At 44.7% G+C, this 222,008-nt stretch overlaps 11 protein-coding genes, 1 long non-coding RNA gene and 1 other non-coding gene across 26 annotated transcripts; 3 read left to right on the forward strand and 10 right to left on the reverse strand.

Annotated features, from left to right (window-relative positions):
- Window positions 1–66,355: 66,355 nt before the first annotated feature.
- On the reverse strand, window positions 66,356–78,872 carry DTD1 (D-aminoacyl-tRNA deacylase 1). The gene is made up of 6 exons (XM_021540232.3): window positions 78,778–78,872; window positions 76,817–76,907; window positions 74,573–74,808; window positions 70,929–71,026; window positions 68,316–68,492; window positions 66,356–66,968 (listed from the first exon to the last, which is right to left on the reverse strand). The coding sequence occupies exons 1-5, from the start codon at window positions 78,818–78,820 to the stop codon at window positions 68,337–68,339; spliced, it is 624 nt and encodes a 207-aa protein (XP_021395907.1). The 5' UTR covers window positions 78,821–78,872; the 3' UTR covers window positions 66,356–66,968; window positions 68,316–68,336.
- Window positions 78,873–79,852: 980 nt separating this feature from the next.
- On the reverse strand, window positions 79,853–81,290 carry SMIM26 (small integral membrane protein 26). Its single transcript, XM_031504522.2, has 2 exons — window positions 81,127–81,290; window positions 79,853–80,350 (listed from the first exon to the last, which is right to left on the reverse strand). Exons 1-2 carry the CDS (start codon window positions 81,248–81,250, stop codon window positions 80,166–80,168), a joined length of 309 nt encoding a protein of 102 aa, XP_031360382.2. The 5' UTR covers window positions 81,251–81,290; the 3' UTR covers window positions 79,853–80,165.
- A 279-nt stretch (window positions 81,291–81,569) lies between these two features.
- SEC23B (SEC23 homolog B, COPII component) lies at window positions 81,570–95,975 on the reverse strand. Of its 3 annotated transcripts, XM_021540233.3 has the most exons (20): window positions 95,905–95,975; window positions 93,944–94,180; window positions 92,883–92,940; window positions 92,212–92,298; window positions 91,796–92,032; window positions 91,292–91,377; window positions 90,685–90,829; window positions 89,985–90,143; window positions 89,188–89,303; window positions 88,146–88,269; window positions 87,572–87,652; window positions 87,173–87,262; window positions 86,812–86,918; window positions 86,523–86,676; window positions 85,145–85,222; window positions 84,686–84,847; window positions 84,368–84,454; window positions 83,213–83,368; window positions 82,338–82,403; window positions 81,570–81,792 (listed from the first exon to the last, which is right to left on the reverse strand). In XM_021540233.3, exons 2-20 carry the CDS (start codon window positions 94,162–94,164, stop codon window positions 81,703–81,705), a joined length of 2,304 nt encoding a protein of 767 aa, XP_021395908.1. In that variant the 5' UTR covers window positions 94,165–94,180; window positions 95,905–95,975; the 3' UTR covers window positions 81,570–81,702. The 3 variants fall into 3 exon arrangements, with proteins under 3 accessions (XP_021395908.1, XP_077638069.1, XP_021395910.1); XM_077781943.1 differs by lacking the exons at window positions 93,944–94,180; window positions 95,905–95,975 and adding an exon at window positions 93,575–93,930; XM_021540235.3 differs by lacking the exons at window positions 81,570–81,792; window positions 82,338–82,403 and having other exon boundaries at window positions 83,256–83,368; window positions 84,368–84,450.
- A 5,256-nt stretch (window positions 95,976–101,231) lies between these two features.
- Window positions 101,232–107,030, reverse strand: POLR3F (RNA polymerase III subunit F). Its single transcript, XM_021540236.2, has 9 exons — window positions 106,953–107,030; window positions 106,432–106,549; window positions 106,058–106,125; window positions 105,846–105,913; window positions 105,464–105,576; window positions 104,782–104,925; window positions 103,341–103,448; window positions 102,481–102,672; window positions 101,232–101,909 (listed from the first exon to the last, which is right to left on the reverse strand). The coding sequence occupies exons 1-9, from the start codon at window positions 107,006–107,008 to the stop codon at window positions 101,832–101,834; spliced, it is 945 nt and encodes a 314-aa protein (XP_021395911.1). The 5' UTR covers window positions 107,009–107,030; the 3' UTR covers window positions 101,232–101,831.
- Window positions 107,031–107,045: 15 nt separating this feature from the next.
- DZANK1 (double zinc ribbon and ankyrin repeat domains 1) lies at window positions 107,046–127,950 on the forward strand. 8 transcript variants are annotated; one of them, XM_021540241.2, is made up of 22 exons: window positions 107,046–107,129; window positions 108,052–108,176; window positions 108,808–108,961; window positions 109,884–110,001; window positions 110,296–110,392; window positions 111,154–111,263; window positions 111,802–111,887; window positions 112,547–112,664; window positions 113,593–113,706; window positions 114,662–114,754; window positions 116,727–116,849; window positions 117,569–117,730; window positions 118,335–118,548; window positions 121,829–121,932; window positions 123,149–123,220; window positions 124,131–124,227; window positions 125,023–125,111; window positions 126,145–126,225; window positions 126,765–126,892; window positions 127,226–127,300; window positions 127,511–127,607; window positions 127,704–127,950. In XM_021540241.2, exons 2-22 carry the CDS (start codon window positions 108,068–108,070, stop codon window positions 127,716–127,718), a joined length of 2,256 nt encoding a protein of 751 aa, XP_021395916.2. In that variant the 5' UTR covers window positions 107,046–107,129; window positions 108,052–108,067; the 3' UTR covers window positions 127,719–127,950. The 8 variants fall into 8 exon arrangements, 7 of the variants coding, with proteins under 7 accessions (XP_021395916.2, XP_077638071.1, XP_077638073.1 ...); XM_077781945.1 differs by having other exon boundaries at window positions 127,511–127,950; XM_077781946.1 differs by lacking the exon at window positions 107,046–107,129 and adding an exon at window positions 107,197–107,292 and having other exon boundaries at window positions 127,511–127,950.
- Window positions 127,951–128,127: 177 nt separating this feature from the next.
- Window positions 128,128–129,623, reverse strand: BIRC5 (baculoviral IAP repeat containing 5). Its single transcript, XM_021540246.3, has 4 exons — window positions 129,518–129,623; window positions 129,319–129,428; window positions 129,063–129,180; window positions 128,128–128,833 (listed from the first exon to the last, which is right to left on the reverse strand). Exons 2-4 carry the CDS (start codon window positions 129,426–129,428, stop codon window positions 128,753–128,755), a joined length of 309 nt encoding a protein of 102 aa, XP_021395921.2. The 5' UTR covers window positions 129,518–129,623; the 3' UTR covers window positions 128,128–128,752.
- Window positions 129,624–130,490: 867 nt separating this feature from the next.
- Window positions 130,491–149,297, reverse strand: KAT14 (lysine acetyltransferase 14). 3 transcript variants are annotated; one of them, XM_021540248.2, is made up of 10 exons: window positions 149,041–149,297; window positions 146,580–146,698; window positions 143,288–143,409; window positions 141,471–141,652; window positions 140,543–140,959; window positions 139,098–139,669; window positions 138,452–138,588; window positions 137,795–137,970; window positions 134,689–134,879; window positions 130,491–132,257 (listed from the first exon to the last, which is right to left on the reverse strand). In XM_021540248.2, exons 1-10 carry the CDS (start codon window positions 149,294–149,296, stop codon window positions 132,084–132,086), a joined length of 2,346 nt encoding a protein of 781 aa, XP_021395923.2. In that variant the 5' UTR covers window position 149,297; the 3' UTR covers window positions 130,491–132,083. The 3 variants fall into 3 exon arrangements, with proteins under 3 accessions (XP_021395923.2, XP_021395922.2, XP_021395924.2); XM_021540247.2 differs by having other exon boundaries at window positions 140,543–140,962; XM_021540249.2 differs by lacking the exons at window positions 130,491–132,257; window positions 134,689–134,879 and having other exon boundaries at window positions 137,859–137,970; window positions 138,340–138,588; window positions 140,543–140,962.
- On the reverse strand, window positions 135,040–135,195 carry LOC116183528 (U1 spliceosomal RNA). The gene has a single exon (XR_004148160.1). It is a non-coding gene; the product is annotated as a U1 spliceosomal RNA (small nuclear RNA).
- Window positions 149,298–149,540: 243 nt separating the features above from the next.
- Window positions 149,541–153,067, reverse strand: PET117 (PET117 cytochrome c oxidase chaperone). The gene is made up of 2 exons (XM_021540250.2): window positions 152,933–153,067; window positions 149,541–149,699 (listed from the first exon to the last, which is right to left on the reverse strand). Exons 1-2 carry the CDS (start codon window positions 153,026–153,028, stop codon window positions 149,550–149,552), a joined length of 246 nt encoding a protein of 81 aa, XP_021395925.1. The 5' UTR covers window positions 153,029–153,067; the 3' UTR covers window positions 149,541–149,549.
- Window positions 153,068–164,212: 11,145 nt separating this feature from the next.
- Window positions 164,213–170,639, forward strand: OVOL2 (ovo like zinc finger 2). Its single transcript, XM_021540251.2, is given in 4 exon segments — window positions 164,213–164,516; window positions 165,212–165,402; window positions 167,574–167,763; window positions 170,329–170,639. Coding segments are annotated over 4 exon segments (996 nt in total).
- LOC144245992 (uncharacterized) lies at window positions 170,120–170,775 on the reverse strand. Its single transcript, XR_013339587.1, has 2 exons — window positions 170,508–170,775; window positions 170,120–170,431 (listed from the first exon to the last, which is right to left on the reverse strand). It is a non-coding gene; the product is annotated as an uncharacterized LOC144245992 (long non-coding RNA).
- A 3,256-nt stretch (window positions 170,776–174,031) lies between these two features.
- MGME1 (mitochondrial genome maintenance exonuclease 1) lies at window positions 174,032–179,614 on the reverse strand. Of its 3 annotated transcripts, none has more exons than XM_021540173.2 (5): window positions 179,537–179,614; window positions 176,933–177,530; window positions 175,967–176,189; window positions 175,427–175,559; window positions 174,032–174,256 (listed from the first exon to the last, which is right to left on the reverse strand). In XM_021540173.2, exons 2-5 carry the CDS (start codon window positions 177,453–177,455, stop codon window positions 174,122–174,124), a joined length of 1,014 nt encoding a protein of 337 aa, XP_021395848.2. In that variant the 5' UTR covers window positions 177,456–177,530; window positions 179,537–179,614; the 3' UTR covers window positions 174,032–174,121. The 3 variants fall into 3 exon arrangements, with proteins under 3 accessions (XP_021395848.2, XP_021395847.2, XP_077638078.1); XM_021540172.2 differs by lacking the exon at window positions 174,032–174,256 and adding an exon at window positions 178,358–178,513 and having other exon boundaries at window positions 175,150–175,559; window positions 179,537–179,582; XM_077781952.1 differs by lacking the exon at window positions 174,032–174,256 and having other exon boundaries at window positions 175,150–175,559.
- Window positions 179,615–179,919: 305 nt separating this feature from the next.
- Window positions 179,920–194,910, forward strand: SNX5 (sorting nexin 5). The gene is made up of 13 exons (XM_021540252.3): window positions 179,920–180,010; window positions 186,860–186,964; window positions 187,455–187,565; window positions 188,086–188,207; window positions 188,525–188,648; window positions 189,283–189,378; window positions 190,235–190,340; window positions 190,420–190,495; window positions 191,341–191,380; window positions 191,484–191,570; window positions 192,644–192,803; window positions 193,539–193,624; window positions 194,354–194,910. Exons 1-13 carry the CDS (start codon window positions 179,978–179,980, stop codon window positions 194,399–194,401), a joined length of 1,194 nt encoding a protein of 397 aa, XP_021395927.1. The 5' UTR covers window positions 179,920–179,977; the 3' UTR covers window positions 194,402–194,910.
- Window positions 194,911–222,008: the final 27,098 nt, after the last annotated feature.

The raw sequence follows: 222,008 nt of genomic DNA on the forward strand, positions 1-222,008 counted from the left end.
TTTTTTTTCTGAAATGATCAGAACTTTCTCCTCACGCCCAGGGAGTGTGAGGCTGGGATTTAGGAACCATGAAGTCTGAACACTAAATTTTCAAAGGGGACATGGTTTGCTGTTGAAAAAATGCCCCATTTTGGCATTCCCATGCTGTGTCTTTATATCCTGATCTCTTTTAATTAGGCTGTAAGACCCAGCTGAAAGCTCAGCTCTAAAGGGATCACACTTTCCAGGGTATAAATCAGGGTTGAAAGATTCCCTGTTGTCAGTAGGAAGGCTGGAAGTTGGGCACTAGTGATGGAAATGACTGTGACCCAAGTTCTCACAGATAATTTTGAGCCCCACTCACATTTTAAGCTTTCCTATTCTCTACTAGCTTCTGCAGATAACGACAAGGCCTTGTTATAGCCATAACATTGTTTTACAGCGCTAATCCATAAAACACTAAAAAGCAGGAATAAAATATTGAAATTTTTTTAAGTGTTTAACACAAAGAATCTAGTGCATAGTTAATTTATCAATATTCTTCTAAGGTCCCCTGAAAATTCCTGACTGAAATTTAACAAAAAAAATTTAGTCTTTATCAAGGAAATGTCCTTTGCCCTTCACCACAGAATTAGTAAAACTCCTCCATCTCAGGATCTACCAGCTCTCTCAGATACAAAGAGCTTTTAACTTGCCAGGGCAGTGAAAAATCTAAACCTTTTTCCTAGCAAATGGCCTAAATAATGCTGTTCTGTAAGTTATGAAAGCCTAACAGTCTCTCCTGATTTCATCTGGTCACAACTATAGCATGTCTGAAACACTAATAAAAAAGACTTTTCTGATTCCCACACACAAGAGAGAAGGCAATAAGAGCAAGGTTTAATTGTGTGTCAATAGAAGACATCTAATCATTTTTGAAACAGCTGATGTTTTTCTTGATGAGAATTTCTGGCTGTGCCCTTTCTCTGAGGAGTAACACAGGAAAAGGAATCCAAACCTTTTTGCTCTGGGATAATCATGCTGTAATAATACTGGAAAGGGATTAGTTAAAATTAATGGCAGGTAACTCCTTTTAGATTGTCCACATCTTCAAATTGCCTTAAACCAAGACCATTCCTCAGACTTACCTCCTTCAGGTGAATTTTCTGCTCCCCAGGAAGACAGAACACATCTCACACAACCACATTTTATTTTGCTTCACATCCTCCAAGGTCAGCAAAGACTTCATCAAGACCTAAAGCAAAATCATACAGCTCAGTTAAGGGAAAAAATAATAATCCAAGACACTGAAAGTGTCCATTTCCATTTATCTATTGATAAACACAGTTATATTAAAGAGGCATAGCATACAGATATTTTGTTTCAGCCATTATTAGAATGAAATTGACTATGGTTATTTTGTTTCCAATGACTATTGATTGGGCACAGACCAAGCTGTCAGACTGCCAGCTTCATTTGCACCTTACTGGAATGGTGCTTTGTAGAGGCTAAAAAGCTAAATTTACTACTAAATCGACAGAGCCTTGCTAAATTACAACAGCAAGGAATGCAGCACAAATCCTCAATGAATTGGATTTGGCTGGAGTCACAGAGCTGACAGCTTCCATCTCTCAAATCACCTTTCAGCAGATCAGCAAACAGGCAATGACAGAGCCAGCAGCATCCCAGCTCTCCTGTGCCAGAAGGTCAGGAGCACCCAGAGGAAAATGAGGCTGTGAAAACCTGCCAGGCCAACCTCAGCTACAAGAAATTCAGCTCAGCTTCATGTGCTTGGCATCAAGGATGTCTTGTTACTCAATAAATCAGAAACAGCTGCTCACTCCTGATGTCCTCTCCACTTGCATGACCAGCAGCTGGTTGTCTCCTCCTACCTCAGGAGCAGGCAAGCTCATCCTGCATCTTACAAAGCCATCTTAAATCCTACTGAATGAACCATTAAATCTTATTTATCCTTACAGTCTAACTGCCAGACTAACCCCCATGTGATGGTCAGCCAGGACCATCTTTCTTGATAAAGAACATCCTGGTAAAACTTTTCCCTTCAAACTACGATCCTTGCAGGTGTTACCAGCAAAGAGAACGATGTTAGTTAATTGTTCCAAATTGCAGCCAAAGTCAGCCTGTACTAATACACTGCAATTGAATCCAGATGGCCAAGCCAGGCTCCCCAGATGTGTCTCCAGGCCTTTTGGGATGTATCTGCCTACCCTGGAGAGAAAAGCACTGGATCAGTTCTGGGGTACAGCAGCATTGCCCTCAAGACAGCAGAAGGAGCCACACTGAACCTTCCAGAAAATGAGTAATTTTCACCTAAATATTACAGCATTTCCCAAGGCTGAAGAGTCTTCTCCACCACCTGTACCAATCCACATCAGTGTTCAGTGCAACAGACACATCTTTGCCTCTTTGGGTTTTCAGACAGACCCCAGAATAGACAGGAAGAACATCACAGCACTAATCCTAGCTTAGGTTGGGGCCATTTCTGCTCAGCTTTTCCACCACCCATCACCTGCCAATGACAAATACAGAGAGAACCTGCCACTGGTGACTGCACGGTCACCACACAGCCCCACAGAGGGCTTGGGGGCTGCTGCCTGGTGGTGCTTGGCACCAACTGACTAACAGCAGTTTATCATCCTGCTGGTAAGGCTTTCCTACCTTTTCTCTGGGAGTTCTCGTGGGCAGCTCCTCACAGCTCTGACTCCTCTTTCTCCCACACAGCTAGCTGACTTTTACCTGTCTCTATCATGACCACCTAACCCTTCCTGTTCCTAGTAGCACATACTGACCCTTGGTGTCTCTAAAATGAATACCTGACCCTTTCTGTCTCTGTCAGCACATATTAACCCTTGGTGTCCTTAAAATGAACACTTGGCCCTTTCTGTCCCCAGCAGCACACACTAACACTTACTGGCCCTAGCATGACTACCTGACCCTCACTCCTCACACAGCACAGCCAACTGGCCCCGCTCTCCTCTCCAGCAGCTAACCCACTCTTTTAGAACACCCATCCTTATTGGACCCTCCTTATTGGACACAGCTGTGGCCTATTAAAGGCAAGGCTGTTCCTGCTCTTTGGTAATTAGTACAGCTGCAACTCCTCAGGGGTGAGATGTCTTCAGCACTGTCTCTATTCTCCTAAAATCCATCCTCCCACAGCTGCCACTCTTACTGTTGCTTAGGTGAATCTTGTGAGTTTGCCCTCCTCTGACTTCAGGAAATGCCAAGGTAACAGCCCTTCAGACTGCTTGGAATATCTCAGAGGACCCTGCCTGTGGTGGGGTAAGGAACTCTGGCACAAGATGTTCTGCTGGCAGGACTCTGGAGACAGCAACCTCTTATGGAAGGCAGGTTATGAAGAGCATATAAGCATAAAAACAAAACCTTCTTCAGACAAGCTTCAGAAAAGGCCCTTTGCCTCTTAGCTTTAAAAGGAGAGATTAATTTCAGTTCTGGTTGAAGACTGATGTTATGCTTTAGCAGTCAACGATCTCTGAGCAAAATAAAAACTGATTAGAAATCAAGAGCTGGCAACTGGCTTGAAGTTAATGAACTCAATTTATCATAGATCCTGTTACAAGTAAAAATAACAGAGTGTGTCTCATGAAAGTCTGGGATAATGATTTCTCTGGCCCCAGCTAGCACTTCTAGAGAGAACAGCAAAATTAGTGGTCAAGGAAATTAAATGTACACAGTGATTTATATGCAGCCCTGGATAATATCAGTGAAATTAGTGAAATTAGCTCCAGGTATTATTTCTGCTCCTTAGGTAAATTATTTGAAACAAATGTCAGGCAAAACATAATTCTTATATTAACTGAAAGAGGCCTGAGCAAGAATGCATTTCCAGAGATGTAAACCTGAGGGGGGAAAAAACCAACAACAAAAACAAAAAGAAGTGCAAAGAGAGATTGATGTATCATGATGGAAAGATAAGGAAAAATATCTAAAAAACATAACAGTTTTCATCTTGAAGGATTTGTCAGAGAATTAACTAGATCGTGCACTCAATAGGTTAAAGTGCCTGAAGGAAACAGTGTAATATTGAAGGAAAAAAAACAGGAAAAAATAAACTACACATATTTATAGAAATTATAAAAACCTAAGGGCCTCTAAATCAGACAAGTGGTTTGCAAGTGCCATAAGAAAGTGGTTCTGCTCTTTTCACTTCCAGGTGGAAGCAGAGTGTGATCAGTCCATGCAGGGTAGTGGAGACAAACAGGAGTGGGAAGCATCTGCTGAGTTAACTCCTTTCCATTTTCCCATCCCAACACTTTTTTTTCTTTATCCTCATCCAGCCAACTCTCCCATAAATCATCTCACACAAGTTTTCTTTCTAAGGCATGTATGAATAAACCCATCTACTCAAATATCAGTAGCATATCTTCAGCTGTGTGCACAACTGAATGTCCTGCATCCAGCTGCTGCATTAAGGCAGAATTATTATATTTCATAAGAAATGTCCTGAACTTGACATCTCAAAAGTGCTGCTCTGCTGAAGACAGGAGTGTCCTCCAACTCTTTGAATGCATCCTGAAGAATTATACTCTCTAAGAACCATAAAAGCATACTTGGGAGTTCTGACATTGACAGAGATGCTGAACGTGGACTTAGCCAGCTCTGAGAAATTCCTTGGTTTCAAGCACCAACCACAGCAAACTGCACAGAATAAAAGTCAAATACTGTGCATGCAAAGGAACTGACATCACAGCTGAGCAGAACAATGCAGGTTCCCCGTGCTGTGGGAGAAGTGAGCAAGAACTGTACTGACATAACAACTCCTGATTTCGCTCTCTTGTTTCCTCTGGCAACAGGTACTACCAGCAGTGGTGATGGGAAAGCAGCACCTTTGGGAGATGCAAACAGAATTAAGGGACTGAAGGGGAAGTCAGACCTTGCTGCTTATTTTAGCCCTGCTCTTGCTGTCTCACACGCTGCTTGTTTCTTCCTGACATGACATTACCCACCAGAAGAAAGGTGGCTGAAAGATCCAGTGAGCATTTCAGGAGAAGGAGCCCAGTATAGCCAATGACAGAGGCACAACAGCAGGGCACTCCGAGCTCTCCTTTCTTTGTGGAAGAATCTATTCACAGGAGAGGTCTCAGGCATGAAAAAGACTCAGGAAGAGGGGAGGAGATGGTACTTCCACAGTTAATAGTGCAGTATAAAAGGCAGGAACGTGCTGTTCTTTTAGATTTTAAAGGTGGAGTGGAAAATAAAAGGTTTTTTTTTCCTTTTTTTTTTTTAACCATCCAGAAAGCAAAAGTTACTGAACAAAGGCATTAGGACTGCAGTTCAAAGTCATTGCATTTGCTCATCCTCCTACATCCAGCACTGTGGTTAAAAGTTCCTGCTGATACTTAACACAGCTCCAGCCCAATGACAATTCTGCTGCCATCATGTCTGGCACCAGAAACCCATTTTCCACCCTTCATTCTCTCACTACCAGCTCCTGTATCTTTCCTGTCCTTCCTTGTGGTCCTGGACTGTGCTTCCTGCACTGGGGCATCTCTTCTGAGGCCCGTCACAGATCACCTTTTGCCACAGACAACCCACATTAATCCATCTCCCATGACCCCTTTGGAAAGACCTTCTGATTGTGGTGCATCATCATTTTAAGTGTTTTGTGTTATCTAGCTTCTCTCTCCCACAATTTCATGGTTGTCTTTGGAAGTATCCCTTTCCATATCCCTCAGACTTCCCCTTCTGTCACATATCAGCCTTTTTTTAAAGGTCCCAAAACACTTCTAGCTCCTATCTCATACTAAAATAGCTGTTATAAATCTACATACCTATAAATACAGAAAACATGAGAAATTGCCACAAGTTTATTCCCATTTGCTCCCATTTGCTGTGGGACAAATAATCACTCTGGCGCCATTTGCAGCACTGGGAATCTCATTTCCAAGTCAAAAAGACTCCAATTTAGGACTGTAAGGATATGGACTATGCAGTGATTCTGCAGAATTGCAGCTCTGAGCTGCTTCCTGCAGATCAGGCAAAATCACTAATATCCAATGTCATTTGCTGGAAGTGTGTGGCAACTCCAGCATGGCCCATCTGTAATTATAAAATTTGTCCTGCCAGGGAGGAGAAGATTTGATACACACATCATTATCCCCTCTTCCAAAAATGACCCCCTATGAACCCATGAATGAAATGGGAGTTTTGCCTCAGCTGACAGTGCCCAGCTCAGATGCTGTGAAGTACCTCCTGTCCCTCTGTCAGTGACAGCACATCCTTCAGGCCACAGTCTGCCTGCCTGTAAAAACATTTAAAGCATAATAGATGAAAAATGCTGTGAAAACAGGCTCTTACTTGTGCAGTGCTTCAGTTCAACTTCCAGTACCATAAAGGAATAAATACCTAATAATTGCTTCTTCTCTGTATAGAGCAAAGATTTCAGCCCAGTTGTATGATGGAAAACTGTGGACAGCAAAATACCACGGATCTATTACAAATAGATAAAAATCTCTGGATTACAGTTAGTAAATTCCTTTCTACAGGGTGGAAAGTTGTCTCCTAGAAAATTTTTATAACCATCCAGATTAACAACATATCCAAGCAAACAAGTTTGTTGTGCTGAAGGATCAATCGCCACAACCATTCTGGCAGTGCTCATTTATCAAGGCACTGTGAAAATATTCTCAGTTTCTTCATATCCACACCCTTAGGACTCCTAATTTAAAATATTTACCAGTGTGAGATTTTTTGACTCTTTCTCAAATGCCAAAAGCTGGTTTAGTGCATCTCTAGGTAACTGATTATTCAGGTTAAGAGTCATTTAAGTGGAACTAGGTTATCACCATAAGTCATCAATAGCAGGACTCCACAGGATAAGACCTAAAAAAGATCAAAGTTTGGACTTTTTAGAGCAGACAATTCTCAGCTTTTAACTTTAGATATGACTCATTACCAGAAAAGCTGAAGTGAGGGAAATCATGTTCTCTCTGAACATACCTTGTGCCCTGTGTCCAAGGTTTTGAGGCATCTGTAAGGATGCAGCACAGATAATGCCCAAGTGCTCATAAAATCCTTCCTCCACAGAATCAGCATGAGAAGAAAAGTGCTTCTGAGAAAAGACAGAAGAATGGAGAGTTAAACCAAGAGAATATCAACAGACCACCAACTCCAAAGAAATGGATGCTAAATGTCTTGCATTTCACATAAACAGGAAGGAAATAATCACCAGCGTAAAGGAACAAGGGAGAGATTTTAAGACACCCCCACAGTAATAGGCAGAGATTCTTACTTTGACATTTCAGGCTTTGAGAGTATGAACATTGTTTGCCTCTCCACATCAAAACACATTTTTGAATTTCTGACCTTCTTCAGGCCATTTACAGAGCTTGGTTGAACCAACAGCTCTAACCAAGATCTAGATGCACAGCACTGTTGCAGAATTTCTGAGAGAGAGAGGGCATGATTTATGTCTGGAATGAGATTTGAGCTACTCCAGCCTAGGCCTTGTGAGGCCCTGGAAGCCTTTGACTCAGTAAGAATTTAGTTGTGGCACAGTCAGAAATTAAGGTAACTACAAGGTAATGAGCTATGTGAGTGTCAATTAGGGTAGAGCTGCAGTGTGAAAAGCCTGACCACCTTAAGGCAAAGGTAAACAATGGTAGCTTGCCAATCAGAGTGCCTTTGTAAACTGTAAACTATATGGAAGTGTATATAAACTGCCATCCTCTCACTAATAAACGGAGAACATAACTTTAACAATATTGGCTCATCTGCGTTTGTCCTGTCCAGTTTTCCTGTCTAACAGGGTCCCTGGCATTGCAGCCCCACACTCTTGCCCTTCAGAATTTTCCCAGCTGGTCAGGAGATCCTCTGGCCCCACTCAAACTGATCATTACATCCAGTGCTTCCAAAGGAAACTTCCACTTGTGCTCCCAGCGCATCTCTGGCACAGAGTAAAGCCTGAACATCTGTTCAGCAGCTCTGGCCATGTCAAGAGAATGAATTGGTTGAAAACTACATGTTATCCTACTCTTAAAGACAAGCACAGAGCAGGGTGCTGCCTCATTCCTTGCACACAGAATCCCAGAGCATCCACAGCAGAGGCCACTCCCATGAGAAACTGCAGTTCAGAGGAGATGAGGGCCAGGAATAACAGCTCAACCAAGCTTTATCCCCCCTGAGCACATGAAAAAATCTTTTATCACCTCTGCCTGTTAACAAAAACACAGTTAATATCTATTTCTTTGTTTCTTTGATATTAATTAGAGAAATGAAAGGCCTGTTGTGCCAAGAGTTCTCACACTTCTGTGCCTCATGTATTTCTTTTTGAGACGTGCTGGTTAATTTGCTAAAGGCTGACAAGGGCTCCTAAGTGATGGATAAAGATGTTTTTCCTTTGATAGAAGGACATTTCCACTGGAGCACCATTATCCTCTAAAGGCATTTGTGGTTGTGGAGCCTTTTCTAACAGTATAAAAATCCAAGCTGCAAAGATTGCATTTGGGATACTAAACCCTCTTTCTTATGTCTTTACTAATTTCAACCAATAATAGTATAGTAAAACAGTATAATAGGATAATAAAAAGACAAGCACATGTACGGTGAAATGGAGCAGAGAAATAGCTCAGAAAGGACTTACCAGATTCTCATTTGACCTTCAAGATGGCTATAAAATATGGAATAAAAGGTGTGTATGGTCTTTACATCACATTTTAACAGCTCATTTTAAAGATCTTACATGAAGTAATGTGCCCTGTGACACAGGCTCCAGTGCACAAGAGACAGAATTACAAACAGATCAGCAAGTCTAAGTATTATCTGGATATACAAAGCTGCCCCTTCTTCATAAAAGGAGAGAGTCAAAAGCTGACAAAGTCAGCCTAAAAAAAATCCAACTCCTGACTATAGGCTAGAAGTTCCTGTCATCCCCACTCCCCATCTAGAAAGTGTGATTGTACTTTAACCTATTCATTCAAATTTGTCCAGTTTATACCAGTCCAGTTTTGTATCTAGTGATAATTTATTGTTATTTTTTGCCTGTTGCTGTTTCATTTTCTAGTAAACTGTTATTTTTCTCACTTATATCTATTTATATTTGTTTATCCTTATTGGTGGAAAGGGATTGGTTAAAATTAAGGGGAGGTGACTGATCTCGGAGTGTATTCCTTAAATGGTCTTAAAACAAGACACTTGCCTTCTAAACACATGTAATATAACTGCTTTCAAAATACAACCACTAGCAATAAGCTGAGAGAAACATTTCCAGGACCAAATCATTTGTCTTGACATCAAAAGTCTGCACACACAAGCATGCCATTCCAAACTTCTCATTTTTCAGTTAGCTGACCTTTTTATTTTGCCACTGGGTTCAGTCTCCCTCCCCTTCTTCTTTCTTCCTTTTTGTTTTACCCCACCCCTGAGCACCCTGGATCCCAATCCCCACCAGCAGCAGCATTCTCCACGTAGATATTCATCTTCCTCCTGTTTGCTATTCATTAGCAGCACACAAAGCTGTGCCTTTTGACTTCTAAGTTTTGGTGGTTTTATTTTTTAAAGCTCTGTTTTGTGAAACACAGAATCTGGAGTGAAAAGGATTCATCATAGTCATCATTATTCCACATTTATCTACAGTGAACTATCTTTCTCATCTATTATGCTTTAAATGATCTAAAGCCTCCTATCTGTTGTGTTCCTCTTCATTACCTGCTGTTCCTGTCTCATCCATTTCTTACCAGCACTGTCTTTGTTCTTCTTTCAGTCTCTGAGCCACATATCAATGCTGCTCGCCATGATCAAGAGGTTCACAATGAGGAGCCACACAAATAATTTTCTATGTGTGATGAGGATCACAAAAAGGGATTTTACGTTGCACATTTGGGTACTGCTGTTGTTCAAACTGAATTAATCACCCTGGCTGCCCCCTTACCTTCCAAGTTTTTCTCCAGAAACACTCAGAAAACAACACTGCTAGACTATAAATAATGATAGAGACTTGACTTCATCTATCCCCACTGTCATCTTTCACTTCCATATTTACTGCTACGCACACTTGACTTTGTGACTCGTTTTTAATTCACATGTTGCATAGCAGACATGCATTAGACTGATAGACATTTCTCCATAGCCCTGACATAACCTATTAGCAGTGGCTAAAAATGTCACATGCATAAAATGCATTAAAATGTCACACATTCTTTAGCCTTTTGGAAGATGCTGCATAAACTGCATTCTTAAACAGCATTCAGCAAAGTTATTGCTGGACTGAATTAATCATGTTATGCTCCATGAATTTCTGCTATTTCACAGCAAGGACTGCATGCAGCTGATCAGTCATCAGGTAGCTACAGGTGGTTTTCAGATACCAAACAGAGCCAACCTGCCTCTTAACAACTCTGGAACAGGAATTTCTACCTCAGGGGGTTGCTGCTAGGATGGAAAGATTTCAGTCCTCCCTACTTCCTACTTTTGTGTACAGCTGTGGATGAAATATATCTCTGACATACAGCCCACCCACAAGAGGGAAAGCATCAAGAATATGGCATAGGAAACCCTAGACAAAAAAAAAAAAAAAAAAAAAAAAAAAAAAAAAAAAAAACAGCATTTCACTGTAATACTGGCTTCAGAGTCCATTGTTCCCATTCAGTCATATACAAGAGGCATAAGTATTTTTAATACCACAAACAGAGACCAACACTGGCTGCTCACATTCCCAGGGAAAGATGCAGCCTAGGTATTATTCCAGCTTGATTTAGAAGACTGGAAGGTTTGCCTTCTTTTTATACCTACCCTTGTGTTTTTCACTCTGTAGTTTCTGACTTCTGAGTGTTTCTGAAAATGTAATGGCAGTGACATCAAGAGTCTTAATGTCATATAAAATCCAGAATGATTTGGCTTGAGAAAATTTCCCTGCCCACTGGGAATTAGCTCAGCTGACTGAAATGAAGAATTCTGGGCCCAGCCCTACCTTGCGCCCAATGTTTGCCAGGCAGGTGAAACACTCCCACTGGTGTGACCACATAGCATTGGTCCAAAGGTCTTTTGCTTTGGGATTACATATGGCGACTGCAGCACTATTTCCTTGGAAAATCCTCTAGAACTTGTATGGAAATCTGCTTGCTGTCTGCTTTGGTTTTACTGCACAAAGGGCAGAAATTATACAGCCTTGTATTCACTGCAGAGCTAGTGCAGGCAAGAAATGGGAACTGCTGGATTCAGCTGGGTAATGGGTTTTACTCAAACCATCCCCACCTCAAAGTTCATGAGGACAAAAGCTGGAGATAAGTTAGAATAACAAGCTGAAGTGACCCAGGTAAGTGGAAGAGATTACATTTTTTCTCTCTCCTTTGGAAATTCATAGGACTAATAGGCAATGAAGTGGGGTGTTAAACCATGTACTGTTCTATAAAATCCAAAACAATATGAAAGATAGAGATTTGCCCCTTAGATAATTTGAGGATTTCTCAGTTGGAGATGGTTTTTCTCAAAGGGAAAATGTTGGATGGTTTTAATTGTTGGGTTGGTTTTTTTTTAAGTATTATTATTAAGCAAGAGAAATTGGCACATATGAGAGTAAATTAGACTGGAAAAGCTTCTCTAAGTATTTCTTGTTGTCCTACTTTGAAGGTTACAACCAAAGGGTGCCATGAGTTTATCTTAAAGGACATTTTATCAGTTTAGTCTGTTTGTCTCTGTCCAAATGGGTCTGAATTCAACCTGGCTCCTCTAACTGCAAAAATCCATTCAGAGAAAAACATTAGTTATATATAGAAATTCTCATACTGTTTCCCAAGCATTTTTCTTACCCTTCAAAATCTTCTACTGCCTTTTGACTGCACTTCCAAAACTGTCAGTGGATCCACTTTAACATTTCCTACTTGAAGAAACTTCTTACCAGAATGTCAGCACAAGGAGCCTGCTATGGAAATGGAAAGGAAAAAAGTTTCTTTCTCTCATCTTAGAGACCATAAGAAGTATTTTGTTTGGTTTTTTTGTTTTGGCTTTTGGGGTTTTGTGGGTGGTTTTGTTTGTTTGTTTGGAGACGGTTGAACACAGTAAGAGTTGTCCCAGAGATCTTTTTAAATCTCCATATGTGTTGCTGCTTGAAACTAAGATTGAAAAAAATTGTATTCACCCTAAGGAGTCAGTTCTCCTGAATGTGTAACAGCACAGCCACACATCACAGGTAATAAGTAAAGACTTGCTGACTTTAGTACCTTTTGTTCATCTAAGCATCCATAAAGAATATTTGGAGCAATATTTTAACTCTGTATTCAGCTCTGACTAGACTTTCTTGGCTTACTGCAGGAATACCTCTGTAGGCATTTTTCCTGTTGGACAGCATCTTGTCAGGTGAGGGTTCTCTGAGGACAAACCTCAGTGCTCAAAGTTTCTGAGTAACAATGGTATTAAAAATTATCTCCCCCCAAGTTTTCAGCTACTTTCATAGACATTAATTAACCATGTCACATAAACATCCTTAACAAGAAAGGAAAAAAGCAAAATATACAAAGAGTAATTTCAACAAAGGGTTAGAAATATGACAAAAGAACTGGAGCATCTCCCACACAAGAAGAGCTTGAGAGAGCTGAGAGTGCTCAGTCTGGAGAAGAGGGAATCAAGCTCTTGTCAGTGGTGTTCAGTGACAGGACAAGACAGAAGGGGCACAAATTAAAAGACATGAAATTCCACCTAAAATCATGAACCAGCTTTTTGCTGTGAGTGGTCAAGCAGTGGAGCAGGTTGCCTAGAGATGCTGTGGAATCTCCTTCCTCTAAGATACTAAAGGCAAAATAAAAAGATCTGTCTGACAACATGTACTAACCAACAAGACCAAACCCAGTTTTACCTGCCTGTGATGAAAGAGTAATCCCATTTGCAAAGCAGTGTGCAGGGAAGAAGGACAAACAATCCTCACCCATCAGAAACTGTCCACGATAATTCATCCCCTTACTCTAGTTTTATGTTTTACCTCTCCTTCTGTGGGATCACTTCAAGGATGAGGCAACTTGGCAGAGCTAAAACAGTGATTTTACTGTGTATTTTTTCACTCTCTACATCAATGTGTTGTCTGGAAAAGGCTGAGCTAAACGCCTGCAAATTAGATTGAGGAGGACAGGAGAAGCAATGTAGCATTTTATAGCCTGTAATTAATGAGTCACTCAGCTTGTAGACAAACATTTTGAATACTGATTGCAGCAGCCATCATTCCTCCAGCCATCATTTACACCAGCAAGAGCGTGACAGCAGCAAGAGCTCTGCAATCCCCCAAAGCCTGAACTCACAACCTTCCTGAGTCAACTTACAGCTGCTGGAGGGAGAAGAGTTAAACGGGCTCAGCATTGAGGGTTCACCTTAGGAATATTAATTGTTTAAACAGGACATCAAGACTATTCCAAATGATTGCAGTAACCAACATTAAAGCTGCTCTTTGTCCTTCATTGCCAGGCCAGATCTGAGGGGCCTGATTCAACATGAAACAACTATTTTGTGTGCTGGCAAGCAGTGCTCAGGTCCATACACAGTCATTTTCAGCTTTATCTTTTTCCCTATAATCAATTCTTAATTTACACACAGAACCTGACACAGGAAGGGAGTCTGATGTGGTTCACAAGCAGCCTTGGTCTGAAGCAGGAGACTGGCACTTATAATGTTTTAGTACCAAGGAGCTGCTTTCCTCCAGGGTAACATTTCACTGCTCACACTCCTTCCTCCCTACCACCTTGCAGGAAATCTCTGCTCCTAGGAACAGTGCCAAACATTTGGTTCTCACCACGGGGGTGTGCTGCACTAATCACCTAATGACAAATTATGCCATTAATATGTAATGGTTAGCACTCCCATACAGAAGCTCCATTGTCTCCACAAAGCTCTCCAGGGCCATTTCCCTGCAAAGTGAGAAACCTCAGGTGTTTTACAGAAAGCTCAACACAAATGCTCTTTAGCACCTGTTTGAAAGACATCTTATTTGACTGGTTTTTAAAAAATGCCAGGTGTTGTGAGAAAGCCATAGGCTTGTTTTACAGAACATCCCTTTTCAAAGTCTCCTGTCCTGTCACAGCCCACTGATGTATGCAAGGGTGTAAACATTTCTTGTGGCAATTAAAAATGATGTCTCAGTTGTCTGGTTGACCACTAACCTGAATTACCCACTTCATTAGGTGGAATTACTGCTGATCTGCTCAGGCATGTCACCCACTGAGGGCTCAGCAAGAAATGCTGATGTCTGGGTGAAGTGTGACCAAAACTTATTACAGCTTAAGGTGTTGCTGTCCTGTTGTTTCTCCGCTTTTAATTAAAAATTGACTTTTCCAGTGATTTTACATTAGTAACGGATGAAGAGGAAATTACTTCCCATACCTAGAAGACCTAAAACTGCAGCAGGACAGAGAAATGGGCTTGCACTAATCCTGAGCACATGCCTTTTAACAACCCTCTCATATCATGATAGTGAACAAGGTGACAGCATCAGCCATGGGGAAGCAAGAAGTGAGGGCTAAATTAAATGAACAAAAGCCTAGGCAATTAGATTTCTATACAGGTGCTAGTATATTTGAAAGCCAAAGGAATATACATGCAAAATTAACAAAAGCATGTTACCTCACTTTTAATCACAAGTCTCATGACACTGTGTGCCTTTCTTTGAGGTCTGTTAAGTGAGCAAATCTCACTTTTCTTTTCTTTTTTTTTAATTAGGTTTTTAAACCTCATTGTGGAGTAAAGGGTAAAAATTCAAATTAACCACTTGTTATGAGATAGCTTTTGGGGGAAAAGCAATAAAAGCCCTGGCATATGTATTGATTTTTAAGCTAGTCCTGCAGTTTGGGAAAGCCTGAGGTTGGCAGTACCACACTGATACTGAGATAATCTCTTTGGTCTCCTTTATTACTCTTCTGGAAGAGGCAAGCAGACCAGGGTTAGACTGGCATTGACCTATTGAATAGACATTCTCATACTTTGTGCCCAGAAGCAACACTCCTCTTGGACAGGAAAAATTTCTGGTGGCCCAAAATTCCTCCTAAACTCAAAAAAATTGTTCTAGTTTATAGTGCTGCTTCCCTCACCTGCCTTTAGTGGAACAGAATTCAGTTGCCCAGATTTATTGCAGGAGCATCACATTACACATGCACATTACCTACATTGCACAACCTGGCTATGGAAACCTCATGTCAACACATTATCAGCTCTTCCAAAGGATTGTGCAGCAGGGGGAATAAAGAAAGAAAGAGTCCAATACCCAAGCTTCCAAAGGATCAGCTGTCTCTACCCTTCTAGAAATAGGTCAAATGCTGCAAATTAAAAAATAAATATATCAATAAAAATAAAAAACAGGCAGGTGAGACATATTTCTTTGAGTGGGCAGCTTGTTTGGATGCTCTTCAAGACCATCCAGAAACAGCAAAAAAAGAACATACCAAAATAAATCTATCCATGGTGTTATGGGCACCAAATAAATAAAGAATGTCGTTCCAAAATCCATGAAATCAGTTTTAAATTACTGTGAGGAATTATCTCAGAGCTCCTATGTTGCACATATGCATGTTTTACATTTTTGTCTGCATTGAAAAGCACTAGAAAATTATCATTTTTAAAATGCCTAGAAGATTTTGCAGGGTTTTTAAATTATTATTTCAGTTTTAAGGAAGGATGGAGACAGAAACACTAAGACACACAGTATAATTACACTATGGACAAGAGTAGTCAGATTTGCTTTGCTACCTGTACACGTGCCACTATCTCTGTAATTAAATAGATCAGAATTCCAAGAGGTCTGTATTGCTGGAGTCCAGCCACTGGCGAACACCAGGCCCTGCTTTGCTCCAGCTCAGTATTAATGATGCCTTGTGAAGGCTGCCCTAGAACAGAGGCTGGATGGAGTTAGAGAATAAAGCGGGGATCTATTTATTTATTAAAAGGCCTCAATAATCCACCTTGGGCAGCACAAGAGCCCAGCCAGGGCTACACTCAAGATGAACCCAAAAATGGTCACAAAATGGACAACTGGCCATGGGGTGTCTCACTTTTGTAGGTTCTGGTCCATTTGCATATTGGAGTTAATTGTCCAATTACAGCTTTAGGTTATGAAGTCCCATCCTGCTTGTTTTTCTCTCTTCAGCCCACGTAGTTTATGCTCCTGGGCCTGAGATCTGGATCATTTGTCCTTGGTCCCCAGCTAGAGAAGGAATTGCTTTGTCTCCCTGCTCTAATATGAAGCCCAGACTAAAGCAGTGTACACACTAAAGCAGTACAGAATCTGAAAAATATAAAAGCTAAAACCTGAGGCGGCACTAATATCACACGCAGATCCCCAGTGTCATGGCTGGGAAAGCCCTGCAGAGAGGCAGCAGTGGCAGTGTCACCTCAGGCAGTGGCAGTGTCACCTCGGGCAGTGGCAGTGTCACCTCAAGCAGTGGCAGTGACACCTCGGGCAGTGGCACAAGCCCTTCTGGGAGCATCGATAATGCAAGGGAGGCAGAGCACAAGCCTTGGCAGAGCCTCCTGTGTGTGCATCAGCTGAGGCAGCCAGGACGAGCGAGTTAAACACGGGAGCCAACAGCCTGTGTGAATTCCTGGTACCCTTCCCCATCACACTCAAGGGCTCCATGAATAAAGATAAGCTCCACAAACACTCTCCATCCATTTTTCTCCCTCCAACATCATCGTACATGCACTCTTAATAAACTTCTTTATCTCCTTTGGTAGCAGTGACCTGAAAGATTAAACAAGCCACAGCCTGAATAATTTAATGATATCCAAACAAATAGCTCAGAAAGATAAGGGAATGCTTTGCTGACAGTGGTGGATGAACCAAAACTTATCTTTAGCTGACAATGTGGCCAGTGTGTGATGTCAGCATCACTTAAATTGCATCAGGTAAGCAACAAACAAGTTACCTTGACATTTCTCACTGTCATTTGGTGACTTCAAGTTAAATGTCTGCAGCAATAGGAGACCAAAAAAAAAAAAAAAAAAAAAAAGAGGAAAACATTAAACATTTAAACGTGTAATAGTTTTATACTATGAAGTTCAGGTTTTGAAAAAACTATGGATTTTGGTAATTTTTGTTTTTTTGTTTTGGGTCTTGTGAATAATTTCTATTTGACCCTCATGCTACAGCAACCCATTGTACCTCAGAAAAGAAAATTAAGAGATGCTATGCTTTTCTACAGAGCTCCCACCCTGAGACATATCTCTTTGATAGTCTTATTTACTTAGCTGCTCAGATTTCACAAATCCTGCTAAAATTAATGCAGCCTAAAAGGGTTTGGTGTCAGTGAGCACTAATCACTGAGCAGCTGAGTCTCATGCCTCTGTGCCAAAGCCACGCTGTCACCTTGACTGGCACTGTTGTGCCAGCAAAGCCTTCTTAATGTGTAAAGCAGCTACATGAAGAAAAAGGAGATTCCACTTTTTGTTTAAAAATTCTTAACTCTACCTCTGACATGCCCTGGCTAAGGTTCAAGTTCAATTGGAGGTGGAGGTACTTACAAAACCAATATGGCATGCACACTTTTATTGGCATGAAGGAATTCCAGTTCAAATCATGGAGAATCTGTCTGTAAAGGATTTTTGAGACTTGCTTCTCCACTTCTTTGGCAACTGAGGATATCCTGCTCTTTACTTGTTCTCTGAGCCACCTTTTATTAAAAGCACCAATGACTTTTAATTCTCTGAAAGCTAAAGGAGGGTTTTAAAAGCAGGTCAGTTGCTTAGAAGTGTCACTTTGACAGTTTTCAAAAAAAAAAAAAAAGTGTCCTAGAAAGGAAGAAGAGAATTATTAGAAAATACATGAGGACTTCTAAGAAAAGCAAGCACTAAATTCTCAACAGCAGCAGAGAACTCAAAGCAATTAGAAGAGCAAAATAAACCCTCTAAGAAAATAAACATGGTTTATAAATTCTAGAAAGAACACTGGACTTTACAGGTAGCACTGGGGAACTGCTGGAATTAAAAGAGAAAACTCCTTGAAAGCACAGTAGGAAATTCCCTGAAAGCACAGAAGAATTCCCAGGTATGAGACTGAATTTATCAAAAAGAAGAGGCTTCCTAGAAGACAAGAGGGAACTATCAACAAAGCAAGTGACAGAAAGCAACATGGGGGATTTCCTGCAAAGATATGGAGGGAAATATAAACAGGGAATAGCCAGAAAGAAAATTATTTTTTCCTCAAAAGGTACAATCCCTGGAAAATCAAGGACAAACCACTAGAAAGCAAATAAGGCATTTCTACAAAGCAAATTAGGAACTCCTCTTAGAAGGTTCAGAGGACTTCCTTCTATGTAGGCAGTCCTAGAAAGCAGTGAGGAATTGCTGGAAAGCAGAGCAGAAATTCACAGGATGGGAACATTCCTAGGAAATGGATAGGGAAAGAAGACATTGGGGTTCCCCAGAGACATGGGAGGAAGCATAATCAATCTGGAAAGTTCCTGGGGTGGGATATCTTAGAGATTAAACTGGTGTGATCTTAGAAAATGTGGACAATTATTACAGATGCATCCCAGGAATCCTAGACAACATCAAATTGTCCCAAAAAGCATCAAGGAGCAGTGCTAAAAAGCAGAATTTCTAGAATGCAAAATGAATTGGTTCCTACAAATTGGGGAAAATTCCAAGAAATCAAAAAGCAGGGGGAGAAACCTAGAAAGCAAAACCAGATGGAGTCCTAGAAAATATTAAAGGGTGAGTCCTAAACACCCCCATAAGGTTCCTAGAAAGCAAATAGGGGAGGATTTGTAGAATGGAGAGGTTTGTGGTCCTAAAAAGACCAAAATAAGGCAAAGCTTCCTGTCGTACATTATGAGAGGAAACATTAAAAAAAAGTATTATGAAGAAACCATCCTTGATTTTGAAGAAACAGCAGCATTCCAGACTAAGGACAGGACCTTTTCCACTCTATATGTGCCTATCAGCTGCAGGCATGCAACTGAGACACTTCTAAAGAAAGCATTTCAAAAAAGAATCAACAGAAAAATATCTCCAGCAAAACCTCTAAATCTTTGAACTGTAAAAATCACTGAGCCTTGGAGAAGACCAGAGTTGTACAGAAAGTTCAGAACTTGAACTCCAAAGATAAAAAGGAAGTAAAGCATAGCAGACTTTGAGAAGTTCACCACAGAACATTTTACCTGCACCAACAATTCCCTCTCAAACAATTGTGTGGGCTTATCTCCAGACAATGGCAGTGCACATGTGTAAACTCCAGGGAAATTGAAAAAGAATGGATTTTTATAGGAAAGTCAGAATTTATACACAGAGGGTTACCACGTTATCTTACAAGACTTATCTGTGTGCCTGTGGGGGATTACTCAGCAGCCCTCTGTTAACATGTGGGGTGATTTCATCTTAGAGCATTATTCCTGTATAAATCTGTATATTTTATGTAAACTACTACTCCAAGCTGCAACAGAGAAAAGCAGCTACTGCCACTTTTATCTTTAAATGGAAAACAGATAAGAGAAAAATATGTGATTCTTCAGTGTCTGGAGGGAAGTTATTAATCAGGTTTTTGGTTCCCTGAGCCACAAAGCTAAACCTTTGTTGGAAATATGGCAGTGCCTGTAATTGCCAGAGTATCACAAGGCTTTGCTGCTGACCCACCCCTCCATAGACAGGAATTACAGATTTGCCACAAAACCTCCAGGAGAACAAGATTAAGGGCCTATATTCTGTTTCATTACCTGCCTTTGCTTCTATTTATGTAATGGCTGACTTCTTTCCAAAGGAAAGAACCTCTTGTGAGGCAGGATTTGACTCTCCCATCTTCCCCCTCCCGCACTTCTCTTTCATTTCAGGAATTACTGGATTTCTTTATATTCAAGTGAGACTCCATAAAAATGCCATATGTTTATTCATGACCATACCCTATCAATCTTGCAGACATGGTGACAGACTGACAAGGCAAAACCACACATTTTTGAGCTCACCTGAATGCTCCTGCCTCAGGTGGCACACAGGAAATGGGTCACAACCTTTGCTAGCAGGAGGACATCAGCCATGGAAACCTCCAAAATTCCCTCATTTTCATTTCCATCTTAGGTGTGAAGCACTGGAAAGCAAAATATCTTGCACAAAAGGGTAGTTTCAGATGGGATTTAGCAAATAGATGGGGTATCACAGCATTGCATCTTTTTTAACCACAAGAGTTTGGGAAGTGCAGGTAACATATCTTAGAGTAAGGTTGGGGCTCATGAATGTGAAATAACTGAGGCTCCCTCAGGCATTACAGCAATCCCATAACAAGCTGCATTCAGTGCTGAGGAAAGAGAGAGAATGCTGCTGTACAGAATTCTGGTCAGCATTTTAAAAACAGTACTGGCTGCAAACAGGTAACTGGGAAGTTGCACTATTTACAGTGCCAAACCTCTAAAATCCCAAATAGAATCCCAAATGAAAATGGAAAACCATGCTGTATCTCATACTAAACATAAAACAGGAGTAGGCAAAAAGAGGATTTGTCTCTTTTGGCAACACTGGACATTGAGGTTAGTCCTGAACACCTGCTCCCAGTCCTGCCATCCCTCATCCCCAGCTACAGCTCAGTAAGTGATGTTATCTCATCCAAATTCCCCCTTGCTCAGGCCAGCTGGCAGCGTGCAGAGAGCCCAGCCCCTGCCAGAACCACCCTGCCTGGGAGCTGTTTATCCAGGAGCACCCCTGTATCCCTTTGATCCTCACCCTGGTGGAGGTCTGTTTGCCAGGGATCTGGAATAAAACTGCTGCTAAAATAATCCCAGAGAGCAGAGGGGAGGGGATCTTTGCTGGGGTACCCTCCTACAATGACATTTCCAAGGGATAAGAACACAGCACCCACATAATCCCAATCCCATGTACAATGGTCAGAACACACATAGACCTAAGGCACACACAGGGACCTGCCCAATCTTAATTGAAAGGATGCACAGGAGTTCACATAAAGGACATGAGATGCTGCCTTCAGCCCCTATTTCAAACTCCATCTGGGCTCCTGTTCCAATTTATATCCTCTGTTCCTGCTTCTATCCCCTTGCTGTCCCTTGAAAACACATTTTAGAGGTTGAATTCAAATGTAACCTGAAAAACATTTGTCCAGAAACAGCTATGCACAGAGAACCAATCTCTACTTTCAGGCATTAAGATATTTACATGAGCTAGTGGAAAACATACATTTTTTCACTCAAATAATATTTAATTGAAAGACAGAATTGTAAGGTTTAGTATTTTGGAAGGGTTTTTAATTGGATTTTGGGGTGTTTGTTGGGGTTTTTTTGTTTGCTGCAGCTGCTGCTTCTTCTGGTCAATTCCCACTGTTGCTTCTTCCCCCTGAGGCAACTCAAATGCCATGAGATTAAAGCTCCTAATTAAAATACACAGCCAAACACCTAAATCAAGAAATTGGATTGACTTCTTTATTCACCACCTGCAGAATCACAGAATGGTTTGGGTTGGGAGGGATCTTGAAGCTCATCTAGTTCCAACCCCCTTGCCATGGGTGAACAAGTCACTGCACTTCCATAGAAATGCCCAAATGGTTCATCAATTTGCTATCAGGGGTACCTGGCAGGGATTTGAGTGGTCAGGACCACATCTCAACAGGTTTTTGGCCAGAGCAGGACCTGCAGTTCCTGCCTTGTCACAGCCAGGAGTGTCAAATCCCACCAGCACCCACAGATCTCCACCACAGCTGGAGAGCCGTGCCTGGGAGGGACCTGTTGTCAGCACTAATGAGGCAGAGAAACATCACCACTTTATTAAATTTGCACACACTGAGTAAAAAAGCCACATTACTCACCTGGAAGGAGAAGAAACTCACTCACCTGCTCTCCTCACAAGCCCAGCTTGATGAATCACTTAAAGGTCTGCCTTACACCTCCCCTACCTCTTCCCACTTTCAGCACTCACGCCTCTCCCAGAACTTCCAGGCAAATGTGCCCTGTTGGGAGCAACCTATGCTTGGGGAATCTCCTGACACAGCCAGGATGGGTCAGCACCTTCTGGGGAGCTGCCCAAGGCCTGCTGCAAGGTAGCCCTGCAGGAGGAAGGGGGATGTTTAGCACAGCCTCTCCATACCTATTCCATGCCATGCTCATGCTCCCTTCAGGCTCAGCAGGACAGACTCGTTCAAGGCACAAACCAGCCCTAAATTCTGCTAGTTAGTCCTGCCTGGTGTGGGTCACACAGATACCAACTAAATATCCTTTTTTATTTCAAACCTAAAATATAATTTTTTGCACTCTTCTTTTATGCAGCCATTATAAATAATATCAGAGAAAAATATCAGTAATTTCCAACAAATGTTTGACTCACATTAGGTAATGGCAATTGCATGGGCATGTTGGAACTAGATGATCTTCCAGGTCCCTTGTGGGAATCCAGGACATCCCTCTGGCTGCCCTGGCTGTCTCGAGACCCTGACAGGAGGCTCAGAGACCTTGGCACAAAGTCAAAAAAACCTGTGGCTTTGATTTTAGCCTGTGGAAAAATCTGTCAATTTTGTATGAGGAATTACAAGTCACAAGAGTTTTTAGTAGTGTGATATTTGAATTAATGCAGAGTGGGAAAATAGAATTTTAGGGTTCTTTGAATGGGGTTCAAGGGGACAAGATGGAGTGATTTGGGCATGTCCTGACCTTCTTCTCCTTCTTCTTGCCCTCCATGTCTTGCTGTGATAGTGACGCTTTTATATTGGTTTAAGGTAGAGACACACTGCCTAACAAAAATGATAGATATTGGCACATTATTTTAAACATAGTACATGTAGTTTTTAGTACAAAAGGTAAAAACACCACCCTAGAGGGCAGACAAAATGCCATGGCCAACTTGCTAGAGCTCAGCAGGTCAGAGAAAGAATGTTATAAATAAGGAAAAATAAACAACCTTGAGAAGCTGATCCTAAGCATTCCAACTTCTTTGGCTGCACATGCTGGGAGAAAAAGACTTTTATATTCTTAGGGTCACCTCAAACCCAGACCCCAAGAGCCCTTCCAACCCAAACCATTCTATGTTTCTATAAATAATGAAGCCATTCAATGAAACATAAAACCAATGTGTTTTAAAAAATTAGAAGAGGAAATGACTAGAAGATTTTTATTTTTTAGTGTCTTGCAGAATTCTATGAATTATCCCAAAAGCTTCCCAATAACTGAGCAGAAAATCTCCTTGGTCAGCAGTTTTCTTTATAACAAACTCATCCCAAATGTCTCCTGTGAAAAATGCAGGGTACACAAGTTTTCATGCACACTGCTGTGGAGGCTGTGCTCCACGCAAACAACAGTTATAAGGAATCAGAGGGGGGAAAATGTTCAGCAGAGTACAATGCTGAGCAAATTATTCTGCTTTTCTAGAATCAGAGGTTCTTTGAAAATATCAGATATATGCATTATGTGTGTCTGAAAGAGAGAAATAGTAGTTTGAGAGTCAAGAAATTGCTCCCAAACTGATGGCCCACTAAGATAAAATAATTGCTCAAACAGAATGAAACAAGTAAGTGGAATACAAATGACTGTCTAAGAGCTACAGCCTTCTAGGTAAGCCTGTAACTGTTTTATTCTGGTTTTTATGCTTATGTGACAAAAAAAAAAATAAACACAAATCTAAATCTTTTAATATGCAATTAGACAAGGAAAAGCAGAATTTTGTTCCTTTCTTTCACACACTCTTTTTCAGTAAAGCATGACAAATTGGGCTGCTGAGCATAAAAGGCCCCTGTTTTCAGGAAGAAATCTCTGCCTCTGTCACACAAGCAGCTTTTTCCAACAAAAGAGCATCCTCCATGCACCTGGAGTTACAGCAAGGAGATGATGTTTCTCTTCTTACCCTGCTCAGGCAGGATTCAAGCCTTAAATCTGCTAAAGGAAAATAATTAAATGCATGCTCCTCTGATAAGCCTGCTGCACTGTCAGGCAGCAGCTGGGAGAGTTAACCTCAATCTGAAGTCACCTTTAGCTCTTGGACAGAGGTGACACAGGCAGGAAGGTCACCACAAACACTGGGCCTGCAGAAGTGTTATCTCTGAAGGGACAGCATTTTTGAATTGCAAAGGTTTGCAGGAAACCAAACAATGCCCCATGGTGTCACTTGAAATTCCTTCCCCTTCAGATTTTCCAGGCTCCATTGTTTTCTGTGCGCAGTTCTTTGCTCCTGCATTCCTGTGCCAGGACAGAAGGAGGTCAGAGGAGAGCAATTCAGCACAAGGTGACCAGAGGTTCAGAGCTCACCTCACTCCACAGATGTAACTAAGGCATCAAACCTCAAGGACAGTGCCCACTTCCCCCTTGCAATATGTGCCAGACCCCAAAAATCAAATCAGACTGTGAGCTGCTCCCTTTCAAACACATTTTATTCCTCATGAAGTCTATTCCAAGCAAGACTGTGTGTCACCTGTCAGGGTAGATGCAGATGAGACTCTCCAGATTTCAAATTCAAGTGGATGCACATTTCCCAAGCAGGGAGCTATAAATGTAGTTTTGTGTAGTTTTTGTAGGTTTTTTGGGGACATTTCCCAGCCCAAATGCCATGGGTTTAATGTGCTGCACGACCTCATCAGGGCACCAGAGGTAGCCAGGCTCCCAGGCAGCTTCCAGGGTGTAGGCATCCATAAAAATTTGTACACCTGCCATCTAAACTTGACACAGTAGCATCCTACCAAGGATGACAAGCAAGTAAATCCTTAATCTCCCTGTCCCTTTCCTCTTCATCCCTGTTCCTAGCAGCTCTCTGCTCTGCCACTGCCTGGAAAAGGTTTCTACTCCTTGTAACTGCTGTGAGAGAGAGGGAGGCTCAGATCTGTGAGCGCTCAGAGGGGAAAAGAGACACAAGAAGCAGCTGCTTTGGAGAGGAGAGACCCTCCAGCATGGGAGCTCACAGCAGCAGGCAGAGATTTGCCTCATCAGGTCCCTGCCACGCTTGGCCTCTCCCAGCACCTCCCACACACTGAGCTCAGCAAGACTGTGCTGCCCATCTCCCAGCCCAGGAGCCTTCTCCATAGAAATCAGGTCAAGGGAGTGATAAAAATCAGCATAGAAGGGAAAAGAAAAAAAAATAAAACCAATCAAAAAAATAAAAAATAATTTAAAAAAAGAAAAAACAAAACCAGCACCACCCCATCACACATCACTTTTCAAGACTGACCTAAATGAGATGAAGCATTAGGTCAGATCACAGATTTCAAGGATGTTTTTTGCCACAACAGGAGGTCTGATATCTTAGCAAATTATCAGTGAAGGCAGACACAGCACCAGCAGGCCTTTGTTTTCATTCCCCTGTGAAGGTTTTTTTTATTACCAGACTGCAGCTAAGGTTCCCAGATGACAGGAACCCCCATCTCCACATGCTGTGCAATGCCCTGAAGGTGTCACACCTTCACTTTGAATGAGCACCTTGCAATCAGGGGCTCTTGCCTGCCCCACAGGTTTTCAGGGGAGGCATCACACTCAAGCAGATTCTGTGTTTAGAAGCAAGCAACATCCCTGGCAGCTGGTATTGTGAATATTACTTAGAAATTCACACCATTTATCTGCTTGTTCCTCTGTGACAGGCAGACCTGAAAGCAGCTCAAATATTGATCCAGCTGGGACAGAGATGTGTCATCTTATTTAACACCCTCACAATCCTCTGCTCGAATGGCTGGAGTTCAAAAACATTTTGCAGACTTGGACAATCTAATTTTGAAAATTACCTGAATTATGCTTTTTTAATTATTCTGCAGTTAATCACATTGAAATGGCTTTATTTCTGGGCACATTTCTCCCACCACTTTCCTCAAATAAATTAGTTTTAAAAACCTGATTCAGAACAGTTTCAGGAGGGGCAGAAAAGCAAAGGATGAGATATACCAAGGGCAGTATACATACATTCTTAAAATAAACATCTTCTGTGCTAAAGAAACATTTAATCTATTTCTTTGTATGCAAAGAAATTTGTTTATTACCTGAATTGTTTAAAGAAGCAAAGATAATCAACAGTATTATACAAATGACAAGCTGAGTAACTAATCAGAGCTGGTGTAAGAACAGATAAAACTGCAGTTAGAAGCCCAGGTTAAGGTCAAGGAAAACTTATAATTTAATAAATTATAAATTTCACACATGACAACATTTAGCTCCATTTGGGATTTGATAGCTTCTGCTTTAAATGTAGATAAACTCTAAGTTAATATAATTAAAATACAGAGCTGTCAACATCTATGATATTTACAAGAAGAGATCTATAAATTACGTCTGAGGCAGAACAAGACAGTTCCATCTTTGTATTTGTTTCCACCTAATCTGATTTATGAGATGCTGTGAGACCTAATACCCAATATGAGATGAAACAGCAAGATTAAGTAGCATGAAAAACACACTTTAGGGTCCCCCATATTAAATATCTTTAGAGAATTAAAAATAGATATTGGTGTTATAAAAAGAGGCAAAAATAATCACATTGTCTTTTTTTAAAAAAAGTACCAATTGAAAACAATTTCTTGGCTCTGGGATTTAGAACAGGAAAACCCCACTCTAACTCAAAGTTTGGGAACAATCACAATGACAGCACCTTTGTGCCTTGTCACCCACAGAGAACAACTCCTGAGCCTGGGGCGTGCTCAGCTGAGGGTGGCATGGTTCAAGAGGCTCTGGGGAGCACTACAAGGCTGGGACAGTGACAGTGCCCCAAAAAGCAGTGCACCCCCTCCTCTCAGCCCTCTTCTTCATCACATTGAATTCCTGCACTCAGGGGAGAAAGGAGGGAAGCCTGGTTTAGCCAGGCACAGGGGCACAGCCATGTCAGCCTGGGGAATAGAGGGGAGCTCATTTGCTCTGCTGATAAACCAGGCTTAACAAACTGGTGTTAAAACTGGCTAACAGCCTCCCACTGCCTGGAAATCCCTCCAGCAGGATCCATGCACCTGGGAAATGGCTCCCTGCCGGAGCTCACCCTAGGTCATGGGTGGCGCCGTGTGGTGGCAAAATCTCTCCTCCAACCCGTGTTTCCAAAGAAAGGCTCAGCAGTCTCTTGTTGTTCGGTCTCATGGTTGTTTATTGCAAGTTATCTAAAAGATTGTCTTCTCGGGCTGCTGCGGTTTGCTCAGCAACTCAGGCAGAGGCACACACACACCCTGACATCCTCTCTGTCTGCTGTCTTCTTCTTCTCTCTCCCCGCCCAGGGCTGCTGCTATCTTTTATATGATACACTGTGTGTTAAATGTTTACAGTTTCTCCCCAATACCTACTACCTATATTAAATGGTGCTTTTCTACTCTAAACCAATCTGTGAATGCCAACATCTGTCGCTGTTGAGGCAGGACGGGAATGAATAGACTTGACTCAGAAGGCTGTGAGAGTGAAACTCCAATTTATTCAAAATAAACTGCTCTTGTATACAGAGGTTCGTGAGGACCGACTCGATTGGTTCTGAAGTGAAAACAACCCACACCATTAGTGCAAAGTGCTTGACACACAGTGATAGAACTTAACTATAAACAATGTGAAAAACAAGAGAGATGAAGAATTATTTACATTCTTTTCCAGCTCTTTCCCAGGCTTTTTGCCTGGCTAGAAACTCTCAGTTTCTTTCTTTGACTGAATCTGAGACCCACAAACATCACCAAGAACATGGAGGTAAGGAAGAAGAAAGAGGAAGAACAGGACAGGCCCAAACCCCTCCATCTTAAAACTTTTGAACCCCATGTACCAAACCAAAACCTCCCTGTACAGCACTCAAAAATTCTTCCCTCTACTTTGTAACTACTTCTACTCTAAACTTTTGTGACTTCTTGTTCTTCCTGCAAGGTTGGTAAATCATTCCATGGTTCAAATCCAAAATCACAGCTGTTTCCAGCTGCCTGCCAGGGTCTCAAATGCTTCTGACCTGGACCCAGAACATCCAAAAATGTCTGAGGGACATTTTGAGTTCCAACAGCTCCCCATGGCTTTCACTCCCCTGGACCCACCCGAAGAGATCCTTGATGGCCTCATCACCATTTTTCAAAATGTAGGGAAAGTAGAGTTCTGCTGCTTAAAAAAGCTTGCAGTGAGACACTGAAGGGTTTGAGGAAAGTTATCAGGTGGGTGGGTGTTATCAGGAAAGGATTAACTCACAGGAGCTGAAGGGCACCCCTGGGTGTAGTCTGGATTGACTCAAAATATAAAAAAATGAAAGATTTTATTAAAAAAAAAATTGATGGTAGGTAGCAGATTGATCCTGAGTGTATTATCCAATAAAGAGTGTCCTTCAGCCTGCTGCTTTTGCTGCAAAGACCCTGGATCAAAAGGCTAATGCTGCTATCTCCAGCAGTATTATTTGGGCCACAAAATTAAAACAAATGGGGCCTTTCAGCTTGCCTGAAGTACAAGGCACAGGATAGGGCCGTATTTGCCCTCTATTTCCCAGGCTGGAGGACTGGTTTTATAAAATGCCACTCAGCTCCAGAGGCAGAGCATAAACATCCAGACAGACTCTAGGCTATGGGGGCAAGCAATGTGACACTTTAAAGCAAGAATTCCAAGAGCTATCTGAAAGAAGCTGTTCCAGCATCAGTGCAGCAAGTGAGTGCCTCATTGCCCCAGCACATGCCATCCCCTCTCCTGAGGCTCAGAAGGCTATGGAACTATTTCAGTGGCCATTTAGTGCATTACTTGACAGGTCAGTCAAGGTAAAGAACAGTTTTGTGAGCCAAAGAGTTGTCAGGGTGAGATTTGTCCCATTGTTTAGCTGACACTGACTTAAATTTGGCTCTTTTCCTGCATTGGGTGTTGTAAAAAATGCATATTTTATGATTGGCTTTTTGCAAATGTTACAATGAATATTATATGTGTAATGTTAGAAAGTTATGCTGTATTAATTCTCTTAAGTAGTGTGTTAAATATAGTTTTAGGTTCCAACATAATGTTAAAATAGAAACTCTGCTATGTGAAGGGTTTTTTTAAGGAATGAGATGCTTGCTTTGAGGAATACCTAAATCTTCCGGAGAAGAGGAATTTACGGTTTTCTTACCAGAAGAAGCTAATTTCTTCAGGCCTTGCTCAGACTCAAAGACATCGTGGGGATTAAAGGAAACAGTTGACATACAACAGACAGAGTTTCTTGTTTTAAATAGAATGTATGCATAACCATAAAGGATATATGAATATGCAACAGGCTATTGCTTTTAAGGTTATTCCTTTGTTCACAAGTCATGCTTTTCATGACTTAGTGTCCAAGAGCATCCGGACATCCATAATTCTTTGCTTTTTATTGTCTTGTAATTGTCCTTAACTCTAAATTTTATTACTCTAATTGTATTACTATTTTTATAATAATTTTGTTATTATTAAACTTTTAAAAAATTTTTTAACCAAGTGATTGGCGTTCTTTACAAGTGTTGTGGTTGCTGACAGTCTGGTCAGAAGGAAAGTCAAATAAACTTCCCCAGGCATTGCTCTAGGGAGTTTTGAGAAAACTCAGAGAAAGAATGAAAATAATCTAGTCTTTGCAGCTGGTGTTTTGAACATGTTGCTTACTTGTAAGATGTTTACAAGAAGGGTGATGTTCCTAATTAGCCAATGATGTAAGGGGTGTTGGTGGAGGACCAATCAGCTTTATTGGAACAGTCTGTAAAAAGAATGTGGTGTATAATAAACTTTGCATTTGCCTTCTGAGAACACAGGAGTCGATGTCACTTCGTTCACCCGTCCCTGATACAACAGTGACAGGGTGTCTCTTACTCATGCTGAAACCACCACACAGAAACTCTCAGCAGCGAGGAAAAGTCAAACACCACCTTTGGATGATCAGCTTTGTTGTTGCTGATCATCCCAAAGGTGTTCCAAACACTCAGAGCAGCGTGGGGCAGCTCAGGGCTCCTCTGCTGGTGAGAGCTGCCATCACCTCCAGTGCCAGAGCAGTGCCAGGCACGGCGCTGACAAGGAGAAGGCTCAATAAGAGGCAGCTCTGACAGTCCTTTTTAAGATAATTACATCCTAAACGAGCACAAACCTTTGCACATGGCTGGATATTGACACAGCCCTAAGCAGGAACAAAGAGATCCACTGTGATTTGTCTGATCATGTCAATGGAGGGAATAAACAAAGATATGACTGCTTAATATGGTAGAAATTAGTACCTAGTAATTATGGTCGATAAACACGTGGTGATTCCCTACCTGCCACCACCTGCCAATGCTGGATGCTTTAGCTGAGGCTGAATGTACCTTTTCCTTTTGAACTGAAGTCTCCTCTTTGCAAATGGAGCAGTGGAAGGGCTCACAGAGCATTTCCTTCTCATCCCTCACATGCACAAAACATTTGAAAAGCAATAAATCCTAACAAAGCACAGTCATTCAAAGAAGTCTTCTCTGGCACTGCCTACCAGCCCTCATTCCCATCACAATCACTCCAAAAACCAACAAAGAGAGGAATAGATGCAGGGGAAAAAAAAAAAAATAAACAAATGGGACTATCTGAGAAGGACAAGGACAAGCAAGCTCTGAAATTAATATCTGGATGAAGAAGGAACCTCAAGGAACTTGGAGTAAATGAAAACAATTCAGTTCAATCACAAGTTGCCTTTCCCAGACAACTTCTCACAAAATCAGGAGAAAACTGAAACTTTACAAACTTCTTTGGAAAGAAAAATAATGCCTTTATGGATGGATAAGAGGAATGAATAGCCAGGGGTGGGACAAGCTGAAGGACACCACAGACCAGGACTAATTTTGGGTACCTTATTCTCCAATTCCCTGGCATAATCACAACAAAGCAAACAACAAACAACCACAACAAAACAAAGTGAGAGTTTCTCCATTATTCCCCACCTCCTCCTGACCTGTAATTAATAATTACTAAGCTATATTCATGGATGGCTTGTCAAGAATGTCTTGCAAGACAAATGGCTCTAGTGAGTTTTAGGCTGCCAAGAATATTTATTGGGTATAAAACAGACTGCTCCTGACTCCCAGGAGGATCCAAGGGCCATCAGTAGGAAATGTACTTCCAGGAAAAACAGAGCAAAAGAGCAGCACCCCTCAGAAATATTAACACAGGCTTTTTAACAAGAACCCAGTAAATAACACATTTTAAAAAAGGAAAACCATTACTCTAGGTATATTTACTACTCTCTTTATCAGCAGAGATGCCTTGACCCAATGGATGAAACATCTAAGGAGCCTCTCCTGACTCTAGGGAGAAATGAGTCAGGCAATCTGCCACTCAAAATTACTCATGTTAGATGATGTCAATCCGGTAACACTGTCTTAAATCTGAGTTAAACTAAAAATTTATTGCATCCAGTGGTGTAGATGTCTTGAAACCATCAGAGGTAGAGTCTAAGTACACAGTGTGCTGACTGATCAAATACATACGGAGCACGAAGCAAAATAAAGCACATATTAACTTGGTAAATAATGCTTTTGTCAAAATATCTCCTACAAATTTACACAAGTCTAAATGGTGTTTACCCAAGAGTCCAAAGTAACTCCCAAGCTACCACAGTATTCTGCTCTTCCCAGGTTAATTTAAGTTAAAGTGTTCACAAGTGTTGATCCATGCTGGAGGTGCACTACCATTTCCTAACAAAGCCCTCCATGGCCACAGAGGTAGTGCTGGATTCTTGGGGAATATTTACCCTGCCTGTCACTCGTGGATGTGACACTGAAATGGAGCACCTCGTGTGCATCCTGAAACCCTCAACATAACCCTGCTTCTGAGAGGTTCATAATTGCATCAGCTAAAGTTCATTTATTTTATGCTAAATGCTCATTTTTGCTGCTTCTGTTGCACCTTTTCTCTGCTCCCTGCTTTTGCAGCAAACACCATCCCTTCAGCAGCAAATCTTGGGGCTTGTTTCCTTCCATGCACATTGCCAGCACCCCTGTAAAATTTTAGAGTGCCAGCAAGGTTCAGCAGATATTATTTGGGAGTAACCTGTGTGGCAGTGACTGCAAAAGGAGAAACAACACCTTACCTGTTGCTGGAAACAGCTGACAAACCCAAAAAAAGGAAGCTGGCAATAATCTGCAAGAGCCATTCTTTTGGAAATCAACCAAAAATGCTCATGTCAAGTGTTTGTGGCAAAATAATCCCAAAATTCCTTCCTGTGCACTGCCTTTGGGCTTTGTTGTTATTCCTTCCCTCCAGAACCAGCTGCATAAGCACTAATCTCTTGAACTCTGCCTGCAGCTTGTTAACACAGCATTTAGTTCAAGCCCTATGAGAAGTAGGTGGAAAGCAGTAATTATTTGCAGGAGGAATTACATTGTACCACTGATAACCAAAATGGCTTTGTTCCTTCCTTGCTTGTACTTACTTGGAAATGCATTTGGACGACACAAATTCTTATGCCATCAGAGTCCACACAGGCCAAAGGATAACCCATTGCTCTAGTTCAGATTGTGCAAAATAACCCAGAATTGTTAACCAGAGCTTGTAATTGCAAGCAAATCAAAGAACCAGAATAAAATACACCCACTGTCCTTACGAGCCAAATTAACACTTCTGCACTCAATACACCCTACTTTTTCCACCTGTCTTTAAACAATGTTCCTTCACTCTGCTCAAGTGCTGTTTCTTTCAAACAGCTTCACTCTGAATCTCTTTTTCTGTCTGGTCCCAGCACTTGCCTTGCTGACACTCCTGGTGCCAGCCAGGGAGTTTGGTGGCTGCAGCCAGCAGCTGACCCATGGGAGCTGGGCAGGGTGGCACCTGGGAGTAGGGCAGCATGAGATCCCTGCTCCTTGTGCACCACACAAGGAGAAGGAACCTGTGTCTCTTCAGGCCTTTCTAAATTAATTGTCCCTGCCTAAATGCAATCAGAAAATCAATCACAATTAATTGACCTAATGAAAACCTTTCCCTACACACACCAAGAGACACACAGAGCATAATTAAACAGTGTCAGAGCCCTGAGTGCTCTCAAAGGCTCTCAATCACCCTGACCATCCTCACCTGGGACCCTCAGCCAAACCTCTGGCCACAGTGCAGAAGCTCTGGATAAATTTGGGCTGCACTCCCACTCCTCCCCTGAGCTGTGTCATTACTTTCATCCCTGTTTCCTAGCACAGCCTCTGGACCTACCTTGTAGCCATCCATCTCCCCATCCCCACCCTATCTTCTGTCCCCTCCTGTCCTGCTGCTGATAGTCAGGATGGCCCCCAGTGTGGCTCTTCTTTGTCCCTGCTCCCTGCTCTGCCCAAGCCCTGTGGGGCTGCTCTCTGGCCACTGGAGGTTCTGGGGTCTCCCTTGGCTCCCAGCTCACCCCACACCTTATGAAGGAGCTTCTTCCTAAGGCCAGGCACAGGAGAGCCTCAAAGTCAGCAGTGAACTTTCAGGAAAATTGCATTCCCTTTGCAGGAGAAAACATCCCCAGATTTTAGAGCTGCTACAGAGATTACCCCCTCCTCTAGAGGTCTTAGTTCAACCCTTGTGAATATTCAAGTATGCTGCACTTAAACCTAAGCCTAATTTCAGGAAGTAAATTAATCTGACCTTTGAAAAAGATATAAAACTCCTTTTGCCCCCAAAAGGATGTGACTAGATGTTTAAACAGCACGAGCATGGCACATCATCTGCATTTCACAGCAGAGAAGCAATTTGTATATAGACCAGCAAGCAGCACTACCAGTAGTGTGATAAAAATTATCCTTCCCTGAGTTTGAATTAAAAAATTATTCAGTTCAGTTAACTTTGCCTGCCCTTAGCCATGATTTTTTTGCATGTATCATTAGGAAAAGTGAGAAGGAGGCTAACTATCCACTGGAAAAACTTGTCCCAAGGAAGGGCCAAAATTAGGACCAAGACCGGAGAGTTGTAGCCTTTTGAAAGACAAATTCAGTTAAATGAAGTTACCATGCTTCTGATGCATCAGGAAAAAATTGATGGAATTGAGGAGTAAATGAGGTGAATCAGGAGTTCTGTTTACATAAAACCCGTTTTACCATTGCAAAAATAAAATGTAGCAGCTGTAGCATTCAAAACAAAAGCTGTTTCCTAGAGTATAGGAGAGATAATTGTAACTGCAGAACTTCTGTAAAGAAAACTAGATTATCAAATTAGTGTAGACAAAAGGTTTACTGCTACATTACATTAATATACAGAATTAATATAAAATACAAGAGAATGAAAATTTAGAGACTGCAATTAGGGAATCAGATATTAGATCTCACTGCTACCAAAAAACAACTTCTGAGCCCATCCCACTTTTGAGGGGGCTTTTGGGAAACACAAAGCAATGCTTGAGGGAAAGAAGGGCTGTGGCAAATCACTCAGGAGATCAGACAGATTTAGAGGAGTAGTTTTTAATCACTGTTTGCCACTCCATTGCCCACACAAATCAAAGATTTACTACAGCATCCTCTCATCCCAGTCATTTGGTCCAGCACAGTCAGGCCACAACTGACCTGAAACCATCCCTCCTCCACCGGCTGCCAGCAGAGTCCAGCACAACTTCCCATGGGGACACACACTCATGCAGTATCTGCAGCTCTCCAGCAATTTTGTCTTGCTTCTTCCCCGTTGCCATCTTTTAATCTTCAAAGAGTATCTGGGCTGACTGACACCGGATCTCTTGCCCTGGCTGGGAAAGCCTGTGATGGTCTCAGGGATGGGCTGCAGCTGTGCCTCTGGCACACCAGCCCTGCTGCCATGCCCTGGGGAGGCTGCCAAGAGCCCTGGACTGAAGCTCCATTCTCTCCCTCTTCTTCCACTGGTTTCTCCTGAGATTTTAGCTACTGGTTCACTTTCTCCTCAGTGCCTCTGTAGATAAAGGTCACACATAACCACCTATCAAACTAGGACATCAAAAGCTATCAAACACACTTCCCTTCTTTGCCCCATGTAAAAATTGTCTCCTGCTCTCAAGCAATTAATTTTTTTTTCTTATCTGCAGCTAATAAAAGTGATTTTCCTGCAAGCAGAAGCCATGGTTCCAGGCAAGCAAACACATCCTATTTTTAAATCCCAGGCTGTGCCTTGCTGTCAGCACCACACAGTGACCTGTCCACACCTGGCCAGAGACAAACCAGACTCAAACTCTTCACACACCTTGAGTTACAACCACACACTTCTAGAAACAGCTCATATATGTAATTGCTCAACTCATTATGTAATTGCTCCATATCTGGACTCTCATTTCCTAGTGGCACTCCCTATTTTAGTATTTGGTTAAAGTGAAAAGGGTTTAAAACACTGAAGGACTTTCAAAGGTATTTGATAGAGCTAAAAAGAAGTGACAGGGACACCCATCCTGCCCATGGCAGAGGGGTTGGAATTAGATTATCTTTAAGGTCCCTTCCAACCCTATGAATATCTATTAGACTAGCACCAATTATATGTTCATTAACCCATCCAGGTTAGGGGAGGGTCTATCCTAATAAAAAAGCAGAAGTAGATATTTACAGTAATAACTTCCAGAGAGATTCTGAATTGCTGACAACAGTTAATATTCATGCCATGAATTATAGTTCAATCTGAATGCAGAATGGAAAAAAAAAAAAAAACAACAACCTTAAAATGGGTGAGATGGCACAGCACAATCTGTCTCACCTATTTCCTCTTTGTTACTGTGAAGTTTATATTTTTGTCTCAGTTAGTACCTGATGTCATTTAGATATTGAGAAATACTGGACTGTACCAGAGCTCCACTTCTTTAAGACCTGTGGGTTTTTCTTGACCTGTTATTGTTTTCCTGCAAAGTAATGTCCAAATGGCATCTCTGACATTTCAAAGTGACAGCAAGCAGGCTGAGTAAGTGCACTCTGGAGGGGAAAAAAAGAAACCAGCAAGAGAAAAAGAATGAATTTGTTTACTGCATGAATTCTCAGAGCTGGGCTAAGCAGACAAACTGCTACAATGAGAATCTGAGAGCTCTCACTTGAAGGTTTGGCTGCTGAACAGTAATAGAGGGGTGTCCCGTTAAGACATTTTGTGTAAGGAGAGAAAAGGTGAAAAGAGAACTACAAAATTCCATCTGGGAAGCATATCTACCCCTTGTTATGAACACTACTATCAAGTTTTCCAGTTAAACCTGGAATGGATCAGCCAGAAAAGTCAGCTCTTTGTTTACAAATGAAAATAAGCACACAAAGCAAAGCAGTGCCTACACCAAGAAATCTCCCACATGCTGGAAACCTACAGGAGCTGTCAGGCCAGACACATAATAACTTCCAGCATTCTGATATCTCCTTTCAATAGGACATAAACTAATGAAAGTGGGGAAATATGCTAAGTGCAAGAATGATACTTTGCTGCTCAGCAAGAATTTCTGAAGATCTGAAGTGCAGCAGCCTCTGGGCTATTATTCAGATACAGTGGATAAAACTGTGCAAGGCAGCTCTGCATTCTGTGATAGAAGTGATTTCTGAACTAGAAAAGGAGTTAATTCTGTGCAAGGCTGAATGCCACAGCAATCCCTGTACATTCAAATGAGGTGGATATAATGGATGTCACATTGGGAACAGAGTACAGCACCACAGAATCACAGACAACTCCACATCAGGCTGCTGTGTAAAGTCACTGGTAAATAGAGCACTTCAGTCTTTATTGCAAAGGAAATGGATATACACAATGAAATGTCATTTTAGGAAAAGCAGCCTCCTCCTCCCTGACAGAATGAGGCTGGCATTTGACTTGACAGGAAAACAAGGAATGTAGGCAGTGGCAAGCAGAGTTCACCTTGCACTTTCAAGCAAGGACCTGGTCTGCTCCTGCCCTAACACAAGTGGAGAGCACATCCACTGAAACAGCCAGAGCTGGGAAAACTGGAGGGAAGGCATCTCCGTTTCCTGTACATTTCAAGAGCACAGAGTGCCAAACCAACTGATAATAAATTACCCCACTCCAGCTTCAGGGGGCAAGCTGACAAATTGCATTTCTTCTGATTTACTCTTTCATAAGAAAATCATCGTGCCTCCTGGAGATGCAGATATTGCTGTATCAGCCTGCTCTTTGCAAGATTACAAAGGGAGCACTGAAAAGCATTTTTAGAAATTGCTTTTCACAGGTGAAGAGATTTGCAGAAATTCTGACTACTCACTCAATTTTATCTTTTCCTCCCCAGTACACACAGCATACACACATTAAAACATCCCTTGAGCTAAAACATCATGGAGTAAACATAGAATAAACTGAAATAAGTAAAAATTAATTCATTTAATTTAAAAATTAAATATTATTCTAACTGAAGGGTGAATTTCAATTCCCTCTCCAAGACAGTCCCTACAGCCTCTCACCTGATGTGCCCATCAACAGCCTCACAGAGGGGAGTCTCCACCAAATTACTAATGGCTGATGGAAAAACTTCTCTGAGAGTCAAGCCTAGGGTCTCCTGCTAATTCTCAGCTCAAATAGTGTTTGTTTCTGAGGATCACCCTTCACAAAAGATAAACACTAATGAGAAAGCATACAGAGACTACAACTAAGAGAGATCAAGGTTTTAGGAAACATAGTCTCATGAGATTAATCAGAGGATTAATGGACTTGGGGTTTAATGTCAGGAAGGTAAAAAAGAGCTTTCCAGTATTCCAAAGGAAACTGCAAAGGAAAATGGGATTAATTTCTCTCTGTGTTCCGTGAGGAGCACAGGGAGTGGACAGGGATGATAGGAGCAAGTTTTCATCCAGGAGGAGAAGGCAGAACTGCATAGCCAGAGGCTGGTAAGGGCAACACAAGCACAGCAAGCACAGAGCAACTGGATGTCAGGAATTCATAAAAAGAAACATGCTGTCAAAAGAGCCCAAGTCATATTTGCTCTTGTTCATTCCCATTTCCTTAGCCTGCACAAAGCCTTCTGAACTGGCCATTTATGCACACTCCAGTCTGTCAGGAATCAAGGAATTTTATTCCATACACCAACTTTTTCTATCAACCAAACCTCCCTACAACCTTCCTATCATTGTTGCATGCTCAGAGCCCCCAGGAGTTAATCCCAGCACTGGCAGTACTAAAGGTAATAATGGTTGGAGAGAAGTAATTCAAAATACTAAAATACTGGTGAGGTTTTAAAGACTTTCTACTAATTGTATTTGAATTTTACACAGTGCCTACATAGGTATTGTAAAAATCCCTTTCCCCTTGGAAAGGACTGCAACTTGCTTTAACATTATGGCATGGTGGATTTTCCTCACCCTCCCTCTGAGCACTGGAGTTTTTCTGCAAATTTCCTGACTTATTTTTCAGATTAATTTGGGCCTGCAAATATGGCTCTAGAGGCTAATTCTCCCCATGCTGGCACTCTAAATATACTTGAGGAAAAGCAGTAGCTGAGGACAGAATGGTGCTGCACTGCCAGGGCAGTGTTCACCATCATTGGGAACAGGAGTTAATGCACTGCAGCTGCCAGGATGTATGGGATCTGACAGGTCTAACAACCCCCCCCCAAAACCCACTGGAGAGGGCTCTGCAAGTGAAAAGGCAAGTCCAAGTGTTTTAATCTTCTGGTCTCTAGACATTTCAAGTCTTGGAATAACTCATGGAGAAGAGGCAAATGATGTTTAGTACCCTACACAGTTTGCCTGACATCACTTAAAGGAAAAAAAAATAAAACAGCTGATACATTTCTGGCTGCTGTGGGGGCAAACTAGTAGAAAATAAGTGTTAAAGCAACATAAATGCTCACCTCAAGTATAATCCAGCATTTCCTAACAGCTAGCAAACAGATTCTTACATTAGTTGACATTGTTCTGATTCAGCATAATCATCCAACAATCAATACCTCCTTTTGTGACAAACCAGCAATTCAAAAGTTGTATTTGAATGCTGCTCACTTCTAGGCATTGCTAAATCTGACTCTGCTTCATAGAAGTCACTGCTTTTTAGGCCAGCTGTCCTTTCCTGTGGGCAATGGAGATCAACAGCTCAGCTGTACCCACACCAGACTAAGGGTCATTCAGACCTCCCTTTATTTCCTCCACCATCCCAAAAGTTGTAATACAATTACATAAGGTTGCACATTAGTCTTGCTGCTACTACTTCATAAATGCAAACTGGTCAGATTCAATCACCCTCTAAGTCCTGAACTTGCCAGCAATGAGGAACAAGGGCTCCTTCCTCAGAGGAGAAGAAAAAATGTAAATGGACAGGCACAGTTCTGAAGGTCAGTGGAAGATCTTTCCACCTTGCTCCAAATTGTGAAATGTACCTAAAACTGCAAAATTCACTGCTTCTGGAGAAAGAGGGTAACAGAGCCCTAGGTGTGGTGTAACTGGGGACAAAAGTGCTCCTCAGAATAAATGCCCTAACAGGCACCAGGGGAACCTTGAGTGTAAAACTCACACTTGTTTGGACGCTGTCTGCCAAGATATTAAAAATGCAGTTCCAGGCACAAAAAGAAGCACAACAAATTCAAGAACCTGCTAAGCATAAGGGTTCTGAAGTCCTCGCTCTGAGAGGCCAGGAAGAAAAGAATTGACAAGATGAGAAACATGTTTCTTGCCACAGATGGTCACTCCATAAATGTCTACGGCTAGAAGAAGATAAGCCAGCACAAACAAGAGAGTATTTTTGTACTTTTAAGAATCAGCACAATAGCTGGGTTTGAAGTACTTGTTATTTCAAAAGTCTTTTCTTTTTCTGTATAGAATGCTATTAGAATGGAATATTAGAATGTCATTACATAGAATATATCTGTAAATATTTTAGTCCGGAAGCACACCCAAGCATTTACTCATGGCTGCTCCTGGCCACTCTCTCTTGGAGTTGTGTTCCTCAGAGACAATCCACCCTGCACTTCAGACAAATGGTCAGTGTAAGACACCACCAGCATCCCTAATTTCTACATATTTAAAATTCAGTCCAAGACATTGAGCTTCAGAAAGCAAACACAGTCCGAATGCAGCTTTCCCTTCCTATTATTTGGGATTTAGAAATTATTCGGATTAAAATTTTCTTGTGAGTGCTGAAGTCAGAGGATAAAATGCCAACAGGCAGTTTACAGAAGCTGTTACCTCTAAAAGCCAGAAAAACAACAGGGTGTCTGTCCTCTGCTAAGGCTGCTCTGGGTAAGGGTTAACTGCACAGCAGTTTCTAAAGCAAGGATGGCCAAGCAAAAGAAAAAAAATGTTAAAAGAAGAAGCTACAGACCCCAAAATACATCTTCCCTGCACAAAGTATAGGACACAGGTGCATTTGCTAACATGCCAGAATAGTTTTATCCCATGACTCTCCTATAAAGATGTCTGCAGGGACTATTCTTCATTCTGTTTCCTTTCTAAATCTCTGGGGAGGTTTCTTCTCTGCACCCCTCCTCCCTCAGCCTTCTCTGATAGAAAATGCTAGGAAAATAAACCTTATCCCTTAAACTGGTATTTGAGCAAGTATTTCAGATGAGACGGGACTATGGCTTTTGGTGACCTCCTGGATTGTCAATGAGGAATTAATTAAACAATTAATCACTAATCCATGTAACCTGAACAATTGATTCAGCCCGTGGCAGCAGCACCCTCAGAGAGAGGAGAGAAAACAGCAAGAGGAGCTCATCTGCTCACACTGCCCCTGCCTGGGGAAGCTGTTCTCCATGCTCTCCCCAGGAGATATCCTGAGTAATAACCCTGTGCTCCTTGAGAAAGGAGTGAGGACCAGGCTCCACACTGAGATAAGGCTCCACATTAAATCAGAGCACAGGGATTTGGTGCTAAACTGTCTCATCACTTGGTGGCTTAGCTGACCTGAGAACCTCAGCTTTCTGGGCTCAGAGATAAATGGCTTTAAATGTTTCACCCAAATTACCTTCCAGGCATGCCAGGGCACATTTCACTGGAATCACCTGCCTTTCCAACTACCTCAGCAAGAAACTGGATAGTGCAGTTAGCCGAGTACAGTCTGCAGCAAATGACCAACATTACAGTGTCAGAGCACCTTCTCTTTATTACTTTCATCAGCAAATGAGTGGCTTTTGCTCTAAAATTGCAGAGGAGTAGCCAAAGCCCAGCACAGTGCTGTAAGTTTTGTCCCTTTGGAGTAGACACAGCTATTTTTTGTTATTATTTCCAAACATCCTGTCACTGCAGCAGGATCTTGCCATGTTCAGGAGTTAAGTTCCAGATCACTGGTACAGGACTCTCAGATGTTGCTGAGGCTTTTCAAGCAGAGTATCAGAACTACCTCGCTGCTGCTTAAAAGCATCAGCTTTGCCCCAGGCTGCAGAGGCAGCAGAGCTCAGCCAACATAACCAAGGAACCTTGAATTCACAGGGCCCTGGTGCTGACACAGGTGCAAACAAAGCCCCTTTCAATAAGGGGGAAATGGGAGAAATTGGAGGAAATTCCTGGATGCCAGCACTCCTCACTGGGGAGCTCAGCTGACCTGGGCAAGTGTGTCCAGTGCAAAGGCAGCTCTGAGCACTGTGAGCAGCCAGGGCTGAGTGCTGCCAGCTTCAGTCAGCAACAGGCTGCAGGCAGAAATTACAGCTGGTCTAAAAGTATGGGGGAAAAAAATATGGTGGTGGACACACCCAACAAGTCAACAAAGTCAGCAAAAGTAAATTATTTATATAAAAGCACACTGGTGACTGGATGGTTAAAATCATTCTCAGCAACAGAGGAAGACAACATGTTGTGTTGGCACTGCTAATATCTGCATGCAGAGCAGGGAACCCTCCAAAGCTGGTTTGTGGGAAAGTCTGAGCACCTCTCTCTTCAGGAATTAATGTCCACATATTCCTGCAAAAATACAGACAAACAAAGCGTTTCTCATGGCACAGCTCCTGTAAATTTACCCTGCATGATAGAGAAAAAGTGGGCTTTCTGTAACAAACAGGGCAAGAGCTGTCAGAGCTGAGATTTACTATTGCAAACCCATTTTCCCCTCTGTTAAGACACTAAGAATGCTGCTATTTCAGGCAAGTATCCCAAAGATAATACTTTTTGTTCCAGTGTGTATAACTCCTCTCACATCTATTTTGCATTTCTAATGAAAGACTTATTTGTTGCTTAGCTGAGCAAACCCTGCTATCTTTTTCACCAGGGACTTGCTTGGATATACTCAATCCAATCCATGGTGGAAAGATGTTTCCAAAACCAATAATTTCTAAGAGCAACGATGTGAAAAACACCAATCACTTGGCTTTTAAAATCTTAAAAGTTTATTAGTAATAAAACAGTTATAAAAATAGTAATAAAATTAGAGTAATAAAAATCTGGACAATGAGGATTAGGACACTATGAGACAATAAAAAGAAAAGTATTATGGACATCTAGATGTTTTTGAGCACTGAGCTGCCAAAAACATGCCTTGGGAACAAAGGAATAAACCTTAAAAGCAATAGCCTGTTGCATATTCATATATCTCATGCATGATGCATAATTCCTTGCAAATTAAGACCTTTTCTGGTTCTTGTCAACTTCTTCCCCTTAATCCTGGTGGTTCCATAAAGACGGAGAGAAGATGGAAGAATGTTTGTCTTTTCCGATAAGGAGACAGAAACTCCTTAGGTTTCCTGTTGCTGTGATCTCTGTGCAAAGAGTTTCTTGATTATCTTATCCCTTTTCTTGAGCTAGTAAAAAAATATGTTACATCGCAGAGTCCCTATTTAACAGTTAACTTAAAACTATATTTAACACACTACTTAAAAAGGATTAATGCAGTATTACAAAATAAGAATGTATTAATATAGCATTCAATTTAATATTTGCGAAGAGCCAATCATAAAACATGCATTTTTCACAAGCAAGGAGATGCTGGGTTGAAACAGCACAGCAGAGAACCCCGCTTACAATATCCTGGGGGTAGAAGGGTTTTGCCTGAGGGCATCCCAGCGCTGGCAGTGCCTGGGAATGCTGATCCCTGTGTCCTGGGAGCTGGCTGATCCCCCCACGGCTGGCCATGGTGCTCCAGTGTGCTCAGAGCTCCCGGCGCTCGGGAGCCTCGCTGCATGCCCAAGCCACGCCATCACTCTAACTTCTGTTGTAAATGAAAATTAGTCCAGCCTAATTAAAAATGAAATAATAAAAAATATATTTAGGATCAAATTCTCTCTGAGCCAGCCACAAGGAAAAGTGTTGGAACTCAAAATGTCCCTCAGACATTTTTGGAGGTTCCGGATCCAGGTCAGAAGCATTTGAGACCCTGGTAGGCAGCTGGAAACAGCTGTGATTTTGAGTTTGAGCTATGGAATTATTTACCAACTTTACAGGAAGAACAAGAAGTCACAGAAGTTTAGATATTATAGTAGAAGTAGACACAAAGAAGAGGGAAGAATTTTTGAGTGCTGTACAGGGGGGTTTTAACACATGTACAGGGGGGTTTTCACTTTGTACATGGGGGTCAGAGGTTTTAAGATGGAGGGGTTTGGGCCTGTCCTGTCCTTCCTCTTTCTTCTTCCTTACCTCCATGTTCTTGGTGATGCTGGCACTTATGGATTGGTTTAGAGTAGAAAAGCACCTTGTAACATAGGTAGTAGGTATTGGGGAGAAACTGTAAACATTTAACATACAGTGTATCATATAAAAGATAGCAGCAGCCGTGGGCACGGGGAGAGAAGAAGAAGACAGCAGACAGAGAGGATGTCAGGGTGTGCGTGTGCCTCTGCCTGAGCTGCTGAGCAAGCCGCAGCAGCCCGAGAAGACAATCTTTTAGATAACTGACAATAAACAACCATGAGACCGAACAACAAGAGACTACTGAGCCTTTCTTTGGAAATATGGGTTGGAGGAGAGATTTTTTCACCACACGGAGCCACCCCATGACAGAAAAGGACAGTGCCGAGCCCGGGTTCAGCGCTGGGTGCGGGACAGGAAGGAGCCTCTGGCAGAGGTTCCCCTGGACACACGCACCGCCCTCCTGGACCCTGTAGTTCTTATAGGAAATTTTCTGCCCGAGGCCAGGATTTCAGCCATCCGCCTTTTCTTTCCATTCAGAGTCCCACATATTCATCAAGTTCTTTTCTCCGAGCCGGGGTTGAACAATCCAGGTCCAGGTGTGGACTATTTTTCCTGATGAGGTTACAGGAACCGTGGCATTCAGATATATCAGCCCGGAGGACTCCAGAGATCCCAGTCTGGGTCGTTACCAGGATGATCAGCTCCCAGGTGTTCCAGTATGGCCCTTTGGGACAGCCCCTCTCTGGACTAGCCACATGTATTAAATTGTAAATGAGGCTTTGTCCAAGAAAACCTGGCTCTGGTGTAACCAGTATGTGGGGGGACAGCTCACAGAGCTGGTGTGTGTATTTTGTAATAACTGAATATTATACATGCCAAATCATATTTCCCTTGATTCAATACAATAATATTACATTGGCGCAAATTATAATTATACATCACACTTCTCTTTATCTGCATCAGGCTTCGTTCAAGCCGCCAGGCATCCGCTGCTCCTCCCAGCCTCGCCGTGCCCTCTCTCCTTCTGCCTTCTTGGATGTTTGCCATTTCTGGCTCCAGCTCCCCAGTGCTTTCCCTTCCCTCTCCAGTTCCCCCAGCCCTTTCTCCCTGCCGTTCTTGCTGCATAGTTTAAATGTGTGCGGCTGCAAAACCACAATAGACCCTGAAAACTGCTCCCCTTCTCCTACCCAGCATCTTTTTTAAGCCCGCAAAGCTTTACATCTAAAGTAATTTTCAATTTTGTACGTTGTCTTTTTCAAGAGAAAATAATGAGTTGTTCAGACACACACAAAAATCTATACATTTTCTGGATTAAATAAATACCAGGTCGTGTTTGACTCTCTCCATATATATATATCTCCTGAACTTTCTGTCTCTTTAACATGGTATCCTAGGCAACCTGGATTATCACGTTGGAGATACAACTATCCCAGCTTTTCTTCTTTTAATATAAAGATTAACCTTTGCACATCATCTGAAATTTTAAGAAAGTTCGTGACCTGATTATGCCTAAACTCCATGAATTATTAATTTGTCTGCTAGCAAGTGAGATCGGATTTAATTACATTTGAGGGGCATCTTCCACAGAATTAAATGTTGAAATCCTCATTTGTCTTTGTTGCATCCTTAAACACAACATTGGCCTTTAAATGAACACATGGCACTAGTTAATAAGTTAAATTAAAAATATATCAATACCTCATACAACTAAATAGGCATGTTTACTTAAGTTGATTGTATATTAAACTAAACACAATTTTATCTTCATTAATACAAAATTAAACCAACAATAAATGCATACTACATTATCCAGAATGTGGCTGTGAGTCATATAAAATACTTATGTACTCTGGGAGATAATTTCTTAAACAGTTATAGGCTGATATCAGCCATCAAAAAACACATATCAATAACAAAGTGACAGCCTCTTATCATATTTGGCATGCCTTAAATTCAAATTCAAAAGAGAGACTTTAATTGTAATCAATATTAGTTGTCTATGCAAGCACTTTACAGATCAATTTTCTGTAAAGCACTTTACAGAACAACTCTGAAACACTGATGAAAAGCATCTTACAAGAGCTATTATAATAATATAAATGCTTCCACTCTTTCAAAGAAATTCATTGCCAAAACTCAAGACATAATAAAGGTTTTCACCCCACCAAAATTCATTTTAAGGACTGACACACCCCTGCATACATCTCAATTCATACACATGTGTAACCCAGAAGATTTTGGTGTAGCCATTCCCCAGTAGAACTAGAACTATATCCCAGTAAACCACCCCACCATTTCTCTGTATTGAGAGCTTTAATTTTTAGATTTATTTTATTTGGAACTGCTAATGCAAATCTAAATTTCCTGACAGCAAGCACTCTTGTTGGTAGGGTCTGATGTGCAGGCTGGCTCCCTTGGCAGCCAAAGGAGATACAGCCAGAGTCACCCTATCCCTCACCCTCACAGTCTGAGATGAGACTTGGCAGGGGAAGAATTTGCACTGCCTCAGTTATTCTGCCTAAAAGTTGATGACAGAGATTTTTTTTTTTTCCCTACAGTATTTCAAGTCCTACTGAGAACAGCTCTATTTAAAAGGCTGCCTTTCTTCTTAACTGCTTAGTCTAACTCCACAGCCAAAAAGAGAGGTTGTTTTTTACTTGTATTTCCTGGTGGTTTGATTTTCCTGGGTTTTTTGCTTTGTTTTGCTTTGGTATTTGTAAATAGAAATAAGCATGCCCTGTGTGGATGTGGTTTGTGTGGGCAGGTTTCAGCAGCAGGGTGGGTTCAGGGGTGCCGTGCCTGGCATCCAGCCAGGGTCAACCCACCACAGTCTGAAACTCTCCCTGGGTATTTGCCTTGTCCAAGGCACACAGAAAGGATCTGGAGAGCAAGCTCAACACCCAATTCCTTCAAGCACCCCCCCTTCAAAGCCTGCAGTTGCCTTAGTCCAAATTTACACCTGTACTTGCAAAAACTCATTGTACTGAGAAGCAAACATAACATTTGCGACATATAAAGGATAAGGTTTCCCAAACCTCTGCATAAAGCCAGCAGCAGGCCCCTGAACCTGCCATATCCAGTGTGAACACACAAAAGTCACCCGTTGTGGGTTTACCCCAGGTTTCAATGTAAAAATGAAATTTATGTGGCTGCAAAACCAGAACAGACCCCAAAAATTACTCCCCTTCTCCTAACCAGCATCTTTTTTAAGCCCACAAAGCTTTACATCTAAAGTAATTTTCAAGTCTACCCTGGTGGGTTTTTTCCTGTGAGATGCCTTCTTCTGGTTTGTTTCCCATTGCAAGGCAATAAATGGATAACATTATATTTTAATAATTTAATATACAACATTTTATTGATTAGTGAAATATTAATGAGTCCTCAATGCATCGTTATGTAACATCTAGGTGCCTAGACTACCTGCTTACTTCAAAACTGCTATGCTGCATAAATTTAAGTTTTCTGTTACTTTCCTAAATGCATCGTTTTCTGATGGGAACTCCTTGCCTCTGATAAATAAAAAGACTTTATGGATGATTTTTTTCACGTAGCAGCACTCTGAGCACAGGGGTCTTTGAGCCCAAAGTCTTGCAGGGATTCTTAGGAGGATTTCAGGATGCACAAAGATTAACCTGACTCCTCCAGTATCTCAGTAAATGTTATGTTCCCTCCTTTCACAAATCAGGATATTGCATTATACAAACATGCTCTTTCAGAGGCCACAACTCAAACACACATTTAGCCAGGCACTCCAGCAACAAATTTAGCACAAGCTAAAACCCCAGTGGTCTTATATTCATGCCAAAATGAAGCCTCAATGGGGCTTTAAACAAATGCTTGATGCTAAATCCATAACAGGCCTGGCTGAACTGAAACAGGTTCAGACACAGGCATGGAGGGGCTCTCCCAGGCTGTGGGGAGCTGCAGCTTTCCCCTGCTGACATCAGGGGGAGGCAAGAAAGGCACCTGCAAAGAAATTGTATGATTGGAGCACAGCAAGAGTTTCACTCTGGTTTGGGGTTTGCTTTTTTTTCTTACTAAAAGTAGACCAGTTTTTTTCCACATGGGAAAATTTGAATTTTCAAATTTATCTGGTCAAAAAGGGTCTCCATTTCCATGGTGTCTCATTTCCATTCCTTCCTTATAATAAATCCCGAGGTGTATTATTTTTCAGTGCACATAACACACACGATACATGAAAATTTCACACGAGTTTTCTGGGATTTTGATTGCAAAGAGCATAAATTCTGTTAACCACCCTATGATGAGAAAGGCTAAAAACCACCTACAAGACTTTAGAAGCCAGGGACCCTCTGAGGTGCTGCTTACATGTTCTGGAGGAGCAGTAGCTCTGAGATCTTTCAATTAGCTTTTTCTACTAAGAAAAGCTAAACCAGAGACATTTCTTGCCACCTTGCAGGGGCAGTTTTCCTCTGTGAGCAGCTGCCATGCTCCTTCAAGCTCCCTGTGCAGAGGATGCTCTGGTTTTGCATGGCCTTACCACTATAACCTTAAGATATGTACAACAAGGAGCACAGGGCAGAGTCCTTCAAACTCAATGTCTGCTTAGTGAAAAAATCCTCTCCTGGTTTTAAAGCATGGGATTGTTACCCTGGGGAGGCATTTGACACCTTGAAAAGTCAAACAGTTTATTGATGTCTCCTGAAAAGGGACCAAAGAATATGAAACAGAATGATTTCTTCAAGATCATGCAGACAGAACTAGCAAAGACTATCTCCTTTTCTGAAACACTCTCGATTTGATGAAATTCAAGCATTTGAAAGGACTGACCAGAGCTGAGAGTAGCAAATTATGTCTAAAATTATGTCTAAAAATGTGCCCATCCAGCTCCCACAAAAATCAATAGGATCCTGCTCGTGTTTAGACCTAGAAGACAGATTGCTTCCCTGGGAGCGATCCTTCACAACAGAGCTGCCTGAGCAAAGAAAAGGGAGAAGTTATTTTCCCCAGCAGATGTGTTCCCTGGGCCAAATGCTCCAAGGTGCTCTCATCTGCCACACAGGCACAGCACAGCTGCCCTGTGCTCAAAAAGCTTCATGCAGGCGTGTGGGTTACAGGTCAGCACAGTTTTCACCCTGAGCCTGAAAAGCCTTCCCTCTCTAAAAATATGAAAAGTCAAGAAAAATATTTTTTAAATAAATAAATTAAATAAAATTAACCTGGTCTTTAGAAAGAAAATGGATAAGAAGAGTGAAAGGGATGGACAGCCATTCTCCTTAGTCTTTTGTCCTCCCATCTGAGCAGCTGCTAATTTTTTCTACAAACACTGTTATTCCTGTGAGCAATGCTGAGTTCCTCACTGTTTCTAGAATTAGCAGAGCCCATTGAAGTCACCTGGATTTAGTGCTGCTGGGTTTTAATCCCCTCTGATCTATTTCAGAACCACTGGTTGTGGAGGTATGAAAGCCACTCGAGCTCCAAGTTCACTTTTGTTGTATTTCCCCTGTGGATGGGTGGGGGCTCTGCTGTGGAGAGACCTGGAATGAACTCTGAGATCCCATCATGAGTGGCAATCTCTGGATTTTAACAGGGCTGAGTTCACTCAGGCTCTTCAGAAGGACCTTTCTTTATGGCAAACCCGCTGCAGAATTCAGAGGCTTTAGCTGAGCCCTGCCCAGGACTGGACACACTCCTTGCTTCAGTCCCTCCCTAGCTGCACAGATTTCCTCCATGAGATCTCACTCTGCTTTGCACGATGCAGTTTGAACCCCACAGGTGAGAGCCCTGCCAGCCTTTTCTCTTTGGAGAATCTCATATTTCACTTGTCAGGACTCAGCTTTGAGGACATTGGAGATGGCAAACAAAAAGTGAAGGCTGTGCTTCAATTCAGAAACCTGGTCCAGCCCCAGATTCACTGACACAAACCATCTTTTGCAGGAAGAAGGCTGAGAACTGGGGGAAAAAATCCTCAGGATGCTCACAAGGATTAACAACAGACTCAGGTGGAGGTGCTCAAAGGGGTTTCAGTAGAAACAGATTTTGCTTTTTGTTGGCTCCATAAGCTTGATATCATTCTTTGTGACATTGGGCTAGGAATTTTGTTTACACCTCCTGCCAGTTCCTGTTATGCATTTTCGTTTTGGTTGCCTGTAGTAGGGTGCCTTGTTGATGTAACTTTTCTGCAGTGCTGCTGCCTGGAAGCATTTGGTTGGGAACTCAGCTTCTACAAGCTAAACAACCTGAGAAGGTCAATCCAGGAGACACAGATCCACAATGTGCAGTGGAACAATGCAGAATTTGCCACTATCCTAAGCTGTACTTAAACACCTCGAGGGGGATGTTGCTTAAAGTGAGCCAGCAAAACCACGTGGCCAGAATATGAACAAAACTGCACCAATTCAGCCTTGAAATAAAACTACTCCTGTCATCAGTGGTGTAATAGTAATTAGGGACAGGGAAAGAGTATAAAGGGAAGTTTTAGAGTCATTCACTGGAGACATTAGGACAAGATTATCCTAATCTTCAATTATGATATCTTCATTAATGACTAAGGAAGTGAGATCAAATGTTTAGCACATTCTTAACCAATAAAAATGGGATTTCTTATGGTAGTCTCTAAAAAGCACTAAAACCTATTGCAGTTTTGTGGTTTTGATGTTGTTTTCAAACAAGAAAGGTGTCAGCTTCCCAAATGTAAATCTTGGCTCCAGCCTACTCCCTTAATGACCTGCATTCAGCTTTATTCATTGCTTCTACAAAACAACATCGTTCAGTCATACCAGCAGTCAAAAAAACATGAGTCAAAGTTTTTAAAGTGATGTTTGCTTCACTCGGTTCACTCCTAATATTCAGATGTTTTACACTATCTTTGGTGTTCTAAAATGAAAGTCTTACTTTGGACTGCAGCAGAATTCAGCTTCTTGGCAAACAAACTCTTCCATTGCACACTTGCTATTTCCTATCATAATATGAAATATGTTTTTGAAGACAACTGCATATACATCAAGTCCCTAAACAGCTCTTTTAAGGCACAAAAGAAGCTGGGGGTTGCACAGAAACTTTTAGATTTGTTATCAAACTTTAAGTGTTGTGTAGCTCAAAAGTTACACTAAATACAAAGGTAAGAGAGTCACCCTTTTGTCTTTCCTCTAAAACCACAGTCTTCTCTTCCTGAAAAAGCTCTAAGCTAAGAAAATTAACTCGTTCTTACAAGGATGATGGTGAGCAAAGTAACAGCTGCCAAAAGACAGCATCTTCCTAAAGCAAAACTTTTTAATTTTACAATATTGCAGGGGTCCAAAGAAAAACCTTTTAGAAAAAAAATTATTTCCTTATATCATCTTTTGCTCCCATATATGTGGAAAAAAAAGGTGGTTTCTGTTATAAAGGAGACAGAACGGGCAGTAAATTCAGTATGCCAGGGGCAGATGTCAGCTGGAGGTGTGAACACCAGTTCTCGAACTTGCCAGCATGACCACTCCATTTTAATTTCCCATGCTCAGCCATGTGATGAGCCAAGCTCAGCTCAAGCTCTGAGTCCTGTTGGGGTGGGAAAGGCTGTATCTCAGCAGAGCAGCTGTACTCCCTACCTGCTGCTGGTTGAGTGATGAAAAAGGGAAAACTTGTGACATCTTCTTCCCCTCCCTCTCTTTGTGTTTGGTCACTGGAAACTGAGCCTGATGTGCAAGGTCAGGGCTGTTCACCTGCTGTAATTTCAGTAAAACTACCAAGGATACTTCCAAAAAGCCTGGACAATTCAGCTGCCCATCACATCCTCGCTTCTCTTCAAAAACCTTCCTTCAAAAATGTTAGTGACAGGCTCGTTGTCACAGCTTTTGTGCAGAGGTCGGCAACTTGCATACACATAAAAACAATGAAAGAAGGTAATCATGCTTTTCATATGTAAAGTTTCAAATGGAAGTGGAAACAAAGAAAGAACTGTAATTAAATTTCCCCAAGCAACCCCCTTTGTCATTCCAAATAACCTATGCCAATTAATACTAAACATAATATTCCAAAGAAATTCTAATAACATTAATACAGTTTTATCACCCTTCAAAGAAGAATTTTGTTAGATGTGAGTCAGTACTGAAGGCATTAGAGCACAAGTTTTCAAGAACAATATATATATTGTATCATAAATTCTATATACTACATCTGCTTTTCTGGAGGGTAGCATTTGAAGACAAAGAGCCATTGAATTTTTTCCTTTTGGCTGACCTCATTTTGGTTATAGAATTGACAATAAGTTATAAACATTTATTATGATAATTTCTGCTGTTTGCATTTTAGTTGCTATCAGGTGCTAAGATAGCAGGGTAGACACTTTGTTATAAATACAAATCAAATTCCAAAACTAATAAACTAAATCAGTGGGATACCGTCTAGGAAATGTAATCAAATAATACTCATTATCATCTCCCAGATTTTCCAAGAGGCTGAACAAATCACATTAGGAAGGCATAGTTCTCATTTGCATTCCCTGCCCAGAGCTGGGTTTTCCCATGTGAACTCCTCTCCCCAGGTCCCAGAGCGAGTCCCAGCTCCTTTTGGGTACCAAAGGCAGTCTCTAAAAAGCAAGACCATGTCACCATCTCCCAGTCTTTTCCCTCATTTAAGCTTGGAGCTGTACTGGGAGCACATCTTGATGTGTGCACTCTCAGCATCACCTTGTCACATGTGCTGGGGCTTGTGTGACAGCATCTCAGGGACTTTCTACAGCATTCAGCATGAGACACACACATCACTTGGAAGTGGACACGTACCAAAAATACTTCCTTTAATCATTACATGTGTGAAATAAACAGCACAATCTGAAAAATGCATCCAAATACCATTTTTTCCGCAAAGGTAACTGTCCCTCTCCGAGTTCTGGATAATTCTTGTTGATTATTTGATGTTCTGTTGCTATTGGGTAGGAGCACAAAGAGCTGTTTCCCACTTAGGTTCTGGAAATTGGGGCACAGAGAGGAGTTTTTGCCAACTGTTCCACTCACCAAAGGGACTGCTGGCAGCCCAGGCAGTGTCCTGTACCTAGCCTGAAAAGTTTTGCTCTGCAGCTGGAGGGAGTCCCTCCCAGCTCATTAATTTCCAAAATGAAATTAAGGGCATCCTTATCCACAGGGTAAATCCCACACAGCCAAACACTCCTCTACAATTTTGACACTGAATTTTGTACACAAGAGCACTAAAATAAGAAAGGAAACAATACACAGGCAGTTTTATTTTTTAACAAATCCTCACCCGACTTATATCCTAAGGACAGTAAATCATCAAAAGCAATTTTAAAGTCAGTTTGACGGTATCACCTTTGCTAATGCAATCAGAAATCCCTCTGTTTCTTTTTGAAAGGAAGTTAGGCTGGAAGTAAGTGTACCTTGCTTTCAAAGGGGAATGCCTCAGGCAGCACCTTCCTCTGCAGAATTTTGCTATCCCACTTCTAATTCCAAACTCTCCTGCTACCAGGGAGGCACTTTTTGGAGAAAAAGAGAGAAAAAAACAAAACCCTCAGATTAAGCATATTTAGCTTTCAGGTTCTTTTTTTTTTTTTTTAATACAGAATTAACAGGCATTTCAAAGTCTCCTTCCACCAGAGATTGCATTCGTACATATTCAGGAATTGGTCTAACTTACATTTCAAATCTTTAGAGTGTGTGAAGAACTTTTGATGATGGCTTAATTGGGTAAGTGGGGAATGCTGTGGGTGTGAGCCACTGTTAGGGTGTTATGTAGGATAAAAAGCCATGGCATTCCTGCCTAGATCTACAAACATTCCGAATTTCCTCCCAAATGGGAAATTAAATGTGCTAAGTGAAAAAAAAAAAAAAAAAATTTAATAATTTTCTATTTTCCAATAGGTCTGTGTCAAAAGTTCTCTTGTAGTTTTTTAATTTGGTTTAACTTGGTTAATTTGGTTTCCTTTCCATGTTAAGGGACTTCATGTTTGACTTCAAACAGAAGAAAATAATTTTTTAAGCAAATGACCAAAAAATATAGAGGAGAAAGACCCAAGTTCCCAGCTCTTTTTAAGAAAATGGTGATTTTGCTTTGTCACTGGCAACTGGTAAACTGCAAAGAACACAATAGCAAACTCTTTGAAGCACTTTTTAACAATTACATTCAGCTAAAAAAAGTTTTACTGAAATACATTTGACATCTCATTGGTATCTGAAACATAAATCAATATTTAAAACTAAGTAAATCTTAAAATCCTACATTTTTCATGTAACTGAGTAATAATTTTAATGACCTTATAAAGCTTAGAACTATTTTGGTAAAAGTTCATAAATATACAAGTCTAAGCATCTTTTAATGAATAATAAAAACCAGAAGAAAATACAAATACTCCATAATTTTAAATTCAAATTAAATTCTATAGGGCCCAGTTAAGTGCTATACATTACCACACAATTGCTTCCATGTGATAAAATACCAAAATCAGACTGGTATTTTTGCCCTGTTTTTTTTTTGTCTCACACACTCTCTAACTGAACCTATTTCCTTCCCCCCTAACCTTTACTTTCATCTTCTCTATCTTCAGACTTCTTTCTATGCATTTGAAGTTATTCTTCTTGCTCAACCAAATCTGGAGTCTAATACAAGATGTTTGATATAAGAATAGAGAAAATATGCTTTTCTCCAGGGTGGTAATAAGTTTGGGGGTTTTTTTATGGTTTTCTTCCTATAGAGAGGGAAGCAACTGAATATTTTGAAATTGGATTTTACTGAATTTAGTCTTTACAGACTCACTTCTTTATTTCAGATTTTCTTTAATCCTCACTAAACCTGATCATAGTAATTAATTAACACGTACCATCCTTTGAAAGCACACATTGGACAGGCCAGGCAAGAGGTTTGGAAATTAGCAGCCCTTATTTAAACAAGCAACACAGCATTATCTGCTTACCAGGTGCCCTGCACAGTAAATTTACTGAATTAAAGCCACCTGACAGCAGATAAGGCAGCTCATCCTCGTGCTGCTCATGTGCTTCAACTGCATTACTTAAGAATCCTCCAAATAAACTTCTTGTGTTACAAGGAGTATCCTAAATTAATCCACATGTTTCAGGAATATATTTATTAAGCCTAGGGTCAGACAACACCGTGCTCACCTGCTTAGATTTCACCTTCAAGCTGTGCCACGTGAAATAACAAAGCCCTGCATCTCAAACACGGGGACTGTCCCAGGACTGGAGCTGGTTTAGGATTTACACCCAGCTGAGCAGGGTTGGCTTCGTGCACAGCATGGCACACAGAGAAAGTCAGTCAGGGTTTTCACTAACCTAGCCTTCCTGAGTAGACTCTAACTAATTAAGAGGCAATTTGATTCAATTACAGCGTCAAGCCAAGTTCCCAGAAGACAGAGATGATGCTGATAAGGCCTTTTGAAAGCACAGAAGCTGGACTGCAATTATGTTTTACAAGGCTCCTCTTCAAAGAGCTGAGCTTCCCACAGGAGCTTTCAGCAAGGGGGTTTGGCTCTTGCAGGCGGCCCCAGCCCCACACAACATCCAGGTATTAAAGATGTAGCTCTGTCATCAGTAATAGCAACTCCAGATTACTTCAAATATCTGGAGCCACTACTTATCTGGGAGACATTATGGAACAACTACATTTTAAATTTTTTTTCCCGTGACTGAGATTGCTTTGAAGAACAGCATTTCTTATTCAGTAATATTCTCATAACGCCGTGTGCTTCAGCACTGATTTACATCTGTGACTGGCTGTGTAAATTACATTGCACACACAGGCTCAGGTGCCTCTAACACCCTGTTTTCCATCAGTCTGAGTAGCCAAGCAATAAATGTGTTTTAATTGGAACAATATGACCCAGCAGTCCCTTTTACAGTGATACTGGGTGCCTGTGGTATACATTTAGATCCAGGCTTCCCTGGAGTTTAGAGGTGAGCATGTGTGCTGCAGCTAAAATTAATACTTCCTTCTTTTGAACACTGAGATATTGAAGCAGAAAAACAATCTTATTCCACGACTCCCCCTCTGACCTGCATCCTCCCCAGCTAACCAGGGCTGGGGGAGAGACACTCTGCTGCTCATTTATTCATGCTGCTCAGAGATTGCAAACTTCATATTGTTGCAAAAGTTGCAAAGGCTGCTTTTGATTTAAAAAATCAAAAACATTTCTGGTACTGACAACCTTGCCAGCCCATCCTTCATTCATTAAGGGGTTTAAGGAAAACCCTCCTCAGCCTGGTAAGAGCCCTCAGTCTGACACATAGCTTCAATGACAGCTCAGCCAAAGACCCCCTTTTTTCTAAGGGTTAAGATAAGCATCTCCTCATTATTTTGCAGTTTTAAACATTTTTCATCTGTATTAAATATATTTCCTCCTAAATGCTGCCAGTCAGGTGCAAGTCATGGGATTTCTGGGTGAGTTCTGCAGTAACTTCCCAACCAGTCTTCCTGAAATCTACACCTAGGACATGTGGCAACTCTTTTCTGTGTGGTGAAGAATTACCCTATCTTCAAGGAATAGCATTTTCAACATTTGGGGTTGCATAGTTCTCCAGACCAGCACGATGTGCTCACACTGTTATTAAGTTAATAATAAAATATTAAAAATTTAATCCTTTGGTATTAGTTATTTCTGCTGCACTATTAAAACTGCACTAAAATAACATAATACAGAGGAGAATAATTCCCTCCATGGAGAGGACACAGTGGTTAATTGACATGCCAATAATCTTCCTCAACTGACAGATTGTTGGGTTCTTATAGACACATGTTATTAGTGGCATATTGCCTGCTAATAATAAAAAACCTGTGAAAGTGGAGCTATAAATCATATTCATGGCTCATTACTATCTACAGTCCTACTTAAGTGTTACATGTGGTTTTCTACTCCTACTCCAGTTTTGCACACCTGCTTGCAACTAAAATTACATTGAAGACTCTGAAATTTGACATTGCAATGTTCAAATGTACAAGTAAACCTGTAAAACTGTATCTGATGATAAATCAGTGAAAGTCTAAGAACCCACACTAAAGGAATGATGACCATTACCAAAGGGTAGAAACTATCTTAAGTTCTCCAGCTTTCCACCCTGAGCAGCAACAAACAAATGTGTAATCCAAAATTATCCTCGCATTCCTTAGCTGCTCCTTTATCCTGGATTTATTTCATTTTAGGGATGTGTCTTGGTTTTATTTCATTTTAGGGATATGTGTATCCCTGAAATAAGTATTTTTTCCTTAAAAAAACACTGGAGAACTGACATAGCCCATTTTTTTCCCACACATTAGAGATAGAAATCAGAAAAAAAATGCAGTATATTCAGTACTGTAAATATAACCTGAAAAAATGGTGGTGGAACAAATTAGACAAATTTAATTTCATTTTTCACATTTGCTCATTTAGCCAATAAATAGAAATGGAACTCAAATTACCTTATTAGAACCACTAAGCCAATACATTTCTGTTCTGGAAATAGGCCATGTGTCTCACTTATGAAGAGTTATTAAATAGAAACCTTTCTGAAAAAAATCTCTTAACATATTCCCTTCCCAAACATAACAAATGAACTCATAAATAGACACAATATTCACAATACCTAAAAAATTATTGCTGTTGTAGTCTCAATGCATTCTTTTAGTGCATTCCAACTCCATTAGCATTCAGACTGCCTTACAGCTGGTAGGATAGGGCTGGGAAAAAAAATCACCTAACAATGGAAAAACTATACAAAATATCATTCAGAATGTGGTATTATGTGAAAATAGGGAGGTAGACTCCAAGATTACCTGACAAAAAGTTTGGGGCATGGAATTTCATCTAACACCCTTATTGGAACAGGTCAAAATGCATTGCTTATGTGCCCATTTTTAGCACTTTCAAGGCCAACAGGAAAAGAAAGTCATTCTCATAAAGAAAATATAATTAAAGGATTCAGTGCACAACTCAATTATTTTTTCCACTAAATTTTTACTGCAATAATCATAATTCTTTTGCTTTCCCCCCACAAGGCAAAACTAATTTGTCCTAAATGATCCCACAGTGCTTGTTACCATGTTTGTGGTCTGGTCTAAAAATCAAATACACACTCCCTCCCTGACTTCTACTGGGTTTCATGTCAAATAAATTCTTTGCAACATTGCTTAGGGACTGGACAAAATATTTCAGGCTCTGAGATGAAAATAAAGGTGTAGCCAGTGATTAGACAAAAGACAAGCACGTTCCCCTCCCTTCAGGAGGCACAGCAGTAGAAATCACAGCTAAACTTATCAGTACCTGATTTCTTGCCCCCAGAATTAAGGCATTTTATCTTAAATACACTCACACTGAAAAGTGGAAGTTACTGCAAATAAGAAGAGGCAATCATTTGTGCAAAGAAGTCAGAATTAGCATTGAATTTACCATCTGATGATGTTTAAGAAGCACTTAAATATCATTCTCTCTGTGTGTTCATGAGAAAATGCTGGTTTTCTTATTGATTAGCATTTCATCAGATGGGTATAAAAGGTAATTTGAAACTGTAGGAACTTTTTAGGGCTAGGCATGGGATGCAATGGTCTGACTATGTGGGAAGTGACAATTTAGGTCACAAAGATCTTGCCTATAAAACCTCCAGATTTATAAGGGGTTCTAGTTCTGATTTACACCATAGGTAGTGAGCATAGAATTATAGAAAAGATTCCTTATTTACCTTCACCTTCCAGAGGATGTGTAAAACGTTCTTGCTGATACAAATCGAGATATAAAACAATATATAAAAAACACCTGCTCATTGTCAGGTCCCCAAAAAGCAATCACTGAAAAGAAGGAGAAACCCTTAGAATCACAGAATCAATAAGGTTGGAGAAAATCTCCAAGATCACCAAGCCCAACCTTTGACCAAACAGCACCCTGCCAATTAAACCACAGCATTGATTGTCATATCCAGTCATTTATTGAACATTTCCAGGGATGAAGACTCCACCACCTTCCTGGGCAGCCCAGTCCAATGCTTGACAACCCTTTACGTGAAGAAATTTTTTTCTGATGTTTAACTTGAACCTCTCCTGGTGCATCTTGAGGCTGTGTCCCTTTGTCCTGGTTGTCTGGAAGGAGACAGCCCACACCTGGCTACACCCTCCTTCCAGGGATTTGAGCCTCCTTTTCTCCAGGCTGAACACCCCCAGCCTCTCCTCACAGGATTTGCTCTGTAGATTTTTCACCATCTTTGTTGTCCTTCTCTGGACATGCTCCAGTGTCTCAAAATCCTGTTTAAATAATAGAAATCTAACTACAGTTTTGGTTTGGTGGGCTGCATTTCTGGAGTTTATATAAGCACATGTCTGAAGAAAAAAAAAAAAAAAAAAAACAAAAAAAAAAAAAAAACTCCAACCTACTACTAGGAGTGTTTATATTAGAAAAAAGTAAAAGCAAAATTCAAAGTACTGGCAGCCAAAGCAAGAAGCAAGGAATCCACCAGAAATAGTCTATGAGGGAAGTTAGAAACCATCTGCTTGGAAGTCTTGTAACTCCAAGAATTCTCTAAGGTACCAAAGAAGGCTTAAGTTTCTCTACAAGATCAATGAAGAATTAAAAGAAAATACAAGTATATGCAGAACTGTCCAGAAATCTCCTGAAGTGAAGTACTCCTGATGCAGCATTTCTCCTCCTTCAGTTTTGCTTCCAGGAGCATCTCCTGCTGACAGCTGGAGCTGCTGCAGGGGTTCTAGCATCACAGGCTCACCAGCACAGGCTCTTGTCAAACAGTTCTAAATTCAAGGACCAAATAAAAGGGGGGACAAAAATGAAACTAATAAGAATCCACGTCATTTTTCCCCAGTGGTTTCTCCAAACATGTGCCTTGTATAACACAAGGAGCATTATCAGCTGAGGATGGTTGACAGACTTCCCATATCCATTTAAGCTCTCAGGACTTACTAGCAGAGATTAAAAAGGCAAAATATTGCAGCTGAGGCAAGAGATCATTCTCATCTGATAAGATTTCTAGACACTGCAGGCTTTCCCAGAGAGACCAATAAAGAATTACTACATAACAACATCATGAAATAAGATGCTGCAAACTTCCATGTGCCCTGCACCCCTTAAGGAGACAAATTTGGGGTGAAGGAAGAAGTAAAGCTGCTCCTACAGGCTCTTCACTTATTTTTAAGCTTGTACAGCAACACCTAAAGGGCCCAAATATATTCCAGATATTCCACTTTGTTACTGAAAAGGTTGTTCAAGATTTCTGCAAACAGGGTTTTTATGGGTGAGAACATAGGTCTACAAAATTCTCATTAAGTATTATTACACTGTGTTTTATTATACAGTAAATATTTTTATTCTTTTTCAGAATTGGATAAGATGAGGTGAACAGAAGCCAGTGGTCCCAAGAAATGAGCAGTACCACTTCAGGAAAATACCCATACTAAGCATCACGTTGCAGGAGACTGCAGCAAGGGCAGAAATAACTTGTCGCTGAGTGAGGATTTTGACAATCAAATCAGTCTGGAAAAAGAGAAGCACACTGAATTTAGTACACCCTGTGAAGCAAAAACCTGCTGGGCTTGCTCATGTCAAAAGTTTAAGGTAAATTCAAGGTTGATCTTAATAAGAAAATATTAAATATCCCTGTCTGGACATAACAGATTGTTGAGGGTAACCCAAAATGTTACTGTATTCCATAGTTCTTTGTGTTCAAAATTGTTACTGTCTCTTTGAGACCCTGCAGGACACAGATGCATATGTGTATATATGTATGCTATATATAACATATATTTATATAGATGACACATGCATATATATAAATGTTAAAGTGGCACTTTTATAGTGACATTTCACAAATTTAATTTAGTTTATAGATAGATAGATAGATATGCATTTTCCAGCAAGATCTGGATTGAAGGAGGAAAGCTGGCAAATCTCAAACCAATCAGAAAGAGAAATGCTGTATGAAACCCTGTTCCTTTGAGGACACAAAATACCTACATTCAGTAATCCAAGCTGGTTTGACAGATTTCCTAAATACAAAGAGCTGCTGCAATTTCTCCAGTATCTCTGCATTTTCCCATCAAAAACATAATTTTCAACTTAATTAAATTAATCCTCTGACAACTCACACTCAAGAGCTAAACCTCCACTTTACCCAGATGCTGGTGATATAAGAAAACTGAATTAAGTGAATCTGATGACCACACTGGAGAGCTGGAAGTGAAAACCATCATCATACAAAAAATGCCATGGCCCAAAAGGTCTTCCTCAGCATCTTCTGAACATTTTGAATGGGGGACCAGTAGCAGAATCTGTCTGGGACTTGTGTGGCACAAAGGTCAGGATGTCTGTGTCCTTCCTCGTTCCTCCTGTTTTGAGGAGTCACCAGCCCCCTGATTTTTGGCCTCTGTAGGAAGCATCCTGTAGCAGGTCCAAAGTAAAGCTGTGGTTTGGTGTAAAACAGACTTAACAGGAGCAGCAGAGAGGGGACAGTGGATGGACCTCAGAGCTCAAACATCACACTTCAGAGATGTACAGTTACTGGAGATGGCTGGGAAATACTGTCCTACACCAATGTAGCAGGCCAGAAAGATGCAAACAAGTGCTGGCCCAAATTCCTGCCTCATGTACATTTAGAGATGAACAGATGATCAGCCTACAGGCTCCACTTCAGAGCTCCTAAGATTACAGGTCAATGTATTTTAAACTTTATTTACAACAGCATGGCAACAACATTCTGGTGCATTTAATTAATCTTCTATGGCATTTGTACTTGGTAATGCTGGGCACACTGCCATCAGTGTAGAAACATCCAATTCATACCTGAGGAATAGTTTACTCCACTTGGTCTGCTCCAAGGAAAAAGCCTCACAGATACCACTCAAGCTTCCAGCTGTTCCCCTTCTCCCTTACTGCCCATTTCCCCACGGGAACCTCAGAGGGATTTAGGCCTACACAAGCAAACAGGTTTTTTTCCTTCTCAGCATCTTGTATTTTATTTTTACATCCTTCTAAACATTTCCAAAACAAAACCCACTTTGCAAGGTGTGCTGGAAATTTGGCTTATGTAGGAGCCCCAGGAGGATGGGTCCACTTTTCAGCTTGGGGTTACAATGGACAGAGGAGCAGGAGCTGATCAGCTTGATGGTGGGGAAAGAAGGGATGCTGGAAGGTGAGATAAAACGTGCTCAAAAGGAGTGCATTTGGCACCTTCCTTAGGAGGCACAAGGCAGAAACAGGAATTAAATGTATTCTGTGTTTATCTTTACAAACACATGTATTTCAGGTAGGAAATAACTGGGGGGGAAATGGCAACTGACCTGGCATTGATAGGCAAAAATCTTTCTGCCTTGTCTGCTGCAGATTGGAGGATCACCAACACCAGTACCCACATCAGGAGCAGCACAGCTTCTCCCAGCCTGAGATTCTACTCACCCTGAAAGATTCCTGGAGTTGGTGCAGGCGAAAAAACAAGTGAAAACACATCAACGCAGCGCATAGTTCCAACACCAAAGCAAACAACAGCAAACAAGACTTGACATTAGGGGGTTGTAGCCAAAACTTCTGGGCTAATTTGAAATCCTTTTTCCTAAAACATGTTGAATTTTTCCTAAAACATGTTGAATACAAATGAAACTTTCCGTTTTAAGTCAGCACTTTTATCCTTGCAAGAATGCACTGTACAGCTGCTCTTCAAGATGGTTTTCTTATCAGCATGTGGCTGCAAATGACTCCATGGACTTCTCAACAATACCTCCTATTAGAAGAGACATTACTCTGAATCTAAATATTCTGATTGATTTTCTTTATGGAATTTAATCCATAATACATTACATTTCACTGTAACTATTTGCAGGAACATTCTGGCTAGCTCAATATACTTTCACCACTGGAGCATAATGGAAAAAATACTATTTGTCCTACCATCAGAAATATTTCTAATCAGTTTTATAGAAGAACATGGATTTCCCCAAAACACAGGTGGGAAATGGAAATTTATTCATAAAATGGTTTTTTATATGTGTTAAAAATATATGCATGTTAAACTAATTGAAATAAAAGAGTTGCTCACCTTCCTCTTCTCCCCTGAAACACAGAGGCAGTTTTGCAGCAGGCACAGAACAAATTCATGGTTGTAGTGGATACTTCAATTTATGAAGCCCTGTTGGCTACATTCCAATAAATTTCCTAAAACTTGAACTTTTCATTGTTATTCCTTTTAATCCATAAGAAACATCTGCATTGCTCCACCCTCCCTCCCATTTCATCAAGTCTTCACTATGTATTAGCATATCATAAATTATTCTAGCAGGTTCAGGGGGGGTTTCCAGGCTTCTTTTCTAAGGACATTTATCAACCTCTTGGAAATTTTCCACTCTGGCCAGGGGTTCCTTGTCTGGGCACCACAAGCTTGTTGTCCACACTGTTCCTGTTCCTAAGGCACACCAGGGAATGATGTGACCTGGCTGATTGCTGCTTGTGCCTGCTTCAGGGACAGGAAGCCTCAGCACTGAGAGACCATGACACAGTAATCAACTCTCCATAGGGAGAAATACTCCAGCTGGATGCCCTTTTGAAGCATCCCCCTGAAATGATAGCTTTTAGAATGTGAATGTATTCTAGGATTGATAACAACTGTGTTTGCTCTTCACATTCTTGACTTGTGTCCCCCTAACCCCAAACAAACAAAGAAAAACAATTAGAGATAACTTCTTTGCAGCTATCACGAGATAGAAATAAAAATCCATAGTACAACAAACCATTGTGTGGCTTCTGAGCGCCTCAAAGCAAGAAGCAAGAGCACCTCAAAGAAACAAACTCATGCCAGAATGAAAGACATATTCATTTTCTGATTCAAACTGCACAAGCAAAGGCAACCTCCTCTCCTAAAAGAGATCTCGTAGACACAAATGTGAGTAGGACCATACCTTAGTTTCATTCAAAAGGTACCCACCTACTTCCACAGGCAGATATTTGTCAGTCCTAAGATCATAAGCATTGGGCACCTCTCAGGAAATCCACCTCCTCCCTTGACAACCAGAACACATCTATTAGTGCTGCCAAAATTGCAGTCCTGTAACTTGACAGAAATGCTGTGAACCAAGGAGTTCAGAGGCTGAGGCTTCCAAAAGGCAGCACAGACACTGCTGATGCCACCACAGGCTGTGTGAGCTGTGGTAACAAAGGGTTGCTACTTCCCCTTGCAGCTTCTCTGCAGGGCTGAGGCCTCTGCACAAATGTAACACAGAACACTGGGTTAATATGCAGAAAAAAATTATTGTATTGCACAGTTTTTGAGCTCTGCAGAGTGCAAATACTTAGACCAAATACACTCTGAAGAAACAGCAGTGTCAATTATCACTGGAATGGTAATTTTTCTTTAGGGAAGGAGACTTTCATGAAAACCACCTTAATCCACTGTAATGGCTTTCAATTTCTTAGGTTCTGCTGACACCAGGTGGCACAAAGGGAAATAGTCTCAAAGCAATAAACATCGCTGGTCCTGCTTCAGCAGCCAATCACACCTCACCCTCTCTTGAGTCAAGATTTGCCATTTCTTTTACTACAAAACCAATGCACTCAAAGTTTTGTAAGAGATGCCTTGGAAGGCTTTTACAGGTTAATAACATCTGCCATATGAACTGTTCACCCCCAAATATCCCAAATTTTTGCATACAGTTGTGTTAGTGCAGAAGGATTAGGACCCTTATGAGTCCCAGTTCTTAATAGGAAAAAAATTCACCATCATACCTCATCTGGCACTGGTCAACATCACCCAGATAAGCTAAACACAAGAGTAAAAAATACTTTTGCATGAATAGCAAAGTACTGTCTTACACAAAGTATAAATCTCCTCAAGTCATGACTGAGGCACATTCCCTACACACCTATATGTTGACAATATATTTATTAAATCAATAATAATTTTTGGGTCTGGAAATACAAGGAGCAGCTCTAAAATATTGTGGGTATTAGGTTAAACTCACAAAGAACAAAAACGTATTCAGATACTGCTGGCTGCAAATACTAAACTGTTTATTAAATCAGAGGATCTCTCAAAAAGGAGAGGAAAAAGTCCAAGATCAGCCACAGCTCAAACTTCCCTTGTTTTCAAAGACGATTGTCAAAAAACCCTCAAGCTTCAACGTGGCTCCTCATCCCTCTGAAAGAGCTCAGCTTTGAGCCATTTATGCCAGGGTGAACAGGAGGCCACTTGTCATAGGAAGGATTGGGATTTGGCCTGGCAAACCATGGACTGGGGAGAATACAGGGTGCTCTCCTAAGGCATTGGGAATAGAATGACTTACAATAAAATTGAGGTTGGTATGAGTGTGTATTCCAGAATACAGAAAGCTGACCAGGCTCCATTGTCTTTTCACAGCATCTGCTCTGATTCCTGCCAGGCCCTGCCATGTCACTTCACTGAGAATCAAATACATGCAAAGAGTTTAGCAATCTCTTTTTAAATTTTCACCCAATCTTTTCTGTCTGCATACTCCATAGTTACATGCAGCTGAGCTGACAGAAAACCATTTCTAAACACTCACATGAAAAACTGACCAAAAATGGGCATTTCTGAGAGCATTGTGGGACTGCTCAGGATGGACTGGCAGCCAGAGAAGAGCAGACTGCACAGCAGCTGAAAACCTGCTTGGGGAGGTCTGTCTGCCCTTTGCTGGGCAGGTACTGAAAGGAAGAAACTCCACAAGTCAGAGTGGGGGTGCTCCATGAATGACCATCTCTGCAAATGAAAACATTTTTAATTAATTGTCCACGCTAACTTCTAAACTATGAGCTTAGCCACTGGGTACTTACATCAACAGTCATGTAATTTTGACTTTGATTACTGTATTTACATCCCAAAATAAAATACTCTGATGATTTTTCCAAACAGCTTTGTAGAAATATCACTTATTCTGACTGTTCCATTCTTAAAAATATATTTTTCAAACTATCATAGCCCCTAGAGTCACTATCTGAATGGAAATGTTAGAAAAACACATCCAAAGGTTTTTGAGTGTTATAATAATTGTATTTTCTGGTTTTTAGCAGTCCACGACAATCAGCAGCACAGTTGCATTGGAAGTGTCTTCTGTTGAGAAAACATTTTCTCCTAAGAAATACCAAGCAGAGAAACAAGAGACAGGAATTCATGTATCCTGTTTTTTTCTTGCAGCGCTCTGCAAGCAGAAAAATCCAAAGGATAAATATCCCATTTCAAAGCCATGTGACTGCACTTGGAAAAGTGGCCTTGCCCAAGTTTGGCTGCCAGTGGAGTAAGGCAATAACTTTTGTTAAAGTAAACAGTACTTTTAAATGAAGTGCGCTTGGCTGGTTGGTGTTTTTTTCTTAAAACAAATTGCGATGCTTAAAAATAGTCTGGGCACAGGACAACAGGAAGCTTCTATCCCAAACATACATACATACATACAAACATACATAGCTTTTATTTATACTGCATGTAATGGTCAGATGGGAAATTATGTCATTCTTAAAGGCAAGACTAAGTGTAACTTCCACCTGTCCTACCCAGTCACCATTCCTGTTCAAATGCCAGCTGTGTAGCTTGCCAAATCTTTACTTAAGCTTCATGGTTTTTAAAAAACCATGACAGGGTGCAACTCTTAATCTCCTATCCTGGTTTGACTGATATTTTACAATACAAGCAGCCTACAAGCTAAATAATAAAAAACACAGTGGTTACACGACATGCAGCATTGTAACTGTGATGTGCATTTGGATTACAAACTCTCACCAGTGAGTTATGCCTACAATCAGGGAGAGAGCTGTGCATGCTGGCTCTGATAGCAATCACAGCAGGTGCACAGGGCAGACTGGAAGGGCAAAGCAGACCTGGGGAATAGCAAATATAAAAGGTGCCATCATCTCTGAAAGAAGTCAAAGTGTAGCAAACTGCAGTCTTTCATTTCCCCCAAAGCTTCCTTGGCAGTTTTGCAGCTTCTTCTCAGCTCTCGTTATTTGCTGGCAGTTTCCAAATGCTCATCTGCCTCCCCTGGATGTGACAGAACTGTCAGCAGCTCTGGATGCAGTAGGTGGAGCAGCTGTGTGGCATTTTGATAGCCATCACAAAATAAATGACTTAGATGTGTTAGAAACAGCAAAGATTTCAGGTCAGCCTGATTTCCAATCTTCCACAGGAAAGGTGGATGAGCTGAAGCAATAGGTGTTTCTTTGCCTACAACTTTAGCTCTGTGTCCCCCACCTTGTTACACCCAGGAGTGACGCAGGGGGTGCAATACACAAACACCAACAGGCACTCAGCTGGCATCATTTGTTTAATAAAGTTTTTTCTGGTTTTAAAAAAGTTTACAAGACAGATGTGTTCCATATGATAAACAACTAGAGACTGATCTTCTCTTGTAACAACTTAATCCATGCAGAAAGACTGGACTGCCTAACCTGATGTTAGGCAGCAGCTAACAATTTACCAAAATATGCACAGATCTGCACACTGCTATGGAAACAGGTAGCACATGACACCACGGAGTGAAAATCAATACACAAGCCTGCTCAGAGAATTTTCAGAATTCAAGTGTAAGTTTAAGGAAAAACCCTGATTTGTTCTTTAAATGGAGCTTATGTACTGAGAGTGAAATGTTCTGCTACAATCTGCCTACAGTCACCCTTTACTCAGCAGCTGTGTGAGAACGCATACACAGAAATGTCACGAGTCCTTTTCACTACTGACACTACACATTAACAACTGAATCTGATAGCATTGCTTTGGTTGGTTCAATACAGAATGATAGGTTTCTAATGTCTCAGCTCTGCTTTCCCATTTTCCACCCTTTTCCAGAGTCGTTGAAGAGTGTTGCTGAGGTGAACGCTGGGTCTTTCTTCAAGAATTCAGTGTAGCTTTTGTGTAAGAAACTGTGGAAGGCAAACAAATAGGAACATTACTGTAGGCAGAGCAGAAATACAGCAGGATTCCTTCAAATCCCACAGAGAAAATAATCTTTACTGTCACAGCATGAAAATTAATGCTAGGTCACCTGTATACTACATTTTAGAGACCTTCAGCTCCTTAGAAATCCAGATGTTATTGGAAAGATTGGACTGACCAAAGCACACCAGAAGGCCTGCAAACCCTCTAAAATGTTCTTATTTCAACACACAACCCAGAAACAGTGGGGGGGAAACCTTGTATAGAACAGAAATCATCACCCAATGTCTGACCACCTGGGAAATCAATGGATTTAAAAAAGAAAAAAAAAAAGTAAGAAACTTTGTGAGGAATGAATGATGCTGAATTGTATAAATCACAGCCAGACTAAACTCTGGGGACAAGAAAATGAGAGAAAGGTTAAACCTTAACTTTGCAAAGCTGTTAATAATTAAACTGCACAGCCAGCTCAGGGCTTCAGTGTGCAGAAGAGGATAATAACACTTTCTTGAGAGCTTGGACACATTTGAAAAGTCAAAATCAGCAATGTAGCTTTTTGGGGGCAGGAAGGGGGAGGGAAGGTAATGAAAGCTGTGTCCTGAAGGCTTAAAGCTGACTGGAAGAGTATGATAAACACATATCTACATAGGCAGATAATCCATGACAAAGGATTCAGGTCTGTATTCAGCCTAATCCCATTCACTGATGTCTAGGCATGTCCTGCAGGTTGAGTGCCTGAAGGGAGAGAAGATCTCCTGCTGCTGAGGCAAGTTTGGCTCTCAGTGCCTGCCCTAATGTCCTTATTAGATGGTGAAGGTCTATAAAACAGCCTGTTACTAATTCATCCTGGGAAAGAACAGACTGAGGAGGGGCAGGTAAGAACCATGAAAGGAAGCTGCAGTTCTGCCCTGTCTCCAGCTTCTGAGCTGTTTTCCACCTCCATTGCTGGGGACTGTGCTGTATTTGTTCCAGAGCGAGCTCCCTGCCAGGTGAGCACAGAGAGAAATACAACCCTGTGTCCCTGTGTACCTGAAGAACACAAGGCAGGACTCAGAGTTAAGTCACTGCTGTATTACCAGATTAAACTTTCAGATTTCCTGAGTCAACATGGAAACAATCAAAACTGGGCCAGACCCACAACTCCAGCCAAGCACACAGCTGGGAAGAGGTTTTCACCCGCCCCAACATTCTGGTGGGCGACTGCAGATGGGAGCAGAGGTTGTAAAATTTATAAAACCAGTAAGATTATAAAATTTCACTTTCCAGCACTTCTAATGCCACTCTCTGTAAAACAGGCAGGGGCCAAGCATTACAGAGGAGAGGAGAAGACAAACCTGAGGCCTGCCTTAGATGAGCTAAGGCTCTCTTTCTGAGGACACATCTCCTTCTGCTCCGCTGCTGGCACTGGGGTCATCCTTGTTTCGGGGGGCATTTCTTTCTCTACTTGACTCAGAGGGCACCTTGGTTCTGGTCTTCTCTTTTCTTTGTTGCTGTTTTTCAAGTTTTGTCAGCTATTCACAAGGTAAGGAAAAAATACATCATGTAATAGAACAATTTCAGTAGTACTAAAAAATTGTAAATGTGAGCAATTGTATAAAACTTGCAACTTAGATTCACAACACCAATACATGTATCAACAAAACAAAAAAGAAAGAAGAAAAAAACTCAAAGGCTGAGATTTTAAAAAACTTAGAAAAGACAGTGAATTATCACCATAAGATAACATGATCACCCCGAGTATAAAAGAGAAGTGATTTATTTATATCCCTCAGCACAAGTAATACAAAAAATACATTTGGGTTGACTAATCCAAATGTATTTTTACTAATTACATTGCAAATTACTTACAAAGTTCTGATTACCAATTACAAACACAGACAATTGCTCAGACAAAATGAGATATTTCACTGTCACATCCAATGACATAAAAGAGCTATTCATCAGCAATTATTTGTCTCATCTCTTCCTGCTATCATCACATTAAACACTGCAGGATGGTTCAGTTATCTCTTCTTGCTAAAGCTGAAATCTAAAATATAAAAATCACACCATTCCTAAGCCTTACTTCCCATGCTACAAACAAACCAACAGATTTTTGACAGGAAAAAAAATGCAATGGGAAGGGAAGAGGAAAGAGAACAACAATTTAAATTGACTCTCCCTCATCACACATTGCATGATGGATGTCTTGACCCCACCTCCTCTTGGAATTTCTTTCAGCTGAACATTGCTGGGACCAGGAGTGGGAGCTATATTCATTCTTTTCTGCATCTTTTCTGTCTCTTTCTTCTTCTAATTCCCTCTCCTCTGAGTTTTGAGCAACTTAAAATTGGATGGAGTTTGTGAAGCTGAATGGGTTAAGTCAATGCTTTGTGAAATGTTTTGTGTTAACAGGATGTTGCTCTAAATTTTTGCCAAAGCTGTCTGATTTTCTGAAGGCTGCCAGTGAAGTTTTTGTTGCTTTGACCTCTTGATAATATCTTGCTGGAATTTCTCCCTTGTATCTAACTCAGGGAACATAAAAAAAAAAACCCAAGTCCTCTTAAGAGGCCTTATACTGCCAGAGAAAGTTTAAAAAGCAGCATCCTTCGCTGTCTTCAGCCCAAGTTGTGGCCACTAGGAAGGTGTTGTCAGATGGGTAGTTGAAAGCAGGCAGCCTTGAACTGGGAAGGCAAAACTCTTAAACAAGCCAATATTCCCAAGAAAGAAATGAAATCTTGCAGAATCCTGCACACCTTGGTTATTTTACACCTACACACTGGGCAGCAGCTCTCACTCCAAAACTAGAACTGCTGCTGCTGTTAATTATTCATGGTTTGGCCTGAGAATTCTTTGGGCTAAAACTGTGAGGGTACAGAAAGAAAGACTAGAAACAGAAGTATATTTTTCAGAGGTAAAACATGACTCAAGAATACAGAACAGCATTTGAAGGTAAAAATGAAACCGACTTCTAACCAAGCTATTTAAGGCAACACAGAGCACTTGTATCTGCCCATTTCATAGTTGGAGAACTTGCTGAGAAGAATGTGAGGGACAGTATTAAAAGCTTTACTAAAATCTAGAAAAACTAAATCCACCACCTTCCCTTCCTTCACTTGGCAGGTGACCATACAGTAGAAGAACATTCAGTTAGACACTTTCCTTTTTGAATCCATGTTGACTTTAACCCCACCTTTAAATGCCTTTCAGTAGCACACAGCATAATCTTCTCCACAATTTTTCCAGGCAATGAGGCTAGATTAACAGGCTTGTTGTTTCCTGGTTCTTCCCTCATGCCCTTTTTATAAACTGCAGAAACAATTTCACCAAGATTAAGTGAAGCATTATACAAATGAGGTTGGTGTGGCCTTGCTGAAGCACAAGAATCCTTCCTCCTTTTCTCTCGGCCTGGAAAAGCTGGCCACTGTTGTGTTTAGAGGATGAGGAAACCTAAGCACTGTGTCTGGTTTTCAGCACAGCTTGTGCTGCTCCTCAGCAGAGCTAGCTCATTCTCCTATCCACTCTAGACTTAAATTAGGATTCAAATTCACTATTCCCTTGTTTCTGACAGAGAGGCTTTCCTCTCTTTTCCTCCACTTTCACCCAGTCACCCACATGCCCAAGCTCCCACATGCCAAGAAACTTCACTAAAGGCGGGGGGGTGGTCCAGACTTATTAAAATCATTGCTAATGAGTCATGATTAAACAACAGCTTTAATGAGGAGGAGGAATAAACTGTGAAAAGCTGTTCTGCATTTCACACACACAACCTTTCCCAGGACAGCAGGCAGCCATCAACAGACCACGGAACTGAAGAAAACAATGCAATTATTTGACTGCTCAGAGGCTGCACAGGAAGGACAAGGTCCTTGTGCCTAATGGAAGCTGTACTGCTTCACAACAGTAATGCTACAAATTTGCAGAGAATACACATCATCCTTTCCAGACAGACCTTAGGAGTCACTTACTTGTTTAGGATCAACAGTGGCTGCTGGGGACTCCAGTTCTATTGTTACAGGACCATCATTCTGGATGTGGACCTGCATGTAGGCACCAAACTTGCCATCTGAAAAGGGAAACAACAACAAGTGCTCAGAGCCCTTGGGATGATAACACACATTGAAGTGTTATCAATTGTGATACCAAAAAGAAACAGAAAATACATAAAAGGGCAGACAACTATTGAAATGCAGAAAACTACCAAGCAAAAATAGTGTACGTGCACCCAGGTATGTAGCTTGACATTCAGAGAGGATAAACACACAGCTAAGTGGGGAAACATGCACAAAACAAACCAAGTCTACAGGTAATCATGGTGTCCACAGTTCAGGATAGGCAGGATGGTTCTCACTGGCAGGAGATGACATTTTAAAGGCTGTAACAGCTCAGCCTAGGGATGCAGTCCAACTGATCACTTGATGCTTTGAAGAAACTTTGTATTTAGGCAAAAGGTAAGAAGACCTGGAGCCTACTCTAAAGCATTTGACAATTGAATACTGTAGGACAGGGGACACTGGGGCGCAACTCATTCCCAATCTACTACAGCCGTTTCTACATTCCTGCTGGTAACCTACACTGGTCTTTGAGAGTTACATGGATGTAATCTACACCCTGTGGCCACAAAACCCAGTCAAAACTAATGCATCTTTCTTTAACAAAATAATAAAGAATAATGTCTTAAACTTTATTAGTGGGAGCACAACTTTTCAAATTGCTCTCTACTCTGCTCTCTCATCATCCCATCCCTCTGCTGTACTTCACTTACAAAAGGAGTTGATCTTTCACATTTCCCATTCATGTGTATGGACCTAAAAAAAAGTAAACTCCACAAGCCCATTTTTTCCAGAGGCTGATAAAGCGGTCAAATACCCCCACCTTTACCAGAACACTCAAAGTACTCCCATGTCACACGTATTTTCTATCTTGTTTTGGCATCAGAACTACTGTCAAGGAACATCTTTCTGTAACGGCTCCCTCCTGTCTCCTCACACATTTATATTTCTAGTTACTGCTCTCCATCTTTCCCTACTTTAAGACTTCTGGACTGATTAATTCATCTTGTGCAATATCTTCTGCAATAAAATAGGATCCTAGAAGTATTATTAAAGTGAGAAGTTCATTCTGCTGGACACCCGTCTCTCCAAATTCCTTGCCTCTAAAAGCCCAGCCCACATGTCTTCCTCAGATGGAATATCTGCACCTGACATGAGTCAGAGAAGCCACATCTGAGCCATAAAGACATGAAAAAGAGGCATAATTTACTTTCAGAATATTTTTGTACATATTTCAAGCCTTATGACCTAGAAATTTCACACTGGTTTTATACTTCTAAGCTTGTCTACTTGGAAAGTTATTCTTCATTAACCTCATGTGAATACTGTTGCTCCAGATAAGAGCACTTATTCTGAAGTGACAACACTCACAAAGGGAATTAATCAGGGAGAATAATTGTGTTTTCTACTTGTACCAAACCTTAATCTGAGTTAAACTCTTCCTTGTGGAACAATCCTCTCATATTTACTTAGATATTACTACTAAGGGAGTAAGACATTTCACACTCCTTGCCACGTTAATCTTTACTACCTCAAAAGAATAAATCCACATTCAGGACAGAGAGCAAAGGCCCTGAAACATAAGGAGGAGCCTCGGTAGGTCTGACATTTGGATATTAGCTTGCACAACCAGAGTGCTCGGGCCTGCAGACACCAGCTCTGCTCCCCAGAGGGGAGTGGAATGTTTAAGAACACAAGAAAGCACTGAAGCACAACAGGCAAGGACTTCTCATGCAGCCTTTCATTTCCTACATATGGGTGCCCATGTGTTAAACTGTGCCAAACTAGGAACCATGGCTCTGAACCTTCTCCAAGATTTCATTTGTCAAGTGTCCCATGGCTCTTGGTGTGAAAGAATGGGTTGTGCCTCTGTGGGAACACTTTCCACTCTGAGGTCCTGGCTGGCAAGCTCCAGGTAGACCGGGGAGGATAGAGGAGCTGCCTGCCCAGCACCTACAACTTCCAAATTCTCTACTGGAACCAGGAACCAGAAAACACAAGGCTCTTAGGAGATAGGACAAGACCTTTATTGATCTGTCTTTGCCTCAACTACATAAATTCCCCTTTCAGTGATTAAATTATTCCTCTAAAATGCATTAAGCAATTTGTAGGATCAAAAGGGAAGGACACTTACAGCAATCCAGAGAATCAAACTCTAATCTCCCAATACCTGCAACTGTTGTGTATGTGCCTGTGTGTATGAAGGGGCAATGTGAGTACAAATTTTCCAGACAGCAAAGAAGTAAAACACTGGCAAAGCAATTGGCACAGCAGAAACTTCAACCTAAGAGAATCTCAACAGACTTGGGTACAACACACCATAACTGGCACAGCTTAATAAAAAAGCAAAATCATAAACTGACAGGTAGTTCCAGTACTGCCAGCAGTTTTAAATCCATGTGTTATCTGACACAATAGACTCTTGGGTTTCCAAACCTGTGCTTTTAACATGGAAAGAAAAATGCAGAAGTGAAGCTCATTTTGCAGAAAGCACTGGGAAAAAAAAAGCCAAAATAAGGGCACTTAATATTCATTTCAGATACACAGCTGCTATTCACTGAGAGAATGAATTCAAAAAGCGGCTGTCAAAATATAAAGTGACTGAAGGGCTATCAGAAAAGCATGCCTTATTCCTTATCAGGAACAAATGCTGGAAGAACATATCAAGGTAGAAAAGCTTGAAAAATTGACACTTTTGGACATGTGGACATGAGCGCATTTCACTGTGCCTCCTTGGAAAGCACTGGAATAATTATCCTAACCTAAAGTCAATATGAAAATTAGCTTCTAAATCTTTCCTCAGCTATCAGTTTTCTGTCTTTTTTTACTTTTTTCCTCATAAGAAAAGTAAAGCAAATCATTATCTATTATAGACACCATTTAAAAAATAGTCTTTTCCTGAAACTTGTCTTCTGTCAAGTGTAGCAAAAAATCAAATCTGAATATGAAAATGGAAAGAAAGTAGTCAGAAAACCAAACAGAAAATACTGAGTGTGGACAGAGCACAAATGAACAGGGAAGCCAGGTATTTTCTGATAAACAGAAAACTGTTCCACACATGACACAGAGTTGAGGAAACAGAGTCTAAATCAAAAGCTGCTGTCAAGCAGCACACTACACCCCCCCACTGTCACAATTCCATTTAACAGGATGTGGAAGCGACAGATGGAACTGTGCTGTCCATCACACACTGGTGACACCTTCGAGCCTCACTAAATACAATTCTCAGAAAAAATGCTTCTCTTGGGTTAATCTATCTATACAGCACAAAACATTCAGCCTTTGAGGGAAGTCTGACCTCAAAGCTTGTTCTCATGGCTGCAGCCTCTCTGGGCTGTTCATGTTGTGCAGCCAAAAGGAATACTTCCAGAGGAAGGCCAGGAAATGGCTTGGCTAGAGGAAGACTGGAGCGGTCTCCCTGAGAGGCTCTGGTGAAAATTTTGTTAACATCCCTTCAGCTACAGAAAATCACAGAATAAAGAAAGCAACAATCAGGAAAGGACACACAGAAAGAGTGTCCACTGGTCACAGCAAGGACCTCACCAACCTTCTGTCCTTACCTTTAATAAGCTCTGGTTTGTAGGCTTTTCTTAGCTGCTCTAGGAAGTTGTTATAAAAAGACTCTGCCTGCTCCGTGGGCATTGCCATGTGATAGTCAGGCTTGTTTCCCTTCAGGATGCACTGGAGAGTAAATTGGCTCACACACAACACTTCATACTGTTTATCCATCACACTTTTGGACCAGTGTTTCCCACTTTCATCTTCAAAGACTCTTAAGTTCAAGATCTTTCGCACCCTGGGAGGAGGAGAAGATAATTCCTAAATTGTCCCTTGTAGGATCAACAGGTACCACACAGAATGAGGTAACAGATGCATATTCAGTCTGCCTCCACATAACAAGACATCCCTCTGCACCTTCATTCCCAGCCATGGGAAGCTCATCACATTAGGCACAGCCTTAAACAAGAGAGCCCTTACACAGCTACACAAAGGTGCCAGGTCATTAATCCACACCATCACTTTACAGTGTGGCACCAGGACAGAATAACTGCACGTTACACAGTGACATACAGATGGCACAGGAAGGAAGGAAGGTCACTCTTTACTATCTGCTTTTATGTGTCATAACATTATTAAATGTGTGAACAGTTTTGGGAATTTTAATCCTCCCACCACACCAGGAAATCACACTCAGTAGGAAATGAGATCACGCTAAACTGTGTTTAAAACAGTGGGATTTTGTTTCCAATCATGATTCACATATACTCCTCCTGCTTTGTCACTTCCTAGCACTATTTCCAGACCAGACCCCATAAGCCAGATGATGACAACACTTTTTCATCAGGATGAGAGGAGGAATCCAAGGAACAGGGGAGAACTGCAGCTGGCAGCAAAGTGGTTTGAAATTTGGGTCAATTTTCTAGAGACAGGGGACAGAACTGACTGGCTCAACACAACAAGGGGACTTTCCCAAGTGGATCCTGAAAAGCAGCAGGCAGCTGTAACCCAGTCCATATCTTTGACTGGGTTACAGCTACCTGACTGGTTACAGGACTTTGACTGGTAACAGGACTGCATCCAAGCCACTCTCCTGTCTTTGGTTTCTTCTTCTGGCTTCTCCACACCTGCAGCATATCAAGGGAGCCTATCAAGTACAAAGGATTTCAACTGCAGTCATCAGCCAGGCATTTTGCACTGCACCAGAGGTGAGGCAGTCAGTGCAAGACAAAGCTGAGACTTCGTTATGGTCTAGTTTCAGGGTTTTGCTATCACTAAGGCACAGTCACAAGAACATCCTTGTCAATTTGTGTGTGGCAAGAGCAACCAGAATTATCTCCTGAATGAAGTGGATTGTTGAAAGCATCCACTGGAAGGCCCCAGCAAAAGGCTTAAATCATCATCACTGCTCTGTTTTTTTCATAGAGATGTTTGTTGTTTCATTTCCTACAGTGGATTACTAAAGTGTCCTTTAATAGGACTTGGAAAGCCTGGTTAAGCTGCTTTCTCTCACTCTTTTGCCCAGATGCTGGCTTCCTGCCCTTCCTGTGTCAGCCATCCCAACACCCTGGTGCTGAGAGCATGGTTACTACAGCTCTCCCACCTTCAGAAGCAGCTTCCACATCCACCAAGGCAGGGATGGAAAGCGATGGCAGAGCAGACGTTTCACACTGAGGGAGGCAAAACAGGAAGGCAAACCAATGGAGCATGTGAGAATCAAAATCCCCTCTTCTTAGTATCAGTCAGCTCCATTACCTGTTCTTTTTTTGCCTTTGCAAGGACTGAGGTCAGTCCTAGAGCAACAACCAGTCCAAAGGAGACAGAAGAAGCCCCTGGAGAGCTCTCTCTTGCATATGTTTGCTGGCTGAATCCCACTATTCTGTGGCCATGGAGCAGATGGCCAGAGCCAGTCCTCCAGGCTGCCAAAACTGACTCCTGTTTGCAGACAAGCAACTGACAAGACTATCTCGCCTTCAGGAAGAAAAAAACTCATGTGCAAGCTAAAAGGAGAATTTGAAGATGCTCATAAATCCTATCATTGAAGGATGGATTTCTTTTGGACTCAAAAAGGATTTAAAAGAGTCCACTCTTGATAAAAAAAACGCATAGCAAAAAAAGAACAGATTTTTCTCAGTGGAACATGAAGAGAAAACTCTAAGAAATCTGTATTCAAGGTAAAATCTGAAGAGGAACTAACAGGAAAACCTGAATTTCCCAATAGGAATAGCTGATTTGTTTGGCTACTGCACAGGTGTCAGCAATATGCAAATAGAAGAGTACAAGGCAAAAGGAAGGGAGTGACTTACATGTGCTCCAGCTCTCTTTGTGTATCTTCCAAAGAAATACCCAGCAGCACACAGAGGCCTCGTCCTATTGAACTGATTTGTTCACCACCCACTGGAGAAAGGAGAGAGGGAAAAGAAAAATAAGGCTAAATGCACTGTCTTGTTTTATGGCACAAGATAAGACTGGTGTCAGCAGTCCAACCACTAAAGAAAACAGCATCCTAAACCATGTTTCCTGTCTTAAGTTTGTAGATTTGAAAGTTCACATGGAAGCATTCTTTCAAAAGCTTTCCAATGCCACCACTTATTTATCACACTGGGTTACTTACTCCAGCATTTAAAAACATTGTCTGAAGATTTTTATACTACAATTGCATTAACTGTCCTAAACAGAAAGGTGGTAAAACTCTCCACAGTCCTTAAAAAATTATCCACCTGGTTGATGCAACTAATTTTGAGTGTTGATGCACTCAATTTCTCTACTCCACCATTCCCTTCATACTTTGCCTTTTTATTGAACAGGTGATTTCTACCAGATAGGAGTCCTCATGGATTTTTTTGAAACATGAATTTCAACAACCTGCAAATTAGGCCCTCCTAATTGGGAAAACAACCCCTTTAATGACATTTACAATAAAACACAAACTATCATATATCTGTAGTGTTTTCCTAAGAAAAGTCTTAAACTATCTTAATTTAATAGAATTATTTAACGTGGTTCACCCTGAGATTACTATAGTAAGAATAAATGCCTGGTGCTGAGATAAGCACCAATTACCCAGCTGCTAAAACTGCATCCAGGCTCATGACCGGGACAAAAAGCTCCAAACATCCCACAAAAAGAAAGGGGATCAGGTCTCCAGTGAAAGCTGACAGTGTCTGCGCACTAGTCGCTAGATCAGGGTATGAGTCCTCCAGTCCACAAATTTGTCCTGCTAAGTACAGCGCTGTCCACCAAGCTCTTCAACAGCCAGGAACAAGAGTCTGATTCTCCCCAGAAGAGTGGTACTAAGGCAGCAAGAACCCGAGTGCTGATAGGGTGTGCCCAGCGGTGGCCACGGTCCCGGCTGCGCACAGGGGCTGTGCCCTCACAGACACAGCTGTGCACGGGCTGTGCCCGAGCTGCCGCACAGGCAGAAGCTGCTCGAAAACTTGCAGGCCACCCTGCCGCACACCAAAGACTGACACAGCAGGCACTCACTGCCTCACGGGCAGACTTCTTGGGGATTTAAAGCACCCTGAGCACCAAAGCAGTGCAATAGCAGGGACATTCCCTCAGGACACACCGTTCCTGCGGGAACCGGGGCTGGACCCAGGCGAGCAGTGTCCGGTGGCACTGGGACAGCACCACTGACACACACCGGCAGTGCAAAAAGATGACCCGGGCTGCACTGCCAACATGCCTGCGATGGACGGAGGTGACCGCAGCGCCAGCGCCTGCGAGCCCCGGGAGAGGGACACCGGGATGGCACTGCCACCACACGCACGGCAGCGCCCGGCCGTGCCAGGGCACCCCACTAACACAGCACCCAGGCGGTGGCACAGCACCGAGCCTGCCACAGCCCAGGAAGCGCTTGGACACTGCACGCCGGCACACGGTGTGACTCTTGGGCATGCCCTGTGCAGGGCTAAGAGCTGATCCCTGCGGGTCCCTTCCAACTCGGAATACTGTGCGATTCCATGAACACAAGCGAAGCAAGACGACTGCGACTGTGCCGCCAGCACAAAGGCGCCGGAGGAGGCGATGGCAGCGGGTCTGGCAGCCCACGCCTGCCAGGCAAGGCTGCACACAGAGCTCCACGCACGCCCCACACACACGCACCCACGGGGGCCGGGCACCCGGGGGAGCCGCAAGCGAGCGGACCCGCGCCAAACCCACGCGGGGGGACAAGGGGAGGAAGCGCCCGCACACACCCACACGCACACACAGACACCGGAGAGCCGCCCCGGCCCCCGCAGCTCCGCGGCCGGGACACACTGACCTGTGACGCTGGCCTGGGCCACCCGCTGCACGATCGCCTTCATGGCGCAGCGCAGCGCGGCCGGCGCCGAGCGGGGACAGCGGCGGCGCCCGGCAGCGGCGGCCGCGCCGCGCCCCGCGCGCAGCGCCCCCCGGCGCACGGGAGGCGCCGGCGCAGCCCCGCACCGCCGCTCCGGGGATCCCACGGGAGAGGGACAGGCGCGCACGGACAGGTGCTGGCCTTCCTCCTAGTGCCTGTGGGCACTTGGGGGTGCCTACCAAAAGGAGAATATGCACGTAACAGAGCGGCATCCGCTATTGGAACAGCTATAGGGACACAGCGGGATGCCTGTAAAAATTAGTGGCTTGGAGGAGCGCTTGGGAAAAGGAGGTGGTGGCTGTACGGACCTGAGGAGTCCTTGGGGGAAGGTGGGTCTGTAGGTGCATAGGTCTGGTAGGGATTGGGTTGTGAAAGCTCCTGCAGTATCAAAGCTGTGGGCTGGAAGGGCAAGGACACTTTGCACTAGGCCAGGTTGCTCAAGGTCTTATCCAAAACCTGGCCTTGAGCACTTCCACAGCTGGGGCACCCAAACCCTCCCCGGGCACCCTGTTCCAGTGCCTCACCACTCTCAGAGTCAGGAATTTCTTCCTCATATCTAACCTAAATTTCCCCTTTTTTTATTTGTACCAACTCCCCTTTGTCATATCACCACAGTTCCTGACAATGAGTCCCTCTCCCTGCAGGGCTCCTTTCAGAAATTGGAACGATCTGGAAGCTAAGGTGTGTGAGCAGAGGAGACAGAGACAGCTTTCCATACAGCAAGATGGGAAAACTTAGAGACCTGTGTGGGGCAGGGCAAGATGTGTCCTAAAAGAACTGTAGGGAAAGCCCCAAGAGAAACAGGGAAGGTGACGTCATGAGGACTAGGGAAAACCCTACAGAATAAACATTAGTTCCGGTTCCAGAGCTGAGGGACAATACCCTACAAGGGGGACATAGCATGGGAAAGGACCAGGAAAACCCCTAAAGAAACAAGAGCCTGGAGCAGAACATTCAGTAAGTTTGTAGCTTACAGAAACATTTCCACAGTTGTAACTCATCTCTCATAAGTTTTTATTTGAAGGACCATTAAAAATTTTGGTAACTAAAACATTAAACCACATTCCTTCCCATTTACTCATCCTTCCCAAAGTATCCATTTCAGAGCTGCCCAGCTGAGGAGCCATCCAGGGTACAGCCTGGATCACCTGGGTATATCCTGCACACCAGCTGGGAAAGCAACTTCACACCAGCGGGGCAGAGCTGCTGTTTCAGCAATGCAGGGGACAGTTTTCCAGCAGTGGTCTGGTGCCAGGCACTGGGATGATGTTCTCAGAGGTCCAGCACAACATTCTGAGCTTCTGAACAGCTCACTTTTCAGAAGGAGGGTCGTCATTAGGAACAAAGAATGATACCACACGCCTGAACAGCCGAGTAAGAGGAGGCTGAACCTCTTTGTATGTTATTTCTGTTGTCACTGTCAATCCAAAAGGATATTCCTTAGTGTATACTTCCTTCCGGGGCCCTTGCTTTGCCTCAGGATCATTTTCGTTCTCTAAGGAATAGAAAGGATGGTAAGGCAGAAGGGGAAGACAAAAAAGAGCACAGCAATAAAAATGTTTTACCCCTTTATCATGGCAGCCACATGGGCATTCAGTATTTTTTCTGCTTTTCCTTCCATTCTGAGGAGCAGATAGCGAAGATCTGTTAACTGCAGCCAGAAAAAATTATTTACTAGGGTAGATCAGATACCTCCACTGGTACTGGGCAATTATCAGTACTACAGTAGCAGTAACAAGAGGTTTCCCAACAACAGGTATCTGCGTTAAAGCTAGCCCAAGCAGCCCAGTGGAAACACGTATTAATTCCACGGTCTGACCACCCTCTCAGTAAAGAAATGCTTCCTAATGTCCAGCCTAACCCTCCCGCAGCACAGCTTTGAGCCATTCCCACAGCGCAAATAAAAGCAACAGGTAGGGAAGAGCCTAGCGCCCTTTCCTATGATTTGAGACAAAGCAGGAGCTTCTCCCATCAATACGGGATTTATCTCCTTCAGGAAGGAGTGCCGCGGACGGGCCGGGCGGACACCCAGGTCACTCAGCCGGCCCGAGCGGAGCCTGCGCTCCGGCAACCGCACAGCCCCAAGTGCGCGGGGCGGGCGGGCAGCGCCAGCGCTACCGCCGCCGGCCGGGCAGCGGAGGGAGCGGGGCCGGGGGGAGCGCAGGAGCCGCCCGGGCCTAGCTCCCCTCACGCAGCCCCGCGCCCGAGCGAGCTCCGCCCTCAGCGAAACCTCCCCAGCCCCGGAGGTGACCGCAGCCCCGCTGCCGGTACCGGTGCCGGTGCCGCCTTTCTCCACGCGGCCGTAGTAGATGAGGGCGCCCAGCGTGGTCCAGGCGCCCAGCGAGTAGACCAGCGCGGCCCTGGCGTTCCACACGGCGGCGCGCCCCAGCTTCATCGCCGCCGCGCGCACCGAGGGCCGCCCCCACCGGGCATGCGCGGGGGCGGCGCATGCGCGGGGGCGGCGCAGAGGGAGGCACGAGCCGCCCGTGGCACCAACAGCGGGAGCAGCGCTCCGACCCCGTTTCATTTTTCATTAATACAGCCCCCTGCTTGCTGTGACACCTCTTAAGAGCATTAAAAGTTAAGCTAAAGGCTGTGAAAATCTCTGTTGGCTAAAACGCCTTTCAACTCTAATTAGGAGGTGTGGAAAACGCAGAGTGAACAGAGTATAGACAAACAGCAATACAAATAAATTAGAAGGGAAAAGTAAAAAATACTCTCCCTGAATGTTTATTTCGTGTAACAGTTAAAATCCCTAGTTTAAAAGAGAGAAAAGGAAATGTAAATCAATTGGTCCACTTCTGTCATCAACACGATCCATGTAAATCGTCTGCTCCTGCTGTCCAGTCACGATGCACTTGAAACTGCCAGCTTTTTAAGGTGGTCCATGAATACCTGTAGACTCACATCATCTGTCAGGATTGGAGCTCCTGATTCCTGCAGACAAAACAAAGGAGTAAAGAGCCTAAAATACTGTTGCTAACACAGGGGACGAACAGAAAGCACATCAAATGTCAGCACTCTCAACTAAATGCCTGCTAAAATTTTGCTTTTTCTCCTGCAAAAGACAGATGCTACTCTCTGGCAACAGCACTGACATTATCCTCTCCTACAATCTGAACTGCTGCAGGGAAGTTTCTTCCTAAAGCACTAGGAATTTTGCTGCCCAAAGTATCCAAAGCTCTACACAAACAAGGCAAGCAAGGAGGATATAAAAACCTAGCATTCTCAGCTAAATTAAATCTGTATGTATCCACATGCTAGTTGCGTTTTCCAGAATACTGAAAATGCATGACAACCAGGCTTGAAAACTCCATTTTGATCATCCAGTGCTGCCCATCTTATCAACAACCACAACAGGGAATCAAAGACAAATGTAATGCTGTTTGTGGCCACTTGGTGAGACAGGATGGCCACTGCACACACATGTCCATGTGTATTTTACAGCATTCCCAAACATGAGCAGCTCTTCCATTGCTTACCTGGCCCCAGGCATAGAGGTTATTGTGGGTCTGAGAAGGATTCACTTTAGACAGGAGGAACCGGGCCTATAAAGACAAAAGAGGAGGAGTTCAGTAAAATGAGAGACCTGTCTGCTCCATCAGGCTTCATCTCATCTTGGATGTATGACCAGCAATGTTCCTCTGCTTTTGCAAGGTCCTAATTTAACTTAAGCAGGTTTCAAGTCCAGAAATCCCTGCTCCACATACAGCTGTCTCCCAGAGGCACTGAGTGCTCTGCTACTGTGCTTGCCTGGCAGGGCAGCTGTGATTCCATGGGACAGGATTCCATGGCACAGGAAATACCAGCACTGTTCTTCTACCCATGCCACATCTGCTCTTCCAAAAAGGGCTCAGTGGAAAACTAGTGTAACAGAGTCACATCAAAAATCAACACCAAATCTTTGGTTTGGAGCATCACTTCCTGCCTCTTCACTGCTACAAACAAGTACAGCACACTGCAATTCCAGGAAGAGCGAAAATAAGAACAATTTTACATCCTCATTCAGTGTTTGAGAATGAATATACAGACAGTCAGTCATTCAGCATTATTGTCCTAGCAAGCTAACTACAGACACGTAGCCAAATCATTAATTTCCCACCTTTTTACTGGGAATAAAAACATATTTAAGTTGGCTTTTCCATTATTTTCCACCCTCACATTTCATAAGCATATCCAGCAAGTGATCAGCATATTAAAAGACAGAGTTGTAGTAAAAGCTGATATGAAAATATGCAAGGTCTGTACTTTGAAGAGTTAAACCGTGTTTGACTACCAGAACCATCTTTTCAGAAAAGCAGAATGAGCCATCTGCTCTAGGCAACAACAGAAAGAGTTCCTCCAGAAACTTCCTTACCTGACTGCCCCCGTGCTCAGTGTGGATGTAACGTGGCATTGGGAATCTGGTCTGCAAGATTTCCTGGGCATCATCCAGTGGGGCTTGCAGGAGGTGCTTAAAGTTTTCATATTCTGGCATGTCTTGGTATCCAGCTTTCTGCCACTGTGCAATAGTCTATTGATGGGACAGGGAGGAAATGAAAATGGAGTAGCAATGGCTACAAGCCTCCTCGTTTTACCCTGCACAGCAGAATGCTACATGTGCTTCTTCTTGGGGGGCAAACACACACTTTCACTACTCTGGCTACAACATTCCTTTCTGTCCCTGAATTTAAGCACAATTTAAGCCCTGAATTTAACACAAAAGCTGGCAGCAATTTGTGCAGTGCCAGAGCAGTTTGTTGAAAATCTTCAATATGCTTCAGCCTGTGTCAACACAGAAATGAAACATTTATAAATCACTGATTTTTTGAATCTGACTTGGCCTACAGTATTTTCAAGGCATCCATTGCATGTACCATATGTCTGCAATTCCTTTATACATACACAACTCCTCTATACACAGGTTAGACACTCAGCTCTTCCCTTGTCTGAAATTTACCCAGTTGTTGAGTGTCTTGCTCTGCAACAGAAGTAACTCCCGAAGATTTTTAGAAAGGGCCAGTATCTAAGCACTTCCCTCAGTCACAATGGAAAGAATACAGCAGCAGCTTCCAAAACCATCCAGTACTTAAAACCAAAAACTGGAAAACTACCTGATTTATTGAAGAGACTCAGTACTTAAGTATGAAAACCCTGCAACCAACAGTCTATCACTTCTCTGGAAATACTTGCAACTCTGTTAAAATATGTATCATCTTGTAATTCTGCCCTGCTTCGCTTCCAGTTTCTCTGGCCTTTTCCAGGCATAGTAAGGGACCACCTTCATGGCCAAGCTAACACCACAGCTGCTACTCAGTGCGGAACATATCTTTAGTTATTCCAGTATTAGTTTTACTCTGACAGTGGTGGGAATTATATTCCAACAGGCAGCATGTATATGACATGGTCATTATGCTGTGTAGGCTTTGCAAGAAATTAGTTTTTTAACATTGCATAGTAGCAGCAAAGCTGTCTGCATGCGTGGCAGGAGGGAAGGAGTACAAACAGAGAAAGATAAGGTGTTTCACCATACCTCACCAAGGTAGATGACTATCTGGAAGAAAGTATCCATCAGTAGGATTCTGTCAGGAAGAATACTGCTGCTGTCCAAGAGCACTGGCTGGGGAAAATAAAGAACAAAGTTAGGCACCCCTAAAACCCTCAGAACTCAGGATAACACAGAGCAATTTCTATGTCCATCCAAGTGTTAATTTGATATTATCTTGAATAAAAGTATCTTGTCCTTTTTTTTTTTTAATCTACAGGGGCCTTTTGGCTGAAATATTGTTACTTCAACTGAATACTCATTATTTTGGGTCGATTGACCTCTTCCTGGAAAACACAGACTCACCTCAGGAGGCCCATGGAAAGAATAAGTATAAAGGATGGGCTGGATCATAATGAGGGACTGGGTCAGATCCTGCCTGGCAAAGTGGTGCCGGTAATAGGAAGATTCATCTGGACTGTTATTGAACACCTGCAGGAATGGGGAGCGCCGCAGGTGGAAGATGAACTGCACCAGAAAGAGGAGTGAGACAAGAAATGTTAGCTAAAGTTGCCAAAACATCTGGACCCAATTCCAGTATTTCTGAACAGCAAATTCTTTGGGAAGAAGTCTGCCCCTTAATAACTCCTCAGACTTCTTCCCTTATCAGTTTCTTGCAGTGCTGAACTACAGGACCAGTCCATTAAATTAAAAAAGCACCTGTTCCTCCCCTCCTGAATCTGATAAATAGTGCAAGATGTTTTATCATCATTCCCACTCCCCCCTGCACACTTTTCTCATGGCTATGGTAAGTGACATTCTTACCTGAGGATATAAAGAAAATGATTCTGACAGCCTAAAAGAGTTGGGATCATCTTTGTTGTATTGTCCAAATTTCTGACACTGTTGGAAGCAAAATGGGTACTTTGGTTATCTCTCTTTTTTCTATTTTTTTCCTTTTTTTTAATAGAATTTACAACTCTTTTTCTACAGGGTGTTCTGCTAATTTTTAAACAATCAAGGCATGAACCTGACAAGATCAAGTAATATAGGATTTACAGGCTATTTTTCTTTAAGTCAGTGGTTTCTCTCTTACTGCAATGAGAATAGAGATTAAACCTATTTATATATATATATATATATATTCATAAAGTCTAGATTTGAAATTATCCAAGAATGAAAGAAATGGTGCCTCTACAGCACTACCCATTTTTTCCCATTAATTCAGGGCTATTACACCTAAACTGTTCTGTACACTACAGAACACTTCTTGCAGAACAGCAGATCAGTATTTCACCGTTTCACTGAAAATAAGTATCACTGGTTTTAGAAATTAAACTCTAAATGATCCCACAGTCAAACAGTTTGCCCCTATTTGTGCTTGTGCTCCAATCTCTATTTGACTGGCCCTGGTTTTTTAGAGTTTGATGCACCATACTGTGTTAGTACCAACCCCCCATGTGGACAAGACCAGCACTGTTTAGACAATTTGGGCTTGTGAAATTTAAAGCAAGAGACAGCAGGAGGTTGCAGAATTAATTCAGATGACAATCCTGAATGCTGTGTCCAGCTTTGGGCTCTCCAGTGCAAGACAAACATGAATATACTGGTCTAGCAGAGGCCACTGAGTTAGGGGTTGGACCATCTTATGAAGAAAATGAAGCTATAGAATCTAGAAGCTGGGCTTGTTTATCCTGGTAAAGAGTGAAATCAGGGGGTCAACTTGCTGTCTACCTGACTGGTAACTGGGGAAATGGAAATTCTGACTGAGACATAGAGGCAAGGAAGAAAAAAAAAAAAAAGAAAACAACAGTGACTGTGACCAGACATTGGAACAGGCTGTCAAGAGAAGCATAAGAAATCTCACCTTTGGAGAGCTTCAAAACACAACTGAACAAAACTTGGAGAAAGCTGCTCTAACTTCAGAGTGGTCCTACTTTAAGCAGGAGGGTTGAATCAGTGACCATCCCACCTGCATTATTTTGTGTCTCACTATCCATTATTCAATCCCTTTCAGCATAATGGGATGTTCACCTATCCCATCCTAAATTTGCTGCTCACACTGGGTTCCGAGTTATTCCACGCTACAGCTATGTAACCATCATCCAAGCACAAAGCAAGGCAATCTGAAAAAAGACTGCTATTGTCTCTTCCATTTTCACTGAAATCAAGAATGGCCCCAGGCTCAACATGTTGGTCTTACCAGCCTGATGAGCTGCCTGTCCAGCCAGCGCAGAACATCAGGTCCCTCCTCAGACTCAGCCCGGTACACTCCCAGCCGCGCCATCAGCACAGCAGCTGCCTCCTGGTCAAACGCAGCCTCGATGTGCTGGAGCTGAGTCTGTGCATCTGCCCAGCTGCAGGGTGAGCACAGGGTTAGTGCCACGTGCATCTGTGTGTGCCAATGCATGCAGCAAAAAGCCAGGAATCCCAGCACAGGCTGGAGCTGAAGCTGCTGCCGCTCTGCCAAAACACTGGCACGGGGTACTCACTTTCTTGCTATGGTGGTGACACGAATGCGCTTCTGGGTGCTGGAGTGTTGATACTGGGTGACAAACTGCACTGCTCCTCTGCCTCCCTGAGGGATGGGTGCATTGTGCTGCAAATGAAACAAGGTCAGTCTTCAAAACATAGTGCCTTTTCCATAACTCTTCCCAGCTGTAACAAGCCCCCACAGCACATAAAAGAAAGACACATGCAAAAAATTTATGAAATTATTTCCTCATCACAGAACACTTGGCTGCTTTGCAAGCATCCACCTGCAACACAGGGGGTGCCATGGCATTTTCTAGACCTGTAACAAGTAGTTTGCTGAGTAAAAAAAATAAAAAAAAAAGAGAAGTCAGGGCTGACCTGATTTACCACTTCAAAGTAAATGGCCAGAGTTGTACTGTGATCCAGACTACAGATTTTCCATTGAGATGTCCCTCCAATTCCAAGTTCCTGCACAGAATCAAAAAGAAAGCAGCAATTTTCCTCTAGCCGCAGGAAAGGCAAGCTTATGTTAAATTCTGATCAGAGGTACAAGTAATGGCAGGCCTTCTAGACACCTTATCTTTTGAGTGTGAATGAAGTTACTGAAGGCCATACAGTTAAAAGAAAGCCTTAGGAAGCAAGAACTTAGTCTAGGAAAGGCTGTAATTTCCTAAGGATGTTTCCTGGAAAACTCTGACATTTTGGTTCAACTGTAGGTCTAGACAGAAACTCAGCATTTACTTCTTTATTAAAGATTTTTCCACGTCAGAAACTTACGTTTTCAGAGACACATGGCCCTTTAGCATTCAGGGATATGCATGGTCCAATGGCTCCTGCAATTTTCAGCTCCCTGGAGGTCTTGAAAAAGGTAAAAAAAAAAGGTTGTTTTTTTATTAAGTCAGTCAAATAGAATACACATAGTCCAAATTAATAGCTCAACTTTAATGAGATGGTGCTTTCCCAGACCATGCACTGCAACAAGTGAAGGTAAGAGAATTAGTGAAAGTAAGAGAATCTACAGAGCTACATTTAAACAATGAAGACATGTTTATAGGGATGAAATACTATGAAATGTTCCTTGTTGAGTGAGGAAAGATTGCTTTAAAATAAAACAAAAACAAACCAACCAAACAAAACAAAAAACCCAAACAACAACAACAAAATTACTAAGATTCCAAATAAAACCCCTTCCAGTTCAGTGGAGTTCAGCTCAGCTTCTCCCAAAGAAGCGCTACAGCTGGCCTCAAACATGTAGACATTTCTACACCCCAAACATCCCAGAGACTTAAACTGACTTTTTAATCAACAGTACTTTTATTTCCCCATCACTGCAATCAAATTCATCTCTCACCTTCACATCCAGATTTGCACCAAAAGCCATCCGAAATTCCCCATTGTAGCCTTTACTAAATACCCTCTGGAAAGTCTGCTTGAAGAGAGAAGTGTTGAAGGAGTCTCCCATCACCATGTGTCCTCTGTGAAAGAAAAAAACAAGGCAACTGAAGCACTTGAGAACTAGAAGTACAAAGGATACAGCCCTGAACCTCTGACACATGCAAACACATGCAGTTACTGCTTCAGAGCATGCTTTTTCATAGGCAGGATTCACACCACGGAGTGCAGATTCATGGGTGCCTCCTACAAAGCCACACAGGTTAGTGCTCCACCTTTGTCAGTTTCTTTTCTCAATTCTGCTTCTTGCCATTGCATCAGCTGCCTTCAAAATGTTTGTGTTTCAACCCTGGAAAGCTCTGCTCAGCCTGCTTCCCTGAGCAAGGCTGGAACCAGGGTGGCTGCACCACGGCAGCACAGAGAAGGTGCTGGGCCTCCTCTAAGTGCCCTGGCAAACCCAGGCCTGACCAGATGCAGCTCAGTAACATATCCACAGGGTCAAACACTCTCTCTTCTCCCTGCTGAGCACTAAGGGGTTATTTTAAACACCTTGCACTTGCAGTAAGACATGGCAAGTCCCCAAAAGGCCGGGTTAGCACACAGCCTCCCTCACAGAGACCATTTCCAGCAGTATGGAACACAGACATTTATCCCGTCAGACATGTCACTTAAAACTGGGTCCAGGGAAGTCAAGAATCCCTGGAGAAAGCATAAGCGAGCAGTGAAGCAGAGACTATCTGGCCCACACAAGGAAAGCTTCTACCCACCACTGAGTTTTCTAACAGCAGTGCTAATTCACATGAGACTCCAGAAATATGGACTGGCATCAGGTGAGGCTTGCCATATAAAATTTCTGGCAAATTCAAACCACAGTTTAGAACAGAACAATAAAAACCCTTCTGCCCTGACAGCACATCTAATTGCTTCCTGAACTATCCTCCCTATCCAAAAAAAACCCAAAAAGTGGGTGCCAACTGTGTGCTGCCCTGCTGTGAACATACCCAGTGAGGTTTGTACAGCACTTCATCTCCAGCAGCCCTGTCTGGTCCAGGGCACAGGCGTAGATGTCGATGCAGTGCCCGTTGGCCGCAGAGCGGTTGGCCAGAGTCTCGTAGTGCTGGGAACACATATCGGGGGTTAGGAGACTGCAGTGTGCAATTTCTGCTGCTCCCCACCTCAACACGAGGTACAGATGGGGCAAACACCAGTGCTGTGGTAACTGAAGAGATGTTGGCTGCAGCACACTGCTTCCTTCTAGTATGAGGGATGCATTCAGATGAGCCAGAGTTTATTGTCTCAAATACAAACAGTGCATAAATGATAAGGCATCATCTAGTCTGTGATAACTTGGTGGGAACGCAAAGATACCCAGGTGATAGTTAAAGAGCAGGTGTCATCCTGCTTTCTCTAAGCTGACAGGCGCATTTAATATCTGACATTTTTACTGTTTTAATGGTTGTTTTGTATGTCAAGAAGATAAAGGGGGCTTTCTGGAAATAAGCAGTTCTTAGGAGATTTCTTCCTCTCCAGAAGGAAATACAATGATGTGGATGAACAAGCTCTCCACCCGCCATCAGCTAAGAAACAACACTGAAATACTTTCTTCTCTGACAAGGCACAAGACTGTGATGGAGAAGTAACTAGGAGGAAGCTTTTCTACTCTTCCCTTAACCATCCTCATAATTTAGTGTACACAAAGACTCAGATTATTTCAAGGACAACCATGGAACCCATGTAGTGTTCTGACACAACATTCAGTTTCAGCTTTTAAACACACCCATCAAGGCCTAGTACCCACTTTGGTAGCCTTCTTCATGAACCTTGCATTGTCCTTCTCTATGTCATGCCAGGAACGGATGGGTGTTTTCAGTTCATCTCCTACCACCATGCCTGGCCCTTGTGTTGGTGGCCCACCTGTGAACAGCATTATTCTGGCCCCTGTGTTTGGAAATGTGCCCTGAAATAAAAACAAAGACATATATCAGAGAGAGGGAGGAGGGAAAAAAAAGGGAAACTAATTAAGTAGCAACAATGTTTTCTTTAGAGAGGGGTCTGCACATGCTTCTGCAATGGCAGTGGAGACCTGTCCCTGCTAGAGGCCACCTCGATAAATAGTGATGCATTTCCTGACAGTCACAGCACTCAGATCAAGTTTAAACTCAAATCATGTCCTCAAAACAGGAAGCCAGCAGTTTCTGTTCCCTTTACTTATATCTTAGATGATACTTAGAAAAATCCAGTGCATAGTATCACCTCTTGTATGCCAACATACACAAGAATCAGAGACTTTTAAACACCTGAAAATTTTACCATTTAGATAGAACCTTCCAGCCCACTCTACATCAGCTGGTGCTAGCACAGCTCAAATGTCAGTACAGACAAATTACACTTCTGCACCCCGCTACAACCCAGCTGCACTGACACCTGCACCCATCTCAGGGAGCATGGCTATGTGCTTACTTTGGCCTGCTCATCTCAACCAACAGCATTAGAAATACCTCCAATAAGCCAACTGCAATTGAAAGAGCCACTCCAGTAGAACGCAAGGGTCTCTTCCCCTGGGTCACTGGCCATGGGTCCCTCTGCAGCTCTCCAAGCAGATCTGTTAAATTCATGTCAATCTTATGCACGGGCTGCAGGAACCTGCAAAAATTCAAATGCAGTGTTTTCCTGCTTCTAAGTTTGGAGAAGAAAAAAACTGCCTCTTGTTCCTGCCACACATAAATTGTACTGAGACAATAATCAGAAGAAAAGAGACATGCAGCAGGTTGTCTTCTTACATGCAAATTTTCCAAGATAACAAGCCTGTGCAAAATAAAAAATTTAATCATAGCAAGACATCAGAAACTGACAAGAAGGCAAAGTCACATAAAGAAAAAGAAAGAAGTTCAAAGGTGAGTTTGCTGAAAGGCATGAGAGCTATCACTGAAAAAGAGAAGCTGAGAAAGAGAAAACTGTTTTTAATGGAGGTAAGTAATTGTGACAAGACAATACGATTTAAATCTTCTTTCCCCTCCCAGGAAACCCAGGGTTAGAGGCATGACCTACAGATATAAAGGGGCATAAAACATGTGCCCTGCTGTCTCCTGTGCTGGTAAAGCTTACCTGCTGGAAATAACAGGCTGCTCTGGAGTTTGAAGAGGTCTTCCCTGTTGCATGGGGACAGCTGGCCTTGAAAGACCAAGCATATCCTAAGAACAGTAAAGAGGAGGCAGAGATGTACTATTCAAACACTAAATATATTACTTACATTATTACTTAATATACTCTAAAGCATGCAATACTGTAGCATTAAATATACTTAAATCTGTAAAATTATCCATCTTTGCACTGCCATTAGGAATGGATCATGGGTCCATTATGTGAGATACACAAACTCAATCCTGAACAAGCTTCCAAGACATTTACAACTCAAAGTAAATGGCTAGAGTTGTACTTATACAAAAGCAAAAAGACAGGACAGATAGTGAGAGGGCAAAAGGCTCACAGTTGAGGGCACTAAGCCCTTCTTTCTCCCAGAGAGCCCTGAGCTTGAGAGCCCAACAGAGCTGAGAGGTACAAGCCCCTGGCCTGAGGGATGGCAGAGCAGCCAGGGATGGCAGAGCACACCTGTATCTGCTTGGCTGTCAGGTCCTTGGTGCCCCGGAACACGTAGCTCTTGGAAATCCCTTCACAGCTCAGCTCGTGAACCTGGACCATCCGGCCAAAAGTGATGAGCCCCACCAGGGCATCAGGAGGCAGCAGGCTCAGGGACATCTGCAGGGACTCCTTCAGGGCCTGCAAATCCTCCTCTTCCAAGCACGTGTCCACAACATACAGGAAGATCAACGGCGTCTGCGGACCTCGCTGATGTGGGAAGAAATTACATTTTCTAAAGCCTCCAGCCAAGGAATAAAATTAGCCCTTCTTAAGCACCTTGCAGACATGGTATTTATTTGCATTATCCTAAGAAAATTTTACACATATATCATTTGTCACAAACAAGACAATTCTGGGAGCTTCAACCTCGTCTGTGGCTCATTTACCTGCACTATGTATTCAATTGTTGAAAACTGAGGCATAAGCTCTGCTGGTTGATTGACTTCAGAAATGCCAGCATAAGCTGGGGGAAACTGAAAAAGAGAACAAAAAATTAGGACAAGGAAGCTGCAGAACAAAAATATAGGGCTCTCTAATGCAGCACAGAGCCTGCCCTGCTGATGATGTAGTTATTCAACTTTTTATTTACTGACACTGCACCAACCTGATTAATTCATTATAAAAAACCCACAGTGCTTTTCCTAAGAACAGCCAACAAGGGGCCAGGATGGACAGCTGCTCAATCCACTGTAAATAAAAGGTAAGGCTACAGCAGCAATAATGTACTAGTTGAAATTCTTTTAGCCGTAGTTTCTGATGGCAAAAGTCTACTCAAACCTAATGAATTCCATATTCTGCAGGAATAGTAAATATCAGATGCAAAAAACACACTGGGACACATAGAACAAAATAGCATTTTAATCTCTTTTCTATGCTCTGCATGCCAGCAAAATCACTGACAAGACGTCAGGTAAACCAGACTGTACTCTGGCCTGGGTTCAGCAAGAGAAGAAGGCCAAGGGAAAGGATCTAGAGAAGCAGAATTTACATTTAATGTCCAGGGAAGGCCATCAATAAAGTGTTCACTGAAAAGGTCAAAGTTCTTTTTCCAACTTACCTGGTTTCTCTGAAAACAGAAGTTACAAGCCCAAAGCTTGGCCCGATAGTCAACTTGGCTGCAAGGGAAAGATGAGGCATTGGTGTGACTTCAGGAACAATTTTACAGGAATGCTTCACAATTAATTCATTAATCCATGCTGGTTCACAGCACTGAGGAAGAAACAGACACTCCAGCTTGAACAGCAAGTGTTTTAGGGATTCAGACTCTGGTTCTATTACCAGGAAGTTCATTAGCTAATCCAGCCCTGCCGTTTGCAGGCTTGTCAGCATGAGGGACCACTGAGCTCTCTGAAGTTCAGCCCTTGGCAGACACAGACTTGGGTCTACTAATTATTTCACTACACTTAGGCTAATCTCATTGTCTTATTGTTTGTGCAGCTGTAGCACACAAGTGTTCCAGTCTCAGAGCAGCAGGAGCCATCCACCCAGATCTTGTGCAAACACAGAACAAACAGGCTGTTCCCTGTCCCACAGAGTTTACTCTCCTCAGCCCAGTACAACATCCTGCTAGTGCAGGATGCCTCGCCACGTTCTCATTCCATGGCTTTGATCTCATTTCAATTCCTCTTATTGGTATTGCCTGCTTTTTCTCAGCCCAACACCATGCTCCCAATATGCATGATCATCTCATAATTTGGGACCGAGATATTCCTCTAAAATTATTTCATTATGCTCATACTGGAAACTGACCTACAAGCAGCAGGGTGCGTAGGAAGCAGGAAAACAAGTAAGCATCAAGTCCAGAGCACAGTATCAGTACAATGGGCATCTTTGTCTACCATGAGTTTGCTCTTTGTCTTCTATGAGGAAAATTCTCTGGGATGCTGAGAGGACCCTCTGCCTTAACAGCCTCTCCAAAGATCCTCCTGTGTCCTCTGCTCTTGCCAACTCTAGTAACAGGCGTGTTGATGTATGGATTTTAACAAGCTCACTGCATCTAAATGAAAGAGGCTGCCAGGCACTGGGCAGAGAAAAAGGGGAATAAGAAAGTAGTGAAGTTCAAATGAAAATTAGATAATGTCCAGCCCCTTCCAACATCCCCAGCTAAGCAATTCCTACCAGAGTGGGTTGAGCACAGCTTTGCAGGTTGGCCTGCTGCAAAGCACAGGTTCATACTGCACAGGAGGCAGGTCCAGACGCTCCTTCAGCGGGGTCAGGAGACAGGCCAGGGGCACAACCATCCTTGTGGCCTCCAGCCTGCTGGAGGGCCACATGTTCCAGCTGAAGCGCACGCCGTCACGCTCCTCGTTCTGCTGGATGAACTCCAGGTACGTCGCCATGGCCCCACTGAAGCTCCTGAAGGACAGAAGAAGGCACAGAAGGTTGGGGCAGCAGCCACTTGTGTGGACAACAGGCCTGCAAAGGAGCTCAGCAGATCAACTACAGGTGGGGGCACAAGACACTGCCAGGACAAAGCTAGCACAGTACAATGAATTAATCCCATTATCAAGGAAACCACGTGACTCCATTAATCTCTTCTGTCCAGTGCTCTCATCAACATTACAGCCAATTAAAACACCACCAAGTCCAACAAAGAAACAAGGAAAGCTGACACTCAAAGTCAGAGCATAAGAGGTTGTTTTTTTTCTTATGATACACATTTAACACGTCAAAATCCAATGAGGTTCATGCTGGCCTCAAGGCAATCCTGCCTGACTGGGTCAGTAAAGGAAAATAGGCCAGATTTGCAACCCATCCTGGAGCCTTCAGCTGAAACACTGCAGGGAGAAAAGGAGGCCAAGTCTGAGACCAAAACAATCACAAATGCCACCAAGCTGCCAGCCTGACCTGCTTACAAAGACAAGAGAGTACATGACAAAATACCAAAAACGATCTTTTGGACACCCACACTGCCTAGCATCATTGTTCCACTGCCAATAAGGAAAGAACTGAGAGTCCAGAAGGCTTCAAAAAAAAAAAAATCAAGGAGGAATATTCCCAACACATTCTCTGTGTTGTCTTACTAAACTCTTCAAAATAAGACACAAACAAGAGTTTCCAGGCCATCACTGCTTTTGATTTTTCTGAGAAAGGCAAGAACAAGCTTATCAAAAAACTTACTTGTCAAATCCAGACCACAAACACCACACAGCACTAGCAGCAACTCACTGAGCCAAAAGCAGCAGCTCCACAACCTACTTCAGACAAGGAAATTCAGAGGCTCACCTACAGCTGCAAATGCTCCAGGATTACCTTACTCCTGATCCTCACTGCAGATGGGATATTCAGGAGGGCTACTCACATGAGAAATCAGAAGCAACACCTCCCCTCAGAGGAGGAGAAGTTTTGGTATAACGTTTTCCTACAGAACTCCAAACTCACTGACGTTTTCCTCTTCCTTGCTATTAAGGATGTAAATCAAGCTTAAGGAGAACTGCCCCATGTTTCCACCCCCCTGAGTGGATGGACAAAAGAAGGGTTCACAACACATCCCCACTACAAATAGATCTGTCAAGGTGAAAATCAGAGCTGAGTCTTCCTGTAAAAGATCCCGCACATCAGAACAGCAATATAAACATTTGATTTATTCCATGTTTCCCCAGCTGTAGCCCAGCATCACTTCCCTGATTGCCATGCTGGGTCTGGCACGGGCTGTGGCCCTACTTTGGGGTCAGGACAGCGGGAGGACAGGTGTAATCGCTCAGCACGGCTGCAGGGGACACCGCAGGTACCACCTCCGCCCCTCCGAGCACCGATCCCCGGCACGGCCACAGGGCAAAGCACTGCTGGCCCTCCACAGGGGCACGCCTGACCCCAGCCCAGGGGGACACTGCGGATCCCCAGCCCGGCCAAAGCGAGCACCTGCTGCTCTGTGGGACACGGCTGACCCCATGAAAGCACCGCGGACCATGCCCAACTCCCCTCAGGGGACACCGCTGACCGCTCCCTCCAGACCCTGCCGCAGGGACACCACTGGCCCCCTCACAGGGGCCGTCACCCACCGCTCCCCTCAGGGGACACAGACCCCTCATTCCCGTTCCCGTTCCCATTCCCTTCCCTCGGAGCCCCGCCGCTCCCACCTGCCCGCGCCGCTCGCGCCGCTCCCTCCCAGCACGCCCCGCGCGCCCGGCAAGGCCAGCTCAGCGGTGCGCGCTGCCCGCGGCCAAGATGGCGGCGGCGGCGGCACGCCCGCCCCACCCCCGCTGAGGCTCCGCCGCCATCTTGGCTAAGGGCACGCTGCGCCGCCCTTCAGGAGGAGGGGAGAGGCAGGCTCCTTCCAAACATAGCCGGGCGGCGGCGGCAGGGAGCTCGGCTCGGCTGAGGGCGGCAGGTTCGCCTTGGAATGGCGACAGGCGGGGTGTCCCTGCTAAATGTGGGATGCGGTGCCGCCTTCCTACCCTGGCACGGCATGAGGGAAGCAGCCCCGCCCTCAAGGGGCTCGGCTGCTTGGGAGCGCGCTCGGGTGTGTTCGTCAGGGAGCATTCCCAGGGTTATGAGTAGCGCTCCACTAAAAACACCGAGACACTTCTTAAAGAAATAAACTGCGAGCCCCACAGAGTCTCAGTTCCCAGCTCCTCTCTCGGGCCGAGGGTTCTGTCCCCGGACACGCTGGGTCAGCGGCACACGCTGGGCAAAGGCATGAGGCCATCTATTCCAGCAGCAAGGCGGGGACAATCCATCGGGTTTTCCTCCCGTTCTGTTCGCTGACAGAGCTTTACCCCCACATCTGCTCGAGGCCACAGTGGTTCACCCTTCTGCCAGGAAATCTGTGCCTCAGCCTACTGGGGAGAGCCCTACAGCGCCCAGACCCTCCGAGAGATCCAGGGATGGACACAATTTTCAGGGAGCCTGTGGATACGAGGTACAAGTTTGGCACACCTGAATTGCCCCAGGAATTTGTCCCTGCCTTGAAATTAGACAAATATGTGTCCTTCTTTCATTGCTTCCATCTTGTATTGCTTCCCAGACTCTTCCAAAGCCAAGAGCTTGTCCTAGTGAGCCCAAGACAAGAATCCTTCCCTGCAGCTTTACGTGATGCTGTGCAAGTGGTATTTGTCCTATCTGAATGCACGGATGCAAATCCATTCCTGAATCCTGCAGACTTTCGAGGTGCAAAGGTATTGCAGGGAAATACCTCAATTCTCTGCTTCTAAGAGTTTTGGTGTTTGCTTTACATTCATGCAGCGGTCAGCTTACAAATATCTCCCAGGCTTCTGTGTGGGCACCGCTCCACCGTTGCTTAGAGGAAATTATGCCCTGTGGTCAAGTCTACTCACCCATGTCCAGCTCTGGGGTTTTTTTGGGGTTTTTTTTGTTTGTTTTTGTTGTTGTTGTTGTTGTTGTTGTTTTTGGGGTTTTTTTGGGGGGGGTTGTTTGTTTTGGTTTTTTGTTTTGTTCTTTTTTCCCTGTTTTATTTCTTTTAAATGCAACAAAAATCTGGAATATGCAGAGTACAGTTCCATGTCCAAAACAAAGCAAAATGAAATGCTGTCTGAGGTGAACATTCATTTTTGCCTTCCCAGCTTCCTGACATCCCAAATAGAGAGGGAATAAAAAAGTAGAAGCATGCTACTGATATGTATATGCTAAAGTGTGTAAAATTCTAATTACTAATATTACTAACATTCTCAGACCCAGGACTGGCTCTCCAAGTAGGAGGCAAAGCAAATCTGCTCTTCTGAAGTTGCCTGTTTGTTTACATCTTCCTCCCACTGCCACATCTCAACAGCAAAGAGCCTTACCAGGACCTAGGGCTTCAAGGCCATAGTGCACCCCTCTGCAAACATTAGATTAACTAAAATATTGAGCAATGATTGTGAGTTTGTGTCCTGCTTTCAACTTTCAGAGTTAATTTTCCTCCCTTGGAGCTGGTTTAGTGTTGCATTTTTTGATTTAGGATTATGAAGATATTGATACACCCTGATAATTTAGTTCTTGCTGAGCAATTCTTATGCTAAGTCAACGACTTCTTAGGTTCTTCCTGCCAGCCAGGAAAGCTGGGGGTGCGCAATTAATTTGGAAGGAGACAAAGACAGGACAAGTGATCCCAAGTGGTTCAAGGGATGTTCCTTGTTCCTTATCATATAGTGAATGATAAAACTGGGAAGAGTTGGCTGCTGGTTTCCAGCCCTCTGCTCTGGCACTCCTTGGGCAACGGTCAGCAGAGGAGGAGCAACTGTATTGTTCATCACTTAATTTATATAATCTCTTACCATTATTTCCCCTTCATTTTCTGCCCTGTTAAACTGTCCTCATCTGAATCTACAAGCTTTACTTTTTTTACAATTGTCTCTCCTATCCCACTGGGGAGGAAGTAAGGGAACACCTGTGTGGTGTTTAATGTCTGCTGGGTTAAACCAAATCAGTTTGGAAGAGGAGCACAATCTTAAAGCCCTGTGTCTGTGGAACAAATACCCAAGTAAAAGCTTTCCCCAAAGCATTTCCTGAAAGAAACACAAGCTTGCTTCAAAAGTGAGAGAAAGGAAAACACCACAGGCTGCCTACACAAGCCCCAGCTTAGTTTGTGTTAAACAGCTGTCAGAGAGGAGAACTTTGAGCTCTGGTTCCTGTCCTCCCCATTCTCCAGAAGATCTCCTGAAGAGTGAGCAAAGTCCCATGACTGACTTTCTCATGGCAGAAGTGAACATTTTCAGCAAGAACTTGGACATCACCTGTGGAGCCTGTCATGCTACCTTCCAGTCTCCTCCAGGAGCTAATCTAGGCTCAGCATGGCTGAGGAGGGCCTAGCCTTGCATTTCTCACAGGTGAAATGACACAAAGTCCCAGCCGAGCAGAGCAAGAGGAGGGAAAGGTGGTCTGTGTGTGGCAGAGGACAGCTCTGTTTGAGGTGTCTGTACCCTGTTTCAAAGCATCAAGTGTTTAGCAGCAATAGGAGACCCAGTTGTCTCCACTCACTACAGTTTTTTCCCAAAATCAAATGCATGTGGAGACAAAAAAGAAACCAGTAAGGCTTAAGACCGAGCTTTTTTCCTGTTGGAGCCCTGGGGGAGCCATCCCAGGAAGAGACAGGATATGGTGCTCTAACAGCACCAGCGGAACAACAATTACCCGGATCGGTTACCATCGAAGTACAAATACAAAACCCCCAGCCAACCGACCAAACCCAGGAAAAACTAAACTGCCACTCAGCCACGGGGAAAATTTTCACTATCGAAGCTTCAAGTTTGCTATTCATCCTCATGTTTTAAACTTTGGAGTGTAAAGGCTATACATGCCAGACAATACCTGCCAGCTTTACACTGTCAGTTCACAATCCAGCCAGCTACCATAGTGAATGTTTGCCTTGGAATTAAAACACAATTTTGCACTCGACTCCATGTGGCATCTGGGTGTGCCCACCCTCCAACTTGCCTTTGGAGAGTTGGCTACTACTAGTGAGGCAACCACTCACAAGAGGCTCGTGGGTTGACAGCAGGATCAGGGCTCATGAAAACAAGAATGAGCTCTCTCCAGCTCAGGAGAATCTCATGGTCCTGCAGCAGCTGAACTCTAACCTCTTGCATGAGGCCTGTGAAAATAAATGAGCAGATCATGCTTCCTATTTGTCATCCATGTTTTAAGGGATAATTCAGCTTTCCACATGTAAATGTTTTCATGTTGAGTACTGGAGCTACTATAGTAGTATCCTCAAAACATTACATTTCATACCAGTTTGGAACAGGGACAGCTTCACCAAGGAGAAGATTGACAAAACTCAGGACACCATTAATGCTACCTTGTAGCATTTATTCCCTTTTCAGATAAGAATGTCAGCCTAATACATCAGCCAGGTTCATGAAGAACCAGAGTGACAGAAAGATCATTTGTCTGATTCATATAGAAATAGATCAGACAGATTGCTATCTGTAAGAAACTAAATTGAAATTACTTTCCCCTTATAGGCACTTTTCTCCAAATCTGAGAAGTCTTGTTACAGCTTCAACACTAAGAAGTTTGAGATACCACAAAGGTCATCTAAGCCAGATAAACACAATGCCAAAATTTAAAGAGCTTAATAAACCATCTATCTACTTCCTAAAGCTGTTCACTGAGGAGAAGCTTTCTCTCCTTTTTCTTATTGCCAATGAATGTGATTATAGAGCATAAAGTGACATACCTGCATGATAAAGCCCTGTTGTTTCCCTGGAAGTTATCTTCTAGCTGTAGTGGAGCACAAACATTGTGTTATCTCTGCAGAAGCAGGCTCAGGACCCCATTGTGTCAGGTCCTCTTTAAAGACAGGAAGACAAAGACAACCCCAGCCCCACATCTCAATGAAATTACCTTGGCTGGAATAAAGGATGTCTGATCCAAGGCGCCTTCCAGGGAAGAGAGCAGCATTTTCCCCTTGGCTTCTCTGTGCTGAGTAGTTAAAGGGGGCAGAGGGAGAATGAAGCTCCAACCATTTCACCCCCACATCTCTTTCCTAAGAGCCCTTCTGCCTCTGTAGAGATATGCATCCCTTTCACCTGGAGACAACACTGCAGCAAAAGGAGAGCCTGCTGAAGGTGCTCACCTCGCTGGGACAATCAGAGTCCTTCCATGGACTTGCCAGCTTATCAGGTGCTCATTGTTTGCTCCAGTACACGCTCAGCTGCTCCCACACAAGCAGCCTTTGCCTCTGCATCCATACCCTCCCTGCATGGACAGGAGCCATGGGAGCTTTTTTTATTCTTCATAAGGCACCCTCATTAGCCTCTGTCCGCCATGCTGTAAGGGAAGTGGAAATCAAGCAAGATTTGAACACTTTCGTATGTGATCCAGACTGCTCTTAGTGCAAACTCCTGGATAGCATTGAAAATGCTGATGTAAAGTATTACCCTTATGAGGTAAACTGTTCCAAAATCTACATTAACCCTCTGTCAGGTTACCCAGGCTGCTGCTAACTCAGCCACAGAGGTACTTTCCCACCACCCTCCCAACACATTGTCCAAAGGGCTTGTTTTCAGCCAGGCACACTTGAAAATAGCCAAATGCAACAAGCCCTGTGTTGTGCTTGACCTCCAGATTGTTCCCCATTGCTGGCAGAGCATTGTAAAGATACTGAGTATTGTGGAGAGATCCACCCTGGCCAGAGCCAGCTGAAGCCACAGGCAGCAAGTGGTACAGGGGCCAGCCTGTCTGTGCACAGCCCCTGTGCACCCCACCCTGCCTCCTAGTGTGCCATTCCAGCCCTCTGTTTCTCTGGATGCTGGAATCTATAGAAATTTTCTCTGTATCATCAGGCCAGAGGAACCCTTTCTCTTGTGGAAAACATATCTTCCCAGAACACCTCTACTCAAAATTTCAGCGGAGCCATCCATGTATGTGACACAGCTGCAAAACACACCACCAGAAATTTGATGATGAAGGAATAAATACAGCAGATGCATCACCAGGCAGAAACACAGGAAATGAAACAGAGATGTACATAAGAAAAATCAGGAATTTAATGATAAATAAGCAGGTAAGAAAGATAATAAACAACCAATAAGTGTTTGACATATTCAGTGTCTGTCTGACATATTCACAATCTTTCCCACATCAGATTCATAGTCTTCAAATAGATGGAAGCTATCATGGGAGAAAAGTGTCAGCTTTAGAACTTAAGCATCCATCAGCAGCATTAATCTGAAAGCAAAATTTGGGATCTCATTCTTGGTACCACTTGTTGCAAGTTTTTCTGATCAGCTGTGAGGGACTGATAAATGTTAAGACTAAAATGTCTCAACCTCGTTTGAGCTTTATTTTGAACTGTCGCTTAGAAATCTGTTTTGTTAACCACCTTAGTTGTCATCTCCAACTTTGGTTGAAGAATGGATCTACATTTCCACTTCAGCCTTGATCTTCAGCACTGACTCCACTTCCAGTCCACTCCCAGGATAGTTCACACAACTGATACATTGCTGTTTTGTCATTCCATTTCCTGAAGTTGCTTACAAATTTAAAAGTCCGCTTTTAAAAAAAAGCAAGCTGCTTTGTCACTTTGGCTGTGAAGGATGAATCCAGTTTACGGTTTTCTTTCACTTTAAAACTCCAACCACTCTGTCATATAAATACAGTTTGATGGAGAAATCTCACCACCTTCATGACAATCATCAAAAACCTGCAAAAGAAAGCCCTGTGTCAGCAGAGTAATTACGTCAAGTTGGATGGTGCTTGCTGTGTGTAACATGCTCCCATGTTTTCTGCTTCTTTCCCAGAAGATCAGCATAAGCCTAACAGAGGCCAAAACCTATGAAGTCTTATGGCAGCTCTGAGGGAAAAGAGAAAAACAGATCCCACCACAAAGGATCATACTGGGAAGTTTCACCTACAAGTCAGTTCACAGGCCAGGGAGGAGAGACCAAAAGCTAGACAGAAATAATTTAGCTTGATAAAAACACAGGCAAACCTGGGATAAGAAATATAATAAGGCTACACTTGACAGCACCCTTTCACATACAGTCCAGTAAAGAGACAGACTGTAAGTGGAGAACACCCGGCAGAGCAGGTGTTCAGACCAAATCCAGAGCTTATTACACCACAGCTAAGGCCTCACAGAAAGCTTTTAAGCACAGCTGGCTTAGCCCCGAGGCTGACTCGTGGGCAGAACTTGCCATGTGCCATCTGGCCACTGCAGGCCTGTGTTCAAGAGCTGCATGCACCACTAATGATACACAGAATTAGTTACTCACAGGGCAGAGTCCACAGGGTGTCCTGACCAATCCAGTGGGCTGGATGAGAGGACTAACAGCTCTGTACAGCCTCATCTGCCCATCCACACTGCCCACTGTCCCCTCCTTGGCAGCAATAATGGTCATCTCCACTTTGCCATCATAGATCAGAGTATTCAAGATGGTCTCAATGTCTTCCATTGATAACTCTACCTAAGAAACAATTTGTGAAATAGATGTTAGGAAAGATGCATGCCAGTTAGTCCTGCAAGGAGAAAAGGACCAAACACCATAGAGTTCTAACCTAGTCCAGAAAAAGACACCAGACTCACTGGTGTGCATATGCAAAAAAAAAAAAAAATACTACTATCTCCTACCTCCTGAGCACTTCTGATTTGCACTAGCCTTGGTCTTACCAAAAATAACTTCCCTGTGCACCTGAGATGTCTCCACCAGCCTAGCACAATACAGTTCCAGTTTTGCAAAAAAAAATTGTGAAAGAAGAAAAATACAAGACTGCTAAAGATATACTTGTTGATGGTGACCAGTAAAGGTGGGGTAATTTTCCCCTTCTTTTTCTCCCTCCCCTAAAATTCCTTGAAGTACATAAGTAAACCTAGAAGAAATTATGAAATCTAAACCAGCCAAGACAGTTAACAAGGATGTGAATGCTAATTCTTTTACACATTTTTGAAAACCCACATGCAGAAGCTATCCTGGTATGCCCCCAAAAAGCAATGAAGCCACAAAGCTCACCTCCACTACACAAGCTGTGGGGTGCTAAGACACTTAGGAGAACTCCAGCAAGTGTGCAGTACCCAGCTCCTAGAGCAAATCATGCACTGCCAATTAGAATAGTAGTGAGATTAATCTGTTCTGACCTTACTGATGCCCAGTTCACAGATGTATTTCCACACCTCGTGGGATGAGGCAAATGAGCTGTTCCTCTGTATCATGGGGTTCTGTTTGCTGTCTCGAGCTGCCTCTGCCTGAGAAAAAGCAAAGTTACTTAGTCAGCACTCACTGCCAAGAGTCCCCTTCCTAGTTCAGTTTCAGGCAGACTCAAAACCAAAATTTGTTTTCCATTTCTGGGACATGTTTAGCATTTAAAGCCACGTTCTTCAGTGCACAATGCAGTGCACAATCAAATACAATTTTATAATAAATGACATAAAATTTACACTGTCATTCAGATTAATATGAAGGAATACCAGCATTTGGCATTTTGTTGACAAAAAAAAGTTTCTGCTGTACCTAGAGCCAATTAAAAATATATTGTAATGGAATAGACACATGCTAGAATCTGCAGACATATTTAATGAACCAGGGACAATTTAGACTAGGGGCAATTGTCTTCTAGGCAGAACCACCTCACTAACTGCTGCCTTACACCCTCTCAAAAATGGGGTGCCCTGCAGAAACTACAGTGGCTTTTCCTACATTTTTTGGTCCTCTGGTGTTTGCTGCCTGGTTTGTGTCCTAGTTTAAGACAATTATACGGGGTGGAGACTCCAAAATGAGTTATCTCCCCTTTAGTTTTAACCAATCTTCTTCCACCAATAAGAGACAAAATGAGAGAAGATAGAAAGGGGAAAAAATACTAAATAAAAGCTAACGGCCTCTGCAGTTCCTGAACTTCCATGAACAACAATTGGGGGGGGGAGAGGGACAAAACCAAACTTGGATAATTTTATTTAAAACAATTTTTGGCCAAAAGGCTCCTATGCTGCCAAAAAAGCTGGAAAAAACTTCCGGCAAGTTGCAGATCTGCCCCCTCCTGGACAAACAAACGACAGGTGCTGGAAAATCGTGGAGAGACGACCTGACTCCTCCTCGGCTGGAAAAGGTATTGCAAAATTCCCTCTGGAGCAGCTTCTCGGGTATCGACTTGGAGCTCCGCCCCAGGCAATCCCCTCGGGCACCCAGGAAGAACAAACGCACTCCCCCCATGATTTCCCGTTTCTAAAGGGATCCTGCACCTCCCTTCCAGGATAAAACACACAAGTTCCTCTTTCCTGGGTTGTTTGTCTTAGGGACAGTAATACTCTTGGGCAGGCTGGCACACAGAAGATAAGGAGTACACAATTTTGGGTTATCTAGGATAGGCTGTCATTGGACCTCAGGGATAAAAGGCTTCCCTCCTTGCCCAGGGTGGAAAAGTACCCATCATTAAATACAACACTATTCCACCTACTGTGACAAAAATAATAGTCCAGCAGAGATTTGCCAATCTAGCTGCAATAATGGCCAACCCTTATGGAAAACCTAAGCCTTGCTTGGCACCTGTTTACAAAACAAATGGCGGGTGACTTTGGCACGTACCTTACTCTGCAGAAACTTAAAACACTGTTGGTTTAACACCTCCACAAACTCAGACTCGAAGTCCTGGTCACTGTACCAGGCCCCCCCAGTGACGGAGCGATCGGGCTGCAGGTTATACAGCATATAGACCTTCTTCTTGGATGCCTGTGGGAGGGAGATGTGCAGCTCTCAACAATTCCTTCCTTCATAAGGAAGGACTTGTATCCAGATAATCTGCAAAAGAGGTTTATTACTCTTATACCTAAGGCACAGCAAGCCACCTGACTCCAGGTATCCTGAACCTGTTTGTCCCTCAGGTAACACAGAGATAAAGAGAAGATCAACTCATTTTGATTCCTAATCATTTTAAAACATAGTGTTGGAAGACTAGATGAACCCAGCATTTTCACATGAACACAAAAAAGCCACTGCTTTGCTATGTCCAACTTCTCCACCCACACCTGCTTTACCAGACCCAGTGAGAACCACGTAAGTGAAGACAGCAGAGAAGCTGACCTGTGGAGCCAGTATCTGCTGCACCTCAAACCTGCACACTAAAGGTACAGAGTCAAACACTGGTGCACAGCCAAAGAGAAAGCTGGAGGTAAAATGAGGTTTCTCTGTCCCCAGGCCCCTGTTACAAGCATACAAAACATGAAGCAGATGTTTGAAATTGTTACAAAGAGAGTCACAAAATACTCACTGCCACAGATTTAACTGCTTTAATTAGTTTCTTGCTTTCCAAGTTTTTCAGTATCTTGTTGATCTCTGTTAAAGGCAGATTGCTTTTGTACCTAATGTCCCTGCTCCAAATACCTGTTAAAAAACAGAGAAGTGAACAAAAATAAATAGAAGAAACCATTTGTTTCCACATATACCAACCAAAAGTCACATCAGAACACTGCTTGGGTTGCTTGTCTGCCACTCCCAGCAAAAGGGAAGAAATGGAAGAGATTAGGAAACAAGCAGGTATGGGGCATTAGATTTTATATTTGTATTGTCTGAGCAAGCATTTGTGACTTTGGACAGAAATGGTCCCATAAGCAAACAAAGTTAGTACCATTCACAATCATAATTTAAAGTACCTTTGTTGCCTGCGTCCTCTATGATTTGGTAAACCAGCTTCTCTTGATTGTCAGAACCTTTCATCTTACTGTAAAACAAGACAGACACCAGGATTTTTGAAAGGTCCAAAATTTGAAAGAAGTTTGATTTGTTTAAAACAATAATTGAAGTTTCATTTGTTTTAAACAGGAATTGTGTTCCAAACATACTTACCCAGCAGACACAGACTTACCTTGCATTTTGGGAATCTTTGATTCTGTACAGGAGACCTGCACTGCTCCTCAGAAGGTCCAGCTGCCCCTAGGAGAGATGGGCACAATGCATTTACTTTCCTTCAAACAGCTTGTTTCAGAGGGTATTTTAGAAAAATATTCTGAAATTCTAGAGCAAAACCATTGTTTAATGTCAACTAAATAAAGAAAAATAAAAACTAATGTTTCTAACCACTGGAAACAGTAACAGCCTTGAGGATATTTTTTTCCCCTGACAAATTTCCACTTATCATCAGCTATCAGAAATAACAAACAGTTCCTGACCCTCCCCATCCCTAATGGGCCTGTGGTTATGTGTGTGCTGAGGAAGATGAGGAAGGCGGGCTGTCCCTACCATGGAGAGCAGCCTGTTGATGGCCACAGCTCTCTGCTGGGCTTCCATGTGAGGCATGTCATTCTGGATCACCTGGTCCGTGATGCCATGGGGGAACTGGTGGCAGAGTTCAATGATCCTGCAGGAGGAGAGAAGCGACTTTAAAAGCCATGTTCTGCTGCATCCAAACCGTACTGGAGTCAGGATGGAAGAGGGTGACAAGAGCAACTCCGGGGAAAAGTATCCATCAATTACTTCTTGAGGGAGCTCGGCACCAATCCCTGTGCACCGTTTCCCTTTCCAAGACCAGAAAAACTCCGGGACAGCCGAAAGTGACCTGACCCAACCCTCACTGCCCCCTAAGCACCTCCCAGCACGAAGCTCCCCGTGCCCCTAACAACCCTCTCCTCCAGCATCCATTTCCTGGTTAACACTCGAGCGTCGAACCACCCCACAAAGGTCCTGAACGACAACGCCCCGCCACGCCTGCTTCCCCCAGCCCCAAAACCCGTCCTCTGCGGCCTTCACACAGCCACCAGCACCTGCTCTCGATGTCCATGGGATCGGGCACCTCCGGCTTCACCTTCACCTCCGCCATGGCACCGCGGGCTCCGGCGCGCCGAGATGACGTCAGCGCCGCGCCACGGCGGCGGCGGCGTCCCTGGAAACGGAGCGGCGGGCGAGCAGGGCCGCACGCCGGCGGTGGAGCGGGCAGAGCTGTGAGGCCGCGCCCTGGAGCGGCGGGGAGCGGGCGGGGTGGCGGTGCGTCCCGCCAGGGATGCGATCCCAAAAGGCTGGAGCGGAGCCTGGGTGTGCCAAGGGCGTGAGGGGAAGGCTGAACGCCCGCTCGGGTCGGGGAGAGCTGATCGCCCGTGCTTGGTGGTGTGTGTCAGGGGATGGACCAGGCTCTGCTCCGGGGTGCCCGAAAATGAGACAGGAGGCGACAGGGAGAATCTGGGACACGGGAAGTGCCGCACTTGCACGGGAAAGGTTCACCCTCGCCCTGTAAAGGTGGAACAGATTGCCCAAAGAGGGTGGGGAGTGTCCCTCACTCCTGCATTGATGAGTAGCATCAGAGCTGTTTCTGGAGCCCTGGAGGTGGTGACAAAACCAAATCCTTGTAGCACAGACGTGTTTCCTGGCCCTGAGTATCAATTCCCAAGATCTGGAGTACATATCTTTGTTTTGTAAAATGTCATTGTATCCAAATGCAATTTTTCACTCTTGAATTACATGCCATGATAATGACTATGTATATCAGGATAAATCAGGTTTTCATGGATATATTCTGGATCCACATGATATCTGGCATAAGCTTAAGAAACAGCTGTTTTTCTTTAGTCCTTTCCAGGGCATGCTGTACTCAGGTGGCCATAGTGGGACGAGGCTGGTTTCACATATGACATGGTGAGGGTGGAGATTCCTGTCCCTTACTCCTTCCATGTATCACTGACATGAGGTGCTGGAGCTGTTCTAGCTCAAACACACAGAATCACAGTCACAGGATGGTTTAAAGAATCCAGTTTTCTCTCTTTTAAGAGAAACAAATGAAGACCAGGAGTCATGCTAAATGACTGTTTCTCAGTGCATTCTTCTTTTTAGTTAAATGATTGTCTGCCTTTTTACTTTTCTATTTTAAAGATCACTGCTGAGAAAAATGACAGCTGGCTCTGTCTCAGCTCCTCAGATCATCCCACTTCGAATCCCACCTCCAGGGAAAGCTCAACGGGAAATAGACACAAATACTCTCATAGAAATAAAATCAGGTATGCACAAGAGCTTTAACTCCACCTCAAACCTGTACTTATGTGTCCATTTGAAATATTTGGCATTTATACTTTTTTCATATTTAGTCATGATTTTTGTAGCATGCATTTCATTAAGGAACTTAAAAAGTTAACTAACAGGTTTGATGCACCAGATACACTTGCATGTAATTTTATTTATCGCAACAACATTACTGACATATGTGTAGCAGTCTTAATTGCTTCCAAGGCCAAACTTTTAAGCTGTTGCATTTGGCTTTGACGGCAAAAACAGTTCTTGAAAGAATCATGTGCCAGGCTCACTCCCAACATTGTCGTTACAGTTTTTGAATTATCACCTTTTGCTGTGGCAGAAAATACCCTTTCTGTTGTTGGAATGGACAAGCTGCTGCAATGTTTGTGTGCAAAATCGTTTTACAGATACTTTTCTGTCAGAAATATTGCTTATAATGAAATTGCTTTTGTTGAATAACTGATATTTCATGGAAGAAACAGTTTTGATCCCAAATATTTGGTCTCTTATGGAACTACTTTATTTTCTTTATGTGAGCAAAATCAAGCACTGTAGTGAGTAATTTGTTTTTCCAAGGTTGCCTACAGTCTGAGGAATTACTTTTTCTGTTTCTTTCAGATACACCTGAGGCCTCTATTTATTACACTTTAGATGGAAGCAAACCAGAACTCATTAGGAAACCTGGCTATGGACCACATAACACTTTGGAGTATAAGGGTCCTATCATATTACCAGTGGGGAAAATAATAGTTAAAGCCCTGGCAGTTACAAAGTGAGTATCCTGTTTTGGTTTATTTTTGGCAAGGGACAGACATCCCTGTCACAGCTTGTGTTGTCTAAAGCGTTCCATACCCTGCAAGTGAGAGATTAGCCTTTCCCCAGGCAGTTTGCAAACTCGTGAATAGCACTGAGTTGGCTTTCTCAGGATAATTTTTATCCATCAAGTGTTTGTGTGATTGGATAACCTCTTGGGTGTTTTCTCCTGGACTCAGAGTGTCCAGTGATCCTGGAGGCTGTGGGTGAGGAGGTGATGTACTGAGAGCTCATCCTTTGGAGTGTGACCATCAGAAACACCAGAGAAACCAGGCTGGTGTTTCTGGGGTCATCCAGTGGTTCAGTGGATTTATAGAAGCTGGTTTTCCCAGGAATTTGTTTAGCTTCTCCCAAAGGATCACAGAATGCCGAACCTCACAGCTTAAGTATACAACGTTGGTTGAAGCAAAAATACAATACACGAAAAGAAAACTGGATTTTGCTGCACTGCCACTGACTTTGTCAGAAATAACTTCATGCTTAGAGACAGAGAAAGGACACATCATTTCTCTGTCTGTACTGTATTGCATTATCTTTTATTTCCAAGGGAGCAGGAACTTCCACTCCACTTGGAGATTTGTGTCTGCTGTTCCCTGTTAGCAGCACCTGCAGTCAGCCTGTGCTTGTGGCTGCACTGCAATACAACAACATTATATAACACTCAAAACCTAGGCTTATATTTATTTTCTTGCCATCACTGCCTAGACTAACACTTATTTGCAGTCTGTTTATATTAAGACATTTTCATAGATTCACTATAATGATATAAATAAAAGCTTGGAAGGGATGTTCCACCTAATAAGCCACATCCATCAGTGATTTTCATGTTGCAGCATACAGGTCTGTGTTGGATTCTTAGCTGTGGGAATATTGATTTTCAGGGACTACAGGGAGAGTTCAATTGTGACAAAGGTGTTTGTGGTAGAGTACCAGCAACCAAACATCCTTTTCCCGGTTGAAGATGATGACAAGAATTTCCTAAAAGATATAGCCACACAGGTAAGTTTTGGAAATTGTAACCCCTTGTGTGATTGTAAAATGTTGTATATATGATATTACTTAGAGATTAAGCTTTGACTGCCAGTTTTATTCACATATATAATTTTCTCTGTTTGCCCATCTTTGCTGCTTTGGTCCTTTCTGTAATATTAAAATTAAGCTTTTCGCATGCTTGCATTGAAAATAAATACCTTAAACATGTACTTTTAAAATTTTAACAAATAACTATAGCAGGAGAGGATGAGAGCAAAAGCAAAAAAATGTATTTGTAATTCAAATGGAATTACATTTTAGAATAAGGAAGGTGGAACATTTACTACAAAACCTAAGAAGAATAGACTGAATGTGGAAATCAAGCCTGCCTGGGATGAAACATCCCAAGACCTTCAAGGTAAGTATCACTTCATAAAACTGAGATAGTCTTCTATTCTAGCAGAAAGTTGCAAAGAGTTTCCCTCTTGTTTTGCTTGTAAAATGTGGGTAATTTTAAAATCCTCTCAGAAGACAGAGCATCCTGTGGAAATTCCAGTTTTGATTGCTCAACACTGCAAATAGAGAACAGAATTTACTTTGCATACATTTCACATGACTTCTTAAAAACATATTAAAACATCAATCATTTCTCAGCAACACACCAAAGCCCTGTCTGTATTTCCCTTTGTGCCAGAAGATGCTGTTAAATTGATGGGATTGCAAATCCTTTACAGAGTTTCTTTACTGATGTTTGCTTGCAGCAAGATTCCAAAATAAATACACTGAGCAGAAATGAAAGCTTCACCCAGATTTTCTCTGTAGATAAAGTCTCTTATTCCTTGGCAACAGCAATGGGACTGTTTTAGAGCAGGTAACTGTATTAATGTTTACTCATTAGTTTACTCTTAGGAGCTGGGATTTTTCTTCCTTCATGCAGGAAGGAAGAAAACTGTAAATAAATTAAAATACAAAAGTAAGCTCTGTCAGAGAAGTGTGGGGGTTCTCCTAGTTTAATTTCCTGTGATTCTATGCAGCTTATTTGAACCCAAAATGTGCATGCCAAATATGTTTTTGATTATGCTTAGTGAGAGTATGTAACATTCCTGTTTAGATATCTATTAACTGCATGAAGTGGGTGACAGTGGAATAACAGGATTGTAATTTTAATCTTGGAAACAGACAGGCCTTCTCACAGGTCCCCTCAAGGACCTCAGCTCCTTGCCAGTGGTTTGGGAGCTGCAAAGCACAGAGAGAAATCCACTTCAGCACAACCAGTGGAGTCATTGCAGGTGAGCAGAGGGCTAGGCGAAAGTTGTGCAAGGCTGTCATCAGGACAGAGGTCTAAAAAAAGGAGGTGAAGATTGGTGATCTCTCTCAGCTAGTAATGACTTTGCCTGGATTCTACAGTCCTGATTTAAATGCATTGGTAGTGATCCACTAGAATGGGAATGCCCAAAGCAGGACACAGTTGTCAATATGGACAAAACCAGGCAAAGGAAATCAACACTGACTGCATTCCTATTAATTCTTTCCTAATGCATTCCTGAATCTGCAGTTAGCAAATACTTAGTGCTGTTTGTTGGCAAGTTAATATTGAAAACTCAATATTCAGTAATGTTGTGGTGGAAGTACATAGCAAGGCATTGATTTATTTTTATTAGAAGAAGCTATGTAGCTAATGGGGGAATCAAGGATAATAAGTACTCCTCAAAGTAGTGCATTTCAGTGCAACTTATTTCAAATTACATCTGTAGATGATTTTTATATTTCTATATGCATTTTGGAAATATTTCCTTACTAAAACATAAAGAATTACCTCTGTTTCAGTTTGCAAGTTCCTCTGCAGTGACTAGCCAGAAAAGCTCAGCAAGCACACAGGTGTCAAGGATCCAAAGTAAAACAGATTTCCTTAAGTAAGTGGCTTCTCCTTTTAATATACTTGTCCTTTTGAAAACATCTGATACTTTTGCAACCAAGCTGATAATACTGTGGGCTTCTATAAAAATTAGGAAGGCAAAGACAGACACTGGCTCATAGCTGCAGAGTATAATCTAGATAGGACTTTGAAATAATAATAAATATTATATATCTATCTGTAATCTAGATAGGACTGTTTCTTAAATGTAGTTTTCAACTGTCTGTTATCAGCTGCCTTATCATCCCTTAAAAAAAAACCTGTCTTTTCAAATGGTAATATACCCTCAGTGCTGTAGGTGAACACTTCTCACTGGAGTAGTCTCACAGAACATTAATGCTTATCAGTATTGAAAAAGTTGTGTGATCGACATCAGTGGCTCCCCATGGTGCAGCAGTGAGGCCTGACACAGACTGCCTGTCAGAGACCTGTTTACCTCCCATAATGAGGAGGAAGGTATAGTAGCCAGAGAGCTTTCTACCTTGCAAAACTGTTTAGAGTTCAGAACTCTGTATCAGGGATGTTGGGGTGGTCTGGTGTCCCACCACAGCTGGGAAGTCAGTGGCCTAAGTCCTGTCACAGCCAATTGCAGATTATTCATTATTATGCAGCAGTGAAATACTAAACCAAGCTCAGGCAGTTTGCTCTTATTTTCAGATGTGCACATTGTTCTGCCCCTCGCCTGTCTGAGCCCTTGGCTCACTTCTGCCAGAAATGTGGATCTCCTCTCCCCCCTGTGCCAGTCCAGCGCTTCCCAGTCCCCGAAGGAACACAGGTCAGCAAAACATCCTAGCAATCCACACACAATCCACTCTATTGGAGAGAGCAGCAGCCTCTGCAAATTACACAGTCAGTGTTGGCAAACCTGTTAACTACTCACACCTTTGTTTCAAAGTTCTGCTCTAATTGCTTTGTTCTGCTCAATACCTTTAGCACTGCACCCAGTGAAATTCTCCAACAATGGGTGAAATCGACCATAGATTTCTTCAAGGGCTATGTATTCTAATAAGGAAATAATAAGGAAAACAAAGAACATTTGCCTATATCAGGAAATTATTTTCCTATATCAGGAAACAGTACCAGTCCTGAAACTTTAAATGGTGGCATGTGTGGGCATATGCACCAAGTTTTTGGAGTGGTGTGTGTAACTGTCTTCCCTAAGCTCTTCCTAAGAGATCATAACTTGATCTAACAACTCAGTGGTGTGTTTCCCTCCCTGTATCATCAGAGAGTTGTCTGGTCTGGGCAATGCTGTATGTAGTTTTAAGTAATGGACCGAGATTCACCACCTCCTTAGATTAGGTTCATAATTAGGAGAATTTCAATTACCTGTATGAAGTGGGTGACAATGGAATAACAGGATTGTAATTTTACTCTTGGAAACAGAAAGAAAGCTTTCTCACAGGTTCCCACAGCACCTTGCCAGTCCTACTGTATTTTATAATATCTTTTTCATTTTATTGAAAATTACCTTAGTACCTTTCTGACATTCTCTTTCCAGATGTCTTAATATTTTCTCAATATGATCCTTTGATCTTTAAGGATCAATATCAGCATCAGTTGCTGTCAATTTCTATGTTTCCAGTGATATTGCTGCTGATGTAGACTCCAGCTAGGAAAATACTGAAATCTTAATGATAATTAATAATCTTAATGATCTCATTGTGGTTCTTAACATAACTGTGATGTGGCTTTTCCTTCAGATGGCACTGTGCCTTGAATGCAAACATCTTGTGCCAATGAATACACCCATTTGCATTATCTGTGAGGCACCAATAGCTCCACAGCTGCAGCCCCAAAACAACATCTGCGTAAAGGTAAGTGAGAATAAGTAAAACAAAATAGTGATTTAACTCCTGGCATGCATTTTTTTAACAGGTGACTTCATTACAAATATTTTGATCCAGCCTCACTTTGTATAATTACATTATGGACAGCTTTAAGAGTTAGCGGGATTTAAAATAGCTTGAATGGAAAAAGGGATTAAAGGTTCCCCAGTACAAGAAAGACATGGACATACTTCCCTTGAGAAGGAAGGAGCAGCAGAGGCAATGTGTGTGATGAGCTGACCTTAACCTCCATTTCCCTGTGCTGCTGGGGAGGGCAGGAGACAGAGAATCAGGAGGAAAGTTAAGTCCAGGAAGGAGAAAGGAGTGGGGGAAAGGTGTTCTTTGAGATTTGGTTTGATTCCTCATTTTCATACTCTGATTTGATTGGTAATAAATTCAGTAAATTTGCCCAAGATGAGTCTGTTTTACCCCTGACAGTAATCAGTGAGTGATCTATTCCTGCCCTTAAACTCATGAGCCTTTCATTATGTTTTCTCTTCTCTGTCCAGCTATTCTCCCCAGGAGGGGAGAATAGAGTGGCTTTGGTGGGCACCTGGTCTTCAGCCAGGGTCAACTCAGAGGTCTTTTAAGGCACCTCAGAGTACTGTGGTATTATATTATTGTTAATAATTGTCTATGCAGATACTAGGCTGTTTTTTTTTTGTGAGTATAATGACTGAGCAAACTGAAACCAGAGTATACAAAGACCTGGAGATACTGATACTGAATATCCTGAGGAAACTGTACCATAATTTTAAAAAAATAGTCCCCATAGATGAGAGGCAGCATGGCCTAACTAAAGTGTGAAACAGCCCAGATTTGATGGATATCCTCTTTCTGCAAGGCTGAATAACCACAGCATTTTGTAAGATCAAGTCTTCTTTGTCTTTTTGTTGATAGTTTTCAAATACTATGTGAAATGCATTTTCTCTCTGTTTAAAAGGGCAAAGTCATTTGTCAGGTGTGTGGCACAGGAAATCCTCTTCACCACAAACACTGTGTAACTTGTGAGAGCAAACTGCCTGAAGTACAGATGGTAAGATTTAAATCACACTGGGTGAATCAAACCACAGCAGAACATCCTTTATCTCTGGAAAACTGAAGTCATGTTCCCATATCCCTGTGTTACCGAAGCAGAGATTCTCTCCCCAGTGTCATATTTAAGCCCAGTCCTCCCACAGAAGCTCCACCACAAATGTCCAGCTAAACATAAGTGTCTCATGGACCTTCAAGTTTCTGACATGGCATGGAAGTCAGGATTGTGAATGCCACTGAGAAAGCTCAGAAGGCTCTTAGAAAATGGGTAGTCTTGACTCCAAGACTCTTGTTTGTGTCCAGATTACTTTCAGATGCAATAGAAAAGTTGAGTGAATACACCAGGAGCATCATTCACACTGATTTCAGTTATTTTCTGAAAACAGAATATGCCTTTGCATTATTTTTCATATCTCCACTTTTACATTATTTTTCTTATCTCCACTTGCTGCTTCTCCTACATGCATACAGCTACCATGCTTGTATTTGGCTGTGACTCTGCACAGAGGTGAGAAAAGCACTGAAATATTACCCCTAAAATTGCTCTGTTTCAATTCCCTGTTTAGCTTGATTCCTTAGTAAAAATTTATTTTCAGTTCTGAAAAAACCTTGTATGAAAAATGCCTGGTACATTTCACTTCTTCGGGTTGTGGCAAATACAAAAATGATAGATAATAATTGTTTGCAAGTTAAAATCTTCTGATTATAATGATTAACATCCTAAGTTCTAAAACTGTCTGTAGCTAGAGGCAAAAGTCTTTTGTATAGCCACATAAGTGTAATTTCAAAGTGAATTTCAGTAGGATTCTGTACTTAACTAAGATAAATGTAGGTTTGGCTGTATCACTGAATGCAGATATGTGTGGAGATAATGTGGAACTGCATATGTAGTTAGGCAGTGACTTGAATGTGAGAATGCAGATATGTGTGGAGATAATGTGGAACTGCATATGTAGTTAGGCAGTGACTTGAATGTGAGACCTGTATTAGCTGAGAAAGTTAAATGCTTACTAAGAATTATTAATAGTAATCAGAAAAATTGCTAATAATAGTGATTAATTAGTTATAAGAATAATATTTTAATAATATTAATAATGCTGATATCATTATTAATGACTATTAAATAATTTATATTTAGAGCATACTTAGACTTGTGTTTTTCTAAATTTTATTTTCCAATGAACTCCCAAATTACATTGTTCAAATTGCAGTGCAGGCCACAGATTAAAACAGGGCTGTTTTGTGTTTGCTTACTTGCTGTTATGGTGTAATCAAAATAATTTTCCTTGGGTTCTGTCCCCTATCCATATTCCTGACTTGTAGAGAAAATAAACTACATAAGCCTTAAGGCAAAACCTGACAAAACATTTTTAAGTCCTGTTTGTCCTAACTGGGATCTGCACTTAAGTTTCAGATGAAAAACCTGTTTTGCTTACTCATATAAGTTAATTGTAGAAAAGTTGGGTAATATATATTTTGCACAAGGCAAAAGAATGCAAAAAATATTTATGCAGCAAATTCCAAACTGTGAGGAAACTCTGCCTGAACACATTCTCCCTGCTATATCACTAAAAAGAAAGGTACACGGAAAACTGTGTGTTGGATTTGAAAATGCAAGTTTGTCAGTAGAGAAGCCTCTATCTTAATTTCATCTGTACTTATATATAGGGTCCTATTAATAAATACTCAGTTTAAAAGCACACCATTGATAAGGTTTTTATTTTTTAGTGCTAATTCTGCTAAAAATATTTTCAAATTAATTAATGCTACATTTTACCATGGTTTTGTAATGAAAATTGCAGGTTAGTTCCAAGTCACTCTGTGGTTCATTCTAAGCTGTAATAATTCTTTTAGGCTGAATGTTACTTCATGTTGCCAGAGCAGCTTGCTTTCCTTTGCTTTCCCCTTACTAGGCTTGTGGGCTTTCCTTCATGAGGAGCATTTTCTCCCTAATGCTTGTTTTGTTTAACCAGCCTGTGTTTGGAGGAGACTCCTGCCCATCTCTGCAGGGCCAGCAAAGGGAGACGGCTCGGTGCTTCAAGTGCAATGGCGTCAACCAGAGCGACGCACGCTTCTGCGCCTGGTGTGGGGCCAAGGTCTGTCCTGCTGCCTGTGGGGACACACCTGGGGCTGCTTCTCTGCAGCAACGGCACACTTCTCTGTGCAAAACTCCTGCCAGTCAGTAAACACTGTTATGATCCAGATACTTGCTTAGAGCATAGAGGATTGTGTACAGAAAATTGAACTTAGAAGACATCCTGACCCCACATCAGTCAGTGACCTGAGGGTTTGGAGTTGCAAACAAATTATTATGGGTCAACAAGCACCAGATCATTGCATCAGCTGAGATGCAACAGCCCTGTGCTCAGGCAAAGTAACTTAACCATCAAAGGTTAAAGTATAGGGTGAGGCAATGCAAGTTTTCTTATAACAGCTCTGAGTTCTAATCACCTATACAGGCAATTACCAGATATGAGATGATGCATGCAATTGTTTTGACTGAAGGCCTCCTTAACTTCAGTAAGGACAAGTACTTATCTGCTGCTCAGTAGAACTACAATCAATGTAAACAATTTCCCCTTTTACAGTGCTTCTATCTAAGATCACACTTATGGAAAATTTACTCTCTGTGAGTTGAATGCATATAAAATTTGAAACACTCTCCTATATGCATAAATAACCATTAGTCCTGTACTGTATTAGGGCACTCAGGGTGGTACTTTACTTCTTTTTAAATTCATTCCTCTGCTCTTACCATTCCTTAGTCATTCATCCTGTGTTTCTCTAGTGACAAATGTTGCATTGAACTTTCCAGCCTGGACCTCCTCCATCCTACTTTTCTTGTTCCAAGTGTGGTACCACCAACCAGCCCTATGCTCGATTCTGCGTGTTCTGTGGTGTCTACATAGAGCCCCCATCCAGACAGAGCTCTCCTGGCAGTCCCATGGAACGTGGGGACTCCCTGGGGTCCTCTCAGGTAGGACACACAATGTTACAAAGCCAGGTTTGAAATCAGCTGAGAGGCTGCTCCAGTGGGGGTATGGATCAGCACAACTCCATTCATTTCCTTGGGACAATGCTGTGGGCTGGGAGCACAAGGAGGGAAAAAATGTTTATTTTGCTTTCTGCTGAAAATCAGCCTTAGCCCAAGGCCTCCATCCAGCCTCTTGTAAATGGCAAAGTGAGAAACAGTCAGCCTTTCAAAAGTCTTAGCTCTTCAAGTAGTTTTCTCTTATTAGCTGTGATTTGTGGTCTGCTGATACAAGGTATTCTTTCACACAAATGTAGTAATTGTTTTTAAACTGTTTTAAGAAAGAGCCCAATACTTAGCAAGGCCAGCTTTTGCCCTACAGAAGCATATACATCCCCTGGCAATCGTGAAGAATTTGGATTTTTCTTGAATATTTGTGATAAGTTGCATTGTTCTTACAGATTGGTAATTAAAATTTTAAAATTGCTAATTATTCTTCCTGCTAGCTTTTTCATTCCCTTACAATTTGGTGTTCTGGTTAGTTATGTTTGTAAGCCATTGAATGATATCTATATTACTTACATTTTCCCTTCTCCTCCACCCCCCACAGGCAGGGGTTGCCTGGAAAACTTGTCCTGTTTCCCTGCCCAAATCAAGGGCAGAACTAACAGAAAGAGAAGATAAAGGAACCCAAACCATTGGACTTTTTTACCCATCCAGCAAACTGTTGGAAAAGAAAGCACTTGAGCTGATTTCACAAAAAGAAAAGGTGGAAAAGATGAGTGATCATAAGCCTCTCCTGACAGCCATTAGTCCTGGAAAAGGTTAGAAGTTCTAATTTTATTACTTCTAAACAATTTATAACCTTGCTTCTTTTTTTTTTTTTTTTAATATTATAGTTTATGAAATGTGGCATCTATAGGACACTGATTTACATCTTTACAAGTCTGTGTTTCCATCAGTCACTTGTAAATGCACTGCCTTTGAATTCAATCGCTGATCTCCACCAATAGCTACAATAAAGCAATCAGCAATAGCAAAATTTGGGTTACTGAGCCCTGTGCAGCCTTACTGATTTGGTAGCAGTTTGATTTCTTCAGATCCCACAGGACTGGAAGCAGGTGTCTTGTATTTGAATTGGAAACCACTGAACAGCTCCCAGTTCCCAGCACTCACCCCAGCCCCTGCCATGTGAACTTCAGGTATAGCCGTGATGGCACCAGCAGAGATATTGATAAACAAAACTCTGGGACGCAGGGGATCAGAGCTCTTGAAAATATGATGAAGCTTGTCTACGTGAGGAACTTGTTTGGGGTGCTGTTGTGGAATAAATTATAGAAGCTTCAGAAGCAAAGAAAACTAAACTAGAGGAAGGGATTCTCAATAGGATTATGAAACCACTCATTGAAGAGGTTTTCCTCTCACAGACTACAGTAGGAGCAGTATCAGTAGTGCAGACAACTTTCTTTCACAGCAAGTTTTGTGGTCACTTTGTGGAATCACTTGGCTGTTTGCTGTCATTAAATGCTTGCCATTTTTAGTTTTGCAATCCTGAGAAATCTTCAGCTTTCTGGATCCCAAACCCTTGAAGACAACCCATCAGTATTAATTAGGGATCTAATAAATGGCTCAGTGGGCAAAATTGTCTTTAATCTCACAGGGCAGTCCAGCTGGGCAATCCATAGAAAGAGTTAATTTTAAATTATTACAGCACCAAACTCTGGTTTAGAGGAGCAGTTACTCTTTTGGATCTACTTTCTCATCTAGCTCTCTTCAGCAATCAACCCCTCAGCTGTTACCAGAATTAATTTTCTGTTGGGTAGTAAAAGTTGCTAATGAATGTTAGAAATTTCTCTTTTGACTCTGGGTGTCTGTATTCAGATGGACTCTGATTCTTAAAATAATCACTGGGAAAATCTGTTTTCCTCCTCTCTTCCTCTGAAATGTGACATGTTTTCTTAGGCATCACTGTAGGAAATACAATACTTGACTCAACATGCCAGGGAGCTTAATTTAGTCAGAGATAAGAAAGGATTGGCCCCTAATGGTGCCAAGAAAAAAGCGAAGTCACACTGAATATTTGTAGATCTCTGTCAGAAGTACAGCTCTTGACTTGTGAGTGAGAACTGCTCACTGGGAAATGTTGGGCAGGAATTCTGAGATTCTTTTGAATTATTTTCATTTTTATCCACTTAGCTGAGATAACTGTTGAAGTTGCACCGTGTAATGTATTCTCCTTTAGATCCTGCCAAGGACTGAGGAGCTCATTTCATCCCATAAATCAGTAAATGTCTCTTATGGTAATTTCATGCTGAGTTGTATACATGGCTTGAAACTTATCTGTATCAACAAGACCATGTGTATCACCCAGGAAAATCTTGTTTATATATGCCAAATATGACAATTATTTCTTCAATCAAAATAGGATCAGACATTTGATATTAAAGTTTTTAAATACAAGCAATTAAATAACATGGTGGTGGTTATTATTTCTTGACCATATCAACTATTAACTAACCTTCTTTTTATGTGTGAAGATTAAAAAAAATATTAAACAGTTAAGAAAGAGGCAAACAACAGCAGCACCAAAACAGTAATCCTCTGGTGTATACTGCATTTCTTTTTTTGTTGTACTTTCAGTCTGTTTTGAACAGAAACCAAGACATTTACCAGGTAAATTTTACAAAGAATTTCCCTTTTCTACTGTAACAAAGGTTAAAGCAGTGTGATATAGGTATAATCTACTATTGGCAGCATGGATCCAGGTATTCCATCAATGCTGCTAAAAATCCTTCAAGCTCTAATAGACTATCAACCATGCAAGAATATGTTCCTAACCATCTGGATTTTTTCAAATAATATCTGGGGATCTGGGCTAGTTATGAACCACTTTATTGCAAATAATACTGACTTCTAGGGAGAGATCACTCACCAAGTAGTCTATTTCAGATGTTTTGAATGCTGCTTTCAGCTTGTATTAGTTTTTGCATGAGACCACAGCAGGGAGCAATTTATGTTTTTCTGTGATTGCTTCATTTTCTATTCATTTAAAGCTGATTAACAAGTAAGATTTGTTGGTTTAGTTTATCATACCATCATTTGTCAACCTTGAGTCTTCCAAGCACAAAACTCCTTGTGCCCTTGCCTTATCTTGTAAAAGCCAGAGCAGCACTTGCCTTCTGGCTTAGTCTCTTCTCACTGTTTTAAGCTTCACTTAACATGAAGGAAAGGATAAGGTCAGAGCAGCTGCATTGTGTAAGTTAAATGAGGTTACCAAGCCTACACAGTTTATTTACAATAAAATGAATCATGCTCTGTATTTACCTTGTGGATGCTAAAAAGGAAAATTAGCCAGATCCTGAAAACAATCAGTTAAAAATGAGAAGAAGTCAGTTTGTTTTTTCCTCTGATGAAAATAAAATGTAGCTCTGGAATTGCCTGGACAGGAGGTGTAAAAGCTCTAAACAGCTTAAGATGAGTTTTTAATCCAGGCACAATCAGCACCTCATGTTTTGTGCGTTCTATCAGCTTAAAGGAATGCTGACTCTCTCCCAGAGATCCTGACAGGCAAAAGAGCAGGAATGCTTAAGCTTTTAATATTCTCTCACATATAAAATTGAAAGGAATTCACTTGGAGGATAATTTACACAGACCAAAATGTTGTATATCCTGAGTTTCTGTGTTTGCAGTTTTCAGATTTGGATTATTGTTCCCTGTCAGTTATGCAAAATCAACTAAAAAACAGATCAATAGCACATAATTGCTTAATTGTAATATTCTACTTCTTTTGTTATGATATAGAATGGGGTGAGATTTTTTCCCTTCACACAGAACCAGTTTTGATTCTTAAGAATCATTCCAAGACAAGGCTTTGTGGTCAATAGAGGGCCCTAAGGATGAATTGTGACTATAGACTAAACAGTGTTTCACCTGGCTTTTTAGGGTATAACTTCCTTCTCATTTTCTTGATTTGATGAATTTTCTACAGATTTTTTTTTTAATCTCAGTGAAACTGTGATATCTTTTAAATCTCCCATCACTTGACTAGAAGGAATGTTAATCACATTTTAAGGATTTTTCTCCTGCTTAACTCCCTGTGAACAGGTTACTGGAGAAAACAGCTGGATCATGTTTGTGCTCATGCACGAAGCTATGCCCAGAACAACCTTGAATTCAGAACACTGATTGGAGAACCTCAAATGGGAAAGGTAGGAAGAAGCTTGTGAGTGGTATATTCCTATGGAGTGTCATAAAAACATTATTGCTGCTGCAATAAACTTTTATTTTTCCAGTGTTTATGCTGCATAAACACTGGAAAAATAAATGTCTCCCTTTTCTTTAGATGTAGATCCGTCTGTGTGTGTGATTTGTCTCATTTTGTTGTTCCATTTTTTGGTTGGTCTTTTCCTGAAGACTTTTTTCTTCTTTTTTCCCAATGGCAATTCCTATTCTCACCCAAGAGCTGTAAGGGGAGTGAGAAACCCTTTGCTCAGCTGCTTTTAGATAGTAAGAAGGTGGAAACCTTCTAGGACTCCTTCCTGAGGAGTAGATACTCCAGCAGATACTTTGTACCTGATTTCTATATTCACTGAGACCTATTGTCCACCAGGATCTTCAGAAGCTACAGTGCAACCATAAGAGAAAAACTGCTTAATAGAACTGAGGTACAGTCCATTGCAACTTGTTTCCTCTGCTAGACGATTGAAAAGGATAAGGCCTGAAGAATATAAAATTGCCTAGGGAAGGCTATTCCTGCTGCTTCTTGGCCTTTTGTCAGTTTATTGTCTTAAAAGCAGTGCCCCCAGAAGTAACAGAAATAGTTCAAAGCAGATGCCAACTGAGTTTAATGCTGCTTTTTCAATTTTTCATGTGGATTAGAAATAAAATCAACCTTACCTCAAAATTCTCAATCAGCTGCAATATAATCTTCATTCCACTTCTTTATAATCCCCTGTGCACTCATTTTTGTATGGCTTCCATAGACTTGTTTCCAGCAGTACTGTCTCAAGGAATGGATACACAAAGATACCAAAGTTTTAATACAGACTGTCTTCCCCAGACTGGTATGCCTAAAGCAGCCACCAGTTCTCCTGGGTCTGGGAGTCCCAAGAACAACACAGCCTTTTATGCAGCTACAAAATCTCAGTGGAGAATGCCTGAACTTCCATGAAATGCAGCCTTATTACAGTTTTGGATTCATTTGGTGTTTCAGTTGTTGTGAAATTTCCAGTTACTCAAAACACACCTGCCTGTTTCTCATTGACATGGGAAGTGTTGGTACAATATCACAAGGAGGCAAAGGCTACATATCTTGTGCATTGGCTGCACAAGAAACACCATCACCATCAGCAAGAATTATTCTTTAAAGTACTTCTGTGGGGGTTTTTTTGCTAAGATATACTAATGGCTGTTCTTTCCTTCTAGATCAATTATGCCACCGTCTCTGAAGATGACTATGAAGTCACTATTACATTGAATTTCGCTGCTGTTAACAAGGTCAGTTCATGAGATGGGGCCTGTTGAGAGGCAGCTGGTCTAAAGCTGTCACTAGAGCAATGTAATGCTGATATATTTTAAATACAGGTCTAAAGAATAAATACTTTTGTTCTGAGGGTGTTAACTTATCTCTTCAGAGAAAAGAATCTTTTTATTTCTCTGTTGGAGCTAGATGAACAGGTATCCTTATCTGATTAAGTCAGACTTCATGGTTATGTTGCTATCATCTCACATTTTGTTAATTTGCTATTAGTATTAACTTTCTTCTTTCAGCTGATGTTGTCTAATGATTCTAGCACCCCTTAGCTTTTGATCTCAGATCCTGCTTTTCTTCACCCTGGAAAGTGTGCTCTTAAATACTAAGCTTAGTAATTTCCAATAGTTTGGAGATACCTTTTGTCAGAGCTCCTATTAATTCTATTCAAAATCTGAAATGTCTATCTCAGGAATTACCATGTTCCAAAAATCACAACATATACATTTCCAGCTTTTCAAGATGAAAATCTACCATTTCAAAAATCCAAAATTCAGACTGTGTCTCTTGTGTGGAATCTTGGAAAGTTTACCTTGCCATATGAGACCTGGAAAACTGTATCACATAATTTCAGAAGTGAAATTCCTCAAGTGGTAGAAACACTTTAATTTGATGAGAATCTTAATTTCATTAATTGAGGTTGTACTGATTTTTTTTCCTAATTCAAAAGAAATATCTAACACAAAGTTCAGAAAAAATTGCTATATAATTTTGCCTCAAAACAGACAGAGTTCAATTACGTATGATAATGGCTTGTGGTAATTTGACACTGATATTCAGAGCCTACATATTTTCTTATATGCAACATGTGCCACTAAGATTATAGCAGCATTACATGATAATCTTAGTAACTGCCTGCATTTGATGATTCTACAGGATATTCATGCTAACAAAGCAGTGAAGTTCAGCAAGGATTACCTGAGTGCTGGAACAGAAGCCACAGATGGACAGGATGGCAGTCAGACTAATTTTGGTGAGTTTTTCTCCCTGTCTTAGACCATAAATAGAGCACTCAGGAATACAAAAGTAGTACTTGGAAGCTTAGACGCAAAGGCAGGCAAACATTCTGTGCCTATTTAAGTTGATCTTTTTTAAGTCTCAAAATATGTCCAAACTGAGATTTAAGCAATGTACAGACTCTCTCAAAAACTCCTGGGAACTTCATCCCTTGCGAGCTGAGGAGACCAGTGAACTGCAGCCACAGGTCACAGCAGTGTTTTTATTATAACATTAAAACTTTAGATGTTTCACACAATCTTTTACAACAGAAACCATATCAATATTATCTCTACTTCTGAGCTCTGCCAGGCACTGTCAGATCTGGTGTATTTGGCAGAGATGAGAAATCATGAAATATATTAATTCAGAGATGTTGTTTAACTGCAATCTCCCACTGGTGTCAGTAACAGCTCAGCATTTTGGGCATCTCATATTGGACTTAGGTTTTCATTAAATCATCCAGTTGTAAAGTCAGTATTACAATTCAGGAATTTTTATAGCATAATTTAACATATTGATTCACATGCAAGTTTCAACCACTTTGTGCTTCCAGTCTGAGGCTTGGCAAGAGGCAGTCACTGCACTGGGAGCTGTGCAAACCTTTTGCTAAAACCAGTTTATACTGCAACAAGTATTTAATCACTTTCTCATGTGGAAAACTGATAAATACTGCTTTGATTTTGGATAAATTATTTCCAGATCTCTCCTACAATTTCTAGTTAGGATACTGACTTTGCTTTGAATTAACACTTGTTTTCCTTTCTGGTAGGCAGAGGTGATCATAATCTTTTCTATTCAAGAGGCAAAATAAATAGAACCAAGTCAAGAACACTCATGGGACAGGAATGTAAGCCCTCTGTAAGTATCTTCTGCAAATTCAGGAAAAAAGATTTCTAGAGCAGCACTAACATGAAGGAGGGCATCCAGGCGTTAAAATATAAAGGTTTTAACCCTGACTGAGGCAGGGGATAAAAGTCCAACTTAATATAAAACCTAAACATTGGTAACTGACATTTAGTTCAGAACTGAAAATAACTAATTTGTTTTTCTACTAGGAGTTTAATTAGATTTTTTTCTCTCATTTTGAACCCATTCAATTTTGACACTGCATTAGGCCTAAGGACTGCTGCAGCAATTCTCTTAGAGATTCTTTTCAGAAGCAACATATGGAGGCATTGTCATCTTTCCTTGACTTTACAACATAGAGGCCTGGTTTAATACAAGAAGCAAGAATTTACTTTCACTAGAGACCATGTTTCCTGAAAGAACTGTCTACTAAAGGGATTGTCAGTAATGACATGAACGATTTCAATCTGAGCTTGTATCAGTCAGCCAACTCAACAGGTGGGAGAAGATACAGTGCTCTGTGATATGAGTCCAGAGATAAAAATGCTTGGTCAAGTGACTGAGCTTTCAAAATGAGAAAAGGTTGAAAGCTGGGAAGAAATAAAAGGAAAAGGTTTTAGATTTAGTTGTTTGTTTGTTAAGATTTAGTAAACTAATTTCATGGAGGCAAAACATGCACATTTTTAAAACAAACTATTTCCACAAGCTCTGGAAGCTTCAAACTTTATTCCTAAACATGTAGCCATGTTTAATTTTACTGTGCTGAGCAGATCTTTGTACAGCCCTGGAGAGCTGCATTGACATAAAGTGAATCATTTGCAGACACACTTGCTGAATGAAGACCTCAGGAGTGAGATATTAGCCAGCATTACCCAACACTTGCTCAGGTTCAGAAAGACATTTCCAAAGAAGTCAGGGATTAGTAACAAGAGGCTCAGATACATCAAATTCATGTGAGCATTTTGCACTTTCATTCCAAGGCAGGGTCTGGCCCACTTGTATTTTCCCTGTGTAAAATGTCCCTGGCTGTTGTGTGTCTCCACAGCCAGAGTCTAGACAGCTGCTGGATGAACTGGGTCGAACTGGGAAAGGAAGAATCACCTTCATAGAGCAATTGCTCAATGATGTAAGTAACACTTGCTGAGGTTTCCTTTTTCAACTTTTTAGCTGTTTACTGCATGAATATTAGCCTGGAATGCAACTTCATCTTGATGATTAGGAGGCAACAACCCTGCAATACCAATCTTCAGATTGCAAGAGCATTTTAGAGAAGATAGGGCCTGTTTTACATTTATAAATGTTTTCCCCAAATTTCTATTTGGTGAGTGCATTAGGCAGTCTTCTCTGGGTTTGCCAAAGCCAAACAAAAAAACAAGGTATTAGTTTTATAATTTAGGATCAAGTCCTCTGTATAGCAAAAGCAAGCATAATCTCTGTTTCTGCTCTGGGAACTGATTTGGTTAACACACATTTACTCTGGCTTTAAGGAGATGACAAACATTTTCAGAGGAAAGCAAAACAACACACTTTGAACCTCTCTCAGTATTGAGTATTTGGGCAAATGAAGCCCATTTGCCAACTTGAACTGGCATAATACAAAAGCAAGGTTGAAGCTGAAGAATCTGTATGGTCCTAGCAGCCCTCTTTGCCTCTGCTGTGTTCCAGGGAGCTGACCCCAATTCCCTGGGCGAGGAGGAGCGCCCTGCCCTCACAGTTGCTGTCCTGAACAAGCACACAGGAGCCATCTCCCCTCTGGTGCAGAAAGGGGCAGACATTGACCAGCAGTCAGGGCCGTAAGTGAGCTCTGATCCTCTGCCTCGGATCTTTCCAAGCTTTACTGATAAAAATCTCACATGACCCACCTCTCCTCCACAAATATGCTCCTTTCAAGGACAGTATCCACACTCCCTCTTCCCATTGCCAGCTTTGAAGATTTCTCCTAACTTCTGTTATAATAGCTGCTGTTTTATTCACTTCCTTCCCCCACCCACTTCAACATAATATGATAAACATCACCAGAGCCTGCCATACTTCTAGTGTGTTCTGTATCCTCCTATTCATTTTCCCAAGTTTTATTTGCTAGGTTTCCTTAGGTAATAAGTGCATTGCTCATTCCTCCTGTGCAGGCAGAACAACACAGCTCTCCATGAGGCAGTTCTGCTGGGACTGGAGGGAGAGGAGTGCATCCGAGCCCTGTTATGGTAGGTACTGTGGCTGGGCCTCCAGCTCAGCTGCAGACCTGCTGGGCACTACTGGAGGCCAGAGCCTGCCCCGTGTCCCTGCAGGAAGGAGCATCCAGAAATTCCAAAGTTATTCCACATCAACATTCACCTACAAGCCACTTAATCACTAAGTGCAGTCACTTGCACTGAATCTAAGCAGTTTAAAATCAATGTGTTCTGTATTTACAGCTGCAATGCAAGTATACAAAAGAGGAATGCAGCAGGGTACTCAGCGCTGGATTTGGCTGTTGCAGCTGGAGATAATAAGATTATTTCACTGTTCCAAGTAAGTCTGGACAGAGAACACTGAACAAACTTATGTGACATTGGAACACTGTTCTCATCAATGTGTTATTACAACAAACTTTCTCCCCAAATAAAGCTGAAGGTTCTTTGACTTTGGGAGCACCTGATCACGTGTGTCCAGTTGTCTGCAGGATCCACAATCCTGTGTGATCAGCTTGGGCCCTGTAACAGTCAGTTTCTCCAAGATTGCCCCGTTCCTTTCCAGCAGTTCAGAGCACAAGTCCCCTCTGACTGCACTCTATTCTGCAAATTTTCTTTTCCTTTCCAAACAAAGGGACAAAACAAACCTTCCCAGGCACAAATAAATTTCAATGTCTCTGAAATGTCTATAATGCCTCATGAACACTGCTTACAAGAGTTTGACACTTGAGCAACAGTACTGCAAGCTGTAACTGATGAGCTTAGTTTCCTTTTTCATGTTAAAACTGCACTCAGTGCAGCCCATTGCAGTAAAGGTCAGAGTCTTGTCCTCCAGAAAATGAAGTAAAACTTTGTTCTTCTCCATTCAACTTTTATTTATAAATGCATCAACACAAGGCAGCAGCCAACTACAAACAGAAGTTTGCAAGAATACCAGGCACACTAAGGTGTGGCATAACCCAATGTTATTAGCCACAATCCCAAGTACCTGAAGTATTTTTAAAACTCCTTCCCCTTTCTATGTCCCAGAGTATCTAAAAGCATTGGTATATTCAGTACAAACATGAAAACACATGTCAACTCCTATCAGAAACACAAGTTTTAGCACCAGAGCTACCAATATATCTATGAGACAGCAATATCTCTAAACAGGTGGATTTACCAAAAAAAAAAAAAAAAGAAAACAAGTAAACCCATAAGCCACAAGTAATAATAATAATAATCATTTAAAAGCCAGTAATAATAATCATTTAAAAGCCAGCAGGAAAATTAGGAGAATCCCTGCAGTAAAAGATTTTGTATGCAATGCATCAATCCCCAGGTACTTCCCAGACAGACTTGGAGGAGTGAAGCAGAATTCCATCTGCTTCTCAGGGACAGCCCGTCTGGAAGCAGCTTCAGGGAACACGGCCATTCAGTCACAGGGGCAGTGCCACACCATGTGGACAGGACAGATGTCACTGGCAACTACAAAGCTGCAGCAGTTTAGGCCAGATTCTTTATACTACAGCGCTGGATCTTGGCTTTTTCTTCAACCTTGGTCATCTTCTGAGAAACCTGTCTTTTCTGCAAAAAGTAAAAATGACATGCTGTTACCGTCTACCACTAAGTGGAATATCATTCGGCTTCGAGGAGAAGGCAGGATACATCCCGCATAAAGCATGGCTGAGAGCCAGGCAAGGGCACAGCGGCTGAACCTGCCCGAGCCGGGATGCAACAAAGCACTCTGCACGCAGCCTCGCGGTAAGCAGCGAGACCAGCTGGACAATTCAAAGACAACACGCCGTGTACGTACGAGTGCCTTTTTCGTTCGCATTTTTTCCAGCTTCAGGAACTCCTGCACTGTCAGGTTAGTCAGTTCTTTCTGAAGAGAAAGAAAACCACAGCCCCCAGTGTGCTTTTTGTGTTCCTCCCTGAAAAGAAGCGAAAAGATTAAAAGAAGGCAGCAGCTCGCAGCGAGCCGCACGCAGCCGCTCTCCCCTGCCGAGCCCCTCGGTTGCCGGCAGCGGTTCCCGGGCCGGGGCGGGGGCCGAGGGATCCCCGGTACTCACAGGGGGTCGTCGTCGGGCTCCCAGCCCTCCAGCTCCTTGAGGCAGTAGAAGCACTGCGCCACGTCGGGGCTGTTCTCGCTGGGGCAGTGCACGAAGCCCGCCGCCGCCATCTGCGGGCACAGGGGAGGCGGTCAGCGCCCGGCCCCGCGCCCGCCCGGCCCCGCGCCCGCCCGGCCCCGCGCCCCGGCCCCGCACTCACCCGCTCGGGTGTGCAGGCGCAGCCCTCGGTGAAGGGCCAGTTGTGGAAGGTGGCGGCGCGGACAGAGGCGAAGTAGAGCTGCCAGACCTCGGGCAGCCCCTCCCGGCCCGCCATGGCTCCGTTCAAACGGCCGCGCGCGGGGCAGGGCGGGAGCGGGGCGGGAGCGGGGCGGGCCCGCGCCTCACGGAGCCGGCGCCCGCGCGCGGCCGGAAGGAGCTTTTCTCCGCGCAACGAGCCGGAGCTCGGCGAGCGCCTGGGCTCTGCTGCCCGCCGGGAGGGCCGCGCTCTGTTCCGCCGTGCTCGGCTCCTCCCGCCGGAGCTCGGCGAGCGCCTGGGCTCTGCTGCCCTCCGGGAGGGCCGCGCTCTGTTCCGCCGTGCTCGGCTCCTCCCGCCGGCGCTGCGGTCGCTGCCCAGCGGCGGGAAGCGCGCAGGGGCCGCGCCGCGCAGCACAGCGCGGTGACCGAGCGGCCGGGCTCCCGAGGCACGAGAGGGAAGCACAGCGCCGGGAACGCCCTTGGTCCGCTTCCTTCGCTACTTTACAAGAACCTCACCCCTTGCAAAGCCATGGCTCCCGCCCCGAGGATCACTTCACTGCCTTTGAGGATCTGGGGTTAAACGAGGGACCTGGATAAAACAAGCTGGCTGCAGCTCAGCAGGTGACATAGGGCTGTAACAGCGTCACTTGGCAAAGCCACAGAGCAACATGGTCCCCAAAATCTTCACGGTCACCTTAGAGAACACAATGCAAAACTGGTCATCCTCTTCACACTACTTTCTATTTCCTAATTCTGTCTGGAAAGGAGGAGCTTGCTAAGGCCCGCCTGTGTGCACCTTCTCTGGGGGTGCCCATAGGGAAATGCATTTCTTGCTTTGGTCAGCTGCCCACACACATCCTCTTCGGGCCATACTGGAGTTTGCTAGATTCTAATGAAGTAAGATGATGGAAAGACACCTTAACAAACAGTATTAACAATTACTCCAACAGAAGGGCTTTAATTCCACTCATAAAGACATATATTTATTTTCTTTTGAAGTCCAGCTAACTTATAACATTAAAACATTGAAAATTTTCACAGTCATTAAACAGGCAGAAATGTGCATGGATATTCAGGCACACAACCCTTGGCTGGCCTGGTTTTCCTTTCCATTACCATTGGTTGGTTTTGTGTTGGTGATGATGGACACTGGCTACACAAAAACATACTTTCTGTCCCTTTCTCCTCTGTTACCAAAATGAAGACTTCACTAAGTAGTTACTAAAACAACTCTTGCTTTAGTCAGGTAGCCAACAGGTACACACAGTAGATTAAGGACAAAAGTCACATTTAGTGTGTAGCTCTCTGTGGGCTTGATGTAAAAGGACCATCCCAATGGATGTGATCCGTAGTTAAAACACACAGCCTGACCTTTGGTCAGTGCAGTTTTCTGTTCATCTGCACTGAAAGGCAGGCAGAAAGAGAAGCTGCTACATTGTGGAAAAGGACAAGAGCCACTACCAGAGAAAGTGTTCAGGATTCTATTTTTTAATTCTTAGGCATTTCTCTTTATTCTTTGCTAGGTGAGCCTAGGTGCTTCCAAGAACTAGATCTGGGCCACCTCTGCCCTCTCCTCCCTCCAGGCTGCAAGCAGAATGCTTCTACAAACCAGAGCCTGCATTTCAAACATCCCCGCTGACTTTTGCCCTGGGTTTCTTCCAGCCAGAGCGCCTGTAGCAGGAGGAGGTGGGTGCTGGAGCCTGTGAGGCTGCTCTGTGGCTAGAGGCGTGCCCAGTGATCTGCAGACCAACAACCAGCAGGGAAGTGGAAAGATTCCAAAGAGTTGACTTGGCAGCTGTGGTGTCCTACCTTGCCTACACACAAACCCACCTGACACCGTTCCTGAACACAAAACACTGTGCGCCACGAGACCTTCACACTGAGCACGGGGCAAGGAGGGGAAGGGAAGGCAGCAGGGAAGGAGCAAAACAAAGGTGTCTCCTCTGAGCCCTGTGCTTGGGATAACAGGAATGAACACACTCTTCAGCAGTCCTGAAACATGGTTCCAGGACTATGGTTCTGGCTGGCATGTGCAGAACTTTTCTAAAGTTAACATCCAGCTACAGGCACCAATATCTTATTTCTCTTCACAGACTCAAGACAGTTCCTAACAAAGTAATCAAACTGCAAAAACACTGAATGGTTTAAGTTTAGGTGTTCATTTTTGCTCATAAACAAAAACAGAGACAAAAAACCTCTGGTTTAGCCCCTCTGAAGTGAAAAACACTTTTTTGTTTGGTATTTTTGTTTGCTAATGAGGCTCTCTAAAGTAACAGGGGCAAAAAAATTCCCCATAAGGAATTTCAATTTTCCAGTGGTTTCAGTGTATCCTAGTTGGCATTTCCAGGCCTCTCCCCTTGGAGCACAGGAATCAATCCTCTTTCCACACAACATCTCACTGCTGACATCCAAAGTCCTAAGGATAAACACACCAGCGTGTTCCAGCTCTCCTGTGGCAGCCAACATCCTCCACCAAAAGCTGGGGGGGTTTTTTGGATGGACTGGGCTTTTCCCCAGACCCCTCCCGCAGCTCAGCGCCGCAGCCTGAGGAAGAAGGCGTGCTTGCACTCCTTGCTGTCCAAGGGGTAATACTTGTCATAAAAATCCAAAATGTACTCCTCGGTCTTAAATCCAAACTTCTGGTAGAGCAGCATAGCAGGGTTGCTTGCAGAGACGTGAAGGGTGACGTCCTTGCCCATGCAGGTCTGCCAAAGGAGGGGGAGAGGGAAAAAAGGAGAAATCACTGCAAGAGAACAAGACAGCCTCTGGGGGAATGCGGAGGTGAGGAGATTCATCAGCTCAGGGAACCAAGGTACTGAGGAAATGTGAGAAAAGTCACCAGAGTTACCACACATAGCAACAGCCAAGGGAGCGCTGCTGCTGCTCCTCCAAGCCTTTGTTTCTGGGAAACGTGGATTCTCTGACAATGAAAGGTTTGGGATTATAATTTGTCATCTGCTCATTGTAAATTACTAGAGTAATTGTTAATTAGAAATAATCTTGGTGTACAGCCCTAATCTCAAATACAATGGCCTGAAGAAAAGACAAAACATGCCAGAGGATCAGGCTCTGCACTCCTCCCTGTCAGCAAACAGAGCTGAGCTCTCTGGGACTGCCTGAGCACCTCTGTGCTGTCACGCTGGAATTCCTGCCTATCCCACCCAGCTCCTCTCCCATCCTTCAGGGCACACCACTTGCCTCCTGAGAAGGCAGGAAATAATAGCATGGCTGAAGTTACCTTGAAATCCTAAACTATTCCAACCAGCAACACTCTGATTAAGATGCTGAAATAATTTATTTTCTGCTTTCATCGAGTGATTTAATAACATTCCATGTATATTGCGTTTATCGTAACTCTAAAGTGGGAACAGTAATACCCTCTAGGAAATCTCCAAGATAATACATTCAAAAGGAAAACTCTCGGGAATTTAAGGAGGGAAGGAAAAAAAGAAGTAATTGGAAGCTGTTTTGGGGAGAAGAAAATTTGAATGAGATCATTCAGAAAATGCAGTTTATTCCTCTGGGATAGATGCATGAGAGGATAAATTTTGACAGCAAAACCAGCTACCTCTATTTGCATCAAACCTTCTTCCTGTTAAGTTATACTTCTCTCAAGAATTCAGCCCCAAACTCAGCACACTGATCCCAAAGTCAGCAATCTACTCTGCATCCAAGCAGAGCATCAAAGTGTCTCAAGCTCCAGAGAAGAAACCCCAAGCAGGCTGCAAAGCAGCACCTACAACCTGGAGACTGAGAAACAGAAGGTCACAACCACCATTATCCCACAGGACTAGACCCCTCCTACCACAGTCAGAAAACCAGCAATGGCAAAACAAACCTCATGTGTGCCAAACATACAGTGCTGATCTCTCATTGCTAGCGTGCCTAATCAGACTCAAATCTCTCAAATCCGCTTGGCTTTTCTCAACAGGGAATTCCATGCAAGCAGGATTAGGTTAATTGATGTGATACATCCTACAAAAAGGTGTGAGGATTTTCTGTGGCTGACTGCAGCACCCCAGCTCTGCTGGAGAGGGAAGTCTCTGAGAGTCCACCTGCTGGATCCCTGCAAACCTTGGCGCCTGTTCCCACTGGGTGCTGACATCTCACATCAACACACTGAGCTGAGAGCAATTTCCTTCAACACCTGACACAGAGCTGCCTGGGAGAAGCAAGGGGTGAGTTTACAGGATATTGATAGAGGCCTGTGTCAGCACTGCAGAGCTGTGCAGGTAGCAAAGTCACCCTCGGGCAGCCCAGGAGCACAAAGTGCTCTTCCAAAGCAGGGATCACTTTCCCCAAGGCTCTTCCAGCACTCCCTACCTTGCTTTAGCCAAATAAGGAGGAGGATAAAACAGTTTCAATAGTGAGTTTTTGTTAGTGAAGCTCATCTTGAATACAACGTTTCCCATTGGTAGGTCTGCCAAGAGAGTTCAGGGAGTGGTAAATCTGTGGAGTTGGGCTCTGTAAAAGACATGTATCTGCATCCTTAGTCACAATTAAGCTGCCTTCACTGCAATTTAATTCAAGAAAGTCAGTGGAATTAAGGCCATTTGAATAACAGTATTCATTTAGAGATTTAATGAAGTTTAACTCCTTTAATATCGCCTGTTTAGATAGCTGAGATGAATTTTCTCAAGTACTGCTGTGGAACAAGGCCCAGTACAAGCCAGTTTAAACAAATGAGGTCGCAAACACTTCATCATTAACTCAGCTGTATTTGAACCAGAGTATAAAAGTGAAAGTGAGTGACTGAGATCAGTAAGTGATTTAATGCATGGAATAAACCTCCAGGTATAGTCAAGAAAGCTGCAATAATTCTAACTGACCCTGCTCACTCGTACTTCATTTTCTCCTTAAACCCCCCACTTATAGTATCCCTTGCACATAAACTACTGACCACTGAAGAACAGAGTTAACCCCAAGACAGCTAAAGTGTGCATGTCCTCTAATTCTGAGGACGTGACCAGGATGGTTGTTTTCCTAAACACATTTTAACTTCCAAAGCAGGAGCTATTTCCTCCCATAAACATCCACAAAAAAGATTCTTACTCTCTAATATCTGCAGGTGTGCACACAAGGAAGAAGTGAAAGCTGGTTCTCTGGCAGATTCACAGGATGATTTCATTTTATTACCTGGATAAGATGGTAAATCATGAAGGTTGCAATCCCAGCTCTTCTCCACTCAGGGTGCACCAACAGAAAAGAGATGTAAGCTTCATTGTACTTCACATCTGGCACCATAAAGCCAAAGGCAATGATAACTTTCTTGTAAAGGACAACAACACTGAAGTCTGGATACTGCAGGCACTCTGACAAATCGATTCCTAGGGAAAAAGAGAGAAACAGCAGTTGGAAGGACTGCAAACCAAAAGAAAAGTGTTGTTCGATTCCAAGGGTTTCAGGCTCTTTAAAAATACTCAATCCTTTCTTTTTACCTTTATTTCAAATTTGCGATAGCAAGAGATCACAGCATCATAGAATAGTCCAAGGCCCCTGCTACAGTAGTCCTCTGTTACTACAAATTATGCAGCCTGCATTTTGGGAAATCCCAGGGGTCAGGACACCCAGAGTGCAGGGGATGAACCCTGCCTTGGGAAAACCAGCTGCCTGATCCTGGTGCCTCCCCTGCCAGGTAAGTCTGCAAGGGAAAAGATGATACAACAAAACAAGATCTGCTTAGCAGGGAAGCTTGAGTGGATTTCAGGGAAAGCTGATTTCCTTTCAAATGACTCAAGGATGAAACTGAAACTTAACTCTCTTCAGAAGCAGCACGCATGAAACTGGGCTTTAGCTTTGGTAGCATTGCCTGCTATGGTTCCTGTCTTTTTCCTCCACCTTGCCTGGAGTTCTTACTGCTGCCTCTTGTACATACACAGCTGATTTGGAGCTGCACTGAGAGCCTGACCACAGCTTCCAACACTTGCTTTTAGCATGCAAATTCTCTAATCTGGGAGATGAAGTAGCCTCTCAGGCAGTGGTGCTTCTGTGAGTCAGAGGCTGGACAAAAGGAAGAGACCATGAGCTTGTTACCTTGCCCAATCACCCTGCTGCTGCAGTCCTAGAGCATCCACACAGCCTGTCAGCACCAAGCAGTGCAGCTCCAGGCACAGAAGACTGACTGCTTGGTAATTTGTGTGGACAAACCCTAAATTAGATGCAAGACACAGAGATGTGCCAGAAACGTCTGCTTCAGTCTGCTTCAGCCTCAGGTTGGCAATTGCAATGTATTTGGAACAAAAGGTAACAAAATAGCAGACTATGTTTTCCAGTAATCACTCTTGAGATGCAAGGCTTCACAAGGCACCAGGCACCAAGTGGATGAGTTATTTTCTTGCTGTAGAGTAAGCTGGGTGGAGCAAGACGTGGGAGGGATCGATTGGCAATAGGCAGCTATGTTAATTAAGCCAAGGCTGCAGCGTGTCTGGACAGAGCACTCATTGCCCCAGGCGCTGGTGTCTCTGCAGTGGTGCAGTTTTTCCTGTAGGAAGATGCTTAGCTCAGGATGGCTTACCACTGGAGACACTCCCTGCCCCGTTAGGGCACCAAGGCACTGTGAAAATCTACCTGCAAACCTAGTTCTGCCTTGGGAGAGGCAAGAACAGGTCTGCAAGGAAGGATTTGAAAGGATACAAGAACTAAGCACTGCTTTAATGATGCTCACCCAGTTGCATATCCCTGCCTCCCACCCCCAAGCTGTACCAGCTAAACCCTATGCAGCCAGGCTTTACATCCTCCATCAGTTCTTCACTTCCCTCTCCTGATAAACAGAACCAAGGTGCAACAATCGTATCCCAGCATCAGGATTTTTTCACCATGGAAAATACTGGCATTCCTGTTTGGAGACTGACAGGGGTGTCAGCTTTCTGATTTAATAAAGAACAGTTCAGAGTTGTGTGGAACACACCCATGCTCCCTATGTTAAATAAAACAGGGTGAGTCCTGAAGAACTTAATGAAGGTGCAACCCAACTTGGCCAGAACTTCAAATGCATTATCAGGAGAGGAGAGACTATGACAAAGCGGTTTTCAGCCTCTGCTGGGATTGCAAGTGTCTCTCACAAACTCTCAAATAGCTTGAAAGGAAAGGCGTGCCAGGTTATTTCCCCCCACACTGTGCAATTTGCATAATGAGTAGCAAAAAGAGCTCTCATCCTGACTGCAAGATATGGGCACTGCTGAACTACAGCCCTACTGAATCACCATCAGCAAATCCAAACAAAAAGCAAACAATTACCTGGGATAAAGGTGTGTACTGTTTGTACTGGCCTTCTCTAAATTAGTCTGCTGCGTTGTTTGCTGATCAGAAGCTGATGCATGCAGCAGATGAACATCCCTGTTATTATCTCAGAAGAACTAAACACTGCAGCCCTGTAACCACCTCCTGAAAGGGCAGGCATTGTCCCCAAAGAACCTGCAGTTCCAGAAATGACACAGAAAAATACTAATCTAATCTTTCCCACACCTTGTAAATACTGAGGCTTGAAGAAAAAAAAAACACAGCAAAGCCCACAGTTGTAAAAGCAATTCACTGAATCACAGAATAAGCTGAGTTGGAAGGGACCCTCAAGGATCATGGAGTCCAACTCCTGGCCCTGCACAGGACAACTGCAACAATCACACCATGTGCCTGAGAGCGTTTTCCAAACTTCTCTGGGGCAGGCTTGGAGCTGTGACCACTGCCCTGAGAAGCCTGTTCCAGTGCCCATCACCCTCTGGGTGAAGAATCTTTTTCTAATGCCCAACCTAAACCTCCCCTAGCACAGCTTCAGAGCTGTGTATTGAGTCCTGTCATCACAGAGAACAGATCGGTGCCTGCCCCTCTGCTTCCCCTCCCGAGGAAGCTGCAGTCCATGGTGAGGTCTCCCCTCAGTCTCCTCCTCTCCAGGTTGAACAGACTCAGTGACCTCAGCCATGCCTCATACGACTTCCCAACTTTCATTCTGACATATCCAGCTCATGGCTGCTAGGAAGAAACCTTCTCAGAAAGGTAATGAACAGTAATCTCTGGTATAAAACTGTTTTTGTAAGTGCTGTGCTAATTAGGGCCTAATTGCCCAGTTTTATGCGATCTCAAGAGACAAAGACACCAAACCCAGCCTCCACCTCAAATACATTCCTGTAACATCAGATAATGGATTTCTAAGAACCAGCCAGACTGAAGCAAAATTTTGCCCAAGAACATTTTTTTTCTGAACAATACCACTTCTTTCTTGGAAACCCAAGCACTGGAAGAATCTTACCAGGCCAGAAGAATTCGTGGCACATGGAGTTTATAGTGGGGATGTGATTAGGGCGAACATAGCAGTAATCAATGGGTGCTTCTGGCTCAGCTTTCCAGTTGATATCATTCTTGTGTGGATTCGCCCGGATTTCTGCCAGCAGCCTGAGTTTTGGAGGCTTTGTCTCATAATCACGTCTGCCAGGAACGTGAAAAGGAAACACAAAAAGCAAGTGAGCAACAAGAACTGCCACTGCAGCTAAATGGGTACTGCCCATGAAATATCTTCTGACATGCTCAACTTTAGAAAAATAAAGAACAGTCTTCCATTCACATGGGGAAGCAGCCTCCAGTTCAGCAAAAACACCCCTGTGCCAGAGGTCAGGACACTTTCCAGACCCACAGCATGAACAAGGAAATCACGGTTCTGACCCAAGAGCAGCTGCAACTTGCACTGAATGGCTGCAGCAATGCCCTGTCTGCCCTTGCCCCCTCTTGGAGATTCCCCTTCCCAATGCAATCCGTTTCACTACTCAGCTAAATCAAACGCTATCCCTTCAGGGTTACCATGGTGCACTGGGTTGTACTTTGAGGAGAAGTGAGGAGCACTGCCCAAGAAAGGTGTCCTCTCCGTGGGCTGGCGGTGCACAAGCCAAGAGCAAGCTCAGACCCTCTGTACCTGATGTAAGGTTTAAGGACACGGGAGGTGTAAGGGCTGACAATACTGTGGTCTGTCAGCAGGTCTTCCGAGCCTACCAGGCGGTACAGAAACTTGGTTGTCTGCTGGCGGTATCCCTTCGTGGTGGGCAGCACTGTCTGCATGCACAAAAAAAATGCACAATTGCAGGAAGGTCAGTCAGTGATTTAAAAAGGGAATTGAATGGAGGGAGAGTAAGGGCCTCTCAGTGTGACAGGGTGGATTGGACCACAGTGGTACCACCTCTGGACTCTGCTGGGCACTCCCAAATTTGATGCCCAAGCCTAAAAGTGCTGCAAGTCATCTCCCTCCTACACACATGAAAGAGCACCCACCTGTCTGGGTACTTCCAGGCCTCTACCACCAGCATTTGGGCAGGGCTGGAGTACAAATACAGCAACATTTGTGGTGCTGACACTGATGGATAGCAGTGCTGAACCAGCATGTCACAAGAAGAAAGGGACTTAGGAGAGCATTGGCGGGGACACAGCCCCAAGCCAAAATGAGTCTTGTTCACATGATCCTTTTCACTTCAGGAGTCAGATAACCTCAATGTGACACTGCTGGCTGCAGCAAAAGCTTTAAAACAACCAGTGCCAAAAGCAAACTTAGATTTGGGAACACCCACCTGGTATCTGTCCAAGATCCTGAAGTCCTGGCTAGTAGTTCTGTATGTTGCTTGCCCTACTGGAGACCTGGAGACACCACCTTCTTTAGCTCCATAAATCCCATCAACCAGGAGCAATGCAGCATTCACAACCTGGTCCAAGTCAAAGAGTGGGAGTCCTCTCTCCCTCTTGGCCTGCCTGACCAGTAGCTTGCGCCTCAGCCTCCGGGCCTCTGGGGTCATGCTCAAAGCATTGGGACAGGCTTCCAGTCTCTTCAGCAGCAGCTTTTCTTCATAGATGCTAACTGAGGTGTGCTTGGGAGCTCTGGGTTTAGCATCTTTCTCCAGCTGTGACTTCCCCTTGTCTCGTCCTCTCACCTGCAAGGGTGTGTTTAACTCTTCAGGATCTTCACTGTCACCTTCCATCCGTTCTGTTTTTTCTTCTTCACTCTCCACCTCTTGCTTGATCTGCTCAGCTGTCTTCACTTTTTTCCTGCTTGCTATGATGGTGCCAGCACCACCTGTCCCACTGGGAGGGGGCACATACTCTATTCCTGGGTCTATGACTCCATCTCCTTCCATCTCCTCATCATCTGTGAAACAGATCAAAATAGTCCAGAGGAAAGAAAAAATAATTTAAACCTCAAAGTCCCATTTCAAAAATGGTTGTCACAGCATTTTCCTGCTAAGGAACAATATTGCGGGTTTACCCAACACATTTAATTTTCTATGTACTGCCAGATCTCCTGATTTTGGATGGGAGATGCTGAAAAGAATCCAATTTCAGGACACAGAATCAATCCTGCTCCTAAAGTGTCTTGTAATTTGGCATCTGGAAACAGTGTCCCTCCTGAGCTGCAAGCCTATGTTCTTTGAGGAATGTTAAGCTGCTGAAAATTCCCAAAGACTGGGAAATCAAAAAGTCAAGGTGGTGAGCTGTATCTTCAGCTAGCACACTCTCACTATTCTTCCTGTCACCCAGAGGACTGGCTCCTTAAGGATCTAAGAGAATTCAGACTGCATTGCTGCTTTGCAATCTCACTGAAATTTAGCATCTGCTAATCGGCACAGTCAAACTTATAAAATACTGGGGTATTACCATGGGTATAAAATTTCTCCCATGAAAAACATTTGAGACAAAACTAGACTTGCTACATAACAGTGTCACTGTGTTGCACTGACATGCTTATGCTGAGTGGTGCAGCAGTTGCTGCATGAAGTCTACCCACTGTTTATTCAGGATCTCTCCGAAAACAAAAACAGGGGTTTCTTCTGGCCTTAGAAGCTGGTGATATAACTATGGAAAACCAGTCAATTCTCACACTCAACTAAGACAACAGAATATTGCCAGTTACTTTTCATCTTATCCTAAAAGGATCCTGCAGCTCATCGGGAGCTTTTTTAAAATACATTCCTAGAAAACTGCACACAGTTCATCACTAAAGGAAAGCCATGGTGACCCATACCATGGAAGAGCGCCTGTGGTGGCATGATGTCCGGGATGAGATCGGCTTCCGAGAGCAGGCTGGGAGTGGCCGAGTGCGAGGCAGGAGTGCCGGGAGCAGAGAAGTCCAGGGACGGGGACGGAGAGGGGCTGGTCAGAGGCGTGCGGTCGGACGAGCTCAGGGAGGAGAAGTCAATGACCTCTCCTTTCTCCAGGACGATGTCGGGCCGGCGGCAGCGGCTGCTGAACTTGACGGGAGTGGAGGAAGTGCTGCGGTCCAGGAACCCGGCTGCTTCCTTCTGGGCTCTCCGAATGTCCTTGGCTTCCTGAGTGCGAGACCTCTTCTCCTTCAGCTCCATGGCTGACTCCACTGGATTGCGGCTCACCCGCTTCCGAAGGCCTTCCACGGTAATGATGGGGTCCAGCGGGGGCTTGGAAGCTGCTAAAGAGGATGCTCGCTTATTCTGAGCTCCTGCAATCACTGGATTCACCGTGCAGTCAAAACCACATTGACTACAGAGCTTAAAAGATGGGGTTTTCAATGTGACCAAGAAATTCACTCTGGGACATGTAGCATTAAGCCAGTGTATGACTAAAGCCTCGTTAAAGCCCAAATTTTGTTCCTCCACACAGAGGAAAATTTGCATCTAGTGACAAAAGACATTCCTCAGGGTAAAGAAAAGTGGGAAAATTGTAGATTTCAGCTAAAAAAACCCAACCAAAACTACTCTGCACAAGCCTCAAAACCCTGTAAGTCAGCACAATGGGAAAAGTTAATAAAATATAACAGACTTCTCACACTACAGCATACACACCATAGTTCTCTTCAGTCAACCATTACAGCAGAACAAAACTAAGGAACTCTCCATGCACACAAACTGCTTTTAACTGAACTTTTCTCATGTCCCCCAGCTCTGGCCCAGTGAGGACAGACTACTGGGGACAGTTACCTTTTGCCTTCAGTGCAGATGCTGACAGCTTCTCTCCTTCAGGTTTCAGTGTTGGGGGCTTGTTATGAACCAGCTTCCACCATCCTGGTTCTCCAAATTCCTGTGCCCCTGAGCGGAAAAATAAGGGGCTCCCCACAGAGAGGCAGCCAGCAACTGTGCTCCACCATGTTGAGGTCTTTTTCCTGTGGTGGGAGAGAGGAAAACAAGGGTTAGGTCCCCACTCACCAGCTGTGTTCCCATCCTGGACAGAGTGTTTCTGCCAGAGGCACTGACACACAATCGCTGAACTACTCCTGAAGCACTTTTTTGGTCCCTTGGAGGCAGGGACCTTCATTTAAACCTTTCCCTCTGCTGGGCTGTGCACTCTTACTAGGCATCTTAGCATTTTTCGTCCCTTTAGAAACTGGTGACAGGGCAACTAAGATGTCACTTAGGGAAGACGTGAGAAGAAATACTGAAGAATTGCCCCTGTAGCCAATAACTGAGGTACTCCCTTGGACTCTGGAGAGTCAGGTTCATGGAACAGAGTTTAACCTCAGTTGCCCAGAATCTCAGGGTTTCTTCTTGCCTTTGCAGAACCCCACACACAGAAACTTCTGTACTTGCCAAGGCTTGGCTGAGTTGATGCTCACTGCTGCCTAGATGCTGCCCTTACACACCTTGAGGTACTGAACCTCAAAGGTGGGGGATCAAACCCTGCTGCTGCAGCTCAAAGTCTGGAGTGTTACAGTAAATCTGGATATGCTAAACTTCAATATACCAAGGAAGATCTTTGCACAGTTTGTACACTACACACACAATTCAGCTGTCTCTGTTCCTTCAGTGGCTTGTCCAGGCAAGTGGGAAGGCTGTATCTGAGGCCAGGAATCACTCTCTGAATTTTAATCAGAGAAAGGAGTGCCCAGTTCCCAGGGCAAGTCTCAAAAGGCAGCAGCAAACCCCGGGAGCATTGGCTCCCTGAATGAGGGACAATGGGCCACCAGCTGCCCTCCTGTCAGGGTCCCTGTGGCTTCCAGAGAGGACATGCTAACATTTCTGAGAACAGAGCAAGGAGGCACAAACAAGCACTGAAAGCAAAGCCAAATACCAAATCTGTTTAGGAAGAAAGGCCAGATCTTACAACAGAGAAATCCCTGGGGAAGAAAAGAAGCTGTGAAGTCAATAAAATCTACAACTTCCAAGGATTGCTCAGTTTCTTTCCTCCCTCACAGCACACACATTAACAGTGAGGCTTGGGTTTGACAGCTTCAGCATGCTCGGAAGAAATGTGCTGCTCACCTGGGAAATGAAGGCTGCCCTCTAACAGATGGGCTCCTACCCTGACAGTGTGAAAAATGTTTCAGTTGTTTAACACCTACTATGTAAGAGCCATTTCATTAAGATCTGAAATAATCTAAAAGGTGAGGCTGAGCTCTTCTTGAAGAACCTGGTCCTTGCAAACTTTAACGCCAAGGAATTTTGCTGGAAACATTTTTGTCCCTGAAATTTGCAACACCAGGATCAGCCCATCCATTGTGACTGTTCAGAAAAACTCAATTCTCTGCAGGTCCATATGCTGCCTAAAGAAAGATAAGAAATAATCCACTATACATGCATTTGTATTGCTTTTGTGTGACATTCCTTGGTTTGTTTTTCCCAAGTAAGAAATGCTGATTCTTTCTCAAGTGCCTGCATTCAGATTCTCAATATTAAATCCTCCCTTTCTATCACTCAACAGAGATGCCACCAAATTAACCAGGATTTTTGTCCATCTGCATGACAGGCTTTAATCCCTTTGGCTCACCAACCAGACCCTCAGGGAAGTATCATGTCTTTACCTGTTCCCTAGTAAGAAAGTCCAGTGTTTCTCAATAAAAGCACAAATGTCTTCTTTCCATCTGAAGTACCCCTGGCGGCCTGTTCCTTCCAGAGACAAGTTGTACATTGCCAACATGACAACCTGGAACAGAAAGTGTTGGACACAAATGAATCCCTTCTGCTTTTTCTGCTGAACAGACCCCCACAGCTGCCACACACACAGAGATCTTTGCTCTCTCATAAATATCTTATTTTTGCAACATCTCATAGGCAACTTCTGCAATCGATCTTCTTTCTGGTTTTGTGCTGCCTGTTCTTGTCTTTCTATTGTTAAATGCACATTCTTCCAGAGATTTCTCCATCCCAGGGGAATAACAAGCTGCCTAGTTATGCAGGTTTGTGCTGAGACACAAGAATTGTGCAGCTGTTGTATAAATGAATTACAGTATAGCTGAAGTCTGAATATGATGTGGAGGTAGGGAAACAGTCTTTCAAATAAATAAAAAAAAAGGTCACAAGTAATCCTGCTATCCAATACATCAGGAACACTGTGACAATGGTCCTTCACACACTTCACAATCAAACTCACTCTGATCTGTTACATACCCAAACTCAAGGGCAGGTCTGGAAAATATCTCACCTCCTTCAAGTAAATCCTAGGTGAACAACGGTTAATTACATTTCCTTAATTAATTTCAATTAATTTATTAGAACAAAACTAAAGTCAGCCAATCTGGGACAATCATTCAACAATCACCCAGCCTCAGTTTGGCACTACTTCTAATAATGACTTGCATTTCATCCTCAGAGAAGTCTGAAAATTGCTTTTCACAGGGAGATGGGTCTCCTCACAGTGGACCTTGGCTTTCTGGGATGCATTGTCAAAGATGTCAAAATGAGGAAATATGGACAGTTTTAATGTCTCCTTCACCCTATTTTTACCTCACAACCCCTCTCAGTTTGATAACTAGGATTTTATGGGTTTTAAAGTCATGTGAGACAGTGTCTCAGGATGTCAAAAATAATTCTCTTTTCATCTGGCTAAAGATATGGATCTGAGGCCACAAACTCTAAAAAAAAATCCAGAAATCACTGTCCACATTCTTCCTGCTTCAGGTAAGTTCGTTTGACCATTTCTCTCAATTCCACTTACCCAGCAGCAGCAGCAACTCTGGCTGCTGGAAGCCCAGGGAGGTGGTCACAGCTTTCTTCCTCACCCATTTTCATTCTGTCTGCCCCTTCCACATGGCACTCTGAAGAGACCTGGGCAATGCCAGCAGCCTTTGCTTTCCCAGTCTGGAACCTGGTGAAACTCTGCCAGTCTGCCATCACAGCCCCTACCTACACCAACCTTTTTCCTGCACTGGCCACCATGAGAAAGCAGTGCAGGAGTTACAGTGTTCCAAATTAGCTTATATGACGATAAGGCTGAGTGCCTATGAGTAAGAATCAAGGAAAAACCAACAAGACTGGTATTTTCAACAGTGTGAGAGCTTGTCCTCAGGACAAGTGGCCTCCTGAGCTGGTAGATAGGGACAGGGAGCAGAATAATAATCCTGTTATTCAGGAGGAAGCAGCTGGTGACCTGCTGAGCCTCTTAGATGTTCACAAGTCTATGGGACCAGATGGGATCCATTCTAGGGTGCCAAGGGAGCTGGCAGAAGAGCTCACCAAGCTGCTTTCCATCATTTACCACCAGTGCTGGCTGACCAGAGGGTACCTGATGGCTGAAGGTTGGGCAGTGTGACAGCCATCCATAAGAAGGGCTGGAAGGAGGATCCAGGGAGCTTCAGGCCTGTCAGCCTGACCTCAGTGCCTGCCAAGGTTATGGAACAGATCATCTTGAGTGCTACAGCATGGATTCAGGAGGGGCAGCTCCTGCCTGACCTCCTTTTATGACCAGGTGACCTGCCTGGTGGATCCAGGGAAAGCTGCGGATTTTGTCTATCTGGACTTCAGCAAAGCCTCCCACACCATCTAGAGGGGCCCGGACAGGCTGGATCCATGGGCCAAATCCAATAGGAGTTTTAACAGGAGCAGGTGCTGAGTCAACCCCCTGCACCACTAGGGGCTGGGGATGGAGCAGGTGGAGAGAGGCCAGGCAGAAATGGAGCTGGGGGTACTGGCTGATGGCAGCCTGAACACCAGCCAGCAGTGTGCCCAGGTGGCCAAGGAGGCCAACAGCATCCTGGCTTGGATCAGGACTAGTGGCCAGCAGGACCAGGACAGTGATTCTTCCCCTGTATGTGGCCCTCGTGAGGCTGCACCTCAAGCCTTATGTCCAGTCCTGGGCCCTTCAGTTTAGGATGGATGTTGAGGTGCTAGGGCACATCCAAGAAGGGCAACAAGGCTGGTGAAGGATCTGGAGTGTAAATCCTATGAGGAACAGCTGAGGGAGCTAGGGGTGTTTAGACTGGAGAGGAGGAGGCCCAGAGGAGACCTTATCACTCTCTACAACTGCCTGACAGGAGGGTGCAGCCAGGTGGGGGTTCAGCCTCTTCCCCAAGCAACAAGTGACAGGATGAAAGGACACATCTTAAGCCGAACCAGGGTAGGTTTAGGCTGGACATGAGGAAGACTTTCTTCACAGAAGGGAGTGACTGGGCATGGGAATGGGCTGCCCAGGGAGCTGGTGGAGTCACCATCCCTGGAGGTGTTTAAGGAAAGCCTGGATGTTGCACTCACTGCCATGGTCTGGTTGACCATGTGGTGTTAGGTCTCAGGTTGGATTTGATGATCTCAAAGGTCTTTTCCATTCTAGCTAATCCTGTGATATTCTATGAGACAACACACTATTATGGGCCCAAAGGATCCAAACAGATTTTTATTTTGATTGCTCAGGTGTGAAAATTATTGGAACCGTGAACTCCAGCAAGGACTGATGCTAGTGCACAAGCAGCCAGATTGGAGTTTTGTACCCAGGGAGCTGGCAAGTTTTGTTTCTATGTTGCCACCTCACTAGTTTTACATTTTTATAGACACAAAAAACTGTTCATACCTAGAAGCCAAATTGCATTTATTTTGCTTTTCCAAACCTGCTTGAAGCCATGAATTCACAAGCAACATAAGGGGAAGGAAAAAAAAAAAAAAAAGAAGAAAAGGAATGTGGTTTGTCTGATTATCTTTCAATTTCCTTGCCAAATGCTGAAGTTCTCATGTGCAGGCAATCCTCAGCTAATTAATTTCTGAATTTCATTCAAATGTTCCTTTGTTACCAATACCCAAGCCTCCTTTTCCAGGTAGCATATACACAACAACCAACAATTTCAGAAAGTCCCACGGCTGTTCTACTGGCACAAACATTTCACTTACTTGTTGCCATGTTAATCTCAGACGTTCAAATTGCTCCTTCCCATCTTCTGAGCAATCAGAGCAAGTAAATCTGAAAAAGTTATCTCCTTTGAGGTAGCTGAGCTGTTCTCTCAGTTGACCTAAAATGAAAAGGTTAAAAAAATCAAACTTTTGGCCCTTTTATAGGAATAAGTGCTGCAAAGGAAATTTGGATTTCTTCCAAGATCAGGTTTGTCTGAACAAAAATGACAGAATCACCTGTAAACCCCCAAGCACCCAAAGTTACAGGCTCTAATTCCATGTTTCTACAGCAGAGGAAAAATGATTATATGAATCAGGCTTCTAAACTCACCAGGAGTTTACACAGACATGAACAATTGAAAATTACATCTGAGGACAGGGAAACAAGGTTAAGACTAGAGCGTCTCTGGAAAGTCACACTCAAAAGATGTTTCTCTACAAGGATGTAATCTCTTTTACTGTGTTATTTTTAAAATATGGATACCCTGCTTCCATACTGAATTGCAGAATTCAAGTTGCAACTGCATCTCATGGAGGAAAAACTCCCAACACTTGGTAGATTAAGATAATTTCTAAATGGCAATTCTAATTAAAAAAGTGATTATTTGCCTGAGCACATTGGCCATTTTCACATGAGACAACTGAACACCCTAGAACTGAATTATTAGGAAAGAGCACAGTATCTCCCTTTGACAGCTCATTTACTCTGTACATATGTAAATGTGGCTACCATTGCTTTGTAACTGGCCTTTTCTGCTCCTTGCATTTGTTCCACAGCAACTGCAGAGAGGAACATATTTGTAAAATAAAACAAGATGAGTGTTAAATCAAGTGCTCCAGCACAAGAGAGCTCATGCTACATTTAACTGCTTCATTTTTTTATTAATACATTTCAAGCTAATATTTCCTTTTACTGCATAGTAATTTAATAGTCTGGTGCTGGTTTCATTACATTAACACCAAAACATTTACTAACATGCCTTGAGAGGAGATTTTTACACTATAAATTTTGGCAAATTCTAAGAAGGCAAAAAGGGCAGCTCTGACATATCTGCGAGACAGGTGCCACCTAAACAGCTCGTTATTTCTAACCAAAAACAAAAAAACAACCCCACAAAACCACAAAATCAAACCAAACAAAAAAACCCCACTAAAACCAAAGCCAACTGGTGTTTAGCAATATCTGGCTCTTGGATGTAATAATAGATCAGATAATCCAGAACTTAGAATGTAAAGTTGTCTATTACACTGCTAACAGCATATATATTTTTGTCAAGTGCCAGATGAGAGGCACCAAATTCTGCGGCTTGCTCCTAACACCCCCCAGAGCTGGCTGCTGAAGGCTGGGCAAGTTTCTAAGCCAATTTAAATTCAGATTATTGGGAAAACATTAAGATTGAGATTCAGCCATAAACTCCACAGATGTGACAAATCAACAGGGAGGGGAAAAAGTAACACACAAAGTCCTTTTCCTCCCCAGAGCTTTACAGCAAGGGTCATTATTTGTGAGCAGAGGTCAGGTCGATTGGCCCAAGCCCCTAAAAAGCTGCAAGAATTGTAAGGGTGGGCACGTTTCTGAACTTTAATGTTCTCTATTAATTAAAGAAGACAGTTTGACTTCCTCAGAGAGAGCACCAGCTTTGGGCACACACAGCTCCTGGACTGAAGTGTCTAACACAGCCCCTGCCAGCAAGCATCACCCACCAAAGCAGGAGCAGGACAGGGAACAGCCTAATAAGCTGCGAAACAGGACAGCACAAACACCTTGCAAACACCCACTTTTTGTTAAGAAAATGCACAGACACATACGTCAGCCAATAATCAAAACTCTCCAGAATTTAATCTAATAAAACCAATTCCTTCCCACCAGCTTCCACCAACTGAATTCAGGCTACGAATTACTGTAATTACGGATTACTGCGAATCAATAATTTGAAACTGAACACAAAGTTCATAAACTCATTATTACATTACTATTAGTTAATAGCAATAAACATGTGTGGAGATACAAAGTAACTGATCAACTGCACCAAGAATGCAATCCTTTTTCCTTCACTAAACACTGCAATCTTTCAGGTGGTGGATGTATTTCCTTTGAAAATGCACACTTTGCAAAAGACACCTTTAGAATTTGAGTGCCACAAGTGACAAAGACCTATGAAAAAGTTAATCTCCTCATCTTCCTCTACTCTTGGAAGTTAGCCCTGCTTGTCTTCTGCAGGCATGAAAGGCATGTGCAAGCTTCAATCACTCTGGGCCTGGCACATCAATTAATAAAAGTCAAACGTTTATTAATTTGCATAGAGATAAACTTGAAATAATCTCTACACCGGGAGTGTAAAACATCCACAATATTTATTTCCATGATGTTACCTAAATAACTGGATCTGTTGAACATGAAGCCACTACTGCTTGACTTGGCCATGAAGAATTATAAAAAGAACACAACGGGCAGCCTTACTTGCTGGGATCCACTTCTGGCACTTCTCACAGTAATAGGACATCTCCTCCATCCAGGACGCTTCACCCTCGTCGCTGTTCAGGGAGTCCCCGCTCTGGTCGTGCGATAAATCCACGGAAGCCTGGTCCTCGGACTCCACAATCAGGAGAGTCTCCCCTTCCACCTCGCCCTCCTCCAGGCCCTCGGAGGTGGAGGTCCTGGTGGCTTCATCGTCGTGGCGGCTGAGCAGCCCACTCATGTGAACGTTGTTGGCCATCCTAGAGGGAGCCTGCCCAACGATGGGCTCTTCCTCCCCAGCTTCGGATGCGGGCCAAGCCTCCACAGTCCAAGTACCAATCACGGACGAAATGGGTTTTTGTCTGCCTTAAAGCTGCAGAGGCTGGATTATAATTTATACAAAACAACCAGTCCTTCACAGATTACCTCTGTTTGTTAAAACATCGGCCAGAAGTGAGATGCAAATGACCTTCAGACGTCTTTAATCAAACCTCTAAGGCGCCAGGCCCCGCCTAGGACTGCTGGGAAGGTTTCTCCATTAGCGCCTTGTCTCTCTCTTCAATGAGCTGCTTTGTCAGAGCAATCTGCTCTTCTAACAGGCGAACGTTCTCCTTTTTCTGATTCTGACGCTCGAGATCTCTGACCACGCCACTTCGCAGCCTCTGGAAACACAAAGGACAGGGTTTATCACAGCCCGGGGAATGCTGATCGGGACCAACCCTACCCAAGCTCCCCCTCCCGCAAGGCTGTTCCCTCTGCTGCCTGGGCAGGGGCTTTCCCACAGCAACTCAACGTACTTGGAATCTTCGGGAGCCAATATCCAGGATCGCTACACCAATATGTGCTTTACTTATGCTCACTTCGAATGGTTTGGTTTACTAAGTGACACAACTTTTAGCAAATAAATGCTAGGAGCCTGTAATTCCCGTGTCATGCAGGATGGATGTGATCGAAAAAATCATGTCATCTCTGACCTAAAACTTTACCAAATCAGAATAAGCTCAAAACTTCTCTGCTTGGAGGCAATTTTGTGACAAATTGGAAACTATTTTAAGAAAAACTGGCATGTGTCTTCATTTGCTTCTTTCTGCTCATTCTTAATCTTAAAAAAATACCCACAGACTGCTTGTGCCAAACTCTTGAAAAAGCAAGGCACTTGCTTCACAAATATCCCCATTACCTAAAATGTTTGTTATAAATCATGTAAATATATAACACATATATAAATACATACATAACGTGCAACACAACACCAGCAGCTTTCAACCTCTCAATGGGTGTAAAAAGCACTATGAAAATCCCAGCTGCTTCCTCCATATGCTTCTCTCTCTTACCTAGATATTTTTACTCACATCAATACTTTGATAATTAGGTGAAAGATCAATAATTTATTTGACCCATTTGAATGATGCCAAAATGCTCCTGCAAATACTTTATTTGAAAGCTGACCCTGAAGTCACTTGAGAGGATGTCTGTGGCTATTATTTGACAAGTTATCACCCAGCTTTATTCCTGACCTAGCATGCCAATGACTGCACACTTAAAATGCAATCATTTCTCCTGTCAAGATCAAAACAGAAACGTTTTAATAAATAATTTTATCTTAAGAAAATGCACAGACACATATGTCAGCCAGTAATCAAAACTCTCCAGAATTTAATCTAATAAAACCAATTCCTTTCCACCAGCTTCCACCAACTGAATTCAGGCTACGAATTACTGTAATTACGGATTACTGCGAATCAATAATTTGAAACTGAACACAAAGTTCATGAACTCATTATTACATTACTATTAGTTAATAGCAATAAACATGTGTGGAGATACAAAGTAACTGATCAACTGCACCAAGAATGCAATCCTTTTTCCTTCACTAAACACTGCAATCTTTCAGGTGGTGGATGTATTTCCTTTGAAAATGCACACTTTGCAAAAGACACCTTTAGAATTTGAGTGCCACAAGCGACAAAGACCTATGAAAAAGTTAATCTCCTCATCTTCCTCTACTCTTGGAAGTTAGCCCTGCTTGTCTTCTGCAGGCATGAAAAGCAAGCTTCAATCACTCTGGGCCTGGCACATCAATTAATAAAAGTCAAACGTTTATTAATCTGCGTAAAGATAAACTTGAAATAATCTCTACACCGGGAGTGTAAAACATCCACAATATTTATTTCCATGATGTTACCTAAATAACTGGATCTGTTGAACATGAAGCCACTACTGTTTGACTTGGCCACAAATAATTATAAAAAGAAAATATCTGATTTAATTTACAAAACATAAACTTTGAGCCTTGACCCTTCTGAATAGGTATTAGCCAAGGATTTGGGTCAAAAAGATCCAGGAAGTTTAGGTGTCCCACTGAAACACCCAAGGGTGATGTTTATTGTGCAGCACATGTTCAAAGTACAGCTGCCATTAATTGCAGTTTAGTTTAGTTTAGTTTAGGAGCCTTTAGCAGCTATTCCTGCCAGATCCTCAGTGCCTCAAGGCAGGCACATTGAATTAGAGAGCAGCCAGCTACAAAAATGTGATGTGATCTACCTAAAATATGTTAGGTGATCTACCCAGCACATCCATCAGCTCTGTCAAGTGCAGAGCCATTGCTGGTGACCACTCCAGGATCCCCACTATCCCAATAATCCAGAGTGTTCTCCAACTCCTGCTCACACAAACCTGCCTCTTTCCTTACCCAGACCAGTCTCATCCTTCAAATTCCATCCCTCTCAAGCACTGATAGAGACAATCTCTCGGGGGGGGGAGAAAATATAATCCTCTAATTATAGAATGTATCATAAAGGCCAAGCAACAGCCAGCTGAGCTGGGCTATGGATTGGGAGGTTGAACTCTGGTGTTCTGTAACTTCTGATTGCCTCAGTGTCATTAAACACAGGCTGTTTCTGTGTGCATTTTCTAGATGTAAGTGGAGAAGGATCAGATGTGTGCCCTCATATAACCCTGGGCTCATCAGCAGGGTCCAAACCAGCGCACTCACTGCCCACACAGCACAGCTTTACACAGCCACACAGCTTTTAGTCCCAGGCAGGACTGCTCTGCTTCAGGACTCACCATGGTCACCTGACACCTTTTGGCTGAGGGCTCTCTGGCACACAGGCTACCTGCCAGGAATTCCCTGATTTTTGTAAATATAGCAGAGAGAACCGCCCTGATCAATTATCTCGTGGTGCTTCTGACAGCTTGCACTGTGCCTGCCCTGGCAGAACAAGAGGGGAGCAGGGGCACGGCACAGCACAGGGCTGTCTGTCGTCCAGCAGGGTGCATTTGTGGGGCTGAGGAAGAACAGGGCACACCGGTGGGACAGCACAGCCACAGCCAGGGGAGAGCACTGGGAACACTGCCGGGGGGGTGGCACTGGCTGGAGGCTGCAAGATCACATCCCCCCTCCCCTGTATGCTGGCTGCTGGAGAGAGGAAGCACCTCCAGAGAGCCTCACCTGGAGCTCCTGGCTCCTGTTTGCCCCCGAAGAGAAACGCACAGGACAGCATTAGGGAGCTGGTAGAGCTGGTAGAGCTAAAAGCACAGGCACCAAGGCAGGAAAACGCGGAGAAGGGGTGGCTTGTGGAGGGAGCACCATGGGGAGCAGTGCAGCCGAGGCAGCACCAGCGAGGCAGCGCTGGGCAGGGGCAGCTCCGGCCTCTGGGAGCCGGGCTGGGCCCACACAGAGCCCGCAGCCCCCCAAGGAGCTGCGGGGAGGGATGGAGGGGTGAGGGCCAGGCGGGCTCAGGCGCGGGGCCCGGCGGCGGGCGGGGCTCCGCGTGCGCCCGCAGGTGGGGCGGGGCCCGGCGGGCCGGCAGGTGAGGGGCGGGGCCGCAGCCAGGGCCGGGGCAGGGCCCCGCTCGCCGCCTCCCCCCCGCGGCCCGCGGCGCGCACTCACCTCCAGCTCCCGGCGCTGCTGGATGTGCACGGCCGCCACGGTGGCGGCGGAGAGCAGCGCGGAGACGGCCAGCGCCAGGCGGGAGCCCCGCGACATGGCCGGCGGGGGAAGCGCCGGGCGGGCGGGGACGCGGACGGCGTGAGGCGGCGCGCCCCGCCCCCGGCCGAGCGCCGAGCGCGGCGAGCAGGCCGGAGCAGCCGAGCGCCGATGCGCGGCGGCGCCGGGCAGCGGCTCCCTGGAGATGGCGCTGCCTGGGTGCGCCGCTCCCTGGGTGTGCTGCTCCCTGGAGATGCCGCTCCGGGGCCGGGCACCCGCACCCTGCTGGCCAGAAGCTCTGCCATGGGCTGCTGAAAGCGGGCCTTTGTTTCCCAGCGCCGCTGGGATTGTGTGCCCAGCTGTGCCGTGTCTCCCGGGCTGTTCCCGGCGGGGATGCTCGCTGGAGCTTCCTGCCGGCCAGCGCCAACAAAAGGAGGTTGCTTGTGCGTGCAAGAAACATTTCTGGTTTTGTCGAGGGAAGACCACCGGTTCTGCGCTCTCCTCACCCAGAAATCCCGAAGTGCATGAGAGAAGCAGCTGGAGAAAGCTGCTTTTCAATTGTTTGGTTTCTTCTCATTGTTCAGTGTGTGGCCTTAAGACCCGTGTTTGCCAGTTTTTCGTGCTCTGAAGACAGAATTGCTCCATCCCCAGCCCTGTCTGCAGTGGAAGGGGAAATCAAACACGTCAGGCTGATGCCTCCTCATTATAATCTTTTCCATCTCTCTGCTGAATGAGCGTGATTAAAATAAAAGGTGAAATTAGTGGGGATGATTATGTTTCAATCGAGTCTAATGTCTGTGCTCTTGGTATCTTTGCTGTCATTAGGGTTTGTGCACAAGTCTTTGTGAGGGGTCCAAGGCCACTGGAGTGCCAAAAACTGGGTTGAGCCAAGAGCCTGGTGGATGGCAGCCAGCACAATCCCTTGGCACTGGGGAAGGGTTCAGCTCCCCCAGTGCCTCTACCCAGGCCTGCCATTAAACCCTGGAGGGGCTGGAATCTCCAGGGAGCATTCAGGCTGGCTTTCACCATCTCAGTTTCTGCCCTGTTGGTTCAGGTGTTCCTGCTTCTCTGGGCCTCGCTGAAGGGCTCAGCTCCGCGCTGTGACCCTGCTCTTCTGCTTTGCCCCCTCTCCATGCTCTGGGGTGAGAGGGGACCTTCTCCAAGCACAGATTAGCATCTGGTTTAAAACCTCGCAGCAGCCACAACGTGGAAGAAGCCCATTTGGAAAAGTCCATTTCCTTTCTCAGAGCCCAGCTGCAGGGGCAGGGAAGTGGTGTGACAGAGGTGGGAGGGCAGGAGTGCCCAGACGGGATGTGCACAAACAGGAGATGTTTTCCTGCTGGGGAAAAGCTTCCCAGCTGCTGGTGGGCAGAAGGACACAAAATAAGATTTCAGCCCAAGGAACACGAGCCTGGTGGCTGTGTCCATGTGACTCCCAAACATAGGCAGAGCATGGGCTTAAGCTGAGGGAGAGGTGGATCAGGAGGGTTTCTCTGCTGCTGAAACCTGTCCTATGCCCAGAGCTTTGGTGCCCTCTTTCCAGTGCCCGGTTCCTCCTTTGCTGGCCCGGGAATAGAGGCGCAGCCGCTCATGGAGGTGGGGCTGAGCGCCAGGCGGAAAAGGGTTGGGTCACACCTGAAGGAGACTGGAAAGCTCAAGGCCATTTTTTCCCTGGGCAAACAGTTCAGATCAGGATAATGATCTCGGATAACATCTGCAGTCCATCCTTAGGGAGTATTTTTATCCTGGATTTCAAAGAAAATTCAGCTTGTGCAACCCCTGTGTGCCTCATCCACCCTCTACGCTCCTTCACAGGCATTTGGCACTCTTTGATAAGGCTGCATTGCAGGCCCTGGCTCAGTAAGACTTCCATGCTTATTTCCCTGTTCCAGCCGTTCTGATGGATGAGGAGCAGTTCTGGCTAGGCTTTGGGTCATGTCACTTTAGGTAGCATCCTGTGAAGAGAAGGGGTGGCAGTGTCAGCTCAAGCCTGTATTAGTCACCAGAGAATCCAGAAAATGGGCTGCTCACTTGTGGCTTGCCTTAGTGGCAAAAGAAAAAGGACTGAAGCCTAAGGAAACCCCTGCAAGATATGGAAGGGGAGGGAGAAAAGTTCAAGCACAGCCCATTTCCAGCTTTAGTCCTGAACCACAGTCCCCTCCTGCTCCGTTTGTCCTGTGCAGTGTGAGGAACCAACCTCTCTTATCAAACTGCAAGCTAACAAAAAATAATAACAACTATTTCAAAAACCATCCTAGAGGTATGTTTTCACAAAGCTTTTCACAAAGCTTTCTCCCAGAGTTCTGGTGAGCTGCTGGCTGTCCTTCCCTCTTTGCAGAGGCAGCTCTCCCTCCCTCCCAGTGTGTGTGTGTGTGTGTGTGTGTGCTCACACGGGGGACTTCGCACACACACAGAGCTCTCCACTGGGACACAGGGGCTTGGCTGCCTCAGTGGTAAAGAAGACAAAAAACCCAAAACCTGAATTCAGCCTAACCCAAGCTTCCATTTGCCCTGTGAAGCTGAGCGTGGCTGACGAGTGTGGGTGTGGGCGCCTGCACAGCTTTGCCAAGGTCTCGGGGTAGAGACAGAGCTGAGGAGGGGAGCAGGCTGTGCCTGCTGCTCTTAGCATTGATTTTCTCCTTATGGCAGTGCTAATTATAGCAGCAAAAAGAACTAATCGCTATGTTGTGGGCACTTTTATCTCACAGTGATACCTTTTCCCCTCTGAGAAACGGAATTATTCCCGTCCCTCCGCAACAGGGGCGGACCTGCCTGTGGTGGTGTAGGCACTGATGGTCCAGGTGCAGCCACCCTGGCACTGCAGGAAATGTTTCTTTAGGATTTGCTGGCAGGGTCATGTTGTTGGTTGTTCAAAAGTGCAATATGCACAGGAAAAAATTGTAATGGTAACTTTTTGTGTCCCTCCTCTGCAATTCAGAGGGGTGACTGAAGGTTTCTCTGTGCACAGAAACTCCAAAAATAGTTTGAATTCATTAAGTGTATGTATTAAAAATGCTTTATTTTGACCAGGTCAGACTCCTTTCCAGGCAGGTGGAGGTGTGCCTGGCTTGGGTGAGTTTTGTTTTTTGATGGGCATGAATTAAGTGAAAGCCCTTGGAACTTATCCCCTCAGCACTTGTACAGAAAGAAGCTCCATGAACCTGTCCTCACCAGCAATTTGGATGAATTTTGTTGCTCCTGCCATTTCAGACAAGCCCCAGGGCCCTCAGATAGTTCTTCCCGGGAAGCTGGAAGGAAGCAAATCTGATTGTCCTGAGATTTGAATGATGGAGTAAAGATAAACTGGCGGGGGGGAGATGACAAGATTCAGAGCAAGGAGCGCTGAAACTTTCCTTCCATTTGCAGGGCAGCCTGTGAAACAGTTACTTTGGATTTTAAATTCCCCGTGCATTTCCTCTTCCCAGCCCAGAGGGCAGGAGCTCCCGGCAGCTGCTACCGGAGCCTTTGCTGGTTTTATAGCCAGGCTTGTGTGATTGCACCTTAGGTAGCCAGCCCCAAGGACACGGCGGGTCATCCCCAGCTAAATCAACTAAGGTGTGGGGCTGCCACCGGGCACCAGCACCTCATATTGCCCTGGCCGGGGGAGGGGAAGGGGCCCCCAGACACCCCACGCTCTTTCCCTGACATCACCAGCATGAGGGAGTGAGGAGGAGGGTCTGGATGCCACCTCCCCACCATATCCCTCCCTGCTTTCCCCATGGCATGGTTGGTCCCTGCCCCTCATTTTGAGGTCCTGCAGAGGGTACCCGGCCCAGGGAGTGCAGCCTGGCTCCCTCCTGCAAGTGCCTCCCGTGAGAGGGGGGGATGAAATGCGGGCAGAGGCCAAAGTCTGCCTGCTGTGCAGCAGGGAGAGGATGCAACCCCAGCACGTAATAATTATATTGGTGGCAATTGTACAGACCCTTGCCCGTGGCTGCTGCTGAGAACTGAGGGCAGGGGTGCTGACTGGCTTAGGGCTGGGTTTTTCCTCTCCTGGAAATCATTGTAAAAGGCACTGGGAGATCAAAACCGTTGTGCACGGAACCCCAAAGTGTTGGCAGGGTAATTCTGCAGTCACACTGCAGCAAGGCAGGAAGGTGTGGGGGGTCCTGGCCCCCAAAGCAGGATGAGCTGCACCCCAGCTCACACCCTCCCAGGGCTCTCCCATGGGTAGGGGGGATTCTTGGGCTGCAGCCATGAAGGCAGAAGGGAGAGGAGGGCTCATCTGGGTGTGTGTGGAGGGGCCAGGGGCACCCATGGGTGCTGAAGCCAGCTCTGAGCCCCTCAGCGGTCAAACCAGAGCGGTAAGGAAGGGGGCTCAGCTGGCAGCACAAGTGTGCTCCCTAGGCCATTCCACAGGCAGTGGGGGTGTGTGTGCCAGCTTTTTGCTTGTCCTGGGCATGTTGGAGCACATGCTGTGCTGTAGCACAGGTGGGACAGGCAGGGACTCTCCAGCAGCAGAGCTGGATCCCCGTTGGAAGTAGCCCTGCCCCTGCACGTGTGGCACCAGGACGAGGAGCAGGAAAGGTGCATCTCTCACAAGGCAGTACCTGACACAGGGTCGGGACATCCTGTCCTGTCCCCTGACCCTGCCTGGAGCCATTCTGTGCCCAGGCTGGCATCACCACTGCCACTGGCCAAGGCTGTCCTGGTGGTCTTCCTTATCAGGGAGGAGCTGAGAGCAGTGCAGCAGAACCATCTCCTCTTTCTCCTGCTGCCAAAACCTCAGGGAGCTGCTCGGTCAGGAGTGGCAGCAATGGGACTGTCCCAGAGCACCCTGTTGGGGACAGTTACTCCTTACTCCTTCCTCCAGCTGACCTTCTCTGCCCTTATCACTTCTGTCTCACTCTAATAATCCTGCAAAAGGAGAGCCATGGCAGGGACAGCACCTAACCCCTCCTGGAGATTTTTGAAATGGTAAAGAAATGCTTGAACTCCCTACGCATACAATGGGATTTATGGCAGCCGTCATCCGGCAGGAATGAGGAAGCCTTGGGGGGCCCCAGAGGTGCCATTTGTCCTTGGGGAGGGGACAGGGGGTTTTCTACCACCAAGGTTTGAGCTTGGCGGGGGATGGCAGAGATGGCAGAGCTTGTGGGAGGGGGGAGGCACAGCTTATCATGCCGTGCCAGCTGCGGGAAGCACGGGGTTCAAAGGCACGCTCATTATTTTCAGGAACCTGGAGAGAGACTGACTGAGTCAGCCTCCAGTTGTGGCTCATCCAGCTTTTTCCCAACAGCTTTTAATGGAGAGCTTTCCTCCTGTCTTCCCAAACACCAGCAAATACTTGTCATCCCAATCAGCTAATGGGCTTCACATTCCTGTCTTGAGCTCTCAGCCCCCCTGAGCACATCCCGGTGTGCAGTGCATCCCAACAACAGTGCATCCTGCTGGCAGTGCCTCCCGATGAGCTGTGCATCCCAGTGCCAGGGAAAATGTGTCTTTTCCAGGGCAGTACCTCCCATCTGCATGGGAAGCAGACTCAGGCTGGGCAGCAAAATGGAAACAGGAAGATGTGGTGATGATGGTGCATAATGCAAGTAGGGAAAATGCCTCACACAAGGCTAAAGCCAGGTGGGGGGCTATCAGCAGACCACCTGTGGAATCCTTTCCATTGCATTCCAGCAGCCACTCCAGAGACTGAACTGGGAAGCTGCTCAAGTAGCCAAACCCACCTGGCTGAAACTTCCTGTGACCTGCCAGAGAGAATCCAAAATCCAAGCAGCTTGGGAAGAAGGGTGAAAGGCTGCTGCCACATCTCTTCACTGTTCACACAGCTGTTGGATTTAGTCTCTTGTGAAAACACCAGAGAAGCACAGGGCACTGAGGGCCACCACCAGCAGTGACTGGATACTGGAAAAGGATAGAGGGGCCCTGACTTTGGTGGAAGTTTTCAGAAGTTAGAGCCCATGTGGATTTACTGGTGTCTAAAAAGGGTGTTGTATTTTAAAGCACAGCAGAAACATTCAGAGGGAGTAGTTTTCTGTCCACTATTTAGCTACTGACTTGCAGGATACTCCTGGGGTTTCACTGCCTTTGGAACCTTTGCTGCTGGATCAGGCTGGTAGGAACACACTGAAGTTCTCAGGGAGGAGAATTGCAGGCAGTAGGATTGCAGGAAACCAAGCAACAACAACAACAACAAAAAAACAAGCTAGACAATGCAGGCAAAACTGGCAAGGGGCTTCAGAGATCTCCAGAAACAGATGCTCATCACCTTTCTATGTCAGTCTGAGAGCTCGGGGCTCTGCTGACCACCTTGTGAGAGTGTCCACCTTGGACATCTCTCCAAGAGGGTCACTGTCCTCCCAGACTGGTACTGGACCATGTGTAGGTGATGTGAGGCACACAGGATCCTGCAGCAGCCTCTTCCCCCAAGCACAGGGCTATGGATACCACTGGGGAGGATGCTCAGGTCCAACACTTTCCACAGACCTCACAGAGGGGCCATTTCCACAGGGAGTGGGACCTGTAGGCTCGGTGGGAAACTGTGGGGATGCTGGGCGCCCCGAGGAAGCAGAGCCACAGTGAATGGGCAGCCAGAGAGACAGTGCAGAGACGCTGGGGAGAGTGGGAAGGAAGTGGAACTCTAGGTCGAGAAAGACAAGGAGACGCTGGGAGTGGCAGGGGCCGTGGGAGGCAGGGAGACAGGAGCCCGGTGAGTCAGCCTGGTGGGGTGCTTGAAAGGCGGCAGGGAAGCACAGGCGGGGCAGGTTCTGCCGCAGCCTGGGGAGGGCATCTCCCCCCGGCTGGCACCTTCTCCATCCCTCACTGCTCAGTCAAGGAAAGCAGATCGCCCTCCAAACTGGGGCAGCCTGCAGAGCCGCTGCTCCCTCCTTCCAAGATAACGCTGGCATGGAGCCACTCTGGCTCCTGCCGCTCATCTCAGCAGGAGAGCTGCCAAAACTCGCCTTGCAACCGGGCTTTCCAGCGTCCAGGCTCCATAGCGGGCAGCACAGAGAGTGACCGGGACAGGAGCTTTGCTCTGCCGGCCCGTGCCGCCCCAGCAGTGGTCACATCCCCCTGCGCCCCTCGGGCCAGTGCTCGGCCAAACGCCGTGCTGGGGGTGGGACCCTGCCCTCGGAGGCAGCAGCAGCCCCGGGCGAGGCGCGGTGTGTGCGGGCGGGCGCTGCCGAAACCCGGCTGAGTCAGCCCCGCTGCCGCGGGCGTGCGGTGCGGCGCCGAGCATCCCCGGCAGCTCCACGGCGCTTCGCGGACAGATGCTGAGCTGCAGTACAGACACAACCAGCTGCAAGGGAAGCCGGGGCTGGAAGCAGCATGTGTCCGAGGAGTGGGTTTCTTCCAGAGCAGGGGGACATTGTGCTTTTCTGTGGGCTTTCGAGACACAGCCCTCAGAGGTCCTCACAATCCTGCCTGAAAGGCCCTGTGGCATGCTTGACCTCCACTGGGTAATCCAAGAAGGCAGGAGGTTGGAAAAGGCTGCACAGGAGATAGTCTCCCTTGCTCTAATCTTGCCTCGGTTGAATGAGAACATTTTCCTTCTGTGAACCCCTCTCCGTGATGGGGCTGGGATGTGACCCCAGGGCTCCTGGTGGCCTGGCAGTGGCCACTCCTGGGTGCTGCACCGGGCTTTGTGCTCACCATCCCACCTCTGACGGGGACACACGGAGCGTTTCAGGGAATGGCTGTCACACCAGGGTGTGTCCTGCAGAGGTCTGGGCAGTGTTTTGACAGCCAGACTCCTCCCCATCTCTCCCAAGAATGCATCTTGAGAACAGTGTGGGGGCTCGCCAGCCAAGGGGGTGTCAGCTGGGTTTTTGGGTAACTTGCAGCAGCCCAGATGTCCCAGCCCTGTGTCAAGAGCACTACAGACCCTGAAGATGAAGGTTCATTTTCCCAAGGATATGAAGCCGTGGCCCCTCCTGCATGGTCAGTAAACTTATATAAATCTCCTCACCAGAGTTCAGCTGGGAGCCAGAAACCAAAGGTTGCCTGGCCAAGCTGCTGTACCAGCCAGGTTCTCATCTCCTTCTGGCCTGGTTGGGCTCAAAATAATGAGGTCAGAAAAGGGGTCCTGGGTCACTGCTCTCAGATGGGCAGAGCACCCTGGGCCCCTGCAGGTGGACCTGCTGGACTCTCTCCATTTCAGTGCCAGACGAATGATGGCTGGGGACAAGATGCCACTGGGGATTGAGCAGGAAGGTGCCTTTGCTGGATTCCATGCTGAAGGCATTGCCCTGGCGCTGCTGAGGGACTGTGTCTTTCAACAATGCTCAGCTCTGACGGGCTGTGCAATCAAACCCTCATCCCTGCCCAGGCCATGTCCCTTTGCAGCCTCATCGTGCTGATCATGGTGAAAAGAGGAAGAATGGACAGGGTTCCCTGGGATCACAGCTGAAAAATTCCCTGCTCACAGATCAAACTGAGCTGTTGTCCCCTGAGCAGCGCCCTCCTTACACCTCCTTTCCCAAGTACCTCTCTCTGCTCTTCTCAAGCCCAGCTCCTTCCCTTGCTCCCTACACCCAGGTCCTTGTCCCCAGGCACGCTGTCCTCACTCCCTCCTGGAGCCACATCAACAGGGTGATGCTGGCAGTGACATGGGGTCCTCCAGAATGGGGGGGATGAGTCCCCCTGCCCCTTGCATGTGGCCACCAATCCAACCTCACACAGGGTTCATTTGGGAAGTGGTAGGATGTGATTTGGACAGTGACACAGGGCCGGTTCTTTCTTTGATCCCATCTCTCCCTCCTCACTCCCAAATGATCTGAGAGAAATGAAAGACATTTTAGTAGTCAAATCCGTAAGGGTGAGTCCCACTGTGCTTTGACCTTACAGGGCATTTTGTACATTTAATTTGATTTACACCCAAAATATTAATTTAACATGCTAGATTTTCTCCCACACCCAGGTAATGCTGAAAATTATACAAGATCCTGCAGAAATGTTTGTGCCATTACCTCATTAGCATAATTATTTATCAAATTTAATTACAATGCTGAAGCAGTACATGCAGTGTTGCTCTAGTGGGAGCACGGAGAAGGACATGGACATGCAGTGATAAGCCTGTGGGCAGCCTTGCTGAAGACAAGGATCCCCAAAGATCCCATTTTGTGGTGCTGCATGTGCCTCCCTGCAATGTTGTTGGTGGGGTCATGCTTTGAGCACGCTCCTCAGGCTCCTCCAGGTTAGAAAATACCAAGAAAAGGTATTTGTAGGAAAGGCAGTATGGTTTTCCTATGGGCTCTGGCCAGGCAACACCAACCATCAACAGTCTGCATTTACACCTGGTGTCTCAGTGACTAGGCAGCCCACTACCACTGGAATGCTCTCCTCGTGGAACTGGTGCCTCTACACCCAGCTCATCCTGCCTTGCCAGAGGCTACAGGACTTTCTCTCCACTCTGTGTCTCCTGTGGTGCTGGGCACACCTCAGCCCTGACCACTCGTGTCAAGGCTCCATAGCTGATGATGATATTATATTTATTTATTTTATTATTTATTATTATTATCGTTGTTATTATTGTTACTGTTATTATTCCTGATTCAGCCATGCTTATAACTGCACATCTGATTTAGAGCACCCAGTGGAAGTGAAGTGTGTGCTCTGGGACCTCATTAAATGAGAACCTCAAAGCAGGATTTGAGAAAGCCCAGATGACAGTGAAGTTGTCTCAGCAAGCTCTTGGCTTGGGAGCGCTCTGATTAATGTCATTTGCTACCTCTTTTGGCTTAAACGACAAAGAGTTGTTAAAATAAAAGAAACCTCAAGCTGAAAGCACTGAAAAAAGAAATCAATTAAGCCCCACATAGCTCTATTTTATCCTGGAGCAAAATCTCAGACATAACAGAGAAATTACATAGCCTGAAAGAGAAAGAGAGGGAAGGTTTTATGTGCGGTCTCACTGAGGTATTGCCCGAAGCCATGCTGAGGTGGCTTCCCACCTGGTACCTGTGGAAACTGTAAACTCCCCACAGGAGTAGGGGGAGCAAGTAGGTGCTGGGATACCCTGGTGGAAATACAGACTGCTGAGGAGCTCTCTGACAGCACATCACCTGATGTGGGGCTGGAGCTTCGCCCTTGGGGCTCCAGAAGACTAAGGGGACATCGGCATCCAGCACAGCTCTTTCATCTGGCGGTGATATTTGAAGGCGTACTCCTTTCAGAGGCTCCAGGTCCAGTCCCTGAAGTGAAATCTTGGTCGCAGTGAAACCGACAATGAAACTGCCATCAATTCCCCCTGCTCTGTGCTCTGCCCTGTGGGAGGAAAGCGGCTCCGCCAGAGAGGAGTGACTGCGTTTGAAAGGCCTCTTCCTTCGTGTGGGGAAACAGCTCCTGGCGCTCCTTCCCGCAATGCCCCAGCCCGGTGCCGTCTGTGCCGCGGGGATGAGCTCGGGGAGGAGGCACCAAGTGCGTTTCCACTGCTCTTAATAAAAAAAGTAGATTGAACAGGAAACGGGAGAAGGAATCCCTGAATGTTGTTCAACACCCAACGCCACGCCAGGCGTGGGCTCTGCTCGCAGACTTCTTGTGGGTTTTCTTCTGTTTCTTTTGCTTCCTTCCCCAATACCCTAACCTCTTGTCTTTGTTTCATTTCCACTTTGGGAAGAGGGGGAAGACGACAAGAGGCAAATAAAAGAAGAAAAAACGAGTGGGGAGAGAAATGGCTGTGACACATTTTGAATTTTAAATCAATGACTGAAAAAGAATAATTTTTTTTTTTTCCTTTCTGAACAGAAGAAAGGCTAGTCATTAAGAAAACTAATAAGAACTTTTTCTTCCTGCTGCCGCCCCGAGGACGGCTCGGCCTCTTTCCCGGCGCCTCGGCAAGTCTTCCCCTCGACAGGCAGTCCCGGGAGGGTCTCTGCTCAGCCCCCCGTGGGCGGCGGCACCCGCACTCGCTAACGGGGAGCAGCCCCGGCCCCATTCCCGGCAGGGCATCCCGGTGCGGCGGCGGAGAGAGGGGAGCGGGGCCGGCCCGGCGGGGGCTCCGCCGGCGGGCTGCGGGCAGACGGCAGCGGCGGGGCTCCTTCCTCGGTTGGGTTTTTGGTTTGGTTTGGGTTTTTCTTTTTTTTTTCTTTCTTTCTTTCTTTTTTTTTTTTTTTTTTTTTTTTTTTAATTTTCAGACGTTAAATTCTTTTGCAAACATTCATGCCTTAGGAAGGGCTGGAACAAAGCTCAGCTGCTCCAACCGGTCGGACAGGTAAGCAGACTTGTTGACACCGTTATGTTTGCAGCACGCATGCTCCTTCCCAAGTTTCCTGGTGCATTTTTCTATTCCACCTTATGAAACTTTCCACCCCCCCCCCCCACCCTCTCCCCTCTCCTCCCCTCCCCTTCCCCTCCCCGCGCCTCAGCGGCTCTGCCCGGTGCGTGCGGTCCCGCTCCCCGGACGGCAGCGCAGCGCCCGCGCCCCGTCGGGCTGCGGGCGGGCGGCGCGGCTGACGCGGCCGCTCCGCTCCGTGCCCAGCCGTGCCCCCTGCCCTCGCCATGCCCAGAGCCTTCCTGGTGAAGCGCCGGAGCCCGCAGCCGGCGGTGCGCAGCTGGGATGGGCTGCCCGACGAGGAGAGAGCCGACACCTATATCCCGGGTACGGCGCCGGCGGCCGCCGCCCCGCGACGGGCGCCGCCGGGAGGGACGGAGGGAGCGGGGTCCCCGCGGAGGGGGCGACTTGGGGAGGGGGCTCTGCCGGGCCGGGGGAGCCCCGAGGGGGACTAAGTGGCTTAAAGAGAGCTGTGCGAAACGCGGTGGAGGGGACACGGACAGCGCTCGAGGGAAAAGTCCCCGGGCAGCGGCAGGGGTGCCAGCCCCGCCGGGCCGTGCGCCCCCATGCCTGGCAGCGTCTCACACCACGGAGAGCCCCCGGGAATGGCGGGGCGGGGAGCTGGGGGGAATGTGTGTGTGTGTGTGTGTTACCAGGAAGGTGGGAAACCTCGTTTGCATGAGAAAGGTGGCTGGGGGAGGAGAAGGAAGGACCCAGGGAGGGGGGGTGGGGGGTGGGGGGGTGATGCACTCCTGGCCTCCCCCTCTCCTCCTCCTCCTCCCGCTCCTCCTGCCCTTGCCCGGGGTATAACGGGAAGGCGGCGGAGCTGGCTTGTTTGAACTTTGGGACCGTTCGTGTTTGAGTTTCCGATTGCAGCGTGAGCCGGGGATCCTCCCCCGCCGCCAGCGGCCCGCCCGCAGGTTACACACCGGGCCCCGCCGGCTGCCGCCCGCCGCCTCCCTGCCCTGGCCTCCCGCGGCTCCGGGGTCCCCCCGCTTTATCGCGTCCCCACCCCGTTGCAGGCGGCATCGGCTGCGTGCTGCTGGGCTACGAAGACAGCTGCAGCCTGGAGAGCAGCGGCAGCAGCGGGACCCGGGACGCCGAGCCCAGCGACCCCCCGACGCCCCAACCTGCCCCCGGCGAGCTGGGCACGGGCGGGGGAATGCTGCTGGACCTGGCCGTCAAGCGCCCCATGGTCAGGTCAAAAATCAAGGTAACCGCCCACATCCCGACCGTCTCTTCTCTGGCAATGGGGTGACCCCTGTTCAAGGTCAAGGCCTGGCTGCTGCCTGGGGACACCAGGTGACAACAGTCCCTTGGGCTCGCTTTGCTCGTGGTGACAGCACCTGTCCTGCACACCGAGGTGGAAGCCTGCGAGGGCAGCCGGCTGTAGGATGGCAGTGGCAGGGAAAGCCTCGTAAGCGATGTGCCATAATCTTCCAGTGCCCTTTGCCTTCTCTTATCCTTGCCTGGGATGTGCTGCCCCTGACCTGCTTGGCTCGGGTCCCACAGGAGCTCTGAACCCAGCCAGGAAGGACCAGCCCTGGCAGCGAGAAGTCATGCCCCATGGTGCGTGGGTGGATCTTGTTCCTTAGCGTGGGGCCTCCTTAAAACCTGCCTTCTAGGTTGTACTCAGCCTTCACCAAGAAGGGCTGGGGTGACTCTTCACGCTGCCCCTCCCACCGTGATCTATCAAGAAAGCAGCTAAAGGTTCTCCTCCATAGCTGTGAAGGACCATTGCCACCTTGAGGTCGCCATGCGGGCTTGGGTGAGATGAAGCAATCATCTGTCCGCTGACTTTGCTGAGGAGCCTCTCTGCTGCCAGGGCAGGCACTCTGGCTGCCTGGCTGCTCCCTGGGCAGAGCCAGCAGAGCAGCACAGTGATTTCCCTACCAAGGCTGAGAAGGCAAATTGCTCACGGTGCCTCGGGTCCTTGTGGTACCGAGAATTCAACACCGAGCTGCCGCATCTCCCTCGGAGCATCCAGGGTCCTCTCAGCAGAGGTAGAACCAGGCCACCCCAGCGCTAGGCAGAAGGAGATGTGTTTACCACTGCTAGTTAACACCTCGTTAAACCCTGGCTGCTGCTTTGCTGGATGGGGCTGTAAAAATTACCATTGTTTGTGCCGGGCTGACAGCTTTTCAGTCACCGTGTTCTGAAGTCTCATGATTAGGTTTCACCCCGGTTATATGCAGCTGCTTGAGATGGAGTCATAGCCCTGTTGCCCAACAGATTCTTCCCAGATGGCTCCCCCTCCAGTTTCACACCTCATGGTTTCACAGCTGCCGATTTTTTTTTAATCTTTCTTTACAATTTCGAGTAGTGTTGCTTCAGTAGTAAGCAGAGGAGGAGGGCTGGTTTCTTCAGGAAAAAGAAACCCCAGACATATTCTTGTCCTTGTAAAAAGCCCACTCTGCTGCTGTTTGACTTTAACCTACTTTGTATAATTTAACCTGGGCTATTTGTGACTGTCACAGCAAAACCTCGTTTCAGCAGAGCTGTGTTTTTCAGCCCATGGATGTGTGCATGTGGTCCTGTCTACTCTGCTGGCTTTCCCTCATCCCTGGTGTCTAACAGGGGGCATGTCCGTGTGTTCCGCCAGGAATAATTAAACCAGCAGTGCAGTATTTACATTTTCCAGATATTAAGCCTTCCCTCTGAGGAATGATCTTCCCAGGAGCTGAATCATCAGTGTCTTCTTTAGTCAAGTTATGTCATGGTGTTGGCACCATGCTTTTGGTGCTAGGAGTGGGAATGAGATTACCCCCTAATGTGACTTGGCTGTTAATTAAGGAGCCAGGGACACCAACAGGGTAAGATTAGGGCCATTGTTTCAGTCTCTGCTGAGTCAGCACAACGTGCCTTGGGTTTATCTCTCCAAAACCACCTTTTTTATCACTGCTGGCTGGTTTTTGAGGGACCTGGAGCAGTTGGAGGCATGACTAGTGAAGGCAGCACATAAAACAACTCTCTGGCACCAGGGAAGACTTCTCTTCTCCTTTCAGGATATCAGCTGAGTGCAGGAGCAAGCACAGGAGGGTTCCCACAGAAAGGTGCTCATAGCCTAAGCCCTTGTGTTCACGGATGTAGCTGGATAAGGGTTGCTGCCCCTGGAAGGAAACCGCTACACAGAATTTGTTTTAACCCCTGAATCAAAGCTGGCCAGAGATACCTCAGTGCCAAACTGTGCACATGAAGTCTCCCACTTGATTATAAGGAGAGTGTGAAGGTTTCACCCAGCAGGAAAATCTTGAACGCTTTCACTTTTGATTTTTAATATATCCCCCCATTTTTTTTTTAATGCCACAATAAGCCCTGCTTGTTTTGCTTTATTTCTTCTGTTGGCTCATGCCAATGCTCACAAAGTCCTCTCCCACTTCTCAGTTCACCACTGGCACCTGCAACGATGCTGCCCTGCATAGCTGCGAGCTGTGTGGCAAAGGCTTTCGCCTGCAGAGGATGCTCAACCGTCACATCAAGTGCCACAGCCAGGTGAAGAGACACTTGTGCACCTTCTGTGGAAAAGGCTTCAACGACACCTTTGATCTGAAAAGGCATGTCCGGACCCATACTGGTGAGAATGCCTTCCCCGGGGACCCGCGGAGGGGAGAAGGGGTGGGGTGGAGCAAGGACAAAGAGAGGGTGAGGGTAACCTGGCAACATCATAACATGAAGCCTTGGTTAACATTTGCCAAAAATAGTGGGGAAGCAGCAGAGAAAAGGGGAAGATGTGCCTGTGGACAGAGAAAAGGCTTGGGAAGGTTGAAATCTGAGGAGAACTATTGCAACCGGTGGGAAGCAGTGACGGTGCAGGACTTGCCATCCACACCTTGTGTAGCCATGGCCCCGTGCTGCCACGCCTGGGGCATTGAGGCTGGGATAACCCCCCAGGATAACCTGCCTGGGATAACCCCCCCCCAGGATAACCTGCCTGGGATTACCACCCCGGACAGCAAATCTCTGCAGTTATCTGAGTGCAGGCGGGAGCTCGATGGAGACGCTTTGCCCTCTAGAGGCAACCAGCAGCAGCAGTTTCCTGGGGCTTTGCTGTGGAGAGCTTTCCCAGCTGATTGCTGTGCAGGATGGGATTCAGGCTTGATTTTGGAAATGTCTGGAGGAAGCAGAGTGTGGTTCATGCTGTGCCTCCACCAGGCTGGAGGATGTGCTGTCTGTGACCTCTCTGCTGTGGGGCCAGTTCCTGAGTCCATCCCAAATTGCAGAGGTTGTGTTTCTGTTGCCTCAAATCCAGCTCACTTTTCCCAGAAGTTCTTACATCAGCCTGGAGCAGGGAGAAGGCTGCCAGTTTGGCTTTTATTTTTTCCTTTGGTGGAAGCAATGGCTTAAATAAACATCAACCCCATGCTCTCCGAGGGTAGTGCTTCCTGGTGGGCCATTTGACTTTGCACTGTTGGGCACCCAGAAGGTGCATCCTCCACATCTCCCAGGCACATCCCATCTTTCTAGATGTGTGCAGATGCTCTGCAGAGCCCCATTAACCAGGTGAACTGCTAGAAGTGACACAAGGATGTTGGTAGGCAGGAGTTGTTTCTTAGTAGTAGAGCCCCCACAAGCAATGACACCTGTTTGGATGGGAAAGCATTGCCTGAAGCCAATGTTTTGGACTGTTTGGGTTTGTTTGCAAAGCTTTCATGTGGGAAGAAGAGCTGCCACTTGGGGTATGGCTGGAGAGTGGAGTCAGTGCTTCCAAAGGAAGTGATTTTTCAAGCTGTCCCCTCATCAGAGAGTCAGAAAATAAATCCAAGAGGGTCCCTGTTCAGAAAAATTTGAAATTATTCCTAAATTATTTTAAATTATTCCTAAGTGTTGAAGAGGTTCCCATGGCCCTAATGGGCTGTGTCATCCTGGCACTGCCCTTTCTGTGCTTCTGTTCCTGCTTGTGGAGTGCTGGAGCAGGCACCAAGGATGGTGGAAGTTTAAATTGCCTTCAAATGAGCATGAAACTGCTTTTGTGTGTGAATTCTGATGAAGGTTTGGGCTTTCTCTCCAACTCCAGTTTAATGGAAATGAAGCAATTTCACAGCAGCAAGCATTAGGAAACTTCTCTCTTGATTGTTTAATCTGGTGCGCTGGGATAACCTCTTTTAACTAAACAAAAATGCAGTTGAGATGCTGCTTATTGGAACTTATAATTAACTTGGATTTCTGGTAGATAGATCAGGTCCTGACTGGTAACTTAATGCAATCACAAAATTACAACTGCCTGAACAGACCGATCTGGTTTACCCGTTTCTGCCTGGCTCACCATAGGTCTGATCTTCCAGATTCCATCTTCCCTGGGGAAAAGAGGGAGTTAGGTGACTCCTTATATCAGTTTTAAGGGTGGTCTTTGCTTGGAAACTTACTCATCTAGTGTAGTAAGCAGAATTCCTTCTGGTTTAGTTTCTTTCAAGTGTTGCTAAACCCTCAGCTCTTTAAGCACTGGGGGAGCTGTTGTTAAATCAGTGTTGATTGGTGGTGAAATTGATTTTTATGGTGTTGGTTGTCTGGGCTTTCAAGTCACAAGTCAGTTTCTTCTCCCTCCTCTGGAAACACACAGTTATTTCTTTCATCTTCCTGCACTTCTCTAGAATTTGTAATCTCAGTCATCAAAACTGTATTGTATGAAAGAGCTCTCGCTCCTTTGAAGCATTTGGGATTGCTGGACATTCACTGCTGTTCACTGAAGCTTCATTAAACCGAAAGAGAAAAATTAAAATCTTACCACGACAGATGTTTTCATTCATTGTAAAAGCTGAGACTGATAGTTTTACCTAATCACAGGATTTCAAATAGTCAGGGGTCTAAAATAAGTTTTGCAGGAGCTGATAACGACAACCGTAGGACCAAACCACTGACCTTAGCAGATGATGAGGATAACATTCCTAGGTTTTTTATGCCTAAAGATATCAACCCATTCCTGAAAACTCATAGCCTGGAAGAATGTTTTATTTAGAGAGGCAGCTCCTTGGGCTGCTGGATACCATCTCAGCAGCTGATGTGCCGGAGCCTTGCTCTTGGCTGGCTGTAGGAAACAAGACACAGGTGACACAGCGGGTGACACAGCGGGTAACACAGCGGGTGACGCAGCAGGTGACACAGCAGGTGACGCACAGGTAACGTCTGTCTTTCCCCACCGCAGGCATTCGTCCTTACAAGTGTGAGGTTTGCAACAAGGCCTTCACGCAGCGCTGCTCGCTGGAGTCGCACCTGAAGAAGATCCACGGCGTGCAGCAGCAGTACGCCTACAAGCAGAGGAGGGACAAGCTGTACGTGTGCGAGGACTGCGGCTACACGGGCCCCACGCAGGAGGACCTGTACCTGCACGTCAGCGGTGTCCACCCCGGCAGCGCCTTCCTGAAGAAAACCTCCAAAAAACTCGCAGCCGTTCTGCAAACCAAACTCAGCCCCGTCCTGCAGAGGAACTCCAAAGAGGACGGCAAGGACGAGTGACACGGGGACTCACGGCGCTCAGCAGGAATGAAGTTTACATGTAGGACTACGTATATTATTTTTTTAAGAACAGTTTTGAAAGGAACACCTGAAATTAAAGGGATACTTTTGTTAACGGGACTCTCTTGATGTTGATAAAACTTCAGCTTGACAGAAATATTCCCATTTGTGATGGAAACATCAGACTTTTTTTTTTTTATCTGGCCAATAAAAACGGAATGCTTGCAAAGGCTGTCACCTCTCGGATGGAGTATTTACTGAACTGACATTTGGGCAACCTGTTTTCTGTTTCAGCTCTGCCACAGGTCTGAACACCCCTGACAAATGGGTTCACTATTCCGCACTGTATTTGTTTTTTGTAAAGTTAATAACTGCTACCTCCCATGCAAATTACTTATGAGAGGTTTGGGTGAAAAGTGTTGAGTAAGAGTGCTACTGGTGCACGGTTGTATGCAACATTAATTGAAGTGCCTAAAGAACAGGAGTGCATTATATCAGCAAATGAGCTACAATGTGCAAATACCCTCAGCTCTGCCCCCTGTGTAGTCTGCCTACAATTTTTGGAAGTGTGATCCAAGGTGAGTTGAAACTCTTCCCAAAGGATGCAGAATGTTTTCTTACCAAAGTTTCTCTACTAGCAAATGACATTATTTTAGGGCAGACCTTTGGTTATATCTTAAGTACTTGAAGCCATGAACTTGCTTTTATCATGTTGATATATAAGTGAAATCTTAGCTCTGATGTTCTTGGACTTGCCGTGCTCACTCTGAGGATTATTACCACATCCTTTTAACATACACCTATAGCAACCCAGAAACCCAAGGAAAGCACTGTAATGACTTGAAAATAAGTATTTTCTGTCATGATGAGATGCAATTTTGTGTATATTTTATAGTGTGTGTGTGTGTGTGTTTGGGTTTTTTTTTTCCTCTTTTATATTCAAGTGCTGTTCATTAATACAACAGTGTGGTGGAAAGGGGGACTGAGCCTGTGTCTGCTTTAGGAGATCAGTGCAAAGCTGCAGGCACCAATCTGGCTGCTCCTCTCTGACCACTCTAAGTGTAGAAGGCTCCTCCCACCTAAAATACCGTCAGGCTTAGCCAGGACTTTCACAGTCATTGCTGCTAAAATGAGACATTTTGAGCAACTTTACAAGAACTGTAAAAAAGTCTTTTCAACTTGCTTCAGTTTTGTACAGGCACCTGATTGGGTTCTTGTGGGGAAAAGATTCTAGGGGTCTTAAGACATTCTTAAGGATATTAATGCTTTATTCAGCACAACTGCTGGTGCTTGAGACCTTGAAAATGAGGATAATAAAGTGATGCTACTGTGTTAAGAACAAGCATCCTATATAGCAGGGAAGTTTGTAACATACTTTAATAAATGGGAAGTTGCTGGGGAAAAAAAGCATCTGAGGTAAATTAAAAGATCCTGACTTTACAGAAAGCTAAAGCTTGTACACCAACCCCCAGGTCTTATAACTGAGCAGTGTAAAGAGAAGGTTGCTCACTGCAATGGGATTAATGTTCACATGCCACTGCATGGGATTTGTGTGCTCAGCTCTGCTGAAACCTCAGCCCTTCTCCTGGTACAGCAGAGTTGGGGCTGAAACCCTTCCTCTCCAGCCAGAGACATGTTTGGTGGGTGTACCTGTGTGCATGGGTTGGTTTTTTATCCCTCCTGCACCACATGTTGCTTTTGCTCTCCCTCCAGTGTCACTGCCACAGCACATCCCTGCTGACACAGGCACAGTGAGGTGCGCACAGAAAGGATTCACAAAAGAGAAAGTGAGCAGGTAGCAGGCCACAGGGAAAAAGCCATCCTGGATGGAGAGCAAAGCCCTAGGAAGCTGGATGTCAGAGCTGAACTAACTGCCCTGGCTGCCCAGCAAGTTTTTCTGCAGAGGATAGACACTGCCCGTAGCAGTGCCCTGGGCACATCACTTGAACAGCCTGGCAACTTAATTGAAACTGGTCACAAAGAGTGTTTGGGTTTGGGTGACACTGGTGACAGCCACCTGCCAGTCCTGTTACAGGACAAACCAGCTTGTGCTGCTCCAGAAATGCTCCACAGCTCAGCCAGGGATGCCCAAGGCAGCAGCCAGGCTTTCAGAAGTGCCAGACACGAGTGACTCCCATCACTGCTGTCTTTTGAAGGCTGTCTGCCTCCTCCTGGCTCTCCGAGGTACAGACTCAGCTGGGACTTGGGTTTACAAAGTGGCTTTGCTGCAGCCTTCCTCAGGCACCCCTTCCAGGGGTTCTGGCTGATTTTCTTGAAGCTTAGGGGTTGGTCATAATTTTATTTGTAAGCTGCAGTGTTATTGTGAAAACTCATACATACAATTCATAGAAGACAAAAAGAATGAGGAAAAAGTTTTCCAGAGCAATACTGCCTGATATGATCAAGGCTTATTCTCTGCTTTACAGACTTGATTTTATTAGCTTCAAAAGTAAAAGTTCTGTTTCAAAACATTTATTCACAATCTTATTTGGAAAAAACAAACAAACAAACCAAAGAGGAAGCCATAAGAAACAGCCTCCAAAACCCAACCAGCAGCTCTTCACCCCTCAGAAGGCCCTGCTTCACAGCCACAGGCCTGCTGTGATACAGAAACTCACTCACGTGGCACTGGGGATCGTTCTTGGGGTGGGCTCCTTGTTGGCTCAGACCCACAGTAGAGTCAGGAGAGCTCAAGGCAGTGGCAGCACAGAGCTCCCAAGGCACACAGCCCATCTCACAGTGCTTTTCTGTGGGCTGGGTGTTAAAACACCTGCAGGAGGAGCCACTAGCAGCAGCCAACATTCCCACCTCTCAGAACACTCGCTGGACATTTCTGGGAGTGTTGGCTCCAATTCTGCTCCTCTCTTGCTGAGCCACTTCTGCTAAGTGGCCACTTTGCTGTACTATTCTAAATAAGAACTAATGAGGACTTTAATTATAACTCTCGGGACAGGTTTTCCAGTTGTAGCTGTAAGACAAACCACAAATGATAACAAGCCTGATGATGGCATGAGCAAGAACTGACTGAAACCCAGTCTACTATATTAATTTCTTTATCATTTGCATTTCTCTCGGCTCATACATTGCACATGTTGTTTTGCTTTAGTTCACCAACTTCATATTTAAAGACTGAGTTCTGCAACTTTTTTTGTCCTCAAAAATCACAAATGAAAGATGATCTGATCAAGCAGTTTTACTCGATAGTAGGAACTTTTCTACCAACCCCAGGCTGTATAAACTGTGGGATAAAAAGACAGACCAAATAAGTTGGGCTTTTCTGCCTGGACCACTGAGGTCACCTACAGTATAAGGAAATAGATATTCCCCATTTGAAAGTTATTTGTATTTTTGGGAGGGGAGAGAAGAGAGCTAGTAAGAAATTGGCCAAAGTTACTCAAAAAAGAACATGAAGATGGTACATTTAAACAAAAGGTTCTTCCTTTGTGTCTGTGCTCAGGCCAGTAGCTTGTGCTTAGTGTGGGTCAGTTTTTGTCCATGTACTCCTCCAGGCGCAAGAGCCACTTATTCCAGTAGTGAGAGCACAGGTCAGGATCCATGAAATGTGGGTGTGCCGGAGAGCCGTCCTTGTAGGCAACCACAATGAGCCCACAGCGAACCTGCAGCACAAACAGGGCGCTGTCACAAACACCACATTTGTGTGCAACCCTAAGAGCCAAACCTCACTGCAAAACATCTTCCTAACATACACATCTCACATCAGAATAAAAAGGGAAAACAGCTTACTGTAAAACACTTGGAGACTTAATATTCAAATGCTCCAAAAACCTCGAGCCCAAAGCTCTGAGTAACTCCAGTGAAAACCAGGGACATGAACTCTGAGGATGAGTGATACTTAAACCCTGCAGATGCCAGGAAAATTGCCAGAGACTGAGGAGTTTTTGCCTGGGGCCATACAACCAGACTGATGCCACTCTCCAGCTTCAGTCTGAATAGAAATGGTTACTTAGGGTATTTTCTGACATCTTTCATACCTGACAAATCCCAAATCCTAAACAGCCACTGGCAGTGGGGGACAGGAAGCTATTAGCAGAATTCCAGCCCATATTTCACTCTGTAAGGATCATGTCTGTGGACTGCTTGTGTTCATTGATCTCTACAATATCCTAGAAAGTCATTTGCACATCATACAAATTAACCTGCTCTCTTCTGCTTATTTTCCCACTTCAATACTTGTACTGAGGTAAAAATCCTTCAGGCCAAGCAGGCAGGCTAGAATTGCTTTTGGAGTCTTTAAAAACATGATTCCACCATTTTCTGATGCAGTGATTCCTAACATATTGCTCCTCCCTGAAGAAACACAGTACAGCTTCCAGACACCAAGTGCATCACTTAGTTCCTCATTTGCTAGTGGGACACAGCAAGGCAGGATGCAGGCAAGATCCCCCCATACTATTTTCCTGTTTGCAGGTTCTTTTATTTCCTCTCCTGCCCCTTCCTACTCTTGACACAAGCCAAAACCACACAGGACAGAGCACAGGGGATTGCCCAGATGCCAAGTCCCAGGGAGTTCATCTGAGCATCTCTTGGTCCCACTGAGCACTTCCTTAAAACCACTGAAAATTCACTACTGGCAGCCAAGGGCAGCAAGATTAGCAGGAGTAGTGGAATTATTTGACAGTATGACATCTTAACCTGATCTCAGACTGGGCTCTTTTGTTACAAATCCTACCAACGCTTCCACAATGGGCAGCAGGTTCTAAAGGCAGGAAGAAATGAAGACCACATAGGCATTGCTGCTTGTCTTGGCATGCAGCAGGCCTACTGACCTGGAAGTCATAATTGGCATCATGATTTATGGCTCCAATATACGCTGCAACCTGTAATGGGTTGTCATAAGTATTCTGAAGAAATGGCTTTGGCTTCTCTGATGTTTTCCAGTCAATCACACAGAGTTGGTTCCTGCACAGGAGAACAAGGCAGGACAATGGTTCAAACTTAAGTTTAGTCACAAGTAGGAAATAAGTGAGACAGCACATAAAGACTTTTCACTCTCAGCCTGTTTCCCCCTGATTGCTCATTATTGTGACTAAACAAGTCTCTTTCACACAGGCAGTTTAGATCCTAAAAACCAAACTAAAACCAACTAACTCAAACCCTCCGCAGCTCCTGGAAAATGCTTAAACCCGTCCCTTCTTCTGTAGGGAACTCCCCACCAGGAAAAACAGCATTTCACGCCGTGAGGATCATCCAGGGGAGTTCCTCCAGCCTGCCAGTCCTAGAGATCTGTCCAGCTTCCCCCAGCCACTCAATCACACCCTGGCCTCCACGGCACCACATGACAGGAGTTTTAGGGGAGGGCACCTCACCGATACTTGGCCACGCAGTCAACCAGGCCCAGGTACTGCAGGGTCTCATGGTGAACTCCACTTTCCAGAGCCTTCACCTCGCTGATGTCTTCCAAGACATGTTCCACACTGGATAAGTAGCCAGCCACAACATCATCTCTACCCTGGTCCCTAGCTGCTGTCTCTTCAAGCAGGAATATCGATTCCAAAGCTGAATGAAAGAGCTCTCCTTGGAGAAAAAGATCTAAGAAAAACGGGAAAACCCCCTCACATTTTAGACACTACTTTAGATTTGTATCCTATATATCCCACAATGTAGCTCTTAAATCAGTCCTGGTTTTTGTAATGAAAGTTTGAGGGTGTGGGGAGAAGGGAAAGAAACAGAAAATAAATTATCAATAGGAAGTCGGTATCCCTTCTGTTAATGCTTCCTTTACTGTTTTAGTCTCACTGCTTACTCATACATACACTGGATGAACCAAACAGTTACCGAAAAACCTCAGCATAAACAGAAGAACACATTGGTTTTTATCCATACATTCACTGGATAAACCAAACAGTTACTGAAAAACCTCACCATAAACAGCAGGACAAATTGGTTTTTAAATGCTCAGGACTATAGGAGTTCAAAATACCTATTTCCATCTTGTTACAAAGTAGCTTTGTAATTGCAAAGAGGCTCAGTAACATCATCTGGAAAATACCTATTTCTAAATAGATACTGGCAAATCGAGAACTAAAGGAAAGTCAGACAGGATTGAGCAAAGTACGCCTACAGTCTGACTCTCATTTTCCACAAATTTATAAATCCACCTTATTGGCCCCAGAACAAAGACCAGAGCTTAGGCTCATTGATAACAGGTACACTCACAACATGCTCTCATGAAACAGAAGCAACTTCATGGATTTCCAAACCACTTGGCCCATCGTACCTGCCAGCAATCCAACCTACTGCTTCTACTCTACAATCACACTGGCTAGACTTACTTTTGGTATACTCTTCAAATCCCTCTTTTCCAAGCTCCTCTATCATTTTCTGCTTCCATCTTTCCAGATAGAAGATTTGCTGTGGGGAGAGGGTTTGTTGAAGGATGCGGGTAACACTGGGCATCTTCATTCTTCGTAACCCGATTTTCATAGGGATATTTGAATCACTGCTGGCTGGAATAATTCTCTTGCTGGGGTTTATTAAAGGAAACCAATTCTTGGGAGTTTTTGTCCCAGCTTTAACTGGAGGTGTGTGTTTAGCTGGTGGCCCATATAACAAATTGTCTTCCTCAAGTATTGTCTCTGGTGTTTGGGTGCTGGTTTTATAAGATGTAACAGAGTGGACCAAGTTCTTGTATTTTTCTTGGTCAACTTGTTCATAACCGTTTCCTTTTTTCTTTTTGCTATAAACACATGCAGAGGTAGACAGACATGTGTATGGGAATTGTTTTTGGCAAAATGGTATTTGAAAAAGCACTTCCAGGCTCCCTGGTTTCCTGGACAGAATCTGTAAGAATTGCATCCTGACAAGAAGCGTTTGTGAGCAGTTAAGAGTTTTCTTCCTTCTGTCAGCAACAGTCTGTGGGTTACCTTTTTCCTGTGGAAAAAGAAATTTGTGATTTACAGAGCCATGAAACTCTGCCACCCTCCTATTCTTGCCCTTTGCCAAACAAAGAATTGCTATGACCAAAGTGTATTCATTTACCTTTTACCACCTCTATTCTTCAGATAAATAAGATAAAAAAACAATGAGTGAGGAAAAGAGGAAATGTTCCTGAAAGGAACTGCTGCTGGCCTGCCAAATCTGAAATCTGAAGCACTTGGAGATTTGTTGCAAGTAGCTAAAGTTGCATCACAGGACATCCCTACAGCAACAGTATCAGAACTGCCATGGAAGTAGGCACAAAAACCAGATCTGCCACGAACAGCCCCCAAAAGAGGGAGGGGGAAATAAAAGCTACACAGAGGTCACTGAAGCAAATTATTGCTGTGAAGTATGAAAACTCTTAAGTTTATAGAGAATGACTAACTGAAGGAGATTGTGGGAACAAGGTACCTTATAGGGTATCAACCCACGATTTTCTTTTGTGTCCCCAAACAGACAGCAACAGTATATACAATTGTGATCTCCAGAGTTAAATTTAGTGCAACAGTGCTTCAGTGACTGGCATGAGTTTTGATTTACTAGCCTTTGTTGTGCTGGGGAATATACCTGTGGAATTTCCAGTACTTGTGGAAATGTTTGTGCAGTGTATGAACCAAACTACCAGGGAAGGGAGAGTTTGCCAGCTGCTGTCCTGCTTTACAAAAGGAAAGAAGTTCTAGGATTGTTAAGAAATAAGGAACCCTTGTGCCCTGCTGAGTAAAGATTCATGTGTTTTTCAATAAACCACTAAAGTGGCATTTCTGTGCAGGTTAACTTACAAGAAAGAAAAAGAGTGGTCGGGATCTACTCTTGTACACAAAGCACAGAATTTAACTGAGATTTCCCTCTGGGGAAGTGTCTCCTCTCTGAAAGCATTTGTGGTTGAAGACTGGCAGAATAGCTTCAAGTGTTACATGATGAGCCACAATGGAGAACTGAAAAAAAATTAAAATAACTTGGAGCTAAAAAAAAAAACCAAAAACAAGACAACTTTACTTTCCTAAGGAAGTTGTTGCAGCTCCAACAATAACTGAGCTAACACAACTGAGGAATTTTTTTCCGGTATAGGGATGAGTGGTTTAACTAAAGGAAATAGAAAGGATTACTTAAAGAAAAGTTCACTTATAAAAATCTACCTCCAGCTGTGATTTTGCATAATAACCAGTATGGCTTTTTCTCCATAGAAACCTATCCAGCTAAAAACAAACAAATAAACAAAACAAACAAACACACAAAAACCCCAAAAACCAACCAAACAAAAAACTAAAAGCTCTGGCTTATTTCAGAGATAACAAAAAAGAACACTCCTAAACACACGTACAGACCTACTGTCCCTTGTCCCTATTTTGAGCAGAACAAATCCATTGATGAAGGTATAACTATGAGTTCCCTGCAGTTTTCAAAACACATTATTGAACCTATCCAGGTTAAAAATACACCTCCCTCTTTTGAGATATTTAGAGCACAAAGAGAGACAACTCAGCAACCCCGTTTAAAGCACAAGCCCACAGTTGTGGGCTTTAGTTCAGGGTAAACAGGCTTCAGTTCTCTGTTCAAGCTTCATTCCCAGATCAGCACTGGGAATGGAGTTAGAGGGGAATGTGGCTGTAACACGAAGTCAGCGCTCTGTGAAAGAGCTGGGCCAACACCAGTGACCACCAAGTGCCCTCAGAAAAACAAACCTCCTGCAGGTGCCTGAAAATTCCAGTGCCGGACAGCCCCGCCTTGTGCAGAGGGGGATAAGCCACTGTGGACAAAAAGCCCAGAAGCCCCGCCGGACGCGGGCATGCCCAGCCACGGCAGCGCTCGCTGACGGACCCGGGGGCAGTGCGGGCCAGGGGAGCAGCAGCAGGAGCAGCAGCAGGAGCAGCAGCAGGAGCAGCTTCCCTCTTTCCCCTCCCTGGCCTGCCCTCGCCCCCAGGTCCTCCCGGCCCTCCCGGCCCGCGGCTCCGCGTTACCTCAGCCGCGCTTCCCGCCACCGCCGCGGGCGCCAGCGCGCAGGCGCACCCCGCCCGCCGCCGCTACCGTGCTCATTGCGCACGCGCTGCCCGCTGCCTCATGGGACACGTAGTTTTCCCGCACTGCTAGCCCCAGCCCTTTTTCTTTAGCTGGAGCGCCCCGAAAGGTGGCGAGAGGAACGTGTCTCCTCCATTTCACGCTTTTTTGGTGGTCTTTGAAAGTCTGTAAGGAAAACAACCCAAATCTTTAAATACAAGCCGAAAAAACACAGCGTTGTGGTGCCATCATGGGTGAGAGCAAGCAGCGCCCTGCCCTCGCCAAAGATGGCGAGTGCCCCTCAGGGGGTGTGGCGGCGGAGGCTCCGCCCGGGTTATATGAGGAGGAGGTGGCGGGAGGAGGAGAAAGAGAAAGGTGCGGGGTGGTTGTGTGCGCCCGGCGATATGGCTCTGCTCCGTGGGGACGCGCAGGACAAGGTGAGGGTGGCGGCCCGGCTCCGGCTGCGGCGGGCGGTGAGGGCGCAGCCGGGCCGGCCCCGCGGCGTGAGGGGGAGCGCCCTGCTCCTTCTGCCCTCGGCAGCACCGGGACACTGGCAGGTTTTTGCTTTTGGCTCCGTGTTGGACATTTTAAAAGAATGTAAGTCGCCTTAGTCCTCGTGCCTTTGGCGCGCCGCGGCCCCCTGAGGGCAGAGGGTCAGAGCGGCCGGGTGAGCGTGGGGGCAGCCCCCGAGGGAGAGGTGCCGGGGAGGATTGCAGCGGAGCGGGAAGGAGGAAGAGGAGGGCAGGGCAGGGCAGCTGCCGTGAGCCGGTGCGGGCTGCGCTCTGTGCCGAGGCGGGGCAGATGATAACCCGGCCCCGGAGCCGCGGGAGCCGGGCCTGCCAGGTGGAGGATGCGGGAGCCGGAGCTGGCCCCGGGCTCTGCCGGCGATTGCTGCTCGGGGTTAAGCTTGCTCTTCCCCGTGGGCCAGCTGCCCTGCTGTGTCTGTGACCGGCCTCCTGGCTGTGTGCTCTGCCTTCATTGGGCTGTCAGCTGCCGCTTCACCTGCTGTGTCCCTTTGCCTTGGTTGTCTCATCAGCAGCTCGCTTGGTATGCCTTTCTCCCGAGAAGTGTTGAAGCTGTAAGTGCCAAGGAGCTTCATGCCTTCCCTTTGAACCAGCACAGAGGATTTCCTAATGTTAAGACTCTCAACTTCTCAGAGGAAATGCAAGTGAAATGCTGAAACAGGAACTTTGTGAATTAATGTTTATGTAGTGTAGACACTGATTGGAACTCTCTCTTCTACTAGACGAGCTGCTTGGGTCAACCTACCCAAACTCCCGCGTTTAATAACTACCCTGAACACACCTTGAAAAGAAGGCAAGGCAGCCCTTGTAAGAGTCAGCAAGTTGCCTATTTGCCACTCATATTATCACATCTGCATGTGGCTTTGCATTGTGACTAAGCTTCACTGGCAGGAAGATGACTTTGCTTTAAGCTGTTAGGTGTGCTGAAAGTCTCTTCAGTCTGTGTTTTCTCAAGTTTTTTGAGGCATGTATATTAACTAACTTGGAGGCTAGAAATACAAGTCTTTATTGACTTCTGGACAATTTCCTTTTCCCTGCTTCTTTTCCGTATGAGTCTTGTTTTGAAACAATCCTGAATCAGTAGGACAGACACGAGTTTGTAGAAGAAGCATTTTCTAGTAGCTTGCTTTGAGCTGTGAGCTGGCCAGTGCTTTCTTTTCTGCTGCCTGTGAAACTCTTTGTATAAAAGAGTCTGCCCTTGGAGAATACTAGAGGGGAAGGTCAAATATCAACTCTCTTGGAACATTTGGTAAATTTTGAGTGTTTATGTGCCCTTCTAACTCAGACAGGAATATTGGGGGGAGGGGAAAATGTTCTCGTGGTGGGGGCTGGAATAGCTTTAAACTCTGATGCTCGATGGACAAAGATTAGCTTGTTTTAGGTTGTAGGGCTGTCTTGGGATTCCAGCAGCATAGGGGGAGGATAAAAATGCTCCTATCTTGTCTGTTCCTGTTTAGGCAAAGAAACATCAATATGGAACTGGTGTGTGACCAGTAGATAAAACTCATGCCTGTAAAGGAAACTTCATTAGGTATTAACTTAAATAGGAGACACTGTTAAGTATAAACTAAAAACTGACCCTGAGGTGGCAAAGCAGGAGAGGATCAGGATATGTAGGAAGAGGAAGGGAGGGTAGGATAAAGGTGATTGAAAGTGCAGTGGAAAATAAGGTGTAATCTGTCATGGGGGAGGAAAAGGCATTTTAGAATTTGAAGTGAGTGGTGGGACTTCCAAGCCAAGCTTGAGTAAATACCTTGGTATTTCTTAATGTCAGTGGCTTCATGGTATTTGAAGGTTTTAGTCTGCGGTTGAAATGTTCTAGATCAAAATACTAAGAGCATGTATTGTAGCCCCTCTTTCTCAAAGCAATCAGTGGAAGACAAAGTGTTGTGTCATAGCCTGGGACTTGCTGTTATCATTCACAAATGGTGACTCTCCTGGACAAATTCTGCTGCACATTCTGGAAGGAATGAGGCCATACTAGATCTTGCCCGTGCTTAGCCAAAAACCTGCTTCTGCATGCTGCTGAGCCTGAAATCAAGTGAGGAGGTGAGCTGTTAGCAGGGTGCCAGCTCCTGGACAGGGATAATGCACTCTCAAGGACACGCAGCCTCCATGGAGCTGGCCCAGCAGTTTGGGCTGGTGGAAGGTGAAGCCAGTCAGCATGGTGAGGCCTGCCACCAGCTCTGGCCTCACTGTAGGAGGTCAGCAAAGCATTCTCGGGGATGCTGACTGTGGCTTGGGTCTTGCTGCTGTTGCACAATTTCCATTTGAGCTGGGCCAGACTGTGCTCTACAAGCACACAGGGGCTGGGCCTGCATGGCCAAAGCTGTGCTTGGCTCCTCCGTCTGAGGAAGCCCTGGCTTGGGTGGAGGTGTGCTGCATGCTGCTGGTGGAACAGGGTGAGCCAGCAAAGCTTTTGCTCGGAATGTGGCATCCTTGAATGTTTATAGAGTCCTTCCCTCTGTCAGGAAAGGCGTGTAACCTGCAAGTTCCTGAAGAGAGTGATGCAGAGATCCCTCTGGCAGGACGGGGCCAGTTTATTGCACAGCCTGAGGCAACAGGTGCTCTGGGCCTTCTGCTTCCTTGGCAAGCATTGCACTTGCTGAGCAATGCCATTTCAGTGTGACTACATCGAGCTGTTATTCCCTCTTTATCTTTATTTTAAGCAAAATAATTAAACCTTTGCGTCACTGGAGTTCTTCAGTTTGAAGTCACAAATTTGGGAAGGCATTTTCCATGGCATAAGTAAGCAGTGCTTCAGTTTTCGTGGTTATGTGTAACCAGACCACTTCAGGGCTGTTCAGCTCAGTGTCAGTGCTGACAGCAAACTGCCACAAAGGCTGAAAAATCCAAGCTTCACATGTGCTCCATAGTGCTGCATGCTTGCAGTGTGCTTTCAGATGTCTTTTTAGTATCCTGATTGAAAGGAAACTTAAGCTGCTTGTGCTGAATATGACTAAAATGTAGTTCCAGCAGCTAATGCTACTGATATCTGCTGGCCAGATCCTCTGGTGGCTAATTCCTGGTTGTCAAAACAAGGCCCTCTGGAACTGAGAGCTCCGTATAACCTACCAGAAAACACCATGATCTTTTAGTGCTCTCTGAAGAGCACCTAAACAACTTTAATTAGAAAGCCTGCTCTGTAAAAAGTAATGTTTTTTAGGTAGTGGCAGATGTAATTACTTCTGCTTGAATGACAGCAGGGAGGTGATCAGTAAGGGGAGAAGGTTTTTAAAGGTAGCTGACAATAAGCAGAAAACTCTGACATGTGAGCCCTTGTGGAAGGGCTTCTTACTCCTTCCAAGAGCCTGGCTATGTGGAGAACCCCTGGATTAATGTGTCTTTGAGAACAAATACATATTTCACTAGCAGTCAGAAGTTGTACACAGCTGCTTGCACTGGCAGATTCTTTTGTTAGAATGCAGAAGTGACACCGAAGTCATCTGGAGCTGATGCTAAAACTGCAAAGGGTGGAGCTGTAAAAGCAGCAGCTCAGGCCTCTCACCAGAACTGAGAGACTCCACTGGCTGAGGACGTTTCCTCCCACTGGGTGTCTGCAAGCATCAAGATGTGTTTTCATTTGGGTGAGGCCTGATCAGAAATGTAGTGTATGTCAGGCAGAAGTCTGGGTTAGCTGATGGTCATCACTGCCTTGTATTTAAGTGATCCAACTGTTTTTTTTTCCTAGCATCTCTATGTTCTAAAATTCTACCTGGATTGGGCACAGTAATGATCTCTGCTGTAGCCTGGGCTTCTAGATCAAGTGTTTATCACGGTGTCCTAATTAGTACCATAATATCTATTTATAGTCTTTTGGTCCTGAAACCTAGAAATGATAACCAGTATGATGTCTATTTATTGTGAAGGGCTCTGCTTTGTTCTGATTTACCAGTTGGATGGGTGGACAGTATCTGCACTGAACAGGGAGTAGTTTTGCTTGAATCCTCAAGAAACCCTAGGAATCCTGGAGCAAGTCTCTAATGAGTCCTGAGTTTAGAAGTGGGAGGTGTCAGAGAAGCTGTAACAGTTTCTGGAGTAATTGCAAACCAGAAGCTGCTTCTGGGGAAGAGAAATGAGAGTTGAGAGTACTGTGCTGGCTTTGGATGAGTGTTTCAGTTTGCAACACAACCCAGCTGTTTCTATTCTGTGTGTCCTCTGTATCTATTTGGGCATCTGCTACAAGTGAAGAATAATCCCTTCCCAGCTGCTGAGCTTGGGTTATATCCCTTAAGGGTAAGGAGTGACAGACTGGTTTCTGGTAACTGGATGGGGAACCTTCAGTTTTCTTGCCCCACTTCTTGGAGTCCAGGGAGGAAGCAGTGACGTCCTAGCAGATAAATGCCTCTGGATATGAAGGAGCTGCCAGAGAGTGAAGATGGAGGGGTGACCTGGGAAAGTCTTGGGCTGGATGCCTGCTGTGGTAAAACAACAGCCTGGATGTTTAATTCTTTTGCTCTGCACAGCCTTCGTGTGCCCATGAGGAGGTTGTCCCCATGCCTGCTTGTAGGATGGGTGCAGGAGAGCTGTTGGCACGAAAGGTCCCCTGTGCAGAGCTGTTGGTGCTGCAGAGCAGAGCTTGTGTGGGTCAGGGGTTGGTGTGAGACCTCTGCTGTGGGTGTTCCCTGAATTAGTGCTTTACAGAGCTGTGCTGACAGGAGTGGGGCTTTCTTCTTCCCCCCCATTCAGGGAACAAATGCTGCCTCAGCACTTTTTGTCGGGGAAACAGAGCACACTCTCCTGAAGTCAGACAGTGTGAATGTTCCCTTTATAGTCTGAGCCATGATTCTGTAATCCTAACAGTCTCTGGCCTGGAGTTAGGAGCCCACAGTGACCGTCACAGGACTAGAGCAGACCAGGACCTTACAATTCTTGGTTTCATATAGCTCTAGGACCCATTTGCAGTTTGTGCAGGGTACCAGGAGACACATGCTTGTGACATGTTAACTGCTTTAATCTGACCAAGTAGGACCACCTAATGTTTGTGCTTTTCTGTCTCCTGTGTAAGAAACTACTAGGCATGGAGGGGTCTAGACAGCATGTAATCATGGGTTACTTTCTCCACAAGAAAGAAAGCAAGCTCACAAATTCAGGACTGTCTGATTTGTGTAATCCTTTCCTTAGTTTAGCTGAGAGGAAATGGTTTCCTTTGGCTTATCATACTTTCCAGACTCAGCAGTTCATATTGTTAGCACTGCTGATCCTGTTTGGACAGCAAATAGAAGTAAGCAGGATGTAAAACACTGGGGTCTGCATCTTGCTGCTCTGGCTGGTGTTGTTATCTGGCTGGGAAATGGGAAACACCAACCAGCTTGCCTTTCATTTGGCAACAAACAGTGAGCTGTGCTGACTGGTGGCCTTCTACCTGTCCTTCCTGCAGTGCCTGGGGTGGGCAGCTTCTGCCCAAGCCTGTGTCAGTGGCTTCTGAACCATGAACCTCTGTTTGGCCTGTGCCTGTCCCTAGCAGGGACCAGCATTGCTTGCCTGTATGGGAGCATGATAGTCTGTCCTAAGTGGGACTGGAGGGAAATGATTATAGTTGGAGTCCCTGTAGAGTTTGGAGTCCCACCATGTCCTGTGGGATGTGAACAGCACCTGGGACTGCTAGGAACTGTGCTTCAGGGCATGCTCTGTAAGTGTGTTCACTGCCAATGCAATGCCCAGGATGGGCTAAAAGTCTTCTGGCCTTCCCATCTTCTGGGAAGCTTAATGTGCTGCATGCAAGGTCATTTCATAGCTGTAAGGCTTAAAAAGTTTTATGTATTACTTATCTCCTTTTAATTCGAGCTAACAGTGAGGATGCAGCAGATAGAAGTGTTGTTAGCATGGCTGGAGGGTGCAGTGGCTGGGGTATCCCTCACTTATGCACGGCAGTCTGATCATAGGGGAGACCAGTGGCAGGGGTAAATGCTGTCTGTCCTGGCAGCTGTGTCCTCTGCAGGCAGCCAGAGAGACTTGTCACATACCAGATCTGGACTGCAGATGGCCAGCCTAGGGGGAAGGAGCTTCCAGAGCCTTTTGGAAGCAAGGCTTCACCTTATAACAGGCAGTGTTATAAGGTGGACACTATATCAACAGTTCTTAGGCAGCTTTATAGAGGCTTGAGGCAGCATTTAGCCATCTGTGATATGATAGGATTGCTCAAATCCTGGCACCATTTGCTTGTGGCCTTGGGTGCTGAAGCTTAGTGTACACTGCAGAGGTAGTAGCAGGCTCCTGCTTGGTGTGGTCTGTGCTGCAGAGTGGTGAGATAGCAGTCCTGGTGCAGTTCTCCAGCCTGCTTTTCTGAGAAGGCCTTCAGAATTATCTCCAAAAGATAACTTCAGCATTCCTCCTGGCTCTGACGGTCACTCTTCAGCAAACTTCCTGTGTTGTGACCTTGATCTCTGGTGGTTTCTCCCTTCTGCAGAAAACAGCAAGGATTTGTCAGGCTGCAGCAAGGGAGGGCCTCTTAGAAGATAGTCTTCATGTGTAATCTGGAGGATCTTCTACTGAGAAAGCTGTTCCACTGTTCTTTAAAAGTTTGAGTCGGCTTGAAATTATGTTCTGGTTCATTCTGTTCTAATGAAAGAAGAAATAAACCCCCAAAGGAAGATGCTGGCTCAGTTTATGGCTCTTTGAATCACTGGGAAAGGAATTTTGGTCATAGGTGTGTACCTGAAGGCAGGTGTGTAGTGCAGTGTGGTTCTTGTTCATGGCTAATGATCAGTCAGCTTCACTAAACATCCTTGATTAAGGATTATTCTGTGAATTCTCTTGCAGCTGAGATCTGTTTCTGTAGACCTGAATGTTGATCCTTCTCTCCAAATTGATATCCCTGATGCCCTAAGTGAAAAGGACAGAGTGAAGTTCACTGTGCACACTAAGGTAAGGTCATGGGCAAAAAGAGGCTGCATGAGTATGTGTACTGCAAGTAACACATGTATTTGCAGTACACATACCTGCAAAGATGGGCTGGGAATGAAGAAAATCTAACTAGATGGCGATTTTCCATTTAAATGTGGCCTGAGGATGTGTATATATATGCAGAAACTTCAGATTTCCTAGGATCTGAACTCTCTAAACAGAGGCAAGTAGTTGGCTTTGCTAAGGAATCCTAGCTAGACACCAGAAGGCTGGGGGGTAGGAAGGGAGCTACTGTGAAATGCCTCAAAACAAACTGCATTAATGCTGTTCTAAAACAGTACTTTTTTTTCTAACAGTCTCCTTAGTGGTGCTGTTGACTAAGTGCCAGATCAGCTAAAAGGGAGTGGGCAAGGCTCTTAGTAAGCAGAATAGCTTCCTTTGGAATTGGGTAGAACTGTTTCTAAAAGCACTGATTTACAAAACAGTAGGGCTTCTATATATTCTCTTCCAGACTACACTGCCAGCTTTTCAAAGCCCTGAGTTTTCAGTTACAAGGCAGCATGAAGACTTTGTGTGGTTACATGATACACTCACTGAAACTGAAGAGTATGCAGGACTCATTGTAAGTACTTCCTAAAGAATGTGATTCTAAGTGAAAAACTGTAGCAATCTAAAGTGCCTACTAATAACGGTATAAAGTATATTTTACCAGTGTTACTGGTGTTCTGTGGCTTGGGTGTTCCCTATGCTTCCTGTTGCCTTAATTCCTAAACAACTTGAGTGGTATGGCATTTATGTTAACTTTCCATATAGCTTGGAGCAGTGAAAGATGCTGTGAGAGTCCTTGAGTATGTGGTGGTATTAATATCTGCCTGAAGATGGCATGCTGAAATAATCTGTTAAATGTGGGCTTTCCTTCCTATCATGATTCTTTAAGAGATGGCTAGCAATGGGATGGGTTACAGAAGCTGTTTCCCTCCTGGGGAGGGATAACACAAACCAGGGACCTAGAATTCCTGAATCATGCACTATTAACCACACTTTTCTATGACCAGGCAAAAGAGCCTCCTTCTAGGAAGGCTAGAAGTAGTCTTGGAAAACTTGATTTGCTAATATCCATGACTAACCAATTCCCTGCTTAGATACCTCCAGCACCTTCAAAGCCTGACTTTGATGGTCCCAGAGAGAAGATGCAGAAGCTGGGGGAAGGAGAAGTGTCCATGACAAAAGAAGAGTTTGCCAAAATGAAGCAAGAGCTGGAAGCGTAAGTAAAACGAATACTGCCAAAAGCTGCATTTAGAGAAGCCTCCTGGGAGAGAAACTCCTTTGGTGATAACTGATCTTGAGTGTCTCTGTTTTGAAGGGTGTCTTGAAAATCCTGGAGCTGGGGAGTGGCCCAGCTTTTCCGGTTTTCAAGCTGGAAAACTTCCTAGCTAAAGAGATTGAAAGTAGCTTTGCTATCACAAGCTGGCTATTTCAGAAGTCTGCAGTTGAATATTTTCATGGGCTAAACTTAAATCGGTTCTTTGTATACTGAAGAGGGTAGTACAAAGAGGATCTCAGTCTGTTGTTTCCTTGCAGTGAATACCTTGCTGTTTTCAAGAAGACTGTTTCATCACATGAGATCTTCCTGCAGCGGATTGCTTCTCATCCTGTGCTCAGTAAAGATCGCAATTTCCATGTTTTCCTGGAGTATGACCAAGATGTGAGACTTTTTTCCTTGTTTCCCTTTCCAAGCAAGGCATATTGTTGGGAGTGCTGTTGTTTTTTGCTGGGCACAGTCAGTATGTTGTGTGGATCTATGTGCAGCATCAGCAAGGAGATATTACAAGTATTTCTGTGAGATGACTCAAGGGTGAAAGCCTGACCCTTTAGACCTTTCTCTGTTCTAAATCTCACCATGTTTCTAAATCCTTGTCAAGTTGGTTAGGAAGCCACCTTTGCATGTCTTTATTGTGGGAACATGTATGGCTCTGGTGTACCTGTGCTGTGTTGCATGGTCCTAAAGTGGAGGAATGGAGGTGTATTAAAGTCACTCCTGCATATGTTTTATCACACCTAATTATGAGTGATAGATGCTGAGCCAAGATGTGCAGGGCGACACAGAGCTGTTTATTGGAATTGGAAAAATCCATGGCACAGAACAGTTGAACTAATTGTAGCCAAGCCAAGTGTTACATGTTACATTTTTATATGGGTATGATGGAGGGCTTGGAAATCAACCTTCTGTGATATATGCTAAGTGTAAAGCATGCTACTAACACTGCAAGTATCAAAACAGTAACTTTTTTTCCCTTCCCCGGTATAACTTTAAAGCTGCTTTGGCCTCTCTATTACAGCTGAGTGTTCGGAGGAAAAACACTAAAGAGATGTTTGGTGGTTTTTTAAAAAGTGTAGTAAAGAGTGCTGATGAGGTCCTCTTCTCTGGAGTCAAGGTACGGTTGTTGTTTTGTCTCTTACTCTAATCTTGAGTGTTTCTTGCTTCCTGCTCCAGGGAAGTTACTCCTGTCTGCTTCAGGTTTGCTGTGCATGAGGCTCAGCTATTGACATTAACTTGCCTTGTTACTACTCTCCCAGTTGAGGGGAGTAGCCTGTATTAATTCTGATTTCTATGGAAATAAGACACTGTAGCTTTAGGCTGTTCAATTTCAGTATATAATTAAAGTTCCTGGATGCAGAAAACCTACCTTAATACCTGATACTGGAGAGGAAGGAATTATATGTTCAAGAAACGTGCTTGTGGCCTTTGTCTGCTCTGGAGCTCTGAGCAGACATGATTTATGGGTTTCTGCTTATACTAAACAAGATCAAATACCAAATACTGGTCTTTCTCCAGTTTTTGTGTTGTGTTGCCACGGCAGCACTTCCCAATAAGCTCATAGTCCTATGAGCAGTGCCATGGAACATTACAATATGTATCATGTTTGGTGTGGATGAGAAACAAGCTTGAAAACTGCTTAGTCCTTAGCTACATTGTTGCAACAGGCCTAGGAAATAAAATTCCAGCAGTTGGGATTCCTCAGGGCTGTCTCATAATTTACTGGCTGCTTCAGACAACCTGCATCAGTATTTGAGTGTCAACTTCATCTTCACTGCTTAGTGAGGAAGAAATCTGCCAGGTGGCTTGGGATGTCAACCCTTGGCTCATATCTTGTCTTGAGCAGTTTTTCCATAGGGATTGGTGGGCCTGAAGCTCATGCCCAGGCTATGGTTGTTTCTTTGGCCCTTCCTAAAACAGGGTAGAGCTTGTGTTCTGCATTTACTGACTTAACTGGTCATATTGTTTTTCAGGAAGTAGAAGATTTTTTTGAGCAAGAGAAGACTTTCCTTGTGAACTACTACAACAGAATCAAGGATGCATGTGCAAAAGCAGATAAGATGACAAGATCTCATAAAAGTGAATCTTTTCAAAGCCCTTTCAAGAGATCATGCAGTTTTGATAATTTCAGCCTGAAAACCTTGTCTTGTTCTTGCAGATGTTGCAGATGACTATATTTATACTTCAGCTTGTTTGAACAGCCTGGCATTAGAAGAGCCTACAGTTATCAAAAAGTAAGCAATTCCAACTGTTCATAAACATATCCCGAGTCTGGGAATACCAAATTTCTTCTGTAAAATCCAGAGGATTGAGTCATAGGTGGTTTGAGGTTCTTGAGTTGCATGCAAGTGGCATTAAACTTTCCTTCTTCTGGCACTCCTGCTGTGGCAGACCTAATGTTATCACTTGCACTTAACTGAACTAGTTGATCACTTGCTAGTTGTGGCCTAGAGGTTACTTGTGCTGGTCATCAAACTCCTCCTAAACAGAAATCTTGATTCTCTTCACATCACAAACTGCTGGAGACCCCTGAAGAGAGGGTTTATGTGCATGTGTTCTAACGTGCTGTTAAATATTACTGCACTAGGTCAGCTTACACTAGGTCTGTACTACCTTCTGGACCTTTGCACTTCCAGAATAGTAGGGGATTTTTAAGCTAGGGGAACCCAGTTCCTTTTTTTGAGGTGACTTCTTCCACCTTTTGACTTTGCTATCAATTTACCAAGACCTTGTTAAAACAGAGTTTATAGCTGAATAAACAAGTCAGCTCATCCCTCTTGGATAGCAGCAGACAAAGTCTCCACAAGACCTTTATGCTCTGGAGATCAGCATTGTTACATTAAATGGTGTTGAGCTGCTCAGCTGTACTACTCTGGTAAGCTGAAATCCAACACATTGAACCTTTTCTTCAGGTCTTTGCCTAAATGAGTGTTTTTCAAGCCCTTGTTTGGATCTCTGTACAGGAGTAAACTCTAGCCTTCAAGCATCCTGGTTTCCTGCCAATTGATCCTGGCATTTATCAGACTAAGAAGTATCTCAAACATATTTATGTTTTTTTTTTTTTTCTTCCCTTCACTAGATACTTGTTGAAAGTTGCAGAGCTCTTTGAGAAACTCAGGGTAAGAAGCTTTGCTAGGGGCAGGTGTGGGGGAGAAGACTCTCTGACTCTGGATCTTGCTGTTCTGTTACACACCAACTGTTTTTTTTTTTTTCCTTCCGCAGAAGGTAGAGAGTAGAGTTTCATCTGATGAAGACTTAAAGCTCTCTGAACTACTGAGATACTACATGCTCAATATAGAAGCTGCTAAGGTGAGAACAGTTTTCTTTTTGAAGCTTAGTTTTGTTATGGGCAACATGACTCACTCATGGTATTCTTTGTGCTTTAAGAAGACAGGAAAGTGGACCCTTATTTTGCCTAAGAAACCTGAGACTCTTAAACCACAGCAGAATATAGAAGCTGTATATTAGCTAGCTGGAGCCCAGCCACTTACAGAAGACCTTGGACCAATTTTTCTTTGGCATGTAAAGTGGAGGAACTCTTTAAATTTCTGTAAGTTAGTGCAAACTGAATTTGAATCTGCAGCAGTTTCTTTCCTGTTCCCTGCCTGAGTACTCAGGGACTTGCCAATAAAATCAGTGATGACTAATTAGTAGTTGTGATTGACTTCAGGATTTTTAGAGTACCTTAGCACAAGTACATGGTAACTTTTAAAGACTCTTGGAGTCTGAGCTTCCAAGAGGGCTTTGGTAAATTGATGTGTCTGCAAAGGCATTGTTGGCAACTCTTTTCTAATCAAAACTTGATTTGACAGGGGATGACTATGCTGAAAAAAGGCACCTAGATACAACCTACTGGTCCTCTTAATCTAGTGTCTTACCTGTAATGTCAGGTACCCCAGAACATCCACTCCAGCCTCCCTGCCTGGGGTGTACTGTTATTTAGACATCACATCTGTACTCCTGCTGCATTAGGAAGGAATTGGCTCAGAGACCTGTGCTACTTCTCCTGTCTAGGTTAGTGCAGTGCTTCAAACTGTCATATCTCCAACAAATTAAATGTCTGCTGGAAGTAGACTGAGGGAATTCAGAAAGTGCTTTTTGCTCTTAGTGGAGATATCCACCTTACAGCAGGAGAAACTACTTTAAGGGAAGAAACAATGCCTATAGTAGCCCTTAGACTTCCTTCACTAGGGCATAACTGGCTGTCCTGAAAATGTAGTGCTGCACTGTGAAAAGCTGCCAAGAGCAGGCTGTAATAACTTGTTTGAAAAAGCAGAATCAGGTGCTGAAAGAAGTGAAACCTCCTGCTGCTAAGGTGGTTGTAACCTCAGTTTGGGAAGTAGTCCTGCTAAGGCTCTGGTGTGCTATTTCTGTCTATTCAGGATCTCCTGTACAGACGAACCAGGGCTCTTGTTGACTATGAGAACTCAAACAAAGCTCTAGACAAAGCCAGACTAAAGAGCAAGGACGTCAGGCTGGCTGAGGCACACCAACAGGACTGCTGTCAGAAGTTTGAAAAGATTTCAGAATCTGCTAAACAAGGTAAGACAGGCTTTGCTGAGCTTATGTTTAAATGAGAGCTTAATGCAGCCAAGGTCTCCATCTGACCTTCTGAAGGCTGCTGAAGGCTCCTGAACAGTCTGGACATTCCAAGGACAGTAGAGATAGATGCTGTAAAACTAATGTAGCTACACATTTTTGGAAGTAATTTTCTGTAGCAGAGCTATGTCAGTACTACATCAACCTTATTTATAAGCCCCCTAGTATTTGCTTTTTGGACTGAATTCAGCCTCCATGTGAATGTAACTACTAGAGGGTAACTAATTAGCTCAGTCAGAGCTGTGCAAACAGGCTTTTGCTCTGTCCCAGTACAGCTGAGTGTCTTATACAGAGTTTCAAACACTGGTTCTCAGTAGAAGAGTATATGTGTGTATATATATTTATAGATTTGGACAATATAAAGCAGAGGCAATATGCTTTCATGGTATACATGCTGTGCCTTTAGTGTATCTGGCTTTTAAATGATCCAGGTTCTCACAGAGCTTGTGTGGCTTATTTCTGGTTTGTTCCAGCTGTCTTCCTACAAAGCTTTTCTGTCTTAAGCTGTGTATCATGTGATGACTGCACCTCTGTCTAAAAAAAGCAAGACTAACTCTTTAACCTTTTTTTTTGATCAAATACTGTACTCTGAGCTGCACAACAGAAATCCTGAAACATAAGGGGCATTACTTGTCACACTTTGTATATCTCTTACCTTTGTTTTTTCCTTCTCTACAGAACTGATGAGCTTCAAACAGAAGAGAATAGCAGCATTTCGTAAAAACTTAATTGAAATGGCAGAACTGGAAATAAAACATGCAAAGGTGTGTTCTTTTTGGAATTTAACAGGCATGGGTTGAGAGAAATTAATAATGTGTAACTGGGAGGATTTGCTGGGTCATCTGACTTCCCATCAGGCAGCCTCATCTGTAAGGTTTGAGCCCTCTACCAGAGGCAGCTGCTGCTTCCAGTGCTTCTGAGTGCTGGAACAGGAGCACATCCTGCAGCTTGTGATCAGGCTGTCAATCTTGTCACTTGGCTTGTCAGTGGAGGGGATGTTGGATTTATAGCAACCTCTGCCAAGCTTTGCTAGGCAGGCTTGAGGGGTCTGTTAACTTAGTGTAGAGAACAAAGCAGTAGCTGTGCATCCTCAGCTTCCTTTGAAGAAGGGAAGTCTAATGTCCCACTCCCTGAGAGTACTGGACTTCACCACAGGCAGCTACTTCAGCACTGAACTGGAATGTGACACAAAGCCTTGACAACACTGCTCACTTTGGCCCACTTTAAAAGTTTCCTGTTGGCTCTTACACCTCTTCTTATCACAAACTGATGCATGGTTGCAGGCCTGCAGGAAGAGGGAGATTGTGGAATGTGTGATCTGGTTTTGATTCTTTACTGCTTAAATGCTTGTCTTTGCAGTAGGAAATCTTTAGCATTGACACAGGCTACAAAATCCTGTGACTGACCCACTATTTGGGAAGCTACTTCATTGTGAAAGGCAGGAATTGAATTATCAGTCATCCTCATCTGAAACTAATTTTCTTCCTTTGCAGAACAATGTGTCTCTCCTGCAGAGCTGTATTGACTTGTTCAAGAACTGAGGATCTTACTCTGAAAATGTGACAAAAGCATCAATTGCACTCAATAGCCAGGGGCAAGTTATTGGCTTGACTTCATTAGCTTAAAATAATATTGTCACGGAGATTGTTTCACTAATACTTAGGTATGTTGATAGTGATACACTGACTTTATTGGTATAAATGGGAGCTGAATTGTGTATGAATTGTCTGGATGTAGCTAACATCCTATTGGCTGATAACTCAAAATGAGTCAAATGTGAGAAATTAATTTGCTGTTGACTGACTTCATCTAGCAGAAAAAGTTTACTGAGAACTCCTTTTTTGCAGGATCATAATCTGTCTCTTCATGGCCCTGATATATATAAAACTTGCCAAGTGAGAGTGACTTAAGAGTAATAATTTTATAAAGTGAATATCCTAGCATTCCACTTCCCAGACAGATTTCTATAACAATATATTTTGAATTTCTATAACTACATTCACTATTTGTACTTGGGCAACACAGCAAATAAAGATGTCTGACATGACAAGCTGTTGTATGGCAAGAATTTGTGTGGGATGTAAAGTGATAAAGAGGCTTCAGACACACAACTATCACAAATTACTCATCACCTGGAACTCTTCAGATCACTGGAGAGAAATATTTGACTTGAGAGGATTGTACTTGGAATGGATGTTGAAATGAAATGTGTGGACTTCAAGTCACATTGCTATTTGAGTGGCTGGCTGCAACTTTTACTTCCCCTGTGCTGCATGTACAGCATTGTAAAGTAATTTTATACCTCCTACTAGCAGCAAGAGGCTGTTTAAATCTTCAGGGCTTCTGGAAGCATAGGCCTGGACAGCTTTCTGTAAGGTATAAACCTATTGAAGCAGCTGGGCTCACACTGCCATAGCTGAGGTGGCCCAGCCCATAAACCCCAGGGCCGTTATTGGACAGTTTACTATCACTTGGCATGCATGGATATAGGCCAGTGAGTCAGACCCTCCCAAAGGCAGCTTTTAGGTGAGATGAGTGTCTCAGCCTCGCTTAATTTAATGTGACTAAACTTCTAATCATGCTCAAAGTGGGCTCTGTGGCTGTGCTCTGGGCAGACTGCCTGAAGCAGCTTCAACCAGAGAAGCTCTGAGAATGGGCAGCTCTGTGGCAGTTTCTAAGGGTTTACTTCCCTGTGACCTACTGCTTTTTCTTCTTGATATTCCATGAAAACTGAGCAGCTTGTGCCAGCCACACTATCCTGCAGTAGAGTAGCTGAAGAATGTGTGAACTCATTTTTCCTTTGTTTGGCAGGAATAGTTTCAACTTGGGGTTGTTTGCCATAAGCACATTGTTCATGCATATGTAGCCTCTATATAGCTGATAGGTGACAGTGATGCTTCCTATGACAGATGTCAAGCTCCTAACACTTGTCCTGGGGCCATCAGTGGTCCCAAACTGGATGGTTCATGCCAGCAAAGCTTTGGTTTTTCCTAAAAAAAGCATACTGTTTATCCTAAACTAGTTCAACCTGGCTCACAGGCTCTCTTTTTCTCCAGAGAAAGGGTGCAGTTGTTTTTGACACGTTTTTGCAACACTTTATGTCCCAACCCCAGAAGTGGCCCACACTATGGTGGGTTTCATGCACTGCCAGTGGCAGTGTTGGAAGCTAACTGAGAGATCCTTTTTCTGTTTCAAATACCCTTTTGGAGCTTTTCCACAAGATGTTTGTTCTTGTGTGGTTGGCACTTTAAATTCTTGACATACCTTAATCCAAATCAAGATATTAATGTGAACAGACTACAAGTATGTTAAACATTTCAAATGGCTGTAATTATGACTTTATATTGATGTTGCAGTTATTGTAGTTGCAGTTAATTTACAGGAGCTGCAAGAAAGCTGTAAAGCAGTCTGCCAATGCCACTGTTGTTCTGAAGGAAGCTGCTGCGTGTCAGCTGCTGCCAGCAGAGTGCATTGCAGTCAGCTTCAGCGTGGTGACTTGGAAAATAAGCCCCAACACAGCTCACACCTCTGGAAGCCAGTGGGTGGCAGGCTGCAACAGCCACTGCTTACCTGCTACTGCCTTTCCTCTCAGGCTGAGTTGAGGTGAAGTTCTGAAAAGGCTGCTGCACCCCACAGTTTCTTACCTGTCCAGGCAGCTGGGCAGATGTTGATTCATAAGAGAAATTAGCTGAGTATGAAGGCAGCCTGCTCATAAAGGACAAATATTGCTTTAAGACATGTAATATCACTGGACCTGTCTTTTCTTATAGCAGGGCTTTGAATAAAGCCTTAGCAGAATGAAGATCAACTTAGGCAAATCAGTGTTATCATCAGTGTGAAAGTAAGTTTTTAGAAATATTACTGAGACTTACTTTAAAAGACTGGTTGGGGTGGATGAGAGCAGAGTCTCACAGATGTTTCAAACAAGGATTGACTAATGTATATTTACTGATCCCATCTGTAAAGCAGGTTAACTTTAACTTTGAAAGCTTGTTCCTCTAGTTTATGAGTTAAAAACTGGCTTTTGAGAGCAGGCACAGGCCTTATCACTGTGATGGTAACTGCTGGGAAAAGCCACATGCTGCAGATGTCAGTTCTTCATGCCCTATTTGAATGAGGGCAGAGGAAAATCTACTGTTTGGTCGAAATTGGTCAAACACTAAGGTGTGTTAAACATTGAGCTGTAGGAAAAGCTTCAGATGGGAACTAAGCTGGTCCCATAAGAAAGGCTTAAAAATGTGTCCGCTTGTACAAGGTTGTGATTCCAGGTGCTGCAATAAAGTGGGTTTGTAGACAGAGAAAAGGAATGATTAAGAATCAAATGTACTTCAGGAAGGAAGTGGTTTGCCCTGACATTATCCAAGTAGTCATGATTCTAGGAAGACACATCACTGAGGCTGGTAAACAAAATGGAGAATGTTTTATGCGCTTTTGGGATACATAAAGCCTGGAAGAGCCATGGGCATGAGCTCTTTATCCCAATTTATTCTGCTTTTCTCAATTCCATCCTTTCTTCTGGATTGCACACTCTGTAAAGGGGCTCTGATCTGAGGCCTTTGGGCTGCACTTCTGATAGCAAATGTTAATTTCTCAAAACATGGACTTGGGAAGGTTTTCCCAGCAGATATTAAGTTTCTGACTTGCTGTCTCTTTCATCAGACTGAGAGAAGCTTCTAGTTTGTGCTGTGAAGCAGAGAGCTCTGCAGAGTTCCTGTTCTTAGAGTTTTCAGTTCTTCCCTGCTCTCCCAGCACTTGCTGCTATGGTTGAGAGCACAGTTAAGAATGATTTCAGGTTGTCCTTCTGAACACCTGCATCACTGCTTGGTGACACTGTAGTGTCTGAAATGGGTTTGAAGTTGGTCCATTGGCGGATCGCTGCTCACCAGTGAACGAGTGCAGCCACTGGGGATCCACGTAATCCCTCACATTGTTGGCTGGCTGCAGCTTTGGATCTGCAGCTCCCTGTTTACCAAAAGTTGTGTTTCATCTGCTATCAAAATGCTGCCTGGTGGCTGAGCTCTGGTGTGGACTCAGCTTTGCTTTTTGTTTACTTTTAATATCGCAAAGCCAATGAGAAGGCCCAGCTGAGATCAGAGTCCAGCTCAGCTGGGTTGTCATGCTTGCATGCTAAAAATAATCCCTGTTAGGAGCGCTTCATGACTTAAACAGAGCAACAGGAACGGTGCCTGTTTTACAGGACAGGGAATTCAGATGGTGTGTGGAGAAGGGGACTTGCCTCTGGTTCCATGGGGAGTTTTTGTCAGATCCAGGAAATTAACTTGAATCTGAAATTCCATTCCAGGGCTCCTGCTGTCTTGATCAGCTGCTCTTGGAAGCAGTCAAACGAATGCGGGTGGTTTTGAGTTTGGCTGTCCCTTAGCTGTGGTTTGCTGCTCTTCTGTGCAGATGTGGGAGCTGCCAATGTCACTGTTCTGCCTCCACTCCAGTGCAGTGAAGCATTTCAGTCAGTTTAAGTGACTTTTAGTGCTCTCTTCTGTGGGTCTGTTTTACTTGGCAGTAGAATTGCAAGGTCACTTTCTGCAAGAGAGGCTGCTGTGGTCCAGGGCAGGTAGAAATGTGTTGTGAGAGCTCCTGTGCTGGTGCTTTGCCTTTATGTCAGCACTCAAAGCTAAAGAGCAGTGGCCTGTTGCACTTACTGCTTGTAGTACCTTAACCTCTCTTAGGTAAGACTGTAGAAATCTTCCCTATCAGTTCAGGGATTCTCATTCTGGTTTTGTTCCTTGTGTTTAATGATGTTTTGCTGTTACTGAAAAATGTTCCTGTTTCATTTGAGGAAAAGGCCCCTGAGAGTCTGATTCACTGACATAAAACAGGAGTGAAAAAGAACTTTAAGGTTCCTGTTTAATGCTAGTCTACTGCCTGCTTTGAAAACAATGTCCTGCTTTATTATGTCTGGTTTAGTTAGGATCAATTTTGTTCGGCTCCCTTGCCAAGGGATTTTAAAAGAAAAAAGTAGAAAGAAGAGAGCTCCACTCTGAAACAGCAGAGGGAGTTTAGATTGCACCTGTGACTCAGCCCAAAAGTGTACCTCAAGTTTATTATAATTTACTCAGGAGCTTCCAGCTCTTTCTTGAACCGTTCCTCCTTGAAGGCCTTGCTAAACAAAACCTCTTTCAGTGTAAGGGGTTAATAAGGGATGTTATACTACAGTAGAATGTGAGACAGCAATGGATGTAGTTTCATCATGAACTCACTGTCACTGCAAGGGGATGGCCTCACTTCCCCTCCTATTTTGTTCTTATTGCATGCCTTGGGCTGGTCCTGATGTTCGTGTGGCCTCAGGCCAAGCTGATGTAACTCGCTAAAATGGTGTGAGATGGGCCAAAACAAAACAAAGGCTTTTTGCCAAGTCACTGCACTGAATCTGTGTCCCTGGAGCCGAGAAGCACACAGACCTAAGCAAGGGCAACTCAGAGGGGGTGGAGAAGGACACCTTGCTGGGGAGGCTTAGTTTGGCTCAGCTGTGTTTTGGAACTGTTGGACCAGCACTGGTCCACTGAGTGCTTCCTTTCCAGGAAAGTGGCAAGATTACTTCTAAACCTGTAACAGGCAGACCTGGGCCATCAAAGTTCAGGGCTGTCTTCATGACAGGGAGTGTGTTCAAGCTGGGAGCTGTGCCTTGCTGGAAAATGCAAAAACCTTGTCATTTGGAAGGTGCAAAGACAGCTCTTGCTGGGAGGTGCTGGTGGTTGGTGACTTCTTCAGAAAGACTTGTGTCACCAGTGCTTGAGAAACACTCTGCACGGGCCATGCAGCACTGGAATCTTACCCCAACTGGCAACACTTTTAAGGAGGGCAGAAGAATGGACTGGAACCACGTGTGTGGAAAACATCAGCAAGTTAAAGCCAGGAGCTAAGAGGCAGTGCCACTTTAAAAATTTTCATTCTGCTCTGGAGATTATTGGCACAGCCTCCTTCAGTAAATGCAAAGTGGTTGCCATGGAGGACAGGAAATCCCTCGTCTGCACAGAGAAAGAAAACATTGGAAACTGTCCTACTGTAAAGCACAGCTGCCTCTGTGCTGGGAGAGGGGTGCTTGCTTCTACTCAGTGGTTTCCAAAGGTCTCTGGCTTTGTCTGCAAATCTTTGCACATATTTGCTCTGTTTCTTAGTGGGCTGCTTGTGCATTTAAGAAGAGCTGGACAAAGGAAGTAGGAGCAGCTGGTTATGACTAGTTTTAAGTGCCCTGATTACTGTGAGAAGCAGGAGGGATTTTCACTTGGAAGTAAGATAACTTAGCAAACTTTCAGTGTATGTCTCTCCATTTAACTCTGCAGCTCCTCTCATTCCTGTTTCCCTCTACCTTTCCTCTCTGCCTTTTCTTGCCTTGGACCTCTTGGAGCTACAGGCCTCTGTGCTGTGCTGGTTCTGTGTTCTCTACCTGGAATCTTTAACATATCCTGGCTGCTTCTGCTGCTGCAGGTGGGAACACCAGTTTGGGCCATGTGTGCCAATCGAGCAGCTGGCCATCTGTTCCTGCAAATTCCCAGATGTTTAGAGCTGCCCTGTCCTTCTGAGATGTGTAAGAGGCAGCAGATCTTTGTGGGAGGATGGACTGTAGGAGAATAGAGACAGCGCTGAAGACAATCTCACCCCTGAGGAGTTGCAGCTGTACTAATTACCAAAGAGCAGGAACAGCCTTGCCTTTAATAGGCCACAGCTGTGTCCAATAAGGAGGGTCCAATAAGGATGGGTGTTATAAAAGAGTGGGTTAGTTGCTGGAGAGGAGAGCGGGGCCAGTTGGCTGTGCTGTGTGAGGAGTGAGGGTCAGGCAGTCGTGCTAGGGTTAGTATGTGCTGCTGGGGACAGAAAAGGTTAGGCTGTCGTGACAGGGACAGGAGGGAGTCAGCTGGCCATGCAGAAGAAAGAAAAGGAGTCAGAGCTGTGAGGAGCTGCCCATGAGAACTCACAGAGAGAAGGCAGGAAAGCCTTACAGTAAGGTAACAAACTGGTGGTAACAGTTCCCATCCACCGTTGATTGGTGCCAAGCACCAACTCGGACAATTGGCGGCTTGTATGGGGATGGATCCTGACAGATCTTTCAGGACATATTGGTGCCACCTTTCCTCTGCAAGCTCTGCAGGAGGATCCAGTTCCCTCAGGAGCTGAGACCAGACAAGCCTGTGGTGGGTTAACTAACTTTGTCAAACCATTACTGTTAATTGACATCGTCAAGCTGTATAAAGGCTGAGCTGCCTGGATGCTGCCAACCCATTAATACCTTACCTATCACCAGGGTTGTCATTCTTGCCTGTGGACTGCTTCAGAGGCCAGATAAACAGGTTAACACTGATGTACACCAGTTATTGTTGATCACCTGTAGATTCTGATCACCACTGGACCAGGAATTTCCCTTCTTTTGGAGACAGGTTTGTCAGTTGTTTAGTTCAGGTCTGGTTCTGTCGCACTGCTGTTCACACCATTGCAACCCCAAGTTGTGTTTGGAACAGAAAAAGAGAAGGCCATGTCTGACTTGGTGAGCTTTAGCCTTTGCTTGGCAGTGTTTTTGGAGTCAAGTTTTTGAGCTGATGCTCATGAAACTGGACTTGTTTCAAGACTCCAGAGGATATTCCTGCAGGTAGACCGAGGTGTTCTGCCTGGAAAAGGAGCTGTGCTCATCAGCTTCTCTTTGCACACCAGTCACTGCTTTCAACATGATGTGTTAAATCAGCAGCAGAGTCTCTGGGGACCCCTCTTGGAATTGCTCATAGGGATACTGTGCATGAATTTAAGGTACCTTTGGCACCCAGTGTGATGGGAATGGTGTCAAAATCTCAGAACTCTTGTATCCTTCCTAAAGCTGCTCCAGGATTTCCCTTGCAGCTGTTCCCAGCCTTGCCACAGCCTGACTCTGATGCAGTGCAGAATGTTCAAACAACCCTCTTGCTCTGCTTCTTCTCACACTAGGAGAGAGTCTTTTGATGTCACCTGGCATGGCTGTGTTGACTCAAGTCAACGCAAGACTGATTTACACCAGCAGGGCTCCCTGGCTGTGTTTGCCCAGCCCTGAATAAGGCAAGTTGTGACGTCTGTCTGGAGTCACCACAAGGCCACCTGATCCATGTCTTCCTTTTATGACTGACCACAAAGTGCCACCTCCTCCTTTCCACCACCAGCCCTCCCTAGGTATATTTGCACAAGTCAAGTCCCACCCTCTGTGCTGCTTTATTTTCCCATCAATAGCTGGGAATGCTGTGTGTTCTAGGTGTCTTCAACTTGCTGGGATGGGGTTCTTCTTCCCTGACAGGAGGCTGGGCTTTTTAAGCTTCACATCTGTTTGTTGCAGAATGCCTGCTTAACCCTTAATTCTGGGGCTGAACTGGCACTGTTTAGCCCATTGGTGTAGGGCCTGGCTGGGTTTCTTTAGGGCCACCTGATTCTCAGAGTTTCTAGGCCTTTGGCCTGTAAAATGTGCAAGGTGTCACAGAAACCACTCACTGATGCCAATGAGACCATGTGAAAAAGAAACCCCTGGCCTGTCCCTTAGGTGCAAAAGGAGGAATAAAAGGCAATAAATGAAAACAGATGGTTTTGTTAATCTTCAATTTGGTTGTTGATGACAACCGTTCTGGAAATTGTGTGTTGTATGGAGCCAGTTCTTTTAATTTTCTAGAGGATCAGGACATCCTTTTGTTAAAAGAAGGGGCTAAAGAACTTGCTTGGGGGTAAACAAATATCTTGCATTAAACCTCATGACAGCATCTTCCTCCTTTGTGGCATTGATTGGCAAAAAGGACATCTGCAGGAGAAAGGCAGGAGGCAATGTTAATGGAACCAGTGCTGGGAGGTTTTATGTCCATCTTTTGCATACATACACACCATCTCTTTATGTCAGACATTTCAAGGAGCTCTGGAGAGGATGACTTAGAAAATCTTTGGGCTACAAAATGCAATGTGGCACCTGGGTGCTGTGCATGGCTCAGCCTTTGCTTGAGGAGACAAGGGGAAAATGAAAGATTTATTTGCTCTCTTTGGGACTGTGCACATAGTATTTGTGTGCTTCAGTGAAATGGCAAGCTGGAGGATGTGCTCTGGAGGGAGAAACACGATGCTTGGCTGGAAGGTTTTCCTCAGGCAGGATCATTTGGTCTGCAGAAACCAGCTAATCATAAAAGCCACGTGGTGTGTGAGGGCACAAGGCTTAAACTGCTAAAGCTTCCTTGGTGCACACAGCAAGCAGGGGGAGGTACAGTGCAAACAGGGAGTTCTTGTGGGAGACAGGCATCCCTGTGTCTTGTTGGAGAAATCTTTGCAAATAAACCACCTGTCTCTGTTTAAAGCAGCTAAAAAAGGAGCAAGGACAGAGGGAGGACACTGCTGACTGATGGCTGGTGAGAGATGGATTGCTTTGGGGAAAGATGGAGGTGGTGACAGCTTCCTTCCCCCTTTCCTGCCCCAGCTTCAGCCACAGCAGGAAGGATGTAGGAATTGTGTTATCACGTGTTGGCATTGTGCTGTTGAATATTCCTGCTTGGTGCTCAGTAACCCGCTCCAGAGTGGGTGGTGCAGATAAGAAGGGGCCTGCAAGAGTGGCCTGGGGAGCAGGCTCAGCAGATAGCCCCAGATCCATTCCTGCTTTTGGAACAATGGATCTGGGGTCTTCTGTGGGCTAAACAGGTACAGCACTTCTGGGGATACTGTTGGAGGCATAAAAAGAGACCATTTCTTTTAAAAGCACAACAGAGAGAAGGAAATGGGAGCTCTGAGTGCACCTCCTGTCCTCTGCCTGCCCCTCTATGCCAGTGTGTGCATATCCTGTGCCTACAAAGCCACAGATAAGGCAGCATTGGAAGGAGACTTGTTTCTGGATGAGTGACTGAGCTCTGGGCTGAAATTACACAATCCTTGTATAAGTGGCTGTCCTGCAGCTCTGCAAAGGCCTGACAAAGCAGGCAGGGGAGAGGTGGGGAGGTGTCTGTCCCCCGGGGGGGGTTGCAAAGGGAGGTCCAGCATGGTGGGGTGCTGATTCCTCACTAATTTCACCAGAGGTGTGGCAGTACTCCCCAGCTCCAGCACTATCCAACAGCACAGTCCTGTGACTTTTCAGTGCTCAGAGATGGTTTCCCTTGCTCTCCCAAGAAGGTAAGGAAGATGCTGTTTGGATGGACACGTGTCGGAGCTGCTTTGCCCAGGGCATGCTATGGGGAATCAGAGTCAATCAACAAACACCCTGGGCTGCACAGTGAGTTTGGGAGCAGGTCAAATCCTGCTGAGCTCTATGGAAGAGGCATTTTCTGTGCCTATAATGTCAGCCTGGATGCTCTGCAGAGCATGGATACATCATGGGTACATTGGCTTTACAGAAAACTGCTTCTCAGCGTTCTCAGTTGCAAGGCTGCTCGAGGCAGGACCTTTGGTAGTGTTTGTGCAACATCTCGTTGTGTCCCAATCCCAGCTCTAAGGGATCAGCCCAGGAGCAGGTGCTTCCTGAGTCCTCTGAGCCTTCGGGGTTCTTTGCTCTGCAGAGCTGAACCCAAGAAAATGGGTCCATCCCCTTGGCCTGGAATTGTAGGAATTCTTGAAGGGAAGAGTTGTAACACTGCAGTGAACAAACACAGATCCAAGGGGGGGAAATGGAGGGGAGAGACAATGTTACCCACAACACTGGGATAAATCAAAGATCCCCTGGCTGCAGGAATAATGTGTCTTCAGTGTTCTCATCCAGGCCCAGAGAGGTGTATCCCTCCACATCTGTGACTGCTGTGTTTGCTGATGAGGAGTGTCCATGTGCCAGCCACTTGGTTCCCAGATGGAGAACAAGCTGTTTGCCTGGTGGAAGGAGAGGGTAAGGAAGACCTTTGCTCTGCCCTGAACCTCCCTATGGGCTCCACCATTCCTTGTATCCCTGCCTGGCCACTCCTTTAGGCCTCCTGTGCTTCCTGGATGTGTTCCTGCCATATGGGTTTTTTTGTGGTGAGGGATGAAGCCCAGAAATCTGATGCATAAAACAATATCACTGCTGATTTCCTGGTGCCAGTAAGGACAGGGACTGGAAAAATAACTTGGCATGTTTCAGTGAGATGCTTGTAGTGAAGCACTAGGCTGGGGAATGAGCAGCAGAAAGTGGAGGGTGATGAGCTGTGACAAGGACACCAGAGCAGTGGTGGTGGGGGGGCTCTAATGTGCAAATTTGGGAGGAACATGCTCTTCTATTGAGGCAATGTTGAATGAAGTTCTCCCTGTTAAGCATGAAAGGCAGGCTGTGATTCCCTGGCAAGTGCAACTTGCTTTCCAGCCTCAGGAAAAGGCAAAACCCCAGGAAAATGGCCTTGGATGTCTGCAAAGGTCAGATCAAAGAAGAATCCATAAATGTCCCTGCAAAAACTGGAATGAGAGAGATTCCACCCAGCCCAGGGTGCTTGTACTTAGGTCTCCTAATGGGGAAAGGAACGTGCAGGGGGCTACACTGCTGTAAAGAATTAAAGGTATGTAAGGGTGTTTTGTGGTGAGGTCTGGCCAAGTCTGTGTGTTATTGAATTACCCCCAGCCATGTCCCTGTAGCTGCTGGAAGTGCTATTTGACCCATGCTGTCTCCCAAATCTTGGATACCTGCAGGATGAAGCTCCTTGCCATGAGTTGAAGCCACAGCAGGTTCCATTCTAACAGCCATGGTTCCAACTCCCAGCTAATCCAGAATCTGCCTCCTCCTCCCTTTGATCCAGTGGGAGGCTGGTTTGTTCCCGCTGATCTATGTGAGGACAGGAGAATATTCAAACTCCAGCACTACCTGGACAAAAAAATATTGGCCTAAAGGAAGGTCTTTTGGGGCAATTTTTTGGGAGCTGGTGGTGGGATTCCTGCAGCTGCTCATCTTTCTTGCAATGTGCCAGCCTTTCCTGCTGGGCAGCAGGCCCCTTGTGGCCCCAATGCCTGATGTGGGCTGTTGTGGTGAGGTTCCTGTGCTGGAGAACCTCGTGTACCACTAGGGCCTGTCATTGTTTGGCACAATAATGGGATTGTTTTCCCATTATTCAGTTCTATTCAGATCAGCATCCCAGCTTTAAACCAAATGCTCTGAAATCAGTCCAATAAAATAATATTTGTTGCTGAATTTGTGGTTTGCCAGGTCTGTCTATGCAGCAGGCACAGGCCACAGGTACCCTGGCAGCTCTGTTTGCTGCCCAGATGAAGCCACAAGCACAATGCATGGCAGAGCTCCCACCCTCACCTTGTCTGTAAATATTTGTATCCTTCCCTGGTCAATCAACAGCCTGGTATTTGCACAGGGAGAAGGCAACAGACATTTGGAGAATTAAATTTCTGTGCAGCCCATTCACAGGAGCTGAGCAGGAAGGATTTTTGGTGGGACTGTGGGGTAACAAAGCAGAGGAAGCAGTGATGATTCCTTCTGCTGTGTGATGATGCCAAGGGCACAGTCTCAGCAACGTTCCTTTGGGGATTTATGGAGCACTAAGCTTATCACCTGTCTGCAAACCAGGAGGTGCATTAGGCTTGAAGTACTGAGTGTAGGCAAAGAACAGGGCTCTTGCTAATGACGTGTCTAATCTCTCATCTCCTGCTGCTTTCCTGAGTCAGCCAGCCCCAGTGGTTACAGATTTACAGTTTCTTTCTCTGAGCCTCACCATGGGTCTGTGGTAGCCCAGCTGCCCAGGGGCAGGAAAAGGTGGGCAGGCAGCCCTTGCCAGCATTCCTGCAGAGCCATGGCCCCTCTGGGATAAACAACATTCCCAGTGCTACGGGCAGCTTTCTGCTGCCATGTGGAGCAAAGGAAGATGGTGAGGCTTTGATTTGAGGCTCAGCAGCCTTAACTTTGTGGGGACCTTGCTTGGCAGTTCCTGTCTGGAAAACACCCTCCCTTCTACATGTGTGGATAAATCAGCATTACTTTGGATCCAGAGTATGAGGGTTGTCACCCATGTGATTTTCTGCCCACCCTTGCCCCATCAGTGGCTGTGTGGACTGGCCAGTTTAAAACCCTCTTCCCTCCTGATGGATCCTTCACCATCCTCACAAAACCCAGACGTGCCTTGTTCCATTGTACCAAAAAATTGTCCAATAGTTTTCAAACTGTCACAGTGTCTTCATCCCACTCAGAGATGAAAGAAGGGAGAGTGATGAGGAGACAAGCCAGGCACAATGAAAATCATTACCCTAATTTCTTCATCTCTAAACTGCTGCAATCACTGTAGAAGGTGTAAAATGCACCTTTTTAGGGCACATCTCCATTGCAGCCTTTGGTGTGTGCACTGCTTAATGCCACCCTTGCAGCAGCCTGGAGCATGTCAGGCATCCAAAGCAGGATGGCTGCTCCCGTGGTGGAGCAAAGGGAAGAGCATCCCTGGGTGTTCATGCACTACTCACCTCTGCTGAGGTCAAGATTTCATTTCCAGACTTTTCTCTGGTGCTGTTCAGGAATACCCATCATCTCTCTGCTCCAACAAAAGAATATATTTTTGGGAAAGATTTACCAAATGTTTCTCTTTGCAGCAACACAATCTTAACTCCTTCTTCTTGCCCCACTTTTTATCACCACACCAGTTTGTGAGGCCAGGAGTGAAACAGGGAAATGATCCAGGCTAAAAATAACCTGGAATGGATGGTTTAGGTGTCACTCCACCTGAGAGATTGTGGCCATGGTCAGAGACATTAGGTGGACTTCCTAAGAACTGCTCTAGGCTTACAGGCATATTTTGCCTGAAAAGCCACAAACGTGGTCTTAAAGAAGGCTTTGGAGAAATATGCAGCTGTCTCTGTTTGTATGTCAGCTTTTGAAGGTAGTGACAGCCTATCTCAGGGCAAAAAAGTCCCAATCCCCTTATTGCACCCAGAATTGGCCAAAACTAGTCTGAATAATGCACCAGGTGGAGTCTGACACTGTTCCATTTTCTGATTGTCTTGTTGGGAAGATGTTTGCCCTGGTTAGAGGGGTATAACACTGTGACAGAGTCAAAAGTCTATTTTGACCTAGTGAAGGGGAAGGCAGCAGCAGAAGGGGCTGGCCCATGTGAGGAGGCAAGGAGGCAGCTGGTGTTTTTTACTGGCAAGTCTCTGCCTCCTCCACTTGCATGTTTTCACACAGAGTATTCCCAGTTCCTCAGGAAGTGCTCATTCTTTTGAGAGGAGAAGAAGTTTTATTAATGGCTGTTCTGGGTTGAAAGGAGGGATGCTGCACTTTCAGAAATGGCTTGTCACCTTTCCTTACTCAGTGCAGAACTGCTGATGGCCCTGTCTTGTTAAATCCAGCCACACTCTGCCCATATGTTTTGCCTGTTTCAGGGCACTGGGAGGAAGACTTTTTAGGTTTTTTTTTTTTTCCTTTTAGTTCTCCCCATTTGTCACCTTCCTTGTGGGTTCACTGTGGGATGACCCAGATGAGGAACTGGCTTTCTTTGCCTGAGTGTGAGCAGGGACAGCCTGGCCTGTGGGAGAAAGGTCAGGTCTGCATGTCCTGCTAAATGAGGCAAGGCCAGCCCTTCTCCAGCCTGGTTGCCCATGTGCCTTGGTCTGTAGCCCAGTGAAGCCAGCAGTGCTCTGCCAGTCACAGCTGGGGTGTGGGTGGAGGTGGTGGCATGCAGCAGGCTGTTCAGGGGAATGGCACATGTGTGACAGCCACAGGGTCACAACCACCCCACACCAGGGCAATCAAACCTGCTTGCAAGAAGGGCTTCAGCCTTCACATGATTTGAGGAGTGGGTAGTTAGGGCCACAGCAGCACAGTGGGGGCTCAGGACAATTCCTGCCTGCTGGAACATGCAGCTGCAGCCACATCTCTACCTCTGCCAGAGATTGTTCTCCAGCCTCTCTTTACTTAGAACCTAAGGAAGTGTGGAAACCTATGAGAAGAGCCGTTGCTGTTCTCTAGCAGGTTGTCCTCTTCCAGAGGAGATTCCAGAGTATGCTGGAGGTCACATTTCCTCCTCTTGTTCTCCTTGGTTGCTGGGTGCCCACCCTTGACAAATGGTGGTGACTGGAGAGCTGCAAACCTATTGGGTACTTGGATGTCCCAACACTGGTTTGGTGTTTATAGGACACTTGTTTTACTCCTGAAAGGGCAAGTGCTGGAAAGGCCCCTTCCCTCAGCACACCACACTTCAGTGTCCCTTCAGAGGGGGAGTCCTGGCTTTGGACTGATGAAGCTGTTAAGGGAAACACAGACTATTCTTGTCCTTTTGGCCACCTGCAGAAACTATCACAACTGCAGAGGTTTGGTCAGCCTAGAAGTGTTTTACACAGCTGCTGTCCTGCCATCTTGGGGATCTCTAATCTTGTAGGTGTTTTTTCCTGCTTTTTAATATTTTTTTTTTTACTGTTTTAAGTTCCTTAAGCTGTTCCCTAAGCACATTGGAAGAGCTGAAATTTGGTTGCTCATCTGTGTGGTCCTCCCATAACTGTATTCCAAGGCTCTGCCCTCCAGAATGAAGGGAGGACAGCTGTGCTCTTTGTCACATGGTGAATCCTGTGCCACCTCTGTCCTTTGCTCCTTCCCTGAGCTGCCAGCTGTGGTTTCAAGGCTCCTGGGAGCCACATCAGAAAATATCCCAGCCCTGTGATGCAAGGCACTAATGACCCATGCAAACTCACTTTTCTGGTTCAGATTTGTTAAATATTTTTGTCTGACTGGAAGGCCCCATGCCACATCAGGAGCTGCCTGTCTCTGTGTCCCACTGACTGCACCATGGCTTGCCTGTTTTCCTGCACAGAGACAACATAAACTCCATGAACCACAGCTAATGTGGTGGAAATTGGGTGTTCTGCTTATGCAAAACTGAGATGAAATGTATGTTGTTGAGTGGACTGGTGCACAGATGCTGTGTTCCTGGTGGTGGACAGTCAGCCCTGGCACTGGGATGCTGTCCCTGAGTCCTGGCACAGCCTGCAGGGATGGGAGGCTGGCTGTGACCGTGTCTCACAGCAGTGCTGCTCCATCCCTGGGTCTTCCCCGCTGCTGGGAGTGCAGGTGCAGATGCTGATGTGGCACAGCTGAGATGTGAGAATTCTTTAAGTCGCTACAGCTTGCAGCATCTGAAATAAATTGTTTCCTTCACTGTAAAACTGTTGCTACACCATTTCGCTTTGCAGCCTTTCAAACAGGCACATCTGTCAGATTTTCACGTTGTCAGTGCTTTGTCATGTGGGATTTTCTATTTATTAAGAGCAGGGCTTTTACCAAACAAGCATCTTAGTCACCATCTTGGTTTAAAAAGTTCATCTCAGGGTAAGCTTGACGTCATCTTGGGGAATGCTTTAACTTAAGGATGGTATACAACCCCCCAGAATCTATCATTATAGAATGTGGCCAGCATTTGTCACTCTTCAGGCCCCAGCAGAGATATGTGATCTGTTTAATTTTTATCCTTAATTTTGCTTGTATCGATAATTGAACATATACTCAAACATTAGGAAAAATTATATATATATATTTATTATATATAATAAACAATTATATTACAATTATGTATGCACCTTCTGTGAATACATAAAATGGGAGCCCCAAAACCGGTGCTCTGCCCTTCCCTGTGCTCTCCAGCCCAGAATTTTGGTATGGCACTCCATCCCATGGGAGCATGAGGAGGAGAGGAGGGTGAGGGAATCTCTTAGTAATGCTATGGTCATCAGAAAGTCGCTGCCTGCAGCCAAACTTAGAGTCAGGAGCTCGCTGCCAGCCATGTGGGCAGGCTTAAAGCCTGGGTCATGTGGCGTGGATGCAAATTTAGTGCTCTTGAAAACCGAGCTAAGCCTGAGGGCTCTGCAGTAAGCCCGTGGAGAGCAGCTGTTGTGGCAGCGCATAAACGAGTGGGAAGGGGAAAAAAACACTCTTTCCTTGTTCCAGAGAGAGAAAAATCTCTCTTGCCTGGGGCTCTGCTGTGCAGGGAACTGCGGGGCTTGCATGTCAGGCTGGGGCTTGAATGGCAGGATCAAGATGGGGACAACTGCCTTGGCTACAGACCTGAAAGGATGGAAAAGCCCACACCTTTGTTTGCCAGGCTAACTGTGTGCCAGGCTTTCAGACCAGGAGGCAAAGGGACAGCCAGGGGCTCCAGTGCCAGCAGAGCAGCAGCTGGGGACTGCTAGGATATGGGAAGAGTTAAGCAGTCTGGAGACCAGGAATGAGCTGTGGTGTTCTTTCTGTGATTTAAAGAGGGAAAAATGCACCCTCCCTCTCAGATGCTTCCTTCTGTCCAAAAAAGGCTAAATAGGCTCAGTGAAAAGCCAGCAGAGGCATTCCTCGTATTCTCTGGAGTAAGTGGATGTAAAAGGCTGGATTTAAAGGGGTAGCTTGCAGCAGATTAAATGCAACTCTGAAAGGAATTCCCCTCCTGCAGGAAAGCTGGCTGTGGTTTCCATAGGGAAGGGTGAGCTGGGTGCTAGCGAGAGAAAGATGAGTCTGTGTACGAGATGGGTCTTAACAAACACAGATGATTCATAAGTCACCATGGATTATTAAACACAGGTGGCCAGTTTGTCTTCTTTATTTTATTAGGGACAGCTTTACATGCACAGTAATAACTCCAGGGCTCAGCAGCTACCAAACACCCTGGTTAATGGAATTAACCCTGATCCAAACCCTGTGCATGTCAATGGGGTCTCTCTCCTGACTTTCAACATGCTTTGGAGCGTGACCAAAGTGAGTTTAATGAGCTTTTCCAAGATATTCTGTCATCCTTCTGCAGCCAAACAGGCTGTGCTGTCCTCCCTGGGCCAGGACTGCAGGCACTTTCTGCACTCTTCACTGGTGGCTGTCAGCCACTTGCAGAACATGTGTGAGGGCTGGCTTGCAAAATTGCCTCCATACAATAATTGCCTCTGGCACCCAGCAATGAGTCACAGGGGCAGTCTGGGGCTTGAAGGGAGGGCAGGGAGGGGGGTGAGAAAAATCTTTAAAAGTGAAAGGAAAATTAAGGGGAGTGGGAGGAAGGGAGGGTGAAGATGATTCCCAATGTCAGCATGAGGGGGAAGGGAAGGATCCCTGGCAGACAGACACCGTGGTCCTTCCTTCCCATCTCCAGCCAACAAGAGATGAGAGCAGCATGGGGCACACCTTCATGGTGGGTGGACCACTGTCTCACCCTCCCAGCTGCATCAGAGCTGGAGAGAGGTCCACCCTGCTCCGTTCCTTGCCCAAAAGCAGGATTTCAAGGAGGATTTCCTTGTCCTAGGGGATGAGCAGGAAGGTCTCTGCAGGCCAAGGAACCTCATCAGGCGGCACATACCAGCTACTCTGAAAAACATTGAACTCTTGCCCCATCAGACTCCACACCCCTGAGGGGCTTGTGGCTTCTTTTCAGATCCTGGTCTTGTTTTAGGTGGAGTTTCCCACTCCCATGAGAATGGTTAGTCAGAGCATCCCTAGTGAGCATGGCTGAGACTGTGTGAAAAGTGAAGGTTAGGGGGTAAAATGTGGTAAGAAGGAAAACAATTGATACGGGGTGTGGAGGAGGGGATCTGGAAGAATGTTTCAGTCTCTTTGGGTGGCAGTTTCTTATCTCCCTTGGGCAGAATTTCTGGGACTTTCTGTGGCTCTCTGAGTGAGTGAGATGCAGAAGACCCAGTTTCTTCATCCATGAAGTCAGGGCTGCTTTTGCTTGGACCTTTATATTAAGGAAAGGGCTTCAGGAAAGTCTCCTGAAGAGAAACTGGGGAGGCAGGGTGGTGGAGCAGTGTCACTCCTTAGCTGCCTTTGTAGGGTAAGGACTAAGCTCTTCACCTCAGTGCCTTCTGCAAATGCCAAACCTGGGCAGCTCATTCTCTAGCAGTGCCTCGACAGGAATTTTGCAGTTTCTCCAAATCAGACCTGTGCCTGTTGGAGGCTCTTACCCTGCAAAACTCGGTCATGTGTGGGAAGCCAAAGATGCAAGTCCTTGCCCACTGCCTGCTAGCAAAGTGTCAGGGCAAAATGTGGCAGGGCAGGGTCTTCTTGCTGAAGGACCCTACTGGAGCCCCTCCCAAGGGTCACAGTCCCTTGGTCCCTCTGAAAGTGCCTTGGGAGCAGACTGCATCCAGCTTTGTGGGCAGCGCTCTCTGCCCTGGCTGCTGCAGGCTCACTCATTGCTGACACCCTGAGCAGGACTCAGGAGCAGCTCCTGATGCTTGGCAGTGCTTCCATGCAGGTGCTGGATAGAGGCTGTGGCTCAGGCCCTCACAAAGGGCTCAAGCAGGAGAGGACTTTGTGCACATCAGTGCCTGGAGGTTCCCTGGGCAGGCTCCTGTCTGAGTTGTGCATTTATTGTGTGCCTGGAATGGAATGCATATTCAAGCTCTTTTCTAAGGAAAGGTGTTCAAAGTTACTGCCATGAGCAGCAAGGTTGGCTTTGCTTTTCTTGATTGGGGAAAGGAAAGGATTGCCACCAAAATCAAATAGCTTTTAATGTAAACTTGATGGCCAAGTGCTGACCTGCAGTGAGCTGGAACCAACTGAGAAACCACCCTTTGTCCCTCCCCCGCACTCCCCTCTCTTCCCTACCAAGTGTCTGGCTCTAAGCAGCACAGACCACCCCACAAAATCTCACACACCTCCTGTTGGGTGAAGCATTGCCCAGAGGTGGGAATACCCACACAGCTTTTCTGTGGAGCACAGCCAGTCCCAAGGAGGTTCTGAAGTTAAACAGAGTGTGTTTAAAGGAAGGGAGAGAATATGGTTTGCCTGGGCTTTTCCTTGAAAGGAAATGCCATTTCAGAGGAGGCCTGGGAGAGGTGGATGCCAGGGCTCAGGGAGCAGAATGCAGTGACTTCCAAAAGCTGCAGAGAGGGAAGGACTGCAGTGAGGTTCATTTGGACCTCTGGCAAATTGAGTGTGGCAGGGAGTGACTCAGCTGGTTGTTGTGCTCTTCACAGTCTGCAACGCTGTGCAGTGCTGTTGAAGGAGCTCATTGCATGGCAAATCCAGCTTTGGTCCACCTGCAATGATCCAGCTTGGATTTGCTAGATGTGTTTCAGGAGAGCCCATTCCTGGCTGGCTGTGATGGAAGGGCTGAGGAATCTTCAGGCAGACTTGCTGGCATAGCTGCAGCTTGAGATTCCCAGCCAGGGCCAGCATCCCCAGGGCTCAGAGCAGAGAGTGGAGCTGGGGGCTGAGCCAAGAGCTGCTGGGAGTCCTGGATGGTCCAGCAGCTTCCCGGCCCTCCCCCTCCCTGTGCCTCAGTGCTCCAGTGCATTGTGGGCTGTGTGGGCAGAGCATCCTCCTGGGAGGAGGGAATTGCTGATCATTGGGAAGCAAAGGAAAGCCTGGTTTAAAGTAGCTTTGTTGGTGAGTCCTATTCCAGCCTGCGTCCCTGCAAAATCGGCTAAAAATTAGTTAATTCAGTTAAGAATACAAGAAGAGGTGTGTGTGTGTGAAGGCTGATCTAACTCTTGTGACCTGGGAGGTCAACACTAAAATCTGTGAGAAGATCCCTTTAAGAAGGACCTGTACTTGGATCCAGACAGGATCATGGCATCAGACAAACCCCCACTTGTTTGTCAGAGAACATCCATGATATCTGTGAACCCAAAAATGGTGTGGATTTGGATGCAGCACAGGGCACAGTGTGGGAAGCCTTCAGTAGCTCATACAGCACTGATGCCAATTTATAAGTTGGTCCTTGGGGCTTGCCTTGCCTTTAGATTTTCAGAAGGACATCAGGATGATGCTGGAAGAGGCTCTCCTGTCTTAAATAACTTGGAAGAGAAAGAAGAAAAGAAGAATCAGGAAGACAAGCATGAATGGAGAGAATGGATCTCCTGCCTGGCATTGAGTCCCTCTTTTAAGTTACTTTCTCTCAGCTTGCAGATTCTAAGCTGCTTGGCTTGTCTCCCCCCTCACCACCTGCTTTCAATTCTTTGATCTGAAAAGGCAATTACTCAGTGCAACCAGGCAATTGGGATTTTCTTAGGAGTGTGACTCAGCCTTTACAACAGTGAGTGCCCAAGGCTCCCAGCTGCTGAGCTTGCACAGCTGGGCACAGGTGAGGTGCTCAAGGAGTTTATTTTTTTTCTCTCTCCAAGTCTCTTATTTCCCTCAATTTAAATTGGCTGCTGCACTTTCCTGCTGTTTCTAACTGGCCTTTAAGGGAGTGTGTACCTGGATTGCAGGCATGGGAGGGTAAAGGACTCAGGAGTGCCTTTCTCCAACACACCTCAAATTGATGGCCCTGAGCAGGACCCTTTTCCCAGCTTTATCCTGCCTTTTATTTATTGTTTTGTATTTCTATGACTTTACAGCAGATGGAAGTCACAGTGTGTATCTCTAGCTCTGCTTCCTGTCTGCTCATGATAGGTATCACATCTCTATAGAGGTCTCCATCTACCCTTAAGGAACCAGACATTACTTTTTGAGAGAACTAAAGAACCAGCACCTCAATTCCTTGGGCACCAGTAATCAGAAATCTCACAACTGTGAGATTTTCTGCTAGCTCAGAGTGTCATAAAAATGACAGAGTCAAGAAAGTGCTTTACAAACGTGAAAGAGTGCTGGGATCCACCTTTTAACCATTTTTTCCTCTTTGGGCAGAAGATTGTGTCTCTTGTGCTGCTTTAGACAGCATCAGAGATTTTTTGCAATCCTGGCTCTGGTCTTTGAGGAAGAATCCCACACCACAAGAGCCATGAATCTTGCAAGCTGGGAAATATCTCCAACTTTCCCTCTCTTGCCTTGTAAAAGGACACAGGTAGAAACCTTAGCGTCCTTCCATGTGTCAAAAAGAGCATTGAGGGTGATTTGTGGTGGAAAACACAAACCCCAGGAAGAGCCCACATGACCCCTTCCCCATGGCTGACCCTCCTTCCATGTCACTGCCCCTTTCCCCAGGTCTCTTCCATAATGCTTCCTATTTTTACCTCTGGAGAGGAGCAGTGTTTTGAGGCACAGGGCAGCTTTGCTGCCCTCAGCCACCAGCCCTGGCCCTCTCTCAGTGCTGGGCTGGCAGCACCACGGCAGGGCAATGACTCAGTGCCTGGCAGAGGCAGGGAGGGGAGGCTGCAGCCCCCAACCTGCGGCTAAACAGGCTCAGCTTTGTGCTGGACATCTTAAAAGGAGCTTTATGACTCCTCTGAGCACAGCATGAGCCCCAGCTCCTGCACAGGCCCTTCTTTGTGGGTGGTGACGTGGGCCCAGCGTGGGGGCGAAGCTGAGCAGGAGGTGGGGAACGGCACTGCTGGCAGGGTCCCTGGACAGGATTGGGACTGGGAGAGGGTGAGAGCCAGGACAGGGAAGCAAGACCCCAGAGTGCCTAATTCTGATCAATCCAGAGGAAAGGTAGGTGCCCTAAGGGTGTGCCAGGGATCTGAGCTGATGGTGGTCCCTGGATGTCACTTAGAGTGACATAGTTGGCTGCTGAAGACTGAAGCTCTTGCAAGCTGGTGTCAGAGGTCCAGGAAAGATGGGGGAATACCTAGAGAGGCACACCTTGTTCATTGCAATTCCATGTAAATATGCAAAATCTCAGCTCTGCGAGGTTCCTCCACTTGGTTTCACGCTAAAAAAGCTCCACCAAACCCTCTGCAGCTGCCTCCTCCTCTCTCAATCACAGAGACAACTGTAGGAGCCATTGCTTTTACCATTTGTCTCTCAAAATACCAATTTTCACTTCGCTTGAGCTAAATGGTTTCTCCCCCTTTTCTCACACGTTTCCATCAGTGGGTAACGAGAGCAGGGGATGTTCTCGGCTCGCTGCTGCTGCCTCTGCCCGGGTGACGGGGTGCACATGTTCATGCAAGGCATGTTGCTGGGAAACCCAGTGGCCAGAGTCCCTCATGCTGCCTTCCCCTGGCCCTGAGCACGTTAATCTCTGCCTCAGCCTCAGCAGACAGACATCTGCTGCTGTTTTTTCAGCCGGTGCTGTGCTGGGTGATCAAACACAGAGACAGCTTCTGCAGCTCAGCTGCTGCTTAACCACCTAAGACCTCAGCCCACTACCAGAGTGGGGCTGCAGAGGCAAAGGCTCAGACCCACCTTGCACCATGCCAGAGGGCCTCCAGGAGGGGAATTACTCCACATTTCTGCTGTACTATGTCAGGGTGATTCCCACCCGTTGGTGGGGTTTATTGCAGAGTAGGGCTGGAGGATGTCCCTTCTGCAGCTGTTGTCCAATTTTGCTTGAATCCCACTGAACTACACAACAAGTCCTAGGCAAGGAGCTAAAATACAATGTTAAAGCATTGTTTGCAGCCAGACCAGAGCCCTTGATGCACGACTCCAGTTTTAGTGCTCCATCACTTCTGTGATGTCACCTCAGTAACTGCAGGGCATTCCCATGGCACAGATCCTGGAGTGATGCAGGATGAGCTTGGCCTAAATGTGAGAAGCAGCTGAGACTGAATAATTTGTCTTCTAGGTATGCCAGTGACCCTGAAGATGGGGCTGCCAAGTGCTGTGACCAGACTTGTCTGACAACAGCAATGCTTACAGCAGCTGTGCACGGGCTGCTGGTGCTGAGCTGGTGCCCAGGTGGGTGTGGGAGGTGCTGGTGATCTGCAGGCTGGGATACTCCTGCTCACAAATCCAGCCCTTGAGCCAGGCTTCACATCCTCCTTGTGCCCTGCAGCTGTGTGCATCAAGCCTTGGCTGGAGCAGGCAGTATAGGCAGGTTGTTACATAGAGGGAAACCTGGGAATTCCTTCTATCAGCTTAGTCAGTCCTGATGGTTTGGGATTGGACAGGATCCATAAGTGAAAGACTTGCCCCAAACCCAGATGGGTTTGAGGCTGGCAGGTTGGGATAACACCCATGTGTCAGCCTGGAAATCCTGGTGCTGGGCTGCCCATTGGCATTTTTGAGAAGCTTTCAAGAAAAATAGTTCTTACACACAGGCCTCTGCCCAGAAACCCATGCAGCTGCATGGCTTGGAGCAGCTGGGTCACCTGAAACTGCTGCAGAAGAGCAGGATGCCTTTTTGAATGCCCTCTCCGTGACAGATTACAAATGCCAAAAGTGAAAAAAGATACAAAAGAACACGCCTCTTCAGAGTGGGAAATAGCTCCCTGCAAACATATGGGGATGCTAAACCAGGCAACAGGTGAATTAACACAACTACTAGCCACTTTTTTCATTTCTTGAAAGTGCCGAGCTGTATTTTTAGCACCAAAATTTTTGGTGGTTTAGGTCTGAAACCATCTCAAAGGCTGAAAATCAATCCTGCTTTACTAAGCCCCACAGCTGTGCTTGGGCAACCAAGCATTAAAAAAGAAAAAACCACATAGCTAGAGAATTCAAATAAAATCTGTTGCAAACATGGTTTGCTGAGAAGATGAGGCAGCAGGGCCAGGGGAAAAAAATGGTCCAAGGGGCATTTTATTGCTCTTGCACCTCTGTGCTGAGGAGGGTTTGGGGGTATTTAGCAAGAATAAGTGTCCAGGTCCTGCAGTAAGGGGTATTTCAGCTCACCAGGGCACTGGGGCTTGTTGGTCTCTGAGGTACAGATATCAGTTAAACTAATCCTCTAAAAATGCTGTAGCATCCTCTTAATTCCTTTCCTCAGGATAGCAGAACCCTGAGTTTGTGCTGTGGTTGGATGAGTTGTGCTGGGTGGGGAGCTGGAAGAAGCTGGTGGGTCTCATTGCCATACTGGGAGGGGGCAGGAAATTTGGCTGGAGGACCTGTGGGATGGTTAGGCTTATTTTTCTATATGAAAATTTATAGGGAATAGGAAGTAAAGCAACTCTAAAGCTTCCTTCTTCTAGCTTTCCACAAAACTCCCAGCAGAGCAAGAAGTCACTCGAGGTACATCCACACTTGGGTTCACCCAAGCTTTTGGAGTAAGGAAACAAGATTTAAACTCCATCCCACCAAGTCTCTTCTTTCTGGAAAATACTTCTCCTTCAGGTCATGAAGGATGTTTCCTTCATGTGAGAACATTGTGACATAAAATTTTTAGGCTTCCCACAACAAAGTTTAGAGGGGAGGAAAACTTTCCCTATTTTGCAGGTCCTGAGGAAGCAAAAGGCACACCCAAAATGATGATATTCCTGCATCAGGATCCAAGACTGCTGGTTGTCCTTGGAGTTGGGCTGCAAGAAATCCCACTGAAATGGGAAGGAGGCAAGGGAGGGAAGAGGCAAGACAAAGATGGAGAGAGGCATAGAGCCGGCTACAAGGAGAGACTGAGGTTACAGGTTTCTGAACATGTCAAAATCATGTTTCCTGGCATCTTGTACAACTTTACAGCGACAAAATCCATGTTTTTCAGCAACAGTAGCTCAAGTACAGCCCTGAGACTGCTCTGGACCCTCATGCACCTGTGAGCAGTCTCTTGCATCCTGAGGGCAAAGTCATGCATGCACCAGCATCGCAGATTCATCACAGTGGGGCTGATGCCTTTTTCCCCTCAATGCTCTTCAGATTCTTTCAGGAGCTGGGCTGTGGCTGGTCAGGCTCAGAAGGAGGGTTAGAAAGAAGGTGGCCAGGTGTGTTTCTGGTGGCCAGAGTGGGTGAAACGTGGGTCAGATAATCCCAGGGGAAGGAGAGCTGAGCAGGAAAAGGTCACCTAGACAAGGCCAGGAGGAACGTGGCTCCTCCACCTAGAGAAGAGAGATAATAACAGCCTTTGGGGACACTTTGTCTCCTGGTAATTCATGTTGCTGATTTCTGCTCATTGAGCCCAGACAGGCCTTCTAGGGGAAGTCTAAACATTAACAAAGCAAGCAGTGTGCACACAGCAGGGCAGCTCAAACACCGTGTGGGTGGTTTGCTGGAGGGCATTCACACTCAGCCATGGCACAGGGGGGTCCTCCCGATGCTGGGCATGCACTGGTCAAGGCTGCATTTTATCAGCTCATCAAATATTTGTTTACATCTGTGACCTTCAGAATTTCCCATCATGGGCATGATTTTGGCTGTGGGTTTGCTGGAAGCCACTTGGACTTCCAGTATGGGCCAAGAGCAGGGCAGGATGGAAGAGCTCCTTGCCCACCTCTCTCCTGGGGACAAGGCTTTCACCAGCACTCTTTCCTTTCAGAAGATTTGTTTTGGGGAAAGGCAGTGCCAGGGAAAACTCTGCATGATCCAGGCTTGCCATCCCTGCTGCCAGCTGCAGAAATGACTGCCACTCTGAGCACCAGTGGGGATCAGGGGTTTATCCCTGCTGGGGACACCCCCTGTCTGCAAGCAAGCAGAGACTGGACTCTCCTTACTGAAGCCAAAGTCATCTTTGCCATTCCAGTGAAAGAAAAGCATGAACCTCTTGATGTGAACACCTCTGTTCCCTCCAGACATCTTGAGTGCCCCTCATGGAGAATTTGGGATGAGTGGGGCAGAGCTGTCATAGTAAAGATCCCTTTTCCTGCAAGGTGGCTGCCCTTCAGACAGATTTCTGTGCTTCTAGAAGGGGAGTTTGAGGCTTCCACACCTCAGGGATGTGGCCCCACTCTGCACAGGCTGTGGTGGGGTACAGGACAGGCTTTTCTCAGCAGTGACTTCTCGTGGGGGCTGGTTCTCAGTGGGCGTGTGTTTGTTTCCTTTTGAGTTTATCAGCTGTCACCTGCAATTCTTATTAATTATGGCAGTACTGCCAGCTGCTTCTGCCTATGTGGGCACCACCATTTATATGCTCTTCTGCCTAAATGCTGCACTGCTGACTGGACTATTTCCTGATCATATCTTTTGCTGTGTTTCTGAGGAAGCTTCCCCTGATCCCAGACCTCTCTTTTTCCTAATTCAGGACTCCCTTTCCCAGCCTGACGTGCTCTTGTTCCTGGGCAGGGTGCCACAGTTCTCCTGCAGGGTGGCCTTGCTGATTTGGTAACCTGCTTGCTCACAGCCTTAGCTGAACTTGGTCCTGGCTTTCTTGGCCAGCCTGGGTGTGCGTACTCCTTTGAGGCAAAGGGAATGAGCTCTGCAGCTGCTGATGTCTGCAGCTACCAGCAGTGATGCAGTTCTTGTGTCAGCTCCTGTTTCCTCTTTCCAGAAAGGCAAATTGCTATCACTGAGCTGTCAGTGATATGGACAGAGGCCAGGATTTGGGCTGGCTGTGTGATTTTGTGAAGGCTCTTGCTTTATGTGCCAGTTGGGAATTACCAGCAGCAGTGCTAATGCATTTCTGGTGGTCAAGGCTTTTGGCAGTGCTGATGAGAATTCAGCTGGTTTTATGCTCTGCTGTTGAGGTGCTGCTTTCACACAAACACCCTTCTCAAGCCCAAAGAGTGCATCTTTTCCCCAGGATTTATTTTTAATATAGGAACTTGTCAGAGAAAGGAGCAGCAATGCTGTGCAGTGCTTTCTGGCGTATCTGCGTGAACAGCTGGGCTCAGGCTCAGGCTGGACATGAGTGAGGAGAACCTGCAACAGGACCTTTGGATGTGACTGGTTTCAGCCAACAGCTTAAATAACATAATTTAACACAGCAATGTGAAGTCCACAGATCACTAATTCTCTGTATTTGAAAATACAGCTGCTTCTTTTTCTCCTATTCCCTATCTTAAGCTCTGTGCTGCAGCTTGATCTCAGTCAGCCCCTCCCTTTTGTATACTTTGGGTGACCACTGATATTTTTTTTTAAACTCTGAACAGTGCCTGCTTGTTGGGCTGTAAGCTCAGCCTTTCAAAATACATCTTTGCCCACCAAAAGTCTTCTTCTATTGTAGATATTCTCAGTTCAGTCAGAGAGAAAACAAAAGTTTCTAACCAGGCAGAAGCCTGGGAAACAGTTGAGAAAGAATGTAAATTCTTTATCTTTCTTGTTGTTCACATTGGTTATAGATAAGTTCTGCCACTGAGCATCATTCACTGCACACCTATGGTTGAGATGGTTTTACTTTGGGACCAATAGAATTGGCCTAGACAATACTCTCTATAAGAGAGTGATGTATTTGAAATAAATCAGAGTTCTACTCTGAAACCTTCTGAATCAGAATTCTTTCATACTGTCCTGCCTCAACAGCATCATTCCATGTGCTGGAAAAACAAACAAAATGGAGCACTGGGGAGCAGCCATAACTGGTCTTTATTGCCAGCTCCTCTTGGCTAGTTGGTGAAGAGGAAAGGATGTTTCTCTCAGACCTTTTTTACATCCCTGTCCTGATTTTTCCAGTAGGAAATTGTGAGCCCATGAGTTCAGCAGAAAGCCCCAGGGAATGGAAATCTCCATAGGGACATATTAAGGACAACAATAGTCCAATATTATGAATGACAATGAACAATGAACAGACACCACATAATTTAACCCACAAGACTTCTGTAAAGGAATTGCTCTTAGGTGTT

Source organism: Lonchura striata, chromosome 3 (genome assembly GCF_046129695.1).
Source record: "Lonchura striata isolate bLonStr1 chromosome 3, bLonStr1.mat, whole genome shotgun sequence".
Taxonomy (NCBI): domain Eukaryota; kingdom Metazoa; phylum Chordata; class Aves; order Passeriformes; family Estrildidae; genus Lonchura; species Lonchura striata.

Bases quoted from the DNA above. Each gene is read 5' to 3' on its own strand.
- BIRC5 (XM_021540246.3), bottom strand. From the start codon at position 129,428: ATGGCGGCGGCGGGCTTCGTGCACTGCCCCAGCGAGAACAGCCCCGAC. The intron at 129,181-129,318 runs GTGAGTACCGGG...GCTTCTTTTCAG, and splicing joins GAGCCCGACGACGACCCCCT to GGAGGAACACAAAAAGCACA. The intron at 128,834-129,062 runs GTACGTACACGG...TACTTTTTGCAG, and splicing joins TGCGAACGAAAAAGGCACTC to AAAAGACAGGTTTCTCAGAA.
- SMIM26 (XM_031504522.2), bottom strand. From the start codon at position 81,250: ATGAAGCTGGGGCGCGCCGCCGTGTGGAACGCCAGGGCCGCGCTGGTC. The intron at 80,351-81,126 runs GTACCGGCAGCG...TCTATTCCTTAG, and splicing joins GAAAGGCGGCACCGGCACCG to AGAACGAAAATGATCCTGAG.
- KAT14 (XM_021540247.2), bottom strand. From the start codon at position 149,296: ATGGCCAACAACGTTCACATGAGTGGGCTGCTCAGCCGCCACGACGAT. The intron at 146,699-149,040 runs GTAAGGCTGCCC...TTTTCATTTTAG, and splicing joins CCAGAAGTGGATCCCAGCAA to GTCAACTGAGAGAACAGCTC. The intron at 141,653-143,287 runs GTAAAGACATGA...CTCCCACCACAG, and splicing joins ACTTTCTTACTAGGGAACAG to GAAAAAGACCTCAACATGGT.
- PET117 (XM_021540250.2), bottom strand. From the start codon at position 153,028: ATGTCGCGGGGCTCCCGCCTGGCGCTGGCCGTCTCCGCGCTGCTCTCC. The intron at 149,700-152,932 runs GTGAGTGCGCGC...TTGTGTTTCCAG, and splicing joins AGCAGCGCCGGGAGCTGGAG to AGGCTGCGAAGTGGCGTGGT.
- POLR3F (XM_021540236.2), bottom strand. From the start codon at position 107,008: ATGGCGGAGGTGAAGGTGAAGCCGGAGGTGCCCGATCCCATGGACATC. The intron at 106,126-106,431 runs GTAGGGACAGCC...CATCTCTCCTAG, and splicing joins TCAACAGGCTGCTCTCCATG to GGGCAGCTGGACCTTCTGAG. The intron at 102,673-103,340 runs GTCAGAACAGAT...ATTGTTTCTTAG, and splicing joins GTGAACTGGGCATCAGTAAG to GTAGAGTTATCAATGGAAGA.
- SEC23B (XM_021540233.3), bottom strand. From the start codon at position 94,164: ATGGCGACGTACCTGGAGTTCATCCAGCAGAACGAGGAGCGTGACGGC. The intron at 92,941-93,943 runs GTAGGAATTGCT...TTTCCCTTGCAG, and splicing joins GCTGTGCTCAACCCACTCTG to CCAAGTTGACTATCGGGCCA. The intron at 86,677-86,811 runs GTGAGTACCCCG...CTCACCCTGCAG, and splicing joins GTCACCACCATAGCAAGAAA to CTGGGCAGATGCACAGACTC.
- DTD1 (XM_021540232.3), bottom strand. From the start codon at position 78,820: ATGAAGGCGATCGTGCAGCGGGTGGCCCAGGCCAGCGTCACAG. The intron at 74,809-76,816 runs GTAAGTCACTCC...TCCTCCTCCCAG, and splicing joins CAAAGAGAGCTGGAGCACAT to GGTGCGAAAGATCTTGAACT. The intron at 68,493-70,928 runs GTAAGTGACTCC...CCTTGTGAATAG, and splicing joins CCACTGTTGATCCTAAACAA to CTGACAAAACTTGAAAAACA.
- SNX5 (XM_021540252.3), top strand. From the start codon at position 179,978: ATGGCTCTGCTCCGTGGGGACGCGCAGGACAAG. The intron at 187,566-188,085 runs GTAAGTACTTCC...TTCCCTGCTTAG, and splicing joins AAGAGTATGCAGGACTCATT to ATACCTCCAGCACCTTCAAA. The intron at 191,571-192,643 runs GTGAGAACAGTT...CTGTCTATTCAG, and splicing joins TCAATATAGAAGCTGCTAAG to GATCTCCTGTACAGACGAAC.
- MGME1 (XM_077781952.1), bottom strand. From the start codon at position 177,455: ATGCAATTCTTACAGATTCTGTCCAGGAAACCAGGGAGCCTGGAAGTG. The intron at 176,190-176,932 runs GTAAGTCTAGCC...CGTTTTTCTTAG, and splicing joins ATTTGAAGAGTATACCAAAA to ATCTTTTTCTCCAAGGAGAG. The intron at 175,560-175,966 runs GTGAGGTGCCCT...TCTCCTGTGCAG, and splicing joins GACTGCGTGGCCAAGTATCG to GAACCAACTCTGTGTGATTG.
- DZANK1 (XM_077781945.1), top strand. From the start codon at position 108,068: ATGACAGCTGGCTCTGTCTCAGCTCCTCAGATCATCCCACTTCGAATC. The intron at 110,002-110,295 runs GTAAGTTTTGGA...ATTACATTTTAG, and splicing joins TAAAAGATATAGCCACACAG to AATAAGGAAGGTGGAACATT. The intron at 116,850-117,568 runs GTCTGTCCTGCT...TGAACTTTCCAG, and splicing joins GCGCCTGGTGTGGGGCCAAG to CCTGGACCTCCTCCATCCTA.